The following is a 288,358-nucleotide window of genomic DNA, read 5'->3' on the forward strand; positions in this document are numbered from 1 at the left end:
GGCAATCTGATTCCCTAAATTAGAGTAGTTTGTGGTGGATTGAGCTCTCACAAGCCCACAGGTTCAGAACGTCAAAATCTAGGAACTCAGGTTCCTATTGTAGCTAATAAGCAGAGTGAATGCATCTCCAGCTGACCCATATGTGCTTACACTAATACAGGAGGAATCATATCAAAGAATTCAATGGCAATATTGGCCAGGCTTCCATGCACTGCTAAAGGTGGGGAAAAAAGCCATTGATTCTATGAAATGCAGACACCTGTACTGTAGACCCTAACATTTATCCAGGATTTTTTTTGTCTTTATGCCTGTACTTGTATTCAGAGCTGATACTTTATGCATTCAATTACAAGTTGCATACACACAATAAAGCCATTTTCATTATTGCAAATCATCTGCAAATACCTGGAAAAGCAATTTACCATACTGTTGTGAAGTAAATGTGCTTCCTAGCCTCTGCTATCACCTCTTCAACAAAATAGAAAATATTCTCTGACTTGAGCATAGTTCACAGAATCAAGCCTTCATTAGAAAAATGGATGACAAGAAGAAAATACCTTACACAGATATTATTAGCTTTTTCAGTTTTTTTTTATTATTCAGTTTTCAAGAATGATCTGGGATTGGCTCATTATTGTGATTTCTCTTACTGTTGGTCAATATTTAAGAATGTGTAAGAACTTTGGTTAAATGTTTTGTTTTTAGTGTGTCTGTACTAGAATAATAACTGAATATCTGCCCAAATGCTGCCCAAAAATACATGTGGAGGAAACAGGAAAAATCCCAAAGCATGTATTTTAATTGAAAATTACAGTACTGGAAAAAGGACAGTTTAGGGCTAAGCTACAGGAATTGTATATGGGCTTTTTTTTACATAAAACTTCCATTTGTCCTGACAGGGCTAGCATTCAGTAATGCTAACCCTCTCACAAATGGACAAATGGAAGTTTTCAAACCAAGACTTGGAAAAAGAAAAGATGGAATTCAGTCATTTATCTAAAATTCTTTAGATCTTAAAAGTTAAGTTCAAATTATATGTGTGCTATGTAAGCATTTTTAACCCACATGCATGCAAGGAACCACAGCAGCTCGTGCAAGAAAAATACCACCAGAAGTGTCAGAATGGACCTTGGTTTGTTTTACTATTTCTTTCTTTTTATTTGTGAGTTTCAAGTGTAAATATGTACCATCCTATTTATTTTTTTCTTCTGCTGTTTCTCATAGAGCATCTTTAAGGTGATTGGAAAGATCCTAATTAATGCTCTTCTGAAAAATATATTATCATTTAAATATTCTTCTTGCTTTTAAGGCAAACCAGAACAGAATAATCTTATGTCAATATCTCGTTCATCATCATTCAGCATCTTTTGAGCAGGAGAGGAACATCTCAGGAGTTACTGAGAGAAATTCCCTTGTCTTTGGACCAAGGAGCCAGTCCCTTCACCCCCATGGCCTCCAGAGGCAGGCCCCTCTCTCAAGAAGTGCTAAATGCATGAACAGCACTATTTTCCTTTTAGGCAGAATGCCTGTAAAGTGGAATTGTCATTAACATGAAATTGCTTCGGCCAGCACTTAAGCTCAATGGAATAATATTTAAAACATTAACTACAGGCTTCCAGCTGAGCTCTTCAGCCTTTCTTTTCTGTCACATTACACAATAAAACTGCTTTACGCTGACTATCCGCCCTTTCTTCCTCTTTCTTAGGCTTATCTCAATAGGTCCTGTCTCAGAGTCACTGAAAAGAAGAAAGAGAAGCTGAATATATCTGACAGCTATTTCTATCAGATAAACTAAAGTTCAAATGACTGGAACTCTTTTGCCTTTCAAAGGCCTTCAGTCCCCTGATGTTTTCTCATGCAATATAGACATTTCTGAAAATGAGGGTTGCTGTCACTGTCTTTGTGCAGTGATGTGGGACCAATCCACCTTTGATTTGCCAGCTCTGCTGAGGGATAGATACTTCTGCTCTGGGCAAGGGGAGTATGGCATCACTCAAAGGAAAGCATAATGTTATTGACTGCTTTTCTAACTGCCCATCAAAATAGGTTTAATCTTATTTACCCATATCAACCTCCAATCCTGCTTAGGCCAGGTTGTTCTCTGTTCATGCAGTGCCAAATTGGCACACAAAATGTTTCCTGTTTGATGGGGTTCACCTCAATGATCTTTCAGATTAAGGTGAGTATATTGGTTTGAGCTGATTTGGGATAAAAAATACCCTTCAATTGAAACATTTTCTAGCCTATTCAGCCAAAAAGAAAGCACACAGAACAATGTGATATTTTCAGCATTAATTGGCTTGGCTGGAGCAGACAGGGAAGGGCTTTGAAGTGACCTCCAGGAGGCACATGATGTCTCAGAACAAGAGATGCACCCTGGGTATGTTCAATCCTGTCCTTTCCACTGCAGATGAAGTTTTCTGTGCACATCTACCTTGGGCAGCAGGACATTTTAGCCCCACTTCACTGCAACTGCTGCTTAACAAGAAGTGGGCCTGAGTCTCCTGCTGTTGAGCCCCATTAAAGTAGAGCTCTCCCCTGTTAAACTTAATTGTATTTTGGGTCTGAAACAAACCCCAAGAACAAAAGTTATAGTTTTGTCGAATTACTCTGGCTACTACAGTGGCTATAAACTTTATTAGTGTGCTTATGACCTATTAAAGTCACATTAACTTTTTAATGTGCCAGGGGTTGCCACTGTAATGTCTGATAGGCTGAACTGAAGGCTTATTTCCTGCTTTTTATGCTTCAGAAACAGACTTTTACAAACCAAATTATATTGTCTCTGTAATTAGTAAGTTTCATAACAGAATCTTCATCATTATTTCCAGTAGGCAAGGCTATACTCCTATTTTAAAAGCTTCTCTACCTGCCCTATAAGATCTTGTCTTCCTTTTTTTTTCTTTTTATTTGTAGTTCCAGATCTTGAGTGTCAGTTTGGTATATGATGAAGGCTGCTCAAGAAGCTGCCTTACTGGGTAAAGAGTCAAAGCTTTTAAGAGATAAAAGGTTAATTCCTGTCACAGGACAGGCTCAGAGTCAGAAAAGTCTGCAATGGATTCATACATTTATTTCATGGTCCAGTGACAGTGATGTGTTCAGGAGCAAACCTGCACATCATTGGTGAGAACTCTGTGAAAGGTTTATGAATAAAGATGCACTTAGCTCTAGTTACAGCAGCTTCATCTTCTGTGAACAGGTACAGAAGGTCCCTTATACAACAGGGAAATTGCCACTAACACCCCCTCTTTCTTCTACAGACACAAGCAAAACATGTAACTTAGATTCTTTCCTTAGATTCAGCCCTGAACCTTCTGATAAAAGAAGCCTCAAAGACATCTGGCCAGTTATTTACCTGCTCTCCACTCAAAAGCTCCATGTGACTGACAATGTGTGCTCACAGCCCAAAAAGCCATCTGCATCCTGGGCTGAACAAAATATCTGAGCCCAGCAGGTCAAAGGAGGGGATTCTCCTTCTCTTTCTACTCTTTGAAATCCCACCTGGATCTGCTGCATCCAGTTCTGGGGTCTCCAACACATGAAAAGCATTGACCTGTTGGAACAAATCCAGATGAGGACACAAAGATGATCATGGGGATGGATACCTCTGCTGTGGAGACAGGATGGCAAAGATTGCTCAGCTGGAGAAGAAAGGCTCTGAGGAGTTCTTAGAACATCTCTCAGTACCTAAGGGGGCCACAAGAGAGCTGCAGAGGCACTTTTTAAAGAGCATGGAGTGGCAGGATGAGGGAAAATGGCTTTAAAGTGAAGTAGATTTAGATAAGTATTGAGATAAGATCCCAATATTACCAGATGGAACATGCCTGGGCTCGTCTGGCTCTTGCTGCTTGACCAGAGGCGACAACTGATGTGGTTTTACCTCAGAGACACCTTTGGCTAGCTGTATGTGCAGCTGGCACCTGGGACAAGTCCAGGCAAGCAGGAACTCAGTTTTACCTCTGGTGGAAAGGCTTTGGGCGATGGCAACGGAAAAAGGAGACGGGTCCTGCTGGAGGGTTTTCATCCAGAGCTTTATTCCTGGGTCACAGATCTCTGAATCTCTCAACAGCTCCAACAGAACAAAGAACCGCATGGTCTGATTAGATATTTGTAAGAAATTCTTCACTAAAAGGGAGGTGAGGCTGTCCAGAGGAGCTGTGGATGCCCCATTCCTGGAAATGTTCAAGGCCAGGCTGGATGGATCCTTGAGCAACCTGGTCTAGTGGAAGGTGACACTGTCCCCTACACAGAGGTTGGAACTGGATGATCTTCAGGTTCCTTTCTAAACCAAGCTATTTTATGATTCTAGTAAGAGACACCAGACCATTTTACAAATACTAGTCTTTAATTTAATGTTTAAAATGCTTTTGAATATTTGAAAATTATGTGAAAAGACCTGTACAGAAACATAAGCGTTTAAGTACCACACCTAGTTGAATCATGGCCATTAGTAGAACTGCAAATCTTTTTTCAACAATTTTTTAAATCATAATTTACCAGTGTGATAAGCAAAATTGTTCACAAGAGATGGTAATTTTAAAAGTTCCCCCTACTAAGGAAAATTTTAGAATGGTTGAAATGTAAGTTTTCTAAAGACAAGGTTCTTGTTTTCATTCTGATTTTTTTTAATTTTAAATTTTATTTTGCTAGAAAAAAGTTACACATTAAATGAAACTGAGAACAGGGAAAAAAAACATTTAATTATATGATTACCTCAATTCAAAGCTTCTGCTTTTTCTATTTTAGACAGATATATATATATGGACTTTTACCTCAGTATGTGTATTTTAACCGGGCATTTTTCATAGTTCATAAAACTACTTCCAATCCTCCTTATACTTCTTGAAGATATAAAAATTAATATTGCCATCCCCTTTTTATTTGCATGGATTTGCATGGATTTGACTGATATTGTCAGTAGATACAAAGTTAATTTCTGCTTACAGTAAAGTGCTGACCATCTTAAAAGCTGACATTCTTCATCAAAAACTTTATTATTCATATATTTCTGCAATATCATGAAGTAGCAGTAATATTTTTTAATCTTTATATTTTTATATATTAACATTTTTCTGTTGTTGTTCTGAAAGACATGAGCAGGGAATGGATGAATTTTTAACTTGGTCAAGTTTATCAGTGCATGGTAGTTTATTCTGAAGAATGAGTTTGTCTCCATAGCTGAAGAAAGGAGTTTCTATAAAAGCTTTTGATCAAGATCAAAAAGATAAAAGTTTAAGGCCTACACTTTCTCCTTCTATTAAAGTTGAAATGAAGAAAAATTATGGTTTTCTCTAAAAATTGATATAATGTTTTGTTATACCTACATCCCTTAATTCACTGATTAAATATAATTTATGGGGAGTGTGGTAATTGTTTTGGATCTCCTCTTCTTATTTTTAAGTGGAAGTAAAATAAGGTGGTTGAAACCAAAATAAAACGTCTGATTTATGGTCCCTGTCAGATTTAGACAAAGCATCTGAAGAGGTCATCTTTCAAGGTGTCCGCCAAGCCATTCCAACTGTGTTTGCCACATCAGAGCAGTGTGTGCAGAGACCAAGTGTAGGGATTGAAGTTTGCAAACTGAGAAAACCCAAACATATGCTGACTTTTGTTTGCATTATTTTTTTGGTGGAAAGGACACCCCCAGGTGCAAGACATTTAATTTTATTTCCTTTTATTTTATTCATCATTTTGTCTTCTTAAAGGAAATCTCAGATTCCATTAATAAACAGATTTATCTACACAGATGAAACCAAAATGTGCATTCTGGAAAATTGCATCATTCCTTTTCCACTTCAGCACTTCAGCTACATGAGCTGCTGTTACAGTTCATTGTCCCACATCATATCCTGCTACATGATTACAGAAATATGTTAAACATATCAAAAGGAACTATTAGCTTTTCAATTTTTACATGATTTCTTGATGATATTGGAGGTCTTTTCAAACCTAAATGACTCTATGATTCTACAATCTCTTTCTCCAAAATTTATTCTTGTTTGCTGCCTTGAAAATTTAAGAGGAGGTTGGTATTTCCCACTCCTTAAGCATGCCACTGGCTGTTTTGTGGCAGTCCCTGATGGGAAATAGGGTGGATAATGTAAATATGGCCATTTTGAGCAGGCTGGGCTGCTGCTGCACCCAGCACGAGGGAGGGAGCAAGGAGAGCAAGACAGCAAACAGTCGATGTCTAGCAGAGATGAGCTGAAATTAGTCTGTAAAAAGACAGCTTAATGCAATAGCAGAGGCCTTCCTGCTAACACATTAGAGGGTTGTTAGACTAATCTTTCTCTCATTAGCTCATTCTCTGTGGTTTGACACATAACTCAAGACCCCACGAGTTAAACGGGCTGAAGCGACGACAGAGTCCTGCCATGTACAGTTATTTCCCTCTGCATGGAGCAATTAAGAAACACTAATGAGCATCCCAGGAGGATCCCCTGTAGAGCCTCACTGCTGAATGCCATATGAACAGCAGCAAAGATCAGTGGGAAATGATGTTTAGAAATATAAAGTTGTATAAACTTGGTTGTGCCTTGCTGCTAGTTTAACCTGTAACTGCAGTGCAGTAAGCCCTGCCAGGTCCTGATTTCCCTGGCGAAGCAAGAACCAGTATAAATCTGGATAAAAAAGAAAGTTTGGATGAACTATTATGCCTCATCCTGCTTGTGGGAGTAACAATAAAGCAAAGGGAAATTGAATCAGGGATTTGGGCAATAATCTATTCAATTTTGTATATATTAGTGAAATCAAGGCAGGACCCTAAGAGGTGTAAAAAATAAAGCTGATGGGCAGCTGGTTGAGGCTAGGTCAGTGTGGTATTGCTGGGCAATGGAAGAAAAGGAGCAATACAGGTTAATTACACAGCCTGGCTTTAGACTTCTAGTTGGAGTCCTAAAAAAAAAAACCTCTCGGGGGGGATTCAGAGCTTAGTTTTCTCCACTGGCTGTATTAAAAGCTTAGTATCCAAACTTAGATACAGAAATTATCTGCAAAAAACAAGAATACCCACTTCTTTCATGCTATTCTGCCTCAGAATAACAGAACAATTAGCTATTGGAATAACCATGAAGCTGTTTCTTCTATCATATCATAGAGTCTGGCTGAGTTGGAGTTCATTTCCCCATGTCTCCCAGAGTGTTATGCTGGGTATTGGTGGCTACAAAGGTGTTGGTAACATCCCAGAGTTTTGGCTCCAGCTCACCAGAGCTGGAACAGCACCAGCACTGTCTACAACACACCCTGCATCAGTAATGGGGCAAGATCCTGGGGGTGACACATCCAGCTGATCCAAATTAACCCAAGGGGTCTTCCATACTATAGAATGTCAGCTCAGACTGAAAACTAAGGAAAGGAGAAGGAAAGGGGGACATTCATTATTTACAAAGTTCAGCTTCCTGAGCAACCCCTGCCTGTGCTTCCCAGGAAGTGGCTGATGGGAAGTTGAGAATAAGCCTTGAGTTTTTTTCTCTTTGCCTGTGTGCACACAGACTTTGCTTAGCAAACTACTTATGTCAGCCTGTGAGAGACTGAAATATTAGTGGTTCATGTCTCAAAATTAATGTTCCTTTGTGGAGGCAGCTTTGCTGAGGCCAAGTTTGCATCTCCTGAGAGGTGATGAGTTTTTGGATGTTTGGCGATAAGGCCTCTGGTCCACACAAGGCAGAGAGGGAGAGCACCCATCACTGGAGGTTGCAGTCCAAGCTTTGAGCCAGGTAAGAGGCAGATCCTGTGACATGGAAGAGTGCTTTTCATCATACCAATTATGCTCCCTTACACATCCCCTGCTCCCCAGGAAGGTCACTTCACGTGGGACATTCATATTCACATGTAGGCCTGAGGGTGTTCATCCCTTCTAATGAGGCATACCTCATGGACATGAGACACTGACATACCCTAGAATGAGTCATAAACCATCAAAGACTCGCAAAGTGCCCCAAGACTCATTTCTGAGGTCTTCCACCACAGGAATAAAAGCTATCCTACCCCCCCACCCACCCCAACAGGATGGTACCTGGGCAATCCCACCAAGCCTGAACCTAAATTGAAAGACTTATTTGGTCTCATGGACTTTCCCCACTCCCAATGGATTACCATCACTCCACAACAATGAAGCTATATTGAGGGATCTGTGCATGGTGATAACTTTCTACTTTTATCCTTTCTTTCTCTTTCTTCCTTTTCCCTCATTTATTTTCTTAAGTGGTATTTTTGTGCTTTTGTGTTGTTATATTACTGTAGATACTAACAATAACAACCAAAATGGCTGCATACCTGCTTTCTATTGTAACCAAATTATTCTAGAATAAACACAACATATATAAATATATATGTATCCACAAACACTGATCATTCAGTGCTGTTTCACTCTGCTGCAAGAGAGCTATTAACAACAACCTGGGTTGCCCTTGACTTCAGGAATGGGTCACCACACAAAGAGTGAGTTATTTCCATTCTCATTTTCTCTCCCCTGTCCTGCTGGGAAGGGGGGTGATAGAGCAGCATGGTGGGCACCTGTCATCCAGCCAAGGTCAATTCACCACATTCAGAACCATATAATGGTTTGGGTTTCAAGGAATCTTTAAAACCCAAATTCCCCCACTATGATCAGGAACACCTTCCCCTAGATCAGGTTGCTCAAAGCCCTATCCAGCCTGGTGTTGAACAGTCCCAGAGATGGACCATCCACAATTACTCTGGACAGCCTGTGCCAGGGCATCACAACCCTTATAGTTTAGTTAAAGCAATAAATTTCTGTCCAATACCTGACCTAAACCTACCTTCCTTCAGCTCAAGGTTATTCTCTCTTGTCCTATCATTACATGTCCTCAGGAAAAGTCCTTCCCCATTAGGGTCTGGATGGTTGTCTAAGTTCTCCCTGTAGCCCTCATTTCTCCAGCCCTAACTCTCTCAGACTGTCTCTGTGGTGATGTCTCCCTCTGGATTCATCCCAACAGGTCACCACCTTAGCTGAACATCCATGGTGCATTTACATTCCACTCCACCTTTTTTTTCTTGAGGATACTGAAGGGTACTTGCAGTTTTGAAAGGCAGAATTCTTTGAGGTACTATATATGCATAGATACAAAATATTATTTGCATCACCATTCATAAATCCAGATATTGATATTGGATTGCTCCTTCTCACCACAAAAGACTAAAGCATTATTAGTTTGGAGGTAATGTGTATTGCAATGTAATTTTAAGACAAATTTAAGTCACTGACTTTTTAAAAAGCTAACATTGATTTGGTTAGAGAATATATGAAATGATAAGTTTGTGACTGTGATGTGTGCAGTGAAAAAGAGATGTAAAATCTAACAAATTCTTTCCAAGCACCTCAGAAATATCAGGGAGCCACAGAGAGTAATCATTTGTAATGAAGAAGATACATCAAGCCAATTTTATTTTTGTTTTTTTCTCCTTTATAAAATTATTTGTGGGTTGAGCAGAAGCTGGTTATGTCATATTTTTACTCTGGTAAGACTTCTGATGCAGGCTTAGTGGTTATTTTCACAAATAAGCCTGAGAAATCTGGACTAGATGAAACTGCCACAGAGTTGGTAGAAAGACAATTTGGAAGCTGTACTGAGGGATTATTTGTCAGTGGTTCATAGTCAAAACAGAGGGAAGTGCTGGGCAGCATCCAACAGGCGTCTGCCTCCATTTTGGAGCTCTTCAATACTTTTGCTAATGATCCAGATGATGGAATGCAAAGTGTACTTATTAAATCTGCAGGTGACAACAAGCTTCAAGAAGTTCAAGAACAAGACTGGAATTCAAAATTATGCTGAGACACAGGAGATACGGTTGGAAAAACTGCACTGAAATTCATTAGCGACTCATGCAAAAAATAACACTTCACAGGCATAATCAGCTGTAAAAAATCAGAATGGGGACCAGCTGCTTGAGCAGCCGTTACACAGAGAAGTGTTTAGAAGTTATAGTGGGTCATAAGTGAACAATTATCCCACTCCAACCCCCTCCCACCATCATGGCTGTAAAACCAGGAGCGTCACCTTCAGTCCCATATGCTCCTCTCCCTTCAATTTATTCAGCACTGGGGAGGCAGATTCTAGAGCAGCACATCAGAGACCTGTGGACAGAAGCCAGAGGAGCGGAGTGAGAGTAATCACATATCTGAAAAGAGTTATATTTTAGAAAAGACTGAAAAAAAAAATCAAACCATTCAGCCAAAAGGGGTAAAGACTGGAAGCATACTGGTAACAGCCTTCATGTAGGCAATGTGCTGCTGAAAACAGGAAAGAAATATCTGTGTAGGACATGACAAGAAACACCAACCTCTATTTTCTAAAAATTACATGTAGGTTTCACTTCTCATAGCAGTGATATGTGTTTCACAGAGTCATAGGAATATTTGCTTGAAAGGATCTCTGCAGGCCATTTAGTCTAATCTCCAGTTCAGTAATGGACTTTTGCCACCATTAACTTTCCTGGAGGAGATGTGGACTCTTTATAACATAAGGAGCTTTAGAAGAGAAAGAAGCTAAAATTACGCACTTAGCCAAGGAATAGAGATCTTCATATTTCAGTATTTTTGTACTGACTGTTGTGTCTGCCAGCTGCCCAGTTAACTGCTTAGAAGTGGACATGTTTAATTTCCTAAAATGTGTTAATGCTGAGAACTTACTTTTAAAGGTGACTTCTTTAGGAAGCTGCCACTATTTTTATTTGGAAATCTTCATAACTTAGCATAGCACCTTCAGCAGATAATGCAATCTCCTTACCACATGGCCATTTTGAGGTGTTTGCTAAGATCAGGCATAACTTTCTGGTTTGAGTAAAGTCCAGAACCAGTTCTTTCACTACTGAAAAGCACAAATGTTGTGTGAGCAAAAATGGCTTTAGCAACTACCAGAATCTATTGCTAAAAAACATTCTGTTAGACCCCCATTGCTGTTAAATCATCTCCATACATGGCATTGTTGGATCAAAAAATCATTCTTATGAAAGGAGATCATACCTGGACGTTTTGGTCAGACTGAAAAAGTGAATATTCTGTGGTTTATCCTGTAACAGTTTTTACATTCAATCATATTGTTGGAGGAGTAAATTAGGTCTCCAGGGGGTCCTAATCACTAGGCTACAGACTTATGCTGCCACTTGTGCTCTGCTGGGTTTCATGAATCTCAAATTATTTTGCTATCTAGTAGATTACTATCCTCAGGGGGGAGTAAAGAATGAGAAATATACACAAACTCTCTCATTCCTCCTCTCTGTTCTATATCTAGACAGTTAAAGTAGCTTATTCAGAAAATGAGAGAAGTAGGTATGAATCTGTACAGATAAAGTTGAATATCAAACTGCACTCTCCCACCACATAGGAGAGTCATTATATAAAATAAAGAAAGACTCAAGGCAGAGAGAAGAAATGGATACCATTCCAAACTTTTGCCTTGTGAGACATTCTGTGGGAATCTTTAATGTATCCTATTTTTCCAGGAAGGATCCTGATTAAGCAGAATGACCTGGGTAGAAAATATCACAGCCCTACCAGCACAGAAACTCTGTGAAGCTGAAGAGGAACTTAGAGCAGCTAGAGAAATCTTGGGTAAATGTGTAAATTAAGTTCCTGTGGAATTAACTGCCTCCAAATCTAGATTGAAACTTCTGAATGTAAAGTTCCACTTCACCTTTTGTGGAGAATCAACACCTTGTTTGCTTGGAATGTGACTATTATTTCATTTGGCGGTTTGCAGAATTTTTGCTGAGAAAAGGAAACCACTCCCTACTCTTCCCCAGACCACCCATGACTTGGAAGACCTATGATCCTCCCACAGACACAGCTTTTTGTATGAGCTCTGCAGCGTTTAGATATTGAGGCCCCAATTCATTTCACTGAAATCTCGTTACCGAAAAGATCTAAATTAGTCCTATTATTGTTGTACAATTTCTCTGTAGTCAATGCAATGGGCAAGGTTTAACAGAAGCCAGCTTAAATCTGAATGCCTTTCTGAGATGTTGTCATCCTCCTTGCTCTGATGACAGGATGACTCTCGGGCAGAGAAGCAGAGAAATTTGTGCTGTTGTGTCCTGGATGTCCGTGGTGGGTCCAGAACTCAGTACCCACCACACTTTCAATCACACAGCATTCCAAGCCTGGGGAAGTTTTAAAGATTCTTGAAGTGGGTTTTTTTTGGTTCAGTGATGGGAATGATTCTTTTCAAATTCAAACCTATGTGAAGCTATCTGACTGATTTGAAGAGGCAACTAATTTGTTTGCTAATTGAACCACACATCCTGCTACTTTTGTGTGTGTACTTGAACCTTGTTCAAAATAAATAAAATAATTTCTATTATCTTCTTCACCTCTAGAATCATTAACTTCTTTTTAGGTAATAACTCACAATGTCCTTTTACCAATCTCTTACAATTAACAAAATTTATTCTAATAAGTAGTTCTCATTTTTATATTGTGCAGTGGGTGAATTTATAGCTATTGACACTTGTTTAAAAAAATAACATACCCTCAAAATATATAAATCTGGTTTAAAAACACAGTCTTATGATTGTTATTCATTAAGAACAATATTAGCAATTCCTGATCAGCTAAACTTGGTAAGATATTTTTGTTTTAGAATCCAGTGGGAATGCTTCATTAAAAGAAGATTCCAGAGAACCGCACAGGAAGTCCAGCAAATCCAAATTAATCCCACCATGCAGCAGAAACATGGTCCCCTCTTACACATTTTACATTCCTAAAATAGACCTCAGGGACTGTAAGCCAACCATAAAGAACTAAGTTACTTGTGATAGCAGAGGGGATTCTGGATAAATAAATAACTTTTAAATTTTGAATGGACTGAATGGCATGTACACAAGTGTGTGTGGTGGTAGGAGATGGGGAATGGCCTTAAGCTGAAGGAGAGTAGATTTACATTAGATATTAAAAACAAAATTCTTTACTGTAGTGGTGGTGAGGCACTGGAACATATTGCCCAGCATGGCTGTGGGCTCCCCAATCCTGGAATTGTGCAAGGCCTGGCTGGATGGGGCTCTGAGCAACCTGCTCTAGTGGAAGGTGTCCCTTCCTGTGTCTGGGACTGGATCTCCATGATCAGAATGCAGAAATGGCCTCATTGGGGCCAAGTAGAGGGAAAGGAGCTCCTCCCTCAACCTGCTGGCCACACTCACCCCAGTGCAGCCCAGGATGCTACAGGCCCTCCTACGTCCTACTATTGTCCCTCCTATGTCCTACTATTGTCCCTCCTGTTCACCAGAGCGCTGCCAGCTCATGGCCGGCTGTCACCACCACGACTCCAAAGTCCTTCTCAGCAGAGCTGCTCTGTTGCAGGCCAGCCTCCAACCTGTGCTGGTACCTGGGGTTATTTCTGCTCAGGTGCAGGACACCATACTTGCCCATGATCCTATTCCTAATGTTATGTTAACATTCAAAATGGATTCTGCAAGAAGGGAGAACTCTCCTGTTGTCCTGTAAAGATCCAGCAGCTGCAGGAGTGGGGGTATGGTCTATAAGCCAGACCCTGACTCAACTAGGAAGCAAATAAATGCCAACCCATTCCTTCAGCATTTTCCTACTGAACAGTTCTTGGAACACATATTAATTTATTTTATGTAACATCCCATTCTAACCTTGAATTCCCATCATGAAGGAGCAAATATTTTAGAAAGGATTTGACACAGAAGATGCAGTTTGTCAGTGAATATAGATAATGTGGTGCAACTGAGTCCTTTAGGAGATCCATGCCTCCATTTGAAACTCAAGTCTAGACAACAGCTACAGCACTGGCATTTTCAAAGTACTGTATTACAGCTTCAGCTGGCATGAAATGATGTGCACAATGGAGCCAGAGTGATTTACACCTGCAGAAAAGCTGGCTTGCTTTAAAGGTTTGTTTATGAAGGTATATAAAAGTAAAAAACAAAAATCACTTTTCTGTCTGTTTTCCTCCTTTTTTTTCTTTACTTATTTTTTATGATCTGCCAAAAGCCAAAGAAGAAAAGTGAGAGCAAAAAAAAAAAAAAAAGCCAGGGATAGCAAACTATTACTAGAAAACAGCATAAGCAAATTAAAATAGAAAGAAAATGCCAAAAACTACCACCATGCTTCATTCTTTGGAGAATCAACTTGCAATGGATTAGCACAAATGTGCCTTGATCCATCATCATGTTCTCCAGTTCAGCAAGCACAAACTGATAGTTTGGAATGGAGGTGGCGTGAAGTAAATGCTGTAATTTTGTGACTGTGTGACAACAAATGAAACTCGGCAAGAGGGCCAAGCTATCTGAAGCAAAACAATAATAGCTTGGTGAGCATATTAGGCAACCCCAAAGGAGAGGAGATGAAAGATTCAGGCAATAAGGAGAATGTATGTATTTTAGATGTTAGGCAACCCTATTCTCAAGGCATTACAAGCAACAAGAACATCTGAAAAGTGCATCTGGGTTGGGCAGAAACATATTCACCCCTGGTAAGCACATTTCCCAGTAATGCCTTGGTGAGAAGAAATAAAAATAAATAGGAAAATAGAAAAGGATTATCACCCTGGCTAGTAGATTCTTTTCAGAAAGCATCTGGCTAGAAGTAAATGGTATTATGAGACCTTTCCCTAGTTTTTATGATTAATGTGTTCAGTTTTATCAGATCTAGGATAGGGCATTTATTGGGTACTACATGCCCTGAGAATTTATGTTGCATGGCTAAACATCATGTCTGTATATCTTTTCTCAGTAATCTCTGATAATACCCAAATGGGCTTTTTATTTTAAACATCTGGACAACCGTATGGTTTGAGAGAATTAAGGTGCTAAGTGAAGAAAACAGCACAACCATAAAACCTTTCAAATAAACAAAGCTTTCTTTGGAACATTAACTTCTTTACAGAGAAATCTTCTCTGTTCCTAAAAATGCACTTAGTACTTTATGTCTTAATCTCAAGGTAACGCTTTTCTCTTACAAATAATCTCAAGGCATTTAATGGTACCATTACTGTAGAAAACTATGAGATATTTGCATAAAAAGCACATCACCAAAAGAAATATAGAAAAATAAAAGCTCTTCTTTTCCCCCTAGCTTTTGTCTTTTTTTCATGCTAAAAGCAGGAAAATACTGTTCAGCAGGGTGTTCTCTTCTACTTAGTAATAACACTGTCAGCACTGTCATAAAAACAGCTAAAGGTGTAATTTAGGGAAATTTGTCTGCATATTAATAATTGAGTTTCTATTTGTTGACACAGAAATTCAAAAGAGAGGAAAAGATAATGCAGCACATTCTGTTCTTTGTCTCTATGCACGTGCATATCTGTGTCAGTGCATGTCTGCATGCTTATAGCTCAAAACTGCATGGAAAACTATTCTCTCATGTGAACAATAATAAAAAATATGCTGAGAATCACTAGTCACAAGTCATTTAAAGAAGTAAAAATTATTGGGTATTACTGTCCTTCCAAGGTACTTTAAAGAGTTGACAACATGCTTCTATTTCAAATTAGAGATATAATATATATACACATACATATGAGACAATGTCCTTCAGCAAGATAAATAAAAATATGTTGAACTGGATGATCTGGTAGTCTTCCCATTTTGCAATGCACTTTTCTTCATAGAAAAGTGAATGGAATCAATAGAATTATTCTATTTTTATTATGGACTATTGTTTGATTTTACTGAGGAATTAGACTCCATCTCAAGTGAATCTTCACTACCATAACCTGTATTTCTTCCTGTATTGACCCATTCTCATGCATTTAAGTTTATTCAATGTAGTGCAACGGGATGGATAAATAAAATTTGCTTGGATAACCGTGATTTCAAGACTAGAGCCTGGAAAGAACAGAGTTTGCTTGGTCATACTTGATCTATATTGTATCATATGTTTTGAGGGGGCTTCTTCTGACTTTTTTAAGGAGCAATTGGAGAATTCCTATCCACATGTAGAGATTTTTTCTGATTTATCATGCCTTGCAAACTTACTATTCACTGGTTGTGCAGGCATACCTATGATGAAAAATCAGATTAGATGTACACAAAGGATTTATGCAAAAGTCAATGTTTAGAGTTTTCCAGCTCTGTTGCACTTTGCAGTCATTCCTAATATAGGTTGCCTAAGTTTTAGTTGGATTTTATTTTGTTTTTAGCAAAAATAATTTTGTACATTTTAAGGAATCATTTTGCTGGAGGATAAACTAGATGGTCTTGGCAAGGCTACCTTAGTATGACTCTAAAAGACAGAGATTTTCACAGAACTTGATCAGTACTGAGATTTAGAAATGGAAGAAACTGCTCAACTGCAAATGCTGATTTCGCTTTGTACCATTGAACTTGCCTGCTTATATGGGACTTGCTGAGTAATGCTGATATCTTTGGGGTGTTCTCATGCTACTTATTATCATTAATTTTGTGACTAAACCAGTGGCAGTCCTCTGGAGGGTCGGTAAGGTGATCAGGGTCTACAGAGCACTGCATATAAAGTCAGGCTGGGGGAAATGGAATTTCAGCTGGAAATGGAATTTCCCCTCAATCTAGAGAAGAGAAAGGTAAAGGTGGCTGTAAGGGCTCCCATCATTACACAAATTTAAAAGAAAAGCTTTTCAAGAGTACAGATCCAAACTCTTAGAGGTATTAGGGAAGATTAGAGATAGCAGTCTTCCTTCAAGAAAGGAAATTCTGACTGAAAATGAGGAAAACAATTTCCCTCAGGAGAATGATGAATGCTGTGTCTCCATCTTTGCAGCTTTTGGAAGATACTCTGGAAAAGTTTGTGTGAAATCAACTTAACTTCGGAGTCAGACTTTCTTTCTGATGGAGGAGTTGTGTTAAAGATCTCCAGAGTTTTCTCCCAAAGATCTTTATATTTACTTAAGTGAAGAATATAAGGCTCCTTTTACAATCAAAGGGAAGAACATGTGTCTGAAGAAATCACTCCTTCAGTGGCTAAAGAAGGACCCAAAATCAGCATTTATTCTAACTCGTGTTGTATGATTAGATATTCAAATTTCTGACAAGACAAAATGCCAGCCTTCTAGTTTGGACAAATATTCTTTATAAGGATTGGAGAAAACATGAGTAACAACTCAACCCTAGATAAGAAGGGCATGTTTTGCCACCCAGCTCCTTTTCTGTGCGGGTTTTTTGCTCGGCTGCCCAGCTACTGAGAGGAGAGGGAAAGGTGTGAGTCAATGGAGAGGAAAACAAAGCAGCCAGACCCACGGTGCCAGCAGTGTGCTCTACAGACACACAGCCTGTGACCCAATTTGTGCCCTGCTGGTAATGAAGTAAATGCAAAGCAGCATTAGTAGGCAGCCCAAATGCAATCCTTCCGGCAAAGGCTCTTTTTTTACTTAAGCTCACACTCCATTTTGCATCTAAAAATGCCAGAGGACTGTTTGTCTGGAGATTAAAATCTGTCCTAATGTATAAGGATTGACAAGCAGTAAATTTCTTTGCATTTGAGGTTTTGAGATTGTCCTATTCCAAGTCATTTTTAATTAAAAGGGAAGAGAATGAACTGTCTGGATCACTGATCTTTTTATAGATAACATACATTTCTATGAGAAAGAAAAAGAGAGATGGACTTGAAATTTTAATTCTGTCCAGCTTCTCTCAGCAATCCAAATTTCCAGTGTGAAGACAATTCATTCTTTGGAAAAATTGGTGCTGAAAAACTCGATCTAGGTGGCAAGGACCAAGTATTTTCCAAGTAGTATAAAGAAGGCAAGACACTGCATGCCTGTGTACAGGTTTTCAGGCCCACCCTTTAAATCCAGAATACTGGTTGAGATCATAACATGCAAAAGAAATCTGTATTTTCCTGTATTTCTACCATGCATTAGAGCTGTGTACTGCCCTCCATATGTGGTTATAAAAAATGGGCTGAGCACAATGCCTCTTTGCCTTCAACCAGCCCCCCAGTAAACAAAAAAAAATTGTCTTTTCTGAGGTTTATTTGACCCACAGCCTGAGGTGGAGTATGATGGAAAGCCCTGGAATGTTTCTTTGGAAAGCTAAGAGAAAAATTGTCCTGCTGCTCACTTTGTCTTGGCTGTGGTCTGAAAAGTCTGTCAGTCCTTGAGTATTTCAGAGGAAAATCCTGGAAAAGTGTGGGCCTACACAGCCAGCTTTTCCACCCAGAAAACGGACACACACTGTCAATGAGGATGGCTGGGTTGGACTTCCTCTTGTTTGTTTGTTTGTTTGGGGTTTTTTCATTTGTTTTGGTTTGGTTTTTGTACTTTTCCCCCCACTTGCTCTTGCAAATGAAAAATGTAAACACAATCTGGATCAAGGGTGAAAATCTGCTGTTTACTTTTAGGGGAGCCTATTTTGTTTAGCTTTGGTTTGGGATTTTGGGTTTTTTGTTGATTTGTTGGTTTTTTTCCCCTCACCTGAAGGGTTTTTTTGATAAGGGTTCAGTGTGCAAGTTGTCATTTTGGTTGAAGTTTAACACAGAACTGCCTCTATTTATCAAAGTAATGTCTTCCATAGCACAAATCTAACATGACAGGAAGGACAGACCCTTTCCTTTTTGGGGCTTGGATTTTATTTATAATAGCATGGTACCAGCAGTTTTATACTAAGAATGTCTAGTCTCAAAACCAAAAAGAAAACTGGTTTTGAGTAAGAACTGGAGAGAAGGAATTGGCTCAGGGTTATCTTTGCTCCACCTCAAGTGTCTTCGCAGCAGATGAGGCAGCTACAACCTTACTGCCATTTTATTAAAAAGGAGGAAAAGATAATTATCCTTGTTTTCCTCTCCTATTTGCCTTTGTATCCTAATAAATTAGCAGTTTTTTATTTTGAATGGCCCAGTTCTCACTGTTGTTTATACTTGGCACATTGATGGCTCCAGGGAGTATTTTGGTAATGAGATAAGCAAGTTGTAGCTTTTCACTTTCTTTCTGGTGTGGGTCTTTTGGGTCCCATACACTCTGGAGATTCCTGTCAGTGCCTGAAGAATATTTTCTGACTGTTTTTTAATGATTTTTGAACAATGGTTTAATAAGAAACATTATGAATTTAGTAATTTTCCTCTCTATGTAGTCACCTTTCACATGCAAAGCAGACTCTTCATCTAACAGAAGTGTGCATATGCAGATAAGGGATGTGAGGACAGAAGATGCTTATCAGACTGGAAGTCTCAAAGTTTCCAATATTTTGGCTGTATATACAACTGGCTGGCTTTTCCCATTCCAATATGCTGTAGAAAGTGAGTTAGTCCCTTCAAGAAAAGGGCTAGAAAAGGAAAAAAAAAAATTTTTTTCAGACAATTTTGAATTATTCTGTAGGAAGTTTGCTGCAGAGAGCTTCCCTGGTGTCCTTGTCCCAGAGCTCCTTCTCCAGCTCCTGTGCTGCTGCTGCCTCCTGTGTGCCACTCTCTGTCCCAGATGTGCATTAAGTGGATGAGTGCAGTGATTCCTTCACGGTCAGAGCTGACAACTGCCACAGGAATCCTCAGGAAAAAAAAAAAAAAGAAATAAAAAGGGAAAAAATGGGAAGGATATTTTAGTTTGAGATATTTAAAGAAAGGACAAAATCACCACTCTTTTCAGGGAGCATTTTCCTTCAGCTCCTTCCCATGACACAGAGCATCATGCTTCCTGTGAGCTGCTGCACACCGTGAGTGACACGGCTAACACGAAGTGACTGGGCTGCACAAACCGAGGGGATGCAGCCAGAGTGGTTGTGTGGATGGCTCCAAAGAGGCTCCTGGGACTGTCAAGCAATTAAGCTGCAGATGGGCTGTTTGCTATGCTGTGGTCCTTGACATTCTATGCACTGCTAGACAAAGAAGGGGGGTGGGCACAGCACTATTTGCCTTTCCACTGTTTTTTTTTCCCTGCACAAAAGTATTTGATTTAGGCTCGGTTTTGTTTTGGCTCAAATTATGTTCCAAATAACACCATGACTCAGGAAACAATGAATGGTAGGAATAATGTGCACCTCCAGAATGTTGTGCAGGAGAATACATTATTTTGCATCTACCACATTAGCTGTACACTGGGCTTTGTTTTCCACCACATCATTCATGGTACAAGTTAATTACACACTTCCAATGTGCTGCTTTCTTTCTTACCACACAAGATAATACAATTCTGAACTCATTTAAGCAAAGCAAATGCTTTTCTTCCTATTATGTATTGTGCCAAGCAGTAAATAATAGTAATTAATAAAAAGCAGAACAGAGTTCAGCAAAGTCACTTCTTGCTTTTATTCATGAAGAAAACCAAAATTTCATTAAGGACAGTGCTGGATGTTCCTCTGCTGCTCCCAAAATGTGATGTTGGTAAAGGCAATTGTTTCTTGAGAAAGGCTGACAGCCACAATGAAGATTTAATCTGCTTTCCTCAGCATATCCCAGATTCAACTTTTATATGTCATAATGGATGAACTGCAAACGCATCTCTTGTGAAACAAGACAGCTGGTTCCAGAAGTTTATCCTTCTGTATGGATGTGCCAACAAAGCTCTGATCTTCTCTCAGTTTAGTCTGATAAACCAGACTGTAGTAGTCTTCAAAGTGTTTCCCTTTTACCACAGTTCTTACTCAAATTTCTCCATCTGTTGCCAGCTTCACATACTGATGTCCTTCTCCCTACATTATTACCTGCATTCATCTACATCTGCATTTATTTACATCCATATATCCCTAAGATATATGTAGAGATTACACATATCTTAGCACCTGGGCATTCCCAAATTGGGGTTTTCCTCTCTTCTGGAACACAATTGGGTTGTTAACATTCAAAGGAATACAACTATTTGAATTTTTCTGTATTTCAATTCTCTACACTGAGGACTTTTTTGGTCAGCAATTTCTTCTTCCTGTCAGCAGCCTGCACCATCATGTGCACCAGTTTGGGCAGGTGTTGCTGCCCATGGCAGGGGAGTTAGAATTAGTTAATCTTTAAGATCACTTCCAACCCAAATAATTCCATGATTCTTTAAGTCAGTTATTAAGGAGAATGGATTTATTTTGTTTGTCTGTTTAAGAAGGCTGTAGGTAGTAGCTGAGGTACTTCAAGAGGTGGTAACCACCAAATGCCACCTCAGTCAGAGCAGGCTGCAATTCCAAATTCTCATTAACAACTATATGTTCCTAAGGCTTATGACCCAAGGGGAACCAAGGAAAAGAGAAGGCAGGGAGAGGAAGCCATTTATGCAGAAACTTGGCACACAGTCATGCTAGAGAAGAAAAAGGGATTTTTTTCTCTACCTTCCTATATAATTGCCCTTCAATTAGATGTACCTATCAGAGACCTGTGGGATGCTGCTGAAATGAGTCCCTCCATGAGAGGTTATTCCATTACCAATGCCAACTAATTTATAGCTATATGACTTCAACATGTGAAGTACAGAAGACAGGTCATACAATAATTCTAAAATTAGGAAAAAAAGCCAAAACATTTGATAATAACCTATTTCAGTGTAGGCCTCTCCTAGCAATTTGTAGCTGGTATCAATTAATTGCGTAGTCATTAGTATTAATGTGCTATCCTTTGGGATTAGTTTATAAATAAGTGTTTTGTAGTCTAGGAGATAAATTGTTTCATCATTTATTTTTAGTCACAAAAGCTGGAAGTGCCTTTTATACAAAATAAATTACTCTAGCTTGTCTGTATTTAAATGGTCAAGCTAGGCTTTAAAATTAGAAACATTTGATGAATGACCAGGAATTTTCTCTCTGACAAAAGCTTTTTGTTTTTTTCTCTAACCTCCACTTAGGAAATTAAACAGGTTAATGAGTAGCTGAAATCTGTGTTTTCATTCTTAATGGGAAATTTTAGGGGGAGAGAGAATGATGGAGTTTTTTTAATAGATTGATGTCCTTTACTTTTAGTTTTGTAACCTTCATGTTGAACCTAATCCCCATGTCCTGCAACAGTCAAAGACCTTATCATACCTAGCAGAAGATCTAAAGTAATAGGTGTTGTATTAGACATTGATATGCATCTTTCAAATGCAAGAAAATCTTGAATTAAGTGCTATTGATCTAGGTAAGTTAGTTCAAGTCTGGATTATATAAATGAATTGCAGGACATGAATTGAGGCTGGGTAGGAAAGCTGTATATTATGTACTAGACACCTCTGAACAGAATGGTTCTGTTCACGGAGAACAGAATTATCTTGGGCTTCCCTCTAACTAAATATCAGGGAAAATGCTGACAAAAATCTCATATGCATAACTCTTATTTGGCATGGCTTAGCTGACTTCTCATGCTACCTAGAATAGAGTGCATCTGCTTGAAGTTTGCAGAAAGAACTTATCTCAAACTTTTTGTTTTTTCCATGACAAATATTCTGTCTCCCTGCAAAGATGATTATAAAGCAGAGTACTCTCTTGGGAAGAAAGGAGAATGGGAATCCTAGAGTTAGAGATTTAAGACACTTTAGGTCTGGATGAGTTGATAACCACTCTATTTTCTAAGAAGGCACCTAAGGAATTTTGGTTTTGGCCCAAGAAATTATGTCAGAGGTCAAAGATTTCCAATATTGCTACTGTACAATTCTGAAAAAGGAGCAGCGGTCTGCACTGTTCTGCTGAGAAAAATATTTAAACAATCAAGCTCAAGTTCTGGCATTCAAATGAGAATGCCATTATTGCCATTTCTCATCTTGATAGCAGAGAAAGGCTTCTCTTGGTGGTGATATTGTCTGCTCTCACAGGAAGCATACGGGATCCCTGTTCTAGGAGTGTTCTTTGTTTTAAGCCACCTGTTGTATTGTTTACTGCTCATGTTATGCTGACATGGAAGCATGTTATGCTTGAAGAAAATTAATCTCATGTCAGAATTTCAACAACCATTGTGGCTTCACTGAGCTGTGAATGATGTTTATTTTGCTTGGAAGAACTACAGTTTAGGTTTTCTCTTTCTGTCACTTTGTTCCATTTAAGTGACAAAGTGCCTTGATACAGCACCAGTTTGAATTCTCCACACAGACACTCAACATCCTTCCCAATTTTGCACTCAGCACTTCATACTACAGATTTCCATTATTGCAATTCAATTCTTTCTTTTTTTCCCTCTCTTTTTTTGAACTTTGTAGAGTTAAATATGATTGTAATTATAATTCTTTCCTACTGGTTTGCAATTTGTAAACAAAAGAATCCTACAGAAAATGGATACAAGCTGCTTGGAGAAGCATTTATACCTGCTGAACAATTGCCCTAAGTAGAAAATTGATTTCTGCTGTACATGTGCCAGGTAAATATCAACAAAAGTATTAATATTCATATTTCAGTAAGCAGGGAGGAGTGAATTGTAGAGAATTGAAGAGACACTTAAAAAGAAAATGCTATAACTGTAAACTCACACTGCAAAGTATTTGCCCTTATCTTGATTTGATTGACTTTATATCTATATAGGCAAGATATCTGGAATAAGTGCTCTCTGAAATATCTTGAATAAATGCTCTCAAAACCAGAAGGGACCCTGTATCTATCAACAAGCAATTTCACCTTCCAAACCATTTGTTGTTCAATAATGTGTAGGTGTTAGAAGATTCCAGAACACAAATGACCTTCTCAACAGAGATTGTGAGTGGTCTATTTGACTTGCTATCAAGTGATTTGCTAGAATGAATACTACTCATATTTGTCTTTTGAAGGGTAGTGCCTGGGAGGAGGACACAGTTCTGCTGGGGTCTCTACTCTGCCTGCTGCAGAAACTGCTGGAAGGAGCAAGAAGATTTTCCCTTGGAACAGTCTGAGAATTGGAGAAAAGAAATGAAAGACACCTTGAGTAGGTCTGCAACACAAAAGCAGAAAATGAGTGTTCTGTGATAGGAAAAACCTCCACAGCAAAAGGCTTAAGGAGGAAGAATCCCTTGTGAGCAGTTTTGAACTTGTGCAATACTGAAGAATACTGCTTGGGAAGAAGGAAGAAGGATAAAAACACTTTGTACTTCATAATAAAAGATAACTTTAATTTTCTTTTATTTAGTCTCAGAATGAAGCAATGTCATGTTCTAATTTGCCTTGTACTTGTGCAGTGAGAATTGCCCAAATGTCTTGCTCCTCAACAGTGACCTTTCAGTCTGGTGTATTAAAATGTATTTTATTTAAAGAAATCCCTCTTGCCAAGCACTCAAGTTCTTCATGATATCACAACTTCATCCTCATTACCATTGTGGTGACACTCATAATATTTAGATTTGTATCCTCAATAACAGAAATGTTCACAAGTCTTTCCAGTATAGACCTCTCCACTGTAGCCACTTCAATTGTTTGGATTTCTGAGTGAATTCCATCACCATTATCTATACATTTTGTCTTGAGGGTTTTGCTGTCCAAGAAACATTAGGAAGGATGTGTCTGTGTTTGACCAACACCTTCCACTTCCATAGGAATTCAGTCAGCTTCATGTTCCATAAAATCATAAAATGGTTTGGATCAGAGGGGAACTTAAAGATCACCTGGTTCCAATCCCCTGCCATGGACAGGGACACCTTACACTAGACCAGGTTCCTCAGAGCCCCATCCAGCCTGGCCTTGAACAATTCCAGGGATGGTGCATCCAAACCTTTTCTGGGCAACTTTTTCCTTCCTATTTGCCTCCAGTGGCACTGTACACCTGTGAGCTCAGACACTTCATCTGAAAATACAACAGAATTAAAGCAAGCATGACATGAAAAGTGATTTAAATGTTGAATTGGCATTTTGAGAATGATAGGTGATTTCTAAGGATATGCTAAGAACATTTGTCTCTAGGGGAAAAACAGAAAGCTTTTAAAAAACTTCATCTGGTTTAGCTGATTCCTTTCTCTCTATGCTGTGAATTGGATAGATTGGCATCTGTACTTACAGCAGAATAGTGTTCCAGCTTCAGTCAGCAGATGCCCCAAAGACTTCCTAATTTAACTGAAAAATCTCACTGCTTTCAGGCACTGTGTTACTTACCTTTGTAGAGAAGTCACATCTCATCACCTCTGACAGAATTTTCTCAGCACCACTGTTCATAAGATTAGGAAACTCTGTCCTGAAAAAAGAGCAGGCTTTACTAACACCTTATACCTTGTACTAAAATTTGCACAGATTTCACAATGCAAATTCTGTCTAAATGTATTCTTCTTTGTATGAAAGAGCATGAGGAGATTGTAGGGCTTATTTTCCAAATTTACCTGTATATTCACTAATGGAAGAAATAGATGCCATTTTTGAGTAATATAATAAACTTTTTTCCAGATGAATCTAAATAAAATGAAAGAATGGGTGAACTATGGTTCACAGAGCATACCAATGGCTAGCAACTTTCCACTCAAAATCAAAAATTAATCCAAGTCCAACAACTGCTCAGGGAAGACAGACAGGAACCACAGCATTCCAGAAATACCGAGATTTCTTCAGTAGAGAAAGCAACTATGCAGAAAGAGCCTTCACTTAAAAGAATTTCCATTATAGGTAAAGACAAAGGTGGACTCAAGAGCAGAGTCAAATGAAAATGCAGAGCAGGTTCTGAGAAAGAATTTGGAGATGGAGTCATGGATTGATAATAAGTGCTGCAGTGCAATAATCTATTTTGGGGCTTGGATTTTGTTGGTGGCCATTAAGGTGCTGTTTTATAGGGGTTTATTTTGAGGATAAGTTGGAATACATACAATTGTGCAATCAGCAACTCCACAGTTCAATATTTCAGAGTGATGCTCAGCCAGAGGATCACTGAAGCACCTTTGAAATTCCAGCCATTCTCCTGAGAGGCTAGGAATATATTTCTAACTGAATCTGCTAGAATTAATATGAGCTTGCTTGCATACTTCTTTCCTTTAATCTATATATCTCCCAGCACTTCAGATCACTTGCTGACTTGCTTTTCTACCTTCCACTTTTTTTTCTTTTCCTAGGAACTTGTGCTCACCAGTTTGAATACACATATGTTCTCTTGTTTATTGCTCCAGACACATCCTTCATTTGTTAATAGATTCATGTGCTTGTGCTCCTGATGGGTTTTGTTTGCTCTTGATTCAGTCACTGAAATCTGTGTGAAGCAAGGAATTTGAAAAGAGCATGCAGCTGTTTGCCAGATTAACTGACACATCATAATTTTGTACTTTTAGCATCTCCTTTGTTTTAATAAGTATGAATGTCATGGATTTATAAACAAGTACTTTGAGGATTTGAGGCTCATTTCACTATTGACTTTCTCTTATCTTTTATTTTCTCCTTATTTTTTTGTAGATGTATTTGTGGACTTTGGAACAATCTAATGCTGTAGCAATCATATCACTTTCAATTTGCACAGGTTTTTTTTACTGTCAGACTTCTTTAATGGAATGGTAATGGTTCTTCTTTATGCCATGGCTGAAATGTGCTAGAAGCTTTACAGGCAAATAAACAAAATCTGGCCTTGGCTGTAGAACTGGACTCAGTCCCACACATAATCACTCTAACTGAGGACATAATAATAACCCATGATTGCACTGTCTTGTTGGTAGGGTTTAGTTGACAGCAGACTGAATCCTGATTTGGTTACTCAGCACTGTGGTTGTGTAACTATGAGCAGAATTCTGGTCTTGGGCCTAGGAGCTTAGGAATATGCCAAGCCCCTGGATTTTTCAGTAATTCCTATGGATTTATTTATCCCAACAGAAAATGCAGTTTGAAAATTGATTTTTTCACCTGCATAGCAAATGTTTTACAAATAAGAAAATAGTCTAGATTTGAGCAGGCACTGAAAAATGAGGTTACAAACCTGTATTTGGAAGGATCCAAATGCTCCCAGAAATAACTTCCGTGTACCTAAGGTTAGGTGAAAGAGGACCTTTTACAAAACAACTTTCACGTTGTGCATCAGTATTAAGTAAATGGAAACACTCTGTATGGAATTGTAGGGACATCAGCACTGCTTGGCCTTTATGACCCCAATGTGTTCCTCCATGTGGTGATCCCATGGTTATCAGTAAGGACTGGGTCATCTCCTTGGTCTTACTCCTTTTTTCAATGTTTTTCAATGCCCCATCACTTTGTAAATAATATCTCACCACAGTAGGTTTAGATAAGATATTAGGAGTCTTCTTTTTTCTTTTTTTTCCTTTTTTTTTTTAATGGAAAGGGCTGTAAATCATTGCAGCACACTGGCCAGGGAATTGGTGGAATCATCATCCCTGTAAGTGTTCATAAAACACTTGGATGAGGCATTTGAGGACATAATTTAATGGTGAACATCATCCTGGTGCTGGGTTGAGGGTTGGACTTAGTGATCTTTAAGGTCTTTCCAATGTTAACAATTCCATGATTCTATGACCTCATATACATTTGTTTCTGTGGGATTCCTTAGGTAGAACAAAATTTCAGCATATAGGAGGAATTTAGCAGTCCAAAGATCTACTGATTTCTTGAGCAGGATAACCTTCTTAATCTTCTGGCATACTATCATGAAACTCAAGATGATGCAGATTTGAGCAAAAATCCATGGACATGCAATATTTACATGTTTAAGCTAACACCCTGTAGGGACTTGCTCCAATGCCATGTTATTTGTAGTGAAGTTGTCAAGACATGCAATTAAAAACAATAAGAAGAAACCCTGATTTTCACTGATTTTTGTTTGCTGGGGTTTATTTTTTTACAATTTTTTTAAAGATGAAATCAAAATGAAATTATGTTTCACAACAAAATCAACAAGAGTCTTTCTTGAAAGAATCTATCTGCTGCTCCATCTCTTGCTGTACCCACATTCTCAAATAGCAAACACAAGAGGTGGTAATTTGCTTTTTCATGTTCCTTTCATGAAATTTTTCAGCACAAATACAGGACTAAATATTACCTATTAGTGTGTCAATCCCTTCATCTCCCCACAAGCACAAACAGAATAACTAATTACTGCTAGAGTATGGTAACAAAGCTGTGTCATGCCTCACACCAAGTAGTGTTTAAATATCTCCAAGCAGTAAGAACCCTCTCCAGAAGCATCAGCAAATTATAGTCTCACTGTGAAAACTGTGCACATGATTTTTAGCAATTTTATTGACTTGTCTGTCTTGACCATGAGTGAATTTTTGTACCAAGCTGTTCCCAGTCATCTACTTAATCTTCTGTCTCTAGATGTTTCAGGGGTCCAATCTTCCTCAGTGGATAATAATAAGGCATCTTTTCTCTGTGTTCAGAGAGGACAAATGAAGGTGGAGCTCTGAGGGTACTGTATCTGTGCTCATTGGAAAGGAGTATATGATTGTTATTAATTTGAAGTCTCAAGGGTGTCTGAGGTGGCTACTTAACTTTTCAAGGAAATTCAATATTGCAAAAGAATGCATAAGTATAATTTCAGACTCTTTTAGATTAAACCAATGCCTTAGAAGTTCTGGGGCTTCAACTCCTTGTATAATTGATGGAAAGCTTTGGACACCTCCACTGCATGACTCAGAGGACACAATTTAGGAAAATCCACACATACATCCAGGGTTCCCGAGACTGAGACAACTGATCAAGTTCCTGAAGAATAAAAAAATACCATCACCTGTGGATCTTGTTATGAGACTTGATTGCTGCCATTTATTGTCTGTTGGTCTGATGGTCTTGATCCATTGGGGCAGGGGAAGAAACACCAAGTCTGATGGGTTAAAATATGCTCAGGCTCAGTGGTAAAGCCCAGGAGGGAGCTTTCAGTTCTCTAGTGGAAAGCCTCAGAAATTATTCTGGGGACACTTTGGGGGTCTTTGTTGGCTTTTGACACATTGTAAGACATGCCAGCTCATTCTTAACAGATGTGGGTGAAGAGCACCTAAAGATCATACATGTATCTGCATCGTCCACCCAGGCTGGGCATATCCATGACATTATTCAAAAGTCTTGTGATAATTATGTTGGGCATTGGTTATTCCCACTGGCACCAAAAAAAGGTATAAATCTAAGAGGGAAGCTCCCCAGTCATTGCACTACAACTCTCTGATCTTCCCAGGGAGAATGTTAAGTGCATGTTGCATACAACGGCTCCACACAGTAACAAAACCTTGATCCTAATGCTGTCCATTTACTTTGTGCAATTTTATACCATTAGTTCAGTTTCCTGTGTTCCTCCCTAATACCTGCACATATGTCTATAATTCAGGAATAGCCATAAATAATTTAATCTGGACAACAATGAAGAGTTTATGAAAGGATCTTAGTTCCTTTGAATTACTTTGTGAAAGGAGATAATGAGTGTTTTTTGTTTAAGTCCACCATATTATGGATAACAGCAAATATTTAGCTTTAAACATGCAGTGTCCTGAATTAAGGTTCTCTCTGTCTGTTACTAAGATGACATTAAAAGTGGCCATGGATGTTTGAAAGCTTTACCACCAGATCAATTTCAATTACTTATTGTAACTGAAGAAGGGTGGGAATTTCTGAGGTGGCCACAGGTTTTGTGTGTCTATCTTTGCCTGCCATATACACAACTGTCTGCACAAAATAAAGTTGGAATCAGCTCCACAACTTACTCTAAACCTGAATTTTCATTACCACAGTAAAGAAAATTGTACTATCTTGTTTCTGGTGGTTTCCAAAGAGTACAGATGGTGTCTACTTGCTTGTTTTAAAAGGCAGTAGAAATATTCATTTCTTCTGCAGCAGTCCATTATACATAGATCCTCCATGCTTATTTTAGAGAAAATGGAAAGAGGAACCATGGTATTGTTCTGGGAGTTTTCACTGTATTTTCCTTAGCCACATAAAAACCTAACAAACAAACAAACAAATAAACAAACAAACAAATAAATAAATAATTATATTAATGACAGAAAGTGTAGTGATGAAACACTACTACAAAATTAGCTTTTTTACTCCCAGTGAATAGGCTCTTTAAAGGACCCCTTCATTTCAACCTTCTCATCTTCCTGAAATTAATTTGTAGTGAAAAGCAATTACAGTCAATATTTCCATATTCCCAGTGCCCCTAAATGTACCTATGTTAATTTTCTGGACTTATCTTAGTGATATGTTGTGTTTTCTCATATATTTTCTTATGTCTATATTTGCTTGCCAGTGACTCTGTGCATTTGTGCTTAAACATTTGCCAGAGAGGGCCAGGTTTGACCACCAGGATGATTACCATTGACAGCAATTGGGAAAGCAGCTGTAAAGGCTTCTAGTCCCACCTTTAGGGCTGCAATGACTGCTCCCTGTGGAATTTGACTGGGAATACTGATATTTCCATCCTGACTATCACAGAGCTACTCAGGAAATCAAAACATATCATTTAATCCAACTTCACATCTCTGAGGATGCTGTTGTCTCAAGGTGTCCCTGAAGAGGGTCCATTGCTGCAGCAGCTGCTGCAGGAAGAGGTTTTACACTGTGGATCCAGATTGAGTTAAATTTAAGAATCCTCTAAAGAATTGCCAAAAAAATCTTGATTGAAACTGCATGGAGGGAGAATTATGTGTAAATGTCTCAATTTTGACTCTCATCAGGAGGACCAAGGAGTTAAATGTTGTATCAGGAAAGGAAAAAATTCACTTACAAGTGATAAATGAGCATGAAGGTAGTGAAAATTTCCCCAACTTCGTTCTAACATTTTGCTTCAAATCTGTGATTTACACAGACAGTTTAAGTGCACTACCAAAGTACCCAGGTTCATATGGCCCTGATGTAAAGGGTAAATGTGCCTTCAGTCTCATCTCAGCAATAATGTTGGGAGTAATGGCTGAAGGCATCTAACTTGACTGAAAAGGTAGAGGATTCAGAAATGTGTCTGGTCTTACAGGGAGCTGGGGATAAAACACAATAATTTCTAAATGCCCATATGGAAAGAAAAAGTTTGGTCAGAGTTCATAGCTCCTGGGTCACAAGAAATGCAAGTGTGTAGAAGGAGCAACATTTTAGATTATACTGTATGAGGCGGCATTGCTTTTTCACAAGCAAGGCTGTTGAGTGGAAAGGCTGAGAAAAAAACAAGGGAAAGGCATGACCTTTCCTATAACTCCTTTATCAACATTTACAAAACGTGCTATGACAAATCTAGAAATGTGAAAAAGCAATGTTACCCATGGAATAATACCAACAAGAATTTGCTCAGGTTAGGAAATTCTCCCAGGAGTCAGTCATTTCTGTACACCATGTCCCTTCTCTCTTCTTAGGGCTTTTTTCCCCCTCAAAAGAATCATAGAAACATTTGGGTGTGAAAAGGTCACTAAGGTCATCATTGCAAGTCCGCTAAACCACATCCCCAAGGGCCTCAACCACACAACTTTTGAACACCTCCAGGAATGGTGACTCCACCAACTTCCCTGGGCAGCCTCTTCCAATGCTTCACAACCCTTTTGAGAAACAGGGATCTCAGAGACATTTACTTTCCTAAAAGTTTCACAAAACAATCTGGGCAAAGAAGGCAGTTCAAAAGCTCATAACTTCATTTCTAGAAACTTTCACGTGCTAACTGCTGTAATCAACCACGGCAGCCTGAATGTACTGTCAGACTCTGCATTAAGGGGTTGACATACATGAGAATAAACTGTTTATTTGTAAATAGTTGGTCAGATGAGAAACACAAATCCAAAATAGCTACATTAACTCTGAAACTTCCAAACTACTGGAGTTTTCTTGATTTTCTATGGCAAAGCAGCATTACTAGAGCATGCTATTTCTTCATTTTTCAATTTTTTTTCTGGTAAATATAGTAAGAAAAAAAGAGAAAAGAAAGGAAAAAAGATAAAGGAAAGGAAAAATGTTTTAAAAGTGTAAGGCAAAGGAATATCTCTTCCTTTGTGAAAAAAGTTGATAACCTATAGCCATCTATTTCTGATCATTTTCCTGTTTGTGCTTAACTATAGTGCCTTTAAAATCAGCTGTCACGAAGCCCACTCTACCTCCACGCAGCTGCCAAAAATATTCCTGTTCAATCTGCTTTTGTGTATTTTGGATGTTTGTTCTAACCCACCAATTTTCCTTCACAAAGCTAGGTATTGGCAGTATTTGGCAAAAACTCCTGTGGAAAACAGAGGCATTGAGACTGGATTTCTATTGTTTATTTGTTTGGGAACACAGGGGGGATGTGGGAGGGTCAAGGACAGAGCGGGAAATTGCTCATATCTTCTTAAGCACACTCTATAACCACTGTCCTTTCATATAAGGCAGCCACACATAGAGGGAAACGACAGAAAATTGCAGCAATAATCCCACTGAGCCTAGCTAAGAGCTGGCTGTATAGTACATTCTGTACCTGGCAAATGCCAGATGTCTATACATCCAGGAGTGCAGAAATTGCCATTGAAATTACATGTTTGTCCAGCTAAACAGCTCCCAGACAGAAGTGACAATCATAGGAGGTTATTATTAGATGTATGAGTGGTCCCAGCTCCAGCCAGGGGAACCCAAAGCATCTGTGCAAATCAGCTCTGTGCAGACTGGTCTGTTTGTTCCTGACTCCAAAGGACTTGCACACAGCCCAAATCTGTTTCAGTTTGGTGTTCCTTTTTTTCTTTTTTTTTATTGACCCACTTCTTTCTAAAAACTCATCAGGTGAGATGGAGGGAAAAGTGGAAACTAACAGTGCCATCTAATGGGTGTATGATTTTACTGCCTAATAGACCTAATTCCAGAAATTAAGAGAGAAAACAAACAAGAGCAACAGATTCTCAGGGGTATAGGATGTTCAAAGTCTCTTTCTTATAGCCCAGAATTTTTATTTTTTGTTTTCCAAGGGAATCTGAAATACAAAGGAAACTAATTTATCTCTTTATTTCTCTGAAAACAGCCTGGACAGTTCAACATTGCTGCATTGTGGACAATTATTCTTGTTAGTGTGGATAATACAGATCAAAATGACTTTGGAAAATGGGCAATGAACAGCTGGGTCAAGTTTGTTTAAAGGTTTGCTTTCAAATCCCGGTTGCTTCAAAAATGAAGCAAACAAGTTAAAGCCAAGGAAAAACAAACAGAAGTTGTCTTTATCCTATGGTCCTGATGTTTTTAAGGAAACTCACCAGCCTGGCCATTCGCAAGACTCTCTAGAAGTCCCACTCCCAATGCCAGGGACTTCACAAATAGGGACCAAAACCCCCTCACAGTGGGCAGCTCCAGTGAGCCCACAGATCCCTGCTTGACAAATCCCCCTCCCACAGCCAGAGCAGGTTTCCTTACCAGTTCAACCCCAGTTTTCCCATATCAGTCTCAGACGTTCTCATTCCATAATTCCATTTATTCATGGTGTAACAACACAGAAACAGTTCAGGCTCAGTGCCGCCAAAGAGGGTCCCCTTCGGGTTTTTACACCCTCACAATCTCCTGGTGCAAGTCTCGCTCTTCCTCCTGTGACTTCAGCTCCTGTCCCCTCTCCATGTCCATTCACCTCACTGGCATCACCAGTCTTCATCCTCTTGATTATCCAAAAGATCAGCAATTCCTGCTTCTGCTGCATCCCCAGCATCCATTCCCCTGGCTGGCAATCACCCACCCACCTTCTTGTCCTTTGTTATCCCAAACAGCTCTTGGCCTCTTGTCTCACTGTGCAGCTTGTCAGCTGAGCTACCTGGACCAGATATATTCCTCAACAGCCTCAGTTCCATAAAAAGATGAGGGCTCTGAGAAAAAATGTGAGCTAAAATAAATCTTCTGGATGTATTGAAGTTCATGCTTCTCTTACCTGGGTTTGCACCATGAGATGGAAAGACTTCTTGAAGGGGAAACACAAATATCTATTTTCATAAGAGGCTTTTTGTCTGTGATTTTAGTCATAAATGACAAGTATCATTTAGCTGGAAGGCCAAGGGTAAATATTAATGGCAGCAGAGAAGGAGTGTTGATGGCTTTTAAACACTCATTACCAGTCAGCTGATTGTCTCAAAAATGTAGTTTTGTAAACATCCTTACTAGAGGCTTTGCAGATATTAAAATATTTTTTCTCAGTACAGACTCATACATTTAAAATTGATGACTCCGCAAGTTTTTTTTTTTTTTTTTTTTTTGTTTTGTTTTGTTTTCAGCTGTCTGTTTGTGTGGTAAAAACCTGTCATCATCAAAATGAGACACTGAGCATTTTAATCCCTGTTGGTGTCATCTGGGATGCAGATCTGAAAATGTGGATTGACTTCTGCCATCTTGAGACATTCCATTGAAAGGCATGATCCTTCCCATCACTCCCACCAAACTCACTGTGCCAGCAATTTGCTACAATTGCATCCCTGCAACTGTGGGATGAAAACAAATTTACTTTATAAGACATTCGTAAAGGTTAGCAGTATTGTGATACTTCAGATATAAAAGTGTAGCTACAGAAAACAAAAAACTGTAGTGTGCATAACATCTAATTGCACAATCCAAATTAAATTCACATCTGCGTTTGGCTTGAGGCAAAACACCAGAGCAGAAAAATGAGATCTGAGGATGCTATGATGTTCCACAGGCAGATGAGATCTTCCTTTGGAGGAAATGAGCCATCTTCTGAATATGTAGAAAAGAACCTTTTTTCTGACAAAGTGAATGAGGGCACAGATCAGTTTGGTCTTGTTCAGGCTTCTGGAAAACTATATTTCATACTCGCTTATTTAGCTCTTCTTACCTCTAAAATGAAAACAATCAGCTGTTAAGTCTTTGCATGAGTACCAGACCATCTCTCATTCTGGTTTCATTTAACAGCTCTTTATAAGATCACCTATTTCTTCCCCAAAGAAGTTAAAATTTCGAGAACAGTCAGGCTGTCTTCCTCTTTTCTAATTTAAAACCAGATGGCAGTCTCAGTTAAATCAAAGTTTATTCTAATTTAGGGAGGTTAAACTTTGCTATCATGTTTGGGGGATACAGCCCTCCACGGGATGGATGTTTGCAGATTGCAAACTGATTCCCTTCAGAGGATTCCTGATGACCCTTCTGAAAAATCTCCCCTCCCTGCACAGTCCCAAAGTCTGCAGCAAGAGCAGAAGACACTGGACACTGGCTGTAGGAGCCTTGAAGTGAAACACTGTGATCAGTCAATGATAGAATCTTAGAATCATTTAGGGTGGAAAGGACCTCTAAGATCACTAAGTTTAACCATTAACCCAGCACTCTCAGAGTCCATCACTAAATCATGTCCCCAAATTCCACACCTACACAGCTCTGAAATAGCTCCAGGTTGTTGACTCAACAACTGGCAGCCTGGTCCAATGCTTGACAACCCTTTCACTTAAGAAATATTTCCTAATACCCACTCTAAATCTCCCTTGGCATAAGCTGAGGCCATTTCCTCTTGTCCTATTGCTTGTTCCTTGGGAGAAAAGACCATCCTATCCAGTGACATCACTGGCCTCCAATTTGAGGGTAAGGTGGTGTACCAGAGCAATAGTGGAGGTGATCATTTATGTAGTACCATGCTTGGTTTTATCTGTTTTGGTTTTGTTTCACTGTTTCAAGACAAGTTACTGCCATTTTCTGTAATAAATATAACTTTTTTATTTCCTTGATTTCAAGGCAGGAAATTGTACTAATACCCCTTAGAGAGGGTGATGCTATTTTCATGCAACAGTTCTCAGTCTTTCTCCCAGATTCAGATTCCTTCACAGGGGAAATTGATACTGAAGTGATGTTTTAGTAATTTAAATAGTATCAGATGGAGTTTGCTGGAGAAAAATGAAAAAAAAACCTCACAAGTAACAATTTACAAAAAAAACCTGTTTTGTGTAAACAATAGCTTATTTCAGGATTTTATATAAGCTGATGACTGGTTAAAAGGATTTCCCAGGTGGCCACAGCAAATGTAGCTCCTTCCATTAGCACTCCTGGTGTGGTGGGAGAGCTTTATGTAAAGTGAGAGGAATGTGTATTTTGATGGATCATCCCTCCATTCATACCTGCATGGAATCCCACACTGACACAGCCAACAGGTGTTAAAAGGAATTCATGTTTTTGTATAAGAGTGTAGCAGCATCTGTCACTACACACAAACATGAGACTATCCTTTGCAAACACCAAAAACCCAGTACAAGATAAAGTCAAGCTCCTACTATGGAAAAGCTTCAAAAATTCTTTTGAGAAATTTGAAATCCATTCTGTCAATTTTGCTCTTAAATACCCTCAGTCAATGGAACAAAACCCATCTGATAAAATGCAAGGTTTCTTCTAGGAAATTCTGGATGTCGCCTCTCCTGAAGGTAAAACCACTTCTCAATGTGGCTTAATTCTCTTCTCTTCTTCTCTTCTCTTCTCTTCTCTTCTCTTCTCTTCTCTTCTCTTCTCTTCTCTTCTCTTCTCTTCTCTTCTCTTCTCTTCTCTTCTCTTCTCTTCTCTTCTCTTCTCTTCTCTTCTCTTTTCCCCTTTCTCATCCTTTTTCCACCATATCATGGAAGTGACTGATTTACCTTGTCAAAAATCCCACTGGAATGGGAGCACAGTGTTGGGCCTTCTTTCCCCCTCAGTCAATAATAAGATAAGCTAATGTGAAGATTTATGCATGTTCAAAGGCAGGTTACCTTGGGTTTGGGTCTTCTCTCTTTCATGCAGAGCAGGGTTTAGCCAGGAGGTTTCCAAAGCCTGGTCTGAAGTCAGTGTGTGCCTTGGTTCCCCTTGAGAAAATGTGGGAGTGATTGTTCCTTGTGGTGCCAGATTTTTATGTGTGTCTATGACTTGAATTTTAGACATCAGTTCTTTGCACTTTTAGGCTGGTCTAAAAAGGAGCTGTAACCTTCCCAGGAGACTTCACATCATCCCTCTCAACCTGCTCCAAAGGAGTTTTAGATGCCAGATGTCCTCCTGGAGTCAAAGTCAAGGCCACAGCTCAAAACTGGTCCCATCCCAACCACTTTGTGTCTGGCCATGGTTTGTCACACTTGTCCCAGAACTGTTACCACCTTGGCTGAGCTGACCACCCCTGGGCTCTTCCAGCTCTGGAATTCAGATTAATTAAGTAGGCATCCCCAGACAGATGCTCCCACAAGGAATTTCTAATTAATTTTAAGTCAAAGATACCTTATATACAAAAAGCATGGCTTTCCTGCATGTTCTCATTACTGCTTCCTTTTAACTGACTTAGTTCTTCCCCCACTGTGGAGCAATTTTAGGCCCCCAGTACCTGGTTCATGCCTTCCCCTATGTGGCAAGAAACATAAAAGTTAAGCATTTCCATGGCTCAGTGAACCTCACTCCTAGAGCATTAAGCTTACTGACTCTGAAAAGGTGGCTTTGCTTCCTTCCTTTAACATAAAAACCAGAGCACAGTAAACTCTTACTTATTGCTCCAGTGGATTTTAGTGTTGTGGGTGGAAATAAAAGCTTAGCTAAAGCATGGTGAGAAACCTCTGCTGGTGCTGCACTGTCCCCTCTGGGCACACTTTCCCTGGGGCTATTCCCTTCTCTTTTCCACAGGGTCCATGCCAGCCCTGTCACCATATCAGCTGGATGCCTTCCAGAGGAGGATTAGCAGCTGTCGCACGGCTGCTTCCCATTTTGTTCTCCTGCCTGAGGAAAACCAGGCTGTCAGCCTTGCACAAGCACCAGAGCTGACTTGATTCATCATTTCCCAGAAACAAATCTCTACTCTTGTATTTAGTGTACAGAAAATTATACTCTGCTAATAGATCAGTCTTTCTTTTTTTTGTTTCTCTCCCCCACTCTCCTCCTTCCAGCCCTCCCTTCACTCCCTCCCTCCTACGTGTACATGTATGAGCTGTACTGGCTGTTCCACCTGCAAATCCTGCTGTAAGCTCTCAGCTGAGGCCCTAGAGAGACAAACTTCCACATAATTATTCTATGGTTTGTGGTATATGGGGCAAAGTAATGACAAACAACCCTAAACAGAGACCCCTAAATAAAGTTCTGCTAAGTGATGCAGGACAGGGATGTGAATCTGGACATGTAGCTGGGTTGGTTTTTACCCTCTCTTTTGGTTTTTTTCCTGCTTTTCCTTTTTTTTTTTTTTTTTCCTCTCAAAGTCTTTCTGTGAAGAGTGTGGAAAAATTAACTGGTCCAATCATAGGTGCAGCTGCTTCATTAGACCAATCTTCAATCAAACCCAAAAGTGAAATGTAACTCTCCATAGGTAAAACAAAGCTCAAGAAAATGTTCAGGGCTGATGACACACCCAGGGTATTAATGAATTATAAATATAAATATATGAATTATAAATTAAATTAAATATATGAATTATAAATATAAATTTCACCTTCTGCAGTGGCTCCTTCCTTTTGAAACTTAAAGTTACCACCTCTAACCCAATTCGAAGAAAAAAATACCCAAAAGTCAACCCACTCTTGAAAGCAGATATCACTGCTTTGATGAGGATGTCTTCTCCTCCAGGAGGAAAGTGAAAGAGGCTGATTTGTCCTGCCATACAAGCAGCAGCTCTGCTCTCCTAAAGCCACCACTACATGAGATGTGTGGAAGGGGAAGGCAGGATTTGTTGTTTTGTCCCCTCTCCTGGCAGGCGTCACAGCCATGCAAAAGTGTCAGAAGACTTTGGCAGCAATAACAGCAGAAAAAGAAGTGGGGGAAATCTGTGAAGGAATTAGAAGCAGGAGGATAACAGAGAGTTTTTGTTTTCACCACAGATTTGTGTGTGTGTGTGCATGTGTGTACAAGGGGTGGAGAGGAAATAAAAAGACATGTCCTTCTGCTTAAAGCTTTTATTAAACGTGACTTTTGAAAATGTACTCCTCCCCACACACCTGGTATCTTGTAAGAAAAATGTTTTTTCCTCACAGTGAGATCTCAGAATTAGTGCTTACCAACACAGCACTCACCATCAATCATGCATTGTCCATTCTTTATTGAGTTCCTTCCTTTACCCTGTCAATATATTCCCATTTTATTAAATCTTCTTGGTTTTTTATTATTCATTCCCTCCTACACTTAATTCCTCACACTGTGCTCTAGTTGTGGTCTGCAGTTTCAACAGAAATAGCACAAAGCATCTCAAAGAGCTTTCTTTGTGAAAAGAAAAACTAACAAAAAAAAACCCAGCAAATAAAGCCATTGATATAAAACTTTTAATATTCCCCCCATAAGAAATTCACTGTCACACTGTGTTCTTCACTCAGACATTATCATAGTTTGGATGGAGAAGGACTAAATGTATTTCAATATCCCATCTCTAATCCCCTAAGATTAAATTGTAATCATCAGGCAATGAAGTATCCTGAAGGAAAGGGAGGGGGAAAGTGGAGGAGGACATGGATAACTCATTTGCTTCATTTCTTGCATTTTATGTTAAAATACTTACAAAGTAATTGAATTCCCACTCCCTCTTTCACAAGATGAGTCTTTACACCATCGTAAAGGTGTGTCTGTCTCCATGAGAAGGCAAAGCAGAATATCTGGAATTCCTGGTATCTCTATCTGCTAGACATGGAAACAGGGAGAACTGAGCATTCCTTGCAGTATGTTGGAGGATTTGAAACATTGACTTGCCAAAAGTGAACCCTGAGCAGAAATTGAAATCTTGGGGCAGTCCAGAGGTAAGCTCCAAAATCTTTGAGAGAATTGTACTTTCAGTCCCTTTCTCAGCACTTGGTTTTTGCTACACTCTGTTCAAGGCAATGTCCTTTGCAAGTCCCATTTCTATGTTCCCAGCTCTTCATTTTCACTGTGCAGGGAATCCAGGCTTCTCCTTCAGGGTTGTGAGTTGATTTAGGAGCTGGGGAATCTGAATCTCTTAGGTTCCCAGTGTTCATTTCCTTATGCAGAATCCTGGAGGAGTGATTCCACCCTTGCTCTGCCCCCACCAGAAATACACACCAGTTTAATCATTGCTAAGACTTCAGAGGGTACCAAAAGTATTCATTGCAGTACAATATATCAGGTAATCCATAATTTCTGACAGAGTTTTACCCCTTTATGGCAGTGGCAGGAAAAGAAGAGCTGCCTAGGAGAAAGCACTGAGCATGGGACTCAACTCAAAACTTCTGAGGAACGTAAGTCAAACACTGCACCCCAGCCCCAGGTGCTAACCAGCACCAGTATAAAGAGGTACCAGCATCTTTTCTGGGTACCCAGGAGTAAGCAATGAATTCTGCTCCTGACTTTATTTGTGCCTGGAGCATCTCATCCTGGCCCTGTGCTCAGTGCTGAGAAACTTCCAGCCCAGGGGCTCCAAGGGGACTCTCACACCCATTCCACACCTCCATGGACCCCAGGGGACTCTCACACCCATTCCACAGCCCCAGTGATGCCAGGGGACTCCCATTCCACAGCCCCACTGACCCCAGCACCAGCCCAGGGGCTGCTGGGGACTCTCACACCCATTCCACAGCTCCACTGACCCCAACCCAACACCGCAGAGTGGGCAGGAGAAACTGAATGTGCCACAGGCAGAGGGAGAGCAGCAGCGGACAGTGCAGTTACATAAACAAATCGCTGCATCCCCTTGCTTTTTGACCCAAACTGGAAAGGATCCTGCAACAAATAGTAATTTCTCCCACTAACCAGCCATGAGAGACAAATATCAGCTCAGTAAAGCACAGAAAACAGCTGCTGCTTTCAGATCATAATTTAATTAGGTGTAATTTTCCAAACAAGCACCTTTTTTTTTTTTTTTCTTTTTCATTGCTATAAAGTAATGGACTGAGGATTGATCCCACAGGCTTTGAGGCTTTAAGGACAGTAACTACTTAATGAGGGAACTTGCACTGTGTTTATCCTCCCACTGCAGGTGCAAACACTCCACGGGCAGGAGCTGAGAAGGGAGCCAGCCCACCCAGGACTCAGGATGCAACTTGGACCTTTTTGTGAAAAAGCCTGGGGCTTTTTCTTGTGTGGTTTTAAGTGCCCTGCACCACTTTCAGAAGTGCAACTGTTTTAGAAGCTGGAAAAATTAAAAATCCAGACTGTTTTGTCAACAGCCTCCACTCTGCCTCCCTTTCCTCGCACAGAGAGACCCTTTGCTATTTCTTTTCCACGTCTGAGGCTTGGAGACAGGTTCCCGGTGAACTGTGCCATGATTTTAAGTTAATAGTGCCATCTAGTGATGTGGGAAACAATGTGTCTCAGAGCCACTAGGCAGAGACTCAGGGCTCCAGGGCATCCTCAGGAAATAAAGATCTTGTGTAATATTTAATAATATCTCAGGGTGACCTGTGCCAGGAGCAGGCAGAGTCCCACACGCTGCTAATAGCTGCCCTGGAGATGGGAGCAAAGGTGTAGGAGTCAGTACCCAGACCTTGGGGAAAAAAGAAAACCCACTGAGATTTGTGTGTGAGGTTTTAGGATATTTTCCTTAGCAATTACAGGAAGGGGAGAAGGTAAAAAATATAATTAAAAATATAATTCTGTGATGCTCTTGACTATTTCTGGCACATATATACACTTATATTTCATATATATATATATATATATATATATATATATATGCAACACATATATGTTTACTTAAATATAGATATAAAGATATAGATAAAGATATATAGATATATGAGTAGATAAATATATAAAATATTATTAGATGCTATCTGTAAATAGAAGTATCTGGCTCTCCCCAGTGGCATATATAAATATCAGTTAAGTCTTCAAAATTTAGCAACCCCATTCCTAGAGGCTGTATTTCATTATTCAATTTCCATGTAGGGGAAAAAAGAAGGTAGACACACACAAAGAAGCCAATCCCAAATGCATGATCACGTGAAATTTCTCACTATGGCAAATTAATCAACTTCATGTAAAATCTTAGGGACTCTTTGATACACCCCAGAGGTTGAATTTTCAAAAGTAGGTACACAAAGTTTATTCTCACTCCCTTTGTGAACATTTTTCAATTCATTCTCCATGTGCCTTTCAGAGTTTGCCTTCATGCCTGTCCCTTAAGATATGAAGGACCTGAAGACTGCTTTTTAAGCCCAGAGCATGCAACGACAACACTTTGTGTGATTTATTTTAATGAGAAGGCAAAGCACTATTATGCAGCCAGACTCCAAGCAAATCTTTCATTCCAGCTGCTACAGGAGGATGCTGGATGATACATTTCTGTGCCTGCTTACAGCTGAGGGAATGAAATGAAGTAAAAGGTGTTCTCAGTTTCCTGAATAAAAAGTAGGAAAAGTGAGCCTTGAAAGAAGGTTTCCAGGGACTTGAACCAGCATGCTTGTGTTAAAGGTCTAAAAGGAGACCTGGCTGCTCTTTGCTTGCCTTGTGTTTATTCTGTACTTCATGTTTTGCAATTTCCCTCAGTGATTTCCAATAGTTTGGGTAAAAAATAGTCTGATTATTTTGCTTCCCCCGCTCATTATTTCTTTCTGGTTTTAGTTACTGTTGGTGTTTGCTTGTTTCCTTGTTTTCCTCTGGCAAGTGAGAGTTTACCCAGAGGTGTATGGTGGGATGTGCTGCTGATTGGAACAAAACAGAATTTCCTCCAGAATTTGGATGGCAATTCTTCAACATGCACTCAGGGTGTAAATGTTTTTCAGGCTGAAGGCAGAAGGCAGTCCATAGGACAAAGCTCTGCAGACCTGTAAAATATGGTTTGTCTATTTAATTTTTTCCTAAATAATTTCTGGCTTTGCAGGAGTTGAGTACACTGGCAACACTCAACATCTCTCTCAGCCTTTTTCTTTGACACATCATATTTGGAGATTTTGTTCTCACACTGGTAGAATTTAAGATTCACATAGACTCTTTGAAAGCATATTTTGCCCCAGGGTTTGAAGTATGTTTTGCTGACCAAACATTAATTGCATCCTTTCCTGTGAGTTGGAGGACTGGACTTCATGACCCCACAAGTCACCTTGTACTTCTAAAATTATTTTCTTTTCCAAATCTTTTTTAAGGCATAGTTTTCTATAAATCTTAAAACAGCTGCAGCATCTAGCTTAAAGTCAAGTTGAAAAACGTGGATAGGATCAAAGAAAGCCTGGAGATATAGATCCAGGGATTTGACTTCTCTCACTCCCCTCACCATTTGTTGCCCCAAATTGTAGAAAGCAGATGTAGCCCTGGAAGACTCTGACTGAAAAGCTCATCTGAGGAACAGCACAGGGCTACAGAGAGGAGCTGCAGGGTCAAAGTGTTCTTTGCATGATTCAGGCAGAGAAATTATGTATACATGTGTGTCACTATAGGACGCGAAAGAACACAAGTGCACACCGCTGTTCTCAAGGTGAAGGAAAAAAGGGAAGTTTATTTTCTGACTCCAACATTTATTGTTTTCTAAAAGTGACAGTGGATTGGAGGGTGACAATGCCACCTCTCCAATGACAATGGACAAACCAACAGTCTCAACTTTCTCCTCCTCCATAAAGGAATGCAAAGCAATGAGTTATTTACAGGAAGTGTGTGAGAAAGTTCACTACAAGAATGTCAACATCAGAAGGCTTAGAAAATCTTAAAAAATCAGGGTGACATTTGTGGCACACAAAGATTAACTACAGTCCTGCAGCCCATAAGGATCCTGCAGAAGAACCTTCATGCACCCTGATGCACGTGATTTGTGGTATAGTGGGTTTGGGTTTTAACATCTTTGTGTACCCAGAGGAAATGCCTCTCAATTATCCTGATCAGTGGGTCTTATGGATGCAGAGATCAGTCTGGAAGCTCTGATGTTCTGTCAGAAGAAGCAGAGGATTTCACACCATTTCGAGCTGCCGTTTGCCTGCAGGTGAAGTGAGTCACTGTGCCAATTACAGCAAATTATGAACGGGCTGACCTGCCATGACATGGAGATGTCAAGCAGGATTTTGTTTGCCTTTGCAGAACAGGGAAGGTAAATCCCACACTAGTATCTGGGATTTTCATATCTGGGTTTTCTGCAGCCTTTGGGTATGAGTTTCCTGACTTTTTCTTTTGGGGGTACTTGTTTGGGATCACATCTGCACGAGGTGCTGTAGTGCTGTGGGTCATGGCAAAAGCCTTGTGGTGACACATGCACTGATTGCCTTCTCTTTCCCCTTTCAGTATGGATCAGCATTGCATCTGTCCCCTGTGAACAGGCCACAGGGAACCACAGAATGTTTGTGTTTGAGGGGACCTCAAGGGTATTTTGGTTCCAATCCCCCTGCTAGACCAGTTTCCTCTAAACCTGAGCCAATCTGGCCTTAAACACAAACTTATGGCGATATTTCCTGCAGATTCTTGCAGCTGATTTTATTTTTTTTTTTTATCTGAAGTCTAAATTGAGAAAGACTTTATACTCTGCCCCCCCAAAAAAATGCATTTTCAGATTTCCATCTATTTTTTTAACATCATTGGTAAATCCATTATGTCAGGAGCTTTGGAGTTATCCAGGGTTCTTTGATGTGTTTTCACCTTCTGTGTTTGCTCTTCAAAAAGAACATCAGACTAGTGGGTTGGTAGGCACAGCCTGTATCATGTCAGCTCTGTGACACACATTGTCCTTGTCCCTGAGAGCAGATGTGTGCTCAGGAACTGTTGTTCCCTGCCTGTCTCAAAGCACTTGTGTCAGGTTTCAAAAGAGGGCTGTGCTGCCATGGGACTGAGGGAGATGACACTCTTGTTTGGAGCAGTGGATGTGAAACATGTCCGCAGAGATGAAGTTTTTCCTCTACAGCACTGGATTCCTCTGTGCCTGTGCTTTGCCCTGTTGCCTTCTGCATTAATCAAAAGATAAGAGAATGAATGTGATCTCTCTGCACAGCCCTGCAGTGAGGCATCGCAAAGGCCAGAACCCAAGCACAGACATTCCTACCCTGTCTTAGCCCTGCTTTGCCACCAGTGCTCCATGCCCTGCAGGTCCCTCTGAGGATAAAGGATTGGGTGATTTTAGGGTCCTTTCCCAGACAAATCATTCCACCTGTCTCTGTTGTATGAGAAGGATCCCACACACTCTTCACAGTCATCCAGCAACCATATCTAAGAGTCCAAATATTTAAATTAGAAGTCTCTAGGCAGTTCAATGATCTTTAGTTCCCATTTTTAGTCTGTGCAACTGCCTCATACACCTTATGGAGAGTTTGAGGTTTATATAACATATGTACAAAGGTATCACAATGCTGAGATATATCTTTTCCCATTAACTTCAGATGGAGCAAGAATGTCAGGGAAAAAAAAGAAACCAAAGTGGAATTGTAAATAAGTAAAAAGCCTAAGTAAACACAGAATGTGTTTTTATGACTGGAAACGTAAATGTCCTTTTAATAGTGCAGTATCTTTGGATTACCAAATCCAGTTTTTGAGAAGAAACCCTCTTTGGAGCCATTTCAGATGAATATGGTTGGTCTAATTAATAGTGGGTTTATCACATTCCCCTCTTATTCAGAAGATTATTCTAAAATGTTGCTGCCTTTGTTTGAGCTCATTAAGGTTGTATGTGCCATTAAAATTATAAAACTTATACTTTTGCTTATCCTTTGGGAAAAAAAAAAAGAAAGATATCTACTTGGAACAGTATTTGGCACATTCAGATATTTATATATTCACACCATCAATACCTTGTATCATTGTCTCTACTCCTGTCTACATTTGCAGGAAACACCTTCAGCCCAGAACTAAAAAATACTACAGATATCACAATTTCTTTATGCTTTGATAGCTCTTGATAGAGAGCATTTACAAAATATGAGTCTTGCTTTTTATAAGACTCTTATCCTCATTTTCAGCTATTGTGCTGAGCAGGGTTACAGCTGCCTGAATTCAAACTCTGTCCCAGCAGCTTGGCGGGAACTGTACGGAAGTTAACAGAGGGTAGCGGTGGGAAATAATACAGATCACAAATGCAGGAAAATAACTTAATATTTGCTATTAGAATCATGGAGTGATTTATGTTGGAAGGGACTTCAAATATTATCTCATTCCAACCCCCTTGCCATAGGCAGGGACATGTTCCACTAGACCAGGTTGTTCCAACCCCATCCAACCTGGCCCTGAACAATCCTGGGGATGGGGCATCCACAGCTTCTCTGGGCAATCTGTGCCTGTGCCCAGCCTGGTTGGTTCTTTTTTTTTTTTTTACCTTGTTGCAGACTAGTGACGCTTTTAGACCAAAATATCTTGAAAATATTGATATAAACTGAAATCAGACATTTATGTCTTTAATTGTCCAACAGTATGATATGCATGATACTTACCATGCGTAATAAGTGTGCACAAATACATGCAGTTACAGTGACACCACATAATTCAAACCTACACATCCCTCCTAAAACCTTGCGCTGGGATGGTAAAGGACACTCAATTAACTGGGTCCTCAGACAGTTCAATAAAAAGACAGAGAAGAAGAGAAGGACAATGTGAAAAAAATATCACCAAGTTCTAATGATTTCACCAAAGAAAACTGTTGATAGAGGGAAATTGAAACCAAACAGTATATAAGAAGAAAAAAAAAATCCCAAGGATAACATGCTACCTGTAGTAAGTCTCAGACAGAATTTATTTTCCATTTATTTTAATGTAATTGGTTGAGAACATAGTCTGCTGCCATTGAAGTCACCAAGAAATTTCATGGTATTATTATTATACATATATAATAATATTATTATACAAATAGGGCAGCATGGGTTAACTGAGACCATACTTGAGAACTATACAAGGATGGGCTTCCAAGCTCATTTTAAAGTGAAAATGTGGTAAATTGACCATGATGAGATTTAAAAGAGAGGTAACAAGGGTAGAGACCTGCATCTACAAAATGTGTGAGCAGCACTGAGGTGATGGCGATGCTCTTCAGCACATCCATGGCTGAGCTAAAATTCTGTATAAGCACTGGGAGCTTCTCAGAACTAGCAAAGGAGGAATTCTAATTATTTAACTGAATGTGAAAAAGAGACAAAGAGAGTAAAGTATGAATAAAGTTTAAAAAAAAAGGGAATTCTGGAGAGCAATTTTTTTCATTTAAAACTAAGGAAAGAGCATACTGTGAACAAAGGAAAGGACACCATTAATGCAATTACAGATTTAGACTCATGTTTAGACAGAACTGGGCCAGTTGTTACCAGAAGATCCAGCATTCATTATCATTCACTTAGAGAGGAAAATCAAGCTGTTGAAAAAGCATCAAGAAGTGGAAGAGAATTAGGACCCAATGAAAAAAAAGGAAAGAAAGGATAATAAAAAACTCAGCCAGGGCTTCATATCTTTCTTTTTTCTGTCCTCATTTTCAGTCCCAGCTCCCCAGGGGGTGATACCTTCTCTGATCAGTGCCCATGTTCCCTCTTGTACCCTGGAAAAAGCCCTAAAAATGGTTTGCCAAGTCAAGAGCATTGTTTCAGTAGGAACAGGGTAAAGCTGGTCATAATGGTGTCACTTACACTACAGAGTAATAGTTTCATACTAAACTTTTTTGGCCTGTTCTTGGTGTGAATATTGGTAAATAAGCCATGAAATGAAAAACAAAAAGGCAAAAGAAATAGAGAACCCATGTATATGGATTTCAGGATGATTTCAGACATGGATGCCTTTGTTCTGCATTGATCCAAAGGCTTGATTTCCTACAGCAGAAGGCAGGCAGAACTCTTGTTGACATAACTTTTTTTCTATGGCTTCATGGGACACTATTTGTGGAAGAATCATTAAAAAAAATTAAAATTTAACATATTTCAATCATCTATGCTCAGCTGAGCATGGTAATTATTTCTCTTTTCACAGGTAACTGCTAATTTAGGTGAGTAAATTATTTTCCTTAAATTCTGCAGCCTGTGTATTTTCAGATAGCAAAAAATGTATTTGTTTAACTTCAGACTTTTGTGTGCCATGGGATCCTGTTCTGCTTGAGAGCAACTGCTGCCATTTGAAAAATAGCTGAAAGTGTCCCAGACAAAGAGAATGAACCCAAACCATGTGGGAGCCTGGTTGTCTGTGGCTATGGAAGTGACTGCAGGCCCCATGCGGGATTCAGCACAAAGGGGTCAGTTCTTAAGAAGCTGCCAGAAGCTTCTCCCATGTCCAACAGAGCCAAAGGAACATCTCCAGGATGGACCCAACACTGGCCAAGGCTGAGCCCTTCAGTCACAGGAACAACACCTCTGGGATGATGTGTCTAAAAAAGGGTAAAGTTGCCGCAAAATTGCATTTACAGGCAGAGAAAGGAGGGACAGTGTGTGAGACAACCATGTAGAGATCCCCCTGCAGCCCCTGCAGGACCCCACACTGGAGCAGGGTCCTGGCAGGACCTGTGACCCATGGAGAGAGGATCCCAGGCTGGAGCAGGGTCCTGGCAGGAGCAGGAGCAGCAGAAATGTGACGAACTGATTGCAGCTCCCATTCCATGTCCCCTTGAATTACTGCAGAAGAAGAGATAGAGAATTTGAGAGTGAAATTGAACCTGGGAAGGGAGGGTTGGGGAGAAAATATTTAAAGATTTTATTTCTGATTTGATTAGTAATAAATTAAATTAATTTCCCCTACTCAAGTCTGTAGGAGCATCAGGGGGAAAGATGGTTCGGAAGGATGGAGATGAGAGATTTTTGAAGCCAGGTCATGGAATTTGTGGTTTATTGCAAAAGGCGTGGGTGCAGGGTTTTGTTGGGAGCTGCCAGCTACAGCTCAGAGTAGGCTCAAGAGAAGAGAGGGCAGAGAGGAAGACAGGGAAAGAGTGTAAGAGAGGCAAGAGAGCAAAAGCATAAGACAGTAAAAGGGATAAGAGAGAGAAGTTTTTGTTACAATACAATAAATTTTCTTTTGTCTTGAATATTTTGATTCTCACTAACTAATCTAGTCCAATATACAAATTCTATAGCATTTACATGCAGCTTATAAGAATCACTACATTACTATACTCTGTTACATTTTAAAGTTTAAAATCTACTCTTTGGACTCTTTTTGCTAACCTAGTAGGGTCTGCTCTGACTCTTGGACCTGTCTGCAAGCAGAGGGTCTTGTTTCATTAAAAGGGGATTACTTTCAGTCAGCTACACTATTGTTTTCTTCTTGTTTAGTAATTAAGGGATCTCAAAGCTGGCTTTCATTTCAATTTCACTTATAGTTTCTATATTCTCAAAATCTTTTGCTAGACAATATTTATAAGGCTTTCCTGTTTCATCTTCTCCAACACAAGTCCTTTCCCTATGATAGTTACTGATGAGTGATCATTCCCATCATCTCACACCACAAGCTTTTTGTTATATTTTTTCTCCCCTGTACATCTGACAGAGTTACTTTTTTGGGCCCCTGGTGGTCAGCCCAGCCCAGCAGTAGATGCAGGATGGCCCACGCAGTTATCTAAATCAGTGTACTCAGAGAGTTGGAGCCTTTGGCCTCCTTTTGTGCAAACTGTCTCTTGAAGTAAATTTGTGTTGCTATAGAAACACCATACCTGGCACATGAATTGTGTTGTCATGGAAAAAAAACCAACAGGCATTCCTTTAAAGTTCCTCAGAGCTGACCATGCCCTTAGGGAGGATCAGCTGCAGCAATGTCTCTGACTGGTTTATTTATGCCATTGAAATCCCTACAGGAATCACAGGACTGGATGCTCCCCCCAGAGCCCATCTTCTTCCCCACCAACTGTTTATCCTTTCCCTGTTTTAGACTCACAGCTGGTTCTGAGAATTGGACCCTCTTGCTCGATGTTTAGGCTATTAAAGTCTTTGACTACAGCCACTCTGCCCTACGGCATATTTCTTTTTAAGCTTAAGATGTCCGTGGCAGCATTTCTTTTCAAATAAAGTTCAGGTAGAAGCTTCTGAATTATTTGTTTTCTCACAGTTATCAGACACAGTGTGGATGGACTACAAGACAGAAGAACTTGCAGACACCCCCCAGCTCTATTATCATATCCATATCAAAAATACACCCCTGTTTTGTTCCAGCAAGAAGAAAATTTTCATACTCCAGTCACCCATGCAGTAGAGAATGTTTGTGTTATGAGAGACTCCTTATCAAATTTGAACAGAAGTTGACATAGAATTCTAGAGAAAAGCAACTGACTTATTTTAGTGTGGCACAGAAATAGTACAGGCAGCACAATGCAAGCCTGAGATATTGATATAGAAGCAACAGCAACAAAAAGATGGTGCCTTGTCTTTAAAACATTAGAAATTTACCTTAGTAATTATGTTTGCACATTAGTAATAGATTAGAAAATAAGCTACTTCATTATGAAAACTACATGCATTTGCATTCATCACTTTTTATCAGGTGAGAGCAGACATTGGAATAACTTGTTTAAGAAGTTGATAAGAATATGCAGCAAGCCAGTGGCATTTGCCAGGAGTGCAGTTTGGTGACAACATTAGCTACCAGGTACCCAAGATGAGCTTTCTTCAGAGTTTGCACTGATATTGTTATCTGACCAAAGGCTAAGTAAATGAAATATACTGAGGAAAAAGGAAAGGTGAAGGAACACTGGTAACTTTATCAGGGAGAGCCAGAGCACTGCACCAGCCCATCAAAGAAGGACTAGACCATTGTCCTGGTGAGGAACCTACCATGATGTGCCAGTCCCTTCCCAGAAAGCTGTGCAAACTGAAGGGATTATTGCCTAGAGCAGTTAACACATTGGGGAAATGCTGCTTTATCCACAGTTTTGTGATAAAGGTTCTGAAATCCTGTTTTTTCATCATGTGACTGCAAAGACACAAAATTTAATGCATGAGTGGATCACTCTTCATGGCTGGCAGTCAACACTGAAAATTTTTGCTACATGTCTCTTGAAGCTCAAATGAAGTTTCAAATATGAAACTTTCCCCCAGCCTTGCCTAGTTTTAGCTTTTGAGACCATTCATGACAAATTTTGGAAATGTCTGGTGGTTGTGAGCTTCCCAGATTTTTGGAAAGCCTGCCTTGCATCAGCCTGGCAAACAGAGAAGCTACATTTCAAGCAGTGATTTAGCCACCTCTCAGAAAATCTTCCGTTCTGAAATTGTGCCTAAATCATCATGGCTGTACCCACATAAGGCTCAGGAACAGACTGATTTCCTTTCTATATCTGCCAGGAGTGTATCTATATTATATAATTATCTATATTCCAGGACGGCAGTGACCACGTTTATTTTGCATTGAGATGGAGCATGAAAGTATGCATTTATGTGAACTGAGCAAAAAAAATTCTACTTTAAATTGTACTAGACATCATCTTCACTGTCCCCAGTAGCTATCCTGCACTCCCAGGGAATGGCCTGAGCTGGAGAGATGAACATCTATTTTCAGCTCTGTTTTGTAGACTAGACCCTGAATTTGCATAGATTCTTTAGGGGAAAACTTAGTTCCTCAGTTTTGTTCCTTACTTTATTTAATTTATGATGTTTAGTTGGTACTCTCAAAAATTGAAGAAAAAGCATTCATTTTCTTCAGAAAATACATATAAAATGATATTTCAGAAATAAGTTTTTTCAGATATTAATCTTGGGATTGTTTCTTCAAGTAGATCTTCAACAGTTTCTTCCACAAAATTTTATTCTTAAACATTTAATTTCAGATTCTGCAGAGTAACACAGTGCCATAATCACCATTTAATTGATGTTTTAATCCTTCTGTTTGTCTGAGTGACAGCAAAGGGAATTTCAATTAAACAGCAATTTTGCTGTGCTAATATTTTAAAAGCCCTTAAAAAGAAAAAAAAAAGTATTTGACATTTCACAGCACTGACACCTGCCTGAAAATATTATATATTATATCTTAATGAAATGTGCCGTGAAAATGCATTTTTATGCACTATACAGCTCTCAGTTGAATTGCAGATTTTTTATCCATTATAAAGAAGATGCCAAGACCTAATTGAATAGACCAGAGATTAGGTCACAGGCTTGATGCATGCCATTTGTAAAATGCATGATTTTCTTGAATAGATATGAGAAAACTTTTCATTGAGTTTTGCTGCATACTGTCCGTGTATAAAATGGACAAGATATTGACATAACGATATAGTCTAATGACACATATGACACAAGACAAAATTTTTGGAGGAGAAGGTGGAAAGCAAACCTGTAGAAAGAGATCTGAGTGATCCATGGCAAGTTAAACATGAGCCAGGAGTGCTCACCCTGTCCTGGGGCCATCAGGCACAGCATCACTAACCTGACAAGGGAGGAGATTGTCCCATTCTGCTCTGAGATGGGGTGACCTCATCTCAAGTCCTGGAGCAGTTTTGGGTGCCTCAGTAAAAGAAAAATATAAAGGTCTTGGATTGTGTCCAGAGGGGATGAGACACCAAGGTGGTGAAAGGTCTCCAGGGCAAGACAGGAGGAACAGCCAAGGTCACTTGGCCTCTTCAGCCTGAGAAGAGAAGGCTGAGGGTGTTCTCCTCATCTGCACCTTCCTCCAGAGAACAGGAGAGGAGGAAGAGCTCATCTCCTCTCTCTGGTGACCAGCAATGGGACCTGAAGGAATGGGCTGACACTGTGCCAGATGAAGTTCACACTGGACTTTAGGAGAAGGTTCTTCACCCAGAGGGTGCTTGGTCACTTGAACAATGTCCCCAGGGAAGTGGTCATGGCACCAAACCCACCAGGGTTCAAGCAGCACCTGGATGATGCTCTTTGTTCCATGGATCAGCAATAGGCAGGCCTGAAAGGAGCAGGGAGTTGGACTCAATGACTCTTAGGGGTCCCTTTAAAACTGACTTTTTATAATTCTCCGCTTCTATGTTTTTCCTATAGGCAGTGGCTGAAATTTTTCCAGAAGTTAACTTTAGCTCAGAAATTAACACGTTCCAGTTATAAAGCATGTCTAGAGATGTATTTACCACAACTATCTCATTCTAGTGTTATTTCAGAATAATCAATGTGCAATTGTTTTCTTCCTTGTCAGCCACTTCCACCTAGGTGTCAGTTCAAACCATCCTGAAGCTGACACCAAGATTTGGTTGACTTCTGTGCTATCAAAGAAGATTGAGGGAGATTTTGTTTGTCCTTTCGTATCAAAGTATAAGAAAAAACATTATTAATGACTGAAGAAATTAATACGTATTTAACTCTGTAATAATGTAGGATATGGGTTCTAATTGAGATCAATATTGCCCTGGAACATCCTCCAAGTTGATATGGAGAGCCACAACATACACTGAGGTGGAGCTCTGTCCTCTGCCATGACCAAGGTATGATGGGAGGATTTGGGTAGAAGAGAAACAGTTCAAGTTAAAAAAAAAACAATTACACTAATGATTTAAGACTAATATGGACCCAAAAGAAACTGCTGCTGATGGGGTGGGCTATTTACTGTGGTCTCATCTGCAGTTAAGTCTTATATTGTCTTTTAGATTAGGACGGTGACTGACAGTGGAAAAAAAGGAAATTAAATAAAAGAGCTCTACTTTTCTTTGAATATACACATCTCAACAGGGTTGCTCTGACCTATATTTAAGTTCCTACTTGAGTTTCCCTAATTAATTTAATTTATCTTTTCTATTTCATTCTGTCTTTCTCCTTCCCCTATCAAGAATTTCTCTTGGCAGATCTTGAAGGTAAATATTAAGGACAAAAAGAGCTTCCTGGGCAGCATTAAAGGAAGCAGTCTAGTGGGTCAAGGGAGGTGATTCACCCCTACTACTCCACTCTGGTGATACCCCAACTGGGGTACTGTGTCCAGCTCTGGGGTCCCCTGCACAAGAAAGACATGAATCTGTCAGACCAGGTCTAGAGGAGGCCACAAAGATGCTCAAAGGGCTGGAGTGTCTCTCTTATGAAGACAGGCTCAGAAAGTTGGTGTTGTCCAGCCTGGAGGAAAGGACATTCCAGGGGAAACTTCTATCACCTTCCAGTATATAAGGTGTGTCTTCAACAGAGCAGGAGAGGGACTTTCTACAAAGACATTTATGATAAAACAAAAGGAATTATTTTAAAGTGAAGGAGGGGAGATTTAGATCATAAGAAAGAAATTTGTTATAGTGAGAGTGGTGAGGCACAGGAACAGGTTTGCCTATAGAAGATCTGTGAAGGGCCCTTCCAAATCAAACCGTTACATGATTATATGAAGTCTGATTTCCAAAACTTCTTCCTTTAAATCTTTCCTTAGCAAATTTCTCTCTGCAATAGTCACTCATTTATTTTAATTAGTGAGAATTCCATAGCCCACCACAATACAAATAAAATCAATAAAATAAAATGGAACAGCCTGGTCAACATCTTTGTTGCAACTATTTGGTTTTTTAATAGATTTCCCCCAGTCCCCCAGGAAATGAAATATCCACAGCAACAGCCCACATACTGTATTGACATATTTCAGTTCATTTCAGCTCTTTGGCTGACTTACTAAAAAGTTTACCAGCAAATTCAGTCTCCAGTAGAAGCACCCTCTCTCTCATTGCCTTTTTGTTGTGTTCATTTGCTCCTCTTCTCTGTCAAAAGCAAGAAATTAACACATAGCAGCTTTTTGGTTTGCTTCCTTTCAGGTTGTTTATTGAAGTTTTATTTTTCTTAAGGCATTTTTTGGTATGTGTATCTCAGCTTACAGGTAAATCTCACATACTGATTACTCATGTGCCTAGATGACAGAATTTCAGGCAATGCACACTTCATGCAATACAACTGAGCTTTCATCCTAAAGAGGCTATTTAGTAAATCCATCAAAGTAATAAAAATAGTAATGATGGGTCATTCTAAGGGTGCCTCTTACTCCTGAGACAAAAGAGAAGTAAAGAATACCTCTTATTAGCATGGAAAAATTTAGTGATGTTACATCTCTATTCATTTCACCATCCCTATTGAGGGAATTCTGAGGAAAACAATAAAGATCTTCCATTGCTGTATTTACACTTTCTATGAGAGTCCTGAGATTTTCTGGAGTTACTTATGATGGCATATGTCATTCTTTAAGAGTTGCAATGGATTATTTCTCTTAAGATGTGACTTAGCAAAGGGTAAGGGACATTTTCAATAAAATATAAGCAGGTTGCCTTAAAGCAATATACAGAAAAGGCACCCTCTTAGAGAAACTTCAAGGAGTAGAACAACACTGGGAGAAGGTCACACCATACTCAGGAAGTTATGAAAGAGAGAAAAGTGCGTTGTCTGCCTGCCTGCCATAGGGCATATGGGTAAGAAGAAACCTATTGCCTCCACTTTGCAAAGCAAAACTGTCTTGGACTGAAGGGATGCAAAGAGCAGTGAAAGGGTTGGCTCTGAACTACAGATGTCTGGAGTATGATGTGCTCCACTTGATCTTTCTGGTCTCCTGAGATTCACAAATACCTGGAGATGAAGTTCATAGGGGCAGGAGGGAAGGGAGAAATTGATAGGGAGTGCATTGATAGGGTAACATCAAGGGTGAAAATTGATTGGGGGTTTGGAGAAAGCTAATGAATTGCTATTTCATAGAATCATAGAATGATTCAGGCTGGAAGGGACCTTAAAGATCATTTCATTCCAGCTCCCCTGCCATGTGCAGGGACAAGTTCTACCAGAACAGATTGCTCAAGGCCTCATCCAGCCTGGCCTTGAACACCCCCAGGGATGGGGCATCCACAGCTTCCCTGGGCAACCTGTGCCAGTGGCTCACCAGACTCAGTAAAAAATGTTTTCTTAATATCTAATCTAAACCTGCACTCTTTCAGTTTAGAGATATTACCTCAGTATGATATTTTCAGTATCTATATCTCTAAAAAGCCTGGACTACATTTTCCTGATAGCAATAAACAGTAACTCGAAGTAGTGTAAAAAGTTGCCATTTCACTTCTTCAGGTGCAGTTTGGTGACTGCAGGAATTGCATGTTACATTTAATTGGCTCATTCAATACTCAGTACTTCAGAAAATTTAAAATGCTTTGCTTCGTGCCTATGAAAGAAATCTTCACTCAAGGTCCTTGCAAATTACAAAATGAAAACAACAACTGTGAGGTTTTTTAATAAAAAACATTTGACAAAATATGAAAATGCATGATGTCCATATTTATAGTTTATATCTTAACCTTCCATTATATTTCTAAATGCAGACTGCTCTCAAGCAGGTAAAATGCCATGTATTTAATTCCTGTCTTTTCAGTCCGTATTTAAAAAAATATATAAATGTTACTGACAAAAGTGATATTATTTAACCAATATAAAGTTAATTTTTTCATATGTCATCTTGGATGGCTAATATAAGCATAGTGCCATCAGTAGAACTGCAGAATTTGGAGTGGAATGACCATGGGATGCATCTATTCTAGTGGATTTTCCTCTTATATTTGCTGGAAGCTCTTTTTCCTTTTATTGAAACCTCCAGTCTCAAGATTAATCAGTAAAAGCTTCCTGATTTAAGATCCATTATTGTTAATGGTGTTTATGCAGAATTTTAATTGTTTATAGCTTTCTATTCTGTTGCAGATAGCTTTTTTCATTGGGTTAGACTTTGAAATACTCTGACATGATGATTTTAAGACCTGTGTGCTTAGCAGCCATTCAGGGAATTCGTGGATAGTCATTTTTAGCAGGATGGGTCCTATGTAATTCAAACTACGTCATTCATATTGGACAGGATGAGAAGAGTAGATGTTATTCTTTTCTGAAAAAAAATTCCATGTAATGGGAAGTAAAAAAATGGACCAGTTGAACAGAATTTCAGAATAATGTCTTGGTAAAAATGGACAAAATGCTTTTTTTTCCCTCATATTTCTTTTTCCTTTTTTTATACACCACTCCTTGAGTCATACAAAAACCAAATAGTAACAAATGAAAAAAGGCAGCCTTCTCCAAAGGACATCCAAACTTCTCCCACATACCTCTCCCTGCTGCTCCCCACCCCTTGCCCCAGTAACAATGTCAATCTCTTTATATAAGCAAAGCCTTGTATCTCAGGAAATAGCCTGGCTTCCAGAAAACAGCTGAGCTACTTACAGCAAAGTGGATTTGACTTTATCACTAAATCGTGAAAAAGCAGGATTAAGGATTGTTTCCTTTTCAATTTCTCAGGCTTGTGCTTCAAAGCATGTAGAAGCCAGCATAAAGCATGGCCTCAGTGCTGGGAGCTAATCCCTTTCCTTTGTGCAGCACTGGGGAATGGTTTTTCTCCTCTCTGAGATACTGCTCTGTATTTACCCAGCTCTGCCAGTGTCACTGAACAAGTTTTCTTCCTCCTCCTCTCATTCCTCACCAGGTTGATACCAATCTTGTCTTCTGCTTCCTTCCCTAGGCCGCACATAGGCCACTTGGGGTGGCTTCTTTCAGGAGATGATAAAAAAGGCACCCACCTATTGAAAGAAGTTAGGAAACTGCAATTTTTAAGTTCCCCCCCGAGCAGGGGTTTGAAGGATGTGTGGGCAATCAGGGGAAGAGCCTTTTTAGGGCCATTCAGAGCATGCAGACATCAAAGTCTCCCCACCACTCCCCAGCTCTCAGAGCCAGAGGTGCTGTCAGCTCTCGTGGCTTCATGTATTATGCAGGCAGTGGAGCCTGCTCTTTGATCAGGGGGAGACTGAGAAGTAAAAGCACAGAGACAGCCCAAGAGGGTTGCTGTGAAGTGAATATCTGCCTGCTCGTCTGCAGTTACCTTCGCTTTCAAGGCTCTCCCTTCTGTCTTAGCAATATTCAAAATGAGGAGATGAGCAGCTTTGTGTTTGATTCCAAGGTAAGGCCTTATGGAAAACAAAACTGCAAGGAATAGGCAAGAGGCTGAGGGTCTGCTTCTGCAAGAGAGTTTTGAGTTAGCTCTCTGTTTGCATGTGGTGTCCCAATTTAATAACACATGAAAACAGGGACAATGTAGAGCAGAGGAGAGCAAAGGAAGAATTCCTGCCAATAGCATTGTTATTATTTGCTGTTGCCCTAACATTTTGTCTTGCCTGAGCAAAAAGTAGAGCACACATGGGGAGGAAAAAAAACTTTTCTGAAGAATGGATCCCTTCCTGACTTTCTGACTTTCTGCCATTCCAGATCTGCTTGTCCACAGTCTGGTTATTGCAAGGTGAGGACTCAATCTGCAAGAAAGGCTTCTTATGTTTTGTGAACACTGGCCTGATGAACTGTTAGAAGTCTAAGGATTGTTGAAGTTGGATCCATCTAGGAGCCACTTCCCCTGAGGCGGGTCCATTTGGGGCAGAATAACTTCTGTTTGCCACTGACACCTGGCAATCCTGAATACCTACAGCAGATAATCAGACTGCTGGGGGGAAAAAACACATTCATTGTGTCTATGTCCTGCTCAGACTCTGACATCACCTTGCTGTAAATCACTATGGATTTGTTAAAATAGTGCCTGGTATGGTTTTGGTCAGGACCAGCCCACATTCTCTAAACAAGTCCCAGGCACTTAGCCAGTCAATGAGGGGCCATAGGGCATTTCCAAGAAGCACATTAGATGCATCCATCCTGTTTTGGAAGTCAAGAGAGTTTCATAGGATAAATATTGATTCCATCATGCCAGCAAGGTCAGTGCCAGAGGAAGGCAAAGCACATTTAAAGTGTACTTGTAGCCTTGACTCATTTCTGCTATGCAAGCTCTTGCTAACAAACAGGAACAACCCAAGAGCCTGGGTGGAAACTGCTCCCATCCCACCCTCACTAAGAGCTTGTGCTCTCTCATGCTGTTTTCCTCCTGCAGCCATTCATTTTGCATTCCCATGCCTGCAGCAGCACAGACTCATCCACAGGTAAGGAGGGCAGCATCCCTGCCCAGGTTCCAGGGCATCTTTGGGATTCTCCTTAAGGATATGAGAGACCTCCAGTGAAAGAAGGCCTCACACTCGGGATGTGACCCTCTGAGACCCCCTTTGTTATGAACATGTTTGCACAGGCTTGGTCTGACTGGAGTTTATTATACCCTTCCTAGCAGCTGGTACAGAGGTGTGATTTACATTTGTGATTAAAGCCATACTGGTAACACATTCACATTTTATCTATTGCTGAACAGTGTCTGCACTTCACCAAGGCCTTTCCTGCATCTGCCTCTGCTCTCACAGTGAAGACGGGTTCCTCTATTCTATCTATTCCTCTCGCATCAGGAATAGATGGGTTTTTTTTTCTCTAAACCCATCCACTGTTTTCTGGATCCAATCCCTTTTCTCTCTGCTTCCCTTCTCTTTACAAGAGTAACCCTGCAGAATTATGGCAGAAGTAAAGCAAATACAGGTTGTGAAATGTGAAAAGTGAGGAGTCTAGATATTCAACTTCTATTAACCTATAGCAAACCTTTCTTCAATTGTTTAGAAAATGCATTTTAATCAGATGTTCAGCTATTGTAAGTGTTAAAGTGAGTAGAACACATGCTATCCAACTCAGTACTTATTGCAGCAAATAGCATATGCCAACTTGCACTAATAATAATAATAATAATATTTAAGTTTAAAAAAAAAATCCAGAATGTTATTTGTGAGGAATAAAAAAAAAAAAAAGAAAAAAATAAATAACCACCTGGTGTGTTCCTCACTTATTTATATTTTTAAAAGACTTAGTGTCTTCTTTGCTTGCTGAGAATAGTCCCACAGCAGATGTCTAATGGCACTTACCAAGGTCCTGGAGACCAAGTTGGTAATAACTAAAAATTGCAATTACAATAATTTTCTTGGAGTGCCGCTGGGTAAAATCCACCCTGTTACAGTGCACAGGCTTTTAAGCAATTTTCAGTCTGTGCCTCATGACACAGTTAGCAACATTTCTTTCTCACCCCCAGCCATTTGGAAGGATAAGCAGGAGTGGAAGGGCTTTTACCTCAGCACTATTTTCAGGATTATTTTCCCATTTTGTTGTGCTGATGAAGCTCTTCTCTCAACAACTACAGATTTCATCCTGTTTTGGTCTCAGGGGAGTGAAATCAAACTCAAGAAGGTAATTCAATTGCATGTCTAGCACATGAAAGCTGACAATTTTCAACTGTGCAGATTGCTCCATTTCTGAAAGTTTCCAGTTACCTTTTGGTCATACCTTGAAATCGCAGAAACTGCCAGATATTCTTTGTAACTTTGTTAAACACTAATTTAAGTTGTGGTGTTTAACACAATGTGGTCCAAGGCATGATGAAATTAGGAGATAATGCATTTCAGTAGGTGAAATTTCAGGAGAAATTCTGCTCTTGATAGAATATACACTTCAGTCTCCATGGTTCCTTCTGGGCATAATATTTTACTAGGAGTCCAAAACTCAGCTTTGGAGACTGAATTTAATGGTATTGCATGTATGACTAGGCAGTAAATCATATATATTCACTGGTGATTGCTTTAGAAAGGCAGTTAATATTTCAGATCCTGAGATAAAGAATGAAACTTGCAAGTCAAGTGTGTCTACATTAACAAAATAAAAACAACAATATGCAGGCATGTACATGTTTTTAGCAAGCATAGTCATTTTCTTCTTTGTATATTGAACTGCCTTAGTATGGATTGAAAATAATGTAAATGGAAATTTTCCTTAGTGGCAAAGGATTTGGAATTTTTCAAGTTGTATTTAGAGCTTTTCATCCCTGATTCAAGGTGCTCTCAGAAACAGCAGCATAAATGAGAAATTGTTTCTTCTCAAGATATTGGAATGATGTAGGCTTCTGGTTTTTGAAGGTAAATGGAACCTTGATTTTCAAATTTACTTGAAGATGAAACTTAAGCCAAATAATGTATTTTGCAACTTAAGGCATTAATATCTTTGCAGAAAAAAATCATACTTTTCTCTGGAAGCAACTCTCAGATTCCAACTTACTTGTGAAATTTGTTATGCTTACAGGTGTGAATCTTTCTGTTCCTTCTTCACTCATAGCAGACCATGATCATTTTCATAGTCAATAGGAGCTTCCACTCTCACTTTTATTCCCCATTCTTGACCTTTATTTTAATAGAGGTGGACAAGCTTTGCTGAAAAGAGGAAAGGTCACTGCTCTGGGGCACCATGAGAATCAAAATTTGATTTGGAAACACAGGTCTATATAAAAGTATGATATTTGATTGAAATTGATGTCTTAGCTTGCAGAGTCCTGTAACTTCAGTTACAAAATCACTGACCAACACCTTGAGGCAAGCTTAGCTTCCACCTCCCTTTATTCCAACCAAAGGTTGTTTCAGACCATAGTGTTTGGTGGCTTGAAGCCTTTTATATTCAGTGAAATTATATTCACAGCTACTTTATAAGGGTTTGTGGTTTTTTATGTTCTATTTTTGTCTTCTCCCTGTTACACCATTCTTTCTTACAGGCAGAATTTCTGCCCTTTAACCATGATTATTTCTTTTATACTAAAGCCAAGCTCTTTAGATTTTGAAAGGCATTTCTTCTACTCTGCTTTCATATTAGCCTATTTATATATTCCTTCATTCACTTATGTCAGTTAATCATTTTTTAACATTGACTGGACAAGAGTGGCCAACACTGTACATTCAGCTTCAAATGAGATTTCACTGGTAGTTAGTCTGACAGATAAGATCTATGACCTTTTCCTTGTCTTTTAATTTTGTTTTTATGTTGTTTTGTCTTGACTTTTTGTTGATTTATGTTGAATTTTATCTTGGATTTGCAAGATCCACAATCTTTATTCTTAATCCTTAAAATATTGCATGCTAATCAGAAGCAATGGATGGGTCTGTATCTATTCAAAGTTACTTTTTCTCCAGAATCACTTCTGTCCTCTGCATAAACATACAGTCGGTGAGAAGCTCATTCCTGCTACTCTGGAGTATGTCAGAAAAGAAACAGGAGAGAAGGGTCAGGTGCTCCTCACCCATTGTCTTTGTGTTCCCACAGGAAAAGGAGAACCTAATGTTGTTATAAAACCAGCCTGGGTATTCAAAAAAGACTGTTTTATACATCCTTTTAGACTTTTAATAATATAAAAGCCACAAGATCGGAGATATTTTACCTGGAGAAGAGAAGGCTCTAAGACAACCTTTTAGCAACATTCCAGTACCTAAAGTGTCTGCAAGAGAGCTGGAGAGGGACTTCTTGCAAGGTCATCTAGTGACCAGACAAAATTGAATGGCTCTAAACTGAAAAAGGGCAGGCTCATTTTAGATATTAGGAAGAAATTTACTGTGAGGGTGGTAAGACACTGACACAGATTGACCACAGAATTGTGGCTGCCTCATCCTAGGAAGTGTCCAAGGCTCTGTGGTTGGTGCTCTGAGCAATTTGGTCCAGTGGAAGGTGTTCCTTTCCATGGCAGAAGGGTTGGAACAAGGTGATCTTGAAGGTCCCTTCCAACCCAAGCCATTGTGTTTCTGTGATCCCTTGAATATCCCTCTTTCCCTCTTTTCCTTCCTTTCTTCCTTTCCTCTGTGAACCCTTTGTCAAAATCATTGAAATAGATTGGTTTTATGTTTGGTTTTGTTTTTTTTTTTTGACAGATGTGGACAAACAAAGAGGTTTTGACTAAGTACATGAATCCCTAGTGAGGGGAATTGCAGAACTGAGCAAGTGCTTGGGGCTTGGTTGGCTCCACAGTCACACCTTGCATATCCTCAGCCACTGACTGGCTTATGAACTTCCCACTTATTTAAAGGTAAGACTGAAGGAAGTTTGACAGCATGAGAGCCAGGGCCAGCTTGGATTGTTGAACAGATTAGACATTATAATTATTACATGGTCCTTGTAACAGCAGGGACAGGACAAAATAACTCTGCTTCCTGGCCAGAGCAGGTGGTGTGGTATTCTGCCCTGCTGAATCAAGCATGCCATGTAATTTAGATCCAGCACTGAGACACCTACAATCCCCACACAAATAACATTTCATTTGAGAGGAGTCCCAGCTCGTTCTGTCAGAATGAGTAGTTATTGCTGAGCATAAAAAAGCCCCAGAAAAGAAAGGGTAACATGGACAATTTGTTATTCATCACATCATGGTAACAGCCAGGAAAGCTGAAAGAACTGCCCACTGCATTAATGCATTAATGCTGTGAGTTATCAGGGGTCTGCTGCATCTGGAGGCCCCAACAGGCACAGGCATTTTGTCAAAACACATCAGTTCCAGTTTGACAGCCACCAAACAGCAAAACAAGAGTGGGTTTTGTCACTGAGCTCTGCTTTGGCTCCAGGACAAAACCTGCTCAACCCAATGGCTAAGAAATAAAATACCAACTACCTCAGGCTAAGAAATAAAAATATAAATCTGACAGTACTGACCTGTCTGTGGTGACACCAGATGTGAGATGAGATTTTTGTTTTCCATCAGTTTCTCCAATAAAAATTTAATATTTGTATTTGAAAACACACTGCAGTGAAGAGAGGGGTACACTGAGGCACCTTGGGAATCATTTGTTACTGTTTGCATTTGATTGTTTATAACCCCACGAGGTGCATGTGGCACACTGATAAGTCAGAACATCATCCACCTTTGCCACTAGGGGAGATGGAGTGGATGAACAAAACCCTTGGTGATTTTTTTTACCTTTCTCTTTAGATTGAGACACAGCCACTTGTGAGCCCAGACTGAATGCAGCAAAGCAGCATATCAGTCAGAGAAAAATTTGGGATCTTGTATTTTACCTATAATTTTCACCTCTTCTATCTTTCCTCATGACATAAAAATTTTATCTTTGTAACATTATGAGATTTTAGTCCCCTCAATATTTCTAGTGTAGACTAACTCTGGTTTAGTGTTCAGATGAGCACAGTGGCCACTCATTTCTTCAGGCTAACTCCTTTCAGAAAGCAAAATAAAAAATTGCCTGGTTGCTAGCAAGACTGGGTAAATGTATCTTAAAATTTAAAGTGGGAAATGAGAGTAAGAGGAGAATTAACAGTTCACTTTATTATTTAAGAACTCCAGGAAGTACTCAATAATTTTAAGTTTCTTAGTGTTAGGCATTCATTTCAAAGGCAATAAATAATCATTATAAATTAAGTCTGTACTGGTGCTGAATTACTCTGCTGCTAAAACAAAATGAGCAAATTAACATATCTAACAAATACCAAACTTGGTGCTTCAGTGTTTGTTTTGGTTTGGGTTTTTTGTTCAGGTGTGTTCTCCTGTGCACAGGAGTGAGAATTTAATACCTAAGAGAATTCTATATCCCCATCAAATTTAAATGAAATTGGACTCCAGCTGAAATGCTTAGCAGGACAGTGTAAACATCATTTCCTCAAGAAAATAGTCAACAAAACAGCTGAGGGAATACTGAAACTCCTTTATGCTGAGAGAACAAGTGGAACAGTGATACTTCTTCACCAATCACTACTCCTTTAGGATCAATTGGAAGCCTCTTCTCCCTGGGCAGGCAGTCAGAGGATGTGTTTAATTGATTCCACTCTTCTGTTTTGTCTTGTTCAAAGGAGAGGTCAATATTTGCTCTAATTGAGGAACTATTGAAGAATTTCTGTTAAAAGCCTCGAAACTGCAAATAGTATAAGCACTCTTGTCTACTATGAATATTGCTTCAAAACTGCCCTGATGAAGATTAATCAGGTGATTAATCTTCAAGTGAGATCATATGAGCATTTTCAGGGTCTCTCAGTTGTTGGATTTGTTTTGTTCTGGCTTGTTTCTCTTAGCACTTAAGCCTAACAATGTTTCCTCTGTGAGTGATGAGCACTGCAGAGATAGCTGAAATAGTTTTTTATAAATGTGTCTGAAGCTTTAAAAGCCTCTGACAGAGTCTTGACTAAGTGTTCTCTAACAAAAGGCTTTTTAAGTTTTTTTAAAAATTATTATTTTTATTGTTCTTCATTAATTTCTCCTATTTGATGTGTTTCATTCTACATTAGAACTATGCTTGATCTGGCATCTGATATCTTATTTCAGCCATTTATCAACTGATTTGGAGGCTGCATCCTTGAGGACAATTTGCTTAGTTGGACATACAGGAATATCTTATCCAAAAAAAAAAGGAAAAAAAAAACAAACAAAATTAAGGGAAACTGAGTTTTCTCAGTGCAGATCTAAAGTTGTACCACAAACACTTCTATGAACCAAGGACCACCATGAAGACTGTGCACTCCTTGGGTGTTTTTCCAATTAATCTACAGTAGAGGATGGAAATAAAACTGATAAACCCCTTGGCAGTAAAAAGAAAAAAAAAAAAAAAAAAAGATGTTTGACTCATGCTGATTCAGTTCCCCTCTGGAAAAAATATATGAACAAGTAATTTTTTTTCCTGTGGGAAGTGCACTGGGCAGGAGGGCATTCAACACATGCTGCTGGTGAGAGCAGTCCCAAAGAGGAAGAGAGGGTTGGGGAAATGATTTGGTGTTTGGGTCTCTGTCATGGGAATTTTATTATGGAAATTTTCATCCAAGAGAAGCTGAATGGCATTGCAGGAGGCTCGAAGGAAGGTAGGAGAATTCTGCCTGAGGATGTTTTCCATGACTTCAACTTCCATTTTCCTTGTATTCTATTCTGAATAAAGCCCATATGAAAGCCTTTCACAGGGAGGCTGTGACATTCACTATTTTAGGTTGGTTGGTTGAAAGACCACCCTCATAGAATTAATTTCATTCTACATTTAGATCCCAAGATAAAGCAAAGAGCAGTGTCTGTGCCCTGCATCCTCCCTCCCTCAGGATTAAGGGGAATGTAAGAGGAAGAGCAGTGGTATAATGTGATCCTGACGTTTGCTGAGGAAGCCAGAAGGCACAGTGAAGCACTTCCACTTTACTTCTGACACATTTTCACCCTGGATTTTGTTTCTGGAGTAGAATTATTTTCTGTTACGCTTGGATCTGACCTGAGCTGAAGAAAGTAGGCAAATGGACTTGTTTCATCTCAAACCAAAGTGTTATAAGGGTTTTCTAGAATGCTTTAAGAGAACTCAAGCTTGGAAAGACCTCAGTGTCTCTTTCAACTATTCATGTCCATCCATTTTAACAAAAAGAAAAGCAAGCACATAGGTAGCTCTTCTGCTATCCTTAGAGAACAGCCAAGGTATAGCAGAGGAACAGTGAAAAGTAGGTTCAGTTCCTGCATCTTTTTTTTCCAGAGACAACCACACTGAAGACTTCTAAATAAATATCATGCAAAAAGACAAAGCAAAAAATCTAAAATAAAACAAAAATAGAAACCTGTTTAGTAACTATAGCACCACCAACAGCTGGCTTCCTGATAAAGAGGTTTAAGAGGATTTCAGTATTTAACTATGATTTGTCTTTTTGCTGTTGTTTGTGTTTATACTGCCAAAAGTATGGCAACAGAGAAAACAGTTGTTCTAACACAGAGCTAATCTGTCTCTGTGTATGAATAATCTCACAGAAAAGGAAATGTAGAACACAAGAAAGCCAGAATCCTAAAAAGGTTTCCAGAATGTACCCAGCTTATGCTTTCAGCTGAGCTTTGACATGTCACCAGTGGAATGGATTAAATTTTTCAATACAAGCTCTAGAGCATCATTCCTTAAAATAGTTCAGGATGTTTAAACTGAAGGACAAATTCAGCTAAGTAGCAGATCTGTTCCATTTCAAATTCTGTACTTGCAAATTCTCCACTGGAAAAATACAACAAAGGTTTAACTTCATACAAAAAAAAATATTCTCTGATTTCTGGAATCATAGAACCATTAAGGTTGGAAAACACTTCTAAGATCATCAAGTCCAACTATCAGCCCAGCACCACCACCATGTCCACCACTAAACCATGTTCTTAATTACCACACCCACACATTTTTTAATGTTTCTTGGGATGAAGACTCCACCACTCCCCTGGATAGCCTCTTCCAGTCTTTGAAAACCCTTCCACTGAAGAAGTGGTTGTTATTTCTGGGAGGACTTAATAGCAAATCTTCACTGGACATTTTAATGAAAGCTGTAAGAAGCACAAATTTGGTATTTGACTACTGTCTCATGGCAATTTCTGTATTAAGATCTTGATCTATTGAAATGTTCCAGTTAAATTTCAGGAAGCTCTGTGCCCTCATCCTTTTTGATGGTGAAATATCCTAATCTTTGCTCAATTATTTTAATAAGAAGCAGTGAGTCCTGAACAGCCTGTAAAAGAAATCAGATTTGCGAGAACTCAGTGTTCATCTTCTGAGAACATCATGATGTAAAGCACGAAGCAATCTATGGGCACTAAGCCACATGCTGGGTCTGAATCTCCAATTTATGTCATCAGCAATGGGAAAAACATAAGGAAGCTGTGATTCATATCCCCCCAAGGATACATGGTGGTAGTCTAGAAAAGAGAAATTATTTACCAGCAGCAACATTTTAAATCAGAAGACACAGCTTTGCCATTATGTTCACTCTACCCTGCACTTGGTTCTGTGCTTAGCCATGGTGTTACACTTACCTGGGGTTGCTTCCAGCATCACATCCTTGGCCTGTCACAGCCATGGCAGGTGCACAAGGGACATTCAAGGGAATGCTCAGCTCGTTTTATTTGTATGAGCCAATACTGACCTCGTGTGGCTGCTGGCAAGGGCAAGATACTTCTCCTTCAGACTTCTCTTGGGACTGTCCACTGCCTGTAGGACTAAGAATCCTTGTGGTTTTTATATGTTAGCAGCTTGGGAAGCCAACATAAAAGTAAAAAAATCTGAATCATCCTTCCTGTTTTCCTTCTGAATACTTGCAGTGGCAAAGGTTTTTCTGTTGTGTATGAAATTAGTTTGCAGGTTATTTGGGACTGTTAATGCCACCCCACTGGTTCACTAGACAGTGGCATTTCAGCTGTGGAGGAAATGACATGGACATGCAGGTGCTAGCTTGGTCTCAGAATTTGATATTGAGAATAGGAGCAAAGATGTGCTGCCTGTTTAGCCCTGCCAAAGATCTCTCTTGTCAAAGCTGTTCACAAGGAGATGAGGCAGGATGCAGTTACACAACCACAAAATGCTCTTGGGAATGTTCACATCTAACCCAGACTGAACCAGACAGGGAGAGTCTGCAGTTACTATTACTGGTGATTTAAAATAACTTTCTTTTGGCTTGCTCTGTCTCCCTGCCATGTACAGATTGCTTTTATGATTTATCAAAGCTTCTTAAAGATGCTCTCTCTGAGCTGCCTGCAGCTTCTTTACAGTTAGTACAGTAGAGCACAGCTCTAGAGAGGAGTTGCTGTATGTGCCCCACTTTAAGATCAGACAGGGTAATCCATAAATAACACTGCAGCTAAAAAGCTTGTGACATCTTTGGATTATACAACCAGGAAAAATGCATGTTTGTGGAAAGAGTTTGTGCTATTTAAAGTGAGACAATTTTATGAATCTGATGTCCAAGTCCACCAAAATATTGAAATTTGGTAGAGGTATCACCACATCTGTATAAAAAAAATTGATGGAGCATAGTCAGGGATTCCTGAACTAATCTATCCTACTGCACAGTGCAATGCAGACTTGTGTTTCTCAATCTTTCTTCTAAGTCCATGCAATGAACACCTCATGGTGCTTATGGGATGAATATATCCTAGATGCAGGTGCAAAAATTGCTGCTAATTATTAATTAGTAGGTGAATTTGAATGCAAAATGCAGAAGACATCATAAGAGGGAGAAAAGGCAAGCAATGATGAATGATATAGCATTTTCAGTCTGGGTATTGGTTCTTATTTTCAATGTCATGGCTCAAGGAGGAAAAGTACAGGCCAAGTTTCACCTGCCTCCATATGTAGGCAGTTTTGTATGAATATGAAGCTATTAGTTGTCTACAATAGAATTAACTGTAAGTATGGGACAGCGTGCATGTACTCTGTACTATCTGTGCTCTGTACCATGTGTGGTCTATATTATATGTTCCCTGTGCCATATGTACTCTGTATTATATGCTCTCTGTACCATTTACACTCTGTATTATACATTCTCTGTACCACATGTTCTCTGTATTACACGTTCTCAGTACCATATGTGCTCTGTACCCTGTGCACATGCTGTAGTGCTCTGTGTGCAGGTGTGTGCGTTTGTGTGTGACAGAGTGTATGAAGTGTGTCTCACTCCTTCTCTGACCCAAATCAGAGGTAAAACCTCTTTGGAGAGCAATAATAAAAACTTGATCAAGCCAGTGTAAGCTCTCAAGAGCCTACACTTCATTCAAGCTGAAGAACAGGCTGCTAAGGCCACCAACCACCACTGCGTGCATATCAGTGTCTGAACAAGGACACTCAGAAGGATGAAATGCAGAAAATCCACACTTACTCTTTTCTTCAATAATTAACCCTCAATCCCAGCTCAATAACGAACTCAAAGTCCAGCAGACCAGTTTTGGCTTTTTTGTTTTGCTAATTGCAATCTAAACTGTGTAAATAAGTTCTTGGGTCTTCACTAAGTCAGTATCTTTGAATTTGCCTTTTTAAAGTCAATTGTTCATCACACTGAGTACTATCTTTGGTAACGGGCTTGGAACAAGGATTTGTTTTTGCAGGAAACACTGGCTAAAAGAAAAGGAGGAAAAAATTGGAACATAAATATTATGGGAAGGGACACAGTTTGCAGCTACAGGTATGAGTTACACCTGGAAGAAAAGGACCAAAGCCCAACAATCCAAAAGCTAGAACCACAGGGAACACAGTGCGCTTCCAAGCGCAGGAGAGGCTTTAGACCAGATTGGCTTTGGGCTATACAGAGCAATATTTTACCAGATTGACTACTTGCATTTGGGTCTCCAACCATAAAGGAAGAAATAAAAGACTGTCCTAGGCTTAAAAAGACAATGAAAGCTCATGTTACCCATGCTCTACTTCATATTGTTCATGCCTGTCATGGAGTTATTTGTGATTCTCCCCATTTCTCAAGAGCACATGTATCCTTCACTGTTACACTCCCTTGAGAAGTTATTCAAAGGGCCAAACTGAGCCTTTGTCCCATAATAGGTACCTGCCTATTGCTTTTGAGAAAATAGAAACCTTCTTTAAAAGTGTTGCTCTTATGTTACTTCATTGGTCTAGGAATCCCACATGTCTATGACTAACACCTAACCAGGATGTGGACTGTGTCACAGATTTTTTGGAAAACATCTACTTAATTTTAGACAGCCATGACACCAAATCATGGTGTTTCTTTACTAGGAGTCCCCAGCACAAAATTAGATTCTGATGAGTATATAGTTTACCATATTACCACAATTACATTCAGGAGAATAGTAAGGGTTATTTAGCAATTTTTTTAATAATGCACTAAAAATATCAATTTGAACCAGACATCACAAAACTGGCATTGGTTTGGCTTTCCTGCACGGTTGTGATGAGTCTGCCCTGGCATTGACCTCAGTACCTGCTTATCTGCTTATCCTGATTGCTTTGAGGAGCATTCTGCCAAATCACAGAGAATATGCCAATTCATGGATGCAACGTTTTGAGGATGGGCAAACAACTTGTTGGGATTAAGGTGAGGTCAATTCATTTTCAGCCTGTGAGATTGGAATGTAATTATAATCAAAAGGAAAATGCATTTAACCAATGCTCTAATTATGCCTTTCCTGCTGCTGGCCCCTTTGCCATTTGATATGATTGTGAAATGAGTTAGGAAAAAACCTATCTATACAGACACAGAGACAACAACACAGCTCCTGCTGACTGCTAATCAGTTTGCAACAGGAAGGCAGCAATGCCCTAGATTTTGTAGTCCCTCCCTGGTTCTCTAAGGGCTTCCATCAACTTCTCAATGTATTTGCTGTGTTTTGGAGTCTCTGGCGATGACAACTCTGAATAATTCTTTTTCCTCAAGAATTTCCTGAAAGAGGGTAAAGCACCAGTTAGGACCAGGAGACTTCTGGACTCTGGTCTGCTTCACTTCCATCCTTTTCATCCTAATTCCCAAGTTAGATAAAATGGGCTGTATCCCATTATATAACACTGCACTACCCATGCCACCAACAGTCTGTAAATATCTGGAGAAAAATTAAACAAAGGGAGAGGGACATATCCTTGATAGAAAGATAAACAGGTACTCATGTTGCTGATGTACAGCTGAGACTAATTTAAAGTACAGATGAATTTTTATGGAAATTGTGAGTTAAGACCAGAACTTATGGCTAGAGTCCCTGTCTATTTGGCTAGAGTAAGAGCAGAAATACCCTTTATTTGTTTGGTTAACTGGTATAGACATGGTCAGAGTAATGAAGAAACAGCAAATCCCTCCAACCCCAGACCACCCATTTCCACAACTTCTTGTTAACTGTGGAGCTAGTATAAGGAAGTTCTCAATTGCAATGTATGAGGCCAGAGGAAAGGAAATCAAGTCTACTTATGAATAACGTTCCTGAAACTCGTTCTTAAGTATTGAACATGAAAACACCTACAAAATGTCCTAGAATTTACTGATTTTCTGTCTTCAAGGTTTTGCTGTTTCAAGACCTTGTTTCAAGTGTCATTTATTTCACTGGTCAGAAAGAGCTCCATGTTCAAGGCCTTTCAGGCCATGATTGTTTTACTTCATAATTCTGTATTCAATAAGTCAGGGATGGTTTTCATTCTTCCAACAGAAGGACAGTCTGAAGAATAGAATCACATAATTTTTGGGTTGGAAAAGACATGAAAACCACCTTGTTTCAATCTGCTTGCCATGGGTAGAGACAACTTTCACTAGACCATGTTGCTCAAAACCCCATCCAGCCTGGCCTTGAACATTTCCAGGGATAAGGCACCAGTCACAGAACTTCATATAGCTCATCTATTTTCTTGTAATTGAGCATCTTTTATTCTACTTCTCTTTATCACTCTCATCATGTTTGCTGTGAGCTACATGGACAAAAAGGGTTAGGGAATTTCCTAATCAAGAAACACAGAAAATACAGACAAAAGGAAGCAAAGATTTTATTGACATTTCTTTACACAGAACACAAGCTACACAAAATGCCACGATAAAGCATATGTAGAAAAATAGTAGAATCATATTGGCACTGATGACTATTCATTATTATTATTATTATCATTATTATCATTATTATCATCATCATCATCTTATTATACAGGTTTCATCATAACCATAATAAATAAGCATTAAAATTTCACAGTGGCATTATAAGCTTTACATTCATGATCTTATTTATACAAGGGACCATGTCAGATTTCTTCAGCTTTTTTGTATGGTCATGATTCAAAGTAGTAGATTTAAAAATTAAAAGCCCTTTCCCTTAACCTATAAGGATCTGTCCACAGTAATCCATTGACTTGATCCCTTGGAGAGGTCTGCATTGGTCTTAAAAGACATTACTTTTAAAACACATTTGACCAACTGGAAAATTGGCCTTAAAAAGAACTCAGAACATTTGTTATCTTGTGGTGGTCTGACTTTGAGATGCCATGGATGCTGCTGGTTGCCGTTTGTTAAGATCTTGTGGCTGTATAAAGCTCTTCACCAGGTCAATCCACTTGCAGATTTGGTCCATTATACCAAGAGTGCATTTGACCAGCATTTCTCAGGATCAGACCTTTATTAAAGACTTTGTGAATGCTGTTGAGTCTGAACCTACATTCCAAGCAAATTGATTTGCATTTCCATTTTCCTTAAAATATCACCGAATTGACTCAACTTCACATGTTTCCACTTAGTGAGATTAGTTTTGGTTTTTTGATGTAAGTCTCACTTAAATCGTGACAGACATAGTTAAAGAAAATTGAAGTGTGTGGCAGTTGACAAATGTTCATTAGGGAAAGGGAAGTAAATTAGACAGAGGCAGACTGAGCATGTGTTGTAAATCTTGGTGTCTTAAAAAAAAAGCACAGATTTTCTAAGCTCTCAACCTCTAATTATTGCTGCTTCTGTCTGATTTGAAATAATTATTGAGAAACATAAATGCCTCAATCAAATATAATAATGTCTCATTTAAAAGTCCACACTCTAGTGTCACATGATGGAATCGGCTGTACTTGTATTCAGACCACAGAAAGGGTTATAATTAAAAATACCATACACTACTCATCTGCAAAGTTCAGCCTCAATATCAAGTTACTGTATAAATTCAAATTTGCAGAATGTTGTAGTTACTGTTACATGCACCAATTATATCATGCATATTGCTTGCCCTGAACAATCAGCCCCAAAGGAAGTACTTGGAGAAGGATATATCTCTGATGCTTTGCTTTGCAGCCTGTGTGCACAAACATGGGCATGAATCCAATGCTAGTATTTTACATCCACTTTGCAAGAGTACAAATGGTTATCAAGTTCAGGGGCCAACCTCTTGATTTTGTATAATTTTTTTATGATTAAAAACCCCATACATTTGAAATGCTTCAAGCTGAAATTACTCATTTGAAACTCAGCCCAATATTATTTGGCAGTTGCTTTTTTGAAAAAACCTCAAACCATATTATTTCATTCAAAAAATTTTCTAGCCTTGCCTTTGTTAACTAAAAATTGTAATAGTGTGCATATAGAAAAACACTTTCAGAGCTAATTATTGACAGGAAACAGTAGGGTTTAATTCCAAGCGGTATTTTCTAAATATTTAATAAATAGGTAAAAGGTAAGTCTGAAACACAGGCTAAGGATCTTCACAGAATTATGCTCCTGTCCATTGAATTCTAGTCCACATGCCAACTGAGGAACAGTGAAGGTCCAATTTTAGGTGTTACCATTGAGCTGGGAATTAATCCAGCAGTGTTCCAATTAATCCATTTGAATAGATACTGTAAAAATGTGGTTACTTCTGCTGCCATTGTTAACTTTAACTAATAAAAAGTCAAAGTCTGATTTTGAGAGCTACAATTTTAACACACTTTGAAGAAAGTAATTAAACCAAGAATATGGTTCCAGTGTCAAAACCAGAGTAACTGTGTTTGTACATTTCATACAGGGAAAGATAACACATCAATCAAAACCTGCCTCAGAGATGCGTTTTGTTTGTAACACAAACTAGAATGTTTGATTTTAAGTGCCTGAATTTGCAGCATGGTACAGAGGGCTAAGAAAGAGGACAGAATTCAGCTAATTGTCTTTATTAGCTAAATTAGACTCATCAGCATAAACTTCCTCTAAACAAGAAAGAAGATCTCCCAACAGACAAGTCTTTCTCACTTAAGGCTTGTATTGTTCATTGAAGGCAATTTTGTATATAGAAAAAGTTTAATTGTCTGATGTCTCAGATGCTGTGGCTAATTGTCTAAAAGTAATTGAAAGGTAGAAATTTAAGATCAGATTTTCATTTTTTTAAAGGACTGGAGTATATTTTAAGGGATGATTGATGCCAGAGTCTAAGACAATAATAAATAGATTCATTGCTCAAGTCCAAGGAAACAACTTTTCGGTTAAGTTGTTCCACTTGTAAGGAATCTTATCATTAGAGACAAATCCAAGTAGAAAAATATCAACATAATTTTCAATTCACTTCTTTACTTTGTGTTTTGGAATATGTTGATCTGTGTTTTGACCTGACAGTTTTACCAAAAATCCAATAATATTCTAGAGTGATTTATTTTGATAAAATGCATGGGATTTTGGAAGGTGTTCTTTTTGATTTCTCTGTCATTACTGCCATCTCATTGGGGTATATTCCTGCCACATCCTAGACAGTAGAAGGGTTTATCTTTGCTTTCTCCTCAGTCTGTCAGAGCTATATGTAGACTCTGACTCACCTGGAGACCCAAAAAGGAATGGGACAAAACATCAGTGCATGTTTTTTCTTGGCAAAACAAACACATTAAAAAAAGGAACACAAGATACTCTATGAATACTAGTGGGTTTTCAGTGGTGTGGGATTTTTTCCAGACATGCAGGGGCTATGGAATACCATGGCTTGTCCAGATTTCTTGACTGATCTCCTTCATATTTCATAAGAAGATTTAACTGCAGAAAAAGGAAATAGCTAATTTCCCAAACTGGAAGCATAGTCAAATATATAGAAGACTAAAATTAGTAAGAGTGGCAAAGCTGATAAATCATTGATCTACCAACTTAAAAATGAATGCTTGGTTGAAGAGGATGGATGTCAAGGGAAATTAAGAGACGGTGACAGGTTTCCTGTCTTAGGAGACAGAGCAGCTCAGTTTGACATGTTGCATTGACCACAGAAACCATGGGGGTGGTAGATAACACACATCAAACTCATGGCTGCTTAGATAAGCTTTGTCAGCTAATGGTGTGCCAAGAGGTTGACAAATCACTGCACAAAACAGCCTGTCTCCTCCAATGAGGTGGATGAAGCCAAGAAATGGCTCTTTCACAGGATGTGGATGAAGCCAAGAAATGGCTTTTTCACAAGAGCTCTCGAGGACAACCAATGTAAACTGTCCCCAAAAGCAACAGAAACCTGTTTGACTGAATGATCACCACCGGCTTCCTCCTAAGTATGCTGTGGTATGGAATATATACACTGTCTATGGGAACACAGGTTCACCTCCTGTGGGAAAAGACACCTTCTGTTTACACATGTATTTGGGGTACACATCATATGGGAGAGATTACATACAAGAAATATATTTATATCAGCATTTTTACTGAAACTGATGACTCATTTTACATCAAAAACATCCCCACTCAGCCTTTCCCATGCATGTAGCTGCATATTTAATAGTGTCAGAAATGCCTTGGCCTTTCTGCACAGCTGGAAATGATGTCTTATTATGTCATATGCACATAGTCTTACCCATTTAAAAGTAGCAAAGAGTAAGTAAGTGCTGGAACAGGTAGATTCCTAATAGCACTTATGCTTTCAGGAAGGAATGATAAATTTCTTAAATTAGTTGCTTGAAATATGGGAATTTTCAGCACAAAAAGCTGTTAGTAATGTAACCCCTTTTACAAGATGAATAAAAAAAGCAAGGCCATCACAATATTCCAACCACCCACTCCAAAATAAAAGACATATACCGAAGATTGGACTTTCATGTGGAGAAGAGGGGTTTTTTTTGTTCTTTTGCATAACTTTTCTGTGTTTGTAGCTGATATCTTTCAAAGACTGGAAGGCATGGTGCATTGTAGCAAGAGTTCATTGTACCATAATTTCACAATTGAAGAGGCAGAAGGTACTGGAAGACATGAAACTCCATGCAAGTAGCATAGAGACATTGGACTTATGAAATATATATGCATGTGTGAAAATCCATTCCAGAAAGATATGGTTAGGTTGCTACTCAGATACTCAGATAAGAGCATTTTGCAGCACTTGGGGTGAAAGTAGAGAACTGAATTTTCAAAAGCAAAGAAATCAAGTTTCAAGGTTGTAGCAGAAGTTAATTTAGTTTGACCTTTTGCATAAGATGAGTTTATACATATTTATTCTTTATGCTTCTGTCCTATGAGGGGAAGGCCTGACTCATCTGCATTTAAAGCATTCTAACTGTTTAACACTGATTAAACTCTTCTCATAAGCATTTCTATTCAGTGCACGGATTTCTCTTGGGGAAGTGCAGATGAATTACACAGGATTCCTAAAACAGAGAAGAAACATCAGCAGCCCTGGTCACACTGGGCTTCCTCAATATCTGTGCCCAAATAAAATTAATTCAGAGGAGGATGGAAGATTCCAGCTGTGGCAACAGGAGAACAGCTCCATCTCTTTGAATTAAAGCCTCAGACAGGGAGAGGATGTGATGAGTGCCAGCAGCCAGAGGCACTCCTGAACAGGAAAAAGGCACTAGTCTGCAGCAGAGCAGCCATCCAATGCACTTTACCACTTCCTGGTGCCTCTTAAACCCAGTTCAGGGTTGAGGAACTTGAGGGGCCCAACAAAAGGTCACCAAGATGGTGAGGGGGTCTAACACACAACTTCTGAGCACAGACTGATTTAGGCTTGTCTAGCCTGTCACAAAAAACATCAACTGACAAAGAGCAGTCTGAAAGCATGGAAAAAGAAGTTACAGCTGTACCAGAAGCAAGAACAGCCCCATGGAATAAAAAGGTGGAATAAGAAAAGGTAACAGAAAAAGCTGCAGCTCAGAAAGTTTAAATTGGATTTTTTTAAAAAAATTTTTTTGTTGTTGTTTGCTTGGTTGTTTTCCCTAGGAGTGATATATAGCAGTTGAGCAGGTATTCCAGAGTAGCTGTAGGATATCCATCACCAGATGTTTTTAATATCCAGCAAGAGAAATATATGGCTGACCTTACAATGAGATTCATGATAACCCTGCTTTGAACAGGAATTATACAGGGATACTTCCAGCTGCTCCTTCTGAAACAAAATATTCTGTCATCTGTAACACATCTGGATGGGTGCAAGGCAGTCTTCATAAAGGACTGAGAAAACTGACTGGAATGCATGTGTGAGCACCATGTCCCACCCCAGGAGAAATGGAATGGCAGTGCTGGATATATTTGTGAATCTCTGTCTGCACAGACTTCACAGTACATGGAAGAGATGCAGTCAGGTCATGGAAAGGTGACCAAGTAAAAATGGGAATGTCTGGACAAAGAGCAGTAGTTTAGGGCAATTTAGGCATCTCAAAGGAATTGCAAATTAAGGGAACCATGAACAAAGCCAGGGGCAGAACCTTGCAGTGGTTATGTTTGATCCCAAAGGCAAAACCAAACCAGAGAAGAGTGAACTGCAGTTAATCAATCCCCCCATTATGAATTTCATTACTCCAAACATCAATGGTCTAATTTTTAATTCAATGGTTATTTATCCTGAGACTGTGGTACTACAGCCATAAAGTAACTGCATTAAAGAAGATGAACACTAACTCAAACAGACCTGTATTTATTCTGGTTTATAGTTTAAAAACAATTCAATGATTAAATAAACACTGAAAATTTGGAGGAGGATGTAAATTTAGCAAGAAACTGTCAATAAAATCACATTAACTATCAAAACTGCTGAGCATGTGTATTGAAATAAAGAAAAGCACTCCATAAGAGTTCTCTGTGGACATGACCTTTTGCATCTAAATAACCAGCTGGAGTGAAATATGTCAAGCTGTTCTGATGATAATTTGTAAATGGAAATTTAAGTCCGCAAAGAAAATAATCATTCAGCTAGGCTGACACATATTGACATGCTGAGACTGCCTCAGAAATGCTCCATGACTATTCATTATATATTAAATTTCATGGGATATTTGCATAAGACTTTACAAGTGTCTAACCCTGTTATTAGAAGTTCTCATCTTTCTCCTTTATCAACACTCTCACTATTTTAAATGCAGAGGTAGAAAGCAAGAGAAGTTCCTTTTTCTTTTTTAATATGCAAAAAGCACTGAAGAAAACTACAAATTCTAATGGGAACTTTTCTTGAATTCCCAGTTTTCACACTGTCTTGTGATAGCTTTCTATCTCAAGTGTGGCTCTTTTCTAGCAAGGGAACAGTGAAGAGGATTGGTCAGGGGATATTTATGGAATGCTTTGAAGTTAAATAGTGCTCAGAATTTGTGTAGGTAATTCCAAAGCTCTGTGCTAAGGTTTCAAGTCTTGAGAAAATAATCCTTTAAAGCTAAAAAATTTCAATTTCCTCTATTGTTAGTGAACAGACCTGATTTTGAAAACAAATTTTGATTTTAATTCATTAAAGGGAAAATGAGCATTCATTGGAGGCCAGAAAAAGACCCATTCCCTGACAGATTTTAAAGGAGCCTCATTCATATCATAAATGTCTGGTTTTGGTCAAGGTGTGAAGTCAAAGCTTGCACCCACGTATGAAAAATTGAAGTAATCCAGTCCACAAATGCTGACCCTCCAGTTCCTGTTGATGTCTTAGACACCCAGAAAGTGAGTCTCATTATAAATTACCTTGATAAGGAGATAAATAACCCTAAATGCTACCAAAGCACACATCAGGATCACTCCTGCAGATTTTCAGTAGCACCCACCTCTCTTCACTGACTACAGATAGAAATTAGGCCTTTTATTTTAGTAGAAAAAATTCATTTTGCAACAAGTTTTTAAGCACAAATTAGGTGAGTAAATTAAACAGGACAAATTCCATAATTCTCCAAGAAGAAAAAATTCCAGATGATTCGGGAGATGGGGTTCTCTTTTTCCACAAGATTGAAAACCAACTCCTTGAAAATCCTTAGCCCAGATGCAGAAGGAACTTACTATTCTTCCCTCATCTACACACACTTAGTCAATGCTGCAATTTCTCTCCTTCGTTACTTTAAAAAATCCATTTCAGAAGATATTAAATTATTTTCAAATTTGTAAGAAATGGGCTCTAGGAGATGTAAAATATCGGAGAAAAATTTATTCAGCTATTAATGAAGGCATGATCATCGAATTATAGATATATAGATATTATATGGATATTTTATAACCACACTGTTTTCAAGTTCTTAAATTCATTTTAACATTTCAGTCCTCTTAAATGTTATAGTCTGCTTCAGGAACTTCTTGTCTTTCTTCCATCCCTCTATCTTTGTCTCTGTCTTTCAAAGCTTTGACATCTGCTGGCCCTGCTCCTCTTTTCACATGGGCTATCACCTTCCCCTCAAACAACTTGCTCATCTGGGCTACAGCCCACACCTCACCTCTGACGCCGGAAAACCTCAACAGGCAAATGCACTTCACCTGCTGGAGATCCTTCTCCTTACTAGTTTTAAGCTTTTTAGATGCTAAAAAAACCCAGTCTTAGAATGCTGGGTTTGTTTTTTACTTAACTGAAGAATCCTTTAGAATTGAAGGGAGTTTCACTTCAAATACAGCTGACACTAATATTGACAAGCTATAAAAGAAAAACAGGTTTGTCCCTCTGTCCAAGGTCCTGAAAAACTCTTACCCGCCTATGAATATAAGTACTTCACTGAAGAGTTTAAGCCCTGCCCCCATAGATAGAGGAAGCCAAAGGGGATTTGTGTAGTTTGTGGGGAAAATCCTTGCAGAAATACTGCAAATGTACTTAAATGTATTTTAAAAGGCTTTATGTGAAAGGACAATATATTGAAATTCCAAAGGTTGTGACAGAAACAAAGATGCTAATTGGGCACTTTGCTAATTTTTATGAGGATAATTCTTGCTGCATATTTCTTTCCATGGAAAATAAGTCCATGCTGATGACTATACTTTGATGAAGTCCAAGAACTTATATAATATTTATTTTATAATGACAATGCAGATTTCTTTGCAGTATTGTCATACAGTTGAGTGGATTTATAGTACCTAGAGGCAATATCCCACTAAAATGAATAAAAGAAGAAAAAGTGAGGGAGGCTATTCTGAGAACTTAAAATGGAAGCTCCACTAGACCACTACTGCCAATATACCCCACAATGTTCTGCCAAGGATGATAAAATCTGTGTCTTATCATTTGACAGGAATGATACTTCCCAGATTTTTATGATGTTCCACAGGAGCTTTCTTCCATACTGCACAAGATGTCAGTTATGTGGACCTGATCCAAGTCTATAAACAATCCAACTCCAACTCTGAAATCTGACTGAGCCATCCAAGGGTTCTATATTAATAGGAACCCTGACACCTTTAGGTATATTTATACATCAGTCAAAGCAGTGGTGGGAGTACAGAACACCAAAGTGAACTTGGAAACACCCATCACCTCCTGCACCAAAGTAGAGACTTTTTCCCATGTCCATTCTCTCAGAGTCATGCAAACAGAAGTCTGGGAATGCTGTCCAAAGCACAAGGCAAGGCAAGAAGCTCCTATATGAATATAAGAACAGCTACACTGGTTTTTTGCCAGACCCAGGACTGTGAGAGCTGGTGAGTGAGATCTGGAAATAAGCAAACTTCTTTGAATAGACTGTGTACACTCACACAGCAGGCAGGTATATAGGTGTAAAGTCACTTCTTTCTAAATGTTTTTCAAAATTTTCCGTTTGCAGACTCATGAACATTTTCTACAAGTGGACTAGTCCCTCACACAGCACACTGGAGGCTGCTTATGGTTAGAAGTTGCTTTTCTTTCCTGTTTTTCCATATAGGAGTACTACTCCTGGCTCAAAAGGGCTGCATTATATAACAGCTCAACCTCCATGTCCCATTATATTTAAAATTGTGTAGACAATTTACTGAGGAAGAAGTTGTGATATGTCTGTGCAGCTGGCACTAGACTGCTGAGGCCAAAAAGTGAGAAAGAATTCCCAAACAAGAAGTGGAAACCACAGGTTTCCTGATAGAATTCATTTGTTAACTGAGTAGAACTGACTGTTAACATTTAACAGTCAATCTGTAAGGAAAAAAAGAGAAAAAGAGAGAGAGAGTGAGACACAATAGTATGTACCTATTTAATTCAAGTACTGAGGTATTGTTTAAGAAACTTGTCAACATTGAATCACACCATGGAATTGTTCCCATAGAATTTCTGCCTCGATGAGGGCACAAGGATTTTATATGTAATACTTCTTTTCAGGTGGTTTAGTCTCACCTTTTGGTATTTACCTTCTTTCTCCTTCCTATTTTAAAAACATGCATCAGTTATCAAGCCAGCCTTTTTCCTTTACCAGCATAAACTCTTTTCTTGAACTAATTTTGTGGTTTTCACTTTTTTTTCTTTTGAGAAAAAATTAGTTTTACTCTTTGCAACTACAAATATTTCCCTGTGGCTGTGATGTATTTTGTTTTCATTTTGTATTCTCTTATTTCAGAAATCCCCACCATCTTGATCTTAGTTTACTGATAGGAGTCTTGACACCTAAACCCAACTGTGTAATTTTTTATAGTCATTGCTAGAATATATGGAGACTTGTTCATTTTCATTTTTAAACAAATTGTAGTTGTTTTAAAAAATTGCCTGCCTTCTAAACAAAAATAATTGTGAAGAATTATTCGCTTTCTCTTTTTTCAAAATACTCCTGTGACATTGAAAATTCATGAAAATGTTATGAAAATGCACAGAAAGTTATTGAAATTTGTTACTTTAAATCTGATAACTTTGTGATAAAAATCCTACTATAAATTTAATGAAAAAATTAAAAATTGGGAAATATGTTCTTTTTCAAAACTCTTAAAAAAACCTAGATAACATTGCATGAATAAAGTTTTAAATAGTTCAACCAGCTGTAACCATATAATAATTAGGACTGTACACAGCACTGCAAATGGGCATTAAAAAAGCATGTAGAGAGTATTGCAGAGGATCTTAAGACATTCTTATATTTTTAAAGCTTTCCACACTCCTTACCATTCTATATCTCCAGCCTTTATTTTTCCAAATATTTGGGGTTTTCAAGCTTATAACTGGCTAGACTGAATTCCATATCAGTGTAATAAATTTAAAAAAAAAAGAAAATTTTTGGAACAAATGAACTTAGATACAAATGCAAACGTAAAAATTTTAACTTTAGGATTGTAACACAGTCAGTTATGGTCCTCTATAAACGTAAACAGAAGAAATGTTAACAGATGCCACTGATATTTTACAAGTAATCCAATATAGTCCTCTTGGTTTGGCAGCTTGTAACACAAAATTATTCTTCCCAAACTAAAGTTGGGGCTTCTTTTTAAAGACAAATATCAATATTTGTTCATTCTATGTAAAATATTTTACTTCTTTCCGTTATTTGAATGTAGAATTTGTATGTTGCAAAGTATTACCAGTAATGGAACCATCCAAATATTTTCTTCCATCAAACAGAAAGATTGAAACTTTCATAAATGGTTTTCAGACTTCTCAGTTCATCACAAAGAAGGTATTAACCTGAGTTCACATACACTTTTTTCCTTGTGTGTTACCTACCCCAAAAGTGCTACAAATGTAGAGCTTTGTTAACACAGTAAATCAAGGACAGACAAATTCCTGGTTTAATATTCAGAAGAAATGGGAATTATATTGGTCCAATCACATTTAGAGAATTAACCTTCTTATTCTGATTCTGTACTTCAGAAGTGGCTCATGTCTTTATGTGGACAAAAAACATAGAAACTGAAGAGGAAAATTTATTTCTTCCAAAAGCACCAATACTTGGAAGCTTGAATGCCTTAAAGCCATAGCACTTTATTCTCCAAAAGAGAAATGGAAATGGAAAGTTTGGAAGTCCCACCTGATCTCATTTCTAACATTGCACTCTGTTGGCTAAGGAAGTGTCCTCCACCCAATGGAAAGGTTGGCCTCTGTTACCCCGTACTTCAGGCACTATTTGAAGTAGTTGAGTCCTGCCACGAGGAAAAACTTCTCCAGGAAAAGTTCGGAGTCCAGCACGGCGATGTGGGCAGCCCGGCCTATCAACGTGTTGGCGGTGTTAGGCAGAGCGTGAAACACGTTGTGTCTGATCAACGTGCAGTCCTTGGCCCCAATCAAAGGCTGGAGAAGGTTGTTGATCATTTCTGCGTAAACAGGACCTGAAAAAGGGTTGAGATATCACAACTACACACCAAAGCTCCCAGATCCTCTCTTTTCTTCCAGTTTCATTTAATTACAGTCTCAGTAAGAAGGAAAATGGAAGCAAGGCCAAAATAAATGAAAGAGACAGCAATCCAGTTCAAAGATTTGCCAGGTATACCAGAGTGGTGCTCTGATATATGGTTTCTTCGAGCTAGGTCTTATAAGCTCTTGGAGATTTATATCACACCCAAGATACCTCAGCTACCTTAGAAGGCATAAAATCAGCAGGACGGCTTCTGTGGTCGTGTTGGAAACAGAAAAGTTTTAATATAAGGCAAAATAAAAAAAACTCTTTACAGAGAAAGCCTGAGCCAAGTGCAAAAGGTTCTTGTTCCTGGTAAAATACCCCACAAAAGCCATTCGTTTCTTTGTTCTCTTCCTTTTCTAATAAATTGCTTAGGTGGGACTTTCTGGCTTCTGTCCAATTGGCTATCCTTAAGTTTGAGGTGAAGTCCCCAAGGTCCTATGAGGTGTCTTTTTACCTAATTGAGGAAAGAAACATCTGGGCTTTTTTCCTTTTCTAGGAGACAAAGGACAGTTTTGTCACTCCATCAACATGGGCCACATTCAGCCATATAGTGCTCATCTAATGGAGGCACTGGCCATGAGGAGGGGTCTGCTGAAGCTGCTTAGCATGAGCCTGGGACATCCTCAGCCTTTCCTCTGTCAGTGAAGAAAATGCTCATGCTTCTTTTAAGGGAGTGGGGTTGGACTCATACTGGCTATAAATTCAAATGTGAGAGGGTCTGGCATGACACAAGTCCATTTGGATTTCTCTGCTGATTCTAATGCAGGAAAGGAATAATGTAGAGATAGTTGAGGTGTTTATAGGGGCAGAAACAATGGCTCAGGAAACATTTGCAGATAAATGATCTGATGTATTGATAAATGTAATGATCTCCCTCCTATTAGATAAATATGTACCCAAGGAACAACCACTGTAGGTGAGTTGAAGAATTTCCTTTTAATTAATGTCTGAAGTAGGTAGAAAGAGCTGTCATTTAAGTAAGAGGTGTGAAGGCAACTATGCTGATTATTGGGCCTGTGTGTCTCTTTCTGCTTCCAAAGAATACCTCCATTTCTAAGTAATCACGTATATGAAATGGGTATGAAATTGCACTGAACATTATTCCTGGATGTGGCAACAAACTGAGGCCATGAAACATTTTATAAATGAACAAGACTGCTAATAACAAAAGCAATACACACAGCCTGAGCTCACAGGAGGGCCTCTGGTGGTGTGAGTCCTGATTTGTTTTACAGATTTTATTACAAAAAATATGATTTTAGATCTGTCCCTTAAATTATCTTGCAGTCATTTAAACTCTATTACAAACAAAGGGAAACCCTCCTTACTTTGTATGTGTTGAGAAAGATTTCATTATGTGAAAGAAAGGGGAGACAGTACACGTAAATCAGTAGACTACATTAAAACATTGTCAAGAGCTAGTTCTATCACCTAAAAAAAAAATTAGAGGGAAGGGGAGGAAGCAGTAAGAAACCTTTGATTATGACCTGATTGAAATTTGTTTTCATCAGGAAAAGAGCTTCTTGAAAAGCTTCTTTTATTGATTTCAGTAATTTCCTGTGGGAAACGAACACTTTCTTCCTTATCAAATAAACATTTCAGTTTTCATCATGTTGATGAAAAACCCTTCTAATGTAATGACCTCAGTTGCACAGAAATGCAATTCTTCAGCAGCCTTGGGAATATATAAAAGAACTTAAACATACCTGTGTGTCTGTCCTTAAGTGCATTTTTGCACATTTCTATTCTTGCTGAATGAAAAGGTACGTATCTGTCTTGGGGTGAGGCCACTAACACAACATTTTTAAAGTACTGAAGACCTGTGGCAAACATATTAAATACATTAATCACAATTAAGCACAGTGATGAAAAATAATACATTGTCAGCATGATTATTTCATGTTCAAAGGCTTTTGAAAACCTACAGTGCAAAATAGATTATAATTATTAAAACATGCAACAGAATATTAAAAATATTCATAACAGCTTATACACATTTATGTTGCTTCTGTGAACTATTTGTTACTTATCAACACACACATATTAATTGTATGTCAACAAGGAAAAGTAAGGACTGTCTGTAAAAAAAAAACTTTCATTAAAACCTTATTCTTGCAAATATTTATACCTCTAAACAGGATCAAGTTCAAAAATAACACCATAAATTATTAAAATTCTCAAACAAAATAGAGAAGAAAAAGAATTGCTATAATATCACACTGTTACATTGGTGTTGAATGAGTCTTAGGGTCCATCCAGTCCCTGTTTGCATCAGTCACTGGACAAATCCACACTGCTGGTACATCAACTGAATACCCTAAATCCTGCCTCTTCCCTGGAGCTAATGGGGCCACTGATGAGCTCCTGCTGTTTGACCTGTCTATGGTCACTTGAGCTTTCCATCACCCACATTTAACAGAAACGCAAGAAAATGGATATTGATGACATAACCTACTTGTTCAGAGAATATCCTGAACACAGAAGAGCTTTGTGTTTGTCCTTCATCTTTCCCTCTCTCTTATGGGAAAGGGGTCCAGAACCAGAGCCAGGCTGGATGGGGCTTTTAGCTGCCTGGTCTAGTGGAAGGAGTCCCTGCCCATTGCAGGGGATTGGAGCCAGATGATCTTGAAGGCCCATCCATGTCTCTATGATTCCACAACTATGATTTCTAGACTGTCATAGAAAATCTGACCATCACCACCACAATGAAAAGTCCTGCTGGCTGCCTTTACAAAACCTGTCTTAAAGTGTTTATCATTTTCTTCTTGTGCAATCAAACCAACTGAGTCTGCAAATTCAGTCTGAAGTAAAAGATAGAAGCCCCAGTGAGTGTTACCATAACTAAAACCTTGTGTGAAGAGGTTCAACAGGGAAGAATATTTTATTGTGGATTTTGTTTTGATTTTTATTTTCACAACAAGCATGAGGAACATTTGTTAAGGAGATTGAAAGGTAGCAGGGACTTCTACTTTAATAAGAAAGCCAGAAATTGTGGAGGCTTAAAGAGTCATCTGGCAATGTAAGCACAGCACTGCTTCTGGCATTTCTCCTTCTGTAGGTTCTCCCCACTTCTTTTGGGAGCAGGATGCCAGGGTAGGGACATCTCTCTATAGAATCAGTATGCCAGCTCATATGTTCACATATGGACATGTCTATATCTTCAGATATTTTGCCTAAACATCTATCCAGGTGATTCTGACTTTACAGACAATTCTCTTCACATTTAAATTTCTGCTTTCTCCACTTTCAAGGACAGCACATGCATTTATAGCCTCTTATATCTCCAGTCTACCAAGCTAACAAGCAGCAAATTGCTTTGACTCACTACACATGCTTGGGAATTCATTGCTTGGGAAGTTAAAATGAACTTTTTGTGTAGACGCAATTTTATTTTAACTTGACGGTAGTAAAGCAGTTATCAACTATATTCCATGGAAATAAGAACTAGGGAATCAAAGGGAAAATTCAAATAACACCAATTTACATCAAATTCCTGTCATTGATTGAGTTATGTAGCATATCTGTGAGATTTAGATGTTCTATTTATATTAACATAGTCTTTGTTTCCTATTAGCAGTGTACAAAAGTATGAGAAAAGGATTAAACTTCAAGTAGTGACCTTGTCACTACCTACTTAGCACCAGTTTGCTCACACTCAATATTAAAAATAACTTAAAAGAAAACAGCTGCTTCAACAGAAGGATCACGCTTGCATTCTTTTCTCAAGAAACACCTGATTTATTTAATTTATTCATGACAGACTAAAGAATAGGAGAAAAGATTCTCTATTCAGACATAATTTTTCTAGTGTGACGCCATACATCTCTGTAGTACAGAAGTGTCAGTATAGACATAAATAAAATTTGCTCTTCATCTCACAGAGTCATATTTCCCAGAGACAAGAGATGTTAAACTTACAAAAAAATAATAAAAAAGGAAAAATGGCTTTCATCTCATAGCATAAATTAAGGAATGATGGCTGGTCAAGAATGATGTTTCTTTCTCACAGAATATAAACTCAGGTGCATGTTTACTACAGCACGAAGGTCTTATTTAACGCTAACAGTTTGGCAAAGACGTTATCTGATAACTTTCACAGAAAAAATGCGCAGATGAAATTGATATTAGATTTTAGACAGGGCAGCCCTTCAAAAAAGCATGTTTAAAGAAAGATCATTAACAAAATGCAGATTTCCTTAGCTCCCTGGAGAATAGGACAATCCTGCACAAGCCCATGGAATAGCCCTTGGCATTTGCAAGTCTCATCAAGCCCCACTCACCCGTTTTTTGGCTGAGCTGATAGAGGAAACACTTGCGTAGATCCGCATTGTCCCTGAAGGTCAGTTGCAAAAGTGACCCTGATTTTTTTAACTTCTGCATTAGCCATAGACCTGGAATGAAAATTGGTGCATATTTTTATCCTTCCTAAATCATCAAGCAGGAGAGTTAAAGACGTGTGCCTATAGTAAGGATAGCACTATAATTTTCTAGAAGTCTTGTTTGTTCTTACACTCCTAATTAACAGGGAGAAAAGTCTAAGGGTCTCACAGGATAGAGGCAACAGTTTTAAACTAAAAGAGGGTAGATTTAGGCTACATATAAGGAAGAAATTCTTTATAATGATGGTGTGAGGTGCTGGAAAATGTTTCCCAGAGAGGTGGCAAATGTCTCATGCCTGGAAATAATCAAGGTCAGGTTGAACAAGGCTTGGAGCAAACTGTTCTAATTGGGGATGTCCCTGCTCATAGCAGGGGTGGAACTACATGATCTTTAAGGGCCCTTCCAACCCAAACTATTCTATGATTCTGTGGTTGTCTCATGGTAGTCAGAAAAATATTCAGGAAGACTGAAACGTGGGACATTCCAGTTCCATAATAATGTCTCTTTTTCATCTCCATCTTTTTCATGGAGATGCCTCTCTTTATTTGCAACAGAGAAGTGGGAGACTAAGTGGAAACTAAGGTTCATCTCTCACTGCTGCACAGCCCTGAGCTTTCCAGGGAGAAATATGATGGACCTTGTAGATATTAAAATTTAAATTTGTTTTCTGAAGTTTGAAGGTTTGAAGTCTTCATCAAATATTTTCCCAAACTTCAAGGTACAAGTCATATACAATAAAATCCTACATCCAGTTGTTGCCCTCTCATGCACTCTGATGTGGCCCACAGCCAGTCAACTTTCCCATCAACTCTTACCTGTACTAACCAAAGTGCTGTTGTTGTAAAGGGTTCCCAGGTGAGGCCCAGAGAGGGACAGGAAGGTATGTAACTTGTTGAGGTAATAGCGAAACCTGGGGCGAGTTAGTACAGATCGAATGATGACATTACCAAGGGAATGTCCAATAAAACTGTTGGGAAAAAAATAATTACATTAATAGGAAACCCATCTGTGTTTGCTTTGAAATAAACACAAAGATGGCACAAATGGCTCTGGAGGGAGGACTCTGTCAGGACTTTCAATAAGATCCTTTAGTTATCATTTAATGATTTTTTCAGCCTACAAGATTCTCTTTCATAAGAATCTTTTGCTTTCATTCTCATCTGTAAGAATGTAAAAATATCACTGATTCAATGGCTTTTGACACAGGGCACCTTAGGAAAAGCTAATTTACTCAGTGTTGCTCATGTAACTCAAGCAGTTGCACACTATTTGCTATTTAATAAGGCTTACCTTATTCGGGATATGGAGAGGTTGTACAACTGGATATGCTGAATAATTTCATCCAATAATCGGTCAGTCATTGTATCAAAATCAGCAAATGTATCAGTCTGTTGAAAAATTAAATGAGTTATGAATTAAAATATATTACACCTCTTGCAGACTGATGTTATTTTTGAAGTCAAATTCAAGCAGAAATGTAAAAAAACAGTGCAAATTTTCTTTTTACATGCTCAAGGGGGAAGAAGAGAGATTTTTATCAGTCTCTAGTTCCTATTTTAAACTGAAGTTCTCCTTTGAGAGAGGTTGCTGAGTGATTCCAGAATCATAAGTATGATGCTAAAGCAGCCTGACTTGACACTGGTGAGAGCTGCCAATACTCAGCTGCTCTAGATACCAAGGTCTGCACATGAAAGAAAAGCTTTTGGCATTTAGGCTTCAACAGATTACTGCAATAAAATACTTTACCTGGTTATACTTTGACATGAGGGTTATGTTGATGCTAAGGATGTAATCACAAAATTATTTGGCCATCTCAATCAAATGCTGTGTGTTATTTGTTATTCAACAGTCATCAGTAAGAGAATGAGTGCAAGAGACAGACGAATAATTTGTTGCTTGCAACAGTACCGCCAGTTGTGAGACAATAAAACAAGCAATATATTTCCAGTCTATACAATTACAGGCAGATCTTATTCAGAACTTTGTAATTTGGCAATCCAACAGGACTCTAAATCAAACTCCTAACTAATGAGATGCCACAAAACAATCATCAAATGTTGGAACAGCTATTCAGAGTAAAGATATGAGTAATTAATGCTTTTGAAACATATGAGTAATTAATGCTTTTGTGACACAACTCATCTTGCTAATTGCAGCTCTTGCACAGGAAAACATGTCGATATTCACTTTGCAGCACAGACTTAAAATAAATATTCTCATAAACTAAAAACAGTCCAGTAACCTTCTGCCTGTTTTGTCTGCATTGATAATTAATGATTTCCTCCTAGGCTCATTATCCCAAACCTTTCATGTTGTTTAAAAGTGCAAGAATATCAGCCTGAATGTTAATCATAACCAAAATATGTCAAGTGTCATATTTGACCTGATTATATCTCCATTCTTTACTATCATTTCAGCCTGACTGAGCTTGTCAAATGCATCACAAATAAATGCCTAAAAAGTGGTTTGAATTTTTCTCTATAAAGCAAACCAGCTAAATGACTGGTTTCTTGGGTCATTTTCAGTGTGGTTCTCAGAGAAGGGAAAAACAGTGATGAGATGCTTTATAACATTAAAATAGCCATCAAGTCACCTAGGTTCCACTTCCAGTGCTGTGAGAACTTCCCCACTTTCTCAGACAATAAGATCTCTAAATAGTTTCCATTATGGACTCTGGAGAAATAAAAATATTGTATGTTTCATTCTCTGAAAACATTCTCTTCTCTTGGAAGAGGCCTTGATGGAAGTGTGAAGTGGTCTCCTGACTATTTTCACCTTGCTTACATTCACTCTCCAGTTCTGCTGCTGACAGAGCTGCGCGCTGGAAGTGGCAAGTTCACACAGGAACACCAACCAGCCACTTCAAAATATAAAAGCTTTTGAACAAACAAGGTTAGAAAGTTTTAACTCAGGTTTCTCAGGTACTCATAAATCAGAATAATGTTTCTGACTGCACAATGGAAATCCTTATCTTTTGCATAAAGTTAGGCCTTTGGTCGTAAATATGGCTCCACTGCCAAGCAAAGCACAGGATTCATTTCTGTTTCTCTACCTAGACCAGCAATCAATTTTTCTGGAAGACATTTCTTTATCATTCAAGGAAATAAATCCCACAAACACTGCAACAGGAGAAACAATGGCTGATGCAGCAAAGAATCTTTCTCTTTCATTCTCAGCAAAGGGAGCTGACACCTGCTGGATATTCCACATCCTCAAAGAATTTAGCACCACTAAACTTGCTGCTTTCTGTTGGTGCTGTGTTGCAGAGGCACCAGGCTGCCAAGTTTGCAAACTGGCAGGATAAATCCATTTTTTTCCTCTAAGGTCTAGTCCTATTACTGCTAATGTCATTGCCTTTGACTTTAATGCCAGGGATATTTTCCAATAGGTTTGAACACCCTATCAAATTAGACAGGAATAGAACCAAGCCTTTGCACTAAATACTACATAAAACTCCCTGAATTCCCCAGGGCTTTTGTTTCACTCAGGTGGTGAAAAGGCTTTTGCTGAAGGCACTATTTCAGCAATCGAAAGGAAGACAGAAATTAGCTCTGCTCTACCTGATTTCTTTCAGACATTAGGAAGTCCAGTTTTCCACCAGGAAGTCCCAGTTCAATAAAAGTCTTTACCAGCCGCAGATCTGCACTGTTACCTAGGAACAAATGGTATTTTATAAGATGCAATCCAACAGAAAAGTAACCAATATATAGTTAATTTAACACAACAACCTTGACACCATGGAGCTCTTGCTAAGTGCTGCTAAGAACATCATCACACCTCAGGATCATGCATTGAAACAGCAAGAGAACAGAAATTCCCACAGCCTGCCCAGGTGGACTGGGCCTCACCTGCTGCTGTGGGGACTGCATAAATAGTGGGTTAGAAAGGGCAAAGATCAGGTCCAGAATAAATCTGCCCTCTATTTGCTGAATAGCAGAAGTAAGACAAAAAGACAACAAGCTCAGGTGAGGCCCCCAGGGACACCTCAATACCTGTGCTGGGCTGTAGGGCTGTACCTTCAGATGCAGAGTGGCCCATCTCATGTATTCACAGTTAGAGCTGGTGCTCAAATACTATCAGACTCCTAATATTTTGAGAACTGTCTCATTCTGTACTAGGAAATTTCAAAGTCTTCTGAAATTTTTGTGGGTAAAGAAAGTACCACTACCTAATGAGAAGGGCATTCCTGCTACTGAGATGCTAAATGGCAAACAGTCCTGGCACAAGCCAGAGTTTGTTTTACTTTTTCTGTTTTTTTAAATATCAGAGCCTCTACCACTTTTTCTCTGTAGTTTCAGTGTTAACATCTACACCTTTCTAATTGATATTGATAATTTGTCAAGAGAAAGTTTACATTTAACATAACTATTTCCTGCTTAGAAAGCATATACATTAAAAACCCCAAGACCTGCTTCCTCTGCAGTGAAGAATGACTTTTATTCTCTCACTTTATAAAGTCAGCCTCTATCTAATCTATAACAGTGTTTTGGGGGTTTAAAAAACATTTCCCTCCTGGGGACATGCTGCAAAACAATCAAGCATCTGTGGAAAGACAAGGAGTTACTGCAATGCACTCTTCCTGTTCACAGGAGGACTGATGTGCTTTGGTGTAGATTGCTGTTAAAAAAAAAAAAAACAAAAAAAAACCCAAAAAACCAAAACACAACAACAGATAGCAGGACCCCATATATTAGCAGCAATATTTAATATTCTCATGGATTCTTTATTACAATGGACCAAATAGCATAATAAGGAATAAATACCTAGCTAATACAAATTCTTAAATTCTCCATTCTTTAATACTTGCTGAACATCTGTCCTTTTTCGTAATTTACACCAAAATGACTTACAAATAGCAATTCTTCCTGGCCTTACCATCCAATCCATGGACACAGACAACCAGGTGAATTCCATCTTCCAAATTTTCTTCCTCTTCCTCTGGTGGAAAATATGGGATATCAGAAGCTAGTACAGATAAGTCACTGTACAGAAATCCTTCAATCTTCATTTCTTTTTTAAATTTTTCTTTGGCCTGATAAAAACTGGAGAATACATTAGTTAATCACAATAGAACTGAGTGGTCAGCAACAAACCTTCAAACTAGAAATGAGGAGGCTTGTCTTTGCAAGAAATTATGTTTTCAACTTTCAAGTAGAGATCTGGATGCAATTCCTTATTTATTAGGACCAAGAGAAGTCAGAATGAAGGGAATAAACTCTGTTTCTTTGTAATTTGTCTACATAAAGGGAAAAACTAAAGTGCATTAGCAACTCACAATTGCCAAAGGAATGAAAGAGTAGCAAAAAATAATATTCTGGTAGCTCATAAAATGAGACAGGTACAGAATTAACAATTTTACCTCTTAACAATGTCATTGGCCTTATAGTTACTGAAATGCAAAATGTATAATTTTTCTACCATCAGATGCACTTATAGTCAGGTAGAAGGTCCTTTCACTCTTCCTTATGCCAGAGGTAAGGGATGCACCTCATGTGGTAGATATTTTGGGGTTAATTTGATTTTAGATTATTTTGAAACAATTTAGTAGAATTTAGAAGAACATCTCAATGCTGAAATAATTAACACCTTTCCTACTAAAGGTCTAAAATTTGACACTCAATTCATCCTGAAGCATTCTGCTGCCTGAAGATGCCAAACGGCTTTTTTACTCATTAAAACTTATCCAGATAATTTAGGAATCAATAGTCACAATGTAAGTGCAGAATTAAGTAGAAAACTGGGAAGGACAAGCTTTGGAGATATAACCTTTAAAGCTTGGGGATCTCTTAAGGCAACCTGATATAATCACAGAATCATTGAGATTGGAAAAGACCTCTAAGGTACTCAAGTCCAATAATGAGCAATTACTTACATCAGTCCAACTAATTTTAAGGGGACAGAAGAATGAAAAAAATAGCTTTTGGGCCACGAATCTGGAAGCCTTGAATTCATATGGACAAATACATGCTCAAATGTTGTGTTTCACAATGAGGAAACAAATTCTGTGCTTAGATTTGTCAGGACTTAAGCATGGTGTATAAAACTTCAGGACTCTTTCAAAAGAATAAAAACAAAATCTTGGGTTGAAAATGAATGTACATGCAGACAGCCAACATTTTGGGCAGCTGAATGGACTGAGAAATTTCAAAGCTACTGTTTTTCATCAACACAGAAGAGACACCCAACTACACTGGACAAATATAAGTGCTAGTGTGCCAATCTGTGAAACGGGCCCATGTGACGTCAAGGTCACAATGCGGCACTTTTGTATTGGGCAATGAAGCAAGAAACAAAAATAATGCCTCTTCTCCAGCTATCCATGGCTTCAATTCTCCCATTCTTCCAGTTTGAGAAGGTGAAGTTGAGACAAATCAGCCTATCTGAATTCCCCATTTCATAGTTTAGCTACTGAATTGAATTATTAAAGCAGAGGAGTAAAACAGTCTGTGGCACTTCCACAGTGAACTATCAGGGATCGATACTCTGGTGTGCATAACCTTGATTTCAGGAAGGAGGATCAGCTCTCAAAGATTACTTAGATAGCTAAATCCCACTGCTTTTCATGAGAATTAAGGACCTGATGTCTCTGGCAGTCTCAGTCTCCCTATGTTTTCATCCTTCCTGTCTATTTAGATAATTCATTCTATATGAACCATTTGTCTGTTTGGATTATTTATACTGAAATTCCTCAGGCAACTGTCTCAAATGCAAGCTTCCTGTATGCCTAGTGCATTAGGGTCCTGAACTGTGTCAAGTTCTCTCAGCATTACAGCTACATTAATGAAGTAATTAGTTATTCTTACTTCAGCATCCTTTCGTTGGTCTCTTCGTCCATCTCGTCTGAATTAGGACAGACGACTCCGAAGGAGCCCAGCGGCTGGCGCGTGATGGGGAACGCAGCCTGCTTTGCCGAGGAGCCCGCCATGGCAGGGGTCTCTTTGAGCACGGAAGAAAAGGGAAGACAGGTGGCTGTGCAAGAGATGGACATGTTAACCACATCAGCAGCCTTTCTGCTTTCCAGGGCCACTCCCTCTGTCGCGGCCAAAGGAAACCCGGTGCCGTTCGCTACAAGTTTATTCTCTTGGCTGTTGGGTTCCTGAGGACGTTCAGCCTGGTGGGCCCCTGATGCAGGGTCTGCTGAGGCAGGTGAGTCATTGAGCTCAATTTCTTGCAAGCCCTGCATTTCTGCACACACTGCTGGGCTCCCATCAGCGAGGGAGCTGCCACATTCTCCTCGCAGTGAGCCAAATTCAGTGGAAGTGTCTGAAGGAGCTGTAACAGGATAGCAAAAATCTGGTACCACTTTTATGCTCTGTGAAAAACTCTCCTCTCCTGAAATTCTACTCTTGGAAGAGCCCTGTTGTACCTTTAAACTGTCCGGCTTAAGTTTATCCTTTGGATCCTCAATGCCTGTGTCAACCTTATCTATATTTTTGTCCAAGTAATTACAAGCCCTTGGTGTTTTTAAGCTGCACTCACCATTGCTCTCCAGTGACAGGCACTCAGAGACATTCACTTGGAGCTGCTTCGGACAGCTGTGTGGTCTTGTATTTTCCAAACTACAGCAAGTCTCTGGAAAACCTTTCTCCTCATTCCCTTGTAACTCAGTGTTACTGCTACTGTGTTTGAGGAGGGGATTGGCATGTCTTCTGTGTTCTATTTGTCCACTTTCAGTGGTCATTTGACACTCAGAAAAGTCCATGATTATTTTTCCATCTTTATCGTCTGTTTCCATGCAGCTTCTTAAGTTGTGATCTGAATCTCCTGAGGTGGCTTCGCTGTGTTTTGATATATCCACCTCCTCCGGGGGCTCCTCTGGGCTGCTGATCTGAGGGGCAGAGACAGATTTGGTCAGCTTGGTAAGCTCCACTTCCCTCTCCTCTTCCTCAAAGGGCAAAGAGCTGATGGATGTGAGCGATGCCTGGATACCACTGGGCAAGCTGGTGTTGCTTTCCGTGTGGCCACCCTCCAGGGAGTTCCGGTGGATGGCGTGCCTCCGGACCAGGTGGTGCAGGATCTCTCGGTCACTGGGCAGCTCCAGGGCGCGGCTGCGAGCATCAGACCATGCCACCGAGCTGGGTTCACTCTCAATGCCTGAATCAGATATTATAGAGGAGGATCTTTTTATGACCCCTGACATCAGGGTGAATTCTTCACTCTCCTCACTTCTTGGCTCCTTTGTGGCTGATTTCACTTCACAGCTGTGGGAAGGCAAAGCTTTCAAAACAGGGAGATGAGCCTTGGTGTCTGCATCCTCTGGCTTTCCAAGACTGGTCAATTCATTCAGTGCAAGCTCAGATGAAGTGAAATTAGTTTCAGGATGACCAAATTCATCTAGTTCATGTATTTCAGTGCTGTCTTCCAAGCCATCAGTTCCACATGCTCCACACTCATGCTGAGCACTGACAATAAGTGTGGGCTCACGTTTGTGAGAGTCCTTATTGCTGGGTTCTGTGTCTCCACAGGTAACATCTGCCCCAAGTCTATTATCTTTTAATAAAACTTCCTCGGATGTTTTAAGGTCTTCTGATATTTGTTCTGTATTGCCTGGCTCTGAGTCAGAAATAGTTTCCTCTCTTGAAACAAAAATATTTTCAGGTTTCCTTTGGCCTTCTTTGTTTATTGTACATACCTGAGATGGGGGGTGCTGGTTTAAACCCTTAGCAGCAGCTTCAGTACTGCTGTGTAGGCATGAGGGATTCCTGCTTATCCTGTCTGTGTGTATTACAGGAGTGTCTTTCTCAAAGTCTCCTTTCATTACTGCAGTGGCATCATCTGATGCACAGTCTTCATTTTCCAGTTTTACATCCACTTGAGTATTTGCAGGAACCTCAAAATCTGGGAAAACTTCCAAATTCTGATCTAAAGAAAGAAAAAGAAAGAAAGAAAGAAAGAAAGAAAGAAAGAAAGAAAGAAAGAAAGAAAGAAAGAAAGAAAGAAAGTATTACCTGTAAGAGCATAATAAATCATCCCAAAGAATTGGGAGATTTTGAAAACGGATTTTAAACTCTAAAATATTATTCTATAATTTTACATTATAAAAATTATACATACATTAAAGGCATATTACAAATGCACATGCCAGAGTGCATTTAAGAATTGCACTCACTGAACAACTATAGTTAGGCAAAAGAAGACAATATTAATAAAATACACTTTCCTCAGTATAGCTGTACCTATACTGTTGGTTTTAAGACTGTAGGTAAGCAAAACAAAATGGACACTTCTTTGTATTCCTGGTGTCATTCAATATTGTTCATAGTATAGCTCTTACTTTGAATCAGTTTAGTACTCATTTTAATAATTTAAATATCTTTAATGCACATTGTCACAATTTAGGCAGTAGAAAAACTGTGGAAGAGTGAAGATTTTGTAACACAGACTATATTCACTAGACACCTATAGTATTAATACATATTGCTTCCTTGGTAATTTTAGAGGTTAAATGAAAAGAAAAGAGGTAGTAAGGCTATGAGGTTTCACTAAATAACTCTGGAACTAAAAAAATTCTTAATTAAAAATTTGGTTTGGGTACTCAAAGGGCAAAATATTTTTTGGAAGGCAATGCTGCTTTTCAGGAGTGTGGGGCTTTACACTGTAGCTGTGGGGTTTTGTTCTGAGATTTCTTACCACTAGATGTCATAGTGGGGATATCAGTTTAGTGTTTTTCCTTTAAATTAGTACTATAGCAAGAATCCAACAGATCTGATTTTCTTTCTAGATTTTTCCTCAGCTAATTTTAAAGAAAGCTTAATTTCAAGATGAAAAATGTGAAGGAAATACTCTACTGTTAGGGAAAATACTAAAATTCAGCTGCATTATTTAGAGGGTCACACTCTTTTCCGAGTTCATAAGCCCAAGGGATGTGAGATCCCTTACCCAGAGCTGGGGAAGTGCCTCCCTCAGCTCAAGCTGCCTCATGAAGCTCTGCCCTGTGGAGTTTCACTCACCTTTGCAAGGCATGTCTGTGTACCTATCTTCAAAGATAACGGGGAGTGTGTTCCAGTCCCCGTCGATGTCCAGGCATTCCGCCGGCAGCGGGGGCATGCTGGTGAAATAATCCGAATTTCGAATTTCTGTAGAAATCTGTGCGTGGCTCTGGATCCTGGCAGCAAAATACAAAACAAATTGAGTGCTTCAGTAACTGTTGAGTCAATCTGTGCTGCTTCTACTGTGCTGTTTCTACTGAGCTGTTTCTCCATTAGTCCTGCAAGTCCAGATATTCAGGCTGAGGACAGAGTCAATGTGTTTAAAGAGAAGCAGTACTGCATGATGGGGGTACCCAGAACTCTTAGAAGGTTTACATCTCTCAGTTAGAAATATCTACAACTGGCTCAATCCCTTCTTGAAAAATCTCAGTGGTTTTGAAATTATTCCAGATCCCACTGTCATAGGCTCCTGCTAGCTGCCATAACCCATTGCTGTCCTCGCAAGGGTCTCAGCTGCTGGCTGGGGCTGGATCCCTCAGCTGGTTTCTGGTCAGGAAATGAGGTCTGTCACTCTGGCTGTGGTCAGGGTTTCAAAGCCCAGATGCAGGAAGCAATAATCCAAAATCTGGTTGAGCGGTACAGGGAGGAACAAAGCCAAGAAGGATGCCTGGCAAGTCCTCTGTCTCACTTCTATCAGACCTCAGAGCACTCACAGAGAGCTGTCTCACACATGCACCAATCTAGAAGAGCTAAGGCCATCGCTCAGCCACTGTCTCTTGTCAGAGTCTTGTCAGAATCATAGAAGGTTGAAAAGACCTTCAAGATTATTTAGTTCTATCCCCCTTGGATGGGTAGGGGGACCTTCCACCAGACCAGTTTGCTCAACCTGGCCTTGAACAATTCCAGGGATGGGGCAGCCACAGAGTTTCTGAATAAACCATTCCAGTGCCCCACCACCTTCACAGTAAAGAATTTATACCTGATCTAAACCTACTCTCTTTCAGCTAGAAGCCAATTCCCCTTGTCCTATTGCTATGTGTCCTTGTAAAAAGTCTCTCTCTGGCTTTTTTGTAGCCTGCAATCTGTTTCCATCATTTAGGCCATTCAAAATGTTAACTGGCTCTCCTCAGTGAATGTGACACTAAACTGGCAGGTGAATATGTGTTTGACTATAAAAAAAATCAATACAATAACTTTTATTTCTGATGGGCCTTCCTACTTAAATATCTGTCTCTAAAAATGTGGAAAACATGAAATACAGAGAATAAGGCAAAAAGATTTTCATTGATGGTCAGCTGAATCTGTTCTTCATCTTAAAGCCATTATCCCTTGTCTGATTATTACCTACCCCTTGGAAAAAGATGAATAATTGATATTGAAGTGAGCAAGGAGAAATGTTTTTGTCTGTAAAATCTGAGGGTTTGAGACCTCCTAGAGGCCTCCACCCTGTGCCACTCTCAGCCTGCTGGGAATGGTGTGTCCTCTTCTGCCTAAGCTGTCAAATGCTGTCAGGCACAGACATGCACAGCTTCACACAAACCCACAACAGCATGGGAGGCAAAAACCAGCTCCTGTCTGGTAAGGAGGAAAATAAAACGGGGAGAGAGAAGGTACTGCTTGAGGTAGTTGTACAGAAACTGGCACACTGAGCACTCATCTGAGCTGGTGACCTTGTGAACACAACCAATAATCCCTACTACTACACCCAATATCAATAATACTCTAAAAGCCAAGAAGCTGTTTTTCCATTTACATAATCTAGCATATTCAGGAAGAAAACTTGGCTCTACCATGAAGCCTACATAGACCAATTTTTCTGCACAGACAAATTAATAATTGTTTTACTTTTTTTTTCTTTTTTATTTTTTTTAATTTTTTTTTTTTTATACTTACTCTTCTTGATAACCACTGAGAAAAACATGATATTTATCTGTAGGAAATGGGCTACTCCTGTGACTGCCTGGAGAAATAGAAGCACTTCATGCAATTAGGCTTTCCCCAGTGCAGAATTATGTTTGTTTGAACAGGGCCATGAGTGTGTGTGTCCTCACCCCAGGATCTTGACATGGGGTTTTCCTTGTACTCAGCTCCCTAAAATCCTGACATGGGAGAACCAAATGAACACAGCTGGGACGCTGCAGCTATGGTGCTGCTCTAATTTGGCAGAACAAGGCAGCCTTGTACAACCCATCCATTAATGAAGTCAGGGCCCTTTCCATCAACACTGAATCAGCCTTAATGTCCCCAATGGCAGCTCTGAAAAAAGCAATTTTCCCCTCTGCACTCGGTCAGAGGCAAATGCCTCACTTAAAAATCATCATTGTGACAGGACCTTGTGTCATGGCCTTTCAGCCCCTTCTAAAGGATGGGTTTCACACTGGTAATGTTGTGATCTGCCCATGGTGACAAATAGTCTGGATAACCTTCATTTCTCAGAAATTCAAATCTGAGCATCCTTCTTTGAACTCTGCCTTCAGGGGTCAGGTCCTGAGCATCATCCAAGTCCTCCACTTGGGTTCATGGGCTAAAACCAAGGGCAGGATTTGCCCTGGCATAACTTTAAGACTGGTTTCTCACTCTTCACAATTTGGTTACGAGCAGAAATTGTCCAGCAGAAAGAAATATTCACCTTGTAATGGCTTGGGGTGGTAAAAAGCAAATTTGTAAATGTTAAGATTTGTTGCTTTTCAACAGGTATTTCCCACTAGAAGGACCAGTGCTGGATCTGGTGCATTTGATTTAGGAAGTTAATTGAAGACTTGAAGACTAATATATATATATATATATACATACAAATATACATATACATATACATATACATATACATATATATATCTATGTAGCTAGAAATTAATTATTTCTGGGGCCTGCCTGATCATTCACTTTTGAAACTCATTTCAATGGGTTTACAATATGGAGCTAAAACAGATCCAATGACCTCTCTCAAACCAAATTCCTTCACACTCTACAGAGAAAGATCTTGTTCTTGACTGCAAAATATTTTAAAGTAAATTTTTAATAATTCCAGAGATAGGGGAGTGTTGATGGTTTACTTACAGGCCTTCCTGGAACATGAGCACAGCAGGTTTCTGGTGCTCAGTGTAGAAGAAGGCTTCTGAGAATCTTCTCACCTGAGAGAGAGATGCACAAATTAAACCTAAGATCTGCTGAAAGGTGACAAGTGCCATCAGTCTAAGAGCACAGCACTGACTGCCAGGACCAGATTCATTAATGCTGACATTAAAAAAGAGTTGAATTCTGCTTCATTTTCCCAGCCCAGCACAAAGCAGCTGTTATTGTAGCATATTTTGCTGCAGGGTAAGACTCCCTCGACAATAAATCAAAGTTTGGTTATCAGCATCTTCTAACTACTTTTCTTAAAGCTGTCAAATTTACCATTTTCACCTGTGTTGTTAAAGTTGGGAAGATTTATTCCTTTGCCACTGTGCAAAAGCAGTGGTGGAGTGATGTATTAAATTAGAAAAATTCATAATTTATCATCTCTTCTATGGGAACATCCACAGTGACTCTCAAACTACCACAACAGCAAAGGAAGTCTTACATGTCAGCCCAGGGGAGAATGAGCCCTATCACAGTAGAAACACACCTGCCTATGTCATGATGCTCACAAACTGAGAGCTCTTCAAATCCCTTCATGGGCATTAGGTATGTTCAGTGTTGGACAATCAATTACAAAAGAGCCATGGATCTGAAGTGGCAGGCAGAGCACAGAGTGTGAAATAAGCTATTAAAAATTCAGGGCTGTCACCTGCCCTGGAATAAGCTTTGAGTTTAAGTGAATCAAGCATAATATGCAATCAAATGTACTGAGCTGTTAAACTGCAGCCCATACATTCCTAATAATAATTGTAAAAGTGACCTCTGTTACAGGGACAGAAAATGGCAGTGGAAAGCATATGTCAGAGCGTCTCAGCATTTCCCTAAATCCCAGCTGTACTTCAGCAAATGGCCTTGCTAAACAAAGGATGAACACTCCTTCAAAAAGACTGTGTCTTAACAGTAGGACTTTCCATTTAGGGCTCTCAAACCATTCTACAGAGGTGAAAAAGTGTAATTACGCACAGTTTATATGGGGAGGAAGCAGAGCATACGAAGTTATGTAATTTGACAAAGGTCAAGAACAGAGTTGGCATCAGTCAAGGCTGGAACAACCCAGGGGCTGAGATTCACCTTGCTGGAGCTGGGAACACACCAAGTTGGGTTCTTTGACTGAAAACCACCCAGGTCCCCTCAGAGTCAAGGGAGACCTCACAGAATAACCAGAGGAGTTTCAGCACCAGGCACTCAGCCACCTCCACCTGAATTTTATGCCCCATTTTTGTGAGCTCCAGAGGAGATTGTTCTGGTCACTCTGACCTCCACTGACTGACAGGAGCAGAGCATGAGCTGAGGTGTCAATACCTTCCCTGCACACTCCTCATGCATGCAAGGTGAATCCTGCCCTTTCCTCCACTGTCCCTGCTCTGATGATTAGATCAGACTTTGAGTTCAGCTCAGGTGATGTGCTGAGCTGGTGTCTGGTCAATAACCAAGAACGTCCTGATGGAAGACAGAACACTTGCTGAACTAATCAGATAAGCAGATCTGACAATGTTTGCTAAAATGACAAGTGGTTTTGTGCCTTCTTTATTACCAAGTACAAGAAGCAATTTCAACATCAACAATATTAATATTTTGCTGTGTGCACTTCATTGTGAGAAAGGCAAATAGCTATATATATATCAGGGAAGAAAACAAATCTATATTCCTTTTGGTAGTTTTGTGAAACCAGTTAAAATGAAATAGTATTTTTTTTTTTGTCACTGTGATGTTGGGGTTTTTTTTAAATCAAATGTTTATGATTTATGGATATAAGGACATATACCCCTTCCCACACATCTGCTGTTCTATGTCTAATCCTGGTGTTCAGTTACTCATTTTATGTAGGATCCTGGGTCACACAAACTCAACCATCTTCATTCCAGAAACTGAAATCTGTAATTTCAAATCCTGGGTTTCACCTCTTCTTCCCCTCCTCTTCAACTCTTGTTGTGCTCACCCCATATCATGTAAATAATCATAGAGGCAGAATTGGATTGGAAATATACATCCAAATAAACCTCTAATGTTTATCAAGATGTGACCATTACTGGACTTGCTTTTAACTTTTTAAGATTACCCTTAGCATGTGATGTTCCTGAGTCAGATAAGCTGTGACTTCTGGATGGAGCGTGGCCACCTCTAGGAACTGGGTCCACAGGGCCAGGAGGTGAGAGCAAAGCCAGGCAAGGTCCTTGCTTATCTTCTCTGCTATGTTCTCTGGATTGCTCAGCAGCTGAAGGACAGAAAGGAAATTATGAGATCAAAGATGTTATGGAAAAGAATCAGTTGGTATATCAGATTAAGTCCCTTTAGGAACAAAAGAACAAGAAAAATTTCTCTTGATTTAGGAATATTATTACTAAAGCTACCAATTTCAGTTATTTTACCCTAAATAAAGCTGGTGAGACATTTTCTTTTTCTCTTTAAAATCACATATTTTACTGCAAATGGTCTCAGCTATACAGTCAGAGAGCAAGTAGCAGGAATTTTTTGCAGACACTTTACTGCAGGTGTAGTAACTGGGGAAAAAAAACCTAAAATGTGTGGGTTCCAAATTATCCACCAGATGGTGCTGAATGCTCTGAAATAATAAACCATGGCCAGACTCTGTTAGCAAAGGGGCCCGTCAGCCATGTCGGGGCCATGTATTAGAATACAGATGGGTGATTGTGGGGGAACATAACAAGAAACCTCAAACCAAAACACTGTGTCCTCAACACATAATGCAAACAGACATTTCAGAGTGTGCTGTTGCCCATGTCCCACACTAGAACATTCTGGGTCTCTGTGTGCCCTCAGCTCTGACCTAAAGCACTGCAAGAAAGCAAAGTCTCTGCACGCCAATCTTCCTCATTTCACAATTTCAGAGAATCATAGAAACATAGAATAGGTTGGGCTAAAGATCTTTTTCCAGCTCCTTGCCATGTGCAGAGACACCTTCCACTATCCCAGGCTGCTCATAGCCCCATCCAGCCTGGCCTTTGACACTCCCATGGATGGGGCATCCGCAACCTCTCTGGGCAACCTGTGCCAGTGTCTCAGCACTCTCACAATAAAGGATTTCTTCCTTATATCTAATCTAAACCTGCCCTCTGTCAGATTAACACCATGCCCACTTGTCCTAGCACTATATGTCCTTGTAAAACATCCCTTTCCGGCTTTCCTGTAGCCTTTTTAGGTAATAGAAGGTGTTAAATTCTCTCCCTGGAGTCTTCTCCAGGCTGAACAAACCAAGCTCTCTTAACTTGTCAGCTTGTTAATTTCTTTAATGAGAGACAGACATTGCATTTTACCTCCATGTTATTCACTGGGGTTTTGGTTGTGTATTTTTTTTGTTTGGTTGGTTTTTTTGGGTTTTTTGTTTTGTTTTAGGTTTTTTTGTTTGTTTTTTTTGTTGTTGTTGTTGGTTTTGTTTTTTGGGTTTTTTTGGGGGTTTTTTTTTGTGGTTAGGACTGCACTCTAGCTGAAAGCTTGCTTATTTTTCACATTTTATTATGCAGGTAGTTTCCAGGTTGGTGACACTGCAAACTAAACCATGATTAAAAACAAATTGTCTGTGTGCGAGAGCAGCAGAGAAAAACTGTGTGTGCATAGAACAGATATTGTCACTGTGTTTACATTGTTTGCATGCTTCCCTATTTTAATGACTTGTCCAAAATGGCAAAAGCTCCAGGACCCATTCTGGTATGGGAAAAGTCAGGGGGATACTGGGAAACAAAAGATCAAACATTTTCCTTTGCAGAGTCAGGGTACTACTTTATTTATGGCATCCAATTTTACGGGCTGTATGTCAATGTTAATTTTTTATTTGTTAAGTCAGTAAGGTGTTTCTTACATCATAAACTGAAAGCTCAGTCTTCAAGCAAAATGAATTATTAATGTAAGTCATCTTAGAAATATGTGTGTGATTGTGATTTGTCCAGTTTACTGATATCAAATGTTTGAGTTTGTCAGGAAGGAAGTGGCGGAAGGAAGTGGCGGAAGGAAGTGGCGGAAGGAAGGAAGGAAGGAAGGAAGTGGCGGAAGGAAGTGGCAGAAGGAAGTGGCGGAAGGAAGTGGCGGAAGGAAGTGGCGGAAGGAAGTGGCGGAAGGAAGGAAGGAAGTGGCGGAAGGAAGGAAGTGGCAGAAGGAAGGAAGGAAGGAAGTGGCGGAAGGAAGGAAGTGGCGGAAGGAAGTGGCGGAAGGAAGGAAGTGGCAGAAGGAAGTGGCGGAAGGAAGTGGCGGAAGGAAGGAAGTGGCAGAAGGAAGGAAGGAAGGAAGTGGCGGAAGGAAGTGGCGGAAGGAAGGAAGTGGCGGAAGGAAGGAAGTGGCGGAAGGAAGTGGCGGAAGGAAGTGGCGGAAGGAAGTGGCGGAAGGAAAGAAGGAAGGAAGGGGCGGAAGGAAGGGGCGGAAGGAAGTGGCGGAAGGAAGTGGCGGAAGGAAGTGGCGGAAGGAAGGAAGTGGCGGAAGGAAGTGGCGGAAGGAAGTGGCGGAAGGAAGTGGCGGAAGGAAGGAAGTGGCGGAAGGAAGGAAGTGGCGGAAGGAAGGAAGGAAGGAAGGAAGGAAGGAAGGAAGGAAGGAAGGAAGGAAGGAAGGAAGGAAGGAAGGAAGTGGCGGAAGGAAGGAAGGAAGTGGCGGAAGGAAGGAAGGAAGGAAGGAAGGAAGGAAGGAAGGAAGGAAGGAAGGAAGGAAGGAAGGAAGGAAGGAAGTGTCGGAAGGAAGGAAGGAAGTGGCGGAAGGAAGGAAGGAAGGAAGGAAGGAAGGAAGGAAGGAAGGAAGGAAGGAAGTGGCGGAAAGAAGGAAGTGGCGGAAGGAAGGAAGTGTCGGAAGGAAGGAAGTGTCGGAAGGAAGGAAGGAAGTGTCGGAAGGAAGGAAGTGTCGGAAGGAAGGAAGGAAGTGTCGGAAGGAAGGAAGGAAGTGTCGGAAGGAAGGAAGTGTCGGAAGGAAGGAAGGAAGGAAGGAAGGAAGGAAGGAAGGAAGGAAGGAAGGAAGGAAGGAAGGAAGTGTCGGAAGGAAGTGTCGGAAGGAAGGAAGGAAGGAAGGAAGGAAGGAAGGAAGGAAGGAAGGAAGGAAGGAAGGAAGGAAGGAAGGAAGGAAGGAAGGAAGGAAGGAAGGAAGGAAGGAAGTGGCGGAAGGAAGTGGCGGAAGGAAGGAAGTGGCGGAAGGAAGTGGCGGAAGGAAGTGGCGGAAGGAAGGAAGGAAGTGTCGGAAGGAAGTGTCGGAAGGAAGTGTCGGAAGGAAGTGTCGGAAGGAAGGAAGGAAGGAAGGAAGGAAGGAAGGAAGGAAGTGTCGGAAGGAAGGAAGGAAGTGTCGGAAGGAAGGAAGGAAGTGTCGGAAGGAAGGAAGTGTCGGAAGGATGGAAGGAAGGAAGGAAGGAAGGAAGGAAGGAAGGAAGGAAGGAAGGAAGGAAGGAAGGAAGGAAGGAAGGAAGGAAGGAAGGAAGGAAGGAAGGAAGGAAGGAAGGAAGGAAGGAAGGAAGTGTCGAAAGGAAGTGTCGGAAGGAAGTGTCGGAAGGAAGGAAGGAAGTGTCGGAAGGAAGGAAGGAAGTGTCGGAAGGAAGTGTCGGAAGGAAGTGTCGGAAGGAAGTGGCGGAAGGAAGTGGCGGAAGGAAGTGGTGGAAGGAAGGAAGTGGCAGAAGGAAGTGTCGGAAGGAAGTGGCGGAAGGAAGTGGCGGAAGGAAGTGGCGGAAGGAAGGAAGTGGCGGAAGGAAGGAAGTGGCGGAAGGAAGGAAGGAAGGAAGGAAGGAAGTGGCGGAAGGAAGTGGCGGAAGGAAGGAAGGAAGTGGCGGAAGGAAGGAAGTGGCGGAAGGAAGTGGCGGAAGGAAGTGGCGGAAGGAAGTGGCGGAAGGAAGGAAGGAAGGAAGGAAGGAAGGAAGGAAGGAAGGAAGGAAGGAAGTGGCGGAAGGAAGGAAGTGTCGGAAGGAAAGAAGGAAGGAAGGAAGGAAGGAAGGAAGGAAGGAAGGAAGGAAGTGTCGGAAGGAAGGAAGGAAGTGTCGGAAGGAAGGAAGGAAGGAAGGAGGGAAGGAAGGAAGGAAGGAAGGAAGGAAGGAAGGAAGGAAGGAAGGAAGGAAGGAAGGAAGGAAGGAAGGAAGGAAGGAAGGAAGGAAGGAAGGAAGGAAGGAAGTGGCGGAAGGAAGGAAGGAAGGAAGGAAGGAAGGAAGGAAGGAAGGAAGGAAGGAAGGAAGGAAGGAAGGAAGGAAGGAAGGAAGGAAGGAAGGAAGGAAGGAAGGAAGGAAGGAAGGAAGGAAGGAAGTGGCGGAAGGAAGTGTCGGAAGGAAGTGGCGGAAGGAAGGAAGGAAGTGTCGGAAGGAAGTGTCGGAAGGAAGTGTCGGAAGGAAGGAAGGAAGTGTCGGAAGGAAGGAAGGAAGTGTCGGAAGGAAGTGTCGGAAGGAAGTGTCGGAAGGAAGTGTCGGAAGGAAGTGTCGGAAGGAAGGAAGGAAGTGTCGGAAGGAAGGAAGGAAGTGTCGGAAGGAAGGAAGGAAGTGGCGGAAGGAAGTGGCGGAAGGAAGTGGCGGAAGGAAGTGGCGGAAGGAAGTGGCGGAAGGAAGTGGCGGAAGGAAGTGGCGGAAGGAAGGAAGGAAGGAAGGAAGGAAGGAAGGAAGGAAGGAAGTAAGTGGCGGAAGGAAGGAAGTGGCGGAAGGAAGTGGCGGAAGGAAGTGGCGGAAGGAAGTGGCGGAAGGAAGGAAGTGGCGGAAGGAAGTGGCGGAAGGAAGGAAGTGGCGGAAGGAAGGAAGTGGCGGAAGGAAGGAAGTGGCGGAAGGAAGGAAGTGGCGGAAGGAAGTGGCGGAAGGAAGGAAGTGGCGGAAGGAAGTGGCGGAAGTGGCGGAAGGAAGGAAGTGGCGGAAGGAAGGAAGGAAGGAAGGAAGTGGCGGAAGGAAGTGGCGGAAGGAAGTGGCGGAAGGAAGTGGCGGAAGGAAGGAAGGAAGTGGCGGAAGGAAGGAAGGAAGTGGCGGAAGGAAGGAAGTGGCGGAAGGAAGGAAGTGGCGGAAGGAAGTGGCGGAAGGAAGGAAGTGGCGGAAGGAAGTGGCGGAAGGAAGTGGCGGAAGGAAGTGGCGGAAGGAAGTGGCGGAAGGAAGTGGCGGAAGGAAGGAAGGAAGTGGCGGAAGGAAGGAAGTGGCGGAAGGAAGGAAGTGGCGGAAGGAAGGAAGTGGCGGAAGGAAGGAAGTGGCGGAAGGAAGGAAGGAAGGAAGGAAGGAAGGAAGGAAGGAAGGAAGGAAGGAAGGAAGGAAGGAAGGAAGGAAGGAAGGAAGTGGCAGAAGTATCCAAGTCAGGACTTAAAACTAATAAATTTGTCATTTGAAGCAGTTTTAAAACCATGTCTGACCAACCTTTGGTCACAATTTTTAACAGGAATGTAAATGGACTTCTCATTTGGTTTAGACTCATCTTTCCTCTATTAATTGTTATCAAATTCACTTTCCCAGGGATATAGTGGAATCACTAACCCTGGAATTGTTCAAAAAATGAACAGGTGGCACATTATTTATATGGTTTACTGGGCATGGTGATATTGGGTCAAAGGATGGACTTGATGATCTTGGAGGTCTTTTCCAAACCTAATGATTCTATCATTCTATGATAAATAAAATATATGAAATTTCTGATTTTTCCAGTTATCAGATGGCACTTGCATTTCTTTCTGGCACTATTGATGACTTGTCTTTGTCTCACTTGAAATAAACTTGGCAGGAGCAATTTCAAGAGTGTAGTTCAGTCACTTCTGTGCCAAAATCACTTTTTTCCTCCCATGATCCTCCAAATACATTTAGGTATTTGTATTTGAAAATATATGGTTGAGCAACTTGCCAAAGTACTTTTTCTCCTCTCAGCAGAAAACCTATAATTGCAACCTACCCCAAATATCTTTTTGTCATACTGATACTCAGGGTAGGCTCACTGAAGCATGCTAGAATAATCCAGCTGGTGTCTTGTTAACAGTGACAGGAACACCTTATAAGCAACTAATCAAAGTTATGCAAAGTAGTTGGTGGAAGAAAAACAGTAAACAAACTTTCTGATGGCACCAAATTCCCTTTTTTCCTGCTCTGATATATTTCTGGGCTGTCTCAGTGCACTTGAAAAATTGACTTCAAAAACCTATGGGCAGGTTCTGATGAAGGAAATACCTGCAGCTCCACACAAAGCTGGGATACTGTCTCTTCCACAGATAGCTCCTCTGGGGAGAAAACACAAAGAAAGTCATCAGGTTTGAGAACAGTGGATGTGAAATATTAATCCTCTGCTGTTTATTCATGAGAGAAGTCAGCCATTTGGTATTCTTCCTGATAGACAAGTTTCTGTTTGGGTGTGGGCACTCCACAACCCACTTTGTACTCCTGCAGGTGCAACTTCTGCTTGTGCAATCTGGACCACTAAACCAGCAGAAAATGTTAGGGTTTTGGTGACAAAGACAGCAGAATTTGACTCTTTGTTGACTCTCTTGTACTAGAAGTTTGATTTTTAGCCTTTTATTTATGGCCAACTGTAGAACTGAATAGAGAGTCTGAAGAAATGATGAGCAAGGAATGGTTGTCCCTGGTGTGCTACAGAGGGCTGTGTATCAACATCAAATTCCTGACCAATAAAATATTGGGCATCTCTGTACTGCTTTGTGAAGCTGGAATTACCTCACCACTGCAAGCAGCAGTGTTTTGATTTAGTCCTGAGAGAATCCATCACAGGGACACTCTGCTTTAAATGCACCACAATCTATCAGGAAAAGGAGGACATCAATCAATTCTCCAGCTTCAGCAGCCTCATTTTGCAATGCAGAACTTTCCAATGGTGTCCATAAAGAAACAAAGCAGGAACAAAGCAAAACAACTCACAGACCAATGCCCTCCTCAATTCCCAAATGTCTCTTATCAGATAGCACTGACAAATGGGAAAGGACAGACCATGATGAGTTGTGCCTTGAAAAGACTCAATCTGAGCTGGTAAAATTTGGAAAATAGCCATTCCTACTTTTAATGTCTAAGGTAAGCTACTTTCTTTTTACATGTACTACTTAGGAAGCTAGGGAAAAATAATTAAGAAAACTTGCAGAGATTTATATTCTTGGATTTATCTTAATCTTTTGTAAAAACCTATGAGATTAATATGACCAACATAGATGTTACAACTGGATGAGCCATTTACATTCTTCCCCTGCTCAGTGGAGAAATACAGCAAATACAAGGTACGGTTTATGCCATCCCAAATTGAAAGCACTACCTGTGTCAGATGACATATTTTTAATTGGATGTGTTTCACCCCAATGAATGTAAGGAGACAGATATACAAAAATTTATTTCTATTCATCTTACTGCATGAATCTTACACCCCATAATTTTACTGACTTGTGCAGCAGGTGTCAGAAGATCAGCCTTAAAACCAAGTCTTCAGTAGATTTTCAGACTGTGAATAAAATGATGCAAATAACACTCTGCTCAAGAGGCTAAAAAGGGTATTTGCATTTTGCAAATTTTCATGCATTATAAGAAGTACCTTTGCAAATGAAGTGCCTGCTTCAGTACCAGAATTCATTTCAAAACCAGGAAAATGGTGTTTAGAACATAAGCTCTGGGGAGGTCATGGAGTTGTGGTCACTCATCCATGCAGAGCTCTGCCATCTCACAACCTATAACTCTGTCTGGGTGAACCACAAATCCTCTGTTATCAATACCTACAACCAAGATCCAGTTTTGTTTTGTTTTGAAGCAGTCTTGTTGCTTGTATTCTGTCTGAGAGATCAGAAGCTGCAAATTAAAATGGTGTTTTGTTTTGATTATTTTTTTTCTCTCTCTTGTATTTGGATTGAATAACACACTATGTTACCTACCTATGACTTTTAGACTGTCTTGAAGGGAAATATATGTTGAGGGACAACAGATGAAGTGGAAAATAGGATCTATCAAGTCCACACGTGTGTGAAGCATAATGCATTGTGTTTAATAGTTCTTATATACAAGGATTATACTGGAAAATTTTACTCCCTTTTAAAACCTGCTGGCCAATGCAATCAACCCTCCTAATGTAATTATCTCTGCTATGTAACAAAACTCTTAACTTCAAAACCTGCACAGCACAGAAATACAAAAACACAGATATGAAATTATGAGGCACATTCCTTGAATTCAAATAAACAGGTGAGACAGCAGGATTTGAGTGAGATGGCTGAGCCCCATTTTCATAGGACCTCATGCTGTCATTACAAAGATGACTAAACACAAATTCCAGAACTCCATCCTGTAAATCCAGCCAGCCAGCACATGCACATTAGACCTAACAGGCCTGACTAGTCAAAAAAACCTTCTGCCAAAAAACCAGAAAATCTATTAAACATTCAAATTAAGAAGAAAATCACAATAATTTTGAAGAGCAAGTGGTAATTGACAGTGGAGGAATATATTGAGAGTTACAAAGAAGGGAGTGTAATTTAAATCCACTTGTATAACCTTTCAGGTTTTTCTTTTCAATTGTTAAAAAAAGTTTTCGCAAGGGAAAAGATATGTTAAAAGTCTTCCCAAGATTTCACGGCCATACAGAACTAGAAGTTACACTTTTAAAAATGCAGTTGAGGCCAAAAATCACCAAAAGGCAAATATTCTGAACTGTATCAAAATATGCTATTCACCTATACATCAGGCCACATCATATGAAAGGATATACATAATTTGAGGACTCAGTCATCTTTAACAGCAAAAATAAACACTAATCAGAAAACAGAGATGAAAATCCCTTAAAGTCTCTGAACAGACCAAGAATTTTGGTACTAAAATATGTGTGTTTAAAATTGCAGCACTGTAAAATATTCAGTGATTTTAAACAATTTTTCACTTACCCAACTTCAGCTGTGGTAAATCAGGAATCTCATTCATTATGAGGGTGTAGTATGAGTGAAGACCCCTTTGAGCATTCAGGAGCAGAAGACAGAGATCCTTATGCCACTTGTATGCATGCTGAATACAATTTTCAGATGGGACATAAAAGCTGCCCTGTATAGCAAAAGTATCAAGAAAATAAAGTAGACAAATTAAAATTCATGGTCTCCATTTCTGTGACAAGTTTCCACAAAAATCCAGTTGGGGAGAGTCATTCATCTCTTTTTACAAAAGTATATAGAGGTAGGACAAGGGGTAATGGCTTTAAACTAAAATAGTGTAGGTTTAGACAGAAGATTAGGAACAAAATTCTTTACTGTGAGGGTGGTGAGGCCCTGGCACAGGTTTTCCAGAGAAACTGTGGCTGCCCCATCCCTGGATCTGTTCAGTGTCAGGCTGGATGGGATTTGGAGTAACCTGGTCTAGTGGAAGGTGCCTCTGCCCATGGCAGGGGATTTGAACTAGATGGTGTTTTGGGTCCCTTCCAACCCAAGCCATTCCATGATTCTTCAATTCTAATCAAGCAGATGGCACCAAAGAGAGATTTTAACCATCCCAACCTCCCAGCCAGCCAGCAAGATGTGTAATCCAAGAGTGTCTCATTCTACATCTTCATTTTGCCCAAACCATAACAAAACTATCACGTCTTAGCAAGGCTGTCACATGAGAAGACCCTCAGACCAAACAATCCAACAGAGAAATCCTCCCACATGTCCCACTCTGGAGCCAATGTCTTTCCCCCAAAAACAGAGAGTCCTGTGTGAAAAACACCCTCTCTGCTGCAGGAGGAGGGGTGGAAAGAGCTATAAAGATGTGAGGAGGGGTGGAAAGAACTATAAAGATGTCTACATTCACTTTCCTTTTCCCTCCTTATTGCCTCCTGCAAAGGTTACAGCTTGATAGTAGCATGGTGTGCCTTGTAATCTGTATTAGTGAACAAATGCAGCTGGCATTGCTACCCCATCAACAAATATGAGCCACTCTGTGCTCCAGGATCAACGTCTGTGTTAGTGTAGCTCTTGTGGGAGAATGGAACAGGACAGATCACAGCATGTTCACCACAAATATTTCCCAAACAACACTTTTAGGCTTAGAACATTAGCTGAGTTTTCATTAGGGCAACATAAATCAGAAGTTTTCACTTCTGTCAAAAGATGAGTTTATAAATTACTGATATTTGAAATTTGAACTGCTTAGATTGAAAGCAAAATTATTTATTAATTCCTGAGTTTGGGAAACATGGACAATTTGCAACTTAGTCCACTGCTTATCACTGCTAGGATAAGAATACAATTCCTACAGGCCAGCCAGGTGCTGACTGCCATTGGACAGTCCCAAAATCTGCACATCTCCAGGAGCAACAGAGAAGAACCATGTGCCAGCACATCTCCTGTGTTTTTCTCCCTCTGACTTCCCTAAAACCTGTATTTCACAAATCTTGGCCTGAGCCAGGATGCTTCCTGCAGTTTCTCATGCCAATCTTCAAGGAGTTAACTACAATTCTGTGGTAGGCACAAAGAGAACTGCTCTCTAGACCTGCAGAGAAACAGTTGATTATAATTGACAGAGTTGGCAGTTCTTCAAAGGTTTCATAATCTCCAGCCTCAGCACGGGTATTTTTTACTCTCACCATGTCCAAAACAAAAAAAGGAGCAGAAAGAAATGCTGCTCAAAACAATAGAAAATTGGAAGTGGATTGGTGTACAATGGCACAATGTCGTGAAAATATGCTCTCCTTTATTATCCACTTCTGATTTTTTTTAGGCAAAAATTAGCCTGGCATTTAAATGCTACACTGCTGAGAAGAAGGAAGAAAGTGAGTTAATTTCATAGTTTATGTGAATGCTGTGACGTAGTGTTGTGCATGACTACACTTTAATAGGTCTATTTTCAGCCATTCCTTGGCATAGATTATAGTCTAAATATAAAAAGTAATAGAAAAATGCACCTGCAGGTGGGCTTAAAACATGCATGAATTAATGTTTAAAATATTACTCAATTAGTCCAGTTTTGAATTCTTTAGCATTTGTCTTCCTGTCTCATGGTGCTTTTTCAAATTTGTCCTCAGCTGATATACACTGGACAATTGACCACAGGTTCTAAAAGTCAGACAAAGAATTAGGAGCACTGAGTACAACCACAACAGGCAAGTAAAATTTTCTCCAGCATTTCTCTCCATTGCAATGCAAACTTTCTTCAAATTACTGAAAGATGTGGATGGTACACCTGTGTGAATAGAGAGCTGCAAAGATTGTTCCAAGCTCTCTTTTCTCTTCCTGTCCCATCTGGGAAGTGTGTCTGTGCCAAACAAAGGTGCAGTGCTTTGAGAATGCCATTGCATGAGAGGAACTGCTCTGCACAGGCCAGGCTGGGCTGTGCATGAGTAAGAGGACATATCATTAAGCATTTTGATCAAATTCTATTAAATGGCAACTGCCTGTGAAACCCTGTTGTCTAATGGGAACATCCATCCTAATTTGAAAAATGTTTTTGTCGAGGTGGAAAGTGAGCATGACAGAAGAAAAGGTGACAAGCTCCAAATTTCTGGTTCTTCAGTGACTTAAAGATATTACTGCTCTCACAGGATTGCTTCTGCTTCTTCTCAGAGTTGTCACACATGTACAGGATACAGAGCAGGACATTACAGAGATTATTAAACCCACCTCAGGGACAGTTTAAGCTAATGTGAACTAAGGTCTGTGCATCTTCATCTGCAGGGACCCCAGAGGGCAGGCATCTATCAGATGATGCCATTATAAACTGCTGCAGCTAAATCAGCTTATCCATCACTGTTCAGTAAGCTGAGAAATGTCAAGAAATGCCTTCTTTTGGGATTGTCTAAAGATTGCAGACCTTTCACATTTGCTATTTTAATTGCCTCTTCTGTGCATTTATTCAGATGATTCCCTATTTCCTTGCCAATAGCTTGAAATATGGATTCAAATGACAACAGTAACAAATTGAGTTTGGTAACAAATGTGTTACATGCTGTTCTAAGGGAAAAAAAAAAAAAAAAAACCAGCTATCAGGAAAAACAGCAGCTATGACCCATTAAACAGCTACTAAGTGCTCAGCTTTCCAGCTTTCTTGACTCAGGATGACAAATATTGGTTTACTTCTAGTTAAGGCAAACTTCTCATTAAACCAAAAAATACTGAAGCTGAAAATTCCACCTTGCACAAAGCCTGATGGCTGCTCTGGGCTTGTAATATCCATTGTAAAAGTACATGTTGGTTTCCTTTGTAGAGATTCTCATGGCCTTTTGAATTAATTCCTTTGGCCTACTGTTATTTTAATCTCATTATTTTGTAGGTAGACAGATTCTTCTATGCTGATTGTAAAATACATCTGCACTGATTTCCTTTTCTAAGGCCCTCTCTGTCTGTAGTGATAGATTGCATCTCTGGCTTTCACCCTTTTCCATTTCTGAAAATTTTGGGAGCACATGAATTCCTGACAAATTTCACTTCAAGACTTAAGACCTAAAGCTACTCTGATAGCAAAGATGGATGACAACACAGAAGCCACTAATACTGACACAAAATGATTTTTTCCATTGTGTTAACATCATTAGGGCAAAATAGATCAAAAATTCTTTTTAGTCATCCTTTTGTTCTGAATGTATTTATTTTGTATTTTTTAGGCTGTAGCCAAATTAAGTTCTCCTTGAGTTTTGGCTATTCTAATTTTCTCCCTGCATAACCTTACAACACCCTTGTAGTCCTCCTGAGTTTCCTGCAACTTCTTCCAAAGGTCATAAACTCTCTCCAGCTAAAGAGCTCTGAAAATCTTTTCTCATGAAGAGTCCTCAGCATATATGTCTAATTTCTCCATTTCCCTTTTTACTGTGATCATCATTAATCACAGAGTCATAGAATGGTTTGGATTGGTAGGGACCTTAATGATCATTTAGATCCAAAGCCCCAGCCAAGGGTAGGGAGATCTCACACTAGATGACTTTATAAAGAAAAACCTAGAAAAAGTGAGATAAAAACTACTGCCTAGTGTTTTGGACATGTAAAGTCTTCAGTTCACTTTGATCATGGTGTGCAAAGCTGGACCCCAATACTGGACCATCACTGACCCTTACCCATATATCCTCTAAGCTGGTCTTCTGCTGGATTTACCCAGCCAAGTAAAATAGCCTTCAATATCAACAAGCCCAAACAAGCATTTTTGCAATATCTCTGTTGAATACATTTAAGTAAATAAGCCTTTTAAATGAATAGGTTCCCTGTGCAACGCTCTTATCACTCAACAGATTCCTCCCATTATTAGACTGTATTGCTTTATAAATGTACTTTTCCTTTATAATAAAAGAAAGGAAAATTACTTGCAAAAAGCAAACACCTTCATCAAATAAGGTTCATATCAATTCATTATTCAAATGCAGAGCACAATTTGCAGGTATTCACTACCTGTGCACTATGCCTATCTAATATCAAAAGGCACCAACTGAATTTTATGCTTTGTAATGTACATTAAGTAGCTTGTATTTGTTTTGTATTAAAGCAATTCCATGAGCTATGTTAACTATGTGCAACGTTCAACAATAGCACTAACAGTTGGTAAATGAGACCCTTTATGTTTAATCTAACTCAACAAATTTCACAATTCACATTCAAATTGCTCGTCAAGAATTTTAATGTACTAAAAAGCCATTCCAGACTAAATAGACGACTTTTGCAGTCTCCAACCATTTTCCAGTAGCAGAGAAAGCTACCCTACCTTTTTTGCTTCTGGGAAAGATTTACAGAACTGCTTGAAACTGAGGGACAAATCTCAGCACTACAAGATAAATGTAGTTTCTCCATCTGCCCATTTGTCTGCAAGCCCATTTTTATTATCTAATATGAAATTTTATTCTGGTTTCAAACTCAAGGACCAAGGCTTTACTTCAGATGCTGTTTTCCAAGATCTGAGATTTCCGGTTATTTGGTCTTTGGAAATTAAATTCTAGTTATGACTTGAGCTAAAACTTTAATGCTTCCACTTCATTTGTGAAAGTGCTTGAGCAGTGGTGGAAGAAGAACAAGTTTTTTATTCCATTTTCTGAAACTGGTTGCATATCAGAAATTACTTTTGTCCTAAAGAGGTTATAATGAAAAATACATTAAAATGAATGCTCAGAGAATTCATGGAAGAGGCACAGAATGTCTTTTGAACCATTGTTATGACAGAAATTACATGCAATTTAAAGAGAAAAAAAGAATCTAGATGATTGAAAATAAAAAACTTTTGATTATGATATTTCATGAGGAAAGCAACAACTATCACCACCACCACCACCAACAACAACAAAAAGGAAAAATTCTGCATTTGGATTGACTAAGAATATTTTTATAAATATTAATGGTATATATAGAAAAAAACCATATGTATACACATAAAGATATTGTAGAGGTTTAGGATGAATATTAAAAAAGATTTCTTTACTAAAAGGGTTTTCAGGCATAGTGACATGTTCCCCAGGAAAGTGGTGGAATCATTATCCCTGGAAGTGTTCAAAAATGCCTTGAATGTGGCATTTGAGGACATGGTTTAATGGTATAAATGATGGTGGTGCTGAGTTGACATCTGATAATCTTAAAGGTCTTTTCCACCCCTAAGGATTCTGCATGTGTGTATATGTATATTTACACCTCCATTCAGCTATGGAAAACTGCCAAACACAAACAACTCCCCCTCATTAATTCATTCATCAATACAAACATCTTTTACATCCCAGTGCCAGGCAGTGAAAAATTATTGGCAAATCTAAAAAACCCCCGTAGTTTAAAGATATGGAAGCCCACAGAGGCCAGATTGTGGATGTCATTCTGTGGTGACACTGTTTCTTCTCAGCCTGGTTTTGGAATTTCAAATGTTTTTATTGAACAGAGCAACCAGAGACTACATATAACAGGCATGGGACACAAATCTTGGTCCAATTTGGCAGAAAAATAATGCATTTCTGTCTGACAGCAGCAGATACGTGAACACAGAACATTCTTGAGGGTCGGATGACACCCACATAAGCCAGCTCCTGTAAATCTCTTTCTTCTTATACCCACTGACAGGTAGACACCATGCTTATAGGAGGAACAGCTATGAAAAACTGAGAAAATTAACATTTTCCATTAAAAAAGTAAAACTGAGGACCAAACATTTAAGATAAATAGAAATATGGGACTAGGACGTGCATATTCTATCAACTTAATAAAACTGCTTTTTTTGTATTGATTTATTAGTCTGTATTTGATATGTTGGTTCATTATCCAAAGCTCTAAAATAAAAGTAAAATCATTATGTTTTATTTAAATTCTATTTCAGTTACACTAATAACACTAATCCAAAGCTTCAATAGCAGGCAATAATTAGAATGGCAGTGACAATATATGGAACTATTTATGTTATGCCTCTCACTAAATCTGTTATGTAAGAAAAAGTAGGCTGGTATTTCATAAATACAATTTGACATTTATATTACCTCTAAAAATTAGAGCCACTTTGTTAAAACCCCTGGGATAATAACGCAGTAGAAAAAGTATTTGACATTCCAGTCACATTTAGTGACAGGTTCAGTGATAATTTACATTTTCTACAAAATTAGCAGTTGGAAAGTATTTGACTTGAGACCCTTAAAAATGAGGAGCCATCAAGCCTGAAAAAGAGCATTCTCTGAACAGATAGAGAATTCTCCTGGTCAGCTGTAATTTGTCTCATTTGTGTCAGTGACTCTAAGTCACTGTTCTAAATGGAGGCTGTAGTTTATCACTTGCAATTGGCCAAGGAAGAAGGAGTGGCCAGGAAAGTATTTTTAGGAAAATTACCATCTAAAAATATCATTCTAGTAAAGCAAAAGTGTTTCACAGATTGCACTGATTTCCCTTTAAGTTCTTCTACGAGAAAAAACACTGACAATGTTCCAAATGTCTCATATTGACCCACTTTGAAAGAAAAAAAAAAAAAAAAACTTCTCATATTTCTCATCTAAAATACAATTTCTGGCTTTTATTCATTTTATTTTTCATCAAGAAAAACTTCATACTGCAATATATTTTAGAATTTAAAGATCAAAAACACCTCCCAAAAGACTTCAGCTCATGCACAAATGTTTTGGTTTCTTGTGGGTGATTCCCCAGATTTTTCTTTTAGGGGGAGTGGCACAATTTTTTAATTTCTATGCAATTATTTGAAGTCTGTTTCCCACTCACTTTAAAAGCTGAACTTAGTGACAGGAGGTTGCTACATCCTATATATCATCAGAAGTGTCTGCAGTCACAATGGCTCTTCATGTAAAAGAACATATAGGGTATTCTATAGAAGTTCTTGAACAATTCTGATTATGATAAATAAGAAGGGGAAAATCCTTCTCCTCCACCTGATGTCTAGGGTTATACATCACCACAGAGAAAATTAAAGCTGCAAAAACATTGCTTCAGCAGTAAATTAAGCACTGGGGAAAATGTGTCATGAAAGTCAGAGCAGTGTCTGACCCAAGGCATCCGTCTTTTAAGAGGAGCACTGGATCATCTGGCACAAGAAAAGTTGTATGAATCATGTATCATAGAATCATAGAATCTCCTGATTTGGAAGTGATCCTTTAGGATTATTGAATCCAATTCCTTGTCCTCAACTGCTTCTCATATGTCTTCCTCTCTAGACCCTTCACTCTCTTCATCGCCGTTCACAATTTTCATAGCCTTTCTTTGGACACTCTGAAATACCTTCATATCTTTCTTATGTTGTGGAACACAAAAATGCCCCCAGCACTGGAGCTGAGGCTGCCCCAGTGCAGAGCAGGGCAGGACAATCCCTCCCTTGCCAGGCTGATGTTGCTGTGCTGATGCCCCCAGCACAGGGCTGACCCTCCTGGCTGCCAGGGCCCTGCTGGCTCCAGCTTTCCACGGACCCCGACCCCCAGGTGCTGTCCCACAGCTGCTTTCCAGCCTCATTTCCCAGTCTGTCTGTACATCCAGGCTCCCCATCCCACATGCAGGATCCAACACTTGCCCGCGTTAATCTCCATAGTGTGGGTGATTGCCCATTTCTCTGATTTGTTGAGATCTCTCTGCAGGGCCTCCCTGCCCTCAAAGGACTCAACAGCTCCTCCCAGTTTAGTGTCATTGACAAATTTACTTAGTATTTTTTCAAGTTCTGCATCCAAGATATTAATGACGTTGAGGAGCATAGGGAAAAAGGGTGGAGCCCTGCGGAATCTCACTATTTACATTGCCAGCCTGATGTCACCCTGTGTTGGAGAGCTGTTTTCATGAACAGGACAGGGCTCCTGGGGTACTTTCCTTGAGCTTCTACTGCAGCATCAGCCTCATTACATGGCTGAGACACTAGAAAGATGGCAAAGCTCACCTACAGCCAGCAGCAGCCAAAGATTTCTTTGTTACAGAACATTTTAAAAACTTTCTAGCCAATAGCATATTGCTAAATCTTACAGATAATTGTTCTAGCCAGTTACTAAAAGTTCACATACTGCTTGCTAAAAGTTCACACCTGCTTCACACAATGCTTGCTTGTCTGCTTTCTGTTAGCAATACACAATATTTCATTATTAAGCCTAAAACCTTCTCCTATCTTGCTAAGCATATTTTCTTGCAGTTTTAAGGTCTATATTAGCCAAGCCTAAAACTCAAGCTATTGTTTAATGTTCTTGCTTGCTATACCATTGTAACTTTTTTACATTCAGATTTGGAGCTGCAGCCAATTCTCTGCTCTTTGCAAGGCCTGTTTTCTCAGCTTTCTAAAAATCTTCTTACCTTTACTATTTCCCGCATTACCCTGTCCAATACAACCATTTGGGTGTGCATTTATTTCCCTCTGTTACATCTTGTTCTGAAAATGACTTGTTTGTTCATATCTTCATATTATTATTAATTAAAGTCTGTGTAGGGAACATTCACAAAGCACACTGTGATATCCTTTGCATAAGAGATGATAGAGCAACACTGAATAATCACAATTTTATGGGGAAAACCCCCCCAAATATAAAAAAACTGTTTATGTTTATATATATTTAGCTATCTAAAGCTGATCTTTATATGTAATTTTAAATTACATATTTATTAATACATACATACATATGGTGCAAATTCTGATCCCCTAACCAAAAATAACACCATGGAGACATCAAAAAGGGCCTTAATATATTGTCCTTTCTGATTAAAGAGAGTCCATGCTGCCTACTCACAGATAAGGAAAGCAAATCCACTCCTGTTTCTGTGATCAAACAAGGACCCCTTAGCTGAAGAGCTGCCTTGTTATTACTCATCTCTGCAGGCAGCAGCACAAACCAGCAATTTTTTAAAAGAACACTTGTTAACATCTTTGTGTCTCGCACCTCTGTGTACAAACACACACAAATGGAAAAGGAGAACCTGCTCAGTGATATTAACACAATTGTGCCATTACAATTGGCATTCAGGACATTCAAAAATGTCAAAAATGTTTTGATTCAACTTGCATGCCTGGCAAAAGGGAAGGATGTGCTCAGCTGGGGCTCTGGCTGGGGAGGAGATGGCTTTTTGCTGTGTAATTATACAGGTTAGCAGCTGCCAGGGTGTTTCTCTTTATATCCTTGCTGTAAACTGTCTGATATTAAGTATATGAATAAAAAGCTAAGTTGCTAAATAAATTATTTTCCCCAGGATTTTATAGATTATTATTGGCTTTATTTAAAAACATTTATATTACCTAGGGGTTAATGACCAAAGCTCTAATACATGTCACAGTTTGCTTGCATAAGAGTGGTGAGATTAGTATCTAGCAAAACTTTTATATTTAGACCATAAACATGTCCAGCTCAGCTCATCATCCTGGACTCCCTTCATAGCACAGAGAGAGAAACAGGCATTTTGAAGCACAGCTCATTCCCTCCACTTCAAATTTTGTTGTTACAGAATCCTAGAATGGTTGAGTTGGAAGGGACCTTAAAAGTCACCCAATTCCAAACCTCTGCCAAGGGCAGGGACACCTTCCATGATCCCAGGCTGCTCAGAGCCTCAACAAACCTGGCCTTGAACACTTCCAGGACTGAGAAATCCAGAGCTTCTCCCAGCAACCTCTTCCTGTGCCTCACCACTCTCACAGGAATGAATTTCTTCCAATTATCCAACATAAATATACATTAAAATGCACTACCAAAATCTACCCAAATCTAACCTTAAAACCACCCTTGTCCTATCACTTCACATGCTTGCAAAAAGTCCCTCTTCAACATTTTTATAATGCACAATTCCCTAGAAATGCTGCTTGCTTTCCACTGTGTATGAAAGGAAAGGGCTGTGTATGAAGAAAATTAAACTAGAAGCTCAGAGGCAGATAATTCAGAGTTGTGAAGAGAAGTTCCACACCAGTGCTTATTAAAAAAAAAAAAAAAAAACCAAAAAAAAAAAAAAAAAACTTTAATACATATAGTTTTGATCTGGGGGGTAAAATGTGGAGCATCCTGAATTAGAGTAAGTATTTTTTTCCCTCAGAGAGGAGAAATGTTTCAGACATCATGATTTGGATTGTTCACTCAGCAGTAATTGCTGACTCCAAGAAGCTGACAATCAGCCCCAGAGCATGTATTTTTGGGGCCTGTGTGAGCTTGGAAATTCTCTTAAGAAAAATTAGGAGCTGAAGGGACCTGAGATGGAAGTGGAGAGGTGAGCAGGGAGGGGAAGGTTTCATTTTGTCCTCACAGGAGAGAATGGCCACAGCTGATACAAGAGCTGGCTGAAGACACTTTTCCAATGCATGTGGGCCAGTGTGGACCTAACAAGCAAATTAAACTCAGTTCTCTTGCAGGTGAATTTTCTCTCATGGTGTTTGGCAGAATATGCTATTAAACACAGTGAACTTCTATCAAACTGCATGTACCAAACTACTTGGCTCTGTGTTGCCTTCTGAAGCACAGACACGAAGCAAATGGTCACTCTGACATGCTTTTTATGTAATAAAAGCAACAATGAAGACTGCAGCTTCCTATTTAGAAATGCCAGGCTCTATTATGTGCTGACAGTCACTGCCGACAGAAAGTGACTTCAGGCTTGGATCTCTGTTCACGTAGGACAAGAGCTGCAGGAATAATTGGTTTTACAGTTCACTGCCCAAACAGGAAAAAAAGAACCATGTTAAGTCAACTTAGAAAGAAGTATTTCCTTCTTCAAAGTGAAATGAAACACCCTTCTTTTGGTTTTTTTCTTTTCCTTTCCAAAGACATTTTCCTTAGTGATTGTAAGTTGTCTAGTTCTTGTGACTTCACATTTCAAGACCTGCCACTTAAGCACCACAACAAACATTTTACAATTTTATTATGAGCTACAAACACAAAAAAAATCATATCTTAAACTCACCTATTCTCAGTGAATTTAGATAAATTGACACGCGCTGAGTCGTAACTTAGCACAGGACACCATAGCAATTATTTAATGTAGGGAGCAGTAAACATTAGGATGTAGAGAGGATGTTCATATGGAAATATATTCCAATCTATTATAGTATATGCCTGTTTCACAGCTTCCCACAGAGCTGGTGGACTCAACTCAGCAGTCACACCACTCTGTCTTTGACCACAGAGTCTGGGGTTCCTTTCCTGCTAGGAAAATGTCATGTCAATGGGCTGCAATGGACAGGAGGAGAACCAATGCTGACATTGCATTGTCTGCACATCGGGCAGATTCTAGAAACAACCCAACTCTCCCTGCACTTGTCTATTGATGTTCCATTCGGGCTTTCTGAAATTTGGGTCCCTTTTTACCTTTCCAAAATGTTGACAGGAACTGCCTCAAAATTAAATATCAAAGTGATAAAATATTTGATGAGTTCTATTTTTAAGGAAGTGCATTATCATGAAATCAGACTGGTTAGGGTTATCCTGATATCCTATCCCTAAGCACAGGATGCACTGAACAGTCTCATTAATGAAATGTCCCTATTGCAACCACACTTGCTCTATTTATGCAGAAGGTCATGCCAATGAAAATTTATTTGGGGCTATGTGAAATTCCCCAACAATCTGTGCTTGAATTGCATGAAGACCTTGAGCACATGAAGCACACGAAGCTGCCATTTCAAGCCAAAAGACCCAAAAGCCTCACAACCTGCTACTCTCTTAAAACTATTCTCAGCTACAAATATGTCTGTGTATGGAGGAAGAATTTGAATTACTTCAAACACTGGAGCACCATTTATGCAGAAGGAAAGACTCAAAGGCAAAGATGGGAATCCTCCTGTCCAAAGAAAGGAATATATAACGAACCAGACACAACAAAAATGCAGAAAGGATACAAAAGAGATGATAAAAATTAGGTCTCACTTCAAGGAGGTGGTGAATTTCCTCATTATCTGTTCACATTTTGTAGAAAATACATTTATGAGCTAGATGCTGCCACAGGCAAAATCTGAGGACCACTATTCAAGCATCATAGAAATACAATAAGAAATAGAATATATTTCTTTTTCTTAGGAAAGCTAAAATTCAAAGAGGCCATATACATTAAAAAAAAAATTAAAACGTCTATTTGGCTATATTCCACATCAATCCAACAGGCTGGGCCATTGCTTTTACCAACACTCACTGGAATTAGTTGTAGGGAACATATATCTACTGTCTTACAACACAGTATGGTGCCATAAGAAGAATTGTGAATTATTTTAGTAACAAGAGTATAGACATGAGTACCTTTTAGCAGGAGTTTATGAACTGCACCATTTGCTTTCCAGGCTACCACAGCAGGTGCCCAAGATCACTGAACCCTGTCATTTTGCTACCACTGGCTTGACTTCTGAAATTATAGGTACGATCTGAAAATAAGTTTCTAGTAGGTTTTTTTTGTTCTTGATCACACAGACTCTCAAAGGAGGGAAGAGATACAGTGCCAACCATGCCCACCCAAATCTATTTATTGAGAACTTTGCTCAGAATTCACTGTTGAAGTGTCTATAATCAGAGCAGTTGCTGCACACTGGTTAATTTGGTTTTAACCAAAACGCTTTGTGTTCACAAATGGAGATAAAAAATGAAACAATCACAACACTATTTCTGATCTTTTCCTCATCTTAGCAAATTTAAACATTAGCAACAATGTCAAACAATGGCTAAAGAGGAAATATTTAACTGTCTTTTGACGGTGAAAAATTACTTCAACCTTTATGAGTTCATTTTTTAAGCAGCTTGACATTTCGTTACCAAGGCAGAGTTTTTGTTTTATTGTTTCCTTCAGCCACAAGTGTTACCAACTAGGTTCCTATGATTCATATGCAAGTGGAAAGAAATCATGTCTCTATTGACAGGGCTGTTATTTTTTATTATTATTTACAAATGCTCCTGCATATCCCAGATGTTGTACTTGATTCATGATTGACTTCTATTTTGCCCCAAAGAGGTGAGTAAAAGATTTTGACTTCTATAGTCTTTGTCAAACCAGATCAGAAGAGAAATCCAACAAGTCTTGTGTTTTGCAAGCAATCACAGTCAAGAATTTGATGCTCACGGAGGAGACAGAGGTAAACAAAGAGAACAAAAATAAAAACCTAAGCCCTGACAGCTTCAGAAATTGAATTCCTTCCAGCAAAAGTCTTCCTCAAATTACCCAAATATTGGTTTATATCACAGCCCTCACAGTTCCCATCCCTTCAGAACAAGGGCTGTGTCAGTGCTGTCATTTTGCACAATTGTGACAAATCCTACAAAGTTCACAGAAGCACCTTCTGGCAATGTGTTATACCAGATCTCTCATGGGCTGCAGAAATGGGGAGAAAAATAATCCTTTTATTGGGTCTAAATAGGCTTTTTTTCAGGTTACCTGAATTTTGTCCATTATTGTATTGTGAAAAATAATTATTGTGTAAAAATAATCAACAGAAGATCTGTTGTGAGAACATTCTTCAAGGTCTGTTGCAAAACCAAGCCAAATCAATTTTCATTACTTCCCTACTTATTTTGCTGAAGATAATTCTGAGAATCAGAGTCTCACCACTCAGGCAATTGAAGTTGTCAGAGTGACCCAATGAGATTCATTAGATTTTTCTTTTAGAAATGTTTCAAAACCTGTTTTTTAATGAATATTATTTTATTTTATTAGTATTAACTTGTTATTTTATTTCAAATCACACTCAGAAAAAATCATTTACAGCCCAGATTAAAGGCACTTTCCTTCTTGCAAAAAATTGCTCTGTACAAAAATTGCTCCTCCTTGGCCCAGGTGCTGTAATTTTGGTCTGGTTTCTTTGATGTGGGGGATGTGGTTTCTATGCCTTTTGCTGCCAGGAAACAGCTCAATGTCTAATCCTGTGATTATGCCACATTCCTGAAGTCTTCACTTATGACACTCTTGGGCAATGAATCATTTATAGGTCTTTCACATGCATGCAAACATACATCAAATGGAAAAGCCAATGAAAAAATAATATACAGTCCTTTTTACCAGTGCAGAAATCTACAATTTCTGTTCTAACACTGAAACAGAAATAATGGCTAATCAGAATATTTCCTGGGTATATTACTTTAAGGCAATTACATTGATATGTTATAATTTACTGCAACAAAATAGAGAACTTTTGAATAGCTGGAACTGTATAAATTTGCATAAATATTACGTCTTCACTGGTTCATTTTCATAGCCCCATAGATACCTCCTGTATTATGCATAGTACATATACCAGCCCTCAAGTAATTTACACTCAAAGACAATCAAAGTTCATGAGCTATGAGTAGCTTACCATTTATTCTGTAGCTCATAATTTTATGGCATTAAATAAAATACTTCTAATGAGTTCAGCAGTGGAGAAAGAGACTGATTGGCAGCTCTGGAGAGTTGAACTGTATTTGTTTACAAAAGAAACACAACGTGCAGAGCAGAACCAGAGCTTTACCACCCACATGAACATTACTGAGCACTGCCTTGGGGGTGTCCTGCTGTCCTGCTCAGCCTTTCACCCTTGATTCTCGTCTGCCAGCTCTTTCTGCCAATGCCAGGAAGAACTAATTCCAGCAGAGACATTGCAGATTGCATCCAGGCCTGACAAAAACCTGTGAGATGGCAATGGTTTCTGCCTTGGGTCATCAAAGAGTAGATATGTGATGCCTTCAGCTGACTTTGTGGTTTTATCCTACCCACAGAAAGAATTTGGGAATATCTTGGGAGACCTTACAGCAGCCTTTCAACACTTAAGGGCAATTTATAAGAAATATGGAGACAGGCTTTATGGCAGGGTGTGCTGGGATAGGACAAGGGGTAATAGTTTGAAACTAAAAGAGAGCAGATTTAAACTAGATATTTTGTGATGAGGGTGCTGAGAAACTGGACCAGACTGCCCAGAGACCTGGTAAATGTCCCATTGTTGCAATAGGGCTCAAAATAAAATGACAGGCACACTGGAACTTCTAAGGTAAAAAAGAAGGGAAGTTTATTATTGACTTTGATATATATAGAATTTGAAAAGTGACTCTGGATTGGAGCATGAAATTGCCACCTCTCCAATGACACTAGTCAAAGTAATAGTTTATTAATTTTCTTTTTCTCCAGAAAAGTATGTAAAAACAATGATTATTTGCATAAATGTGCATGAGAAACTCCATTACAAAAATATAAACATTAGAAGGCTTAGAAGAACTTAGAAGAACAGGGCAGCATCCCATCCCTGGAAGCATTCAAGGCCAGGTTTAAGCAACCTGTTCTATTTGATGATGACCCTGCTCATTGCAGGTTTGGACTAGATGGTCTCTAAAAGTTCTTCCAATCCAAACCATTGTATGACAAGGAAGAAAGGGATGAGTAAAGGCTTATCTGTCTTGGCCTTATCAGATCTGCTTGGAACCAGAGGCAGCAGATGAACAATACTGCAGCTCCTTCAACACACCCAGCTAATCTGGGATCATGCAGGGACTGAGTGCACAGATATTAACAATCCATCAGATCTGGTTCAAATACCATACTGTGAAGCTGGGAACAGCACAGGTAAATACTATGTTAAAACTGGGCTGACTGGAAGCTTGATTTCTCAAGGTTTATGCCAGCCAAAAAACTAGTGTAAACTCATTTTCCTCTGACTGTGTCTGGCTTACCCTAAATAAGTCTTTAGACCCATATTCTTACCCAAGTACTCATGTGTGTAACTGCATGAATATTCACATGCTTTCCCTGGTTTTGCAAGAGCTTCCTTGAAGCATTAACCAGTTTTGACACAAATTTCTTTTCTTTTTGACATTTGAGTACAGATTCTGGATATGTGATTAAGTCATCTTCCAGAAGAGATTCTAAAATTATGCTTATTTTGCCATAAAACTACCAAAAATGCTTTGTTGGCTAAACTTTTGTCTCATGCTATTTACCTCTGGCAGCGCTTTTGAGAATCATAATACACTGATCTATCTCTTTCTCTTGCCCATTCTTACCTGATTGTCACACTGCCAAATTTTTTCTGATCCTTGGAGAAAATATAAGTCCATTTCAATGGAGTCAGTTGGTTTTGCACAAACTGACTTTGCAGGGACTGCACTTCTAAGTGCTCCTGCTAGCATTGCACCAAAACTGATAATTCTTATCATCTGTGGAGCTGTTTCTTGGGTCACTAAGCCTGACATGATCGCTGTGAACAGAAATGTAGGCTTTTCCTGTCACTTGAAGACTTGTTTCCACAAAACAAGCCTAAGTGGTTGGAAAAAGAGGGAATCTCTTATCTTATCCCCCAGCCCCTGAGCTGCTGTCTGGGACACTTGCCAATAGCAAAGGGTTGGCAAGTTCCAGATGATGGATCTCCCTCCCCTGTGCTGTGTTGGCATCTCTGCTCACCCTGGAAAGGCCAGCAGCTCAGAAGCTGCGAGAGATGATTTGGTCTCCCTTCAGGAGCTCTCTCATCATCAGAGTCAGTGGGAACTATTGTGCCTTAGGAGCTAAGGATTAGTGCTCCTTAGGGAACATGAACGTGATTTTTAAGCAAGGTACCACTAGGAAAAATACTGAGAAGAAAGAAAAAGTGAATAATAAAACATTCTTTCAAAAGTTAGAGAGCAGCCCAGTCCAGCTCCTGAAGTGAGGAGTAAAAAGTCTTTTCCCACTGCTACTGCACTTCAGGGAATAAAGAAAAAAAAAGTTATTGCAAAAGCCCCTTCCTATAAAATTCCTGAAAGATCAATGCTGAAATCTCTAGAAAGGAGCACCTTGAACTGAAAGAATGTCAGCCAAGTGAACCACATAAATGGATGCAGACAAGTGAGAAATTATGGTGAGGGAAGCCAAATAAATTCTTCAGTATATAACTGTAATAGTAGTTGTGAAAGATAAATATGTTCTCCATGCTTAGTCTGCCTTTTACCACACTACTCACAACCCTCTAAATCAGTCATAATAAAAATATGTATGTTATGTAAGTCTGGATGAGATTTGGAAAGAGAATGCAACAATTTGATTTTTTTCCAATACATAAATGATGCAGAAAAATAGCAAGAAAAATAAAAACATATAAAAAGAGCAACTTCCTATGAAAATTCAATTGCTTAACATAAGGAATAAATGATCAGTCCAATATGAGCAATTCCCAAGGATTTTCTCCAGAACAAGTCACCATCACCCTCCCATCTGGAGTCTTATGAGAAACTCCAGTTGATGTCATGGCATTTTCATTGAACACCCAAAGCAAAAAGATTGCAAGGCTTTTTTAACATCATGTTTCAGGCCTAAACCCAAATTAATCTCAGTTTTGAACTCCATAAAAATACAGATAATTTCTTTGCTATATGCTGCACATGTCAGATCAGAAAGTAAGAACCACAGAAAAGAAATATGCCAGTGATTAAAGAAACCAGTTATTGTCACATTATTAGTCACATATTTTCTGCTACAGCTAGGAGATCATTTGGTTATTTCTAGAGATCAGGCATTTATCTTCAGGCAACCAAAGATTAAAGATTTCATCAGTAATTATCACAAATGGTGCCTTGAACATACTGATTAAAGATACTTGTCATTTTACTTTATAAAGAGCAGTATATCAGCTGTCTTAGTGTTTCAGAATAATTATGTGTTGGACATCTGCTGGAGTCCCAGTCACAGCTAATCACCATTTGCATCAGCAAGACACCCAAGGAATCTTTTAAAACCACCCATTACAAATGCATCCTAACACATGAAAGAAGTGTTTGCCATTCAAGACTCACACCCAAGCAGAGAAGTCTGAAATGAAAACTAAAAGTATTTCAATGTAAAATTAACAATACTAGATGAAATTCTGATGTAAACAACATTGAGCAGTCATAAGTAAAAGCTATTTTAAATACTGGGATTTTTAAAAAATTGATTAAAAAAAACCAGTAATATGTGTCAGCTGTCTTAGAACCAAAGAATCATATTAGATATTACAATTCTCACAATAGATCCTATTTGGGCTCATCTGTAATGCACAATCACTGCAGAATCAAAGAATATTTTGAGCTGGAAGGGATCTACAAGGATCATCAAGCTGAACTTTTAAGTGAATGGGCTGGACAGGGATCAAACCCACAACTTTGGGGTTACTAGCCCTATGCTCTTATGAACTGAGAAAATCTCATGGGCTTCTCACTTCAAGAGCAGAAAAAGTTAACTATTTGTCCAAAGATCCATAACTACAGAGAAAAAAAAGAAGACTAAACCACAGATGACCGCTATGAGACATAAAAATGTGGGTTTGAAAAATGTTTTGGTGCTAGGCTAGAACAGCTCAGGTTTTGCATATGTTGCTGAAAAGATGAAAATATTAGCAAACTGTCTGTGGAAAAGAACATTTATCATCAACAAATTTTATTTGAGTGACTCTCCTGGTTCTTGTGCTATGCCAGGCATAAACCTCATGTCTTTTGGGACTGCTGCATCAATGCTAGATGAAAGAAGAACACTTCTCATCAAACACCAGCACCTTATTAATGAGAAATCATATGATTAATCAATCTGATTACTTAGAAGTCAATTTATCTGCAGTGCAACTGCTAGCCAAATGAAAATAAGATTACTGTGAGTAGAGTTTATTAATAACCCCCAGTATGCCATTGATTCAACTTGATTATAACACAGCAGGCATGTGATGCACAATATTACAAAGACATTAAACCAGCCTGACAACAGTGAATACAGAAGAGGTTTATGCCACTGGGTAAGGCACGGAAATCCTGAAGTATTAGTGACCACTCAATTTGCAGATATGAAAGGAACAGTTTATTTTACTGTAGATAAATAAAGCTGCTGTTATTTTCCAGTATGCAGCTCTTAGGGCAGCTGAGATCACCTGAAAGAGTGAGTCAGTGTGGAGTTGAGACACAGACCTTGTAACATCCAAAACAACCCCTTGAACTTCCTCACACAGAAAAGCAATTTGGCAGACCCAGAGGGGAATTCAGGTTCCCCAAAGGGACAGCAGTCACACATAGCTCATGAAGCTGTTTCACCCCACTGGCATCTCCCAAGACTGCAGTAGATATGATCCTATTTTGAACACAAATCTACAGTGATATATATTCCCTGTGAGCATTGGTTGTGGGCTGAAAATCACTTGAAAAAGTTCTAGTGCTTCTTATTATTTCATAGATTTTATTATTCTGTAGATTATTCTCTTCTAGTTTTTTGACAACAAAATTGTCTTTCTTCATATTTGTCTGACAAACAAAAATATCTTCTTTCAAATATCTTTGTTGTCTTAATTGTGCTTGAAGGGAAAAGTGCAGTATAGATATAGAGAAAATGTTAGAGAGGCAGGAAAGGAGGAAAGGGGAAAACAAGTTCCCTGTTTGCTAGATGGGGGAATGAGAAGAGACAGAAAGACATTTAAAAATCACCTAGGCTTAAATAGAATTAATTATTATAACTACTCTGTTAAGCCAGGAGATGAGGAAAGTGTCAGTGATGTCCAGAAGTAATTTGGTGAGATCCAGGGAAAATACACGTGTACAATCCAAAGCTGCTGGCATTAATTAATCTCCACAGTGAGAAGTCACAAGTGCAGAACAAGAACCCTTCAGGATCTGTCATTAAGCAGTGGCACCTCAGCAGCCCAAATGCAGAAGACTGGGTCAGGAAGTGGAAAGAAAAGCTGATTGATGCAGACTATCTTTAAAAATTAAGGCAGTCAGTTGCCTTTTCAGTGAGAAAAAAGCAAATCAGTGACTTAAACTAGATGAGCACTTCCACAGTCAACCTGTGGGCCTATAAAGAGCATTAACTCTCTGATGCCTCCCAGTCCTATCAGGAAAAAAGAGGATAAATGGAAAGGATGACCTATATATGACATGCCAAGGTAAGAGTCTTCCATTTTGTATTCAAGAAATATCTGGAAAACATAATTTGGCAGTTTTAATATAATATTTCAGCACATTTCTGGCTTTCCTGAGGGTTTAAGACTACTGCAAATCCAGCCACTACTCTACTGTGTTCGAATCTTTTCTGAAGCATGAGTGGTGAATTGTCTTTTTTTAAAGTGGGGGAAGGTTCTTCTCTCCTCTCACAGAAGGCTCCCCTGGTCACATTCCCCTCTGGTACCAAAAAACCTTGCAACATAAACTCAAAACACCATGCCACTAATCCATCTACTGCATGTGATGACACTAGTGAGAGCAAAATTTACTTTTGTGATCCAATCTGCTTCTTGAATTTGTAGAATTTATACCAAACCTATGAAAATGAATAAATTGGGAAATTAGTAAAGCTTCAGACTCCACAAACTACACCTTTCCTGGGGTTTTATGCTTAGACCTGGGGAAAAGTGTGCAATGATTTAGAGTTCCTACACTGGAATTCTGGAGTATTCTGGTAAAGTATTCTGGAAGAATAATCTATCTGCAGCTGTCAGGGGAAAAATAAGCTCTTTTTGGTTTACTCACAATAACTAAGGCTAAAATAATGAAAGTCTTGACTTTTTTCAGTCCTTGAGTTAACTGAATAATCAGATTTGGTTCCCTAGAAAAGATACTAAACAGAAAGCACTTGCTCAGGAGATGCATTTAAGAGCTTAAGACTGGAGATTTCTTAGATCAAAGAAAACACAGAAATGCACATGAAATGTAGAAGAAGATGAAAATAGAACTATTCAAACTAAAAACTGGGTAGACCAACTATCCATAGTCCAACCATGGACTAAATGTTCCATGGCAGTTTATGATATGAAAGGAAAGTAACCAACATCCCTATAAAATTGATTTTCCCATGTCCTGCCTCTCAGTGAAGCTATGTCAGTCTTTGAAGACAAGATCTATTAATGCTTCACTCTAGATTTAGCCAGTTGCATCAAATCAGAATAGTCTACAAAAAGAAATTTGTGTGGTATATTTTGAGTTCTGGTATTCAACAGTTACTAATTCAGACATGCAGTAGGGAAGGTCCAAATAAAAATATACATAAAGTAATCAGTGAGGTCTGCAGGTTTGGGGGATTTTTATTTAATGAAAAGGATAGAATCCATTCTTATGCCCACTGGCTGTGAGGCAAAATTCTCCAAACCAATTGAAGTTTAACAAATACAGTCAAACAACCTGGAATCATATCTACAAGTTTTTAAAGGGAAGAAGACTTGACCCAGTGCTAAGAACTACAGCAAGGTAAGAACTAATATTACTCCTCTTCCTTCAATCCCTAACAGCCTGGTATAAACTTCCATATAAACCAGCAGTCAGTCACATGCCCTTTGCTTGGAGTTAGGTGTAGCCCCACAACAGTTTCTTTTCTAGCTCTGAATTTTTATTTTTTTTTTAAAGTTAAGACAAGAGAAAATAGCTTTTGCTCATTATCATGCATCATGCATAGGCAAAAAGGCCAGCATGGTCTATTAAATTAAAACATTCAACTCAACAACAGATGTCATGACTTATGGAGGTTTCTGAAGCTAAGCAAATGCACATCTGGCCATGTGGACTGTGCAGAATTATATTTATGATGGTTGGTGTGTGGCATTCTGATGACTGCAGGGTAGCAGTGTGCTAAAGCCAGTTCTTGGCAGAGCAATTTCCTTTTGGTATTTCATAGTTCATCTGCTAAGATAATAATAATTGTATTGGCTCTGACTGGGATGGAGTTAACTTTGCCCATGGCAGCCCTCCCAGCACTGTGCTGGGCATTGGTGGCTGCAGAGGTGTTGGTGGCACTGCAGTGCTTTGGCTCCTGCTGAACATGATACCTCAGGTTTTAGCTTTTATATTTTTCAGACTCTGTACTGCTTCAGTGTGTAATTCTGAGCTTCATATTAGGGGATGGTGAGCTCTCTTCATAGAGTAAGGATACAAAACAATTCCTTCTCTAGCTGGGAACCAAGGGCAAATGATCGAAATCTCAAGCCCAAGAGCAAAAAACATCATGAACTGAAGAGAGAAAAACAAGAAGGATAGGACTTCATAAGCTACAGCTATAACTGGACAATTATATAACTTCCAATATGCAAATGGACCAGAACTTATAAAAGTGAGAGACCTCGTGACTGGTTGCCCATTTTTTGTGAGCATTTTGGTTCATCTTGGGTGTAGCCCTGGCTGGGCTCTTGTGCTGCCCAAGGGGTATTCATTGAAACCTTTTAATAAATCCCTAATTTATTCTTTAACTCTGGTCTCTGTTCCAGGTCAGCCTTGACAAGGCATCCAGCACCAGCACTGTCTCCAACATTCCCCCATCAGCAGGGTGGGAATGGGCAAGGTCCTGAGAGGGGACACAGCCAGGCCAGCTGACCAAACTGGCCAAAGGGATATTCCACACCACAGGATGTGTGCTGAGCAAGAAAAGCTGAGGAAAAGGAGGTGAAGGGGGAGCGTTCACTGTTATAATGTTTCTGTTCCAGAGAAACCACTTCACACCCTGAAGCCCCACTTCTCAGGAAGTGACTGGACATTGCCTGCTGATGGGAAGGAGAGAATGAATATTTCGTTTCCCTTTGCTCCTGCACGTGGCCTTGATTTTGCTTCATTAAACTGACTTTACCCACAATTTTTCTCTATTGCACCCTATCCTGGTGAGAAGGGGAATGACAGAATGGCTTGGTGAGCACCTGGCTTCCAGTTAAGGTCAACTCACCACAATTATCCTGCCATTAAAAAAAAAATTATTCTACAGAGGTAGGTAGATGATAGAGTTTCCAGCTAAGGAAGAAAATAAGGAAGGAAATAAGTTTGGTTTTTTTTCTAATTATAACAGAGCAAGGTTTTTTCCATTGAGACTAAAAGCAAAAATAGGAGTGGAGAGCTTTCCATTTCTCTTATTTCAACTTGTCTAGAGGATAATGAAAATAGGCACCACTCTCCATAGAAGACTCTCTCTAATGTAATGAGATTGGCCCAAAATACAAACAGTTATTTAAATGCCTATGATGTGTACCAGAGAGGCAGAGGTTGAGGTCAGTTTGTTTGCCAAAAGCATACACTGACCCAATGTTTGGGACAGCAGCCTCAGGCCAAACATTCTCTCAGCCCTCGTTAATTCCCTGGTAGTTCCTCTGCACCAAGTGCTCTAGGCTTGCATATTTTTAATATTTATACAGAAAAGCTTTGACAGAAAAGGTTGAGGGAAGCTGAGGGCGGCATGTTAATCAGAAGCCTTGATTCAAGGTTTCTTAACAGGTTAATGGTTGCAATGTTCTAGGGTGAGTTTCTAGAGCTGAGGAAACATTTTTGACAAAAAGAAAAAAACAACTAAAAAACCAATTCAAGACAAATCATAGCACTTAAAAACATAAAATGAAATTAGTAAAAGGATCAACAAAAATCAATAATCATTTTAAAACAACCAACTTTCTTTTAAAAATTGCACAATGAGCTCTCCTTTTTACCTGTGGTCAGTAGCAACATCAAAGACACACACTAACTGTGGCACTGTTGCATTGTGTGTAACACCCTGTCACCAACACACACACTACTCTGGACACAAAACCTCCTTTCATAGCATCCTTAATAATGACTCATATCCTCTGACTGTCATTCACAAGAACTGAAACCAGGACCTTTTCCTGAATAATTAATTTCACTTTCCAGCAGACACCTGGTTAGGTGAATCCTGTGTTAAAAGTGTCACTGTCCCTGGGGGGTATATCCATACATCTTGAACCATGAAATGGCCCATGGAGGTGGGGGCTGAACACCCAGGAATTGTGTAGCCAAGTGCCAGGTGGTTCATGCAGAAATGTTTGAAGGGTTGTTCTTCCAAAAAATCCCTCTACAGGAAATATAAAACCATGACATGCTCTCCACAGACTTTGTGGATGCTCTGTGTGATGGAATTGAAGCAGGACATCATTCCTCATCCTCCTTACCTCTGAAGAAGTGGGTTTGCAGTAGCCAGCTCCAAACACCAGATTTTCTAATGACATACTGGACTGGTCTGGTCCTGCCTCCAGGTTGCCTTTACCAAGCCATGAACCTTTGCCTGGACGAGCAAAACTAGAAGGAGAAAAATTGAGAAGAAAAAAGTATTCAGAGGAGCATTGTTAGAGAAGAATCATTGTTGTCCAAGTATTATTTCCTTGCTTAGAGAAGATTTACAATTTGGGTGAGTTTTACTTTTGTTTATTTCAAGTTGCACTGTAAATTCATGTTTTCCTTGAAAATTATCATTGTCCAGTGTGCAGTAGCTTAAGTAATGTAAATTAAGTTTGCTTTCTAGGCATTCAGTAGAGTGGTTTGACTGTTATCTTTAACTCACTCCTTTCTCTGCTATCTTACAGATCTTTTTCCAGCATAACATCTCACCAACACAACCTTTCCATCCACCCACATGAATCACATTCTTATGCAACCTCTCATCAGTTTGCACCTTGATGGATGCAACATCTTTGTCTTTAACCATATCACCCTTCCTCACTAACATGAGTTGTGCATGATCTCTCCTAATTCCTGATATCTTTTCTAGCTCATCCCAAACTTATACTTATAGATTGGAAGTTTGGTTGCCACTTCTCACTCTCCCATGGCATTGGCTTTCAGCACCAAAATGATAAGACTTCAGTCAAGAAAAATATTTCTTTTTTCTGGGTGCAATGTGATTTCACTGTTATCCAAATTCTTACTCAAAAAACTGTCAGAATGTAAGTTGTTTTATTCTCAGTGCTGACTATTGTGGTTAGTGCTCCCTTCTGGCTATATTTGTACATTTGCTATTGAAGACCAAGAATCCATTAAGGGTGGAATAACCTGTCTGAAGTTTACTCAGCATCAAGCCCACCAGAGTACTGATGCGCAGCCAGGGCTCATACTTTGGATTAATCTGAGCAGTGCTTACACCCCAGTTAATGATGCCTTTATATTCATTGGAGAGGAATTGGCATTTCCAGCATGGGTCATCTCTTGCTGAAGCAGTGATATCAAACAGATCAGAGGAATTTTATCCTCCAAGTATTTCATTCTAATTGTGGACTGTAAAGAAAGGCTGGATGACTGTCTCATCAACAACTGGAGATGAGATAACCATACTGTTAGTCCCTCTGATAACACATGCTGTACACAAACTGCATCAATATTTCAAGAGGGAAATCAATCTACTTGTGGGGAATGCAATGAGTCAAATTACCAACTGTGATCACTTAAGTGCAATGAAAGTACCCAAAAGGGTTCTTAAAACCATGCAGGCAAAGGTGGAACTGGAATAATGAACTGTAGAGAAAAAGGAAAAACATATTTGCTGTTTGTACCAAGGGCACAGGCGATGCCACTGGCGTTGTGCTACAGCTTCCAAACTGGGATCACCATCCACAGGTATCTGATGCCCATCCAAGCATCCTAAATCCCATTGTAGCCAGGAGACCTGGTCTGCTTGAAAGGTAAAACCTTCCAGGATGGGGAGCACAAAAGCATCTTAAAACCATGATGTGCCAGAACTAGAAGCCACAGGGAAGTGCCACTCCTGCTGCAATGCCTCTCCATTCTGAGGTTTTTTCTCTATGTAGATGTGCATCACGTGCCAACATCACCTCAGATAAAACTAATGAACTGATATCTACACCAGATTCAGTTTTTAAGGACAGATGGAATTGCTGAGTGCTCTACAGAAACAGACAGAAAACAGAGAATCATAGAATCACAGAACACCCTGAGATGGAAAGGAGCCACAAGAATCACCAAAATCCAATTCTTGACCCTGCACAGGGCAGCCCCAAGAATGACACCATGTGCCTGGGAATATTGCCCAAATGCTTCTTGAACTCTAGAAGGATTTATATTAAAGATACAAACAACAAAAAAAAATCTTAATAGCCATACAAAAGGTGAGGTTCTGGTGTGAAACAGTTTTGCAACATTGCAAAAAGAATGTCAAGCAAAATTACAAATTGGATCAGTTTCAGAAGGTTAAACACAAATCCCTGTCTTGTCTGTAGAAGAAAACTGCTGCTTGTTATAGATAAATACTGGCAAAAAGGTCATTCCATAAGAAGGAGGATGGGGTAGAACAAATCAGCAAATATCTATTCTTGCTTATATATATTTTAATTTATGTGATCAAAGCAATTTCCAGCTGGTTGCTTCTAAGCAGCATGAAGCCTTTCCATGTATTTCCTACAGGCACCATTTAAGATAAAAGCAATAAATAAACAAACAAATAAATAAAGCTATTTCCAACAGACAAGAGCTATACACTGCTCTGAATAATTTCAGCTGTTATTGAACAATGTTGTCTGCTGTGGTCTGCTGGAAAGGCTCAAGAAACAAAAATAAAAATGATGTGATATCAAAGAGAGAAGCTTAAACAAATGTTCTGTGCACATGAAAAACTCCTCATTTGAATATAAGCAAAGCTTTCAAAGGTTTAAAGGGAAAGAAGAGAAGTTTTTAATGCCTTTTTTAATTTATCTTTTGCTTTTACAGCAGAGAATGGGTTTTAATCTGCTGGTTTTATGGAAATTGATTTCACATAGCACTGTAAAACAAAAACCTTCTTTTGGGAAAAATGCCAAAACATCATCAGTCTGCTGAGGGTAAATTTAAGTGGAAGGCTTAAAAACTGCTGAGTCCCTCTAATGTTATCTGAAGTACATTATGATGGAAGAAAATTTTTATTAGCAATAACAGGATCATTTGCTACATCAATTATTTTTTCGCTGTATTTATTTCTTCTAATTATTTCTGTAAACATTCTCATTTGTATGAATCATGAACCTTGGTTACTTACGCGTCCATTTGGACTATCTATTTAATAGCACTGATTTAACATCAACATTTAGATCCTTATCCAGCATGATAACCTCAGCTTTTAATTGGAGTTAGGATAAAAAAGGTCAAAAGAGGTAATGTGTGTGCGCCCAAGAGGATTAAAGTGTGTGCAGAACTATTAATATTTTCAGTGAAATGTTTCATGGGTTCTCTTTGAGCTGGCCTTTTGATGATCTTATCCATGAGACCATGAGCGGCACAGGTAAACTGGCGCAGATTACCAAGAGAATTTGTACATGCCTAGCCCTGGAAGTTTTTAAGGCCAGCTTGGATGGGGCCCTGAGCAACCTGGTCCAGTGGAAGGTGTCCCTGCCCATGGCAGGGAATGAGATGGTCACTTAAGGTCACTTCCAACCCAAACCATTCTATAATTCTATTATTTTATACCCTTATCCTTCAAAGGAGTCTCCCAATTATTGCACCAGTCATCTGTGGACACACAGTACAGTAAACTGCCTTGAAAAGTCCATTTTTTTCCTTCATTACGGCCTGCAAGATCCAGCAATCAAAATTTAAGACCTTTCTGACTCAGAGATTATATTCAAGCAATTATTTCCAGCAGTCATGGTTACCTTCTATGAATTTGTGTCCATGACTTTGTGATTTATACTTTTGGCCTCTGTAACATCTTTTGGAATGAATTGCTTGTTGTAATAAGTGCTGAACTTTCTGGTTCATTTGAACTTGTTATTGCAGAATTCAATGTGGCAACATTAGGTTGTTGTGAATTCATTGTGGCAACACTAGGTTTTTGTGTAGCACAAAATATTAAATTATCATTCCCTGTTTTTTTCTCTTCTGTGGACAATTATCTTACATATAAATAAAATTAAGTTTCCTAGCATAAGAAATTGAATGGCCTTGATAAATGTTGATTCAGATGTGTTATTGAAGCAAATCAGAAAAATTACTTTAGAGTAGTTTAATAGAAAACCATGTTCTCTTTCAGATTCACCTGAAATTATTTCAAAAAAGAAATAATTTTCTTTCATTTTTAGTTTTGTTTTGGGCTTTTTGTAGCAGGGAAGGGTTTAGTTATTTGTGTTTTTTTGGTAAGCAAAACAATTTTTTTTCACAAAGCAAAGTTTTTAGCAGAATGGGGGAAAAAATTAGGATCTGATTCTTGCTTGGGAAAAAAAAAAAAAAAACCTGTCTTGTATTATATGAAATTATCAAACTGTAATAAAACCCCAAACAACCTCCATACATACAATCATCACATTTCTAATGACAAGAAATTTCAATCTTATGAGCAAACCAAGAGTGGAAATTCAAGAAATGAATTTGTATCCCATTTAGGCCAGATCCTTGGAGAAACTACTTTTTTACATCTCAGTCCCTTTTACATAAAATGCTACTGCTCTAAAAATTGAAAATATAAGTCAGTCCCATAGAAATAGCATAACTCAGGATTAAACCCTCACAGTCCTCACTAACATCTATTTGCATTTCACCAGTAACTGCCTTCTCCCACCGATCAGGAAAATTGTAGTGACAACAATAATTTCCCTCATTGTTTTAACTCAAACCTTTAATATAGCTTTTGGCAAATTCCTATTGGCACATGGCCATAGGGTACATGGGTGATCTCTTATTTTTTATGAGAATAATCTGTGGATGTTTACGGATTGTGTTCTTCTAGACATGATCCTCTCTTAGCCAAGGAGTTTCACTAATGTTATAATCAGTGACTGTAAAATGTTCTGAGCTTTTTGGGTAAAATTGATAAGGTTTATTAAAATTAAATTTTAATGAAAATACATATCTCTCCTTAGATACCAAACAGAGTTGAGGGGGGATCTGGTTTGAAATCTTTAGTGATTTTTGACTGCAGGAAAATGCTGGCTCATTTGTCCTGAACTTAACCTCAACTCCTATAAAACTTGAAAGCAGATAAAGCCATGTGGTGATATTTAATTTACTTTTGAGTGGGATTTTTCTTTTTAAATTTGACTCAGAAATTATCATGCTTTTCTTATATGATTTCTCAGCTGGTAGCACAGGAGAATGACATGACAAAGTGGAGGTTTACCTTTGCAGATATGAAACAAACTACCAAATAAAAGAAAATCCAAAGGAAAAACCACCCAGTTATTACAGATGAATTCCTAGAGGAAAATAATATAAGCCTGTATTCTTCTAATAAACATATTATGGGAGGAATAGCTCTTTACTGCATAAAAATTCCATTTTCTTTTTACAGATTAATTTCTTTGCTAACAGGGTGGAGAGGGGGAATAAGTGAAGAACTTTAGTCCCCAGTATAAAATTTGTGCAGTTTCAGACACCAGCTGCCCATAGGTAGGAGTCAGCAACACTTCCAGCTGTAGGAGAATGGACCTGCATAATTTGCACCCACATTCAAGGTACACAAGGCAGCGCAGTGTGTGTATAATTTATAGATGGATCAGTTGTGCTTTTGAGGAACAGGAGAATGCCTGGAAATAAACAAATTTAGGTGAGATAAAATCGCTCAAGAAGGGCCAGGCTTGGCCTAATTCCTCAGTGCAGTGTAGCAGAGAACAAGATCAGGGCTAGATCAGCAATCTTTAAATACACTGTGTCCCTCTGATTCTGTTTCCTCTTCCAGAAAGAACAAGGTAAAGCCACAGAAAAATTGAGTATCTGTGTCTTGGTTGCAATACCAACAAAATTTATATTATATTATTTCCCCATCTCAGATTCCACCAAGATTTCTTGGTTTTCCACAGTGATTTGGAGATGAACAATTAAGAATTCAATGTAAACAAGTAAAATTCTGAAAGCCTACTTTATTTATTTTCACATAAACTTATGTATGGAATTGGGGAAAGGAATAGAAAGTTGAGGAGAATCCAGAAAGCTGGGAAAAAAAAAACCTTTCATGTGCAAGCAAGGGGAAACAGGTTTGCCAGCTGCCCATGGCAAAGGATCTGCTTATCTGCAGCAATTTCAAAACTGGCTTTTTTAAATTTCCTTGGCGGTTTGGGTTTTTATTTTTTGGGAAGCAGTGAAGAGCTCTCTAGAATTAATGAGCCATGTTTCTTGTGTTTGCCTCCTAAGTGACTCCAGTGTAGGCAAGGCACTGTGCTTGCAGCGTGCCTGAGACTATGCAGACCTCTACACCACAGACCCACCACATTTTCCTTTGGGAAAAAAAATGAAATATTCCTTGAAGTCTGAGTTATGGTGGAGCAAATTGTCTTTCCTAACAGCTGCAGCTGGGCTAATGAGCACTGGCTGCACTCTCAGCCCTGGCTAGTGACAGGGAGCTAAGGGAGAAGTCAGTGCCCCGGGCCAGAAACCAAACCCACCCATACAAATGAGAAAACTTGAGTGCAAAGCCCCCACTCCTCCTCCTCCTCACCTTCCTCCTACAAGTGTCTGCTCACATTTAACCCCTGGATCTTAGGGAAGAGAATTGAAGGGATTTAGTCTGTGCCTCAGCAGGGAAGCAGTCTCAAGCTTGGACATGGACATTGTTCCCTTTTTTTGCTTATCTTTTGATATGAGCTCACCTGCTCATCTCCTGTCACCCTGGGTAAAATGAGGTTGCCAGAGGCAAGCCTTCAGCTTTCCAAAGAGAACTGCCACTTGTGTCATATTAGGATGTGGCATCCAAATCCTGCTGTGGATTCTGCTCTTTTTCTCCCACATTCTAAATGTCTGAAATTCAGCTCCATGATCTGCAGGGGCCAGAAGCACTCAGTGCAGACACCACAGCAGCTGTCCCTGCTCTGCCCCAGCACAGCTCCAGCCCTGGTGTCACAGTGTCCTGCTCTGCCTTGTCAAAGGGTTTGGGCTTAGGTACCCCACACATGTGATGGGAGAAATGTTTCAAGTCAAGAAAACAGCTATGGCCTTACATTGCAGTTCTCCCCTATTATTCCACTCCTGCCTGGAAAGAAAAGTCTTGAACTTGGTCCCTGGCAGTCCAGCTCCCTCAGCCACTTCTGGGCTGCTTTTTAGAGAAGTCAAAGCTCTTTAAGGATCATAGAAAAAGTTTTGAACCAAGCTCTGGCTCGGTGCTCAGCAAGGACAAGTAAAACCAAGCAGTCCCTTCCCTGCTGCAGATGGATGCAACTGCCCAAGGAGCAAAGAGATGAGGAAATCCAAGCACCAAAGCATCACACCATGCTTGTGGTCATCCCACAGGTCCAGCAAATATGATTTCTCTGGAGATAAGTGGGCCCACAAGACCCTCATGAGGTTCAACAGATCCAAGTGTCACCCTGAGTTTGGATATTCCCATGTGAGAGTACAGACTGAGACTCTGCAAAGAAGAACCTGAGGGTTTTGGTGGATGGAAAACTAGAGAGGAGCCAAAAATGTGCAGCTCAGAAAGGAAACCACATCCTGGGCTGCATCCAAAGCTCCATAAGCAGCAGGTGAAGGGAGGGGATTGTGTTCCTCTGCCTGCCCTTGTGAGACCCCACCTGCAGTGCTACATCCAATTCTGGCATCCCCAGCACAGGAGATTGTGGGATAGTGTGGACCTCTCAGAGCAGGCCCAGAGGATCAAAAGTGATCAGAGGGCTGGAGCATCTCTCCTCTGAGGACAGGCTGAGAGAGCTGGGGTTGTTCAGCCTTGAGAAGAAAAGGTTCCAGGGTGATATTGCAGCACCTTTCAGTACCAAAGGATAGCTTATAGAAAAGAGCAAAAGAGATGTTTGACAAGGGGAGGTAGTGATAGGAAAAGGGGAAATGGCTTTATAATGAAAAAGAGATTTATTTCAGATTTTAGGATGATTTTTTTTTTTTTTTACTGTGAGGGTGGTGAGGCCCTGGTGCAGGTTGCCCAGAGAAGCTGTGGCTGCCCCATCCCTGGAAGTGCTCAAGGTCTGGTTGGATGGGGACTTGGAACAACCTGGGACAGTGGAAGTTGTCCCTGCCCATGGAAGGGGAGTTGGAACTAAAATATCCCTAACGTTCCTTCCAACCCAAACCATTCTATGGTTCTGTGCTGACAAAGCTGGAGATGAGTTCACTCAAAGTCTGCCTCACCACCTTCCTACTCAGCCTCTCACTTTCTCAGTAAATCCACAAAGCCATTAGCAGTTGCTATGAACTTGGACTCTGTCAAAAAGCTGTGTTACACTTTTTAGAAAAGCTGATTCACAAAATTCCCATCCAGAAGCCTGCAAAGGATCCCAGACATGAATTTCATTCATGCTCAGGCTGGTAAAAGGTGAGGGCTTCAAAGTCTCAAACCTAATGTAATATTTATTGTATCAGAATTTTTAACCAGGACTAACATCAATATCAAAATGTTCACTTGTCAAAGAAGCAGGAGGTAATGGAGGCACCCTGGAAAGGTTTCCCCAGCAGGAGCTGTTTGTGAGTATGCACCACACTGAAGGGAAAAGCCTGGATTGGTCTTGCTGGTTTTCCTCTTTAAACACAAACAACATGGAAGAACTTGAACAAAAGTATCTATTTTGTCATCAGAGCTGACAAAATATGAAAAGCTGAGTCCACATGGCATGTATGAGCCTATCGATGTGCTTCAGGCAAAGTGGTGTTGCAGGAATACTTCAATACAGCAGTGAATTTCAATTTTACATAATTATTTTCAGGGTAGGTCTAGAACTGTTGCAATTTTACAGATAGATCTACAGAATCTACAGATATGTGTAGTAATAATGTGTATATACATTATATACACATTACAATTCAAGGTAGCAAATGAAACCACAGTGAAACACTGCTAGATTTTTTTTTTCCCTTCATAATGTAATTATTCCGATCCTTGGATGTATTCCAGGCCAGCCTGGATGGGGCTTTGAACAGCCTGGTCTAGTGGTAGATGTCCCTGCCCATGTCAGGAGGGCTGGAACTAACTGATCTTTAAGGTCCCTTCCAACCCAATCCATTCTGTGATTGCATGATTTGGTTTTTTTTTTTTTTTCCTATGCTGTGACCAAAAAAATACTCTATAGTCATTCAGTTTCTATTGCATTATGAAAAAAAATTGATTCTTTACTTAATTTTTTAATGCTCCCAATAGCCTCCAGTGAAAAATGATAAAAAGGTAAGTTCTGAGCTGTGGGAAACCCAAATAAGTTTTAATTGGCTGGTTTTGTTTTAGAGTGCTTGGAGGTGCCATTTATTTTACATTACTGTCTTCATCCTGATTTATACATAGAGAATGCATGATATAAAAACTCTTTAGGTTTGGAATATTTATCCAGAAGAAGATAAATCCTCACTATCACTCTTTAAAATGATTTTATGGGTTTAAGCAAATGAGACTGTATATTGTGTTGCCAAAAATCTTGATTCCACCACATTAAGTAAATGCATTGTATACTTCACAAATGTCCACAAAATAGTATTTTAAAAGCTATAATAATCTGACTATGGAGCAGTTGCTCATGTGATTTATGCCTAATAACAGTAACAAGGCTGTGCAAGGCCATTCATTAGAGGATAGCACAGAACTGGAAACAGTCATTAAGCCTCTTAAGCTATTGTTCTTTCATCCTTTCCTGTAGTAGAACAATGAGCAAATTATCTGATCAAAACTCTCTGGTTAGAAGTAATCTGTTACAATCTAATTCACTGTTTAAAAAGTCAACACACAGAAAATCAGAGATACAGAAGTTACCTGTATCACATCAGCAGAACACAGATATGTCACTCTGATCTGCTGGTATGAGACACATCCCTGCCACATCTCACAGCATCATTCAGCCTTAGAATGGATTGGTTTGGAAGGGACCTTAGAGGTTATCTTGTTTCAGCCTTCCTGCCATGGGTAGGGTCATCCTCCACTACACCAGGTTGCTCAAAGCCCCATCCAATTTGACCTTGAGCAGTTTCAGGGATGGGGCAGCCACAACTTCTCACAATCTCAGTCTGTCTCTTACAATTCCAATTCATTCTGTGGAATCATGTTCAAGCAATGCCTTTACACTGATAGAGAAATGAAACAAAGAAGAATTAAGTCAAAACACGAAACCTGAGGAAAATAAACTCTACAGATTTTTCTATCCTTTCTGACACTATGCTCTTTGCACAATATTTGACAAAATTAAGATTTCTTGGTCATTTCAGAAAAAAGACCTTGCTGGAGTTAAGGGAAGCTGAACAAATATGAATGCTGCATTTTACTTCAAAACCAAAGGAGCTCTCTCCCTCCCTCTCTCCCTCCCTCTCTCCCTCTCTCCCTCCCTCCCTCCCTCCCTCCCTCCCTCCCTCCCTCCCTCCCTCCCTCCCTCCCTCCCAGCCCTCTCTGTCTCACAGTCTGACAAGATTGGGCTCTAAGTAAATTGCCAGAAAGACCTTTGCTTCCCTTCACCTGCTCTAAATATTAGAGGATATTGACCTCCAGCCCTGTTTTACTTAAAGTAGTTCTGAATTATTTTCTTGTCATTATGAATCAGATAACACAAAGCACACCTAGACCCCATGGCAGCTGGTTTATAGTGCTGCACAGTCAAACCAAATGAAGCTGTAAAGGAAAATCCAGTGCAGCCTTAGCCAGCACTGATTCCTGCGTGCCTCCTTCAAACCACTTTATGAATTATGCTCATGCACAGAGGTCATGGATGAGTCCATCTGCCATAAATGCTTTACAAATCATCAGACAGGAAAAATGTTAATGCTTTTAGTTGCTTTTAGACTAAAGAGGAAAAACAACCAAGGAAAACACAATTTGCACTTTCCTCATTACAGATGGAGAATAGAGATCAAGGCTAATCCAAATTCTTAACCTCTTTCTGTGGGAAAAGAAATGAAATTTAGCAAAATATTTAATTATAGTGAGTTGTGTGTGAACTGGTTTGTTAAAAAGTAGTTTTGTAGCCGTTGAAAGTGTGTGTTGGGTTTTGTGTGTTACCTAGCAGGTAGTCTTAGAGATTTAATAAATAATTAAACTAGTGCAAGAAAGTAAGAATGCTAACCTGTCTAGAGACAGCATACAATGCTCTTAGAATAAGATAAGCAGAGGATTAATGATCTGTTTGTGAACCAAGGAATGTATCACAAGGGGTCTGTGACCAGGCAAGGGGAACAGGGAACTGTTTCTTGGAAACTTTGTTGTGAATCGTATGTATAAGAGGGAAGCACCCATACGTGAATTTGGGGGCTTGGACTTTGGGACGTGAGTCCCCCAGTTCCCCGGGCCCTTAATAAAGCACCCACAAAACTTATCTGAGTTTTGTGTCATTTATCAATTGGGCAACATTTCCAAAAATTTTATTTTTTGACTAGACCTCCAGTGTCTTACCAAGGGAAGAGGCCTGTGTCACAGTTTTGTTCTAAACCCCAATCTCCAGCCTTTCATCCCAGGACCAAAAAAAAGCCTTTAAATTAAATTATCCTCTCTACTTTTCCCATCCAGTGAGCAAACTGTATGAGACAACCCAGCAGAGGAAGCTGCCCTGACTTCCCACAGGTATTCCTGTGCCCATTACCTGATCAGAGGCTGGTGCAGAGCCACCAGGGAGGCGTGCACCGTGACGGAGACCACGGACAGGTGGAAGTAGTCGAACATGACGGGAACGTGGTGGTGCAGCCCCCGGCGGGGGTGGAAGTGCAGGCACAGAGTGCGGCTGCTGATCATGGGGATGGCTGGCACGTCCCTCAGCCTGCAAGGGAAAGGGGTTGGCAGGGGTCAGTGAAAGGCTGAGCTGGTACAGTGCTAGAGGCAACAGACAGAGATGGCTTGAGGAGAAATTTTATCACTCCCCAGCTTCGTAAGTGTTAACGTAACTGAAGAGCATCTTGTGCTGCGCTCGTGCCAAACTTAAATATTAATACTAGTGTAGATGTAATTAATATAAATAGAAATACAAAAAACATAAAGAACATATGCAGAGTTATATATGAATATACAGTATACAAGAAGAACAGATGTGACACAGTTCTGGTTTTCCCTGGTGAGTGCCCTTGATGTCTAGATATGCACTAGTAGGTACATCAAGATCTAAATAGCAGAAGCAAATGCATTTAGCAAACTGTTCAGTTTATTTGAGTGTTTATAGATGGTACACCACACTGCTTGTGTGTGGCACTCACATTCTCTGAAAAAATCCCTCTGCCCAGGATTTTTCTCCTGGGAAGCTAGAAGCCTCAGAGAAAAGGAAAACAATTCTTATCTCATTTGCTTCTCCTCTATTTTGATGATGTGGAATGTGTTTGGAAATTGTTTACCCACAGGTGATTGTTTCATTGGATTCTGGTGTGAGTTGTTTTGACTCTTTGGCCAATCAGGACTCTGGAAAGAGTCACGAGTTTTTCATTATTATCTTTTTAGCATTTTAGTAAGTATCCTTGCTGTATTATTTAGTATAGTATAGTATAGTATTCTTTAATATAATATAGTATCAAAAAGTAATAAATTAGCCTTCTGAGAACATGGAGTCAGGTTCATCATTCCAGCCTTCATCAGGACATTTCCCAGCAAATACAATACTTGTGTTCTTCTGTGTAAGAACAATCAACTCAGGCAATCTGTGAGAGTTAGAAGCAGTCCTGTGTCAGACAGCTGAAAATATTCAGAGTACCTTTCCAGATTGTCAATCTAAAAAAAACCTTTTTGGAAGAGGCCAAAATTCAAAAGAGAAATTGACGTAACTGCAGAGAAACAGTACAAGTTGGATTAGCTTCTCTGGGTTTTGGGTTGCTTTCTTTCTTTGGGTTTTTTCAGTAAATAAAAGTCAATACTTTAATTAAAAGTTTGTTTATAACTATTCCAGAATAACTATCCTAGCGTGCAGTCAACCACATGAAATTTGAGTCATCTACAGGACAAGAGACTGAGCTGTAAACGTGGAGCATGCCAAAACAGATCCTCCCAATGCAAGTGAAACTTCTAAAGAGGAATTATTTTAAGGCATTAAAGACACTTCTGAAGATAATTGTTTCCCAGAGCTCAGAAAACCTAGGAATAGATGGTTGAGTGGTGCATGGTTAGTTCCAAGAAACGTTTCAATGATATTTGCAGTATATAATTTTCTAAAGAATCACGACTTTTGTTTCTAGTAAATCAAACTAATCTTTCAGGTGATAACAGAAATTAGGTGTAGGGTCTAGAACACAATTCCATAACCTAAATGTTTCAGTTCTTTTTATTTTTGGCTGTAACTTAATGTTTGCTTTATTATCTCTTTAAGACCCATAAGCACTGATAGTTAAGTCCCCCCTGCCTGAGAGAACAAATTTTCTCTTTTTGCATCTTGAAGGTAACAGAAATATGTGCTTGAAATTTGTTTGTGTACTCTGTGGGTTTGAACAAAATCTCACAGGGACAGTCTCAGCATGAAACACAGCTCAGATGATTTCTCTGCATCCCCTCCCACTCCCCATAAATGCTACTCAAGTCAATGGAACCTTTTCCCAGATTCAGGGAGGCTCAAAAACATCTGGGATCATACTTCCTGCTATGTCTCAGGAAGGCATGCTACTCCTACTTCACCTAAGATTACAGAATCAAATTCAGTTAGAGGAAATAAAATTCAATAGGAAAACTACTTCCTCCTAAAATGTAGAGGCTATTTACTAAATAGAAGAAAAGTGCTTAGCATGTTCATAACTCCTGTCTTAAGCCAGAAAATAATTCATTGCCTCCTGAGATAAATGCATTCCTGAGTCACAGACCCTGACCATATGGAGGTTGATGATGATATTCCCCTTAGCAGCAACACAGATAGACCAACACTTAAAACCTTTGAGAAACTTACACTTCAAGGAGAAAAAACTGTTCTCCATTTAACAGGAATATGAGATCCACACTTCAAATACAGAGGGGAGAAACAGGAAAGCTTCAACACTAAGGCAAATGGGAGCCTTATCAAAGCTCTCCTTTTTTAAAAAGGACTCATTTCATCAAAGTAATTTTCTGGTTGAACAGACCCCCACATTACCAACTGAGCTTTAAACCAGCACTTACTGTTGATCACTATCAGTAAAGTGCAGGTCCAGCTTGAGCTGAAAATCTGCCTCATTCAATGCATCTTCCACCTGCAAAAAGAGAGAGACAAGGTTACCTTTGTAAGCTGGCACCTACAACACACAAGGCAAAGGTGGGTGGGTTTGTCTGATAAGAGCAAAGGCAAAACCACATGGCAACAGCAGCATGACAGCACAGAGACAGAGAGAAGCAAATGTGACAGTGAGTCGAGGTAATTGCTGAAGGAGTCAGAGGGAACCAGAGCAGTCAGAGGCGTTTTCTGCCACCAGGTGCCGTGGCATGTCAAAAAAATCACTCCAGACAAGAGGAACCAGAGAGCATCAAGCTCTGCATTTATTGGATCCTTGCTCTTGCACACCAAGATCAAGAAAAGCATTTCTGAGGCTGCTTTCCCTCACTGAGTGAGCCTTTATTTGGTTCATCTTATCAGCTGCAAAAAAGGCAAGGACCAGGTTTTCCTGGACGAGAAACAGCCACAAATCTGTGTGATCACCTACCTGTAACTAATAAAAATTTCAAATTTTACAGCTTAAAACATTCAGAAGTGGCTCAAATAATTCTGGAAATTTCTGATCACTCATCATTGATCTTTCAGTTTATGTCTCAGCAAATGAAGGCTTTCCTGGGCCACAGTCACTCTTTCAGGCCCCTAGCAGATTAATGGAGGTATTTTGCCATTTATTCTCATGTAGACCACTTTCTTTCCAAAACTCAAAGGCCTTGGTTGTTTTATAAACTAAAACAGAGGTTTAACTTGTACATAGCTGAGGGTGTCTGCATGTGGAAGGATTCTGCTCACCAAAACTACTGAAGAAATCGTGTGGTTCACTGGTAGCTCCATTCTAACTCATATAACAGGTCCCACCAGTAAAATTACCCATCTTTTATTGTCAATAAAATATTTTTATTGGATTTTTGGAGACAGTGCTAGAGCTAGTAGTTCATTACCTTCACTGGGAAGGAAATAAATTGGATAGCACATCTCAGCTTGGCACAGTTAAAACAACTGCAATCAATGGAAATAAATAAATTAGAATAGAAGAGGATTAAGCTGTCCAGCACTTTTTTAATCACTCCTTTGAAATGTCAATTCTTCCCCAAGAAAAATATGTTTAGTAGAATGAAAAAATTAATTTTTAACAACTTAAATAGACATATGAACAAAAAAATTTACACATTTTATAACCAAAATAGTTGTTTTCTGTGAATGTAAACATCCTTTATAGCTGACAGAACACAGCAGGAGGTGCACAGAAATAAATGTAGAAAATTGAAGTTATTCACTGGGGTGTGATACTATAAATACAACACTTTTTTGCCACAAAAAGGTGAGATATATGTGTTCTATCTTATGTCAGTGGAAAGCAGCAAGTAGAGGCAGAGAGTGACCTGCTCCATCCTGAGGTACCCACTGGAGAATGACAATTACTTTCTATTAGTGCCTGTCTCTTTCCCAATGACAATAGGTAGAGCTTAGAGAAATATCTTGGTCTAGATACCTTTGCATTTTAGATGGCTCAAAACAGGCAAGATGAACTCTGCTTTCCAGAAGTTATCATCATCTTCTTAACAACAGAGCAGAGACTACAGTAAAAATGCACTGAAGGCAACATCAGAGGCATCTACCCTGCTCTGACAGATAGGATTCATAAAATAAATAACATAAACCATGGTCAGGCAGGTTTCCCAAAGGTGAAACTGCATTGACAATGTACAATCTTTTCCTGTTTGGTAAAAAAATTGAGATTCAAGGATTGGTTGTGCTTTGAAGAAATTCTGAAAGATGTTAAATTTAATTCCTTCTGAAGTAATATGGTATTTCTTCTAGCATGGCCACAGGCATAGAGATGTGAAGGGAAAATTCCCACTTCTATATACTGAAAATGTGCTTTCTCTTTTGTGATTGCCTCAAAATACCTGGAAGTATGCCTTTCATTAAAAAAAAAAAACAAAAACAGAAACAAACCACAAAAAACCCACAAAAAATCACAACCTTTTTCCCTTTTAATGAGTTGCTATCACTAAAAATCACAGTTGCAGTGGCAAAACAAGTAATCATTACTGAAGCTAAACTATGAATTCCAACTAGGAATTCAGTACAGTGCTTCAGACAAAGTAAACCTCCTCCTCCTCCTCCTCCAAATAAAGGGGATGAAATTTTGGGTCTGTGCCCAGCCCTGCTGAGCACCTGCAACAGCCCCTGAGATCTGAGTGTGTGCTCCAAACAAGTTCAGTATCTGGTGACACTTGCCCCAAACACCTTGAGGCAGTGAGCAGATGCCTGAGAGACCATGAGACGCTCTTCACTGCATGGGGTCATGCAGTAAACTGCATAAATTAGATATTTTTAATCCCAAAACTGTATTGAAATCAGACTGATCAGAATAGGGCAAAACCCCTCTCTCAGGTTGGAAACAGGGGTATTCTATTCCTATGTGTTAGAAGTGGGGCAGTTATCTTCTGTTAATTGGGCAGTTTTTCTTTATCCCTTCCACAACCAATCCTCCCTCCAGGACATCTCTTCTGTTAATGGGCCAGTGAGTGCCACAGCATGGCTGATAAAATTCCATCATCCCTTTGGAAGATGCTCTGCCCAGGGGGAGAAGCCAAGCATTCCTGCCTGGATATAATCTGGGGTTTGGAACACCACCGCAGCCTTCTCTACCGGATTCCCAGACAAGCAGTTTTCTTCTCCATTGGAGTCCATTGGAGGAAGATCAGACTCATCTACAGCACTTCTGGACCTTCAGAGGAAAACTCCAGCCTTCTCCAGGATCACTGCTCCAACAGAACCACAGCTGGCACTGCAGGAGGGCTGAGCCACCATCTAATGGGACTGCTGCCACCACCCTGACATACAGGGTGTCAAGTCATATTCTGACTGTCAACAGATTTTTTTGTTTGTACTATTACATTTGTATTTTTTTTAAGTTTTCCTAGTAAAGAACTGTTTTTCCTATTCCCATATCTTTGCGTGAGTGCCTTTTAATTCCAAAATCATGATAATTCAGAGTGAGGGTGTTTACATTTTCCATACACCTGTCTTTTCAAACCACGACCACCCCACATAAAATGGATCAAAGTTCCCACTACAGAGGTAATGGTTTCCTTTTTCCCTCCCTAATATTTAACCATTTAGCCAGAGTGTCAAAGTGAATGATCTGCATGTCCCAGATCACTTAAATTTCTCTGGAAAATACAAAATCTAATTTACTGTATTATTCCAGCTTGCCTCACTCTTTTCTCGCCCTGCTTCTAAATTTTCCCTCAACAGGGCCAGCAAGAAAGAAACCAGACCAGTTATCTATTCTACTGCAGGATGAGAGGCAAAGCTTCTTCCATAATAAAAAAAAAAAGCAAAAGCCTATGAAAATAAATTTGAGTTCTTTGTAGCAATAAATTCTGCTCCAGCCCTGCAATATTGTTTCCTTTGAATTCAAAAAAGGCTGTATACTGGGACAATATAGAAAAAGACATCAAATAAACTAAAGAGTTTAAAGAACCATTTATATGGTGGAATTCATGTTCAGTGCCACTTCTAGGCAAATAATAGGGCTTCCTTCTGTTTAATACCAGGCAAAAAAGAAAAAAAAAAGTATTTACATATTTAAGTGTATCTAGGGTTATGCTAGAGGAGGAGGGGAAGAATTAAAAACAAAAGGCAAATAATCTAATTTGGACATACATGTTGGTTTTGTTGTTTGGTCATTTTGTTTGTCTGGGGGTTTTTTTGTCTGAGTTTCTGTCAGCAAAACATCTCATCAGCAAAACTACCTGAGCACCAGGAAGAACAATGCTCCCCAAATATAATATTGGATAATTCCAGCTCTGACAGCACAAACTGCATGGAGTATATGAACTCAATTCTTGCATTACCCAGACTAACTCTTTTGTCTATTTATCATAACTTCCATCCACAGACAAAAACAGTGAACAGAACCTTCACCCGAACCAAGAAAAATCACCATAGCACACAAGAGGCACAAAAAAAGGAATCACATCTGTTGTGTGCTAAATAAATTAAGAGTTATGAACACAGATGATATTTAAAACACTTGAAAAATCTCTAGCTGACTTGCCAACACCACATTGCAAGGATTTCATCCAACACAGGAGATTATGTGACAAAGATACAAAACTGTCTCTGAATAGTTGTGGATGTAGTAGTGGCATACTTCAGTCTCTCCCACATTTATATCAAATTTGGAAAGCTGTGGAGGACAAGACAGCAAAGCAGAAAAAAGAAACCTAAAAGCATTAAACAAAGTGAATTGTGCTAATCTGCTCAATGCACAAAAAATTTTTAGAGATTTTTTTTTTCTATTTGATTCTTTAGAGTGCCTTTAGCAACTCATCTGGAACAACAGACCTGTTTATCCTCTTATTCTACAGTGATGAAAACCCAAAGTTACTTTGCCACACAGAAAAAATGAGTTTATCTGTGCAAATCCACTCTGTAAGTACAGAATTGGGCAGCTGACCTCTTTCCAGGGAATCTCCTGTGAAAAGCCATGTGGTGCTGCATGCAGCACATCAAGAGTCACAATGACATTTAGCTGTGAGGCATCTTGTGGGTTATTTTTTATTTTCCATTTCATGAGGTGCACAACTTTTCTGAATAATAATGCAAAAATCATCAGAAATCATCCCTGCTCAATACAGTGGAAACTGCTGTAATTTGAGGGGAGTGATATTTAGTCAGATGTACCCCACAGAGGAAGGATAAAATTAATATTGGATAAAGCATGCTGGGACATTTTCCTAGCAAATATTGATAGACTTGCTTTTAGTAATTTTTCACATAAGCACAAACCAACAATTCTAGGGAGGAATAAACTGACAACACTAAAATTGACATCATTAAAAAAAGAAATCAAACCAAACCAAAACAGCAAGAGGAAAGTGGGAGAGAAAAGGAAGCATGTTAACCTTAAATTGGGTTCTCAAGCTGTTTTAATTTAGATCTCTGTATAACACACACACACACACACACACACACACACACATATAAATACATACACACACACACACACACATATATATATATATATATCATTTTAAATCTCATTATGATCAAATAGGAAATTATGCAAAGGACAGGTGAGTGTCTCTGGCCCTGAGTTCAACACATAGCACATGATTTACACTGGCTCTGTAACTCATAGTGCCTCCTTTTGATGACAAGCTGACTTGGCAAAGATGCGGGTGTCCTGTCTCTTGCCAGCACCGAGGGCAAGTACCGATGCCATAAATTTTGTACCAATCCTTGGGCTGGCAAAGCACAGTGATGGCACATGGGACATGCCTGAATGCCATTCTGCTGTGACACTCTCTCCCCTTCCTGTTTAAGATTTCAGCAAAACAGTGCTGTCCATGAACGAAGATTGCTCCACCCTTGTAGCTCCTGGGAACAGGAATTGCTGCTGGAAGCCTTTGGTTTCACACCAGTAGGATTAAACCAAAGGTGCTCTACAAGCTGGGTGTCCCAGATTGTGTTTTTACCTTGTGTGAGTGCTCCTGTTGGCTGAAGGAGTGGATGGAAAAAGGGGAGAAGGATCTCAGGGTGGACAGCTGTTGCTGAGGTACCTCAGAAAGCAAAAGGGTTGTACATGGACTCCAAGGAAGGGAAAGCTCCAGCAGGTCTCCCAAGGGCTCCTGCAGTCAGGAGCACCAAGGAAAAAGGCCAGGAGACCTCTGAAGGATGGAAAAGGGCTGAGGAGCTGTAGAAAATTTCAGTCACAAGAGAGAGGAGGAGAAGAGAGTGATAATAATGGAGTAATAATAATAGTAGCTGGTCCTGGAAAGAAGCAGCAGTCTCCCACTTTTCTCAGGTGGGGCTGATGAGCACAGCTGTGCTAAGTGAGTGATCCAGTGCACAAATGACAAATTATGGTTGAGACACTTGAGTTTCTGATATTCAGATTTACCAGAGTATGTCAGCATCTTATTCCACTGGAAATCCAAGGTGTAGCCTGCTCCTCACAAACAGGCACAATGCAGAGGGTCTCTCTGACCTCATGTAGAGTTTTACAGTGTCAGCATGTACAAACAAATAAATCACAGGTATTTATGGGTACAGGACCATCAGTCTCCTCCCAGTTCAGCTGCTGGTGCATTGGTCAGATAAACTGTGCCTTTCACTCCAGCAGCTGTATTCATGAGACCTCTGGCAGCACATGGACTTCTTCTGAAATGGAGATACCTGTGCAATGCACACCTGAAGTCAAGTGAGAGAAATCCCAGCCCTGCTGGTTTTGATGTGCATCCCAAAATAACTCACCCTTTCACCATCCAGAAGCAGGTGCACTCTGAAGTTCATGGTCTCATTAAGGATGATCTCTTCATTTCTGTACAAAATCTGAAATATTCTGCTGTAAACATTGTTTTCGTGAACGCAGGTCGAGCAAAGGCTGGAATCACCTGCACAAAACACAGACAAACTCCTAGTGTGATTTCAGCAGGGAGATTAATTTGCATCCTATGACTTCACTCCAGGGTTACCTAAGTAGTACTTGTAATTAAACACTTGCATTCTCAATAATTAATGGTAGTAGAGCAGGCTGTTATTGTGGGTTGCAGGTTCACAGACATGATATTTAAAGAAAACAAATGTTAAACGGTAGGCAGGCTGGATTTCAAAGTGAGAATAGTTGATCCTGTGACAGCACTTATCCTATTAAATTTATTTCTAATAAAGCGTCAAATGCTCAATTTGGTGCACCCAGCATGACAACTGTGGGAGTTCACCTGTGAAACTTCATCTTTTATCTGCAATGGCCATCTTTCAGAAGAGGGATTTTTCTTTTTCTACCAGAGATGTCTGGTGCTCCCAGAAGTTACTACATGGGAGGGGGGAAAATAGCCAATAGCAGATCTTGCATATCGAAACTGGAAGTGTAGAGGCATCTTAAAATACAGAAACATATAAATATAGTCTTTTTTTCAAGATGCCCATGTAATCCTTCAGGTCTTTGGCATGTGTGAGAGATGCCAATTTAGTAAAAATAATTGAATAAATCAAAGCTCTAAGCTCCTCCACATCAAATTCAGCCAGTAGCATCACCTGTGTGCTGATGTATCAAATGATCACAAATAAACATCACATAAAGTGAGGTGGGATTTATCCTTTCTAACTCAGGTGCCTCCAGTGTGTGTATTTTGTTTTGGTTACAATGGAGCCTATAGAATTTAGGATATAATTAAAAAAACATGAATGCTTTATACTGAGGAAAATTTTTGCTTCAAGTCAACTGCTTTTTGAGCAATTCCCTTTTCAGTAAGAGGAAAAAAACCCTGTGGCTTGCTGAGTTATACAAACTCACATTGGAGGGAACATTCACTGTACTACAGTGAATGCCTTCCCGAGGAGCCTGCCATGACAGTGTGGCTTTTAAATGAGCAACTGGGCACCAGAGTTAGGAACTTTCAAGGTTTGTCTTGGCTGGTAATCAGAATCCCCTGCTAATTCTACTTCTGTAGCCCCAGAGCAACAACAGGTTGCAAAATTTACTCAGACCTGGTTTTGTCCCCTTCCAGCACTCAGTCCTGGAGGACTCTGAGCTTTTGAAATGAAGTCCTTTAGCAAATGGTATTTTGGAATTGCTGAGAAGGGGTGCTTAAAGAGGTGTACCAGGATTAGTCCTTCAGAGAGAGACAGATGTGTGATCATCATCAAAAAATCAGAAGGCAATCCTTTTTAGAAAGTACCATTTTTTTCAGAAGGTACTTCTTGGAATTTGCCCCTTTGCAGAATTGTTCTGGCACCAGAAGCTGTGGTAAGATAAAAGTCCAGGGTCTGCTGTTTTGTCAAGAGTTTCAAATTAGGACAGGTTTATTCTGCTGAGATTTGTATATAATTTGCTATCATAGGTCAGTGAGTCAAGACTGACTGGATTAAATATTTTATGAGGTCAAGTTTGGTTATATAAAAATAAAATAACAGAAAGGACTTTAAAAAACCCAAATAAAACAGGTACTGAAGAAAAGTAGACAGTGAATGGGGCTTTGTCATTATAAAAATTAGTTTAGTGGTGCCAGTCTGCTGGAACTGGAATAGCATGGACACTGAAATATATCAAAAAATAAAAAATCATTTGAGGCAGAATTGACTAAATGACAATAAGACCAATAAAACTTGATCTAAATAATTAGCAGAACCATAGTTCTGTCATCCAGGTTACATTCAAATAATTTTCCTATTACTGATTTCCATCAAGCACACCCAAGTATTTAATCCTGCTATTGTCTTCCCACCACCCAACCTGCACACTAGTTATCCATGAATCCAGGCAGCCTAGATAAATACATTTTTATTTTCATGTGCTGCACCAATAAGGCTAAAATGTTTCAGCCTGATTAGCTCTTCAAAAGCATGCAGTCATATTTATTTTAATTTAAACCTCATGATATTACAGACACTGCAAAAATCATATTAGAGGTATAATGCATTCTTACTCCTAGCTGGCAGACAAAGGAAACTTTATGTTATTTGATTTGGATATTGATATACTGGCACTCTTCTTGGATAGAAAGTTTAATCTCATTTTCTTTTCAAACACACTCCTGAGCAGACCACTCCTCATGTGTAATTGCTTTAGGAGCTGGATTTGCAAGGTGGCATCAGGAATCATTTCTTTTGTTGGAAACGTCAAAGTCAATGTCATGCCACAGTGTTTGGGGCTGCCTCAAATAAGAGTATGAGGTTACAGGGCCAAAAATCTCTCAGTTTTAAGCAGAGAGACCTCCTTTGCAGACAGCTGGCAGAGAACTACAGCAGGTAAGTCACTGATCTTCCCTAAACACATCCATCCCTGCCTACTTAAGTGGCCACCGGTGGCTTCTCCCTCTCTTGGAGAACAACCTAAAGTTGCAACAGGGATTTCCTCAGAGGAGAACTTGGCAGTGCTGACAGCAATGCAGGGATCCTCTCAAACCAAAGTGGAATGACAACATCTCACAGATATTTTCCTTCAGGCTGCAGCACCTGCTGGTGTGTTCTGTGCTTCAGGTACAGGCAGGGACCAGGCTACCTCACTCTGCTGGAGCTTCTTGCACTAACTAGAAGCAGTTACTACTCCAAACAGATCCTTCATTGGTCTACTAAAACATCATAATCCAGGAACCTTTCCCAAGCTTCCCCTAGTTCCTGGGATTCCTTCTGAAACCCTGTGTCTCTAAACCCCAGGTGTGTCTGCTGGCAGGCAGTGGCACTGAGGTTGGCATTTGTCACAGCTGCCACTGTTCAGAGAGAGTGCTGGCAGGAGACACAGCAGGTGTAGCCCCTGTTCAGGAGAGACAGCAGATGCATCCCTGTGCTCACACAAGGGCCTCTGTCCTTTGGCACAAAGCACAGGAGGGTGTGGGAGAGAAGATTGAACCATTGAGTTTTCCCACATCTCTTTCTAGTACAGTCTCAGCTGTTCAAAAATTCCAGCAGCCACAGGAAACCCAAAGGAGACAGACACACTGTCTGGAAACTGCTGGGAACTCCCACTCCCAGGGGAGATCTGGAGCTAAAATTTTACTGTCCTGTATTTATTCCACACTTTCAAAGGCTTCAGCTGTGGTGAATTCAAAAAAGAAAGTTTAATTCTGTGGTAATGAATTTTTGATCAGTAAATTTCCCTGTCAGGAGATTTGAGACATGTGCAGTATTCCTTATGCTAGAAAGACTCCTGATTTCCTTCCTAAGTGTCTATTCAATTTACTGCTTATTATCTTTGGGTTGAACAGTTCTTCAGTTTATCTGGAAAGTGAAAGAGCTTTCAGGGCTGTGAGAGCCATGGCAAGTATGAAGAGGAGAGCTGTGCTCCACAGGCATTCAGAGAATGAGAAAAGCCTTTTTATGCATCCTCTCTTACTATTCCTTCCATGCCATCCCACCATCACTCCTAGAAATTCCTCCACAGCTATTGGACAATGGCATTTTTAAAAAGGAAGGGGGAAAAGGCTCTTTGCACTTATGGATGATTTCATGCAGAGGGTGCTGGCACAGACCAGTCACTGTAGCATGTCCTGCTTTCCCTCTCTCCCATCTTCCAAGTGTCCCCAGATACACTCCAGTCTACCCAACTTTCCCATCTGGGTGTTTCTATAGATGGAGGTTTCTAAATATTATTGCAGCACATCATACAGAAATTACTCATCTCTTCAAAGATTCAGAGAGAGGTTAGTTATATCCTGGAGGCCCTTGAAAAATTTTCTCCACATAATCTTATAAGACAGAAATTGATGGATAGGTGACCTGTAAACAATTTTTTTACGTATTTAAAACTTAATTTAGTGAGAGTAAAAACCATAGAATTCTAATCACTGCCAGGAAAAAGGCACTGAGGTGGGTTGGGGTGGGAAGGGAAGGGAAGGGAAGGGAAGGGAAGGGAAGGGAAGGGAAGGGAAGGGAAGGGAAGGGAAGGGAAGGGAAGGGAAGGGAAGGGAAGGGAAGGGAAGGGAAGGGAAGGGAAGGGAAGGGAAGGGAAGGGAAGGGAAGGGAAGGGAAGGGAAGGGAAGGGAAGGGAAGGGAAGGGAAGGGAAGGGAAGGGAAGGGACACCACCAGAAACCTTAGCCTTGTACAGAGACATGTGGCAAACCCCATTCAAACCCCCTTATCAAACCCACTTAACCACAGCTTTGTTGTTGGCTGTAGGTATAATTTGATAAAGTAGATAATGAAATCATCTTCTCTTGACTGTTGTGCTATTTGTGTTTTCAAGGAGTGTGATATGCCAGAGCAATTGGCATTTCTCATTGAAAGCACTGGAAGTGTTTTCTGAATGCTGAACTTCTGTTCACTGAAACTGAAGTTCAGAAACACAGGAAGTGTTGCTGGACAGACTGGCAGTGTCCCTCATCTGGTGCAAAGTGTGATAGGGACTCAAATTTTGCCGCTTTTCAAATATTCTCATTTGTGTAATTTCCCCAAGAGAACACTCACACCACCACTCCCATTCATGTGAGGAGAGGGAAACATTTCTAGGGAAAAGTTATGGAAGGTGGTGGTAATATTCTTGAAATTTCTAAGATCCTAATGCACACACCTTCTCCCAAACTCCAATGGTCAATTATCCCAACTGTTCACTCCAGGAAATCCAAACTATACATTTTTCAACTCCGAGCATTTATAGCATTCTTTCTCTGCTTTCATCATGCCTAAATTATATCACTTTCATTTAAAATTCTTTTATTTAGTCACTCCTATACTCATTTTTTAACTGCTGTAAAAATAGTTTGAGAAGTTTCACGATTGTTGGAGGTCAATAACTCTCCCATGGAGCAAACAATGACACATGCATATCTCAACCTCTGATTTCAGCCAAGGAGAGACTCTGAAATGGCAAAGTCATGGTGTAGCTTGATGAGATTTGAGATAAATTATTTCCCCAGAGCCACCAGGGCCACATGAGCCCTTGCTGTTTGCAGAGAATAGGACTGGCTGGTCCTTGTGCCCTCTGTGTTGTGTTTGCTGTGTCAGTGGCTGGAGTGCTCCAATCTCACCAGCTAGAATCTTTCCATAATTACATTTTTGATTGTGCTTCGTCATGATGTCTCTACCTGCCAAAGAAAACTGGAATCAATGTCAACCAACAACCTTTTAAAGGATGGTAAGCAATCCAGTATGCAAACCCAGATTTGCCCAGAAGTATTAATCTTTGAGAAGTCATGGAGGTCTGTTCATATTTATTTTTTCAAGGCTTCAAAACATAAATTCCTTGTGGCATGGCCCTTATCAAAGAACCAGTGCAGGAGGGAATTCTCCTCTGATAGGAGGGGACGCCTTGAAAGCCATGAGTGAGTTTGTTTTGGAGAGGTTAGAAAAGGAAAGCTAAAATTTCATTACCTCACTTCACATTACTTTCTAGCTCTTCTTCTAACAGGCACTAGAAACCTGAAAAAACCCTTGGAGTTGGTCCTTTGATTTGTTTTAAAGTTACTATCATACTAAGAATAACTTTTATTAATGTTAGATTTCTCCACACAACCAGGAGTGTGAGATGTAAATGAAACATGAAAAATTTGTTTCTCCAAAGGAAACACATTAAAACCTCCTGCACAGAGATTTATATCCTACACAACTTTTCTATTTAGCCTGTAGGTCTTGGCTACAGAATGCTGAGAATTTCAGGGGAAAACAAACCACTTGTACTCTTCTGTATATTTTTTGTTTATATAGTTTAACTTCTGAATTTAACAAAGGAAGAGCAGAGACGGCATTTATCTGAACTCTGTCCTCTATTCTGCAGCCCATAAAAGTGTTATTAATTAATACTTTTTCAAAGTGAGAAAGGAGGACTTGTGACAATTCAGTCCTTGCACGCTGCTGCTGAAAACATTAAATTGCTTCCTATCCCCAATGCAAGGCAGAGAACAAAGAAAGTATTTTTTTATTATTATTTTAAATATAAAATTACAACTCCAGGCCTTTGAGAAGGACAGCTTCAGGTTTAGAGCCAGCTTTCTCTAGAATTAGCTCTCTGCAGTTTCATGAGCACTGTGTCAGAGTTTTAAAATAAATATGGAGTGCTTAAACAGTCAGGAAAAATCCATATGGAAAACAGATCTAACTTCAGATCTAGCCTCTCTAAAGTCTTTATGACTATAGCATTGGAAATTAGATAATTACTCAAATGCTGGCAACTTCTTGAATGTCTCTTGCTATCTGGGAAAAGCAGTATTATTATGCTGCTATTCAGATAAATGGAAAAGCAGGATTCTGCTAAGTTTTGCTTTCATGAAAGAGATGCTCTTCAATAATGTAAGGAAATCAAGATACTGCAGCTATAAAAAGAGCTTTACTGTAAATGTTTCATTATAAATATTAGTGCACACTTAAACATTTGTATTTCAGCCTAATTCATGGCCACAAGAAGCATATCATACTTGTGTTTCCACACAGGAAAATCTGAGAGGCAGATGATATCTGTAAAGGCAGATGGGTTCATTCTCCCAGGTCACTCGTGCACAGACAGGGGGAGGGCGCTGCAAGGCACTCACTTGAGAATGAGCTGTGAACGTTTTGAAACTTTCCTGCCCACAAACCTTATGCTGCTGCCCACACAGCCATGTGGTGTCAGCAGTTCATGGGATCTCTCTGGATCTGCCTCCGTGGAAAGCCAGCTGTCAGTAAATCCCAGCAGAAGGCAGTCTGAGCCCGGCTTTGTGACCTCACCCCAGAGCTCTTGGATGCATTTGCACAGTCAGGTAATCAGGGGTGAACAGGGAGGGTGACAATAAACAGGTAGAGAGAGCATCATTAAATGTTGGAGCTCTGGATGCTGAGAATTTCAGACTTTCTGTGCTGTCAGGCACTGACCCCCAAGAGAAAACTCATTTGACCTGAGGCCATGGAGAAAGCTTCCAAAATTGAATGATAAAACTGTGTGTAGTTTGAATAAAAGTTGTAATATCACATGGTGGGAAATTGAGAGTTAAAGGTTTTAGAACATAGTAATATGTATTGAGCGAAAATGGAGGTTTTAGGGCAGTGGCTGGTCCTCCTTCTTTACCTTCTTCTTCATGGGTTTGGATGGTATTTTGTAATAGGGCAGAAAAGTCCACATTGCAGGGCATGGGTGATTGGTTATTGGGTTAAAAGTAAAAATAATTTAGGTGTCATTTCTTAATTGGACAGTTTATCCTTGAAAGGCCCTGTAGAGAGAGCTGTGTGGCCATTTGGTACTTTGTTAGAGCAAAATACTGCAGAACTCGCAGCTTGTGAGACTGTGAGTCTCACAGATAAGAACTAATAAACATCTGAGTCTGAACAAGAAACACCATCTCATGATTTAATCCCGACCTTGGCATGAAAGAAGCAAAGAACCCATCAATAAAATAATCACAGAATCACACAATGGTTTGGGTTGGAAGAGATTTTAAAGATCCTCTAGCTCCAATCCCCTGCCATGGGTAGGGGCAGCTTCCACTAGATCAGGCTGCTCCAACCCCATCCAACCTGGACTTGAACATCTCCAGGGATGGGGCAGCCACAGCTTCTCTGGGCACCCTGTGCCAGGGCCTCGCCAACCTCACAGGAAAGAAAGTATTTCTTCCTAACATCTAATATAAATCTCTTCTTTTTTAGATTAAAACTGTTGGCCTTGTCCTATCCCTATTTGTGTAAAAAATTTCTCTCTCTCTCTCTCCCTCTCTCTCTTTTTTTAAGCACTGGAAGGCTGCAATGAAGTCTCCCCCAAGCATTTAAAACCTCAGTCTGGACTAGCTGAAATCCACCTACCTGTAATCTGAGTGATCTCTAGAACACACAGCACCCTGGTTGGTACTGCCATAAATACAACCCAGATCTCTCTCTTGCATCCATCTCCCTCACTCATCCACACATTTGCTGTCCTGTTCCTTGGCCTTTACCATCTGCAATTCCCACTAACCTCACAAGCAGAACTGGCTCTTGCTTAGAACCCCTAATAAAAAAAATATAAAATCTAAGTTTCCTTGCTACCTCAAATATTCTATTATTATCACAATTCTTAGATACTTGCAGGCCACTCTATTTTGGTATATTTAGAGAAAATTAAGACAGCTAAGTATTCCTCATATGGAGAGTAGGCCATCTTTCCAGAACCTAAGCAAGCACTGTGCTGCAAAATGTAAGCAAAGAAGATCAGAAAACCTTGTGCAGATATCCCTGTTTATCTAACTTTCTTTTTTTCCTTTACCATCTGCTGCAGCCATATGCCTTCTTAAATCAGAGCTAATTATAGGTCTCCATCAATACTAATCAAATAGTGGTAACTGTTGCAAATTTCAACTGAGATTTTCATTTCTCCTTGATTAAAATTCATCCAAGCCAGGTTCTAAGAGGGTTGCCTTTCTCTGGTTATCTGGACTTAGGTACACAGCAGTAAATGTCACACTCATGTCTGTGTTAACACATGGGAGAAATTCATAAAAAGCTGTGGAAGTAGAAAGAGCTAAAGTACAGCTCCCAAGCACATTAGGTGGGGTGACTTTGGGACAGAAAATGACTGTGTCTGATAAATACCCACTAACACATTCTGGAGCAGAGCTCTTGGTGATTTGAGTTTTCCTTCACTGTCCCTGTGCTGCTGTAGTGAGTGAAAGAGAGGAAAGAAACTTTGTCACAAAATCCTCTTGGTCTTAGCACTGAAGAACTGGAGCAAAGATAGATCCAATGCTAAAATTAAATTCTGGAAGAGAGATTCCAACCTATTTAGAGAACAATATATCTCCTAATGAGCTCAAAAAAGACGAGACTTCACTTTCATGTCCAATGAGCATTTGTATAAATGTCCATTTGTATAAATGTCATTTTGTACCATTCAGGCAAATGTTTTATAACTGTCTCCAGTGTCAACATTATTCTGGTTTGCTGTGTAATGTGAAAAGACAAAAAAAGACTGAAGGATAAAAAATAATCCAGTCCTAAATATGGCAAATGAACACTTGAAGTGCCTTTTGAAAACCCCAAATACTAAATAGCTCTTTCAGCATCACGAGACTCTGGCAATTTCAGACTGTTGTACTGACCTTCCAGGAAGTTTAGAACTATTCTAAAAGAAATTAAGACTAATAAAAGAAAAAAAAATGAAAGAGAAATTAAAAAAATATGGTTTTAATTCATTCCACCCATCAGGTAGAGAGTTATTTCCCATTATAACCACCAAGACCCCCCATGTAAGTGAGGGGTGCACAAAGAAGAAAGAAGAAATCACTTCCAGAATTTCATTTCAACTTGTCTTTTCCTCTGGCTACCAATAAGAAGATTCTCTTCCACTTTTCTCACCACTGTTCACATAGTGCTTTGGCAGCTGGGAAACCCCAAATGTTTAGGGGTCTAGAAATGTAAGAGTTGAAATACATATATAAAAGTGTGGCTATATGTATTTTACAGACAAGCATAGATATTGCGTTAATCCACTAGTTTTTCCTTAGTGTCTCACAGTATATTTGGCATCCTCTCATCAACACAGCAGCTATGGATTCAAAAAGAAAGATCCTGAGTTAAAATCCCAGACCTAAAGTCAAAGTGGAAAATAAAGATTTCCCTGATGTATCTGTAACACTTTGAAGTCCTCCATCAATGGTATAGATTGGGAACTAAATGCTTCCTAATGTGTTATTTCAGTGTCTCCTGTGTTCAAGAAGGTGATGGATGGAAATTGTACATTTACCAAACTTTTATCTTGAGCACTGTGGCCATTTGCACTTTATGCAGAGGGTAAATTACTTTGAATTGAATATGTAAAACATTTAATGTTTTACATATTCAATGTAAAAAAATTATAAAAAATATGAAATCTAATAAAATATTATTAAAAATCTAATTTTTCCAATGCAGATGTAGTTCCTAATATTCCACTCTAATATAAAAATTCTGAGGATTCACTAAAGGCTTCAGACTTACAAAAAAGGCTTCAAGGTCCTACAGATTTTTTCTCTCTGTGTACAATACCAATAATGAGGTATTGCACATCCTTTCCATTATTAATCTTGAGTCAATAGAGATAAGAAGAAACCTGATACAGGATAGAGATACAAGAACCCTGATATCTCAGCTGTAGCTGCTGCTGCTGTTGAGGGTCTTTCATTCTACAGCCTTCAATGTAGAGTGAGATGTTCAGGGTGGGTTTGTCACACCCACATCTGCAAAGGGATCCCTCTACATTCAGTTTTTCCTCCACATTCCACTGGACCTGTACAGATCCCTTGCTCATTCATGAGAGACCTGATCCTACTGCCCATGTGGCCTCTGATTCTGATCGCTAGATTTTATATTTATATATAATGGGAGAAAAAGTAGGAACACATCCAGTCCTTGCTTGCCCATAAAAAGGTGGAAGAGCTCTACAAGTCCCCAGGGCAACATAATGTGCTCTAAATTAGATGTTCCTCTCCTGACCCAAGTTCTTTCCATAAATTACAATACAATCCTTGCTCTGGACACATTTCTCATTTACAGTGCTGGTTTCTCAAGGCAAAGAAATTACAAAACAGCCTCCAGAAAGGAAGTGAGCATGATGGAGACTGGCAGAGAAAATTAAAAATTCTCCTAAATACTAACCCACATGCACACAAAAAAAAATTTTGTTTCTTTTTGGTGGGAAACAATTTCTGTTAAAAATAAAGCCAATATCATTATGAAGTAGATTCTAAGTAAGTAAAGCATATTGCTTCTTTGCCACAGGAACTGCTTCCATAAGCCATAAACTTAATTGAAACCCAAAATGTTCTTATGTTTGTTTTGTATCCTTTGAATACTCCTTTAAGCAGATATTTTTAAACTTCCCATCCAGCTGAGAAATGAGAATGCTCCTTTCCTAGGTCAGCCAACTCTTGACTGATTAGTGATTTAATTGCTGTCTATACAGCTCAGCACAAAAATACAATAGATTTTTTTTTTCTTATTTATTTGCTTTCCCAATTAGACTCCATCAAGATCTGCTGCTGTATTTTTTTGTAGGATTTTTTTTTTTAATTTTATTTTTGGGGTTTTTGGTTGTGGTTTTTGGGGTGGTGGGGTTTGTTTTTGCTTGTTTGGGGTATTTTTGGTTTTGGTGTGGTTTTTTGTTTGTTTTCTTTTTGCTTTTTGTGGGTTTTTTGGTTGGGTTGTTGGGTTTTAGGTTTTTGGGGTTTTTTTACTTTTTTGTTATGCACCTCAACTCAATTGAAATCTTCAGGTTTCATCTGTATCACACAGATACAAATATATAAATAATATATATAAATATATAAATCAGCAAGAGACTGATCCTTCTTTGCCAAGGCAGGTCAGGCAGGAGCCATTTAGGTTTCTCTCTGGTTTCAACAAACTACATTACTTTTCTTCCTTCCTGTGATGTGCCAAAGGTATCATTAACTGTTCTCTTTCTTTGGATTGTTTTCTTGTAAGACCATTCATTGCCTTCAGTCTGAGTAAAGGGTCACTCAAGAAAAAGATCACTTATTTCTTTCTGACCCGTCTGGGTTTTATTTGGTAAACTTTGCATATACATCACAGTTCTGCAGTGAGCTCTTAAATGGAGTAATCACCATAAGATAAAATGTCTTTCATCTATAACCCCACCTGCCTTTCACAACAAAACCCATCTAAGACTTTGAAATTGAAATAGGCCAAATCCTCTGGATCCAAAAAGCTCATATGCTTTTTGAAAAAGTTCCCCTGCACTCAAAAGTGTAAATGCCTTTACCTCCCCAAGTGAAAAAATGGTGCAAAAAGAGGCCTTACAGCCACTACAGACAGTGATCTTGCACAAAGTTATGGTCAGCTGTTCAAGTTAATCCTGAAAATCAACAGCACACTTGGGAAGGAACTCATAGAATGGTTTGGGTTGGAAGGGATCTCAAAGCACTGGAATCTCCAGAGAGATCTTGAGATCTCTTGAGAGACATGAGGCAAGTCAGGAGGCAACACTGTGCCTCCATTTCCCACCAACTTTTCCTTTGCTTTGTCTCTCATTCAACCAGTTTGCACTTGGAGAGCGGAATTTTTCTTCAGCATTTACCACACTGCTTTCAGCTGCTGTATCTGCCTTGGCTGAGAAACGGCTAAGCCTGGAATGCAAGTCCTTTATGGCTCCCACATGGAATAAATTGTGCCAATATTTCCTTAGATATTTTTGCCTAGTGACAATCATACTTTTCTTTGTCTAAATTTATCCATCAACATTCCCAATAATTTTGAAACTAACAACTCCAAGTGCAGTCCATGGAGACAAGTTTGAGCTGACAATATTCAGGACGTGATTTTCAAGGTTTGAACTGAAGTCCATTTCCTGGAGGCTTTATAACTTTATTCAAATTCACAGAAGATAACAGAAGAGACTATGTTGCAGCTGCTTACAGCTAGCTCCCTTCCTAACTTTTAAACTCTTTCCCAAAGAATGATAGTTTGAAAATTATATATTCAAGTGACATAACTTGGGGAAAAAAAAAATAATTTCTGCTGTTAAATTAAGATAATTTGATGGTAGGAAAGTCTGAGAGAAATACTGGCGATTCCAACTAGAAAATATTCACAGAATCCCAGGATGACAGAATAGTTAGGGTTGGAAGGGACCTCTGGAGATAATCTAATCCACTCCTCTGCCCAGGCAGGTTGCACAGGAAATTATCCAGGTGGGTTTTACATGTCTCCAGAGAGACTCCATGACATCTCTGTTCCCGTGCTCTGCCACCTTCCATGTAATGAAGTTCTTCCTCATGGTGAGGTGGAATTTCCTGTGCTTTAGTTTATGGCCTTTGCTCCTCAGCCTCGCTGGGAACCACAGAAAAGAGTCTGGCTCCATCCTCTTGGCACCCACCTTGGAGATATTTGTTTGCATTGAGCTCAGTCTTCTCTTCTCCACACTAAACAGGCCCGGCTCCTGCAGTTTCTCCTCTGAGAAAGATGCTCCAGACCCCTCATCTGCTTTGTGGCCTCTGCTGGACCCCCTCCAGTATCTCCTTGTCTTTCTGGAACTGAGGAGAGCAGAACTGGGCACAATGTTCCAGATGTGGCCTCACCAGGGCCGAGCAGAGGGTCAAGATCACTTCCCTTGGCCTGCTGGCCACACTTTTCCTGATGCACCCCAGGATACATTTGGCCCTCCTGGCAGAGAGGAACCCCTGCCATTATTGCACTAATCAGGAAACTACAAATACAAAGTAGGGTAAGAAGACTTAAAGCCAGTAAAAACAATGTCTCTTCTCCTTTCAATACTTTTACCGATGCCTAGAGCCAAAATGTTTTCTTCCATTACCCAGGGAATAGTGATTTAGGTTAAGCTTGTTCTACAGATATTAAGATGCTGAAAAAAATTACAGTGCCTTTGGAATAAGGCACTTTTCTACATGCCAATGTCCATACAAGGTCAGCTGTCCTTGAAAGTGAGAGCTGTGGGAAATCGTGTAAGAGTCCATGGATACGAATCGCTGGGAAAAGACTAAGAGTTAGCTTGTACTTATTCAAAATTAATAAAGAGAATTTAAAGGCTTGAGGGCAATATTTCAAGCAGAATAATAAAAAAACCAAAAATATACACTTTTTGCAGACAGATTTCTCAAGATTTTCCATCCTGTTGACTCTACCTGTTTGTGAACCAGCCCTGTAGCAATGATCCGAGCTGAAAAGGTGACAGTGGGAGCTATGGGGAAACCCCTCAACAAAATAAACTTCAAATATGAGACATGCAGAGTCAGATAAGGTGATTATGCCAATATTTTGGGAGAATTTTGTGCTTCTCCTTAATGTATTTTTTTAAAAATACAGGGTTGAGGACAACATAAAACCATGGGCCAAATTCCAATCCTGTTCCAGAGACCTCAGCACTGAACTTGAGAGTAGGCACTCCTGTTCCAGCTTGACCAGATACTTGGTCTGGGGTTCTGAGTAAATTCCAAGTGACTGGATTAAAATCCTGGCTCCATGTTCCTAAAGCTGGATCATTAACACACACAGAATCACCCCATACTCTTCTATACCCAAATCTGGGCAAGGTCTCCCAGTTCTCTGAAGCATTATCCAGCCAGCAGACCTTTCTGGAAGAGGATATGGTTTTTAGAAACTCAGGAGTTTTGGAAAAGTCACCAGTTAAGTAAATTGGAAAAAAAATACTTATCTTTTTCTTTCAAAACCATATTTTTTCTGGTTTCTCTTAGTTGCAGCTGAAATTCTGTATAGGATAAAGACAAGGAGTTTCTTTCCAAAATTGAATCCTGCAGAAACTGTGTCTAAATCAGCCAGAATTACAGCTGAACAGCTGAGTGAATCTTAATTTCTACAACCAGATGAATAATTTAAAGCACACTAACATCAACACCTGGTAAATGGTTTTTTTTATCTTGTTGCAGTTTTCTTCGTTTCTACATTTCTCTGGCTGAAATTACTCAAATTCAACTGGTTTTCTTCCATACTTTTAATAGGGACTTTGATGTCTTTTTGAGAAAATACTCTGTCAGGCAAGAGCTGCAAGTGCACCATTTTCAAGAAGATTTAATGCAAAGCTGGGTCAGCACCTCTGAAGAGAACTCATGCTGGAATGGCAACTCTTTCTTCAGTGCAGCTGTGCCTTTCCTGCTTGAGAACACTCTTGAGTCATTTGCCACTGGGACACTTCTGGGAACTCTCTCAAAATATACCAAAAAGGGATGATTTCCCACTCAAGCCTGCAGAGCTGAAAAAACAAAAACTGCCTACTAGAATGGTTTTGTTTCTTTCCTTCTACAATTATCTAAGATGTTTGCTAAGGCTGAACTCTTCCTAACTGAGAATGGCTTTTCCCCTCATGCTGTTCCCTTTCAGCAGCAGTTGCATATTAAGGGCTACCTTGCTCTCAGATTATCTCAAAGCTTGCAACAACAAGGATCTGACAGAAAAGAGGAGACACTTTGATCAACCCATCCAGCCACAGCTGTTACTAATCCTTTATCTTTTCACTTAACTCCAGTTAATGAACTTTTAAATCAAAAATGCTTCTGAGGTCCCTTTGGCCTGGGCTGAATTACACTGGCAAGGATTGGGGTGATGTAAAAATCAGTGCCTTAAATATGAGGTTTGGATCAGTGGAGAAAAAACTTTTCAGTGGAGTATAAAGTATGTTATGACTAATCCCCATAAAAGCATTGCTCTTTCCTGAACTTTTTTGGCAAAACAGGATTTGATAATTTCTCATGTGTACAAAATCCCTACCAACACACTATTTTACCCTGTCCCTCGTGTTGGAGGAGCCATTTGAATCAAGAAGTGTAAGTGATGCAATTAAACTCCTGTGCAGGAATGGGCTGCCTCCCTCATGTGTCTACATTCCCCCTTTTCCCCATGCTGATGGACCTAAAACCTTGAAGAACATGGAGAGGGTTTTATCCTTTTTACCCATGAGTAAATTCTACATCGCAACTCAGACTACAAAGCACTTATTTAATCTATGGCTATCACTCTGTAAGAAAATAAGTACCTCTTCCCACACTTCCCCAAACGTGTATTCAGCATCTTCTGTTACTGTGCAAAGCATCGAGATTTTGTTTGCAATCACCAGGCAAGTGACCTCACAGAAACAGGCAAACACTCAATTCCATTCAATTCACTGGAGTTTTCATTAATTGGCTGCCTAACAGGGATGTATCTCCTCAGACACCCCCACAACCTTCAGCTGAAGACGGATGCAGGGAGCCCTCCCTCTCCTAGAGATGCTTGCCACTAATGAGTCTCAGCTCCCTTGCATAAGCCAATTTCCCATTCCACATAGCAATTATGTAAATGAAGGTGAAGTTCCTGATAACTTCCATTGGCTCCACTTGGCTCACAATTAAAAAGAAGAAAAACATTGAAAACCTTTTGCTTCAGTCTGGGAAAAGAACTGCTTACCCAGAGAAAGGAAAAAAATGAAAAAGGAAAATTTTAAATGGGCTTTCCTCTTTATCCCAAAAGGACAGCAATAGTTGGATGAAACACCACTTCCAGATGATATTCAAAGAGTTTCTTTCATTGTGTGTAGTCATTCAATTTCTTGTTGCAGCTAACAGCTGCCAAAACCAGGCTCTGTCAATGTAAACAGTGATCAATATTCTATGTTAAATCTCTTTGACATAACATGAAAGCCTCCAATTTTTGGCACAGCTTAGAGGCAATGCATCACATGAATATTTTTATGGCTTTGCCACATCCTCACAGTGTGGATTTTCCTCCTTTTCCTCTCACAATGCTAATTGTGTAGTTGTTGCTCATGTCTGTTTTACAGGTAAGAAACTGAGACAGGGCTTGACTTGGACCTGTTTCCTCAGGAGGATTCAATTAAAGTCAATGTAAATTAGGCCTTTGAGGGATGTTGAAGATCTGCATCTAAGTGCCTAACATTGGAGAGGAAGCCTGCTGGACAGTAGGAAACAGAAATCACATTTCATAGTTCAGCAAGAGTATAAAGTCCTTTTTCTCCTCTTCTCTTCTTTAGTATTGTAGACACTTCTATCACTAGAAATCAAAATAAAAAATTCTGAAGTTTAGTTTCGTCTCATTAAAACCTAAAACTCAATTCAACAACAAAAAATAAAAATTTTAAAATCTCCTAACCTTCTGATTTTAATGCACAAAAGAGAAATTCATTCTAGAAGTTTAAACCTTACTGTTTGATTCCTGTATGCCTGTGTATAACTGGTACAGAACCACACAGCCTTTCCTTGGATCCTCTCAGAAATCCTTTGTAGTGTCCTCCAACCTAAGCCTTGAGCCTCTGAACTCTGGTGAGTGCAATTTCTATCAAATATTATAATATCTAGTAACACAGAAGTCCTTACTGGGTTATTTGTACCATGATTATAATACTTTACTAGTATTTACTAATTTTATTTTATTAGTAATACTTTATTTGTGTTTGAATGGAGTTATTACACTACTTTCTACTGCCTAAGACAGAGGGAATTAACCCTTGATATTTTTGGAAAGGTCATAAGGGGAAAACTCAAATCCTGTTTCCACATATTTCTTAGAGACCATTCATGAGTTTCCCCAGATCCACCTCATATCAGCACTGCCCTTTGGTTGCATCCACTAGCCCTTATCAAAATTTTTAGGACAGTATCTGTCTCATTTTGGTCACAGGAAGGGCAAGCAACAAATTAGTTCTTGGGTTTTTTGGGTTTTGTTTTGGTTTTGTTTTTTGTTTGGTTTTTTTGTTTGTTTGGTTTGGGGTTTTTTTTGGGGGGGTTGGTGTTTGTATTTTGGGGGGGTTGTTTGTTTTTTGGGGTTTTGGGGGTTTTTTTGTTGGTTTTTTGTTTGGTTGGTTTTGGATTTTTTTTTAATATAGGGGTAAGAAATTAAGACCTAATAGCAAGAATCACTGTAACCTAAAATTCATCCTTTAGACCTGTGGAATGAAGTCCTTTAAATGTTACTTAGGAGGAAAACTTGTGCAACAATGTTAGGCTACTCAATCTGACTCCAAGGCTGCCCAAGTCTGTAATTATTGCTAAAATCATGTGAGAAGCTCCCATACCTCCTCCAGAGATTGGGAACCCAATGCCAAGACCAGCAGACAGAGAGGCAAGAGATGATTTAAATGTATCAGGGGCATGGTAGAAAATGTGCCTACATGTGCAGAACCTAAACCTAAAGCCAAGTGATTTTCACCTGCACAAATGGCTTCCAGGTGAAGTGTGAGATGAGGGATAACAGATGGACTGACAAAAATAGACAAATCCAGGAAATTACTGGATGATGTTAGACTCCATGACTGGAAGTACTCTCAGCACAGCTTGGCTGAACTTGCTGAGACCTTCACCAAAGCATCATTACTGTTAGAAAAACATTACTCAGAGGAAGAGAGAAAGTGAGACCTCACTCAGGTGTTTCCATCATTTTCCTGGATAAAACGACCTCTGGTTATACAATTTTCCATCTCCTGAGAAGGCTTGCAGACAAAAACAACATTATTGTTGGCCAACACCTGTGCTGGGCTTTGTGTGGGTTTTTCTGGGATGTAAATGATGGGAAATAAATTTGGCATGATACCAATAATTGCACAAGTGTGAATGGTGCCAGTCCTCCTAAGATAACACCCAGCAAACTTCTCTGAGAGCAAGGTACAGGATGCAATGTGATGTCAAAGAGACATTTAGCACAAGTGCAGCCTCTCAGGAGGTAAGTTAGCTCAGGGGAGGTGTTTATTAGGTCACCTTAATATTATTTATTAGAATAAACCAGGATAGAGTCAGGCTAAAGATCTTCAATATATTTTTTACACTTGGCAGTACAGACAAATGCTCTTGTTTACCTCACAAGAACTTGGCCTCAAAGCTGAGTTAACTCACAGTAACAAGACATGCTGAGATATCCAGGTGGAAAGTGTTAGACAGAAGTGCAAGACCTCATAGTTTTTAATAAAAAAAATACTAAATATCATAAATCAATGTATCTGAGCTGTTTAAAATTAAATAGATTTTCCTCCCGCATTTTAATTGTTTTGTCCTGTTGATTCTGAAGACATAAATATGCATCTTCCTTTATACAGGACAGGCATTAAGGTCAAGTTTCCCAGAAAATTGAAGAGCATTGCCCAGAAAACAGGAAGGTGTCTACATCTGACTGAGAGCAGCTCAAAGGTGGAAAAGGTATTAAAGAGAAAAATTTCCACTAAAGTAGTATCTGGCTGCATATGTTGTGCTACTCAGTTACTTTGCAGAAGGGATGTAACTGAGCTGATGGGGGAGTGATTTTTGCTGCTTGAGTTTTAAAACTCCTTTCCTCTGAACAGCCCTTGACTGCACACTCATCTCAGCTGGTGTCTGTTTCATATTCCCAAACTGTGCACCCAAGATTTGATGGTCTTGGAGCAAGTGAGGCAGTGCAGCCTCTCCCAAGGGAGCTCTGCACTCATCTGTGCTCAGCATGGGACTCATCTCAGCCCCTGGCCCCAGAGGTGTCCATCACTCACCAGACTCTCCCAGAGGAGTCTCCTATATTGCAGTGCAGGAGAATGGCAATGCTTTTAGTGGGCAGGTAAAAAAAGTAGTTTTATATTTTCCTTTACACATAATAAGAGAACAAATCCTAGCTCCCTCCCCTTCCCTCACTGTGTCACCAAAAATGGGGTGCTGAGGGCCAACACCTTCCACCACACAGTCCCTTATTTCCTGCAGTACTGGTGAAACTCCAGAGCCTCTGGCTGTATTCAGACTGTCAAAAGCAGAAGTTTGCTCACTGCTGAAGATTTTCCAAATGCATACTAGTAAATTCTGATATGTTAATGTGTAGAGGTTCAGGGAAAAATATGTTCACAAGCAGAATTATTCTCCTAATTTTGGATGTGGTACAGCAGCTATGATGAAGTTGCAGCACAATTCCATTTAGGACATCAGCCACATTTAAAAACCTCCCACCTAGAAGAAAGTCAGTAGTTTTAATTACATTAACAGACTCCCAGATTACTGTTATCACTGCAACTCATTATACAGTGAGTAGTAGAAATAGTAGGTCAAACATTTCCCTCTTTAGATCTGCTGGTTTACTCCCTAAAATGTAAACTAACCATTAAAAGTTTCAAAACCATGAATAATTATCTACTCTCCTGCACTTTAACATATCCCAAAAAAGTAAAAGCTCTTTATATAAAGTAATTAAGTTTCACAATACCCTTATGATACAGCTTCAATTAACCCCATTAGACATATGGGGAAACTAAAACAGAGAGAAGCTGATTGCTCAAAATCAGAGCAGAAGAGCCCAGCAATCATAGGAATTAAGGACTACCAAATCCTCCTGGGTCCTCAGCTCCTCCTGCTATCACATTCCACACAACTTGGTGCAACAAAGACCCAGGGATTTTGTTTCTGATAAATTCTTTCCTGAATTTCTGCTCCTGGTATTCACTGTCTTGAGAGATGGCATTGGATGTGGGATGCTGGACACGCACACTGGGTACTACCCACAGTCTCCTTTTTTGTGTGTGTTCTTTAACCAAATTAACTGGCTGTAATGCAGCGTTCTTCCCTACACTATGCTTTCAGTTGAGTTTTTTGTAATAGCAAGAAATGCTGAAATAATTTTTGGGGACCTAAATATGAGTAGCAATTTCATGGCTGTTTCTCCTAACATGATGAGAAAGACTTATTCCTGTTCTTAAGGGATAATGTGTTTATCTATTGTATTTTTTTTTTCTAATGAACTTTGTTTGCTTGCTTTTTGTTTGAATATCAGCTTTCGATACTAACAACAGATACCTGTTAGGTAATGTGCAATATCATTGCTTTAAGCTGAAAAATCAGAACATAGAGTACCACCTCTCAGTTACACGCTTTTCTTGTCAAGCTATACTTTCTAAATTATCCACAGCATTATAAAATGCTCTTGTGAAATAGATCTCTCAAAGTTATAGCCTGCAATACTACAGTAAAAAAATTATGGCTCAGAGTTGCTGGAGACTGATTTTATCACTTTCTACTGTGACACAGAAAGCTGTAGTGAGCCGACTGCTCCGCTGAACTCCCCACTTTACATGCAGCCCTCAGAGGAACATTTACATGGACACCATGTAATTTCAGGGAGTTTTATGATCTTACCAGTGGAGGGGGTTGTGGTAGCAAATTTTACTACTCATTATGACTTCCCACACAGATTTGGAAGGGGAAGAATAAGTTACACATCATCTGCAGTAGAACGTGAGCTTTTACCCCCTGTCTGTAAAGGCCAAGTATGTAATTTTGAACTTCCTTAGTTCTTGTTTTCTAGTGCATCATTTTTATGCTACCAGCTACACAATTTAAAATCAAGGTGAGACCATGGGTTTTCCTAACATTCTTCCCCAGTCTATCAAACAGGATAAGCAACATCTTATCTAATAAATAAACAGGACCTATTTAAGCCAACAGGATTGTTATTAAGTTTTAAGTTATAAATTAGCATTTTACTACACATGAGTCACTGGGGAAAGTACCTGCTTCCGACAGATTAGGTCATATTCACAAATATTAGGTTACTTATAGGGTGGAGAAAGTTGTTTGCTCATGGCATAAGAAAGCAGAGCCAAATTTACATTATCCTAGATATAGAAAGGAAGAAATCAAAACACTAAATCTGGTTTGGTTCCCTCAAACCTTGCCCCTCTTTGAGCCATTTGACTTGTTATTGTGCTTCAAGTACATTCCATAATTTCTGCAAGTGCAAAACCAATGGAAATTGTAAATCCCTGCTCAGGATACAACTTGCTGTTAATTCATGAAAAGGGTAAAAATTCTGTATGAAATCCAAGGCAAAAAGGGTAGTTAAGTGAATCTATAGGCATACAGATATTACTTCTGGGTGAGAAATCTGTAGGAAAGGAAATGCTGAGTTTCAGCACTGTCTGCAGGTTCTGTGGTGTCCCACCAATAGGGAATGCAAAGAGGATGAAGAGAGTCTGAATTGTTCTATTCCTCAGTATGTTACACAAACCTGATGTCTTCCTCAACTGAGCCCTCTAACTTCTTGCCCAGATTGTTGTAGTTCCATCTTTGTCTTCCCAAAAATTCCCTCAATTATTTTGTTAGAGAGAGCAAGATCAGGTCTTGAGGCCGCAAGAGGCTCAAGGCTGTCATTCATTCTCTGTGAAAATGGATCCCAGGCAATGAAGTCTAAAGCAAAACTGGGGTTTTCCCCCTGGGACAAATGGTCCAATGCCAGGGCTGACCAGTGCATCCAACAGCAATGTAAACATCAAATTTAAATGTAAGCACTTGAAGGGCAATCTCAATCCAGCAATAGTGGTTATGCCTAAATGGACCAATTCGTTTGCACATTTCTTCACACACTTAATGAGTATATAAGGCAATTGTAAACAGAAAATTGGAATTGCTGCATTCAAAGCCATATTTTTGCTCAGTCTGATCATGATAACTCATATGTAAAATCATAGACTCATAGGATGGTTTGAGTTGGAAGGTACCTTTGAAGTTTACCTAGTTCCAACCTCATTACTGTGACCTAGGACATCTTTTTCAGATTATGTGGCTAAAGCCCTCTCTAACTGATAGTATCTGAATTTTTTAGCTTCTTTTAGCAATGAGAAAAAGAAAATGAATACTAATTAAAACTGCATGACTGGACATCATATGTCTCTGATTACAACTGCTAGAATGGCAGTGAGTGTTTCAGTTGTTTCCACTATAAAGATATTCACAGAAAGCAGGATAACTGAAACAAATGAGAAACCTAACCCAAAACAAATAACCCCAAATCATGTGCCTCTTTTAAAAATTAATATTGAATATACTTCTACAAAGATAGAAAGATAGATGTCACAATTCACATACTGGAGCTGTGCTCTGAACACAAAGCACTGGCTACAGCTCTATGGTTTAGGTTTAGAGCATTTCAGATTAGCTATAAAAATAAAATTAAAATCTCCCTTTATGAACTCAATAGAATTCCTGCATGAATCATCCATAACTTTCCCCTCTTGTTGTGGCATCATTGCCTTACCTGGGACATAGCTTTTCTTCAGATGGAATATTTTTAGGCAGCTGCTAGGGAGTATATGTCTCCAGCTATTTGGATTTCTTTTGCTTATCTTACATGTTTGGAAGGTTATTAAATTATATAAATATTTGGATCTCTGAAGCAGTGCCATCATTTTACAGATAAGTTTTTCCTGCTGTGTGTCTTCCCTGTTTTAACATCTAGACTAAAGGAATTTTTCAGAGATCTTCCTGACAATGATATCTTTGGGAAATTAAACCAAGCAGCATTCCTTAGCTAGAATAATAAATTAGGCAAATCCTTCTAAAAGGTCCACAAATACCCTGGAAGGCACAGAAAATTCTGCAAATTTTCTACTTTATGGTCTCATCTCATACATAGTGTTAAGCTTCAGAGGTTCTGACCACAGAGTAATGTCCTGTGTTAATAGCACAGAATGCTTTGCTGAACCTCAAATTAAATTCCTGGTTTGTCAAACTTCAAACCCAGCTTCTATTACCCAGGATATATTTTGTTAATTTTTCAAATTTATGGTGAAAATATATTCATAGTTTTAGTCTTACAAGATCTAAAAAACAAACTACTACACCACTTCCACAACTTAATTTTCAATTAACAAATTACAGTGCCACTACAGAAGGAAAATATAAATTCTTCTTTCTTTTTCCATAATACAGTTGATTTTTTTTCTATTAGTTCCAGAAAAAATTTCTAAGCAAAGAATAAGACAGTTGTTCTCATTTTCTCTTTTATTCTGTTTGGAGTCTTCTCCTTGCTCTTTTATTCACCATAAAAAAATCTTCAGGAACATTATTTAAAATCCTGAATCAAGATGCCATCTTTGATTATTTGCTGAGAAAGACAAGAGCACCATCTTCTTTCTATGTTGACTGTGTCACCTTTCCCACCTTTCATCATTACTTGCCTGATTTGCATAGATACATGAAGGCAAAGCTGCAATCACAGCCTTTTTGTGACAAGTCTTTTACAAGCACAATGAAAATGTCTCTCTCTGCAAAAGTTCCTGCAACTTCTTTTCTAGTAATGGGCAGAAATAGGTGTGATTCAACTCATCTTAAAATAGATATGTTAAATTACTCCCTCAAATTACCTGTTTCTCTCCTCTGGCTATAAAAGGAGACTGGCTGATTAGCTTAGGTAGAGACACCCACAGCACAGATTTCAGCACTCAGATAAGATTATTTTTACCCTTAGCCACAGATTTCCAAGGCTTCTTCCATCTTGCAGCCATAACTCAGGTTACAGATGATTTAATGCCTGTCCTTCGAATATAGCCTAACATATCATTACAGGACAACTGTTTCCTGCTGGTATAGAAAGCTTGGTGAAATAAGGTTTGCTAGAAAGCTAATTTATAAATCATGCAATACACCCTCCCTAGGGAATAACCATTATTACCTCTAGCTGGTAAGGGTATATATAGATATGTTGTTATGAATGAACATTGACTTCTTACTTATCAACTGTTATTTAAACTGACATCTGACTGTCATCTATAGATCTCAGGATACTTAAATCCTAATTTTTAAGATGTTCTGCATCACATAGTCACCAGGAAATCCTGACCACCTGTATTTTCAAGGAACCATCACCCATCACTCCCTGCAATGTCTGTAATCTGTGATGATTTCCCCAAGCAGAACACTGGAACATAATCCATCATCCTTTTTTTTTTTTTTTTTTTTTTTTTTAATAAAGTCTTAAAAATACTTTTAGTCCCCATACAAAAATACAGTTGCTCCTTCCTGAAACCATAACAATTTAATTACTACTAGACCCCAAAGTCTTTCATTTCCGATGATGCTGACACTTTATATTTATCACCTCAGCTGTGTAGCAAATTCTTTATTGCAGAACTACCTGCTAAATATGAAAGTAAGACATGAAGAGGTAGAGATAAATGAGAATGTAATCATGCTAAACAATTTTATTACTGGAGAACCCCTCTAACAACTGCTGCATGCTCCTTCATATAATCCCTCACTTTCCTCTGCATTTTAGATCCATAGAAGGTCATCCCTTAATTGGTGATTCACAGCCTTCAACAGAGATGCCTGTCCCTTTCCTGTAGGAGTTTAACTAACTAAAATAAGTAAAAAGCAGCTTTTAGAAAAACAGAAAGATGAGAGCAGAAAAGAGTAGATGACACCAAGCTGGGCAGAAGTGTTGGTCTGATGGAGGGTAGGAAGGCTCCACAAAGGGCTCGGTCAGGCTTTATTCATGGACCTCAATTGTATGAAGTAGTGAGGTGGGAGTTCCTCTTTTCTCCCAGGTAACAAGTGATAGCACAAAGGGAACAGCTTCAAGTTGAGCCAGGGGGTGTTCAGAATGGATATTAGGAGAAATTTCTTCACAGAAAGGGCTGTCAAGCACTGGAGGAGGCTGTCCAGGGAAGTGGTTGAGTCAGCATCCCTGGAGGTATTTAAAAGATGTCTGGATGTGGCTTTGGGGGACATGGTTTAGTGGTGGACTTAGGTAATCTGAGGAGTCTTCTCCAAACTAAATGGTTCTGTGAAAACACTTAGTTGTGCTATTTACCTATTTCTTAGCTACCATAAATCCAGCACAGGAGCATCTTGTGCAGAATTTTCTAGTGTTTTCTAGGCCTCTGTTCAGTGTTTCATAGTCCCTCTGATTCATCCTTCCCCAAGGAAATCTGAGGTTATCAGAGCTGCCAGTCACATTTGATACTGCTCCAAGTTCACACTGACTTCAAGTGATGCAGGACAAACTTTCAGTTTTATCTGTCACATCTCTAGAATGACAATATACCTGCTCTTCAATCTAAGCACTAAATCTGCTGCACCAACATTCCAGGCACTTGAAGCTCACAGGAATTTACAGCTCCATGAACTACTAGGACAAACCCTGGTTTTGGTTCTGATGACAGACTCCAAGGAGCTTTGTTAATAAAACAGGGTTATTCTATTCTGAATAGAATTCTGGGTACATTTTGTGGGGTTTTGTCCTCCTGTGATACAGAAAAGAATTGTATATTTTGGTGTGTAACAGTTGATTGTCAAGATTTTCATAATTTGTTGCAAGCTGTCCATTTTTTTCACCTTTTTGGCACTCAATGAACAGGAAATATCAGAGTTTATTACAGACTTTAAGCTGTGATTTGTTATTTAGTTTGCCATTTTGACATCCCAGTTTCAAGTACCTTTCTATTGAAATTGTCACGTTCCAGGCTGCACAAAAAAGTAAATAAAGACTGAACCAATACTGGTAATGACTTCTGAAAATTTAGGCTCTGAAATCAACAAACCAGGGGTGAACATGACACATTTATCCTCATGTACTGAGTTGCAAATCTAGCTTTAGGGAAGTTTGAAAACCCAGTTGCTGAAGGTTGAAAATGCACATTCTTTGGCAGAGGAACACTCATGCAGACCCTCCAGGGCTAAAATAAGCCTACTTGTAAAGTGCAAAAACAACATTTTTCAGGCATGAACTCATTCAATGTATAATCATTTTCATATTTAAATGTTTGAAGATACTTGTTTTAATTTTGAAATATTATGTTTAGCATATTTATATTTAGAATAAATGTAGATGTTTTATTTCTAAAGGAGACACCATAATTTTTAAATTGCTTGATCAAAAAGTTCAGGATGTTTTCTCCCTCAGTGTGACTTTTGATTAAAGCTGCACATTTCTGAGAGGAATCCTTTATCTTAACCTTGCCTTTTGACATTTTGCATTAGCCTCATGGAAAGAATTATATAAAGCTACCTCTCTGCCCGTGCATAGATTCAGTGATGATAAAAAGCAAGATGTCCTATTAATTTCCTTGTAGGAAGGATCCTAACATAAATACTGTCTCTTATCACTGATTTGTTCTATAAACCAAGGTTCATTTCTCAGAGATGCTGAAATTTGAGATAATGGAATAACTGAACTGCTTGGGATCAGCAGAAAAAAAAAGCATGCTTAATGTTTTGTTAAAACAAACAAAGCATTTTCTATTTTTTTTTTGTAGTGTTTATTTCTGTTTCTAAACTCATTGCTAGTTCCTTAAGAGTCTTGTTTAGTTAGAGAATTCATATCTGAAAATAATTCTGTTCTTCAGAAACTTGTGTGAGCAAATACTCATTTGCTGTGTTTATATAACTCTGTAGCTGCCACTCCATATATTTATTCCAAATATTAATTCAGGTGGCAAAAAACTCTGAGTACAGTATGGGACATTACAATAGCACATAGCCTTTCATCAATGCAGAAAACAGCACAACTGTTGTCTGGATGCAATTTGCCTCCTGAACTGGTGGGACCCACCAAAGTTTAGAGCAGTGATGGATTTTAAAGGAATCCCAAGACTGAAATTTACATCAGAGTGAAGATAGCAAGAATAACTGTGTGGGGAAATTAAAAACATGTAGGTGAACCTGGAATTGAAGAGAGCTCTGTGAAGGTCAGTTCACCCTGGAGTGGTAGGACTGAAACTCCTGAATGGCCAATTTTACCCCAAAGGTGAAATTCATCCTTGGCCCCAAGCATCAGAAATAGTGTGTTGGCTCTCTACATGTGAACAGCTGGATTCTGTTCCAGCCAGGCCTTCACTGATGCTGAAGTTTTGTGTTTCGGACTCACTGTACAGGGAAAGACACTTGTAGTCTGTGTGGTGCTTCCAGATCCTTCCTAGGTCTGGCTTTCTCCGCTGATCAGGTCTCACTTTTGGGTTGGGATGTTGTTCAGCATCTCCAGCACTGTGGGACCTACTCCATTTCCATCTGAGTGATCTGACCCAGCTTCTGGAGGGGGGAATTGAGGGTTTCCAGCTTAGCTGAAGGTCTACAATGGAAATTCTTGTAGCCAAAATACTTTTCAGCTTCCATCCTTTGAGGCCTTCATGAAAGGCTGGAAGATGACTGAGACATGTGGACAGAAGTATCAGGTCAGTCAGAAACATGTTCTCTTTTCTCCTTTTCATTTTTTTTCTCTGTTTCTTTCTCATTTTCTCTTGGAATGTCATGGAATTAGTTCTGTTTAGATTGTGAATTAACAAGTCCTAAAATGTCTGATCATAGAATCATAGAATGATTTGGGTTGGAAGGGACCTTAAAGATCATCTCAATCCAACTCCCATGCCACAGTCAAGGACAACTTCCATTGGACCATGGGCCCCATCCAATCTGTCTTGAATGCTTCCAGGGATGGGCTCATCTCTTATGGCCTCACAACTGAAGTTTCTAAGACAACTCATCCCCAAACACCTTTTCTCACAGTGAAGTCCTCTCTGGATATAGTTTGTATTTATCAGGTATGCTTTATTTTATATAGAAAATCCCTATTTATTTTCAGATTACTTTTAATAAGCTTTGAAAATAAACTCATTTGTTTGCTAAAGCATAAATTTCTACCCATTTTCTTCATACTTCAAAAACAGTAACCTTACCTTCACTTAATGGAGGAAGAAATTACCTTTCAAGAAGTTATTGAGAATAATGACTGCAATTTCATACTGTTCCACAAGTCATGGTGCTGTTTCTCCTTGCTCTAATGAGCAACTAACTGCAACTGTTTGTTTTGACTGCATTAAGAAGCCATTTACAATAAAAGGTTTCTCTTTAATAATCAAAGCAGAATTCCTTCACTGGGAATTGCTCTGAGAGTCAAACATTAATGAAGAAATTAAGATCACTGCTTGCTTTTAAAAACAGGCACAAACAGTTAATTATGGAACACATCAGAAATGCAAATAACCTTTCAAATTATGTCTTAGGTGAAAGGTAGCCAGAGACTTAATTAAATAATTTAACTTATAGGAAAAGGAATTCAGTGTGGATCATCATGAACTTGTATAGTTCAGACAGAGGCTACAGCAATATTCTTTGTTTTAGGGGCATGGATTGGTGGTGGAGTTTAATGTGTTAGGGTAATGGTGGGATGCAAGAGATCTTTTCTAACCTAAATGATTCTATGATTCCATGATTTTTCTGATGCTTCTGGTTTTATGGGTTTTTTTGGGTTTTTTGTTTTTTGGTTTTTTTTTTTGTTTGGTTTGGTTTGGTTTGGTTTTTGGTTTTTTTTCTTTGCATGCCACAATTGAAATTGTGCTTCTTCTTGTCACCTAAAGTCAGGCATTCCATTTTATGAAAAATCATAAAATTGTGAGTACACAATTTTACATCACCAATAAAAGAGTCAATGTGTAATGGCACTCACAGCTGCTTTTTCTTGACTTGTCTGGAAAAAACATTGCACCTTATCTCCCTGCCTTTTATGAGAAAAAATGAAGGAAGAATCTAATTCCTTGGCTGTCCTTGGCTTTCTGCACTTTCAAACAATAAATTGACTAAAATTAAATGGAAGACTTCCACAGTCCAAAAAAGATTAGCATAGACAGTGATAATTTTTCTTAAATTCTTTGTATTACTTGTAATTACATTTTCAGGTCAAGTTTTAAAAAATATTTGTCTATTTGGAGTATTGAGAATTGGCAATGTGGTACTTCCTGGTGGAGAAAAAAGAAGATCAGGACACAAATCAAAGTCCTGAGTAATTTCTTTAGTTATATGCCGTGTAAAAATTTTTTTTTCTTAATGTTCACCCAGCAAAATAATTTCTCTGGCCTGTAAGGTAAACAAGTAGGAAAGCTGGAAGCAAGTGAGTATTTCTGGTTGCAGTACATGGGAGTGAGGCATAGTGGGTTGAAAACTTACCAAAAAAGCAATTGCAGCTTTCATTTATAAAGAATAATTCTGTTTCAAAATTATAATGCACTCAAGTGGTGTGTAGACTACTGCAAAACACTGCAGAAGAGATGGAGATTTATATTCTTTCTGAGATTGGGTTTATCAGGCATTTTCAATGCTGTATTTCACCCTCTGAGTCTCTGTTGGCATTAATGCTGCCAAGATTTATCCCATGCATACCATGTTCTTTAACTTGTCCTCCTCTGTACTGTTCTGGTCTCCATTTTCCCCTCTTTCACACAGTGCAGAACATCAAGATGAAACAGCTAATCCTAACTGTTTATGAGCATTGCTCTTTCTCCCAGTGTTCTGAGGAATGAGCAAAAAAAGATGGTTTAAATACAAGTTTTTAAGATAAGCTCCTGCAGTTTTTCAACTTGTGCCTGCAGCCTGGAAATCAATGAGTGACTGTATGTTCACTACTTCTATGAATCCTTGCCCCAAAATTTATACAATAGTTTAAAATCTTATGGTAGACAATTAGTGGGTCATAAGAGAACTCAGCCAAGGAGCTAATTACACAAATTATAACTGAGAGGAGCATCTTCACTTCCCTGCTCCTCTGGCTGTTCATGCTTGGGTCCCACAGGCTCAGCCCTCTGCCTGCTGCAGGCAGACACCATCCCATGGTGACATTAACAAGCCATGCTGCTGAAGAGCACCAGAGGCCAAAGCCCCACAAATCCACTCAGAAAGGCATTTCTAGGGTTTAAATTCAGGCTATGCCTGCATTACCTCAGCCCTGTAGGAGGGATGCTGAGGGCAATGGAGTTTGTGCTGTTACGAGCTGTACATGAATGAGGAGAGAGCATAATTTCTTCACAAGCCCAAAGCAGTCTTCAGTCATGGTATCTATTAAAAGGCAGGAAGCTGAATTTCGTGGGGGTATAAAATCTGCCTGACAGCAACTTGTGCACAACAAGCCTTGTTCCCTCTCTCCTTTTCATTGCTCAAAAATGAAGAGCATAATCTGGAACATAAGGAGCAGATGAGGGAGCTGGAGAGGTTTGGTCTGGAGGAAAGAAGACTCAGGGGAGACCTTATCATTCTCTGCAACAACCTGAAAGGAGGTGGGGTTCTCTCTCTTCCCCCAGACAATTTGTGATATTACCATAAGTTGAGTCAGGGGAGTTTCAGGTTGAATATAAGGAAAAAAAATATTTCCTGAAAGAGTGGGTAAGCATTGGAACAAGCTCCCTGGGGAAGTGGTGGAGTCACCACCCCTGGAAGTGTTCAGAAAAAAGCAGAAATGTCACTCCACTGTATGGTTTAGTGGGCAAAGCAGTGTTCAGCCCAAAGGCTGGGCTTGATCTTGGAGGTCTTTTCCAGATTTTATGATTGCATGATTCTGTGCAAATCTCTAGCCACCAGTCTTGTCTTGTGTTTAGGGAAACAACCTTGCTAAAAATGTTTAGGAGTATGAATGAAATGTATATTTTTATGAATATATTTATGTTCACAGCATGTTCCTGCTCATGCACCCTGACTCAACACAAGCTAATGGTCAGTATGAGGATGTGAGTGACCACACCACAGGGGCTCCAGCGCAGCTCTCCTGTGTTTGACTGAGCCACACAGCCCAGTCTCTTCCTAAATTTTACACAGGATATGGTAAACTGTGGATCACATGGTGGGTCACCAAGGTTTCCTGCACAACCTGTCAGTCCTGTGCCATGGGTGGAATTCTGGAATTCTTTCTGCTCACATTTGGTTGGTCACCACCAAGGGACTGCCTAGCACAGGTTGCAGCTTTCCCTCTGCTGAATTATTGTAAACTTTGGCAGTTTTTGCCTCTGCTGCTGAAAACATCTAGTGGGAGGCAAACATTGCTAATGCTGTCAGTTCCCAAGGTTTTATCGTAAATCCTGTACATTTAATAAAAATAAAAAGCCATGTGCATCAGAAGATAAATGCTGCCTCCTATTTATTTTGTATGCTTACATATTTTATATATTTTATTACTGCATAAATTCACAGATTTTACTTTATGAATTTACATAATCATTTCCAAAATATATTCTCAGTTTTCACAGATCCTACAAACCCAATAAGGGAAAGATTAAAAATACTTCCTTTAAACTGAACTCATGAATTCCACTTATTTTATAGTCATTCTTGCTGGTGAGGTAGGAGTTTATTCACTATTTTATATCCCCCATGTTTTGCTGTAATGCTATTTTAATAGGAGTGTCTTATTGAAACATGCACAGAAATTGAATTAGCCTTATTCCAGGTATCCACATACTGAGAGAGATCAGTGGCATGAAAAAAACCCCACATTATGGCCTGTGTACCTTTAAGTTCAGTCCCATTAAATAATGCTCTCTTGCAGATCTATGAAATCAATTAGGAAGTACTTGCAAAGATAGCCAAAGAGAAACTGTTTAAGGCTTTAATGGCTTAAATATCCCTTGTCTTGATGTTAGCCCTATAAAGCTATTAGAGCCCAGTCTGGATTGCATTAGCACCAAGAAAGTCAAGTGCTAATCCTGTAACTGCACTGCCAGCCTCGCCTCTCCCCTGCCCATGTGTCTACGTGAGTTGTTTCCAGAAGAAGTGAAAGAATCTTCACTATTTTCTCGATGCTGCAGATGTATGAGGAAGAAGAAAATATTATTTTTTTAAAAAGTAAATATAAATCATAGTTTATTCTGAACAGAAGTAGTTTGGCTTTTTTATTGATTGTTATTGAGTGGTTTTTGCCCCAAGAAAGTGAAGTTCTAGCTGTCTTCACAAGAGGTTATTTCATTAGTTTAAGATTACTTATGCCAGATACTGCGGTAATTTGAGGATATTTCCAGAAATCTAAGGAACTCCAGGGGATTCTGAATATGCTAAGGGCAAATTACAGTGGAATTTGTTGTAAAATAATACTTTTTTCCTTGAGGATTTTTCACAAGACGTTTTTCCAAACCCAGACTAAATTATTTATATATTCATTGATTTTTCAAGAAAACTTCTTTATTCAGCTTTTGCATTTGGGATTTCTTTTTTTTTTTTTTTTTTTAGGTGATTTTCTCAGATTTTGGTATAATTATTTGTGTTTTATATGACCTGTCTAATAATTTTGCCTTTTAATTGAACTTCCAAATGGAACAACACTTTTTTTTATTTATTAAAAAAACATAGAGACAACCTTAAAGATGTTAAGTAATATTAAACTGGAAAATTGTCAGCAAGGAACCATATAGAAGAGACATGCTTTCAGATCAGATTGTGAGAATTTCCTCTGCTTTTCTGACAGACACAAGCCCAATACCAGACACAAACCCTCACCCAAACAGAGATGAACAATACTGATCATTAGGGAAAACGAGGTTTGGATCTCAATCCAGGCTCGCCTGTTCCTCACACAGTTTCCTTCTCCATCCTACCCCACCTGCAGTCACGTCACATTCCTCTGGGACCTGCTTACCTGTCTGTCCTGCAATGGTAGCAAACAGCCTGTGGGGGATCCTGGATGGGATCTTCAGTCCAGCTCTTATCTGGTAATACCTGCAGAGAAAGAATGAAAAGTTACTGCTAGAGAAGTGACCTCTTGATCCATCCTGAAATTCCAGGGTGAGAGCACACCCTGGGCATCTGCACCCAAAAGGGCTCAAGAGAACAGACATGTACAGGATCTTTTCTTCTGCTTTTTAGCTTTAATTCAAGTGGGTTTAATCTGGGCCTATTTTACACAGGCAGAGTGGAAACAATGGCCTGATGTGTGAATAATGAAGCAAGATTGTGGAAAAGCACTTGGCCTCCTGTAGGAGAAGGAGACATGGACAAACTTCTATGATAAAATGCCCCAATTTTACACAAGGAGTGACAAAAATTAATACAAAACAAAGCCAAGACAAACAACAAAAAAAACTTTGGTGGAAAGATAACCAAAGTGCTAATCTCATATCTAGGAATATTATTGCATATATTATGAATAATAGTTATAACTCTGCTGTTCCATGGTGAGTCTACCTAATAAAGAAGATGTTAGCATTAATCATTTGCCCAGAGAGGGTGTGGAGTCTCCCTCACTGGAGATTTTCCAGAACTGTCTGGACACAATCCTGTGTTCTGGTGTGACCCTGCATGAGCAGGGAGGTTGGATCAGATGGCCCACTGGGGTCCCTGCCATTCTGTGATTCTGTTAATCACATCTAAACCAGTTGTATTCTGGTTGTTTTCTATCCCATAGGGGAACCCTGCGTTAGGTGAAGGAAGACAGAAAAAGAAAACATCAGCAATTTCACTGATCTAAATTACACATAGAATCATAGATTACCCTGCATTGGAAAAGACCCACAAGGATCATCAAGGCCGACTTCTGGCCCTGCACAGGACACCCCAAAAATCCCTCCATGTGTCTGAGAGAATTGTCCAAACACTTCTTGAACTCTGGCAGGTGCTGGCACCACTTCCCTGGGGAGCCTGTTCCAGTGCCCAGAATATGAGCTCAGTCTAAACAGAGGGAAAACTCATCCTGGTCTTCCTTCACCACCACTTCCATGGATTAGGAATACAAGGCAGTGTTCAGTACCGTACCCTGTGCAGGATATTGTACCTCAGGATACTTCTACCTCTTTGCAGACCTCCCACCAACCAGCTCTAGCACCATGCTGGTGTTAGAAAAGTCTCTCTTTCTCTGGATTTTCCCTCCTTTGGTCTCTTGATTTAATCAAAGCCCTTTAACCCATTGGTGTTTACAGATAGTTTTGGCCTGATTTTTGTCCCAGCCTCCAAGTGCAAGTCTTTTCCAACCTGAACCATTCTGTAACTTTATGGAAACACCAAGTTAACTGTGAACTCCTGTTTACAACATCCCAGGCCACACTTATCAATAAAATCTTTCCAAAGCGTGTAATAGTGAATGACCTAGATCTGTCTTTCTGAGGTTAAAAGCTGAAGAAAGGAGTTTGATGGGGAGAAAACAAAACAAAACCAAAAAAAGTACCATTCCAGAGGCAAATGTTCCATGTCCTTCACAGCTGAAAGCCCATGTTACTCTACCTGCTTCAGCTGGCAGCTTCTCCCCATCTGGGATCTAATTCCAGCACAACCTTTGACATTTCTAGCTATCTGTTTCAGTCAAGAGCTTGGGCATGAAAATTCTTGTTTACATGCTAGTTTTCAGAAAAGAAAATAAAAGCAGTCCATATTTTAAATACACACAGCATCTAGTTAAACATAACAGCAATCAAAGCTACCTGACTATTCTCTCCATTATGCTGTTCTTGCACTATGCAGACATTTTTAATTGATGGTATTGATCCTAATTTTTTCTAAAGCAAGTACAAAACTTGCCTTAAGGCCCTTTGAATTTTCATTATGGTTTTATGCAATACAAATTTTTACTGACAAAAATACTCTGTGTGGACTACTTACAAAGTCTAATAACTTCCAAATACCAGTAACAGGGTATTAAAATGATATTACACATTAGTGTAACAGGACACTCCTCCATATGCAGATATTTAAGATTTACCATGTGCCCATTCTACTACATCAGCTCCAAAGAATAATATTCCATAACTGTCTGACCACTTTTTTTTAGATTTTTGCTGCTCAGAATTGTGGTGGGTTATCCTTGGCTAACAGCCACATTGCCAACCACATGAGCTGTCCCTCCCCCTCATCAACAGAACAGCAAGAGAAAATAGGCTGAAAAATAGGATGGGATAAAGACAGGGAGATTGCTTACCAGTTATTGCCACTGGCAAAATTGATTCAACTTCTGGGAAATTAATTTAATTCATTCACAACTGGGTAGAAAGAAACTAACCCAAACATTAAAATAAAACCTCTCTCCAGCCCATTCCCTTCTTCAGGGCTTGGCTTCAGTATTTTAGACTCCTCTCCTCCCAAGCAGCTCAGGGGATGGAATGGGGGTTTGTGTCAGTCCATAAAGGGAACCCTCAGCTGCTCCCTCCTCTTCACACATTCCCTGCTCCAGTGCAGATGCTTCCACAGGCTGCAGTTCCTCCAGGGAATGTCACACTGGGTACCTCCTGCCACACTATGGGAATGTCACCCTTCCTTCATTGTGTGTCTCATGTTCAGAAACAGCCCACACAGCCCTAAATATTTCCAGTAGGAAATTGATTTCCAACAGCGTTCCTGGTGCTTCTGATTAAGCCACCTAAAGGTGGGGAGATTCTGCAGAGGTGCCTAGGGTGACACTTTCAAATAATGGAATCATAGAATCAAGGAATGGTTTTGGAAGGGACCTTAAAGCCCATCTCATTCACCCCTTGACATGGGCAGGTTCCTCAGAGCTCCATCCAACCTGTCCTCAAACACTTCTAGCATCCAAAACCTTTCTGGGCAATGATGGCCATGCAGTCAAATCTCTCAGCAGACTTAGAGACATTCAGCTCCTGGAGGATGCTGGGCAGACATTTGTTTCCTCATTGCCCAGGCAACTCTGCCTTGTACATCAAAACCACATGAAGATACTTAACTACTGGTGACTTTATAGCAAAGTTAGTTCCAACATTCATTATGTCCTTTGCCAAATGGACCTAGGTGCAAGGACATAAAAGAAATAGGTCTTCATCTAATTCAAACCTTTCCTTATTCATCCCCTAAATTCTGGTAAATTCATTTGGATGGCAGAGATGTTGTAGGGGTCACAAGTAGCTGTCTTCCTGTGTGCCCACCAAACTGAACTGGTCAAAGTAAAAAATACATAGCAAATTCACAGAAACCTAAGGAACTCTCAGACTAAGATCAGACTCTGAGACTGAAGGTCCAGATATAAAGAGAATTCAGAGACTAGCAAGTTCTGCACTATTGAGGATTGCCAAGAGTGTAACTCATATTATTTAGGTGACCAAGCATGTTTTAGTTCTTAATGAAAAGAATCACAATAAACAATTATTAATAAATTATTTATTGTACATTATTTGACAACTAATGCCAAAAAGTCTGGCCTTCATAACATAATGGCATAAAGGAGTTCTGGTATAAATCATCATGGAATTAGAAATATTACATATTTCTAAAGAAAGACTTTGAAGAATGGTCTTCTAGTCAGAAGATATAAGAGGCTTCTAAATGTCCTTTTTGTTGGTTCAGTTGTGCGTATGGGTGCATTGCAAAGATTTGTACCTCGAGGTGCTCAGTTGGATTAATGGCAGAGGACAGAGATGTACAGCACCTCAGATCCCCCCAACATCTCAGGGATATTCATAGTAAAAACCACACATGGCAGTGAGAATGTTAAAGGCTCAAACTGGTAGATTGAATTACAAATCACAGAGAAATATTAGTGCTCACAACTTATCATTTTATTATTTAAAAAAACCAAACAATAATTTTCCTGAAAATATTTTTAGTGAGAATTTCATGTAAGACAGTAACAGTTCCGGAGGAGATAAATAACAGAGATAAATATCACAATCAGTATATAAAGAAAGGACATCCTTATTTGAGGCATTCACAAGAATGCTTATTGTCCAATTAAAATAAGCAACCTCCATACAGGAAATGTAATAAAACCCAGTACCTGTTGTGTTCTTGCTGGCTGTTGGGTTGGGTTTTTTCCTATTTTTAAGCCACATATCAATCTTTAAATCATTATACAGGCAAACATTATCCATTCCTCCACAGAGCTTTCTCTAAGCCATTGCAAGCAGGGAGGAATTGCCAAACAGTGACTTTATAACCAAGCAAAACCAAAAATATGAAGGTTCTTGCTCTTACACTGAGAGGTTGGATGTTACTCATAATAGCTTGTGCATTGTGAGGAGGGGTGTCCTGATCAAAACACAGGAAATCAAATATGCTATAAAATACGCTGGAAGATGCAGAGTCCCACACAATTTCTCCAGCAGCAAACAGAGATATGTCTCCACTTCCCCATCCCACTGTGCCACACCTCTTGTTGTACCAGTCTGAGTGATGCTGAGACCAACATATAAAATGAAGCCATGTTATTTTGAGCATAAATAAAACATTTTTTCAGTGCTTACAAAAAACCCACACTCTTGAGGGACTGAGTACTGTGCCCAGTCCCTGCTAAGGGACAGGACACGGAGGAATGGCTTCAAACTGGAACAGAATACATTTCAGTTAGATATTAGGAAGAAATTCTTTACTCAGAGGGTGGTGAGGCCCTGGCACAGGTTGCCCAGAGAAGCTGTGGATGCCCCATCCCTTGAAATGTTCAAGGCCAGGTTGGATGTGGTCCTGAGCAACCTGAGATAGTGGAAGATGTTTATGCCCTGGCAAGGGGTTGGAACAAGATGATCTTGAAGGTCCCTTCCAACCTAAAACCTTTATGATTCTAACAGGATGGCAGAAGGAAAATGGGTTTTTTGGGGTACTAAGACCACTCATCAGTTCCAGTGAGGTACTCTGAGCTATAAATGACATAAATCATGCTAAGAATCAACAGGTACACCTGTGTATACACCGCACACATACAGTGGGCCTTGTTTTCCTCAAAACAAAGCGAACCATCTCCAGCTGGCTCTAAATATTCTTATCAAGGAGTAGCCTCAGAGTCTGGTCATGCTCACCAGACTCTTCCAATCCCCTCAAGATAAAGAGGGATCAGTTTTTTCTCCTCAGCTCTGCTAGAGTCTGCATAATCTGTTCTCACCTGAGAGGAACATTCACTGTGTGGAGCCTGCAGCAGCAGAGTCCTGAGGGTGGGATGCTGCTTGGGAAGGGGCAATTCCAGGGACATGGCTCCTCCCTCAGTGTGAGAGGCTCTCTCTGAATTTCAGGCTTGGGGAGAAATCCTACAGACAACTTAATCTCTTCCCAGCTGAGCAACCCTCTCCAAAATCATGTGAAGCATGACCATAAAAATTAAAAAGAACAGAACATGATGTGGAGATCAAAATCTATACTTAAAGCTGGAGAATCAGACTGAGGGAGACATTGCAAAGGCCACCAAAATATTTACAGGAGGTCCTCCTCCACAAATGTGTAGGAAAGCACAGCCTGATAGTGATATGGAGCTGACAGTAATGATAAATGAGATATTGCCTCCAAAAATAACAAGCTATTTTTCTTAGAGAGCCTTGGTAGAAGTGGCAAGTGAATTGGACACTTGGTAATACAGACTTACAACAAATACAATAAATCTATAAAGTTACAGAAGGGCTGGCAAAGAGCAGAAGCTGAACAGACATTTTGCAAGGGGAGTGGAATGGACACCACTTGGCTCCCTGAGTGTGGCCCCAGAAATGCATAAGGCTTTACAGTAGATTTAAGGAAAAAAATAATTAGGGAATAAATGAGAAACTGCAGCCAATTCCTGTTTTACTTCAATTAGGCTGAGTCTGGCTCATTAGAGTTAGGCTAGGCAGTGCCTCTTTTTGAGTAAACATCTGGTTTGTGGTTGGTTTTTGTTTTTGGTTTTTTTTTTCCTTTTTTAAATGGAACAACAGTGCAGAAAAACTTATTTAGACTTCAGTAAAGTAGGGACAGCATGGAAAATTGCCAGATAATGTGGTACAGGCACTGTGAAGGAAAGATCAGGAAACTGCAAGCTGATTTTAAGAACTAAAGGAACTTGGTACACTTAACTCAGCAAAACAGAGCAATCAAATCCCCTCTCCATCTATAAATATACTGGGAGGAAAATAATCAGGAAGAAAGAAGACTGAGGTACAAGAAAGTACAACATTGGCACAAGAACAAACACATATAAACTCTCCATGAATAATCCAGTTTAGACGTAAAAACTGCAGCTGGCAAAGGAGCAAAACTGTGTAAAAAAAAAATCAAAAGAGCTTCTTCCAGAAGCAGGAATGAAAAAGCCAATTTGGTTTTAGGGGAAGCTCAGTAAATTTCCAAATGATTTATAAGACATGGATCCTTTTTATTTGCAGTACCATTTTATTTATGCAGGCAGCGCGTACTACACCAAGTCCCTTCTCTCATGCAAGATAGACTGCATGGGTCATCCTAGTAGCAATGAATTTGCCATCCTCACCCTCACTGGCTATTTGTGAATTTCTAATCTTTAAAATTAAACAATTCAAGTGGCTCCTTTGTTTTCCTGTGGCTGGGCACACATTAAGCCCTGCTGACCTGCACTGACTCTCCTCTCTCCTGGCTCTGCAGCCTTCCTCAGGAGCCTGGCTGCACTGACAGATGTGCTGGGTGACAATCCCTGCACTGACAGATGTGCTGGGTCACAGTCCCTGCCCTTGCCTCCCCCTGCACAGGACAGAGCTGCTGACACCTCTCAGTCTCATGACACTGAGGTGCTCAGACCTCCTCTCCTAATGTTAGGGTAATAAAATGGTTTTGCTACAGATAACTCATCACGTCATCCCTAGGGATCTAACCATAGCACAGGGCAGTTCCTAATTCTAGAGGATTTACATCAAAACCAAAAGAGAGCTGGGTGGTACCAGCCCTGTTATTGATGCTCTGGACTCCATCCTTCCCTTTCCTTCCTCATCTCACATTAATACCAGAATATCTCAGCTCTGATCTTCTACTTGTCTTCCCCTGTGATTGGCTTGTAATGACACTGTAAAACTCAGGTTAAGAAGGGTTGACTGGTTCGAGAGAAGCAATTTGTAAGATAATATTGATGCCTCATACCACCAAAGCAGATCAGTCCCATCAGGAGCACTGGCAGATCAGACTGCTCCTCCCTGATCATCCCTGCAGCACGGAAATAAAACCTTTGGCTCAGTAGCAGTGTCACAGGAGCCAGACAAGTTCAAGTTCCACCGGCTTGAATTATACCTGAACAGCTCCAAGGCTGAAAAACTCATCCCAGGTTAGGCTGCATTTAAATAAACAATCCTTAAGCTGATACATCCAGCAAACAAACGAGCTGTGTCTGAGCCTCATGAGTCAGTCTGGAGCTCCAGCTGCTCCTCAGACCAGTGTTGGAGGTGTCCTCCAGGAACCCCTGGAAATCAGCAAATCTTCTCCATTGAATTACTGCTTCCAGGGAGCCAAGGACTGCAGCACACTGTTTTGGGAGTCAGAGAGAAAAAGCCTAAAAGCCTGACAGGCAAGGAAAAAGATGGATGTCTTCATGAAAACAGCAATAGAGGAGAGCTCAAAATCTCATTGCAAGGCTTAACTTGATGGGCTTTGAACTCCAGGTCTTCAGATGTAAAAAACCTCATTCTCTCTCTAACAACATTAAGAGACCTTTCTGTCCTGTGCTGATGATCCCCAGCAGAGGATTGCCAAGTGTGTTACCATCTGAGGCTTCCTGATGGATATTCCAGAAGCTTATGCAGGACAGAGTAAACATCTGCAACCACCAGGCTGATTCCCAGAAAAAAACAACTTAAAAGCAATACCCATTGTGGAATTATAGGGAGAACACCAGGGCAAGGAAGGCAAGCAGACTATTGTTTCTCTTTTCCCTTTAGTGAAACAGGTCAGAGGTATAGCCACAAAAATTCTGTAAGTTTGCATAAAACAATGTAAAATTTTCCTTGTTTGGGGTGATAATGTTTAAGGTTACATATCTAACTGAGTCAATAATATTTGGTGGATTTCTAAAGTGCATGAGTCATACAGAACTGTACTGTGTAAATTCATCCCAATTTTGTATATCAATATTTTGGTGGGTTCTTTGGCTATTCAAACAAATGAGCAAGGAAAAAGGTGATAATTTTACACCTAAGATTGGAATCAGAGAGATAAATCAGACTGAGGAGCATATCAGCAAAATTACCACATTGTTATATATGCAAGTATAATATGCATGAGGAAGCCCTACAATATACCCACAAAATATTTCAGACATATCTAAAAAATCCAGACATTTCTCAATTAAATATTATTTCAAGAAGCTTTTCTGACCTAACTCTACCTCAGGCTTTTGGCAGGCTCTAGAATAGCCCAGAAAAAAAGGAGTGTGGGACACAGCAGTTAGCAGCAGGCAGGAGGTGGATGCTCACAGAAGTCATCACCACTATTAGCATTTTATTCTCACCTTTCTGGAAATAGGAAGAACACTTCAGACAGCCCAGGGAATCTTACACTCACTTTGGAGGCTATTAGAGGTAGGAGAGGAAGGCTTTTCCAACCCTCAGTGTTGCACACACAGTGACAGCTCTGTCTGGCAATTCCCTCTGTGATGCCCAGAGCTGCTGCTGTGCCAGGGCAGGTCAGTCAAACACAGCTGCAGTGCTCCAAATCAGGCTCCACAACCATTTATCACATCAAGTTTCTACAATTCTCATCCCAGTATTATTCTCAAGCTCTTTAGGTTTTCATAAAGGTAGATCTAAAATTAATCGTGTGGGGAGAGTGATCCATACCCTCCTTGAAGTGCAGTAACAAACTGGTCTCTCAGTAAAAGATAAAGTGGGTCCATGAAAGCAAACTTTTCACCTACCAAGAGTTTGCATCATGCAGTTAAGATGAAATTGTTCTATTGCAAAGGTATGACAACCTTTTTTTTATTTTTTCTTATTTCTATTATGATAGAAAATGCTGTTTTAAAACCAGATGCTGCCTAGTTCTGCAAACTTGAGAGGTGCTTGGTGTGATTCCTTCTCATCCAAGCAAGCAGTACACATGGGCTCTCAATATCCTCAGAAGATGCTCAGCATATCCCTGGATCAAAGATGGATATTTATGTCCTAAGTCCAGGATTTAGGGCTGGAAGTTCTCAAGAACACAGTGCTCTGGGCATAATTAGAAAAATCTACCCAACTTCTGGCAGAAGAGCCACTAAAGTATTTCAGGGCATCACTGACGGAGAGCCTACACTTGGCACTTGATGCTTTTCAGGCAAGGATTCATTTGGAGCCAGATAAGCCACAACCTTGATTGTTTTTATGCATCCAGCTTCTTGTAGTTTCATCAGATCATCTCTCCTCTGCAGAAACTTGCAATTCCACAAGCCATAAAATCTCCAGCACATGAAACCCCGCAGCTCTCTGACAATTACACCAACCAGCTCTCTTTACATCTCCTTTTATGCTCACCTCAGGGGCTCTTGCCCTTTTATTCTCATCAAGGTAACAATGCTGTCTTTTATTTAGTCCCATATCCATCCTTTTAAAGCAATTTGCCCTTTACTTCCCTTTCAGTCATCATAGCAAGGTAGGGGTGAAGAGGAGTGGGCAGTAGAATGGTGAATAAAGAGTAAAACGATAGAAAGGTGCTTTAGTATTGGAAAAGAAAGGCAGTGAAAGGAAAGGGCAGAAAAATTAGGACTCCAATAAGGATAGGAGCACTTATATTCTTGTCTCAAAAGCAATAGGAAACCTTGAGAACATAATTTAATTTAGTCTCACATTCAAGTAGTAACCTTTTCCAATCTGTTCTTATATCATATGAAGAGCTAAAGATGAGAGATTTTGTGCTTTTCTAACTGAAGCACCTGGAAAAACATTCTGATTATATGAGAGAGAGAATTAACCCTCACCTGTTCTGGGTGCAATGAAGAGATCTAAAAATTATTTAATATATATAAAATTAGTGGAATATTCCTGAAGATGAAGTCAAACCCTTATATTACATATATTTTTTTTAGTTGAATAAGGCAAACATCATGTCTCATGAGATTTCTAAAGTGCTTCTGTGCTTGTGGAGTGAAATGGATAAACAGGTTTGGAGATGGGGTTATTTACGCTGCATTTTGTTTTGTATCCCTCTCCTGGAAACAGGAGAAAAATGAAAATGATAGGCATGAAATGACTTCTCAGAAGCTGTTGCTTTAAAACTTGTACAATTGTTTTTCACATCTCAGAACTTCTCGGAAATTTGAAAGCCAAAGTGACCTTGAAACAAAGATGCAAACTACTGGGGACACAATGTCTAATCCAGCAGACCAAGGAGAGACTTTCACTTTATTCACAGCCTGATAATTTTCTAAACCCAAATGAATACAAAATCTGAGTATCTTCTAGCCACTGACCCTGAATTAGATTCCAAAAGAAGCAGGTTTAAGGAAGTGAGCACAGTGGAGATGCAGTGTGACCTGGCACACCATGAATCACGATCCTAGGACAAGTCTCTTTACTTAGTTCATCCAGCAGATCCCTAAATTCTGCTGTCACTAAATTGGCCAGCTCAAACACCAGGCTGACCACTTGCTGTGGTGGAACAAAGCCGTGCAGATAGGTGAAGTTGTGTGGTCTCAGACCCGTTTTGTCTCATGGCTATGCCTGCAACTCTCACAATTGCAGGGTGGTCTCCAGGTCCTTGATCCCAGACAGACAGTGCTCTGGTATTGATCTGACATCACTGGACTCAATTTCAGTCTTCAGCAAAAAGAGGAGCTGCATTACCTTACTGCAATTGGAAAGAGCCTCCACCAAGGCCTGACATTTGCTGGAGCCCAGGGGAATTCACACTCACTGGCACCTCTGTCCCAAAGCAATTCGGGGTCCCAGGCTCTCCTTCCAGCACTGACCCAGCACGTCAGGCCTGGGCTCTGCTCAGGTGCATCAGCAAGGTGGGAGCATCTGGCAAGAGCACACAGCACATTCCCAAGGGAATGAATGCAGAACTCCATGCAACTGAGCCCAGGGGTGGCTGATCAGTACCACAGCAAAGAGAAATACAAAATTCAGCATTTCTATCTGGGTCCAATTCAATTCTTAAGGTGAGAAAACAGAAATTTTGCTTCAGTGGTTTCTGCTGAAATGCAGCTTTATTTGTTATGAGGGGAGTTTGTTTTTTCATTCAACTCACAAGAATAATAACAAATCTCAAGCTGGAAGGGACCCATCACTGGGTTCAAGCAATCATTGAATCCAAGTCTTTCATAGGACTAACTAAAACTAATCCACATGACTGAGAGCATCATCCAGACACTCCTTGAACATCAACAGCCATTTTCTAAGATGTCTCATGTGAGTTTCAGAGAGGAATTTAATCCTGCTCTCTTTTGGATCCTGATTCCTAGAACTCATTACAACTCAATGTCCTCCCATTAAAGAGAAAGGGATTGCAATGGTCCATTTCTTCTCAAAATTAGGTTCTTAATTCAGACAGACAGATTTATTTATGAGGGTAACCCTTGTGAGATGTAAACAGAGACTGATGTGTCTGTGTCATATATGTACAAATAATGAAACTGAAAAACAAACAAACAGCATTTCCTATTCTGAGACTAAAAACCCCAGAATCAGAAATCAGAATCTGAAAAAATCAGTACAGAATCAGAAAAAATCAATACAAAATCAGAAAAAAAACTACTCAAAGAACAACTAGGAAATGTGGACACTTTTCAGTGTCAGAATAGAATGAGGAGCAAAAATTACATGTTTGTACAAAACATAATTTTTTGATGTTTCACACAGCCTGTACAACTCCATAAGAAAAGAAAGTGATGTGCCACAAAACTGTAATACCTCTGCTCCTGCTATAATTATTTTCTAGGACTAGAAGTAGAATGTTTAGTGAAGGACAAATTAGAGCTTTAGTGTCAGGGAGGAAAGGACAATTTGAGATTGTCCTCTCAAATGATAAAATGGGATGTAGAACATGGAGAACAACTGCACAGAAACCAGGACTTGGCTAAATAATTATTGGAGCCTGTATGTCTGAGAAAGCAAATTTCAGTCCTTGAAAAACAGTGGCAATTGATGGACAAACTAGCTTTTAGAAGGAAAATTTAATGGGGTGCAAGAAATTAAGGAATAGGAAGAACAGTTAAAACTTAGGAGTAACAACAAAGACTTTTAGAATGCTTACAGAATATGAGGTAGAATTTTTGCAAGCAGAAATAAAATAAAGAATTGATGAATATAATAAGTTTTTATTAGCAAAGGAACAAAACCATTAAGAATTTACAGCCTCTGACAAAGAAATAGGAAAACTGGTAGCACAGATGGAAGAACTGGAGAATAGAAGTAATGAGGTCTTAGAGACTGTAAGCTGGTTGGAACAACAACTACAAAGAATTAAGAAAGTGGTAAGAGAATTAAAAGAAAATGAAGAAAGATTACAACAGCAACAGTACAATAACCAGATTCAGATGTCTGCTTGCAGTTTAAATTGGATGATACAAAGCATGGCTACCTACAGAAGGCAGCTCTGATTAAGTGCTGAAGGAACTGTTGGAGGCAGAAGAGGAAGCAGTAGTGACAAAAGAGAGATTTGCAGCCTTGTTAGAAAAAAATAGAACCATATAGAGATAATTTGATCAGTATAAATTAGGAGATGTTACAGCTGAAGTGACAGTTAGAGATGCAGGAAAAGCACAGGATTTCCACCATCACTCAGCTTTGGTCAGGGAATGCACACCTGGAGATGGACCTGGGTGCTCTGGCTTGGCCTGGGTCAGCTGCCACTTCCTCACTCCCCTGCCTCAAAAGAACAGCAAGAGAAATGAAAACAAAAAAATGTTCTTGACTCAAGATGAAGATAGAGCACTTACTATCACAGGGAAAACAGACATGGTTTGGGTAAAATAATTTGTTTATATTTAAAGCAGAGTAGGCTGATGATAAACAAAAATAAACCTTTTTCCCTACATAAACTCCTTTTTTGGTTTGGTTTTTTTTTTTTTTTTTTGAGACTGAGCCAGCCATATTCTTTGATTCCCGACTGCTCTTCCTGCCTTTTTCCCAGTTTCAACCTTGCTCCTTCCTTCCCAGCTCCTCCTTCCCCCACAGAGCCCCTCCCTGCTGTCCCTGCTTCCAGCTCCTGCACAGGAACCCTCCATATTTTATTTTCCAAAAAATAGCTTCAAGAAACAGATTTGTGATAATATATCTGCATCACATTTCCTTTCCTAACCTTTCTCAAGAAATGGGTCATCTCTATATCTACCCACTCACTCAAACAAAACTCATTGCTAAATGTGGGATTTTACCAATTCACCCATGTTTGTCATTGAAGTGCTGGCAGCATTGAAGGGACACTTCCCCCTCTACCGAGGATGAATACTCTCTTCTAAAAGCACACTCAGTGCTGGCACAAGCCTGACAGCTCTAGAGACGGAAATCCCATTTTCTGCAGAATGGATTCAGCATTAACAACTACACCGAAATCTCTTCACAATGTTTTTTTGTCAATATGAGTCCTCAGTCCTTTACAGAAAATCTATACAGAGAGGTGAAAAGAGTTTTCATTCCCAATTGTACCATGAATCTGTCCCCTCTTCTCAAGCTCTGATCTCATCTTGAGCTAATCCCAAAAATATTAATATTAATAATACAAGAATTCACAAAACCTTGTGTTTCAGAAATTTTGTCCCAGAAGAAATTATTCACAGATGAAAAAATAGAATCAGAGCAATACTGAACAACACAGCAGCAGAGACAAATGATGATGTATCCACCTGAGCTGCCACCAAACTCTGGAAACACCAAGAGTTTGCAGCCACTTATCTTTGCAGCAGTAAAGCCTCCAAGATGTTTGCTAATCTGCTCTTGGTATGAGGGGAGCTTATTTCCAAAACAGCCAGAAGTAAAACCCACACTTATCTTCTACCAGGATCCATAGAAAAACTCTCTCCATAGAGTCACAGAGTCATAGAATAGCCTAGAATGGAAGTGACCTCAAAAGATAATCCAGTTCAGCCTTTCATGGGAATGGAAGCCAGGAAATCATCCAGCAGCCTTTTCTAGACCAGTCACATCTAGAAAACCTCCAGAGATGGGGACTCTACAATGACCCAACCCCTGAGGTTGTTCCAGTGAATGATTATTCTCTCTGAAAAAACTTCTTTCTTCTCAGGGATGAAACCTTTTCTGGTGTAAATTGCCTTTTGTCTTTTCCATGTGGCTCCTCATAAAGAGACAGTGTGTCCTCTCCACAGTTAACCTGGAATACTAATTGAGACACTGTGAGGAGATCCCCCCTGAGCCTTCTCCTCTCCAGGGAGATGAAACCTTCAGTCAGAAGAGATCTCCTGTCATTCCTCAGAGGTCAGGTCTTTGGTTATGTCATCCCAGGGCTAGGACCCTGCCAAACTTCACACAGTTGCTGTTGCCTGCTGTTCCAGCCTGTCCAGGTCCCTCCTGACATCTCCACCTCACCATCACCTTGAATTCCTCAGCCAACACAGTGAGGGTTCAGTCAATCTGTCCATCCAGGTCATTTATGGATTTGCCATCCACCTTAGAGAATGAAAATCTCACTGGCTCCCTTTAACAGTTTCTCTACTATCCTTAATTTTTCAGTGCCTGAACTCAGTGGATTTTGTACCTTGCTAATTTGGCTAGGAAACAATCTTTAAAAATAAATGATATTATCTGCCACCAGGCTTATCTTGGGATTGGACCATCCTAAGAGGCTTGACCATCATCTAAGTTCTGCAGAGTCCTGAAGGAGAGCAGCACATCAAGAATAATCCAGCATTGCTTCCAATGAGGGAAGCATTAGGACCTGAGAATAGGAGGAAATTTTAATGTTGTTTTACTGGCAATATGATAGAATAGAAATTGTTCAGCCTTGAGAAGACAAAGCTCCAGGAGATCTCTTTGCAGCCTTCAGAACCTAAAGGGGGCTTATAAGAGAGTGAGGGATTTTACACACCAGCAGATAGTGACAGGATATGAGACTTTAAACTAAAGAGGAGAGGTTTAGATTAGGTATTATGAAGAAATTCTTCACTTAGAGGGTGGTGAAGCCCTGGCACAGGTTGCCCAGAGAAACTGTGGATGCCCCATCCCTAGAAGTGTCCAAGTCCAGGATTCGAGCAACCTGGTCTAGTGGAAGGTGTCCCTGTACATGGCAGGGCAGTTGCAAATAGATGAGCTTGAAAGTCCCAAACCATTTTATGATTTTGCATTTTCTTTATAAATTTTTAAGTGATTGAGCTACCCAGGGCTGTTCCTCTCTGAGAATCTTCTCGCCCTGTCCTTTCCTCAAGCTCTAGTGGGTCTATTGCATCAACTTATCTGTTTCCACTGCTTCACAGAGTTTATCTTGTGAGGAGGATATGTGGGTCCTGGAAATAGCTAAACCAAAGAGATTACTTTAAGCAGGTCAACAAAAAATTACAAAATCAATTAAAAATCCACAGCTTTCTCAGTATTTGTGGTGGGTTTTGGTTGCAGACAACACTTCAAACAGTCACATTTTAAACTGACTTCTCATTTTTTGCCAGACATCCTTAAAAAGATTTATCATGCATAGCCAAACAGGAACAAGAGATTACTAAACAACAGTTCATTTTTCAGTTGCATTTTATTTGTAATACCTTTTATTGGCAGATGTTATCCCCACAAATGAATTAATGTTCCACTGTAACAAAGTGGACGTGGATTGATGGAAGAAATTGATTAGTGTTTGTTAATGTACTTTTGTTGCAGCAAGCACATTAAGTAATTAAAGTGCTAAAAGAGATCTTCCCATCCAGACACACAATATACTGAACTCCATTAATGAAGGACAAAGGACAACTGGGTTTGTCATTGCATCTTGAGTGCACCCTGTCTGCAGCATATACACCATATAGCTTAATTACATCCATAGGTTTAAACAGTTCCAAAACCAGTTAATACAGGAAGGAAACTCTAAAAGATTATGTGTCTAAAAAAGAATAATTATTTTGAGTTGATGGCACAAGCCATCTTAAAAGAATCTGATCAAGAGATTGTATGCAGTTTTCCATTCTGAAAATTAGACTTTGGGATATTTTCAGCTGAACACAAAGATAAATGATAAATGATAAGATATTAGGTAAGATATTAGATAAGCTATTAGGTAATATATTAGATAGATATTAGACAAGATAAGATATTAGATAAGATATTATTAAAATTTGACTTTGAGATATTTTCAGCTGAACAAAAAGATATCTGATAAATGAAAGTCAGAACAAACCTTTGCCATACACAGTTATATTTTCTACTATCACAGCATCTGAGCATTTGTAATTGCACCCTATAAAGAACAATCTTCTGAGATATTATTATTACTCCCATGTTTGTAGATAATAGTTGATGAGCTAAAAGGTCATTCAAGCCCACCTCAGGTAATTTCCCAAACTCACTACTCATTCCAACAAATAGCAACATTCAGATACTTATTTCAGCTTTAGTTACATTAAAATGCACCTTACAAAAGTGCAATGAATTGTATGAACAGGATTGCCAAGGGACAGGATTGCTTCAAATATGGGACAGGAAAATAGAGGTAAACCACATATCCTGGACATAAGCCAGTGCCTCCTCTCTGAAAATAATGTGGACATAACAGGGAGAGAAAATACTGGTGTGGGCTTTTTCCTTCATCTAACACTTCTGAGTGCTACTCAGATGTTGGTGATGAGTATCATATAAAAATCTCATACAGAATGGGAATGAAAAAAAACAGAAGCTTTTCACCTGGTGTATTTATGTGCATGTTTATGTACATGTTTTTAACTAAAAAGTTTGTAGTTGAGTCTTTGATAATGTCTATGTTTTATATGCCCATCCTTCCCCTTTCTTTTAAAGCCATATTTCCTGGAGTGAGGCAATTTGACAAGAAAATTTTGTACTATTTACAATAAATCTTTGAATGCTCACAGTTGCTACTGCATGGCAGGTTGTACCCCAAAACTCCAAAAACAATTAGATATGTAACAGTTAAAAAAATGCATTTCAAAAATACTAAATCCAGGTTCCATTCACTTATTAAACAATTCACTGCTGTCAATCAGTGATAGAGAAGTGGAATGGAAGTGTGTTCTTTGCAAGCCCTTACATAAAAAAAAAATCAAAAAGCCCCAAGCTGGGGCATAAATGTTGCATTTGGCAGGCCAAAACTTAAACCTTTGCCCTTTAACATCTACATACTGTCTCCTCTGCAGAAAGCAAACATCACCACAGTTCAAGTGACATTTACCTTGTTGCCATGATGACTTTCTGAGTGAATTATGTCAGAAAGTAGCTTCAGTCTCACCTTACATGATTTATATTTACACAAAACTATACCTGAGATGTTGACTAGAGTTCCTAGCTCAGAGAGTTACAGATGGGCCCATGTCTGCTGCTGGGAATCACTTAGCTCTCAGCAGTGTAAGCTGTGCAAGGAAGCCTAAGCCCTCGGGCTTGTGAAAGGATTTATGTGTATGTGCTGCAACATTTTATTACTTAAGAACAAGTGAAGTGACACAGTTTTAAAGCACTGATTTTAACTAGAACAAGCCAGGAACATGGCATCAGCACAGCCTGTGTCAGGGCAATTATTCTTAACAACAGAGAGTGCCAGACATGAGTGAATGAGAAGGTCTGGTAATAATATAACTATGAAAAGCTTCAAAAAACCCACTGTGTTCTTTGAGTATAATTTTTTAGGGAATGAGAATTCATTCTCCAAGTTTTCGTGTGAGGGTGATTGTGGTGTTTTTAGTTCTTCTGGCACTTTTCCTCTCCAAAGCACACTGCAAACAACAGCTAATAGAGGCAGCTGAAGTTACCTGTATTTGGAATTTGTTATCACATTGGTCCTTGCAAGGGAGAAAGTAAAATCCTTTGATTATACTCAAGCTCTGAAATTTGCTGTGCAGAGTCTGGGGAATCTCTGTCCTTAGAAGTTTTCAAGATGAGACTGGACATGGCCTTGAGTAATTTGGTTGGAATTCAATAATTCCTGCTTTAAGCAGGTATTGAGTTGAAGATCACAGAAGTTCCCTTCCAGCATGAACAATTCCCTGACTCTAGGATGAGTATGACCAAAGTCTTCCTCAGCACAGAAACAACACAGAAGCTCTACAACTTCTTTCTGCATTCAGTTTTAGCCCATTAAGTAAACATTGTTTTAGTGATTTATCATCAGGATGATGGTCTCCAGTTGTTCACCTTTTAGCTTACAGCACAAAACAGGTTGACTTGATTATCACTTAGATGTGATTTTAGCTGAGTAATGTGGTTTGCTAATAACATTGGGTTCTGTTCTAATAAAATTGGCTTTTTTCAGCAGTATGCAATGCTCTATGACTTAAGTCTTGATGTCACTCTGTGCAGTTCCTCAACAAGTGTGTCACATCCTGGAGGAGCTCAATTTTCAATGCTGCCCTTAAAGAGACAATGGCTGTAAGAATTTATGGGGCTTCTGCCATCAATTCACTGGGGAGACAGAGGGTAAAACATTTAGATCCAAGTGCATCAATGAAGATCACAGCTACTTCTAAAAGACCTATGAACAAAGAGAAGCTACTTTTTTGTATAAAATCTATTGGTTCAAGTAGAAATGCACCTCAAAGACATGCCTGTAGTTCGTTAGATTAATACATTTGATTAGCAGAACTCAAGGGGGATCAAAGTCACTTGGTGATACTCTAGGGGATGACACTTTAAATTTAAGATCTCTGCTTATAGAAATATATTTTTTTATGAATTGAACTCATAAAAATAGGAAAGGCAGTGCCAAATTAAACATCAAGAGCTTTGAAGAAAATCTTATAGTAGTCAATTTTTAATGTTACAGATGATAGAATGAACTGTCTTCCAGGTTAATGGCTAATGAGCATTAAAAGCTGGCTAAATCCCAGAAGTTTCATTTTGGTTTTTTCTCCTCTTTTTAACTCTATTTTTTCCCCAAGACTTTAATCTAACATCACAGCTTGCATTTTATTTCCTAGGAGAGTAGATCCCATCTGTTTGCATGACATTCCTCTTGGCTAGCACTGTCTATATGATATATTTTAATGTTTGTCTTCCAGGAGCAAGCAGAATGCCTTCTCTGTCTGTATCCTTACCTTTGATTTATGAATTTTCCTGGTGTGTACAAAGCTTTCCACCTGGATGCCAGAGCATCTATACCAAACTGTTCTCTCTGTAACTATCACCACCTTTTATCTTTGGATCAGAAATTGCTTTGCAATTTCAGCATTTACTGAACCTTCAAAATGTCTTTCTTAAGTCCCAGTTGTTTATTTTCTGCAGGTGGGGAAAACCAGACTATCCTAACAAGACCTGGATCAGAAAGAGAGATAGGAACAGAATGCATTGATTCCCTAGAACACACTTAATTTTTTTCCTCTGCTGTGCCTATGAATAAAGACCAATTTGCTGAATGTTGTGCAGTGTGCACTTTTAAGTAAGCTGTTTTAATGACTAGTTATCACACTAGTGTTCATGACCAAGAGAGAAACAGTTGCTATCCCATGTGTGAGGGGTGGCTGAAGCAAACTGAGCACATTCTTTCTCAACATATGACTCAGTCAGCTCATGTTGTGTGACATGGGTGCCAAATGGGAGCAGAACAAGTGGTGAGGGGGGACCATATGGGTAGAGGAATGGCAAGACGACATTTGGAGTTCTCAGAAGCTCTCAAATTGCTGTAACATTTCTGGGCTCTCCAACATGTGTTTGTTCCAAGTCACTGTGTTGTCCAGAATTTTCTCTCTGACATTGCACAGGCCTGGTTTTTACTCTGTGTTAATGATTGCTCGGAACAGAGTGTGGGAAACAATCACAAACCAGCATGTAAAGCATTATCTCAAGGCCTTGAGCAGTGTCTATCCAGGCAGGCCCTTTATTTCTGAATTTGTACTAATTCTGTGATACTGCATTGGTTAGACAACTTCTTAGGAGAGGTGAAGCTGGCCTCTAACTCAGTTGTCTGTAGGTGACCAAGTGACACAGAACAGCTACCTAATGTATTTAGGGTTGGGTAAACCAAAGTATTGCTCATTTGAAGGAGAAAGATAATTTCCAGATACAAAAGCACCCTACTTTCCACTGACCAATCAATTACCTGTCAGTGGAGTTTGCTGAGATGCTGCTCTTCCCCTGCAGAACAGCCTCACCTCTGAGGCTCCACTCCATTTATTTTCAGTGTTTCCCCCCTACCACTGGCACAGGACTCCCCAGCTCTCTTCAGCAGACACAGAGTGCCTAGAAATTAAAGCTGACTATACTCATTAACCAAATGAGAAAATGGTCTTCACCAGCTGTCATGGCAATAACCCATCAATCATGATTTTCATGAAGTTGCCATTTGCTACACTTCAGGACACTGACCTTTAGCTTCATGCACACCTGCACTGCAGCTACTTTTTGACTTTAGATTTGTGCCAAACTAAGCTCCATCTTGTCAGTTCAGTGCAGCAGGTTCTCAAATATCACTGCATGACCATGGCTGACTCCTGAGGGGTTTTATGCTTTCTCTTTTTTATGCCTTTTTTTTTTCTTTTTTTCTTTTTTTTTAAGAATATTGGATGCTGTCTTAAAGTGAAAATACTGTCATCATGGCAAGAAAAAAGTCAGTTCTGTCAATGCATCTGTTCCAAGGGACAGCACTCATTATTCTAAAAAGGTATCACTTTTATCACTTTACAACACTTATAAGCCCTCTTCCTTTTATTTTCCTCCCCTTTTTTTCATTTATAATAAAGAGAATTCATGCATCATAAATGCACTAGGTAAGTATTTTCAAAATGACAGATTTACAGTCCAAAAAGTGATTGGTATTTCATTACAGGTGAGAAGTCTGAAGAAATGCATATTTTTATGAACAAAGTAACAAGATTTACTTATGTCCTACACTTTCAAACTATATGATGATATATATATTCTGACATTGTCCCTCAAAGGCTCTGAGTAATAAGGTCTGAAGCTCTGAACAAAATGTCTATTTTTCAGGTACTCATCTGATGAGGGAGGATTGCTGAACCCCAGTTTGTTGGGAAAAGGAGCTGCTGCATTTTGTCCCTAAAGGAATGACTTCATGCCTAAGTACACTGAAGCCCAGGTGTCCATCTGGTAGTTAACAGGGATGTTTTGCCACTCAAAAGCTTAGCCTATTAAGTCAGAGGGCCTTCTTTCCAGCAGCTCTGAATGCTATTGATCCCTGGTCCGGTCCTTGTAGGGTTTTGCAAGCTCTGAAACCACTCATCTTTTCTCCAGGGCAATGGTGCCTTCATTTTAGAAGAAACCGGACTTCATTTTTCCACTCATTTTTAATCACCACCACCCCTCACATACAAAAACCACCCATGTAAGTGTCAGACACTTACAAATTGCAGCCTGGAATTTGAGGATTGAGAAGACTCATAAGCAGTGGATTCAGCCCTGTGATCAGTGACCAGTTGCTTACCTTGGTCCTAGTTTTATAATACATCATTGCCAGAATCCTACCACAGCTCAGTCACTATTTCAGCTTCTTTGTGCCCTCTCTTTCCTCACAAACTCCAAATATTACTCACCCTGTGGATGCAGTAATTGTGGAGTTATTTTTTTTTTCCTCAGTCAAATAGATTTTGAAAAGCTTTAAGAAAAAAAGGTGCAGAAGGATTGCTTCTGACAGAACCAGACAAATCAATTAATTGATCTCCGGCAGTCAGGGATAATTTTATTTCCTACTCTATTAAGGAAAATCAGAATCAGTTAGCTAATTTCACTAGAGAAAATGTCACCAGTTATTAAGCAGCACATGATAGAAAGAATTAAAGATGGAAAGCTCAAAAATGTTTTTCCTTCCAGAAATTGCATTACTTATTTCTCAACCTTTAGAACTCTGGCATCAAGCAGCATTGAAAATCCTTTGGTTTGACCAAAAAAAAAGGTTTTCTTCCCCTGTAGCAGCACCTACAGCATTTAACCTTTGATGTCTATAAATACTGACACGGTTATATTTGCGCTGCAGAAGAAGATATATTTAACAGTAACTGACCAAACTAACTGCAACACATAATTTACTGACTGTTCCTGATATACATTTGCCAAAAACATAAAATCATGACAAATTTTCATCAAAAAAAAAAGTCCTGATTTTTGTATAACTATTCATACAGGTAAAGAAACATTATTCAAATAGCACAAGTTGTAGTTCAAATAGTTTAAGGAGCTTCCATTTCTCATGGGGAGTAGAAGTGACAACTGGCTGTGCATGCATATAGATTTCAAAATAGCATTCAGTAAAATCAAAAATAGAACAGGGCCATTACCAGCAGCCTAACACTTTAAAGCACTTTGTGACTTATGGACAGCAGATCATGTCCTTAATCAAGCTTGATTAACTGTCACCCAATGGTTCCAGAAGGGCTGATTCTTCCTAAATCATCTTGATTTATTCATTCCTTTATTTGAGTGGAGTGCTCTTCTTGAAAAGACTCGTGGTTGGCACAGCCACACTCTCCCAAAGGGCAATGCTTTCAGAAGGACTGTGAGCCAAGACTGAGTGGTTTGGGAAATATTGCCCTTATTTATAAAGCTGCCAAGTTCCAAATCAGAAATTTCAGCCTTGTCAGTTAGGCATACAGGAGTAAGACTATTTGTATTTGTGGGCATATTCAGGGTTTTTATTATGAATATTTTGTTTTGTTTTTGTACCAATATATTAGGAGGAAAAAATAGATTCTATAAATTATTATTAAGGCTCTTCATTTTTGTTCATGCTTTTGAGGTAAAAAAAAACCACAGCATGTTGGGTTCCCACAGAAAATAAGATGAATTTCAATTTCTCTGCTTTTCTGATAGACAACACTTCATAAATCACCTTTCTGACCTTCATCAGGACAGAATGATATTGATTCAATTTACAAGTCACTCAGAGAAGAAAAATGTTAGTTAAATAGAAAATACACATCATTCTCAATTCTTTCACACTCTCATCTGTGGAGACCATGTAAATCCAAGATATCTCAGATGTCTATAGCCAATATCAACAATGGCAATATAAAAATGTCAAAATTAAAAGTGTCCCCAAGTTAAAATGGAATTTGGCAAATTCAACCACTCCTTCTTTTCACATGTTCATGCTACAGTGAAAGGGCTGAGCAGATGAAGTCAGCCAGAGGATGGTGACCAGCAAATATGAGACACAAGGGTTTTGCTGGAAATTCAAGGGTTAAAACGATGGAAGGAAAGCAAATGTAATATTGTGCAGGATACACTGAAACAAAAATTATTGCAAACAACTTAATGCAGTATAACCTATAGTATCATGTGTTTGGAATACTAATCAGTAAAGCAAGGTAAGTACCAGTGGGGAAAAAAGCAAAGGTAATTAGGAACTCATTAGCGTGACAGCTGAATATATTATCTGTGTTAGTGCTAGGCTTACCCCCACACCAGAGATTTGATCTGACTGTCAAAGCCAAGGAAAGCATTTTACAGAAGTGATTGAATGCAAAATCAGACCAATACAAGAAAAAAAATAGGCAGGTCATCACACTGGAACATGGAAAGATTCCTGGCTAACCTCTGAACATCCTTTTGTCTAAGTCCAAAAAGTCACACAGCCCACAGATGGGAGTGGATTTTCAGTTGTGAGGAAGATCAAAGACATTACAGTGATCACCAGAAACCAAGGGGGAAAAAAAATCCATAGTTAGATTTTCCTTCTGTTATCATAAGGACCAGAATGCGCATGAGATTTTTTTAATAGCTTGGATAAACCAAACAGCTCAAGCATAGAGGTTTCTTTTTCAGTTTGACACCAGTATTTGACATAGTCAGAATACTCTCTAACATAAACTTGGTGGATATTCTCTTGGAGGGAGCAACAGAATGACAGATGCCAGCTGTTAAAACCAAATAAAGCTGTGTTTCCTTCATTCAAGTTCCCAGCATTTTTCCCACACAGTTCATCAAAGTAAATCAAATAACAAAATGCTTCTATACTGATGGAAACAGCTCTACCTAATCTCCATCCCAATACCTGAAATAATTCCCTGGTTTTTCTGGGGGAAATGGTGCTTGAGACAGACAAATCAGCTGTGAACCACCCCAGTGCCAAGCTAAGGCTTGAAAGAGAATATTTAATGCTCTGTAAACAACAGTTGTGGTAGGTGAAAGAAAATAGTATTCCTCTAGACCCACTGTTTTCCATGAAGTGCATTCTTTTGATCTGAGTGTCCTGGTCTCTCCCAAAAGTGCTTCTTTGTTTATTTTTTTTTTTTTCTGAAGAATACCTGTGGGGTGCAATATGCAAGCTGAGCAACAATTCACACCTGGTCAGGCTTCTTCATAGCCATCAGGGTTTTAAAAACCTACTAGGAAGACTGGTGCAAAAATAATTGAGGCAAAAGTTTAACTAGACCAAAGCTGTACATCTTCTAATTTATGGAGATGTGAAAAATCAGTGTGGCCACCAGAAGCAGAGCTTTAGACAAATATGAGTATTCATTTTCCCTTCTGAAATGGTGGGATTCAGCTAACTTTCATTAAAAGAATGTAGTCATTGGATTTATGGCCCTAAAATGAAATTGTTTGCATTATAATTCAATGCAGCAATCATTTACCACAGAGACTCAAAATCAGTCCAGAAGCATTTAAAACAGCCATTGTACTTATATCTGAACAAGAGCTTAAAATAATTTGGAGCATAACAACATTGTATTGCAAAAACAAGTCAGTCAGTCTGAGTTTATAGTGAAAGTAATGTACATTGATCTTCCTTGACAGCAATGAAAGCCCAATGACATCCTTCTCTGCCCTGGAGATTGCATGAAATATAACTGCACTTGGCAGAAAAGAACCTGTTTTGCAATTTAACTCTTTTCTGTAGGCTGCTCCTCTGCTGTCAGCTGCATATTAATGGAAACATGAACTCACCCCCTCTGGAAGAGGTCCACATTATGGAATTTGTGTAGCTCCACAGAAAACTCGACCGTTCCCTGAACCTCAGACATGGTTTTTTCAGGTCATCACCTAAATAACACATATATAAAGACATTGTAAACGTTTGAAGTATTTTACTTAACAAACCCATGAATGGATGATTTCATTTTAGTCAGCATCTTGGGGTCCATGCAAAGCTTGAAATCGACTGATATCAGTTGGAATCTTTCCAATGACATCATTTGGCTCCATCTTTAGGAAAACTCGCTAAAAGCCAGATCAAAGCAGTAATTAAGAGAGGTAAGAAGTCTAATTAAGCCTGAGGACAGAATGATAATATTATGAAAAGTATAAGAAGCAAGAAGTAAATAACATATTATGTGCAAGAATCTCAAAGCAAATTTTAATTAACTCTCTTGCTGCTCTTGTATGGGAAATTGATTTTTTTTTTCTTCTCATTTTATGAAATGGCAGATTTCCAGGGTCAGCACAGCTCATTTCTGTAAAAGCACAGGCCAAAAAGACAGGAACCCTAGAAAGATGAGTGCAGAATTCAGATTTCTCTTTTTTTTTTGACCCCTCCTATGACTTAAATAAAGTCCCAGAAGGGAAGCTTCTGAGGGAATATGAATAATTTAAATATTAATGAATGGAAGATATTCTTTTAAAGAAAATGCTGACAGTCATGGCCCCTAATAGGCCACAACAGTCAGATCAAGATTTTGAAGCATTACAGCCATTTACACAGTACATCTCATGTGCTTATTGAATCACAGAATAATTCAGGTTGGAAGGGACTTCAGGAGGTCATGCCTCACTCAAGGAAGTAAGTTTCCAAACCAGCTCTATTTAATACACAAGTGTACATCCTTAACATTTCCCTAATTATAGCAGAGGCAATCCAAGGACTTTTACAGCTTTTGGACAGATTTTCAATTATTTTTTGCCCTTCCTTTCTTCCCCCATCTCCTCCTCTGCAAATGTACTGCTGGCAATCTGCCAAGCTGCCTGGAAATTTTCTCTAGAATCAATAAGAGGATAAAGATTAAATTTTTTTCATTAACACATTCAGAAGCAAGATTTTAGTTGTTGTTTGACAGCAGCCAAGTGCAGTCTCTGAGGAAGACCCATGTCAGGGTCTTAACAATTCCCCTTTCTGAGACATACAGGGCATTAAAGGGATATGTAGCTCAGATGCAAAATGAAACATTTCTCCAGAGGTGCTAATCAATAATTCTCATGGCACTCATAGATTTGACTGTGTCTTTTAATGAAGCAGGAGTGAAGAGGATTTTGATACATGAAGTCCTCATATAAGCATTAGGCTTTAGATTTCTCAAGGCTTGCTCCTGATTAGTAATTTTCCAACTGACTGGCTTATTACACTGATTATTTTAAACTAGAGTTTTTTTCTGGCTATCCTTTCAAGCACTACAGTTTTTCAAAAAGATCTCATTCCAGAGCTAAAAGGTTATTAATTTTTCATTCACCATCCTCAGACTTCGGAATGGCAATAATGTGATGTAAAATATATGTAATATATGTCTATAACTGTGAGAAAGAAAAATAAAATTGCTAAGCTACACATCTGATATGCCTCTGAGGTAAGGAACTGTGTCAGGCCATGATTTGGGTGTGCTGAAGGTATATTTAGACTCTAGAAATTGCCAGAGAATCACAGAATAAACTAGGTTGGAAAAGACCCTTGAGATCATCAAATTCAACCCGTGACCTTGCACCTCCTTGTCAACCAGAACAAGGCCCTGAGTGCCACATCCTGCTCAAACACCTCCAGGGACAGTGACTCCATCACCTCCCTGGGCAGCCGTTCCAATGCCCAATCACTCCTAAAATCCAGCCAAAACCTCCCCCGGTGCAGCTTAAGACTGTGTCCCCTTGTCCTGCTGCTGCTGCCTGGGAGAAGAGACTGATCCCCACCTGCTGCATCCTCCTGTGGGGAGCTGTGGAGTGATGAGATCACCCTGAGCCTCCTTTTCTCCAGGCTAAATGTCAGAACCCAGGACATTCCTCTGGCTGCCCTGGAGGACTTGAGACCCTGGCAAGGGGTGCAGAGGCCTTGGCACGGAGTCAAAGACACCTGTGCCTTCAATTTTAACCCATGGAAACAATTACCAACTTTATGTGAGGATTTACAAGGGTTTGGGTAGAATGTCAGTGAATTTATCACAAGGTGAAAATGTAGAATTTTGGGGTTTTTAGAATGGGGGTTCAAGAGGAAAGATGGAGGAATCTGGGCATGTCCTTTCTCCTTCTTCTTGTCCTCCATCTTCTGCTGTAATGGTGACACTTTTGGATTGGTTTAGAGACAAACTGTCTAACATAGGTGACAGGTATTGGAAAATTATTGTAAATAAAGTAGATGTAGTTTTTAATATAAAAAAGATAACACTGCCCTGGGGGTGGCCAGTGTGCCACAAACCAACCTGCCAGACAAGCCTCAGCAGGTCAGAAGGACAATGTATTAGATAAGAACAAAACAAACAACCTTGAAAAGCAGAACCGACGCATCTCGGCTTCTTCTTCGGTCTCGGGGCTGGGAAAAAGAGACTTTGTGACACCTCGGGGTCATCTCGACACCAGAGACCTCAAGAGCTAAACACCCTCAGCTCCATCAGATGCTCCTCATAGGATTTGTGTTCCAGACCCTTCACCAGCCTTGCTGCCCTTCTCTGGACCTGCTCCAGCACCTCAACATCCTCCCTAAACTGAGGGGTCCAGACCTGGACACAGCACTCCAGCTACAGCTGTGTAGCACTACTACAGTACTACTAAGCAGTGCTGAGTACAGGGGATTAAAAGTAATACTTTTTGTTTCCTTTGTCCCCCATCTCAACAGGAATGAAACTCATATTTTATCCTTTTGCTTTTTGACACAGATTGAGAAGGTGTACACAGTTTGTAAGTCATGGATATGACATATCCACCAGGTTGTGTGTGAGTGCCTATGTGTGATAGTACTGCCTGACTCAAAGAGCAGACTGTGGGGGAAGCTAGTAGGAAACCATGCAAACCACAAAGCAATACTCTGACAAGGTATTTAGTCTTGATGAGAGTGCTAATTAAAAGAATTGCCTCTGGCAATATATCTGCATGTTGGGCTGAGGCATATTTCCCTAGACCAAAAGCTCAGGATCAAAGGAAACTCCATGCTTTTGAAGACACCAGTGTAAAGACGAGAGGTGTGAATGGATGGCCAGCCAGTTTAGCCCAGTACCAATATTGTCAAAGACAGAAATGATGATGTGAAGTTACGATTAACTAAAGTATAGGAAAAATTTAATAGATGGAAATATGCACATCAGTCTTCTCTGTATTTGCAGTGTATTTTTCAAGCTTTACACCTCTTTAAAACAAATACAGAAGTCATCCCAAAAACAAAAAACAACAAGCAAACAAAAAAAAAACCTGTTTCTGTAACTTTATTTCCCTCACTGATCACCAGAATTAAAGTGCAAGCACCTCCCACACCAGTTAGAACTTCCACCCACCCCAGCAGCACACCAGAAAATCAGATCCAGATCCAGACACAGATTTACGTCTCCAGCACTAGAGCCTGGTACTTCAGGGAGTATCTCACAAGTATGAAAAGGGCCTCTGGTGCTCCTTATTTTCAGGCACTTAGCAAGGTTCAAAGAATCCTGCTAAGACACATGGGTATAATTCTTCAACTCAAGAAGCTAGGAAATCTGACAAAATAGCTGCAGGCACCACCGGATCAAGAAAATATTAAGTAATTAAAATGATGCACTAATTTTTAACTTTTGTACCAGGTGCCTGCTTAAAGGAACCTTATCATAACCTTCCAAAATGCAGGGCTCATGAAGGACCTCTGATCAACCCTTGTGTGGGACAACCTTGGGTTATAAATAGAGCAATAGCTGCTAAAAATAATACTGAAAGTTGCCATGACATCACTATTGTAAAGACAATAGGGAATGCTGCCAGTATTGAAGTATCATCAGTTATCTAATAAGCAGTTTAAAGAAAAATATAGAGGTCATATTTGGGAAGGCTTTAGTGTATTTGGATTTCTGAAATGTCTGCTTCTATATCAAGCTCCTTGCATTTTTCAGAAGAGACCTTAAGACAACATTAATAAATATCAATGCAAAGCTAATAAAGTAACATGGGAAGTGTTTTGGCCATCTGCTCCTGTGAAAGCAGTGCCATGGTCACCCTGGTCACTCCAAAGCACTGGATGGCTTCAGATGGCACTGCCACTGTCCCTGGCTGTGCTGTGCTGTCCTACACGCACCAGTGGCACGAGTCAGGTCACCAGTCTGAGAGTTTGTCCTTCCAGCTGGGGTTGGTGTCCTAGCAAGGGACAGGAAATTTCAATTGTCATTTCACTTAGAGAAAGGACACATCAACTGAAAATCAGAATCCTTTATACAAATAAAGACTATGAAAATCTATATATTTAAAGACTGGAGACTGTCTCACTTGCATTTTTAAAGAAAGGCTGGATTTTATTCCCCACATCCCCATTGCTGTCAGTGGAAATACCTTCTGGAGACTGTTCAAGAAATTATATTGGCTAAATGCAACCTTTTTAATTTACAGTATTTGTACTTGATGGCATTTTAGGGATCCAGTCACCTGAGCAAGCCTCTGCCAGGAAGAGATTAGTTGATTATGTACCAAAGACACCACTGTTAAAGACCTTGGAGATAAAAATGAATCTGACAATTACCCACTGGAACAGCAATCACTGACACCCCAAACAAAGGGAGCTAGGGAAGGTGAGATGGGAAGTGAGCACATTGGATAGAAGGACAAGACACTATATAATCTGATAGTTTATAGTTTATAGACCTAGCCTTTGAACAATTACATCCAAGCAAAAAAAAAAAAAACAACAAAACCAACATATTTTTTTAAACATAAACTACTTTTTTGTTTTGTTTTGTTTTGTTTTTTTTGTGGTTTTACCATTCTTAAGCATCTCTATTACAGAAACGAGTTTAAAAAAGATTTTAAAAAAAAGGAAAAATACACAAAAGAAAAAAGAATGAAATACTGTGTGACCAAGGGCAATGACTCATGAACTCAGAAGCATTCATTTAGGAGAATACAGCTACCTTTCAAGAAACACAGCCCATACTATCTGCAGGATATCACCACTGTCCTTACTGGTTTGAAAGCATCTTTTAGTTTATTGTGATTTTTTGCAGAAGCTGGATTTTTTTTTCAAGCTAGACATTTATATCCTTTTTTTTTTTAATTTATTAGGAATTCCTTGATTAAATGAATAAAGTCACAGTGACATGACTTTATTCTCCTTTCCACTAATGACTTCACTCACTGTACTTCTAAGTAGGAAAAGTAAGAGGAATACAATACAAGGAGGACTGTAAACACACACATGCTCTGAGATGAGAGGATTAGAAGATGCAAACTCATTAGAACAAATCTCTTTTTCATTGTTGTTTTCCTTTTTAATTGCTCACTTTCCTGCATCTGAACTGGATCCCAGTCCTTAGGACAGTGACTGCATCTCAATAGGCTTGCCTGAGCATACATTAATTTCCTGAGACAAAGCAGTCACAAATGTCAGTAAGTCCTTCCACTACAATGCTGTCATTAGCTGTTCTCCACTTTACAGAACTTGTCAGCTTTTCCTGCCAGCACATCAGCAAAATGAGAGAGGTGAGCTCTTCACCTTCAGGGTGATGTCAAACGTTAGCACCTAATTTTGTTAAAATAAATCAAGCCAGTATTTCTCTTCTAAGATTTTGGGTGGCAATAAGACATTTCCTTTACACTTTAAAAGAAGCCAATCTAAGTGGACCACTAAAGATACAAAAAGTGACAAGGCTTGTCAATGCCATCAGTAGCCAAGTTTACCACTTGATCACAAGCCCATTTGTATTTTACCTCTCTTCCTAAATGTCCTGATGTGTCATCGACCCATTGAGCTATAAATAGCTCACCCATAGGTTCCAAATCCAGATCCACCAGAGCCATTTCAGTTCTAGCAGCCTGCTCCACCTGCCCATTTTTGTCATGTTCTTCAGTGTCACAAGTGCTAGATACATGAGCATGTGCCCTCTGGCCAGTCCATGACCATACCCACATTTCCCAGGCACTCAGGATTTCCAGTCTGAGCCTGTTGCTTTATCAGTGAAATCACTTAGTGCATGAAAACATCAGTTTTAATGTCCAGCTGAACCCAGAAAACAGAGATGGAAAAATCACCTGTGCTTCAGCATCAACTACCTCTGAAGAGGCTCAAATTCCTTCATAAGTTGCTAATATTTCTTTCTCAGTTAGAGTGTAACAGGCTTTAGATCCCCCAAATTCCCTGTTTCTAGAGCCTAGAGGCCAGCCTAGATTCTCCCCAGGCTCTTTTGGCCAGATGTTCCAGATGGAGCCATTAGCCCTGGCTGGGTTATAAAGCACATTTTTTACATCTTGTCATGTCTGGACTGGCCCAAATCATCACCCATTTAGTTTGCTCAAATGTTTGCTGCTGCTCAGCACCCCTTTTAAAGTGTTTCTTCTTAGAAAGAAAAATGGAGTTGGCACCTCTTTTAAAGTCTTTCTTCTTAGAAAATAGAGAGGAAGACTATAACCAGTGTAGGTCAGACTATAACCTGGAGCATTGATTCTCCAAAAATCCATGACACCTAAGAAATCTTGTGCCTCTGTTTTGTTGGTTGTTATTTTATTGATCACACTCCTTGAGATATGAAAACATCTACCTTGCTATTTTAGTCATAAAATTTGAATTTTCATGTGCAGGTCCATTTACCATACTTTGTTTTATAGCAAAAATAGGTTTCAAAATGATCTGGATTATTCTCTTCTCAGACACTTTCTCTTGCTGTGTTGCCCCACAAAATGATGTCACCAATGTACTGCAGGTGTTGGGAACATACATTTTGTTCCAGTGCAGTCTGTATCAATCCACAACAAATGGTAGGATTACGTTTTCACCTTTGGAATAGTAAATTCCAGCTGTACTGGATAGGCCTCCATGTGAAAGCAAACTGTTCCACACCAAGGAGTCTCAATTGTCACATTCTCAGAGTGGTCTGCCCTGTTCCCCAACAGCTGGTGCCTCTGTGTCTGTCCAGCCCATTGTCAGCTGGCTGTGGGTGTATGATAAATCTCATTAAAAAAATCTCTCAGTGCATGTCATGAAAAATTTCACCACATGGACTGTGTGCACCAGAATTCACCCTCGTCTCTGGATTCAAGTCATTATAGATCACCTCCAACATAGCTGATTTCCTCAGATCCTGGGTATCTCCTTCCATGGATTTCCATTTCCTTTGAGACTTTGCAAGTCTTTCCTTGAGGAAAACTGGATAAAGACTGTTCCTGCCAAAGAATGAGGCTCCTTGTTAATTGTCTCCATAGGAGGATACCAGAAGTACAATCATGCCTTCAAGTCAGAGTCCAAATATCAGATTAAACTCAAGATCAGTGTTTTAGTAACAAACCTCCCAGGCAAAACACCACTAATCACTGCAAAGCACAGCAAACTGCAAAGCCAACACCAATCTGCTAAAAAAAAAAAACAAAAAAAACCCCAACAAACAAACAAACAAAAAGGAGTACAGCACAGATGACATAAATGGATATCAAGAACAGATTAATCAATATTGTGATCCACAAATGTAAACATATATATAATTTCTGGTACGGTCTTAGCAATCTATCATTTCAAGCTCTTAGAGCTCCAAAGGTGCTAAAAAGAAGTGTTGTAATTAAAGCCCAGCTGGCAAATAAGAAACACACAACTCATTCACTTAGCCCCAGCAGGATGTGGGGAAGAGACCTAGAAGGGAAAAAGTAAGGAAACTTGTGCGTTGTGACAAGAATGGTTAATTATTCAAATATAAAATATAGTAATAGGAGTTTTGAAAAACAAAATTAAAAAAAAAAAAGTTAAACAATACCCAAGAAAGAAAAATTATACAAATGAAAACAATTCCCCACCACCAACTGACCAGTGTCCAGCCAGCCCCTGAGCAGCAGCCCCAGAACATCTTTCCCCCTAGTCTATCTGCTGTGGAGGATGAAATATAGTCTGGATTGTCCCTCTTGTCAGCTGGGGGCAGCTGTCCTGGCTCTGTCCCCTCCCTACCCCTTGTGCACCCCCAGCCTCCTCACTGGTGGGGTGGTGTAAAAGGCAGAAAATCCTTTACTCTGTGTAAGCTCTGCTCAGCAGGGATGTAAACATCCCTGTGTTATCAACACAGCCCCATACCAGCTACCATGAAGAAAATTAACTCTCTCCCAGCTAAAACCAGCACAAGGGACACAGTACATGCACAGTTAGACTCAATGATCGTCAAAGTTTTTTCCAACCTAAATGATTCTATGATTTTATTATGTAAAACTCAGCCTAAAGACTTGTTAGTCTTGTTGGACTTTTGAGTCAATGGATGTTTGTGATTTTCTATTTGTTCTCAAGTGTATAACAATTAAGACTTCAGTCTCAAGTCTTCCCTGGAAATCAAGTTATTTTCCACCATGAGAAACCTTCTAATGCTCTCTTAGTCAGGGAAATGTCAGGAATTCCTTTGTAAGGTCTCCAATCTTTACAACCACCTAACATTATCCAGCATAATTTACAGAATGAGATAGCATCACAGATAATCCCTTGCAGCTCTTTTGATAAGGTTTTTAGGTTTCCAGTCTGCTGTAATCCTTTGCATTTTTTCTCCAGTATTGAAACCAAAGTAAAGATCTGTGATACAGGCACAAGGCACAAAACAAATACAAGGCATATAATCTTGCTCAGTCACATCTGTGAAACATGCTTTTTATCCAGTGCATAAACATTTAGCTGGGTTTAAAACTATAAAGATGAATTTATTTTTTATACTCCAAAGAGCTAACTCACTTTGGATGCAAGCCCTATATTGGAGAATAATCTTCCAATATCACAAAAAAAAGTTTGCTGTTTAATATTCTCAGGAAAATCAATATTCAAAATTTTTTCAGATGCATTAGACATATGTTCACAGAGTGTAACACCATGAGTCACTTTTCCCAAGGTTCATTGATTGCTACCACTGAAATGTAATGAGTTAGAGAAACAAATATTAAAAGATCCTTTAAAAAATTACTCATAGCCCAAAGAATACTCAGAGTGGATCACATAAGAAAGTAGCTGTGTTATTTTTATGTGTGTTTTTCTGCATTTACAAACTCCAATGTGATTTGTCTTTTACCATTACAACTGGAATTCACAAAGTACCAGCAGTATAATTTCACTGGGGGTAGATGCCCATTCAACCTCCAGCAACAAAATTAGTGTTAAGATTAAAACCACTTGAACCCGACAGCTGAGAACTTTCACTCAAGATCAATAGCTTAAAATTTATGGACCACATGGAGTAAAAACAGACATTAACTACAGAATCCAAAGAAAATCACTCAGGAAAACAAGTCAACAACTTACTTCAATTCCTTTCACACTCTGTTTGTGAGGCCAATCTACACTGGACATTCTGCACAGGTCACCAGGTCCAAGAAGGCTGAGAAGCAAGTCTAGATTATACCTTCCATAAACTGGTAATTTCATGGGTATTTAGAGGAATAAATCTACTAAGAGAAAAACCCAAAACCATCAGGTTGTTCCAGAGGATTTTAGGGCAGAACTGAAGAGGGACCGAATAAATGTCAGGTGCCAGTAGGCTGCTCTTGTGAGATATAAAGCCTTTGAGCTATTACACAGGATTAAATGTGAACACAGCTGTGCAAATTTAGGTCAGAGCATTCCCAAAAAAAAAAAAAGAAAGAATGAAGAGCAGCTTCGATTTGTCCTCTGTTAGCACGTGCCTGTCAGGACACCAATGCTTAGTTCAGCTCAGCAAAAAACACTCTCTGCTTACACCAGTTAATAATAACCTGCTGTTGGTATTGTGCAAAAAATGAAGCAGCAGGGGAAATTCAGACAGAAGAGGAAGAAGAGCACAACAGAAGGAAAAAGGAGATAATACAAACTTTCCCCTGGACTACCTTCCCACTGCTACATAATCCTCTCTTCTTCACGCCTTCCCTACCTGTTCCTTCTCTGACTTATTTTCCTTCTTTATGGCCTTCAAAAGAAAAAGACATCTTAAAATTTTATGCACAACTGAGAGCTTAAATTCAGACTCCTCAGAACACCATCATCTTCAATCTTCAGCAGTTTTTGTGTCTTATTCCCACTGTTCACCTCAGTCTTTTTTTCTCATCTTCCTGTTGTCAGTCTTAGAAACACAAAATGCATCAAAAGGCAGCAAGTTATTTGAAGCCTATTTAGGACACTCAGACAGAATTATCCATCATTCTCACATTTGACTGAGCTCTTCTTCCCTGTGAAGGGAGATATATTCTTCTCAGTCTGGGCTTTTTTGTTGGTTTCATATAGGAAATAAGGGCTCTTTAAGGGACTGACCTTATTTTCTTCTCATGTACTGACAGAAGAGCCCCACAATTTATTTTTATAATTATTTATGTTAAAGCTCTAGTCCAGTTCATACATGACTGAAGTAAAAACTGCTTGGACATACATCTATATGAAGTTTTTGGGAGTTAATCAGAATGTTTGGCCACATTCAAAACTTTGGCAACAGCTAAAGGTCAATTCTGTCTTCTAAATTCTGAATGTTACAGCCACTTGACCAAGATCCTCCTTGTAAAAAGTCCTCTAATATGTTCTGTAAGGCTGCAAAGGAGAGGTAAGAAGAGTGGGATGCATCCTCTTGCAAGAGATATGGGGCAGCCTGATGCAGGAGTAAAGGAGCTCTCTGCTTTGGAGCACAAACTGTTATGTTAATAGAGACATCACCAAAGAATCCAGGTAAGAAACAGAGGAGCTTGAACATCAGCCTGATGCTACAAACTAGTCACAGCTAATAAACTAGTGACAGCTATGACAGGGAAAGCCTGCTGAGTTATATGTTTTCTTGGCACTGTTTTGACTGCATTTCCATTTCTGGTCATGAAAAATTTTATGGCACTGTCTAACTGTGCTGTAAACTCAACTGTCCTTGTCAGACCTTTAATGCTTATTTTGCATTTTGCATGATCAAATTCACTGCAGAGTTTCTTGGACAAGGTACAGTCTCCTTCAGATGTTCTGAGGATGTTCTGAGTGAGCACATACTTCACATTAACTGCATTGATTATCCTTGTTTGTGAAAAATTTAAAGCACAGACACTTGCCCATGAGATTCATCTCACTAACTATAATTGCCTTCATATGTATGAGGTGTTTTTAGACTCACTGTAGTCAGTGGAGATATAGAAAATGCCTTCAACAGGGTTAATGTCACCATTTCTGGCTTCCAAGGGAGCTGAAAGCAACTTTCCTAGGTGCAGACATATGAGCCAAGTCCACATCTAGTTAGATGAATGCCAGTCATAGCCAAATTCCACACATAAGCAGGATTTTGAATGTGTGTGCAGAATCAGTCATGGAAAAGGTGAGAGAGGTAGCAGGTATGTATCTCTATATATACATTTGTACCTTAGGTTGGACTTGATGATCTTGGAGGTCTTTTCTAACCCTAATGATTCTATGATTCTTATGTGCTTAAAAGGAAAAAGGAAAAAAAAAAAAGCAAATCCCTAAAACTTGATAACACAGTGTTTTCCTTTCTTTGCCTGAAAACATTTTGCCTTCTATCATACACGTAGACATCCAGCTGGAATCAACAGTCAGATTACCACTGGATGGAAAGGTGCTCAGCACTCAGGAGATAGGAAATGTCAAAGATAAGGCTGGCCATGGAGTCTCCATTATCTCCTTACTTAATGCACATGGATCAGGTTATGATCAGGCAATGATCAAAGCCACTTCTGTCTCTTGCAGTGTTGAGGACATGCAAGGTCTGGGAATTAATCTGGACGTTACAGGTGACTTTTTTTTTGGCTTTTCAGACTTCAAAAGATATCTTAGAAGGGAGATAGAATATTGTCAAAAAGAGACGACTTTGCTGATCCAAGAAAATCTGTGCATATTTAACAAGTCAGGTTCTCTGTTGTCTTGTTCTCTTGAAACAAGTTTTGAGCAAAATAAAGGCTCTTAATGCAGCCTGTTATATTCAATAAAATTATCTCAAGTTGCTGGAAATAAAACACTGTCAGCAGATGTTTTATTTCTTGTGGAGTCAGTGGAGTTATTGATGTTTGTGAGGAGTGATTGAACTGTTTGCAGCGCTGGACCAAAAGAGAACAGCACAACAAGAGGTGTTGTACCCTCACACACTGAACAAGAGCAGAATTCAGAGCTCTGGAAATCTGACAAGCAGTTGTGGTTCAATTACCATCACCAGAAATGCTCAAAGGCTGGGACAGGGTGGGGAAATGTCCCTGGAAATGTTCAAGGCCAGGCTGGATGGGGCTTGGAGCAACCTGGGATAGTGGAAGGTGTCCCTGCCCATGGCACAGGGGTGGGACTAGATCATCTTTAAGGTCTCTTCCAGTGCAAGTCATTCTATGATTCTAAAAAGATAAGGATGTTGGTGAGAAAACTTTGACAGAGAGAGGTGGTCAGAGCAGCATCCACAGAACCAGGGTCTTGGTATTACTAGAAAAGGGAATATTTGCAATACTGAAATTAATAAAATATGGCTTTACTTTCAGGCTCACCAAAAAAAAACAAGTTAAAACCAACTTTTTCATCACTGTCCTCAGTTGTAAAATATTTAATAAATTGTGCACAAACTTTGAGTCAGACATTTATTACAAGGGCCATTGAGTACAATAGTAAGTAAAGAAGCTGCAGACCATTTTCCATCATAACAGCTCTTTGGGTAGGCAGTAACTATTGAACTGGGATGCAATTAAGGGAGGAACAGGTGCTGTTTTAGAGCAGTGTGGTTTAAGTACAGGCAATAAAATATGCAGAGCCTTAATCAGAATTTCGACTAGTTTTAAGTGCTTGGGGCCGTGTTGATATAAATAACTGCATCAGGTTCTCCTAAAGAGCAAGAGCTAAATTAAGTGGTTTACAAACAGAAGAAAAGGCTGATTTATTGGTCATGACACTGCTTGATCTGTGACAAAAATAGAAAGGGCCAACTGTGCCACTGCTAGACATGAAGCCAACACAAGAGGGCCTGAGGTACAGCTGCTGAATACAGCAAGGCCAGACGAGTCTATCAAAACAACAGGAAATAAATTTATTTCTCAAATTCAGCCCAGCAGCTTGGCAAACTCCTCCAGAAGGTTTTGTGCAGCAAGTTTGCCTCACAGAAGGGCTGTATTTTTTTCTGAAGGCCATGACTCTTATTCCAGCTGGATAACAGCTGTCCCTCAGGCTGTGCCTGTCATGCTAAAAGGATGCTGCTCTCAGGGTGCTGAGGTCCCTTCTCAAACGAGCAAAGGCTGGCAGAAGTCATGGTGAGCTTTTGAGGTGCAGCTGGACATGGAGATGGATTTCCTTTTAGAGTACTTGGGTCACTGGCAACCCATTAATTGTTGAAAATTCCTGATTCTCCACAGCACCTAAGTGTCAGCTTTGGTGTTGTCTTTAACACAGGTACTTGAGTTGTAAAACAAGCAGCTTCTGAAGAGGAAAGTGAGATTTTAACAAAACAGAGATACCCAGCTTGGGGCTTTCCCCCTGAAATACTTTTATGTGCACCCAAGAACATCCAGCTAAGTAAATCTGGGCAACACAGACAGGGAACTTTCTAGAAAGGCTGCCATTGAGGCAGCAGCACCACCATCCTGCCATGTCACCTCCGTTTCCCCTGAAGTTCTGCTTTCCTGGCAGTGGCTGTGAGCAGACTGGATGTGTCCATGGCACATTAACCAGCAAAGAACTGCAGTTTTCTGATGTAGCTGGTAGAAGAAATTTCATGTGGACATTCATACAAGAAACCTCACCAGGCATGGAAATGTGGAGACTTTGTGAGGACAAGACTGGGCTGGTACCACACCTGCAGGACATTAAAATGAAATTCTCCCTCTTAGATCCACTCCTGCTATCTTCCTAATTTTGTTGTTAGACTACTATTCCTGACAAACAACATAAAGAAGGGCTAACTTTATCACCTGTTGCATTGTTTTTTGGGTTTATTTAACCTCCTAAAGTCAAAGCTTCATGCTCACAGGGACATTCTATGCCTTATTGAAGAAATACTTAGAAAACTTAAGGGACATTAAATTTTTATTTTTGGTCACTGTCACATAGCAGTACTGAGTGTGTTTGTGGTACAATATAGCAGTGATGATCACTTTTACTAGTTTGTACAGTTTAAAATTAGTGATCTTGGAGCTCCATTTAATTTTAGTTTAGGTAATGCAGACATACAATTTCAATCAGGAGCCAGAATCAGACTGTGAACACACCAAATACTTCAATTTTGTAAAAATTACAACACTTCCCATATAAATATTTATACTTAAATAAACATAACATGAGAAAAGAATATAGGAAACCATCCTATAATGGAAACCTTCATTTCCAAAATAAAATATTTCAAATTTGAAAGTTGTGGAGTAATTCTCCCAGTTACTTGCCTTTTCCACACTAAAATCCTGCTTTGTAATTTCAGGAATGAAAAAAGTTTTCAGCACACTTCCTCATGTCTTTAGAACATTAGATAGATTAGATAGATTAGGCATCCAGATATTTTAATAAAGTTTCAGAAAAAATCAGATGGAAAGATGCAAGTCTGCCTGGGAAAAATTAAATTAAACTGTTCTCTGCTAGACCTTTCTATATTGTGTGGTATAATCTCAGCAAAATGAAGTCATGAACCCTACACCATGACAAATTTCCAGACAGCAAAGGTGTCATTTTGTTAATTTTGCTCCCATTTTGCTAATACACTGCACACCCAGAAACAAGAATATCTTGAGGAAAATATGTATCACACCAATATCTCATACAGCACTAATTACACAATCTCACACCAAGTGCTGAGCTAAAAACCAAACCAAAACAGCTCCTGGTGCTCCTGGCCAGGAGTTCTCTAAGAACAAGACAGCAGAAACAGAGAGGTTGTCTATGAGCAGAGGAAATTTCATCACTAAAGCTGGATCTGGGACAGCATTTTAGATGGAAGTTATTCATAGAAGGACTCTTATGCAAACAAGGCTGAGATGCAGCCCAAATTTTTAGTTTTATGCCAAATGATACTGTTCAGACTTCTGCTGGCACATTGGAATTTACCAGATTATTTGCTTCTTTCCAGCTTGAAATAAAAATGTAATTTTGAAAATTATTGACAGCATTTCCCAATTAACTGAATTATCTTTAGAGGACTAGCCTCCAAATCCTGGCATTGCTAATTTTTGAGCTCCTTGTATTTACATATCTCACAGGGAACGTCCATGATCTCTTAGGAATGAAGACTCAGCTTGTGAGAGGCACTAATTAACTAACAAATGTCAGGCTCAGATCAATCATCTCTATTAAAACAAGCAGAAGATTTTTCCTCCATCTCCAAACAAGACAGGTGTGAACCTGAAGTCAAGTGAATGCAGTTAACGAGAAAGTTGTAACAAAAACCAGGTACATAAACATCTAAATAAAATTCCCTGACATGTGAATATCCCTGTTCAGAAAATGTTTGTTTAGAACAAATAATAGCACAAATCTGCCCTGTTCCCGTGGGATTTTCATAGCCTAGTTCTTGGCAACAGATTAATCATTCCTGGTGTCCCACAATCAAATTCCTAACCCTCATTGGTTTTGGGTTTTGTATTAGAAGTACAATAAACACAGAGAACATCAGAGCACTCAGTGCTATGTGCAGCTTCACAAACCTCAGCAAATATCTCAGATTTCCTATGGCCTCATTTTACCTCTGCTGCAGAAGGTCTAGCCAATTTTAAAATTCCATATGACTTTTGTTAAAGGCATAATTTTATTTCCAGAACTCACAGTAGAACTGATGATGGGCCTGCAGAGCTGAAATGAGCTGAAACTTCCTTTATGTGTGTATCTCACTTTGAATTTCAGGCACTAGCTTGCTGTGCAAGCAAACATTTCAGTTTTGATCTGAAAATCAACAAAACACAAAGAACAGAGTGCCTCCAGGGTCTTTTTATTGCCTTTTGTTAAGCAGTGGCATTTTATTTCTCCTTTTGCCCCCTGAGAATGCTTATATCTATGTAAGATACTTTGGGCCAAGGGTAATTTAGGACACATGGCAGACTCAAAAGCCAGAGTGTCAAAGTATTACTATTTTCACCCATAACACCAGACATGAAATTATTAAAGCTCTATTTTCAACAGCAATTGAACAGCTAGAGAGAAACTCCAAAGCCTAAACATAGATATCTAGTGTCATTTTATACCCCCTGAGATATAAATTAAGGCAATTATTCCCAACTCTCAGTTTACCCACACTGTGGGTGAGTCCTGCTTTCTTTGGAAGCAGCAGCTCAATATCATATGAGGTGTCTTAAAGCCTCTCAAATGACGACACACATTTATGATTAGGAGCTGAGGGGTTTTTTTCTAAATCTGCAAACAAATAGAACCTAGAAAGTAGCAGAACTCAGCCTGAAATAGCCACCCATGTGAACTAATTCAGCCTCTACTGACTGCATCTCTTTTAGAAGTAATGGAACACTTGGATGAATACATAGAGTGCCTTCGCAACAGAATGGAGGTGCCTCGAGGTGGGAATTCATCCCGTCCTCAGACTGAAACCTACCTCACCTCTTTTAGGTATGTACACATGGGCTACTTGTCCACAAAAGGGGAAAAAACCCAAAAAAAGTAGTAGATTCCCCTGACCCATTTCTCTACTCAAATAAACACAACTACATCCATTTCACCCTGAAATGGGTCACACCACTTGTTCCCACAGATTAGCAGGAGAATCTCGGTGCTTGTCCCTGATGCATCTTCTCATGGAGAGAAGAGAATCCCACTTCTGTAAAATGGGTATTGATCAAGATGTAGGTACCTGCCTCTCAGACATACCACCAGACATCCACACATACCTTCAGGCACTTACCATTCATTTGGAACTCTAAATTTTAAATTCCTAGGTTTCACTGCTGTCCAAAACACAACTGAAAGGCAATTCCCTTAAGGAACTCAGAATTTCAAATTCTGGACTCAGACAAAAGACTATTGCTAGGAATCTAAATGCAACTGTGGCCTGCAGATGTTATATCTCAAACAGAAAAATAAATAATAAGATTTAAAAATTGATCCAAGACTTTTACATAGGGGTGTCATGTATGGACATCACACTAATAACTCTTGGACGTTTAAATTAATTTTTATTGTATTTATATTTTCCTAATTTCTAAGGGCTGAATGGAATGGAAAGGTAAGAACAAATAATATCACAAAACATCCCAGATGCAACAGGAATTATCCTATTAAACTAAGTCCTGTCCACTCACAGGTAGAAGTTCCTTTCACCTAAGTCCCAACTGCATTTTTTGCTTATAATTTTCCAATGCCACATAGTCTGTTTCAGACCAATTTCCAGTTTTGATGCTATAAAATATCTGTTTTCCTCAGCTGATAGAGTAATCAGATATGTGTATACTGAAGAGCACTTTGGTGCTCCTCTGGGTTTAGAAATGTGAATTATTGTTGGAACAAAGAGCAAAGCAGCAAGTCCCTTCTTCCCCAGGAGTGATGGTCTGTCATCCTGGGCAGGAAAATATAGAGGGTTATTTTCTCCTACTCATGTTATCATCACCAACATCAGTTTTTAGTGCCTCACACAAGATTCCTTTCTTGTAAAAAAAAAAAAAAAAAAAAAAAAAAAAAGATACAAAATCTGAGAAAAATAGTGTGATATCAAGGGCAAAGCCTCAACACATCTTTGGAGTTTTAATCACAATTGCGAACTTGATGTATTGAAGAAACATTCATCCTGGATTTCTGGTTTCATCTTCCTATTAGCAGCCAGGCATCCATGAAATGTAATTCTCACACAGTGCTGAAAGTGAGGCAAACAGACTGTACACACAACTGTGGCAGGCACATGATTCCACTGGGCCATAAATAGCAAGTAGTGAAATGTTCTGTTCCCCTGCATCTGAACAAATATCACTGTGAAGCAGATGAAGACAGGAGACCCAAGTATTTACACTTGTGTCATAAGGAAAATGCAGTCGTGTTTCCACCCTGACAGCAGAGACAGATGATGGCAGAGCAACTCCTGATGTTTCATGGTTTATAACAGCTGAGCAACACACAGCCAGCTAGGCAAGAAAATAAAATTGGGCCAGGATTCACATTTCACCTGGTCTAGAATCTCACTCTGATCCTGCAAAGGAGGGTCAGCACTGACTGGGGCAGGGTCCTGTTTGCAGGACTCAGCTCCCACAGGATGAACATGCTTTAGGCTGCTCCAGCACTCTTTACTTCATATTTATATGCAGAAATGGGCCATCTGTGTGTCTTCTGAGATAAAATTTTGGCAGCAAAGACAACATCACACACTGAGTAATAGCCCAGTGATTCCTGGAATATCCTGACTGCAATAAAAGTAAGGATGTTGGGTAAAATTCTGGTTATACTGGTGTCAACAGAACAGTTTTGTGAATGTTAAACAGCTATTTGGGGATATCAGAAAAATGAGAAAATAGAAACCTCTGCATCTGTCTTATTCAAGTTGCATCTGAGGTCACTGTTAAGACTTTATCAACAGTGTTAACACTGGAGAGACCAGAACACCATTATTATTTTCATGTTCTAGATTCTCACAGAAATTTGCTGTTGAACATCCAAAACATCAAGTGAACTTTGATATGATACCTGTGAAATTTAAAAGCAACTTCAGGACTATAGAAATAAAATCTTTGCAGGAAAAACACATTTAACATGGTACACCCTTGGCACAATGAAGACTTTCACATTTACCCCTCTTTCCAGTTGTCTCTCCCTTAGATAGAACTGTAATGCTAATTGTAAATTTTTGTTTGTTTCTTTTTCAGAATAGAAAGTTTGTTTCTATTTCCATGGTCAAATTAAGGATATACTGAGACACATTATATGATTCTGCTGAAACCTACTCATTGCACATAATCTTATTTCATGCCCATGCTAAACCAGAAAAAAAAAAAAGTCTGTGTCTGTAAAAGTAAAAAATAACTTCAATTCTGCACTTCACTTATGAAACATTACAAATTTGGCCGCCAATAAAACTTTCTCCAGAAAAGGTTTCCACTCTCATCCAAAGCAGCAAAATGGCTATTTTCAAAGTTTTTTGCATATGACTACATGTCACTATTAAGATCAGGAGATACAAATGACTCTGAAAAATTACAAAGAGCGTTCTCACGAACCTGTCAAGCTGAACGGGTTTGTGGGCTGATACTGTACAAAGAACATTAATTATCAAACAGCATGGAACCTGAAAAACATGGCATCTGAAATATTCCTCATCAGTCAGGTGTTCAGGCAGTGAATACTGGTGTAGTTTGACTGAGATCAAGGGGGTTTGTACCTCCTTATACCACTGGAAGATGTTTCTCACTGTATGTTTAAAATATCTTGTCCTTTTCTGTTCTTGCATAATAAGCCATTATTTCTGCAGCCAAGGCTTCTTAAAAACATGATTTCTGTGTCAGAGGGATAAAAATACCCCTGACACATGTAGATTTCATTTAGAAAAGCATCAGAAGATTCACAGTTTGAGCTGGAATTTATTATTGATCCTTTCAGCTCAATGCCAATTTGAAATTGTGCTCTGAAAAATATATTTGCCTTACTCAAACACTTACAGCAGTACTAAGAAAAATAGAAACCCACACAATTTTTAAAGGAACCACTATTTTTCAAAATATGTTATGGATCCACTATTAGACATAAAAATGAAAAAATTAGGTAGGAATTTATTTTGGATAAGAATTTGCAAAACATGCATTTTCTTCTTTTTAGTTTCTATTTGTCTGAAAAAAAAAATTAATTTCTGTCTTGAGAGCCACACTGCACCACACTGCAGTTGGAGACCAACTGTAATAAGGTCTTATAGAGACAGAGTAACAATATGTAATTAACCCTTGGAACCTGACAAAACACTCTTAAATCTGAAGGAATTTTTTTCTTGTGAAGAAAAATCAGCATGATACAACTTCTCTTCCTTTCAGATTGATGTGAAAATTTCTGCACAAAAACTAAACTTCATTTTGTTTATGGATTTTTTTTTAATAACAAAATGCACAGATTTCTCAAACATTTAAAGTTCAGAAGCTCAGAACTGCTTGGGTATTTATAGCAGTAGTATGCTAAAATTAGTTTCGAAAACGTGTCTACTTGCTTGCTTTCCTCCATTGCATCCAATGCAATGGTGAAACCTGAGGTTTTACCATCAGAGCTCTCTTTATAGCTGCAATTCAGGATGAAGTTCCACTGATGCAATTTTGGCTGGGCTGAGCACCCATGTTGCCATTTCTCAGTGGAATGGGTGAGGGCAGCTTTAAAACATGGAACATTCTGACCATGTCCCTTGATTGTCCTAGCCCAGAAAGCATCTTCTGGACATGCTTAGAGCACATGAAAAATTGCAAACTACACTCCAAATACAATGTCTGGGGGTGATTTCACCCCAAACACAAAATGCTGGTTGCAAAGGCTGGAAAGGGAGAGGGTTTGGGGACTGAAGGAAACACCCTAAGTAGCAATGTGGAGATATATGTGGCTCAAACAGACTCAACACTCATTTACTGCTCTGTGTCCCACCCTGTGCCTTGCCTGGCAGCTCCTACAAGTAAATTCATTCTTTTGTCTCTAACAGTTTAGCAGTCCTTGTCTGTCATTCTCAGCCCTCAAACAGAAATTTGCCTGCTGGAGCACGAGCTGAAGAAGATATGTGTGCTGGGAGTTTCCAACACACTTCTTTAGCAAAAAAATCACTTTCATCAATATCTTGTCTAATAAACAGAACTCTGAAGTGAACCTTCATATACCTCCCAGCCTTACTCTCCTTGGCTGGTGAGGAAAACCTTGCCATGGAGGGACAGAGGAGACATGAGCATAACTGAGTCTTTAGCCCTCAGACATCCCATTACAGCCATTCATCTGCCAAGGACTTCATCATCTGAAACTCCACCACTTTAGACGCCAACAAAAATTCTTGCTCATATCCTTTATCCCTAAACTTTCTAAAATTTGGCTAGTTTGAAAGAAAAACTATAAATGAGGAGAGAGTACGACTTACTTTCCAGGGGAGTATCATTTTGGGCAGCAGGCACAGTTAGGAAGCTGCAGCTGCAAGTTCCAGCCTTTGTACACCTCATTTACGACACAGCCTTTCTCTGGAATAATCCTTTTAGTGATGTTACAGCTGTTAGGGTTGTAATTCTACAGAACCAGCATATCACAGGCTCCCTCTGAAATCATCAGCCATTTCAGAGGTATAAAAGAACACATTGGATTGCAGTGGGAATTCAGTACACTAGAAAGCTTGTGAGGAAGCCTGCTTTTTAACAAGTGTGTTTTCAAAGAGTCTGATTTTTACAAGGCTAGTTTGTGAACTGCTGGCTAAGCAGCCAGGTGGTGCAGCTGATTCCAGATATAGCAGGTCTTAAAAATTACAACATCACTGTATAAAAATAAGATGGGAATAATATAAACTCTGAAGTGGAGAAAAATTAATTTACACGCTTCAGATAATTTTGGAGGTTGGCTAAAAGGACTCTGGAATCCATCAGTAGCAACTGACCATGTGTGGCCTCTTCCTAGCAAATTTATGAATGCTCTTGCATAAAGAGTCTCGTAGAACCACAGAATTCTACGTAGAACCACAGAATTCTAGAATATCCTGAGTTGGAAGGGACCGCAAGGATCATTGCGTCCAACTCCCAGCCTTACAACTTTACACAGGAAAACCTTAAGAATTCCACCATGTGGTTGAGAGCATTGTCCAAACACTTCTTGAGCTCTTTCAGGCTGGTGCTGTGGCCACTGCCCTGTGGGAGCCCCCAGTGCCCAACCACCTTCTGGGGATAAAAACTTTTCCTTATATCCAACCTAAACGTCCTGGGACACAATTTCAGGCCATTCCCTCGGGTCCTGTCGCTGTCACCAGCAAGAAGACATCAGTGCCTGCCCCTTCTCCTCTCCTCCTGAGGAAGCTGTAGCCTGTGATGTGCTGTTCCCTCAGTCTCCTCTTCTCCAGGCTGAACAAACCAAGTGACCTCAACCACTTCTCACTTCAGAGAATCAGTTTTTTTAACTGCTAAGCATTTTGAGGATTCCTTCTCCCTTGAGCATTTTTCTTCATCAACTGACACAGAAATTTCACTTCTACAGAAAAGTTCATCTGAGCTTGACTTGACTTTTACTTAAATCAAGGACAGGTTGAACATTAAACACAGCTTGTGTTTTGACAAGAGAGCATGTCAAACCAGGTGTCAGCAGAAGGGGAAATCCTCTCTTATTCCATAAGGAAGATATGATAGAGAAGCCAATATACAGCTGGGAAGTACATACCAGGCAGAGGATGATACTACAGAGATAACAACAACAACAACAACAAAGTACAATGATCTTTTAGGATCTAAAGGTAAGTACCTTTCAAAGAGCCATTTAGTGGATTATCCTAAAATCCTCACTATCAGCATGTAGGTCAGTTAATCCAGAGTCGGGGAAAGTCTCCAGGCACAAAAAGTACCAAAATAAAGGGGAATTAAAAAAAAAAAATTAGAGTACTAGGAGATGTAGAGGCACAGTACATAAGCACACACATGGACATGCATCACCTCTGCTCACAGACCAAAACAGCTTCACCTCTGATCTTATTTCAACCACCAGAAGCAAATCTGATCTCAGAAGCATTCTGCAGCAGGAGCATAAAGGTGATAATTGAAAGTTTATTACTTAACACTTGGCAAAGCTATTTCCCATGGCAATTTGATAAATACCTTGACTTTTCTGCCCATCATAACCTCAGACATTTATTGCCTCATTTGCTATAACAAACGTTCAGTTATCTCCCGACTACCCAGCTCACATTTAACAGACCATGCAGAGGGAATGCTGCCACTGTAGGAAAAAGCACAGATGGGACCGGAATTTCAGGTGGCAGGAGAGACATGAGCTTTTCAGAGAACTGCAACCCATCTTAAACTAGAAAAGCTGCTGAGTTGAAGCAGAAATCCTGATTGAACAGGCTGGGGGAAGCAGAGGGTCCTTTCTGCTGGTTGAGTCTCTCCTTACTCTTTCCAAGTCATAGGGAGGGCAGAGACCCACACCTCCATGCAATGCCATAGGGCAGCCAGAAGGAATCATCATGGGTCACCTCACTGAGGCTGTTCACATTAAGTATTTATTGCTTTATTTACTCCAAGCTAGTCCTTGATTAGGCAGGGTCATCTTAGACAGCAGGGCTTTGCAATAAAAAAATTATTGGGGTAGGGAAATCCAGCCTCAGAGCAGATAATGTGCCTGCAGAGCAGTGGGATTTTTATGGCCGAAAGGACAAACAGAATGTGGGCTGACACTGCCATCAGTCTGAGTTCTCTCTGCTCTGTGATGAATTAATGAATTAATTGCTTGGAGGCACAGGGCACTGGAACGAGACAAGGCTCTCCTCCCCTCTGTGGGGCATCAGGGCCAGCATGTTCCCAGCCAGCAATGGAAAATTTGTATTTTGAAGCCGAGGGCATCTTGGCGAAGAGATAGAAAAATAACCTGATACTTGGGAATCATGGGGAAAATGTTGCCATTAGCAAAGAGATCCAGCTTCAGTGAGGTTGTGCACCTCACTCATTGCAGCTCACTCCAATCTCCAGGTAAATACCTGGGATCACCAGGTGTATTATTGTGCCACCTGCAAGGCACAACCTGTCCTTCTTACAGTGTCTGCTCATGCAGGTGGTGATTGTGAGGTAAATCTGTCCCAAGTCACCTCCCAGTGACAATAGGTGGCACCTGTGGCACCAATATGGGTAGCACCCACTATTCTAGCACCCTCCACATTTGGAGAGGTTTTATCTTTTGTAAAGGGAAGTGAAATGGAACAAATTCCCAAGTTAATGAAAGGAGAAATGGAATTTTCCAACAGAAAGCAGATAATACTTGTAAAATCATCAGGGTGGAAAAGACCTCCAAGATCATCAAGTCCAGCCTTCAACCAAGTACCATCACCCTCAATAAACCATTTGGGAAAGAGCCAGGTCTACTCATTCTTTGAGCACTTCCCAAGATGGTGACTCCACCACTTTCCTGGGGATCCTGTTCCAATGTTTAACACTGTTTCAGAGAAGTTTTTCCTACTATCCAACCTGAACCTCCCCTGGTGCAATGTGAGAACATTTCCCTTTGTCCTATCACTAGTTGCATGTGAGAAAAGGGAAAACATACATGGGAGATGATTGCAGTGGAAAATTTCAGGCCTGTTGTTTTCAGAGCTCACCTTGGAGCTTGGGTACTTCCAGCACCTAAGGAAGGATCAAAGGACCTCAAAGAAACCAATGGATTATAATTTCCTATGGAGCCAGTATTAGAAGTTTATTCTTTGGTCTACATTTCTCTGATATTATTCCAATTAGCTGCATTATGATGGGGGTGCCTGGAGGCTCAATTATTTCTGTTCACCAGGGATGCCTGCTGTATTAATTTTTAAACAATACATTTTAAATATTTACTGAAGTTGTTAAGAACCTGCAATAAGATGCCAAACTGTCCTTAACAAGAAGGATTCAATCGTTTTCTAAAAAGTTCTGCTTGTTTTATCATTCACCCACAGTTCAAAATTTAAGGGGAAATATTAACCTATCTTTGTAATAACTCTCCAACCTGAAAGAATTTGTGATGTGGGTTATTTTTTTCATTTCTTTTATCTGTACATTTCACCTGGAAACATTTGTGGTGAGAGAATTAATTATTTTAGTGATAAATTCCACACCTGGGATTAAGAGAAAGGAGAGGACAAAGTCAAAGAAAAGGTAAAATGACAAAAATGAGATTAATTTCCAAATATTTTGCTCTGTTTTTAAAATCCCAGGTCTCAGAAGCAATTAGATATAGAAATATGTATGTATGTTTATATTATATAATATATCAAATATATTTCTATATTGGATATAGAAATATATATGTACCTTCTAGTACATAAAGGCAAAACAGGAGGAAAAAAAAGATTTGTAAGTTTAAAAGGTTATTTAAAACACAACATTATTTAATTCTGAAGTTTAAAGCAAGTAACAGAAGTGTTTATATACTCCTGTGTATATTTTTTGATCAGAGATTTGAATTGGTGTTCAGAGAGGCTGTGGGATCTCCATCCATGCAGTTACTTGAAAATCACCTGGAAATGTCCCTGAGCAATCTGACCTAATTTTGCAGGTGGCTATTCTCTAAGGAAGATGTTTTGGGTGACTTTTAGAAGTTACGTTAAATCAGTCTATGAATCTATGTCTATAAACGATAAAACATCTTGAAAGACCTTCGGTGAAATTACAAAGCATGGTGTGCATCTCCAAGAAGAAACCCATTTGGGCAACCCCTCCTGTAGGTCCAAATTTCTCTGTGGATTTAGGGGTGCAGAGAGAGAAAGCGACAGATGCAAGGACATGGCTGAAGGCGGACCCTGAGCAGTGCCCCTGACCATGTTCTTCATAGACTAAACATCACAAAAGCAATATTAACTCGTTCATCAGAGAAAAAAGTTACATTTTGAATCAAAATCAATGGCAAATTTAGGAGCTCCCTATGGCAGACTTTCCATGGAACAATCTTAAACAAGGTTTTTCTTGTTCTTTTTTGAGAGGTACAGAGCATTTTTTTCTGTTACTGGTTTTTAAAGAAATTATTTTGCCATTGCTGATGTGTTTCAATAGATTTCAGTTATACTGTTTTTTCCCGTTCTCAAAAGTCAATTTCATCACGATCAACACTTACTTGCAACATTGCTACCTTTTGTGATAAAAGCAGCATTTTTCCAATAGGAAAATATTTCTTGACATTTTTTTTTTTTTGCTCAGCTTGATCTGTAATATTTATTCACCACATTTGTGGTGTGTTGACCTTGGCTGGATGCAGGGGCACATCAAAGCCAGACTGTCACTTCCCTCCTCGGCTGGCCAGGGCAGGAAGAAATTAAGATGGAAGCTCATGGGTTGAGATAAGGACAGAGAGAAATCACTCACCAGTGACCATCATAAGCAAAACAGATGTGACTTGGGAAAAAATTAAATTTATTACAAATCAAATCAGAGTAAGATAATAGGAAAAAAACCTGAATCTTAAAACACCTTCACCCCCACCGTTTCTCTCTTCCCAGGTTCAACTTTACTTCCAATTTCTCAGCAGTGCAGGAGGATGGGTGTCACAGACATCTTTTCATGAAAAATCCTTTCCTTGGGATTTTTCTTTCTGAGAAGCTGAGAGGCTTCAAGAACAAATGTAAACAATGATTATCTGCTGCTGTGGAATGCAACAGGTGGATCTGTCATTGGCCCATGTTGGTTTGTTTGTAATTAATGGACAATCACAGTCAGCCGACTCAGACTCTCTGTCCGAGACAGAAGCTTTGTTATCATTCTTTCTGATTCTATTCTTAGCTTAGCTAGCCTTCTGATGATACCTTTTCTTCTATTCTTTTAGTATAGTTGTAATGTAATATATATCATAAAATAATAAATCAAGCCTTCTGAAACATGGGGTCAGATCCTCTTCTCTTCCCTTATCCAAGAACCCCTGTGAACACCGTCACAGATGGGGAATGGGGATTGTGGTCAGCTCCCCACATGTTGTTTTGGCTGCTCCTTCCTCCTCAGTGAGAGGACCCCTCAGACCCTTCCCCTGCTACTTGGGGTCCCTCCCAGGAGAGACATCCTTCATGTCCCTCCCGAGTCCTTTCCACATCTTTCATGAACTGCTGCAGCAGGGGTCCCCTGTGGGGTCACAAGTTGTGGCAGCAAACCTGCTCCATCCAGCACAGGCTCTCCACGGGCTCACAGCCTCCTTTGGGCACATCCACCTTCTCTGGAGTGAGATCTCCCACGGGTTGCAGGAGGATCTCTGCTCTTTCCCCATGGATCCCCCCCTTGAGCTGCAGGGGAACCTTTGCTCCAGCACCTGGAGCACCTCTTCCCCTTCCTCTCCCAACCTTGGTGTTTCCAGAGTTGCTGCTCTCACATATTAACATCACTCCTCTCTCTGGCAGTCAGATATGATTTTTTTCTTAAATACATTATCCCAGAGGTGCTTCCACAATCACTGATGACCTCATCTTTGGGCAGCTGTGGGTCCATCTTAGAGCTGCCAGGGCTGGCTCTGTCAGGCAGGGAGGAAACTTCTGGCTACAGCCCTGCAGCCCCCCTGCAACCAGAACCCTACCACAAAAACCCAGTACACCCTGCTCAGTCACTGTGGCACCATTGCACAATGGGCACTAAATGAAAATGAAAAGAACCTAAGAACAAAATGCTTATCTGGCCTGAAGCAGGAGAGATTAAATCAATAGATCTCTGCTCAGTTACATATAAGGGCCAAACCTGTAATGTACAAGATTTCCAGCAAGCCCTCAAAACCAGACACTTCTTTCTGTTAAAGGAATCACATCTTAGCCATTAATGGGAAAGTCTTCTTATCTTCTAACTCAGTTGTGCAGAGTCCTTTCTCACTTGTTTCCCTGTCTGCTTATCTAAGTATTTCTATTCAAATGCTAATTTGATATCAACATCCCCAAGATAATTAAGCGGTGTTTCTTGGTTCACAGATGAGGTATTACATGGGTTTGGCAGGACTGAGCAGTTTGAAGTGACTCCTCATGGTGGTCTGTGTTATTTTGATTGATATGGGCAAATTCAATGACCTGCACCTGATGCTGAAAGCAGCCCAGTTTTAGTCTAACTAAGGTGTTGCTCAAAACACTCCGGATTTGTACAAAAATCAGGTTAAATCCTTGATGTATGAGTTGTGGAATTTTTTCTGCAGTAAGGAAGTTCCCTACAACAGTTTTCTCTGTCCACTGAGAACTCTGCATAAACAACAGAGAATCACCCTATATTCAAGTAGAAGTTGATAACATCAGACAAAATATTTCATTTAGATGACAATAGGCACAAAATGCAGCAAAATAAATATGATCACAGGTAAGGGAAATATTTACTCTGGGTAGTTTCACTTTAGTAACTTGCCCAGAGAGCTGATGGCATCTCAATCCCTAGAGATATTTTAGAAATCTTCGGAACATGGCCCTGTGCAACTGAGAATATCTTCAAAGGCTTCCCTGCCTTGGGCATGGGATAGGCCAGTTCTCCAGGGGTGCCTTCCATCTGAAATTAGTAATGATTTGACAAAGCTTTGCAGCCCTTTGCAGCCATGACATGCTGACAGACAGTTAAATCTAGTCATGGTGCCTGACTGTAAATCTACAGCATAAAGACGATCCCTCCCAAGAGGCACAGCTAAATCAGGGCATTTAAAACTGCACATCTGTGTTGTTACAACAGGAAGAATAAAAGGGGAAAAGGGTGTTTGTGCTGTATTTGCTGACATATGTAGAGAAATTTCATCAGCTGTAGAGAAACTCACCAACTGTGGAGAAATTCCACAGCAGAGCTACTGTGATTTCTGCTGTGTAATTTCAGAGCAGAATTAAATTAATAACTCATCAGTCATAACTCTAAGAAAAAAAAATCAACAAGTGTTACTAAAAAGGCTATCAGGTCCACCTCCTCAATGTCCTTTCCTTATACTCCAGGACTCTGCAACATCCCAAACACAACCTGAGAACCATCAGACAAGCAGGATGGGCTGTAAGTGCTGTCTCAAGAGGGGAGTAGGTGGGAGTGCTGCAGCTTCCTGAGCTTTCACAGCAGGGCCCTGGCAAACACCTCCACAGAGCTGCTCCCAGCTGGAAGACTCACAGCTGGCACAGACCCACCTGAATCTCTGTGTGCCCCTCAGCCCTGCAGGCCTGGGCACAGGAGGGGAATGGAGCAGTGCCTGGAGAGGAGCCCAGGATGGAGAGCAGCACTGCAGGCTGCTGTTACGAGCACAGGGGGCTTTGGCCTGGGAGATGCAGGGGTCAGGCTGTAAATGTGAGGGACTGCAGGATGCACAAGCCAAGGGACAGTTCCTGCTCCTTGTCTCATATTGCCATGTCAGCCGGGCTGTAAAGTTAGGGCTAAGAACAGGAGAGGAAGAAATGAGACTGAGAGTCCTGATGTCATTGGTGCAGGGCTGACTAAAGAAAAGGACTGTTAGGGTTGCAAACTTAAATCCATCCCTGTGCTTATACAATGCAGCAATATGGACCAATTAATAGACTGTGTCAGGCCTGAAAAAAAATCTCCACAGTATTCTAGCACTTTCTGTATTTACATTTTAAGCTTAATTTTAAAAATATTGAGGGACGGTGAAACCTGAAAGTACTGAGTACTACCTTTCATTTTCTTACTTGACAGAACTTTGTTTTAAATTGTAGGAAAGCATTACCTCTGGAATAAAAACTTAGATTAAATGTGTTAATTGTTAATTGTAAATTTACTATTTTCTCCACTGATACCATCTATAGGGTGGCCTTTGCAGCAGAAAGGTCAAAACCTTTCTCTTGGGCACTCCTCAAAATTTGTGTTGTGAAAGAGTTGAACAAAGAGTCTAAAGAAGGATGAATGAGAAGAGTGGAAGGTGATATAAATTTCCTGGGACTATAAAAATCAACCTACATGAAAATGTTATTCCTCTTGTCAACCTACCCTTCACCACTCTTAAAGCATATAGGAATAGATATATCTAGATGGATACATCTGAATGTGTTAAAAATACTGGAAGATTTTTTTTATCTTATCCAAGTTTTAATAGAAGAAAGATCTGTATTCCATATAAAATAATAAATTTGGAGGGGTTGCAAGAAACATTGTCTCCAACTGCACTGTCATTAATGTTTAATTTTTTTTAATAAAAAACAGGACCATTTTAGTAAATCATAAAAAGCCAATCTAAAACTTGAAGCCCACCACAACCCTGGCAAACTTCTCTCCTGGGAGAAGGGAGATTAATTTCTATTCTGGGTACCCTTCTCTAGCAGTCAAACCCCCTGAACAGAATATTTAAAATTCCTGAAATCTCATGGATGTCACTTGAGCTTTGATGTTATTAACTCTAAATGTGAGGGGAGGCGTGGGGGCTGCAGCTGTAAGAGCAGTGCAGGCAGAGCAGACTTTTCTGTCTCTGCTCACCTCTCTTTTAAAGAGCTTCTGAACACCTGCAGCTCACATCAACTGCAATTTGTGGAAGCCAAACCAGTCTGGAAATCAGCCCCAATGCCCACAAAACAACGTGCATTAAAATGAAGCACTCTGGTACTTCAACATCAGCAAGTCAGTAATAATCTAAATAACTAATAATTACTGAAAACCACCAGTATACAGCCCACCTGAAAGGCTTCTATTGCTGAAATACCAAGCAAGGAAATGTCTCTCTGTTTCAACATCTAATTTAGCTTAATATGCTATCTGCACATCTGCTTTTTCAAAAAGATATTAAACAAATTATATTGTAATGCATCTTTTTTTTTTTTTTTAAACAACCCACCAATGCAGAATTTACTTCCATTCCTCTGTATAATTTTTGTGCCAGGAACAGACTGAAATACTGATAAAGCCCATTTAAGAGCTATTCACTGTTGCTAAGAGGATATCAACACAACTGTTAGCCAGAACCAGTCATGGCAGAGAATAAGAGAATAATGTTCCAGTGGATTTTTTGTCTAGCTTCATAGCCTAAATCAAAGGAACAATAGAAGCTATTTTCTTTTGTTGCTAAAATTTCCCATTAATAGTTCAATGTCATTTAGTCAGTTGAACTGGAATTTGTTGTAAACAAATCCACCAGTGAGCTGTTTTAGTGCAGTCAATAAATCACCATTAGCCTCATAGAGGAAATAAAATATGATTTTCAAAATGCAGCACAAGCACTGATGTTCATTATAACGAGCATGTAGTTACCCACATAACAAATGTGGGATCACATCAGCTCTAACACACAAGATTACTGTGTCTGCAGAAGAGCAGGATGGTGCTTGAATTCCTATTCCAACTTGTGTGTACCTGCACATGGCAAATGTTGGAAATTTCAGAAGGTAATTTACTTGTCACATACCTCCCCAGCTGCCAAGGTCACTTAGCAATGCATTTTGATGCTGCTTTAAGGAAACCTCCAGAATTTTAGATTTGCACAGTAATATTGAAGGGGCTTGAGTCCATTCCTTTAAAATCTTCTTTTCTGGTGTGGTGCCTTTATTCTGTGATACCAGTTTGTCAAGGCTGTGTGTGCAGCCTTCTTTCTCTGGTCCTGGACCTCTCCCTGCCCTCTGAAATCATCCTTTTTTTACTATGCTGGTAAGAAAAGTGCACAAGTGCTCTGAGTTGAAACTCAAGAAGGGAAGAAAAATCAATTTCTCAAAACTGGATTCAGTAATGTATTATTTTCACATATATTTTTAAATATTTTTGATTTCTAATTAGGGAAGTGGTTATTTTAATCTTTCATGTAGGAATAGGAAAGAAAAAAATAAGACTTAAAATTGGAATGTTTTTATTACAAACTTCCAAAATGAACAGTATGTTTTGTCACACTTGACGTTGACCATAGAAAATTGGCTTTTCTTTCCTTTTTAAAGGTTTTTTTGTTTTGTTTTGTTTTTGTTCATTTCACCTGAGCTGGAAGCATCCATGGCAATGGCATTGTCAGGAGACAGAAAGTCCCCCAGGGGTTTTAAGGATATTGGCACTTTCCTATCAACACTAACCACGAGACATTAAAATGATGTCATTTAAATATCTCATCATTTTAATGTCCAGTGGTTAGTGTTGATAGGAAAGTGCCAGTATTCTTAAAATGCTGTAGAATGCAGAGCAAAGTGTTGAACTTGACTTTTCTTTTATAAAGCAAACATCATGGGGCTCATCTCTTTCAAAATAGCAGTGAGTTATGATATATAAAGTTACTTTTTAGTGAATTATAGCTATGATATATAAACTTACTTTTTAGTAAATGACTTACCTAGGTGTGCAACATTTATTTTAAAATAGGTGGGATTTTTTTTTCGTTTAAGAAAAGAGTGAAGACAAAGAGATATTTATATCTTTCATTAAAAGTGAAAAGTGAAGAAGGCTGAAGGAGAAACTGAAAAGGCACAGTGTGTCACCTGACATGTGGATGATTCCCCCATCTGTGATTTTAGGTACAGATGGCCCAGGGAGGTCTTGGAGTCCCATTCTCTGGAAACATTCCCAACCCACCTGGATGTGTTCCTGTGTCACCTGCTCCAGGTGACCCTGCCTTGGCAGGGGGTTGGACTGGAAGATCTCCAGGGGCCCCTTCCAGCCCTAGAAATTCAGTGATTCTGTGATCTATAACCTATATGACCACATACTGCCTGCATGACTACAAACAGGATTATAGAAGCATCTTTTTGTTTCCTTCATGTGAGGTGCTGGTTCTGCTGTTGCTGTTGTTTCCTTATTGTTTAGCTGCCATTTGAAGATCTAAAAAGATCTGGTTTCATGTGAAACAAAACAAAACAAAACAAAACAAAACTTTAAAAAGGAAAGAAAAGCCAATTTTCTATGGTCAACGTTATGTGTGGCAAAAAATATTGTTATTGGAAGTTTGTAATAAAGGCATTCCAATTTTAAATCCTATTTTTTTCTTTCCTAGTGCTGCATGAAAAATTAAAATAAACAACCACTTCCCTAATTAGAAAAAAAAAAAAAGTGAAAATAATACATTACAGAATCCAGTTTTGAGAAGTTTGATTTTTCTTCTCTTCTTGAGTTTTAGCTCAAAGCACTTTTATACTTTTCTTACCAGCATAGTAATAATATTCTCAGGAAAAAGGATAATTTAAGAGGGCAGGGAGAGTTCCAGGACCAGAGAAAGAAGGGTGCACACACAGCCTTGACAAACTTGTATCACAGAATAAAGGCACCACGCCAAAAATGAAGATTTTAAAGGAATTGAGTCAAGTCCCTTCTACCTTTCCCTTACATATGAACACTATATTTTAAATGACAGCAAAATTGCAAGCTCTCCACTTTAAAACCCTCAGACCAACCTGCCACAACAGCAGACAACAGGAAATGTGAATACTGGCCCTGCCTGAGCTGCAGGAACAAGATCTGAAAGACACCATCCTTCTTTGGCTCTGGTACACATGAAAATTGACCTTAGCAGCTGTGCTTTATTGGCCTGCGCACAAATGGCACAACTGGGTGAACAGGACTTTGTACAGGAGGAGAAATTAGTTTTTGCTTTCCCCTTTTTCCATGCTAAAATTCTCCCTCCACCCTGAGGAAATTCCACCTCTTGGCTTGATGAGTCAGAGAAAAAAAAAAAAAAAAGAAGAAAAGAAAAATAAATTCTCCCTTTTCAATGTATTTGATATGTGAGAAATCAATATTCAGCCATGGACTGCATCTGATCTGCAACCTCAAACCAAACAATCCACTCTTGATGCTTCAACCAGGATTTTAGTGAAGGAAGGCCAAGTTTAGCCCTTGCACCAGATGCTGTGTCAACCTGGAATGCCAATATGGAGATATGAATCCAGGCATCTAACCAACAAAGATGGGAGATGAAACATCATGGAGCTTGTCTTGAATTCGAAGTACCCAATATAATTCTGTTTTAGATAAATCCATAATTAAATTCCTAATCTTTCCATACACAGTCAACACCTGAAAGCATCAAAGCAACACCCATCTTCTTCCCAGGATTTTCACACAAAGTTCTTATATTTTGAAACATATAACGTTCCAGCTGTGTGGAGTGAGTGGATTATTCCACCTTAATGCAGCAAGAAATGCACACAGGAGGGATCTACACACCGCACTTTGTGAAGTCAATATCTTCATTCCTCTCTGCCTGCCAGCAGCCCAGAATGTTCTGTCACTACAAAAAGGTGGTTAAATGTTTTAATAGGGAGCATTTTGTACTTCTGCAGTCCTCAGGAGGGAGACAGAATAGCTGGGTATTTAAAAATTGCAAGTAAGATGTGAAGATATATAGAATTTAAAGGTTTCCTTAGGGAACTGACCACATGGAATACATGAAATGCTATGGCTGAGGATGAGGCTTACTCAAGGTATGTTTGCTACAGATGAAAGTATTGGAATAAGAGTCCCAATATTACCAGGTAGATTGTGCCTGGGCCAGTCTGACCCTTGCTGCTGGGCCAAAGGCGGCAACTGTGGTGTATCACCCCAGAGATACCTTTGGCTGGCTGGATGTGGCAGCAGGCACTGGAACAAGTCCAGGCAAGGTTAGAAACTCAGTTTACCTCAGATGGGAAGGCTTCAGGCTAAGGTGAGGAGGAAAGGAGACAGATTCTACCGGAGTGTTAATATCCAGAGTTTTATTCCATGGTCGCAGACACCTGAACCTTTAGGTAACAGCTCCAACAGAATCCCGACCACATGGCCTGATTGACCTTTTAATCAGGGACAGGGGGAGGGGAAGGGACAGGTGAGCACCAACCAGGTGGGAGGAGGAGGGTCTCAGGGGACGAGGGACACACAGACAGGCCAATGACCCCCGGGCCTGAGGGGCATCCTTTGAACTTGACCAACCACTCGAGGCCTTGCTGGAATGTTAAACCTGATAGACAGAACTCACTCAGCAAGGGGGCGAGGGGGAAGGGAGAGAGGTAGTGCCACACCTGGGAAGTGACTAGGAAGTAAAACAGGAAGTTGCAACACACTGCAACATCAAAGGAAGAAACGTAGAGTCACAGAATGGTTGGAAGGGACATTCAAGCTCATCTTGTTCCAACTCCCTGCCATGGGCAGGGACACCTTTCACCACATCACACTACTCAAAGCCCATCCAACCTTGAACACTTCCAGGGATGGGGCAGCCACGAGTTCTCACATCATATTTCTACCAACACAAGTGCATACAGCCAAAAATACACCTGCACAAAATCATACACACATTTAGATTTATATATTGTGAGTACAGAAGAATTCCCTATGTTCTTTCCATGCTTACTGCTTTTTCTATGATATCTAATTTCAAAATCTAAAACTTTTGAAGACCATATTCCTGTTGTTTATGAGCATGGATAGCAAATTCCACTACAGAAGTGATTATCTTAGAGTTTTTTTCCACAGCTGAGCTACAGTGTCTGAAAATATCCCAAGTGCTTCCCCAAAGCATAGAGAGATGGTGAATGAAGACTTGTATAACCTCAAAAAATGTATGTCAATACTGAAAAACAGACCCTGCAGCTTTAAGAATGAGGGTTTTTGTCATTTGTGCTGAAAATATTTCAAACTGCAGCCAGGAAGTTTAGGCTGTGGTTTCACCTCCCACTTCACCAAGCCTTGGTACTTGCCACTGAGGGAGCAGCCCTTTAAAAAGTTGTTGACATCCAACCCCTTAAAGGACACCCTCAAGTTTAATGACCCTGACAAAAATGAACAATGTTGAAATGAGTTATAGAAGAAAAATCAGTTAGAAATCAAGGTACATCCCTACTAAAACCTGGGCTCCTGCAGCAAGCCTTGTCAGTACCAGACTCTCCACCTTTCTCTATAAGAATTTTTCAAAACCAGCATAAATCTCACAAATGTGATTATTGTTCCAGAATCACAGAGAATATTTCTTGCTTTGGACTTTCTTTTTTTTTTTTTTTTTTGATGTTTCATTTAAGTTGACATGAATAGACATTCATGGCACTATTTGAATTAAAGAGCATTGAAAGCAAATATTTCTTACAGACAGAACAGTGAGACTTATGTCAACCCTTTGCTGCCTGTAGAAGGTCAATGTGGAATTCCACTGAAAAATTCCTCTCTTGTGCACATAAAAGCTCTTGTTCCATAGAGTTCAAACAGAGCAGGAGAGCTGTCCAACAAATTACATTTTTCATCATCATTAGCTGATCTCCAAGGTGTCGTGTGGCTGTCTGATGCTACTGAAGACTAAAATGTTTCAGATATTCTTGGACAGAAAATATGATGTATATGCATGGGGTTGGTTGCCAGATGTCTCTGAAGATACATATTTTACTGTTCTGTATAATTTGGAGTTTCTGGGGTTTATATACAGAAATGCCACATTTTCATAATTCATCTGAGAAGAAATTCAATTAATATCTGATCATTGCCTGTGAGTATAGAGTGGATTTTCATATGGATTGGGGTAACTGTTCAAAGAATTAAACAGCCACACTTCCAACCAAATGAAACTCCATAAAGGTTTAAATCTCCTATGAATTCTAAAAGAATTTTCCTATTATGAGTTCTGCCTGTTTTTCTCCATCACTTCTGTTAGGGTAATTGGTCAAGAGACAAAGACTGACTAAAAGCATTATTTTTATTCACTAAACAGCAGTGGATGTTCTAGTCACTAAACATTTTGATGAAATGACCTATCTATTCAGCTCTTGGATCTTTCCACTTGATCTTGGCTGGATCTGGAGCAACCATGATTAGCTCTTCAAATCTGAGATTGCAGGAGTCCCTGTATCCTTTCCAAAACTTCATTTCACAGTCTCACTCCTGCACAGATGTTTGTTCAGTACAAAATAGCCTGGCACCCTGCTCCTGTCTCAAGGTGGAAAAATTATTTCATGTACACTGGGCAACCTCTTGATTTTGTTGTGATCTGCATTTGTTTCTGTATTGAGACACTTTTTTAGTTTCTTTGTGTTTTTACTTTACAGAAAACCAAAACCAAACCCGTCCCAACTCCACAGAATCAACGCCACTCACTTGACACAATGGCTACAATTAAAGCTCACATCCCAGCTGATTACTTCACATACTGTTTTTCTCATGACATTTCAACAATTTCGTTTTTCCTCCAGCACACCAGGCAATCTGTACTTCAGCAGCCCGCAGGTACTGAACTGGTTTCTGTAAAGGCTCATCAGCCGTTCCCATCTCATGCCACAAGTCTGTTTCAGCTCATATTTGACAAAAGATCTTTGGAATTGGCAAAGTGAAAACCTGGCTGATGATCTTGGCAAATTACTATAAATCCACACTCATCCTTACTGCAGTCTCATTATTTTAGTCTGAAGTTTTTAGACCTGAAATCCTTCCTTGAATGCTTTCGGAACTTTCTTTGCATAGCACTGATTACAGGTGGGAAAGAGAAGTCTTTCCAAATCTGTATTGCTTTGGTTAAGGATTATCTCTGTTCTAAGCCTTCACAGAATCACAGAAAGAGAATTGGAAGGGACCCACAAGGATCTCTAAATCTAACTTTTGGCCTTAGACAGGAGAGCCCAACAATCCCACAATTGTGCCTGAGAATGCTGAACTCTGTCAGGCTTGGTGCTGTGACGCTTCCCTGGGGAGCCTCTTCCAGTGCCCAAACTCCCTCTGGGGGAAGAAATTTTTATTAATGTTCAACCTAAACCTGCCCTGACACAGCTCCAGTCATGCTCTCAGGTCGTGTCCCTGTCACCAGGGAGAGGAGATCAGTGCCTGCCCCACTGCCTTCTTCGGTGAGGAAGCTGAAGAATGACAGAAAGCTGCATTTCTCCTCTGTGAAACACATAAAAAATATTGCACACAGCATGACTGCTTTGGGAAACAGCTTGGACCTGGTCAGTTTATCAGTTCAAAGGCAGATCTATGCTGGGATCTGCGTGTTAACTTTTGCTACAATTGTAAGTTTTAAGCAGCTTCTGTCTGACAGCACGGCCAAAGAGCAAGGGGTTTAACAAAAACAAATCAAAACCAAACAATTACATTAAAGAATGAAAGACAATTTTAAAGGTTAAATGTGATAAATTTTAATAAAGAATTATCTGCATAGAATGGCTTAATTCTGCTCTGGGTCATATCAATACAATCTGACTAGCTCTGGTAGGAAGGGACAAAAAGCAGAACTTTATTTTTTGAAAATCTGCCAGTGACTGTTTCTGAGCTTCAGGGAAGAATTAATACTTATTCTCTTCTCATAAGTATTGGCAGTCCCCCTAAAAAACAAAGTGTCACAGAATACAAAAACACAAAAGCCTGGATCTTTTTATAAATATGTGAAAATGTTTGTCTTTTAAAATTACTATTATTATTTTTTTCAAATGTATTCAAACATCAAATATTAAAAAAAATGTTATCAGGTAAAGTGCTTTTAAGGTTATATAAGTCAAAAAACATATTTTTTAACTTAGCTGACCCTAATATGGTAATTAACATAGAATTAATCTCTCTTGAGGAGATAAAAAACATATGAAATCAAGAAAATCTGGAAGCCAGCCCAGCAAAAGGGTTATATAAAAAGGATGTACTGAACCATTTAGTCAACAACACTGCACTAATCTTCTGAAAGGAGATGCTAAATGCTAAATTTTAAAGTGACAGAATAAATAAAACCTTCAGGACTTTATTCCTAACCCCATGAAGCAGAATATTAATTACATCTTGAGAATGAGATAATATCATATGCATAAACATGGCTCACAGGTTAACCATCCTTTTTGCTAGAGGGTTTTGTCAGCTGGGAATATTAATTAATTTAAAGAAAAAAAATAAAACAAACCAAAAACAAGATCAAAAAGCTCAGACACCTGCTGTCAGTTTTATTGCAATGGCAAGAGACAAATCTGGCATGAACATTTAGTGGCCAAATCATTGACTCAGTCTCTCTAGCAAAAAACCTCCAGATAAAGTCTGGAGAACAGGGACATGCTATTGGATAAAGGGATTCATAACCTGCTTTTACAAATAAAAACAGCACAAATGATCCAAGGAAGTGAAATAAATTCACCAAGAAATGAGAGCAATGAACAAAAGAATGGTTAAGGAATTAAAGTGTTTTCTTCAGGAGGACCCAGAGCCTCACACAGAGAACTCACAATCTCAAAAGCAATGAAGACTAAGGAGGTATTTGCTATTCTCTAACCTCCATGACCTCCAGGTACTTTTCTGTCAGGGAAGATGATCTATCCCTTGTTCCTTTGGAAACTTTAAATCTTCAATTTGTTAGAGGCTCCCAAAGTGTTGAAACATGCGCTTGAGATGAGCCTGAATAAACTACGCAAGAAAAACAAAGCTGTAGTCTGAAAGTATCATGATACAGGATTGTACCACCATGAAGAATAAAATTGTGTGAGCAACATCAAATGGAGAGGGCACCACCCAAATGCACTTGTTAGGAACTTCTGGAACTCAGAGCTGTGGTTTACACAACACATTGGCAATAAACAAAACAAAATAGAAACAAAAACAAAACAAAACAAAACAAACAAACAAAAAAAGAGAGGGCAATTTTCAAAGATGAATATGTCATTTTCTCCTGGTGCTTCAGAGGTCAAACAGGCACAAAGGCAGTATATTTCTTTCCAGTGATGTATGGCTGCATAATTCACAACTGGTGATTTCTAATGCCCTCACTTTATTAAGGCAAATCAGCATGGATCCATTAGACAACAGGAAGCACAGAAAACCTACTGGACAGAGAAGTTGACTTTTCATGCCAACAATCTAAATATATTTTCATCATTGTTCACAAAGACTAAACACATACCTGAATCCCCAAAAAGACTAAGCAAAGTTATCAGTGGACCCCCTAAATAAACCTAAATATGATGAATACATTTAATAAGTTGTACCTGGATTTAAAAACTGGTAGACTTTGTAAGGAGGATACAAAACCAGAAACTTTATTAGGAACTGAGCAATTCCCATGTCATTTTGATCCCTTCTTTGCCTTCAGCAAGCAACTCTTCCCCTTGCCTGTTTGTACAGCCTTGGCACTAGGGGTCCATCATTCCCAATGTTTAGCTCTGAAGGCTCAGACAGCTGAACATATTTAGTCTTATAAATAGAAAAAACATTTGCGTCAGCCACTACACTTTGTTAATTCCCTAAATTGCCATATTTCCATTACTCGTTATAAAACATCCCCGAACCCCCCTTCTCCCCCCACCCCCATCAGAGAGTGATCTCCTGTGGAAAGGAGATAAATGTGGCTAACTGTTTAATTAATCCTCATGTTAGATCATAGTTTCTTTCGGGGAAATATTTAAATTTGTAGAAGGTAAAGAAAGAATATCAACAAAATGGAAGCTCTCCTTTCTCAAAAAACAAAATAGTTCAGGTCATCTGTTCAGTTATAGTCCCACTAATTGCAATACTTTAAACATTATTAATTGGAACATTAATAATAAACATTATCCTCATTGGAACAGGTTTCCCAGGGAAATGGAGGTCCCATCCCTGGAAGTGTCCAAGGCCAGGTTGGACTGGGCTTTGAGCAGCCTGGTTTAGTGGAAGGTGTCCCTGCCCATGGCAGAGGGGCTGGAGATAATTGGTGTTTAAAGTTCATTCCAAACCAAATCATTCTATTATTTCCTTTTTTTCCCCATTTTTCAGAAGAAGCTTGCAGAAATGATAATCCTCTGCCTGTTCAGTCTTTCTCCCACCACAGTGGATTCCCACATGAACAAAAAGAAGATTCTTTGCTCCCATTACAGGATAAACTTCCCTTTGTTCTTTCTGCTTTCCCAAAATAATCTGCCAAAATACAGGAAATTTACTGTAGCACTGAATAACCTTTCCAATAAACAAATTCATAAAGGGTGGCTTCAGTGCCCTCACTTAGCAAAACTTTCTTTGAATTATATATAGATAGGCCATATATATTACTGTGTATATACATATATACAATATGTAGTCTTACAAGCAATATAGTTATTTTCATTTACTGGAGAACCAGATAATCAAATAACTATCATCATATTTCACAGGGCAATGAGGCAGCAATTAATTTGTTAATAACTGTGCAGTGCTTTGAAAAGGTAAAGTGCTGGGTACTATAATTAAGAAATTGCTAAATGTTGATAAACTGAAACCAAAATTTCATGTCTGAAATTGCTACAGAGCTGTTCACCCTCCATCTGGATACTGTTCTCGCAGCAGCTATTGACTGCACACAGCAGCTAGCTTGAGAAGGCTTCATTCTGAAAAAATAGCAGGTGAAATGCTGATTTTATTCAAGGCAATAAACACATTGCCCTGGCATCAGAGGGTCTCTGTCTTCAGACCATACTTGTTACTAGGAAGAAAGCTACCCAGCTACCCTATCCCAGCCAGAACAAGCACAGACTAGCTTTCATGGTGTTTTGGGTTTTTGGTGGGTTTTTTTTTTTAAGTTTAGGCAGCAAAAGATGATTTTAAGTAAGCAGTTCATTTTGTTGGTTTTTTTTTTTTTTTTTAATTACCTCAAGAAGCCACTTTATCTGCACAAAATGATTGACTGCAAACATTAGCTATGTACAGAGAGGGTCAGAGTGGTTTTGTTTGGAATGGACCTTAAAAAACATCCAGTTATAAATCCCCTGCTATGGACAGGGACACTTCCACTGGACCAGGTTTCTCAGAACCTCATCCAATCTGGCCTCGAGTATTTCCAGGGATGGGGCATCCACAGCTTCTCTGGGCAACCTGTGCCAGGGCCTCACCACCCTCACAGTGAATAGTTTCTTCCTGATACCTAATCCAAAGCTCTTCTATTTCAATTTGAAGCCACTGTCCTTTGGCCTATCACTACATGCTCTTGTAAAATGTCCCTCTCCATGGGCTTCAGTAACTTTTTATTGGAAATGCAGGTATGGAAAAAAAGGTTTCTCTGCTTCTGTACTTGGAGATCAGCTTCAATAGCTTAAAATACTCACAATTAGTGAAAACTCTTTAAAATTTAATGTTCATGGGAGTATATTCATATTTCAAATCGGTATGAATTTTTGTTTTGAAGCAGGTGCTGAAATTTTTGCTTTGTCTCATATTCTTTGGTACCATTAGAGTCTCTTTGGCAATCAATTTGCCCAAAGTTCTGTCACCTCATTCTGAATTGATCCAAAGAGGACAGTGGCCTGCAGCAAGGAGTGACTTGAAAAGGGATCAGCTTGGTTTACCACAGTAGTTAACTTTATTTGCACCACCATCAGAGGAAGAACAGCATTGCTGTAGCTCAGATGCCATAAAAATAATATGAGGGAATTATTTACTGTTGTCTACTATAAATCATGAAGAAATCAGCCTGTTCTTTACCTTGAACCAGAGAGCTCAACTGATATGATGTCTCTCTAGAAAAGCATTAAGTAAAAATACCCTTCCACTTAAGAAATATACCAAATTAAAGGCAGCATGACTTGCCTTCTATGTTCTCTTTCAGTACCACGTGGAAAATCTGGTCTCAGTGGTTGAGTACAAAGTATTTATATAGTGAACTTGTTTGAAACATCTATAAAAACAAAATCTGCTTTTTCCAGGCAAAAGTGAGGTCAAGGTAGCTGCACAGCAGCCAGCTCAAATCCATTTGCAGTCTAACCTCATTTTGAAGGCAAAACAACCAGGGTAGAGAGAATTACAGGTTAAAAGTGCAAACTCATGCCTAAATCCATACAAACAAAGCTTCAGGGGATTAGACTTTTCTGCCCACATCATCTTCCAAATCACTCTGCTTTGTTTTGTGGTCAGTCTTCACACCGTCTGTCAAACCTGGAGCTGGCACCACTGGATTGATTGCTCCCAAAACATGTTTCCTCACATTTCTAGCAAAATTAAATAAATTTAAGCAATGGCTCAGTGTGCTTTCAAAAATATATACAGATCTACCGCTTTATTTGATTTTGTGGTAGTAGTCAAAAGATCTGCAGCCTCTTCCCAATCACACAAATAAATAATTGAGCTGAAAACAGCATTTGAAGCATTATGGTTAAACAGTCACTTCTGGTATTACAAGCCAGGTGAGCACAGCCACAGAACCTGGGGATGGAAAGCCAAGACTCTCCGAGGCTCAGTATAACAGCAGGGAGCTTGCTGCATAAAGAAGAAACTTCCAGCTTGCATGCAGTTTAGGTAGGCAAAAAATAGAACTGGTTTGCTTAGCACAAGCCTCTTTTATGTTGGAAGAAAGCCACTAACAGCTAGGAAAACGAAATTAAATGAAATTAATCAATCCTTTGTCCAAAGAGATTTGGCCACATGAGACTGAAGAAATACTATGAAATGTAAAGAAAAAAAAATTCCTCATTTTTGGTCAGCTATCAGGATGAAATGGACTGCCTTGAGCAGAGCAAGACAAGGTGGTGTCTCAAAATAACATAACATAAAATGACACCATGGTACCTTTGGAGATATAGGGTGGAAAGACCCAGATTCTGCAGGAAAAGAGCAGCACGGAGAAGTCATTGGAAGTCATGTTGGAAATGTCCACACAAAACAGAAGAAACTGGGTTATGAATGTTCCTCCCACAGCACTATGAAGACATTTGAAGTACAGAAGACAATCAGTGGGTTTAGTTTCTTTTCCTTCAGTCATAATCTACTGTAGGTTATCTTATGTTCCTTTTTCAGATTCACTCTGGAAGTTTCTTGTCTCAGTGCACGACAAAGGCAGGAGAATGTTTTAAAGCTACATATGTTCATGTTCGTGTTATAGTTCCAAGACAGAATTATCATCATCAACTTCACTTGATAAAGGTTGCTATCAGTTCTTAACCAGTCTAATTAAGGCTGCTTTTTCCTGAGTGGAAAGATCACAGTAAAAAAAAATAAACTTCTAGCACCTATGCCTCATCTCCCAATTTTTTGTATAGTTTTGAGAAGCACACAATGCTGTGTAGCACTTCATGTACTTGGAAAACTTGGAGATGTGCAGGAGAAATATTGGCTGAAGCACAATAAAAGATGACAAGCTATCTACCTGGTTATGGCTATCACAATTAAAAAAAAAATCAGTGTGAGTTTGTGGATTCAAGGTGACACTTTTACAAAATATATGTGTCCATGTCTTTTTCTCTGAAACCCTCACCAGCCCATCTCTAGGCATTCAGTGACCTGCAGATGTAAGAATAAACAGATCCAAGACAGTGAATAACTGATCCCTATTCTCCATTCAACACCAGTTTTAGCAATGAGACCTTCCTTGGAAAATAAACAAGCTACATAATTAGTCTGCTATCTGGAGTCTCTTCTATTCCTCATTTCAAGCAACATCAATCACTCGCATCCCACGTTATTTCCACTCAAGCACAGCATCCTTCTTACAGCTATCACAGAGCATTAGTTCTCTGAGAAATGCCAAATCATACAAGCAAAGTAGAACAGAATATTGTTTACAACACTGTATGGAATCCCATAATGTTTTATATTTTCTGCCTAAATTTTATATATATATATGTGTATATATATATATGTACACACACACGTTTCCACTCCACATTTGAGCCTTGGCAGGCTCAGAATGATGCTTTACTAGCTCAGTTCACACTCTTACAAAATGTTCATGTAACTCCCTAGTGAACCAGTCAGATGCTGGAAAATATCTTCCAGATCACAACAGCACAAGCCAAGCAACACAGCACCCTTTATAAAAGCTGGCTATTAAAGCATATAAGAGAAGAAATGGAAGAGAAGGGAAGGAAAGGAAAGATGTAATCTGGAACTTCAGGAGACTGCACACCCTTTATCTATCACTGTCTCCTGGCCAGCTTGCTGGCTGATGACAAGAGCTACAGATGGAAAAGGTGGGAGGGAGTTCAATGGAAAGCTGTCCAGCTTTTCAGACTGTCAACAGCTCTTCTCTGTTATTTTTTTGTGATTTTTTTTCAATTCCCCTGGGGAGAATTGTTCATAGCTTTAATTACTCTCAATTACTAAGAAAGAACATTGAAACAGAAAACAAAGACACAGCAGTTCTTCTCTGCTCCTGAATTTTGTAAGGATCATGTCCCACCCGACTCCCACCAGCTTCACAGGGACCCTCAGAGAGCAATTGCAACAGGTCAGCACAATTTAGGAACAGCTCCTTCCAGGGTTTGGCTGCCTGAAGCTCAGTTATGAGCCAGAGGGACTCATCTTTTAACAAGATCCATACAGTCTCAAACTGAAGCTTCTAAACCCGTAACACTGAGCTTGACCATTGTTTTGTCTAGTGATCTTTTCTCCCAGGTTGAAACACAACAATTCCCTCAGGACAGCCTGTACAGCTGAAGAAAACTCAACAGAGCGAGATTTTAAATATGACATTGTTTTTCTTCTTTCCCTAGCCTTCCCCTTCCTATCTTCAAAAGCCATCTCAGTACAAAGTGAACTGAAGAGAGTAATAAGGTTTTTTCAGAGATCTGAAGCCTAAATAATGTCTCACCAAGGCATAAAGTCTCCTGAGCCTTTTGTGATAAATAAATGGCATACTGTAAAACACAAATGAGCATCACTGTGGCTGTGATTTCATTGTCCCAATGGGGAACCTGGGCCTGGCACAGGGCCAGCCATGTAATTCAATACTGAGACAGAGCACACAAATGGACCTCAGAAGGAGGATCAATTTTAATGTAATCCCATCTACAAATCAAAAGAGACTGAGGGATTAACATTCACTAGGAAATGTCTGCTCAAAGTTGTCATAGCTCATTGATAAAACAAAAGATATTAAAAAGATAGCTTTGCTTTAATTAAGATACAAAATGCCAATTCCAGGCCTAATTTTAGCTACAAATAATCAGTTATTGATGATGTGTCTGACTTGTTTTAACCTCTCCAGAATATATTTTTAACTGGATCAGTCAGTGTGGATTCTTTTTTCTTACTGCAAGGAGACAACATTCTCATACTGTCTTCATCCTCCTGGCATGAGTTGGCCACAGTTTCCTGTTTCCTGTTTCCCCAATATTCATTGTTAGCCCCATGCTAAACCTGGCTCAAGACTCTCCATTCACCCTTGTCACCTGCAAGTCTGAATCCCATTTTTCCATCCTATGCCACACTGAAAGCAGCAAGTCGATCTGTATGCCTCAAAAGGCCAGATGACGTCTCAAAAGCTCAAGTAAGATGTGCCAAAAATAGTTATCTCTGCATTATCTCATCAGAGAGAGAAGAAAACACCATGCCTGGTCTAAGCTGGGTGAGTTTTCCAAAATAAGCAGCACTGACTTGCTTGTATCAGTAATAATGTGGCAAACAGGACCAAAGCAGTGACTGTCACCCTGTGTGGGCACTGGTGAGGCCACACCTGGAATCCTGCCTTCAGTGTCACAGCCCTCATGACAAGAAGGACTTTGAGGTGCTGGAGCATATGCAGAGAAGGGAACAGAGCTGGGGAGGGGTCTGGAGCACAAGTCTGGTGAGGAGCAGCCGAGGGTGTTACTCTGGGAAAGGACACTCAGGTTTTATCAGTCAGGATGTTATCCTCACTGAAACAAATCTGCACAGTTCTGCTGCAAATCAGACACAACAAACTCTGGCCTCTGCAAGATCATGGTGGAGAATGAGAAATGTCTGCCATAATTTCACCAAATCTTTGGTATGAACCCAGTCCAGAATGGAATTTTGCATCTGGAGCCTCTGTATCAGGCCACGGATGCAGACAGTTTTGTAGACTCATTGAAATCACAGATTGGCTGAAGTTGAAAGGGACTGTAAAGACCATCCAGTTTCCACCCCCTGCCATGTGCAGGGACCCCTTTCACTGGGCCAGGCTGCTCAGAACCCCATCCAACCTGGCCCTGAACCCTTTCAGGGATGGGGCATCCACAGATTCTCTGGAAAACCTATTCCAGTGGCTCACCACCCTCACAGTGAAGAATTTCTTCCTAACATGTAATCTCTCCTCTCTAAGTTTAGAAGTCTTTGTCCTAGTAACAGGCAGTCCTGTCACTATCTACCCATGTTCCATCATATTGATCTTAAACACTGCAGCTTGAATGAGTTTTCTGATTTGACTCAAATCACAGCACATTCTTTTTCCTAATCCTGGTACTCAAGGAGCTACGTACAAGCAGTCAGACCAAGAAGCTGAGACTAAATCCTACATGGCATCTCACAGCCTGACCAATCCTCTGCTGATCTCCCACTTCCTTCATGCAGACAGGATGGTTTCAAGGTGTGATTTAACTTAAAAGCTCAGGCTTTACCTCTTTGACAAGCACTCTGTTGCCTCCATCTCACTGCTGCGAGCTGTCATTCCTAACTCACCCCAGATCATATCCCAGGCCTGTGGAGAGCTCTTTGTTCCCACCTTGCCCACAAAGTACAGGGCCTCTTCCCCTCCCACCCACTCATTTGCAGTCAGCTGGTGCAACTGTGACTCATCCCATTCTAGTACAGGCTTCAGAAACCTGTTCAAGGCATTTAATAGCTCATCTCACAGTAGCTGTAGCTTTCATAATTAGTTGTGACCACTTAGAGAGGAAAAAATTTTAATAATGCCATTTCCTCTCTGGTTTAGAAGAGGATGGGGTCTTTCCAGAAGGCAGCTGGCAGCAGAGATAAGAACATGTTCCTGCCTGGCAAAATTGGTCCCCACCTGAGTACAGAATCAATCCCAAAATCACAGAATGGGTCAGGTTGGAAGCGACCACAGTGGGTTCATCTGGTCAAACCTCTCTGCTCCAGCAGGGCCATCCCAGAGCACAGGCACAGAATTGTGTCCAGAGAGTTCTGGAATATCTGCAGTGAGGGACACTCCACACCTTCTCTGGGCAATCTGTTCAGGGCTTGGTCACTGCACAGGGAAGAAATTATTCCTGATGTCCAGGTGGAACTTCCTGGGATCAGTTCCTGCCCATTCCTTTTGTCCCACTGCTGGGCACACCAAGCAGGGCCTGGTCCCTGCTCTGAGCCCTCCCTGCAGACACTGACAGAGAGGGATGACGTCCCCCCTCAGTCATCTTGAAGCTGAACAGCCACAGCTCCTCTAGCTTTTCCTAATAAGAGATGCTCCAGTCCCTTCATTATCTCCACTGGACATGCTCCAGGAGCTCCATGTCTCTCTCCTGTCCTGTGTCCCAGAATTAGACACAGCACTCCAGATGCCCCTCTCTAGGGCTGAGCAGAGGGACAGGATCACCTCCCTCAACCTGCTGGCAATCAATGATCCTCCTAATGCACCCCAGGATATCTTGGCCTTCTTGGCCACAAGGGCACTGCTGGCTCCAGGGGGTCTGCATGGTTAGAACTCGACAGGAGAGGAGAGAGAGATGGGAAAAAGCTGCCTTTCTAGGGAAAGATGATGAGATTTTTGAGAAACACCGATTGCTTAAAGGCTGGAAGGTGGGGAACAAAGATGTGGAGAGGGAAAGCAGTGAATAAAAAGAAGGACATGGACAATCTAGCTTCTTTTTCCAGAAAATACAGCAATCTCAAGCACACCTAAGATGAAGGGGCTGCAGATTTCAGTAAAGATATGATGTTTATTTCTGCAGCATTTCAGACCTGTTCAGCACCCAGAGCTGAATGTGATTACTGAGACAGAGAAATCAACCAACAGAGAGAAGGAGCTGAGCCTCTTAGACACAAAAAAGCACAAGGATAGACCCTGATCAAGAACATCCTTCCCAAACTGAACAAAAGGGGAGAAGGAGATTTAATTTTGAAAGGGAAGAACTATCCTCCAAAACCAGAGAAAAGTTATCACAGCTTTTTGTTCTTGTCTAATAGGAAGAAGGGCAAAAGAAAAGGTAAATCCCTGGGAGCAGTATCTGGCAGTCAGCAGGGTGGTTTGCTGGGATTGACTCTGAGATGTGACAGAAATGTGGCAGCTTCCCATGCAGGGACAGCAGAGACAAGGACAGAGGAGGAGAGTGCAGGACAGCAGGAGGCAATGGTCAGCACCTGTCCATGAAATTGGAGATGGGCAGGACAAACCTGCTGAAGAACCACTGAAGTCAGGACATGTTCCAGTCAGGAATTATGTCTGGGCACATCAACACAAAGCAGTAATGACACAACACAATTTCAGAGGAGGGGCTGTGAAACAATTTCCCTGTTTCTGCAACAATCTGTTCATGGGAACTGGGCATAAGAACAGGGCCAAGCAATATGAGAAGTCCATTATATTGAGAGGTATTTACACAATTCTGCCTCCATTTTACATGAGACCTGGGGACGGCCATGGAATATGCTGGCAAAGAGGGGAAAGAGGGAGAACTAGAGCTGAAGAGGTGTTTCTATGCTGAAAGAACAAAAGAAAAGAAAATGCCCATTTGAACTTTGCTACCTTTAGCCTTCCTGTTCTAAACCTGTCATTGTGAACACTGGAGCTTTTAACAATTACCATTTACAATCACAGCTACATGATGATGGAAAATATTAAACCCTATTATGGCACAGTGGGGTTTTTTCTTGAGAGAGACACTGAATGTTTTAACCTACTGTGGCAATGCAGATGGGTCTCCTTTGAGCCCTGTAGAAGAGATTGCTAATTGATTTATTATAGGACAATTTTACCATGCAGACAGAAGAGAAAAAAATGTTTCTAGTTTTGTTTTCCATTGTCACAAGTATCTTATTTTTCTGTGCATATGCTGAGCCCTGGCATTCTGCAGTACCTTTGTATTTCTTCCTCTCCATTTTTCACATAGAGTTCAACATTCTTATTTCTTGCACATTGAATAAACGGAAATTTAATTTTCACCAAAAAAAAAAGAAAAAAAACCAAACCAAAGCCAAAAAAATCCTGAGGAAGTTAATTAACAGGTTGGGTAGAGTGTTTCCTTTTTTTTCCCCCTAATCTTTTTTTTTTTCTTGGTTTTTTTTTCCTAATGCAGCACCAAACCCAGATTTTGTGAGTGTTTTTTTGCAAGGAAGGCACTGTGACATTTAAAAAGCAAATGCAGAATACATGTTCCATGTACTAAAGCCTAGTGTTATGTGCACTATGACCTAAGAATTTCAGTACTGATAGAAACAAACATAGAAAAAAATAAAACCCTAGAAACATATCTACATATAGATAGGGGTTTATGACCCAAGAAATAGATGCTGGAGTTCACCTTTTCACTTCAGAATACTGGAGACAAATACCACATTGCAGTACCATGTAGGGGGATAGAATATAAGAAAATAAAGATAGTGTAGAAAAAAATCTCACCCCTAAGGAGTTGCAGCTGGGCCAATTTTCAAAGATTGGGGACTTTAACAGGCACAGCTGTGACCAATGAGAAGAAGAGTGCTATAAAAGAGTGAGGTGGCTAGTTAAGAAGGGAACTGGAGTTGGCTGGCTGCTTTTTGAAGAAGAAAGTGTCAGTGCTCTGAGGAGGTGTCCATGAGAGACACCAAGAAGGTTTGAAACTTTTGCCATAAGGAGACAACAGTATGGAACCCCTGCAATAAGATGGCAACAGTACTGATGAAGAGGCTTCAATGAAAAGCTGAAAATCATCCTGAAATTACAAACTAGACAAACTGCATCTGTGGGACAAGCTGGCAGGATACAGACTGGATGGGTGGTCTGCAAGATGGGCAGGAAATTGGCTAAAAGGTTCCACTCAGGGAGTGGTGATGGTGATCATAGTGTGTCCAGCTCTGGTCCCCACAGCGCAACAAAGACACAGAAAAATGGGAGAGGCTCCAAAGGGGTGCCATGACCTCATCTCTGAGCAACCACAGAGGGAAATCTCTTCCCTGCAGAGGACAAGCCTCAGGGGGAATCTCATCCCATGTGTCCAGTAACTATTGCTGGGTAACTACAAAGAGGACAGCGTTTCTACATGAGGAGCCACATGGAGAAGGGAAGGGGAAATGGTTACAATTTACACCAGAAAAGGTTTAATCCCTGTGTAAGAGGAATTTTTACAGTCAGAATAATCAGTCCCTGGAACAACCCTGCATGGTCACGGTAGAGCCTCCATCTCTGACATTTTTCAGATGTGACTGGGCAGGTTGCTCCGTGATCCCCTCTTGGCTACCCTTCTCACAAAAGGCTGGGCTGAATGAACTTTGGACGTGTCTTCCAATCTGGGCTATTCTGTGCAAATGAAGAGTTTAAAAATGTATTTTCCAGAAGGTGTGTTTTGTTATATTTTCTCTCAGCTAATACATGATACAAAAATTAACCAGGTGGAAATCTTACCATTTTCTCAGTCCCTCTGACCTCAGCCTCTATTTAAAACCTGATTTTAAACTCATCCTCTAACCACAAATGGAGCCCTTTTCCCTTGCTTACCCATTTTCTTTTTTTTTAAATTTTCCTTTGACATTTTTTCCTAGTTTGAGGGGGTTTGTTTTGGTTTTGTTTGATTTGGTTTAATTTTTTGCAAACTACATGGTTTAAAAGTCTTTTGGGTTTATTTTTAATCTACATTCAAAGCCATGCCTTTGACATTCACAGAATGCTATCTTTCCCCTGTAATTAGGAAAATAAAAGAGACAAAGGTAAATTGTTTCACTTTCTGTTATTGTCGGTACTCTGCAGTTAGTTCTGCAGAGCACAACTGCTCCCAGCTTGCCACATGGTGATAACAAAACCAGGAGTGAAAACCTTCCTCATGCAACAAGAAGTTTCTCCATTAACTTCACAGAAACTGAGAACATTATTACCTCACCCTTCAGCTAAGCATTTCCCTAATTCTTGGCTGAAATAACATTCCTTTTACTCAAATCCAAAGCACAGAAACCAGTGTGAATTCTGGTCACCTCCTTCTGGAGCCTCCAGCCTCTGTGATGGGGACCCTGGGGAGACAGTGACCAAATTAAAATGCAGCTCTTCAGCAGAGGCCACGCTTCTGGTGAGGCATTGCAACGTTGTGGAGAACACACCCATGGGACCCATAGCAGCAAATCTTCAGGCTGTGAGTGGGTGGGTGTTTGTGTTCAGACTCCAAATGAAAGCCCTCTATTTCCCACAAAACTTTTTGACAGAAATAAAAATATTTTGATGGATCAGAAACATTGTGTCTCAGTGAATCAACATTTTTCATTTAAGATTTTTTTTAATGTAAATAGCTTCTTTTTCTAAAACAATTACATTTTGACATTTTAAAAAAGAGTTTTAAAACAAACAAGCCCTGAACTTTCCAACTGGATCCCTTAATTTCCATGTTTTGCCCTAAACAAATTCTAGATCAATACTTCCCACAGGTTCATGTTAATTGAGGTTAAAATATTTTTAAATGCCAAATATTTCACTGTAGAGAAAACAAAAAGGCATGATTAATTTTTCTATTCACAAATAATCTTCATCCCAGTTCTTATACACTAAATATTCTATTCTCAAGAGATTTTATTTCTTAAGGTACCCATACACACAGAAAGGTTTTCTGAAGGCTTTCTTTCCTCTCAAGTAGTCAGAATTTATTTTTAAACCAGCAAGTGCTATGAATCACTTAAGTTAATACTTTCCATTGTACACTACTTTGTATTCATCAGCAGAGAATTTCATCTTTTTTTCAGGGAGCTTTGTCAAGGTGCCACAAGTCTCACCTAAGCATAATAATTCTGCATTTCCTACCATCTTTATTACTTTGTTGATCATTAAATCAATGATCTGAAAAAAAAGGATACATTCAACACTGATTTGAGGCTTACAGTAGATGTGCTGAGACTTGACAAATAATCATAAACAAACCAAGATAAATATTGCCCTTAAAATTAAAAAGGAGGAGTTTGTCTTCTACCTCAGCAGTTCCAGTGCCATAGACTGAAGCAGCAAAATGTTTAAATGATTAGTTCAGATTCCTGGTGAAAACCCACCCTCCTGACCTGCAGATCTTGAGCAACCTGGTCTAATGGAAGGTGGCAGGGGAGTCAGAATGAGAAGATCTTTGAGGTCCCTTCCAGCTCAAACTGTTCTAGGATTCTGTGGTTGATCCAGCCAGAGGAACCACAGAAACAAAGTGAGCAGGAGTCACTGGGTAGAGCATCGCACAATGATGGAGAGAGAAGGAAAAAACCATTTAAGTTGTCTTCTTTACATATCGGCAGCAGTGTCTATGTATCACTTGGTGAGAAATTTAGATTTTGGGGATTTTCAGTATGTTGTGCATAGAAGCAAGATGGAGAATGCAGGGTGTTGCCCTGGGTTTCTTCTTCATACTCCTTCCTTCTTCATGGGTTTGGGTGGCATTTTGTAATTGGGCAGAGAAGCGTGCATTGCAGTTCTTTGGGATCAGTTATTGGTTAAAAGGGAAAATAATCCAGGTATCAGTTCTTAATTGGATAGTTTAGTCTTAAAATGGCTAACAAGACGCTGTTAGCCACTGAATCACTGTCTCAAGTGCCTTCAATCCAGACCCAGAGAAACCAACAACTGGAACCCTCACACATCTAAGAGGACACAGGAGTGAAAATTTCTGGACGTTTCCAGAACATATCATCCGCTACAGAGAGGAACAACTGGATGAGCAGGGCACCAGCCGAGTTGTGCAGCAACTGTCTAATCACAGGCTGTAGAAAGGTCACAAATTTCAGTGGTGGCTACAACCACACATGTCAGCATCAGCAGCATCTCAGCAGCCTCTGCAGCACCAGGCACAGCTGGTGAGGGCACCCCAGGCTGAGCTGGCACTCACATTCCCAGCTGGAGAGTAGCTGCTGTGAGAGATGCTGGTGTGAGACACTTGGGAGCTGCAGACAGAGGCACAGTGACTTTGTCTTACAAACACCATCCAGGGTGACAGGCCTGTGTGTGGAGTGAGGGAAGGCAGCCATGGGCCAGGGGCTTGGTTTACTCCTTGGAATCTTGGATTTTTTTTCCTCAATTCTACACACTTCAGGCTTTAGGTATTTACCTGGTATACTGCTGCTCTCCTTGACTTCAGCAAGAGTCAGGAAGACTTGCAGTGAGTGAGGCAGGATAAATCTGCAACCACACTCATGGGAAGTACAGGCTCTACAGTAACAAAAGGAGAATTCCAGGAGAGTTCTCATGGAGATAGTGATGACTTAACGTCATAGAAGCACAGAATCATAGAATGTCCTGAGTTGAAAGAGACCCACAAGGATAATGGAGTCCCACTCCTGGCCCTGTATAGGATGTCCCAAGAAACCCACCATGTGACTGAGAGTATTATCCAAATATTTTTTGAGCTCTGTCAGGTTTGGTGCTGTGACCACGGCCCTAGGGAGCCTGCTCCAGTGCCCAAACACCCTCTGGGTGAAAACTCTTTTCCTAATATCCAAACCTGCCCTGACAGCTTCATGCTGTTCTCTTGAGCGTAATTGCTGGTCACCACAGAGATCAGTGCCTGTCCCTCATCCTCCCTTCATGAGGAAGGTGTGGACTACAATGAGGTCTCTGCCCTCAGCCTCCTCTTCCTCAGCCTGAACATGCCAAGTGACCTCAGCTACTCCTTGTGTGCCTTCCCCTCCAGGCCCTTCACCATCTTCATGGCCTTCCTTTGGACAATTTCCAATAGCTCTGTGTCCTTACATCCTCAGCCTCTCTTATTGCCACTCTAACAGCAGTTGTAAGAATTCAGGTGCAATTCTTTCCATAAGTTTGTGGATTTACTAAGTACCAGATACACTTCATCCTTTTGGAAACCAGCTTTCAACTCCTTTCCCCACACAGAATAAGTTATTAAGGTACAAATAAGAACTGATGGTGAATAAGGGAAATTTCCTCCACTAAATGTGTTTTGTTTTAGTTTTTTTTCTCTTAATGTGAACCATAACCTCTGCAAATAGCAGAAGAGTACCTATTTCATTAAGAGGATCTGTATGTTCCCATAAATGCACCCACACAAAGTGCTAAATTACTCTTCCAAACAAAGGGTGCTGCATCTCTGAACCACTACAGAGGTGTGCATGAGCTGTCTCTGAAGCAGCTCTCTCAGGAGCAAGGAACAGAGGCTGCTCTGCTTGGGCTAAAGTCCCCTTCTCCCAACATCTGTGCATCCCAATGACGTCCTGCTGCAGCTGGGCACCAGGCTAAGTTATAGTGCCTCTGTTATCCAAGCTGGCTCATGGATCTTTGCATCTTTCAAATCCAAATGCTGCTTCTGAACAAGCTACATTTTGCCAAATATGCCATTTATTCCCTGATTATATCTTAGAACCAAAATCCTTTAGTATGCATAATGTGAAGCAATGCTGGGAATGTTTCACCATTTTTCCCCTGTCCTAGTCCAGCAACCAGCCAGGAGGGCAGAGTGGGGCATCACACAGAGGAAGGTGGTGGCAGATCTCAGGAAATGTGGTCCTGCCCTCCAAAATGCCAGAACAGACTGGAAACCTGAATGGCAAAGGCAGTAGGAATGTGTATGATTGATTGAAAACAAAAGATCACTTATGCCATAAAGACAAGTGTGAAGGGTGTTTGGAAAAGAGGGATAAGGCTCGGGATGTCTGTCTCCTAGTCCATATTCTGACAATAAATAAGTTTACACTTGGTAAGAGGACATACATCAACAGTGTAAATGTCTGTTCCTCAACTATTTGCCCAGGCTCCTGTTCAGACAGTGAAGGCAAAGCTTGAGCATGATTTTTCTGTCCTAAAGCATGCATTTTAAAGGAGTTATCTGGGTAGCACCTTAGAAGTATCTACTTCTCTGCCCTGTCCACAAAAAGAAAGATGGTGGCTACTTTGAATGAAGCTGATTCTACTAAAGTAAACTGAAATAAATTACCCTCATGATCAGCATCTCAGACAAAATGCACTCCTAGGCCTGAACATTACCTGATAGAAGAATTATCAATGTCATTTCAGCATGGGGATCCTTGTGTAAAAATGTGAGGGGGAATGAGCAAATTTCATTGCAGTTCAAAGTACTCCAGGATTATATGAGTGGTCCCCAAAATTAAAGGGGCTGGGGTAGGGCACAGAATTTATCCTCTGATGGTCTGGCTGCACAAACTAAAGTCTCACAGGATGAGCTAGAGCCAATATCCCTCTAATTTTGTACCTGTGCAGCCATCAGAAGAAATATTCTCACCCAATGCAAGCCTGCATTCCACAGTGGGAGCAAACAGAGGGGCATCACCTCCAGACAGTTTAACTCCAGAGGTGGGACAAAGGCAGAAAAGAGGATTTCTGATGAGAACATTATCCCCATCACAAATGCACCATGGCTGAATAACCATCTTTGATTATGAAATGAACTGGAATGGACAGTGCTTAAACCCAGATACACTTCAGCACTCACATGGTATAGCTGGTAGCACACACAGATTTTTAAATCATGTATCTGCCTTAAGACTAAGAAATACTGTTCTTTCTAGCCAGAATAAGCTACAGGGATTCTGTTGCCAACCATAACATATAAAAGAACCTATAAAATTACAGTCACACACTAAGGCATATGTCTCACATTTAACTTAATGTTTATCTTGTCAGGAAATTCAGCTAGACCATGCCAACATTTTGTTTCATTCATGCTGTCTTTAAAATCATCTGTTGTTGAGGGAGGAAAAGCAAGGGGAGAGAAAAGAAAATGCAACAGAATGATCTATATGTGTATATATACATATATATAAAAGAGACAAAAAATATAATAAAAAATAATATAATAAAATTCATCTCATAAATAAGGCTCAAATCCAAGAGCGTCATATAAAGGACTCCATAGTAACAGCATTCACCTTTACTTTACTTTACATAGATTGAAGTTGCTATCCTAAATTTCATCTGTAAAATAAACAATGATTCTGAAATTCTAAGTCACAACATGTGCCCTTCACACATCTACAACATGAAGTGGAGTCCTTGGTTTCTGATAAGCCTTATTCTGCTGAAAGGTTTTGTGGGTGTTGGTGCTGAGGAAGTCACCTTCACACACTACAGACCTGGTATCAGCCACTCCTGAAGAACACACTCATCAGAAAAATCAATTGGAACACAAAAAATGCAAAAGAGTGAAAAGGCAGCTACTTCTTTCAAAATTATCTAAAATATCTTTATTTCACTCATATTAGGAAAAAAATATTTCCTTACTTAAAACACAGCTTACCCAAGTAAATAATTCATCATCATTAATTATTTAGAGATATGTGGACTTAATATGTTTACAAGTCCCAAGCTGTTTTACAAAAGAGGAAACATTTATATAATTGGCCCTCAAACTCTTTTTAAAATGCTTCTGTGATGCTGAGGGTTCTGATTATCAGTGGCACTGGTCCTGAAAGAAAAGCTTTTATAAACAGAGTGTTTGGTGGGAAGATGAGAGCAGTGGGAAATGACTAAGTGAGGTGATCTTTTCTTAGTAATTGCTGATTATTGCTGCTGAACAAGATGATTCTTTCAAACGCCATCCTGTAAGCCTTGAGTTATCTCAGGTGTGGTAAAAGGTCTCCAAAGCAGACAGAATTAAGTCACTGACCTGAGGCATCATCTCCCAGAACAGGCATGTGCCATGGACAGACACAGGGCAAGCCAGCCCCACTGCACTACAAACAGCACCTTCCCCCTGCAGTGAGTACTCCACAAATCCCCAGAGGAAGCCACTTATGCTGAGGAATAAACCTGCCCTTGACAGCCCAAGAAGGCTTTTGATAAGTTCATCTTCACCTCTGTCCTGCTCTGCACACCACCCTCCTCTCAGAGTTGCTGTCAGTTTCCCCTGGATATCTCCATGGTCAGAATTCCTCATGGAAATGCTTTTTACAGGTGCTGCCAGACCTCCTGCCTCACTCTCTAAACTCTCTCTGAAAGCTCCTGATGACCCTGGTCCTTACAACTCAGAAAATTTTAGAAGCCATTCACTTTCTGTAATAAAAGTATAAAAAGCTGGACTAGATAAAGCCCTAAGAAGGCTGGTCTGACCCCACAGCTGACCCTGATTTTAGCAGGTGATTGGAATAGATGTTCCTCCCAACCAGAATTGTCCTATGAAACTACCCTGTGAACAAAAATAGCTTTTTGCCATTCACTTCATCAGAGAGTAAGTGCAATAGCAGTCCCAGAAAGAAGCAAAGACTGGCTAAGAAAGACAGGCAAGGAAGATTGTCATTCCTGGTGCTCCCTTTATTAAGATAACCTCAACTCAGAGAAGCCCACACAAGAAACATCTATTCCAAGAGAAAAACACTCTGTGCTTTGCCTGTTTTGCCTCCAGCTGAACCCTCAAACTCCAAAGAGTCTCAGAGGAGACACAAAGGAGATTGATGTCCTTGGATCTCCTGGTTGTAATAAAGAAAAAACAAAAAAATAAATACAAAAAAAGCTCAGGTGCATTGTGGAAAGGGCTTACCTCTGTGTTGGATCTTATAAAACCATTTCTGTTAGCTGACATTTCTTCATGCAATATCCTGACAGGTTCTGCTCTGAGGGAAGCACCTGTGCTTGTACAGACACCAGGCACCTGGCTTTGGAGGGAAGCAAGGCAGGAGTGATGATGCAGCCCCCATGTTCCTCCTACCTGCAGGTGAGGTGACCAAAGTAGCTCCAGCCATATCTTTGTCCATTCCCATCCCAGCCACAGGTTTCAGTATTCAAACAAGTGAAGGAGTCCCACCGCAGCTGGGTTTTATTACACATAATGCAGAAATTTCAAATTAGAGCATTCAGGACTTGCTTGTTGTCTTCACTGTCTCAGCACTTTGTGTTTGTATCTTTTATCTGGAGACAATGTCTCATCACTTGTGCCCAACACAGTCAATTAACTCCCTCTTTTCAGAGAGCACTTTTCCTCACCCAGGCTGTGCTAGGTTAGAGGTTGGACTTGATGAGCTTTAAGGTCTTTTCCAACTTAAATTGTTCTATGATTCTGTGATTCATCTACAAGGCGTTCCTCACCTTTGATCTACCATCTGACAATGCAGTAGAGATCTATGTTGCACTGCTGATTCTGGCATTAGATGTGTCCTAATTTCATCTAACTAACCTATTTCAGGGTACCCTATCCCCACTGCATCTCTGCCACTTTTAGCTTATTGTCATGGAGATTTTGAAGCTCAGAGCAGAGAAACATGTACATGCTAAACTGAATTTCACCCATGCAGAGCCCAAGTGAGAGGCTGGTAAACCCTGGGAGGTGGCAGGAAAAAAACAGATCAATCCCCTTGACCACATTGTGCAGCAATAACTCCAGGGCTCATAATTCAGCAGCAATCTTGACATCTGCTGTTTGTCCCCAAGCAGGAGCAGGGAGCAGTGGAGCAGAGTAGCCATGGTTACATCTCAGCCGCTGCTGCTGGTCACTCCCATGTCGTTGGGTGACTCCATGATCACAAAGTCCCAGCCTGGGACAAGCTGGCTTAACAAGTCATCTGATGCAGCTCATTTCACCCTATATAGTCTGATTATGACTCTGGATAATGATTAACTTTCCAAGGATATTAATTAACTTGCTCTGAGGGGCCTTGCACACCTAAGGTAGCGTTAGGCAGTCACACAAATTAATCACTACAGGGCACTGCAGATCCAGCAGCTGCCAAAAACAAAGGGAAGCCATTCACCCCACTGCCAGAGTCCAAAGTGCCTTCAGCATGTGCTGCTGTAGGCAAGAGGGTTATGCTGGTGTGTATTTTTAGTTCAACTAGCAGAGACTATTTCTGCACTCCGATGTCTGATGCTGAGCTAGCCCACCTTCTGTTTCTCCATCAGGGTATTATTATTAGCTGCACTAAACCAATGAGCTCCTCAGCACAGCAAGTTTGATAAAGCACTAATGTCACCCACTACCAACACAAGGCACCTAAAGAAAACAAGGCCTGATTTACAATGCTACTAAAAATTAGCAGAAGTCTGATGATCATTCTTCACTAGCTTTTTTCACTGTTTTTTTTTCTTTTTTTTTTCCAACAATCTTTCTTCCCTCTTCAGACAAAAGAATTGATGCAATCCAAAAGAATTGAAGCAATCCAAATGAATTGATGCAATCCAAAATCTATTCCTCCCTTCCCCACCATAAAAGAAATAACACATCTAAGGGCTTTTCACGTCACCTTCTGGAATTATTATTCATCTCCATTTCATCCATTCATCCATATGGACATCTTTCAAAAGAGTAGCCTTGCTGAAATAATGTCTATCTGCCTTGTAATCTTCTGTCTCACAATGCCCCTGACTTTGCTGCCTGGTTCCCCAAGCAAAGACAAGGGATGTTCAGGTGGTTGTGACATCCCAGGCTAAAACAGCAGCTTGACTTTGATCCATCCATGGCAGTCAACAAAAGGTTTTCAACCCAGAGGGCTCAGGCTTTCTCAAACAACAAGCTCTTCACAGCCTTGTGCATTATCTTTCCTTCTGAAAGGACTTTTGTGCACGGGGATGACTCCTGCTGTTCCTGAGGTCAGTGGCAAACATCCCACAGCCTCCAGTGGTGCAAGGGCTGGGTGGCTGTGGAGCAAAGCACTCTAGAACATCACACAATGAGACTTTATTTCCTCTAATATCTACTGTGGCAAACTGCACCCTCACGCAGCTCAGCCTATGCGCAGCTGCAAAGGGAGAGGGAAATGGAGAGGAAAAATTGAGGCACAGGCAGAAAAGATAAGTTTTCAGCTGAGATTTTAAACCAAGACAGGCAGGAAAAGAAAATAAATAGCACTGTGAGACTGCAGGGTGTAGAACAGGTTTATTATGCAGGGCAGTGTACTCTGTAAGAGCCTGTAAGAAGAGATCCTTGCAGCAGCAGACACTGTTCAGTTCTAATGAAATCCACCTGCCTTGTCCCACAGAGGTGCTCATGTCCTGTGACGTGGGATAGTTGGGCCCTAACAGTGCAGGAGAGCTGTGCAGATGTGAGCCAGTACCTGCAGCACTCAGGTGCTCAATCACACAGAGGGAGAGCACTTGCTACAGGTACTGGCAGACTGCCAGCTCAAAACCTGTAGCCCAGAGTTCTCTACAGAAACTGAAATACCAGTAAGAACCCAAATTTATATTTAGAGCACACAAATCCAGAAAAGTGGCATACAAAGAGATGCCATCTCCCAAAAGTGGGTGTTGCCCCATTCTGCCCCATCACCTCTGAAACAAATGGGAAAATTTTTAAAGCAAATAAAATCATTGGTTTCGTGTAGACACCTCAAAGCTGACACTTACAAGCCAAGGGCATATTTAGCAAGAATATGAGGTTACATCATCTACAGGCATCATCTCCCTGCAATGAGGTCAAGTCAAAGCCACTGAGCAGAGCAAGAGGCTATGAGTGGAAAGGAGGAGATAATTTAACAGAGATGGCAGTTTTCATACTGAAACACCTCTCCTGTCCAGGATTCAGTGGATGAAAATCCTGGTCCTATTGCTCTGTTCTTTAAGAAATAATTTTCATACAACAGGATTCCTTTTCCTACTGCCATAATGGTGTTGGCAGTATGGGTTGACAAATTGACCATGATACAAGCAACATTTCACTCAAGCCACATCCTCCAAATAACACTTACATTCTCTAGGGCCGTAAAAAGGTCATGGGACTGTGCTTGCCAGTGTCAGAAATAAATGCAATGTTAACAATGAGAGAAATTACACATTAGAAGATGGTGCAGAGCCAGATTGGTTCCCAGTCCTGCAGATCTGCACAGCAATACAATGGGGAGGTTTTTTGCCCAACTAGCTGGACCAAAAAAGAGTCTAATCCTCCCCAGGCTGCTAAAAGGTGGCATCAGGGTCCTAACAGCACAGGTAGTCCCTACCAAACCAAGTTACAAAAATAAAGTCCCAATTGTCATTGTGCTGCATTCTGTGAATCCTCAAAAGCCAGTGACCAGGGTCTGAAGTTTACATGCAAAGAAGACAAACATCAATTTATTTTCACACCACTGCTATGCATTTTCAGTTCAAATCTGTTGTTTAATATCTGCAGTTTCGCCTCTAAATTCCAATAAAAGAGTGAACAAGGTCTTAGCTATCCATGACAACACCCCATAGCTAAGAACAAATAAATAAAAAGGAATTATGATGACTATAACTGCTAGATACACGTTATATTTATATACATATACATATATATATATATGTATATGAATGTATATATACTAGATATACTACTACAAAATAAAGAATTTGGTGGGTATATATACCAGGAAAAGGTCAAACACTGCTTATGTTGTCTTATTCCCATGATCCTAAGGATGAGAAAAGACAACAGGTAGGAAGAGCATAACAGGATATTGCATTTACCTGCAGTGCCTCATGTGCAGTAAGAGAAGTAAATTTTGTGAGTCCCTCTGTGACCACTGAAAATGATCTTAGTACTGAAACATACCTGGGTCAGAGCTGTGGGGGCTACAAAAAGAAAGAATTCACCAAGGAATGTCTGAACCCAAGTGAGAAGCAGAAATGCCATGAGATTTCTGGCAGATTTGTAGTAGGACTAGAAAGAGCTTTTTCCCTCACCCCCCCAAAGGTATTCTCTTTCAATATGGGGCAGCACATGGATGTCAGCAGCATCTGAGTGTACAAAATTCAGAAATTCTTCCTTTTACACTTTGTTTGCATGCTCCATCTGTGGCAGTGGAACGGGGAAGAAATAAAACTGCTGAATAACACAGTCCTTAATATTGCAGGCACTAATAATAGGATTAGAGAGAGAATAAAATCATATCCTCTTGGATTTGGAACATTTGGAGGAAGCCAGCTTCTGAGTCACTCTCCCAATAAGTTGAGCTGAGGCGTGTCACGGTGCTGACCTTCTGAAGGAGGATCAGCCCAGCAGCCACAACTGCCCAGGTGGTTTCACTCCCTCCTGGAGCAGAGTTAGCAGAGGTCATGCTGCATCACAGGCCCTGAGCTTCCTGCAGCATGTCAAGCACTACCAGCATGCCAGGGAGGGAGCTGGGTACAGGGGAGGCCAGAAGAAACACACACAAAGTGAGACACCTGCACTGTTTGTGCTCGTGGACACAATTCTGTCAGAGCCGTGCTGGGGGAAGCACACACACTCAGATTGTCCCAACAGTGGGGGAAGAAGGTTTCAAACCATGACCAAGGAAAGTGATGGAGCCCAGCAAAGAGACCCAAAGCTTGCACCACCTGAGCCAGTGGACCAGAAAGGAATTAAAACCTTCCTGAGTGCTGATGGGGTGTTTGCTCAGTGGACACAAAGATTCCCATTGCATCATCATGGGCATCATTTAGACCTAAGAGAGCTTGCCAAGACCAGTCTGACTCTGCAAGAAGATGAAAACTGGCAAAAAAAAAAAGGTTATTTCTGTATCAAGTATGGATTGGGTACATTATTTTAAGGGAATTAAACAGACAGAGCAGTGTCAAGATTCTAATGCAAAGATCCCATTGTTCCCCTCCTCACTGGGAAAACTTTTCCATAGTTAAGTGTCTGTCTCATTAAACAGTGAACCTAGCCAATCACAATAGAGTGTAAAGGAAAAAATCCCACAATATTGCAAGAGGGAAAATAACAGAATGTGATTATTGAATAGAATAATAAACAGCAGTGTACACATAGGCTCAAAATAAAATGAATAGCATTATTACACTAAAGGACAGATAAAACATTTTTCTTCAAATCATCTTTTGCTTCAACTTACTACAGGGCAGGATCTGAAAAAAAGTATCTTCCTTATTTAAAAAAAAATAAAAACCAAGCAAAACCTAAACCAATAACAACAACAAAAAACAATATCAACAAAAAATACCCAAACCCTGGCTGCAGCATTTCCAAAATTCCTGCCTCAACCTGTTGGCAAATGCTGACTTCAGAACAACATACTACTATATAAGTCTTCTTTTGGTCTGAGCTCTGAGAGCCACAGTGGGTGACTAATGAAAATTATCAAGCAAGATTTTGAAAGATGCTTAGTTATATCATGAGATATACATTTTTTCCCCTTGGAACAGTGCTAGTGAACAAGCAGTGAGGGAGCAGCTCTTAACAGCCGTGCACAAAACAAAAGAAAGACTGTGTTCCTGTCATTACTAAAGTCATAAAATATAATAGAGAAAAACATAAGGCAAAATGAAAAAAAATCTTTCCTAAGCTTTCCAGGTCAAGGAATGGAAAGAGCTGCAGGACTAGGGGACACTGAGAATTAAATACTGGGTATCTGAGGTGGGGAACACCCTTGCTGTTTCCCCTGATATCAGCCTCAGTGCCCTGACTTTCCATGAACAGCCCTCCACAGAGGATTTCTATGGCCAAGCAGTGCTCATGAAAACATCAATCCTCCCTGCCTTACCCAGTGTCATTTCTAACAGAAGTTTTCAGCCCTGTAGCAATCAAAAGTCCATGTATGAACTCTGGCTCCTCCATAATCACCTGCCCACCCCCAGCAGCACAGCAGGACTGTGCAGGAATACTTGCAGAGTGTAAATGTGCAATACCCAGAGCCCTCTGACCTTCAATCATCTGCTTGTGCTGATGGGAGGGTCACTGCTCTGTGCCTCACCGAGCTGCCCCTGGATTATGCACTGTAAATCTCTGCAACACATGTAAACAGGATTTATTGTGGCTCTGTCACTGGTGTCTGAGTGTCAGACACATGAGCAGGTTTGCACTCTTTTTACATTTTGACAGACACTTTTATTCCCTCTCTGTTACTACAAAGGAGTCTCAAGACCTAAATATTCTCTGAATTTGAAGCAAACACCAAATCTCATGCAGAAATACACCATGTAATATGCCCAGACTCTTAAGGACTGCAGCCCTACAGTGCTTTAGTTTAATTAATGTAAGTATCCAAAATCCTCCTCTTCAGTTAAACTTGGTGTCTGTGAGCACTGTCATTACCACAAATCAAAGAGCCCCTTGTAGAGAAGACCTGTTGTGATGAGGTCAAGTTCCTCAAGAAATTATTTTTCAGATTGAAGCACTGATTCCAAATAGCTGCCTATATTTTCTTTTTCTATCCTTTACCTTATCAATTTCTCTTGGGATGGGAAATAATTCCCAGGTAATTTTTACAGCACTTCTGCATAAGAACTGGACATGAGCTCCTGTCCACCGAGATTCCTTGTTCTGCTTGCAGGAGGAGAATGTTTGTAAACATAGAGAAAAGGTGGGTAATTGCAATTCTGCCCTTTGCTCTGTACCTATAAACTTAAATTATATTCCAGCTCCTGCTGGTTTTAGGAGGATCTACAGACATAGCAAAATGTAGGACTGGGACCAAAAACCACTCTGATTTTCAATTCAGGTTGAACATGAGAGACAGGTGTCTCTTAACCTACGTACAAGGATATGCATATATATATATATACGTATATAAATATATATACACACAAGTATACAATAATTGTGTTGGGTCATACCCAGACCATCCCCATGTCTGAATTATGAAACATTTCCAGAGTTGCACAGACAAGGATGATTTAGGGAGGACAAGGGACACCAGAGAGGAAGAACAGGGTTTTGGAGAAGGAGACAGAGACAGCAGCAGCGTCAGAGCTCTTTCTCCTTACTGCTGACAATAACAAACAAACAAAGAAATAAAAATAGTTCTGTGGAAGTGGAAAGAGCTCTCTGCAGTCATTACACAGCAAACACTCACAGCTTAAACACTTGGCTTAAACTTCTTATTGTCCCTCCCTTCGTGCTCCTCAGACATACGCACTCACCCACATCTATTTGCCTGCACAAGGACACTCCGCAGCTTTGTATCTCTTCTGTTTATAAAATGACAAGGACTGTCCTCATGTGCTTTTGGATCGGAACTATTCTTCCTACCTTCTGAAATGTACCCACTACATGCTTTCTCACAACAGATGAAGTGAGCTTCTTTTACAGTGTGGCCATCAGACACACATCTTTGAGATAATTTTATTTATATTTATTTCTTAGGAGGTTTAAAGGTTTAAGAGCAGTATTTTTTGCAATTCTATACATACATATATTCTCAGGTATGACTGCATTGTTAATGTAATAATTTAGTCTGGTTTTAAAGCACTTAAGGTGATTCTGACAGTTGTGGACTCTAGTGAGGTTTCTAGTCTTGTCTATTCATATACCTCTCTGCTTTACAGCTCTCTGCTGAATATGATGAGAGAGATTTATTTGTAGAGTGGGTAGAGACAGAAGTCCGTTGTCACATAATTTTTTTCCTTTAAGGGTTATTAATTACCACGTCAACCTTTGCTCCGCTGCCGCTGCCCACTTTTATTTTAGAAGCGCAGCCGTTCCCCGCTTTGCTCACATTGGGCCCCCCCACCATCCCCTTTTCCAACAACCTTTGAGAACATTATTTATTATTCCTCCTCTCTCTGGGTGGAGGAGAGAGAGAGGGACAGTATGGCAGGGATGGGGAACATGAGCTGGGAAACATGCTTGCCTGGAATTGTCATCACACCGCTGTTGGAAGGAGCGAGCCGGAAAACTCGCAGCCAACCCTCGCACGCAAACACACGCCAGGCACACAGCACATCGATCCCATCCCGGTGAGTTTGTGAGCAGCCCCACAGCTCTTACCTGGCTGGTCTGGGGTCCCTCTGCAGTGCAGCTCCCTCGGCTCCCTGTGCCCTATTGCCGCCGGGAGCAGCGGGGCCGGGGCTGTGACCGGGTGCCGGTGCGGGAAGGGGCTGGCAGCAGCTGGCTGCAGCCTCGGCTGCCGGGCTCTGGCTCCTGCCAGGGCTGCTGCTGCTGCTGCTGCTGCTCCTGATGATGCCGAGGAGGAGGAGAGCCGAGTGAGGAGGAGGAGGATGCTGGCGGTGATGCTGTTGCCATGGTTACCCAACTCGGCGGCGGCACCGCTCAGAGCAACAGCTGCCCCAGCACCCAGATCTGCTCCAACCCATGGCTGCCAAGCAGCCCTCGGTGTGCAGGCACAGGGACGCCACCCCAGAGCCCCTCTCCATAGGGAAAGAGGCAGCCAGGAGGATGGAGGTCATTCCTTGGCACGGTTTTGGGGCTCTGGGAAAGCAGATGGAGTGATGCGTCCAAAATGTTTGCATGCTGCACTTGCCGACAGAGAGCTCGCTGCCCTGCAAAGGTCAAACACCAGCTTCCAGGAGGAAGAAGTTTCTTTTTTTAGGGGGTTCTTGCATTTTTATAAAGAACTGAATAAAACAGCAAAGCTGGGGAAGGGAATGACTTTCAAAGTTGCTGCTGTAATGCAATTTTAAACTTTTTCTTTTTTAAACTGAAGGCCAACCCTTTGCCTTTAAATTGAGACTTAAAAGTTACTGTCTTGTCATGTAAAGGTTTCTTTACATAAAGAAATAGCCCTAGAAGTGAATTCCTTGTGTGAGAGAGAACAGCCTCTAACCACCAAACAGTGGAAAAAAAACCTTCCAGAAAGGAACCCACTGACACAGGACACTAATTCTTTCATGCATGAAGCAAACAAGCTGAACTTTGTCTAATGATCTGAAAGTAAGGAAGGAAAAAGACCTCAGGTGAATGGACTGCCACATGAGCAAAATACTGGGTATTAACTGAGAGAGACATGTGAAATCAAGGCATTCAGCTGCCATTTATCCATCAAAGAGGCATGTTGTGAGGCTCTCATTTTGCACTGGAACATCACAAGACACAACAAGGTCACAACAATCAAATGTGACATCCATCCCAAAATGTCAGTGCAAAGCTACATAATGCTCATAAGCCATGACAGTTCTTTCAGGAGCTGGCACTGTTTGCAGGACGTTGTGGAACCCTGTCTAGAAAATACTGAAAAAAAAAAGAAAAACCACTGGTGGAAACTTCCTAAAGGGATTTGCTTCCTGCTGCCAGATCTCTGCTTGCAACCTGAATGCTGCAGATGATATCAATCTATAAGCTTGAGGCACAAGAAAATGAACTGGATGGTATTTCCTGGCAAAGTATCAAACCTGGATAAATGGTTATAGAAGATGGGAGCCTTCAAAAAAAGATGGACAGGGTTTTTTTACAAGAGCAGGTAGTGACAGGACAAGGAGGAATGGCTTCAAACTGAAGAGGGTAGGTTTGGCTTAGATATTAGGGAAAAGTTCTTTGCTGTGAAGGCAGTGAGGCCCTTGAACAGGTTGCCCAGAGAAGCTGTGGATGCTGGAGCCCCAGAAATGTTCAAGGCCAGGCTGAATGGAGCTTGGAGCAGCCTGGTTTAGTGGAAGGTGTCCCTAGCAGGGAGGTTGGAATGAAATGTTCTTTAAGGTCCCTTCAAGCCCAAGCAATTCTATGATTCAATGCTGTGCTGTTGGCAGCATTTCTCAAGATATTCTAGAAGACGGTGTCTCCACACTGTGTTCATTTGCAGAGTCATAATCTGGTGGTTCATATAAAATCATCTTCTATATATCTCTCATGACTGTGGCAGAAACTGGAACTACCTGACTGAGGAGGAAAAAGTGCCAGCCAGCCTACACTGTCAGACCTCCTTGGAGTAACTTCTGATTTCACAGCCTCCAAGTATCTTGTAAACCATATCCCTGAAGATTTTTTAATTAATCTTCTTTTAGGCAACAATTTTGATGTCTGCTCAGAGATTATATGAAATAGCTTAATCAAAGGGACTTTCTAGCACTCTAAAAAGAAATAAGAAATATGTTATCTATTTTAATATTTAAAAATGTTATGCATGTAAAATTAGACAGGACCCTGAAACCCTTCTCAAGAGCTAAAAAATATTTGCTGCCTATGTGTCCCAGGAGATTCCTGGCTGTAATTTTGAATGCAGGGCAAGAAGATCTCATTGCAGTAATGATGGTGAGCACATCTAAATCACCCAGTCCGTGATTAACCAGCTGACAGCAAAACCCATGGTTATGCTGAATAGATCACTGAGACCACAGACAGATCTTATTTCTGCTAAATCAGGATGTGTACTGAAAAATGTGTCTGCTGAGGTGTGTGTAACCAGTTTGCAAGATTGTATTTTCCAAGTTTGCTTATCGGGGCTTTTTTTTTTTGGAAGCTGCATCTCTGATTTCAAGAAGACACATGAGAATAGCAGGAGAGAGCTGTCCTCTACCTTCAGGTCCTTTGGCTCAGTGTGGCTGTGTTACACCACTGAGGAATTGTCCACCTTAACTCTCTTGCTAGGGCTGACCTGCAACACTGAGGAAAAATCCACCTCAAAGGAGAACACAGAGTCCACTAAAACAAATGGCTTTGATACCTTTCTGTCTGTACCCTGCAGAGTGGGCATCTTCACCTGTGCCACATGAGGACAAAGGTCTAACAAATCACAGGGGGAAAAAATAAAGAAAAAAAAAGGTAAAATAGTTTCATTTTCCCTCAGTCATGTAAGAAGGTCCTGCATGGTAGGATTGATGGCTTGCATTGTTCACTGGGGAGAAAAGTGGAGTTACAGTATGTAAAACATGCTGATTTCATAAGTAGCTATGATTCAATAAAGAAAGGACACATCACAAATGTATTTGACAGAGTTGAGAGGAAAGGCTGTGTTTTTAAGCACAGCATTAATTTTTAAATATAGAACCTACGTCTTGCAGATCTGCTAAGGAATTACAGATCCCTCTGGGCATCTCAGATAGTACCAGGCACCTATGTTTAGTCATGTCTGTCATTAACTTTTTGCTTTAAATACTAAAAACAGGCAAATCAACTCAGCCTAACACAGATTTCTAAAGCAAATCAGGTAAATTCTCCCTTATGCCTCTTTTTCTCTCCCTGTAGTTAGGAAAACATGAGGGTTTACTTAACTGTATTTATCTACAACATCCTGAGGCAAAGGTTAATCCCATCCCTAACTCCAGTTCAGAACTATCCCACCAAACCAGCCATCTGAGTCCTGATGCCTGTCAACAAAGTTTTAAATCAAAACATATATTCTGGAAATATCTCTGAAATGCCACCTCAGCCCCACAGTAGCCTGAGGTTTCAGCAATGAGGATGCCTCAGTGCCTGTTTAGCTGCTGGATGTTCCCAGACTGGCTGCAATCCCTATGGCACAGACACCCTTGGACATGCTTAGTGTCCTATATCCATCACAGGCAGTAAAATTTATATTCTGGATTCTTTGCGTGGAGCCTTTGGGTTATTTAATAATAACCAGAAACAGATATTCCCATTAGGTAGCAGGATAACTAATAGATGTTCACTGGAGCATCCAGTCCATGCTGCAGGGCACACAGTTGGCTGGTAAACATTTCTACAGGTTGTAGACTCCACTTCAGTCTGTTACTCTACCAGTGCTGGAGGGTAATAGCAATTGTATAAATTCTAAGAGCACGGTTAAATAAAAAAACTCTTTGAATAACTGAAATAAGCTTAGAACTATAAACTTCTTACTGTCTATTCATGCCTGAGCAATTTGGTGACCTTCTATGACAGGGCTGCAGTGTTGGTGGATGGACTAGAGTGACTGATATCGTCCACCTGGACTTCTGCAGATATTTGACACTGCCCCACACAGCACTCTTGTCTTCATATTGCAAGGCATGGATTTGATGGATGGAGCACTTGGTAGGTAAAGAACTGGCTGAATGATGCACACAAAGAGTTGTGGCCAACAGCAAATTTTCCACATGGAAACCAAGGATGGGTGGAGCCCCTCAGGGGTCACTGCTGGGGCTGATGCTGTTCAACAGCTTTATCAGAGACATGGATGGTGGGATGGAGGCACCCTCAGCCAATTCACCCACCACACCAAGCTCTGGGGTGCAGCCACAGCCTGGAGGGAAGGGAAGGATCCAGAAGGACCTGGACAGGCTGGAGAAGTAGGACTGTGCAAACCTCATGAGGTTCAACAAAGCAAAATACAAACCTCTGCACCTGGGTCATGGCAATCCCAGACATCCACAGGTTGGGTGGAGAAGTGATTCTGAGCAGCCCTGAGGAGGAGAACTTAAGGGTGATGGCTGATGAAAAACCAACAGAATCCTGAGCAGCGGCCAAAGGACCGTGGTCATCAGGGCAAAGGAGGAGATTCTGCCCCTCTGCTCTGCTCCTGTGAGATCCCACCTGCAGTGCTGAGCACAGTTCCTGTTCTCCCAACATAAGAAGGTCATGGAACAGTTGGAGCGCATCCAGAGGAGGCCACAAAGTTGGCAAGAGGACTGGAGCACCTCTCCCATGAAGACAGGCTAGGAAGGTTGTGAGGAGAATCCAAACCAATCTTCCACTACATGAAGAGGGCCTACAAGGAGAGGAACTCTTTGTCAGGAGCTGTAGCGGCAGGACAATGAGTAATGTGCATAAAGAGAGAAAATCTAGGTTAGAAATTAGGAAGAAATTCTTTGCTGTGAGGGTGGTGAGGCACTGGACCAGCGAGGTTGTGGATGCCACAACCCTGGCAGTGTTCAAAGCCAGGCTGGAAAAGGCCTTGAGCAACCTGGCCTAGTGGGAGGTGTCCCTGCATGGTGGGAGTGTTGGGACCAGATGACCTTTAGGATCTTTTTCAACTTCTTAACATTCTGTGAATCTGTGACTCCTCTGACACATAAAACCTCACATGATGAGGCACAAGCTTCTGATTTAAACACACACACAGAGCAAGGGAGTGAGTGTGTCTCGTGTCAAGGAAAGATCACAACCCTCAGCTTCCACCTGGAGCACACAGGTGGCTGTGGGCAGAGATCTCATCCTGGCTCTGACAGCTTTCTTGGAGCTCTGGGACACATCTTGTGCAGGAAACCTCTGTGGAAGCTCCTGGTGGGTGTGTAACAGGTCACACCGTGGCTGGGGAGGAGAAGGAAGGGCTAAATGTGTGCTCCAGACAGGAAACATGGCAACTTGGTAGGGGATGGACAGAAAGTTTAGTTTTGCTTTTAGTGAACTGAGAAGCTGAATCTACCTTTTGATTGCAACACCATTTCCAGAGACTATTTCTCTCTACTTTTTAATTTCAGGAAAGGGTAAGATCCAAAGGGAAATCTGACACAGAAAAACAAACAGAACTCAGTCTTGAGGCTTTTGATTACTTCTGGATCCTCTGTGTGCTCTAGGAGCATTCAGATGGCAAGACTCAGGAAGCAAATGCACCATATTGTTATAGCAGGATTGGAAATGCTCTAATGTTAATTACACAGTCTTACACAATCCAGTTTCATGCTATCCAACAGAGAAGCAGTTAAGCAAAGGAAGGAGAAAAACAGGAGAAGGGATCAAAATATGCCTTTCACACAGCTATTTGAGAAAAATATAACTACAAGTTTCAACTAAAATATATCAATATTTATTTTGATGCAGCTGGTGACAGTCAGATCTCCATCACCCATGCCCCATCACTGGAAGCATTCAAAGGCAGATTGAAGGGGGTTTGGGCAACTTGATCCAGTGAAAGTTATTGTTTTCCATGGCAAGAAGTTTGGAACTAGATGATCTCCAAACCATTTTATGATTCTAATAAATATAGCAGATTCTTTGAGAGTTCCACAGTATAAAGGTGTTTTTAAAATCATGTAGGGTTGGTTTTTTTTAAACCGTGCAACATTTAAAATCATGTGGCTTTTTCACATATCATACTGAAGAATTAAAGGTAAAGTCTACAGTACTAGAAAAAGTATAATTTTTCATTTTAAAAAGTATGTATTTCACACAAAACCCACACAGTATAATACAAAAATGATCACAAAGACTTGGCTTGCTTCAATAGTTGCATCCAAGAAGAGTTTATACCTCTCCTTGCAAGTCTTTGTACTTATCCTGTCCTCAAGCCACAGAGTCTTCATTCAGCTGCCATCCATTCAATACTTTGTTCATTTTACCACTCAGTTTTAGTCCAGCATTTAGTTACAGACAGCCTGCCAGGTAAACAGCCTTGCTTTAAGTATCAAAAACCTACTTTTACCACCAGTGCTTCCCTTAACTGGAAGGCAGTGGGAAACCCCAGGTTACAGTCCTCTCATTCAGGGCTCTGGAAGAGCATACTGGATAGAAAACAGAGAGTAAATAAGCAAAATTCAAATGTTTAACATGATGCGAACATCTGATAGGACTTGAGGAAACTACTGCAGTATTAGAAGTTCAAAACAACAACAACAAAAATAAAACCCAAAAAAACACACTAAAAGAAGGATTTTGTGAACAACATTGCCCAGGCCCAGAACATCATTTTGCAGGCCGCCTTAGCAGATGCAGAGCACTTCTCACTACTGCAGTACCTCACAGAATCACAATCAATAGTTTTCTAAATGCTTCTATTGAAAAAGGGCTGCCACTGACATCTATTTTGGGCATGGAAAACAAGTCCTGGACTTTTTCAGAGGCACCCACACAAGCAGCTGAGAGTTTCTGGTGGTCAGTGCTGAACTCCCTGAACATTGGAACAGGATGGCCAGAGAGTTGTTGAGTCTCCATCACTGGAAATATTCAAAACTTGATTATTTTCCTCTGTATCCTGCTCTGGCTGATCCTGCTTTGGGCAGGGCCAGGGATGATGTGACCTCAAGAAGTGATTTCTGACATCAACCATTGTATGAAACCATGAACAAGTCCCATTCCCCACTGTCCCAGCATGAATTCCAGAGATTCCTGATCTCTGCCCCCTTGTTCTACAACTCCTAACCTCTTCCTTGGTTTTATACACAACCTCCTTTTTCTTCCACACACATACATATTGCCATACACCTTCAGTCACACCTTAGACTCCTCCATTCCAGTCAACCTACAGTATCCTAAGCCTAAATTACTTGGTCTCTTCCTAGACCCCTTGTTACCTCCCTCGGCCAATTTTGTGCATCATAAGGGCAACTTCCTCTCCTATTTAGTTTGGGCACTGTGCAAGCTTTCCTCTCACCTTGAGTGGCGCTCTCCCACCTTGTGTTCCACCTGGCCTAACCTGCATCATCACAGAAAAGGAAGGAAACTTGCAGAGAATTGCTTTGACACAGACTTGAAAACATCCAGTACATTCACCATGTCAGAGGAACTTGTCTGTTTATATCTAGCTGCTGCAGAACACCCAAAAATTGTGTTTATTCAAAGGTTTATGGGCTGTCTTATTATAGAATTTCTGAGAGATGGATACAACAGAAAGACAATTTCTTTTCTCTTTGGAGTATCTGCTCCTAAGCACATAAATACAGTCTTCCAAAGAAGAGGAGATGACCCATTTCTAATGCAGGCAAAACTGATTATTTCTCCTAGATTCCTCTATGGAAATATCTAAACTATTTTGGCTGCAATTTTCACAAATTAATTCAGTCCAAGGAAGATGTCCCTGCATAAAATGTTTCAGCCCAAGCAATTAAGATACAGCAAAATGATAAGCAATAAAAGCTAGAGTGTTACTATAAGAAATGCTGGACAACCTTAACAACACTCACTGGTATCACTCCCACCTAAAATACATATTAATTCACTAAACAGCCAGATGGGCTTGTTTGTTTAAGACTCTTCCCTAGAGCTTTTCAGATTTTTTTTTTATATATATGTCTTTTATAATGCAAAATACCAGCTGGCAGGCAGTACTAGTAGTACCTAACTGGAGTTTGCATATAAAGATTATTTTAAAATATCTGAACCAAAGATTATTTTAAAATATCTGAACCAAACACTTGTCTAGCACTGCTTACAATAAGCACAATGTTTCAGCCTTGCAGGGAGAGGAGAAACATCCATCCTCATTTGTGTCTGGGTAAACCATGGTGCAGAAAAGCTAAATATGCTTGAGGAAGGGAATATTACAAGTGGGAAAAGGACAGGGGAGAAGCTTCTGACTCCAAAATATTCTTGAATGCAACAAATTATTCAGCAACGTGATGGCAATTTGTTGGCAAATCCCTAGTGAGTGGCAAACCAGAACTTTGAGCAGTGAGGGAGGTTTCATGGTTGAGATTTGAACACCTGTTTAAAGCTGTTCTAAGTGCTTTAACTTAGAACTTCCAACCATTATTTTTCCTTCTAGGTCAACAACACCCCAAAGCCCATTGAAATGGGAAAGCACAAACTCCTAGAGACATTTTGTCTTCCCTGGCTCAAGGTTGAAGTGCAATGGCATGAAGGAATAAGATGAAGGAAAAGTTAAGCTCTTAACAGTATTTTAAAGTCTAGGAAAAGCAAATTAATAATTAATTATCCAGACCGATGAGTCTCACCTTTTACCATAGGTCTGTAGACTTCATTATAACAAAACAGAGTATGTTTCAGCATTCCCACCACCCCAGGTAATGATAGTGGTTGCTAGTGGACACTTCTTTACCTCATATTCATATTTGCTTTTAGCAAATAGGTCATTTGTGAGAAGGAAGGAGCTTAGTAAAGAAACTTTTGAGACATGTATACATTGCTTTGAAAAGCACTTGAGTCTTACTGACCTCTGAAATCCCAAAAATTGTGGCTACATGGGACCAGTTCTGACCTGTCTTCTGGGTGGATAGAAAAGTTAATCAGAAGAAATTAACCAACCTGCTTTGTAGAGTTTATGCCAAAAACTCTTCTCTCTTTGAATGAAAGGCAAGCAATGTTATGAAATACATGTTGTAAATTTAAAATCAACTGAACATTAAGGATTTTCATAAAGGGGACTATGCCAGTTATATGATGCTCTTGGGTCTGTGGTAGCTCAAAGAAAGGTGAAAGATACTACATTGGATAAAAAATCAAGGAACTCTGTCTTAGCACCTCTGTGGACATTTGCTGTTCTTATTAAAGTATATTATTTATTGAAGAGGCAGTGAGAACTACTACACATCTAAAGAGGTGAACCACAGGTGCACAGAGCAACTGCAGGACTCTAGAGGTTTGCCATAGAATAAGATTTATCTCAAAGTTCACAGGTAAATAATTCAAAACCATTTCCTCCTCTTAATTCCTCAGTTGAGCATATGACAACTGAAGTCAGTGACAACACAAGCCACCAAATGGTTTCACTCAATGGGGAGGACAGAGACTGAGCAGATGTGGAGTTGGGGCTGGTCTGGGAGGATGACAATGGACTCACTGCATGACCCAGCTATGTAGGCATGTCTGTAACACTGATATTGACAGATATTAATGACAGATAGAAGGATTTGGGTGTTTGTGTTCAGTAGCTTCTCAGCTGGAGGCTTGACAGGAACATAGAGGGGTTTGATTTCCCAGTGAGCTGAACCCCACCAGCAAAATTCATGTTCAGTGCTTAGTCAAGGCAGAAT

The 288,358-nt window shown here is 39.8% G+C and overlaps 1 protein-coding gene across 1 annotated transcript; it reads right to left on the bottom strand.

Moving 5' to 3' along the window:
• Positions 1 to 81,745: 81,745 nt before the first annotated feature.
• On the bottom strand, positions 81,746 to 212,984 carry FAM135B (family with sequence similarity 135 member B). Its single transcript, XM_059478135.1, has 19 exons — positions 212,908 to 212,984; positions 187,947 to 188,026; positions 155,201 to 155,340; positions 148,900 to 148,970; positions 146,423 to 146,596; positions 135,137 to 135,263; positions 110,863 to 111,016; positions 108,167 to 108,216; positions 102,140 to 102,295; positions 100,018 to 100,091; positions 96,982 to 97,136; positions 93,835 to 95,893; positions 91,907 to 92,073; positions 90,592 to 90,683; positions 88,322 to 88,419; positions 87,847 to 87,998; positions 86,932 to 87,042; positions 84,358 to 84,471; positions 81,746 to 82,580 (listed from the first exon to the last, which is right to left on the bottom strand). Exons 1-19 carry the CDS (start codon positions 212,982 to 212,984, stop codon positions 82,375 to 82,377), a joined length of 4,257 nt encoding a protein of 1,418 aa, XP_059334118.1. The 3' UTR covers positions 81,746 to 82,374.
• Between the last annotated feature and the right edge of the window lie 75,374 nt (positions 212,985 to 288,358).

The sequence above is a fragment of the Ammospiza nelsoni genome, chromosome 1 (genome assembly GCF_027579445.1).
Source record: "Ammospiza nelsoni isolate bAmmNel1 chromosome 1, bAmmNel1.pri, whole genome shotgun sequence".
Taxonomy (NCBI): Eukaryota; Metazoa; Chordata; class Aves; order Passeriformes; family Passerellidae; genus Ammospiza; species Ammospiza nelsoni.

Bases quoted from the DNA above. Each gene is read 5' to 3' on its own strand.
- FAM135B (XM_059478135.1), bottom strand. From the start codon at position 212,984: ATGTCTGAGGTTCAGGGAACGGTCGAGTTTTCTGTGGAGCTACACAAA. The intron at 146,597-148,899 runs GTAAGTGCTGGT...TTTCCCTTGCAG, and splicing joins TTTACTGATAGTGATCAACA to GCTGAGGGACGTGCCAGCCA. The intron at 90,684-91,906 runs GTAAGGCCAGGA...ATTTGTTCCTAG, and splicing joins CTGTGTCCATGGATTGGATG to GTAACAGTGCAGATCTGCGG.